The 288,358-nt window shown below is 44.4% G+C and overlaps 1 protein-coding gene and 1 long non-coding RNA gene across 8 annotated transcripts; one reads left to right on the forward strand and one right to left on the reverse strand.

Moving 5' to 3' along the window:
- The first annotated feature begins 50,443 nt into the window (after positions 1-50,443).
- Positions 50,444-242,095, forward strand: ARHGAP8 (Rho GTPase activating protein 8). Of its 7 annotated transcripts, XM_077266616.1 has the most exons (15): positions 110,109-110,708; positions 137,526-137,606; positions 148,675-148,723; positions 148,990-149,047; positions 188,680-188,814; positions 192,472-192,559; positions 195,928-196,059; positions 205,001-205,087; positions 207,338-207,436; positions 207,678-207,788; positions 228,755-228,828; positions 231,797-231,874; positions 236,955-237,083; positions 238,549-238,652; positions 241,027-242,095. In XM_077266616.1, the coding sequence occupies exons 1-15, from the start codon at positions 110,566-110,568 to the stop codon at positions 241,222-241,224; spliced, it is 1,566 nt and encodes a 521-aa protein (XP_077122731.1). In that variant the 5' UTR covers positions 110,109-110,565; the 3' UTR covers positions 241,225-242,095. The 7 variants fall into 7 exon arrangements, with proteins under 7 accessions (XP_077122728.1, XP_077122729.1, XP_077122727.1 ...); XM_077266610.1 differs by lacking the exons at positions 110,109-110,708; positions 137,526-137,606; positions 148,675-148,723; positions 148,990-149,047 and adding exons at positions 180,521-180,662; positions 180,822-180,972; positions 188,255-188,345; XM_077266614.1 differs by lacking the exons at positions 188,680-188,814; positions 192,472-192,559; positions 195,928-196,059; ... (6 more) ...; positions 238,549-238,652; positions 241,027-242,095 and adding exons at positions 50,452-50,567; positions 50,652-50,727; positions 96,030-96,120; ... (3 more) ...; positions 156,723-156,861; positions 157,899-158,570 and having other exon boundaries at positions 110,604-110,708.
- Positions 127,567-188,214, reverse strand: LOC143776836 (uncharacterized). Its single transcript, XR_013215924.1, has 3 exons — positions 187,378-188,214; positions 185,723-185,793; positions 127,567-128,988 (listed from the first exon to the last, which is right to left on the reverse strand). It is a non-coding gene; the product is annotated as an uncharacterized LOC143776836 (long non-coding RNA).
- Positions 242,096-288,358: the final 46,263 nt, after the last annotated feature.

A 288,358-nucleotide genomic window follows, 5' to 3' on the forward strand; every position in this document is an offset into this window, starting at 1 on the left:
CGATGATGTCATAAAGGTTGCCTCGACCAATCAGCAACGGGCACAGTCTGCCGCGAATTCTGGAATCATCATTGTCCATATACTACGGGGACATGCATATTCTAGAATACCCGATGCGTTAGAATCGGGCCACAATCTAGTATATATATATATATATATATATATATATATATATATATATATATATATATATATATATATATATATACTGTATATATGTTTTAACAAACATTTGAGCACATAAATCCATTAGGTTTTGCAAGCCTGCGAGAAAATCTCGCAGTACGGATGCCATACGGATTACATACGGAGGATGACATGCGCAAAATACGCTGCCACACCCTGCCTATGGATGACATACGGATCACTATTTTGGGAACATTTCTGCGTATTACGGCCGTAAAAAACGGACTGTATTTTCATACGCTGAGTGTGACGCCGGCCTAAGACTGTGATTTCCTACACAATACCTATAGGGTAAATAGCAATGTACAAAAAATTAACCCAATAAGAAAGCAAGACTACTGGGGGACAATCAGAATAATACAATAAATGAGTAACATTTATTAATAATTAATAAGAATATAAAAAATGTAAAACGTGGTTGGGAGAGGTAAAGCTAAAAAAAACAGGTATGGCAAAAAGATGGAAATAGATCCACAAAAATATCAGAAAAAAATTCTAAGACAAGACAAAAAAACCCTCAAACTGTCCTTCTATTTGGCAATGATATAAAGACTCCTGATGAAGCCCAGTGCGGTGAAACGTATATCGTTTATCTGTATATATCACTGTTATGTAAAAATTGTGTGACGCTATTATATTGACTTTGTAAGGTGCTGCTTTTTAGCATTGTTATGTCGGAACTATATGGCACTGTTATGTGGAAATTATAAAATTGCTATATAGGTCACTGATTTTTTTTGCATGATATGGCATTGTTATTTTGGCACCGTATAGTATCACACTTTCACTTAGGACATACAATTTATTATTTTTTTTACTCTGCTGATGATCATAATATTCCAATCTTCAGGATTGATCATCCAAGTGTATAACTACCACACAGTGATCATTGCTTGTAACATTGCCAATGACATAGGGACGTGTAGCCCCCAATTTACTAAGAATTCTAACAGTTCCAGGAGGAATAAGAGAGGAACCACACGATGTTCTAACAAAGGGTGCTCCAGTAGTATTTCCATATGATGAATAAATAACCAAAATGTCATTTGTTTCTATTGTCTTACCCTCTGGTACTACGTTCTAGTCAGGTGCCAACGGGAGAGGTTATAGGGGTAACAAAGGTTTCTAGATCCAACGCAAAATCGGTATCAAGACCCCAACTGTCACGTTATTTATAGCACTTTTCACATATAAGCAGAAGGGTATTTGAGGCCTACTTAGCATCCGGGGCTTTGGAAAAATTGCACCAGACCTGCTCCAGTCCAGTTTCCTTCTTCAGTCTGGTCATCGATGCAGTCTTTGCTTGGCATCTTCCAACATCTTCTTGGCACCTGGCATCTTCTGCATCTTTCTCATTGACCAGTCGACATCACAGAAAGCACATCATGCCGCCAAGTTAGCTCAAGGGATGCTGAAGATCCTGGGCACCAGAAAACGCCAAAAATGGCCGTGTGAAGACCGCACCAGTGACCACACAATTGAAGACAATGAGAGGAGCAGGTGAGGATCGGGTGATTATTAATTTTTTTTTTAATCCATTTTTGCCCCCACTAAACCCAGCCAGCCGCAAATGTTCTTAATTTGAGCAAATCAAATTTGAAATATTCAGATTCTGAGAAATCAAAATTTTGAGGGGGAAATTCAAAGCAAATTTGGTTCACCTCTTGGCGAAACACTCATATCTACCTTTGAGGGGTCCGTAATTAGTGACTACTCTGAAAGCATAGACCTGCCGTCCCGGTTTAGTTGAGCAAATCAAATTGAAAAACATTCAGATTTTGGCAAATCGAAATTTTGAGGGGGAAATTCAAAGCAAATTTAGTTCACCTCTAGGCAAAACACTCATATCTACCTTTGAGGAATCCATTAGTGACTACCCGGAGAGCATAGACCTGTCGTCCCTTTTTAGATGTGCCAAATTTGTTGTGGTTCCACGTTCCACAATCTCGGCAAATTCCACAGCAATAATCATTTGTGAAGTTTGAAGGAATGTGAGTCTATTTTTGAACCTGTAATTCCCGCATTGTTTCGTCTCCCACACATCCCTGTTGGTCTTTACTTTTGCATTTTGTGTGCCAGACAAAAGATTAATTCAGAAGTTTATTCAGAATTGTTTTTCATTTGCAAGCTGTGAGAAAAAAAAAGCAAGGCAGGAGCAAAAGATCATGGGAGAGGAGATTATGGAGAAACAATGAGGTGTGGAAAATTCTTGTCCTAAGCAATCAGTACGTTACAAAAAATGTAGAAGGTTATATGTGGTTAGCAGAAGAGACTTGCAAAGTACAGGTTGGTTCCATCTTCCTATTTCATCATGTTAACACAATGTGTAAAATACATACATATAGAGAAAAGATATAGGTGTACAATGTCACTGCTCTTGTCCTTTAGGTCTATATTAATCTAATGTTAATTCAATTGTAGGGTACCTCGGGGGTGGGGCTTAATAGTGCAGGGGTGGGGTTTGTGTAGACTTCAGAATCGATAAAAGGTTCTTTTCATTTCATAAACTGAGCCTTACCACATAGGCAAACATTTCTCATCCAATGACGGTGAAGTGCGGCCCTTACCTTCTTACATGAGACAGGGTTTAATAGTTCATTGGTGGAGTTTATTCAATCTTTACATAATTCTTGTTTTTTATGTAGCAGTTGTCACTGAGAATAGCTAGGTTATTTCAATTTCTCGAGTATATCCTCCCAAACAACCAAATATTTTACTTAAAAGTGAATTACAGCCTCCACATTCTTTCCTCATGGGTGGGGTTCCATTAAGTATTAGATGAGTATCTACTTTCATACATATTTTTTTCTTGTTTTTCTTATTGTCCCGAGAGGATAGATTAAAGGTTATTTAGATTTCATGAGTAGAATCTCACCACATAGTCAAACATTTCTCCTACAATGAAGATAAAGTATAGCCTGTACCCTCTTTCCTCAGGGGTGGGGCTTAATAATTCAGATGTGAGATTTGTTCTGTCATAGATGAGTATTCATAATTATTGTTCATCTTGTGTCACATTTGCCACTGAGGATAGATTATAGGTTATTTCATGAGTGAAACCTCCCTTATAGCCAAATATTTTATCTCTAAAAATGTGAAGTACAGCTTGTACTTACTTACCTCAGGGGTGGGGTTTAATGGTTCAGGGCTGGGTTTTCTTAAAGCCTTAGATGAGTATACACTTTCATATATCATGTTTCTTGTTTGACAGCCCCGATGGGATAGATTAAAGGTTATTTAAATGTCATGAGTTGAATCTTACCACATAGTCATACACTTCTCATCCAATGAAGATGAAGTACAGCCTGTACCTTCTTACCTCAGGGGTGGGGCTTAATAATTCAGCAGTAAGGTTTATTTAGTCATAGATGAGTATTTATTATACTTTTTTTACATTTGCCTCTGAGGATAGATTATAGATTATTTTGACTTCATGAGTGAGATCACCCAAGCGACCAAATGTTTTACCTAAAATGACAATTAGGTATAGCCCCTTCCTTTTTATCTGCCTACTTAAAAGAATATATAGAGGTAAGTTATGTGCATGATGCACACAATCAACAGATTTTCGTAATCCGATATTAGATTTAGGTCGCCGTGACCAACCATAGTCTGCTACAGATGTCTCTCAGGACCCATCCCATATTTGCCTATGTTTGGGGTTACATTTCTACATGGCATCTGTTAAGCACCTGGATTCACGGCATTGTCATTACATATTGCTCCTCAGGGGAGGGGCCAGGTGGCCTAGCTATACCATTTGTCATTTGGATAAAGTGACCTTTTTATAGCGCTTCTTTTCAGAGTGACAATATAAACTTTTACAAAGAGTCTGATTCTGTTTTTTGGGAAATTTATCCACTTAAAACATTTTATCCCTTTTTATGCTGCAACATCTGAACTGTGAATTACAATGTTGTCAACCTAAGAGGGAAACTGGAGAGGAGAGAAAGTGCAAATAGGATCTTATCTGGGTAACAATATAGAAGGATATGGATGATTGCGCTCACCTGGATGGGTGGCGGGCACACAAGTACTTATAAGTCTTAGGCTGCTGCACACCCACGTAAATGCATAGAACTGGAGAAACAAATGGGTTTTTCTTGGAGAAAAAATGAAGGATGCCAATCCAATTTCAGTTGGTTTTATTCATCAATGCGTTTCGCAGTATAAAACTTCATCAGGACCAAACACCTGATGAAGAAATTGAAAACTTCGAAACGCGTTGGAGAATGAAACCACCTGAAATCGGATTGTCAGCTTTCATTTTTTTCTCCACGGACAGCGCAGAATAACCTATTTCTTTCTCCGGTTCTATGCAATGTTGTCAACCTGTGATTTTTAGAAACTATATCTCCTCTTGCCCTTTACTAAACAAACTACAGATGGAGCAGAGCGAGAGCTTTTATTTAACCCTTTTCATCTGTATAAATGGTTCATCTCTGCCACATTGGTGGCCGACGCTACATAACGACATCAAGGACAAATGCCATAGCGCGTTCCCTCACTGTAATTAGGAATAAATGGAATTATTTTGTGGTTATTTATGGATTGAAGAGAATTCATTCTAAGAAAGAGGAATCCCGAGAAGATGATTGACAGCCGCGCTCGTGAATTAATCCACACCAGTCGTGTCACATTTTTGCCTCACCATCACGGTAGTGAAAGGGTTAATGACAGTATCCCTGGTGGTCTAAAATAGTGAAGTTATTAGTGCCAGCATTTTTTGGTGGTGCTCAGTAGTGAAGGGGTTAAGGATGGCATCTTGATCCTCTGGGGCTAGTCAAGGGGTAATGCCAGTATTCATATTAATCTCGGGCCGTGAAAGGGTTAATGACAGTATCGCTGGTGATCTACAGTACTGAGGGGGTTAATGCCAGCATTAATAATGATCTACGATAGCAAAGAGGGTAATCCCATCTTCCCTGGTGGTCTTTGTTAGTGCAGGGGTTGAGGATCATATCCTTGATTCTTTAGGGAATGCCAGCATCCCTGGTAGTCTTTAGCAGTGATGGGGCTAATGATGGTATTCTTGATACTTTCGGTTAGTGATTGGGTAATGCCAGCATCCCTGGTGGTCTAGGGTAATAAACGTCCACAGTGGGTAGCTCAGCTTTTCAGACTTTAACATTTTTCTGTTGAATCTTATGACCTTTAATTTTGCTGGGTTTGTCAAATTTTTCCAAGAATCGATTCGGTTTCTTTATAACCATGAGACTCCATCACCTCGGCAGTGGTTCAACTGGGCCACCTTGACTCAAAATCCTCTGAGAAAGTTCCTTCCATCTTTCCAACTATTCGGCTTTGCGTGCAGGAGACGTGTCGATCTGCATAATCATTCTGAAATGCTCAATTTTTCTTACACCATTTTTTACATAATTTTCTACTTTTATTTTGCCGATGTTCAAGGTCTAATCCCAATAACGCAACGATGACCTCTCTAGGACACCCCATCAATGAAAAATCCTCGGAATTCCAAGAAATCTTTACACGTTTACGATCAGATTGCTGTAAATTTTCACGGATATCAGATACGGGTATTTGTTTTATGGGAAAATTAGGATTCACAATCGAATCGACTGCGAAAAAAGAAGTCAGGAAAGCCTGGAACATGTGAAATGTTGGGTAAACAGAAGCCTATTTCCATAGGAAACCGGAGAGGACAAAAAGTAATAGAAGTATCAGAAACATCCTACGATCTCCAGCCGAATATTTATCCAGCTGGGTTTCCAGACAACTCACATATAGATCTCGTTAAAGATGGGAATTTTAATGCTGACGGTTTGGAGACCAAAAAATCCGACAAAAAAATACAAGAAACATCCAACGCTCATGTGGTGAGTCACGAAAACCCAATTGGTTCTATGGCTTCCTATCATCAACATTTATTTTGGTAAACTGCCCGTGCCACTTTTTAACCCCGAACATGTCCAAAATTTGCCTTGGAAAATTCAGACCTCTTCACAGCTATCCTAATCTAACAAGATCTACGCTTTACGTAAGTTGCATTTTCTCCTAAAGCCCCCATACACAGTAGGTAGCTGTTGATCTAACGACTGATCGGCCGGCAGCTATCTCCTCCGAATGGCCATTCAAGGTAGTCAAATAACAGCCAAATCCATTAATTTGGCCAAATTGGTGAAGTATCTCGTATGTATCATGGGGGTCATCTCCGTACTCGGCTTTTCCCCATGTTGCCTAAAGGATCAAGCATGTTGGATTTCGACATGCCCAATCCTTTGTTACAAGCAAGTCTCCTCATTCCTCTCTTCCATGGCCAAAACATGAGGATCGGGAGGAATAAATGCTGGCCTACAACTATTTTTTTTACAGGCGTTCTCTAACTTTTACAAATTTAAATTTTTACAAATCCCAGAGGGGAAGCAGGAAATCAGCTGTGATCTTTGAGGGAATTCGCAAAAAGTATTCAATTTCCCTGTGAGGCCAACACAGGCTGCCTGTGTAAGCGCAGATCTACACTTCTGAAGCCCACCCAATTGGGAGGTCAATTGGCCTAAATTTGCTTTTGGAGTCTATGTGGAGGTGAGAGGCTATCGGGGCCCAATGATCCCTTGTAGCCACTCACAGCATGACCCTCTGCATGCTCCAAACACTTCAGTGGTAAGTTGCTTGTACTTGTATATGGCCTCTGTAATGCTGCTGCAGTGTAGTATAGCGCATCCTCCACCAAGGGATGCTGGTGAGGGAAGAGAGGTTGCACACACAGCGTAACACCACTGAGCAGCAGCACAAGCACCACCAGGTGGCGAAAAGAGTGGTCAGATGAGCCGAGTCAGAAAACATCAGGAAAAGAAGTACCAGAGGTCACAGCAATACACGTGGTCAAATACAAAACAGAAGTCAGAGCCACACGGGAGCAGAGATAACCGAGGCAAGAGACAGTCAAACAGGTCAAAAGACAAGCCGGGTCACATACTAAGAGTTCCAAGCACAGGGAGCAAACACTAAAAAAAGTTGGGAGGTAGGAAAGGGAAGTCACAGGAGCAGACGGGCAGAGGACAAAACATGGTATCAAGGGGTCAGCTGCTCTAGCCTGAGAGCCTAAAGTATCACTGACATTGGTCTGCAGGCTACATTAGACTGAAATAGCCACACGGAACCCAAAATGAGGCAGAGAAGGTTAACCGCCGCATGACCAGACCGGGGAGGGAATAACATGAAACAAACCCCGGCCTGGATCATGACAACCTGTCCATTAAGATAGTGGAGGTTACAAAAAAATACAGAAAAATCTAAGGGTTAAATGGTCTCCTTCAAGAACCCCAACTTCAATTCTCCAACTGATTTCGATGAATGTTATTCTTTATATCCACTTAGTACTACGAGTGCACAAGGGTGTAAGGTTGTAAATAGGCTGTGAGTCTGGATTAGACATTATTCACCAGTCCACCTTAATGCAGAAGATAACTTAAAGTAGGACAATGTGGCATTGTCCAAGATGGAAACTGAACGGAGGAAAGCCTTGTTAAATTATACCAAGACAAGGAGGTGTCTTTCTAAATGCACCACCGAACATTTTCCCCCCAAACCATAAATTCTTTTTACAGGCCTCTCTATTCCCTTCACACCTATAATTCTCACCTTTTAAATATATGGTTGGGGCTCTGTTGGATGGGTTTGGCAACACTCAGGACTGATAGGACATCCCTTCTGACTACTAAGAATGAACAGGATCCAGAAACACTTACTAGACTGATAGGTACATTTGATGACCAAAACCCTAAAGTGATGCATATCCTGAGAAAACATTGGAATGTATTGAGGACTGATTCGGATATTGCCAAATGGATTACACCGAGACCCTCGGTTACATTCAGACGGGGTAAATCAATAAAGGACCAACTTGTTAATAGTCACTTTGCCCTACCCAAAAAACAAGGGACGTGGCTTGATAATAGATCCACAGGGACCTTTAGATGTGGGCACTGTAGTTACTGTCGGTATGTAACGCCCTCCAATACGTTCACGAGTGTAATGACCAAGAGGACATATAACAATAAACAGTTTGCAAACTGCAAAACAGTGGGTGTTGTATACTTGTGTACATGCTCTTGTCCACTAAATTACATTGGCAAGACGAAGAGACAATTTAAAATCGGGATCGGAGAGCATCTTGGTGATATACGTAAAAAGAGAGATACACCTTTGGCGCGTCATGTAAATATGCATCATGGGGGTGATCTAGGGTCTATTGGGTTCAGGGTGATAGAGGTGGTGGAACCTTCGATCCGCCAAGGAGATTGGGACAAGAAGATCCTACAGAGAGAAACGAGATGGATTTTTTGGACGGATACAGTCCATCCAAATGGTCTGAATGAACAGTTGACCTTCTCGAGTTTCATTTAAGACATAATGGTTAGCATATTTCCCATGAGAGGAAACAATATAGCCTGTTTACATATTGTCTGTATGTTATCTAGTAAAAGTCAGGTGGTAAGGATACCCCTGTTAGCAACATCCTTTAGGAATAGTGTAAGGCTGAAAGGTGGCAGATAAATGTATATAGATAATTTGAGATACTCTAATTTCATGTCATATAGCCTACACAGGTAGCTCATATCCTCTTGATGAGATCTGATAACAGAACCCGGGTAGTACAAGAATCAGGTAATTGACACCTAATATTATGTCATGATGACGTCACTTAGTGCATGGACATATTTGCACACTAGCTAATGGATAGTCCATAAATCAGGATAAGATTTGGTATACATATTATACATTTCTGTGTGGTAAACACTTTATGGACTAGGCAATAAGGCATATATTGGCAGTTGCAAGTACTATTCAGAAGCTTGATAGAAAGTGCAAGCTGGAAGCGGAGCGTGTTGTTATTAAGTCTCTGCGGCTGCGCAGTAGGTTTAGATATGACTGTGCGTTCCAGCACAGCGAACATGGCATCAGTGCGCGCTTATGCGGTCCAAAGCACGTCATCGGGAGAGGCGTCTGAGCGCTGCGGGTCACCAAACTTCCTGCTGCAGCTAAAACACGTGGATCATGGTGCCGGGTATAGGAAGACGCGGCTGCCAGGTGGAGGTGGGTGGAGCGTCTATGGGTATGCTATATAAATGAGGGGAGTGAGTAATCGATAGCACAGACTGCGGAACTCAGTATCTTGATTCCTGCTTGTGGCTCTATGACCTGTTATGGTGCAATAATCTAAAGTCCCCTGATGAACCCCCTGAATGAATAAAACGGGGGAGAAACGCGTCGGGACAGCGTGTGTATGAGCCGATGGACCTATTTGGCGGCTATGAGGGAACATCTGAGGAACAAGGAGCTAAGTTGACAATTAGCACTGGCTTTGTGTGATGATGCAATTGATGGCATATTAAGCACTTTATTTTGCTAAGTTAGTTATGCATACAACATAGGTATACCCCCAGTATGTAGATAGAAGGAAACTGGGAATGTGGATTTGAACTGCCTAAGTAACAAATAATAGATTTTTTTTTTGGGGGGGGGGGTTATTCCCTATATGATGATTGATGGAGATATGAATATTTTTTCCTCTAAAACATATATGAGGTTTTTCTAAAAATCTATGTCTGTACCTTGGATAAATTCGCATGTCATAGGGGTGCTGCTTGGATAAAGTTATTGTGAGCATACACAGAATAACGTAGATGCAGTTCTATGTCTATATGGATGATTATATATCCACTACATAACGAATTTTGGGTCTATTATCAGGTTCATCATTGGTTTGACCTAATAGTGTGTGGGATATCAGGTGCATCACTAACAGTGTGTGTTACTATGGATCTGTATTGATCCATATTTATGTGTTGTTTTTGTCTGTGGCTTTTAGATGTGTAGGGGCCGTCTAGGGAAATAAGGGACAGCCGTCGTTGAGCGGGGGCGCCATATCGATAATCTAGGGTGCCAACCTCCGCTGCAAGGAAGGTTATCATCAGACCTAAGGGCATTCTAGGGTCAATATAGGCATATCATACTCAATTTTGATTTTTCATGTTTTTTGGTTTTTGAGTGTTATTTTTCACGTTTTGTTAATTTTTTCTATTGTGTTATTTTTTGGCACATATACAAGATATAGATAAGCGGAGTCCCTAATCCTAGAATTCTGGTCCCCTAATTGGGATGTTTTTATAGGAATTTTTTGATATCTGGTTGTATTAAATTGGAATATTAATAAAGATTAATGGTTTTAAGGGGTAGGTTTGTTTTTTCGGTTGTTGATTTGCTGTAGACTCCCCTACTTTAATTGTCTAGACAGTTGTACTGGGTTTGGCAACACCAATTTTTCTTCATTTTTCACAAAACCTCCATGATGGTCCCACAGATTTAAAAATATAGTCAAGCGACAGATCTTCTTAAAGAAACAGTCCATTGCATTTTGACTATTTTTTGCAGTTTTCGCCTCTAAATAAATAAATACAAAAACTTAGGGGGCCATCTCCAGATACCAACATGCTATGTAATTGGGGTACTATGTCTATTCCAGACCATAAATACAAAAATATACTATAATATATGCAGGCAAATGTGAATGTTTAGCTCTAGTTTGGTTTTCCACAGGAGCCAAGGATTAAGGAAGATCATGGATTATTTCTTTTCCTGTTTTTACAAGAGGCTTTCCACCAATTAGTACAGTCGGAATGCCAAGGCTTGTTTAACACGGCAGAACCCACTGCGAGTGTCCTAGGGTTACACTGTGCCATCGTGTGGAGCCCAGACACAAAGTTCAAAAAAATTAATTTGTTTTCCACTCATGATTTTGGTCAATTGTAAAAAGAAAATCCCATAATGGCTCAAATTCAGAAGTATGTTCTGCCAAATACCTAGCTGACCCATGGGTGGTCTATCATCAGATCCCCTGCTAGACATGTTCACTCTGCTTGTTATAGGTAGATTTCCATTCTCTTGCATGATACAAGTACTGTTACTCTTATTAGGGTTGTAGCATTAGAGTGCACAGGTAGCAGTCGCACCCAGGCCTTGAAGGCTTATGGGGTCTAAAGACCCCTCTACTATGTAAGAGGACATCTACATTGACACATTGCATGTTGTAGGTTTTCATGTTCATGAAAACAATTGACCAACTGATTTTCGTGGATGTTATTCTTTATTTCTACTTAGTACCTTGAGTGCACAAGGGTGTAATGTTGTAAAACATAGCTTGGAGAATAGTCTGACAAGGAATCTTCCAGAGGGTCTCATCTCCTGTATCCAAGTGTGGAGTTTCTACTCTCTCGGCTACGGTTGAAGTAGGCACAGTTTCATTAAAACAGTCCAGGCTGGTTTATTAACAAACTTCATAAACCGCTCAGCATAAGCAAACAAAAAGACAGCCTTTTCTGGCACAGACTGAAAAAAAACTGAGCGTAAATAGTCCATACAGTAGTGCGGGTTCACCCACTCAGGATAGTGTCCTTTAGCAAACACACTGGAGCTCTCCACACCTCCAGTCACAGACACTGAATGAGACACCTGGTCTCCATATTATCTACCATACCATGCCCCCGGGGTGGGGATATGTGAGCAGCCAGTCCCACCCTTCTCTTTGACTGCTCGTAAACCCAGCCCTGATACACCCTTTTAACTATCTCAGCACTATAGGTGCTGGAGCCTGCTTTCCCGGGCTTACATCACTAAAGCTATCAACCTCGATGATACATATCTCCGACTCCCTGCATCACAATCGCCAATCAGAGGCCAGCAGCTGATATTAGCGTGCCCGTCAGGGGCAGTGTGTGATGTTACTGTCATGCACAGCCCACCCCCATGCTATGGAAGATGAAGAGGACGCTGCTGCTGGGGAAGCAGGGACAGGTAAGAGGAATTGTAAATAATATTATTTTAAATGTATTGGAGAAGAGGATGATGGGCATTATTACAGGATAGGAGCCAGGATGGGGGACACTATTACAGGATGGGGGACATTATTACAGGATGGGAGCAAGGATTGCAGACATTATTATAGGATGGAGGACACTATTACAGGATGGGGGACACTATTACAGGATGGAATACAGGAAGGGGGACTTTATTACAGGACAGGGGACCTTATTACAGGATGGGAGCCAGGATGGGGAAATTATTACAGGATGGGGGACATTATTACTGAATCTGAGCCAAGATGGTGGACATTATTAGAGGATGGGGACATTATTACAGGATGGAATACAGGAAGAGGGACTTTATTATAGGACAGGGGACCTTATTACAGGATGGGGCCAGGATGGGGTCATTATTACAGGATGGGAGCCAAGATGGTGAACATTATTACAGGATGGGGGACATTATTACTGAATCTGAGCCAGGATGGTAGACATTATTACAGGATGGGGACATTATTACAGGATGGGAGCTAAGATAGCGGACATTATTACAGGATGGGGTACATTATTAAAGGACAGGGGACCTTATTACAGGATGGGAGCCAGGATGGGGACATTATTACAAGATGGGAGCTAGGGTAGGAGACATTATTACAATATTACAATATTAATTACATTATTACAAAATTACATTAGTAAGTACAATATTACATTATTACAAGATGGGAGCCAGGATGGGAGACATCATTAAATAATGGGGAGTCATTATTACAGGATGGGGATATTATTACAGGATGGGAGACATTATTACAGAATGGGAGCCAAGATGAGGGACATTTTTATTACAGGATGGGGGTCATTATTACAGGATGGGAGACATTATTAAATGATGGGGGGTCATTATTACAGAACAGGAGCCAGGATGGGAGACTTTACAACAGTATGGGAGACATTATTACAGGAAGGGGCCATGACAGGGGACTTTATCACTGGATCAGGGCCGGGATGGGAGATCTTATTACAGGATAGGGGTCTGGAGGCGGAATTTTATTACAGGGGTCCATACATATGACCGACATGCTGGTGGGGGCTCAGGTCCAAAATTTGCATTTGTGCCCATTGAACTCTAGTTACACCACAGACTCAGTATATACATGTAATGGAAAGAAGAAAATGTCCAACAGCTCAGGGCTTACACTTACAGGGGCGAAAGTGAACAATGACAATTACCAGCTAGGAAAGTTTTAAGTGGAAATGTCGCTGTCCAGACAATACTTGTGGGAGGATTTTACTACAGAGAAAGACCACAGAATACTAATCAGGAATGGGGCAAGAAAAACAGGCAAGAGCCATTATAAGCTTATTAGTGGAGGATGACTGACGGCCACATAAACCCAGAGAACACCGCTGAAAGCAAGTGGGATGCGATGGAGAGATCCAGTCCAAGTACTGAGTTATTTCTGTAAAGGAAACTGTACAAAATGAGACTCGGCAAAGGAAAGACGGAAGAACACAAATGCTGTTCAGTATCTCTTAATATCTACAGGTGTTATATAGCAATGGAATGCTGGAAGTGGGTGAGGATATAGAAGATAGCCACCCATGTTGTAATCATAGCTTGTTGCTTATTTTTTCCTTGCAGATTGAAAATTGCAGCGTATTTTGCCCATACTAAGAAGTGGAGAAAAATCCACACTAAAAATGCAAGTCAAAAACGAGTAAAAAGCACAGCAAATACGCACTATACACTGTATTCTCCCACGAATGAGTCTGCTGAAAGCTGAAATCTGCAACGCTGAGTAGGTAAAAATGGACTTTGCGACTATTTTTCACGGTGCCAGATTCCAGGTGTCAGAGTTTAGTTGTAGACACGATAAATTTGTTACTGGTTCGGATCATCTTGTCAGCTATATGGGCGTCATATGAACATCAGTCTTGGCCACTACATCACCAGAATATCTTTCCTGCAAAACGGTTACAGGAGAAAATCTTTGATAGAGATGAAACATTCCTAACTACTGACAAAGCAGTTCAAACAAGATCCAAAGCGAAACACAGACATGATGACAGCATAGCGATCACATGGTTCCAAGGATAGTCATGTAATTCTGACATATAAAATTATATAAAATGATAATATAATAGGAAAACTCACAGGAAACCATCAACAAGATACTGTTGACAGATCCTTTTTTTTTAATGAGTAGCTCATTACCAACTAGAAAGGGGAAGTCTTGTTTGGAAAAACAATTTTCATGCACCCCATTATTGAATTCTAGGTTTTAAAGGGAATCTGTCAGCTGGTTTTTGCTATGTAATCTGACAGCAGCATGATGTAAGGACAGAGATCCTGATTCCAGCAATATGTCACTTAGTTTGCTGGGTGCAGCAGATCTAGCAAAGCTCATAATGTTGTGCCCTGAGAATGTTGAGCCCTGAGACTGTTGAGCCCTCAGAATGTTGAGCCCTCAGAATATTGAGCACTTACACTCACTGGCCACTTTATTAGGTACACCTGTCCAACTTCTTGTTAACACTTAATTTCTAATCAGCCAATCACATGGCGGCAACTCAGTGCATTTAGGCATGTAGACATGGTCAAGACAATCTCCTGCAGTTCAAACCGAGCATCAGTATGGGGAAGAAAGGTGATTTGAGTGCCTTTGAACGTGGCATGGTTGTTGGTGCCAGAAGGGCTGGTCTGAGTATTTCAGAAACTGCTGATCTACTGGGATTTTCACGCACAACCATCTCTAGGGTTTACAGAGAATGGTCCGAAAAAGAAAAAAAATCCAGTGAGCGGCAGTTCTGTGGGCGGAAATGCCTTGTTGATGCCAGAGGTCAGAGGAGAATGGGCAGACTGGTTCGAGCTGATAGAAAGGCAACAGTGACTCAAATCGCCACCCGTTACAACCAAGGTAGGCCTAAGAGCATCTCTGAATGCACAGTGCGTCGAACTTTGAGGCAGATGGGCTACAGCAGCAGAAGACCACACCGGGTACCACTCCTTTCAGCTAAGAACAGGAAACTGAGGCTACAATTTGTACAAGCTCATCGAAATTGGACAGTAGAAGATTGGAAAAACGTTGCTTGGTCTGATGAGTCTCGATTTCTGCTGCGACATTCGGATGGTAGGGTCAGAATTTGGCATAAACAACATGAAAGCATGGATCCATCCTGCCTTGTATGGAGCATCTTTGGGATGTGCAGCCGACAAATCTGCGGCAACTGTGTGATGCCATCATGTCAATATGGACCAAAATCTCTGAGGAATGCTTCCAGCACCTTGTTGAATCTATGCCACGAAGAATTGAGGCAGTTCTGAAGGCAAAAGGGGTCCAACCCGTTACTAGCATGGTGTACCTAATAAAGTGGCCGGTGAGTGTAGAGTGTTGAGCACTCAGAATGTTGAGCCTTTGGAACCTTGAGCTCAGAACATTGAGCCCTCAAAATATTGAGCCCTCGGAATGTTGAGCCTTTGGAACATTGAGCCCTCAGAATGTTGAGCCCTCGTAATGTTGAGCCCTCGTAATGTTGAGCTCTCGGAATGTTGAGCCCTTGGAATGTTGTGCCCTCAGAATGTTGAGCCCTCAGAATGTTGAGCCCTTGGACTGTTGAGCCCTTGCAATTTTGAGCCTTTGGAATGTTGAGCCTTCAGAATGTTGAGCCCTCGTAATGTTGCACCCTCATAATGTTGAGCTCTCGAAATGTTGAGCCCTTGGAATGTTGTGCCCTCAGAATGTTGAGCCCTCAGAATGTTGAGCCCTTGGAATGTTGAGCCTTTGGAATGTTGAGCCCTTAGAATGTTGAGCCCTTGGAATGTTGAGCCTTTGGAATGTTGAGCCTTCAGAATGTTGAGCCTTTGGAATGTTGTGCCTTCAGAATATTGAGCCCTCAGAATGTTGAGTCTTCAGAATGTTGCGCCTTTGGAATATTGAGCCCTCAGAATGTTTAGCCTTTGGAATGTTGAGGTCGGAATGTTGAGCCCACCGAACGATGAACTCTCGGAATGTTGAGATTAAAATGTTGAGCTCAGAATGTTTAGCTCTTAGAATGTTGATCTCGGATTGTTGAGCTTGAAATATTGAGCTTGGATTGTTTAGGCCTCAAAATGTTGAGTCCTCAGAATATTCAGCCCTCTGAATGTTTAGCCCTTGGAATGTTGAGCCTTTGGAATGTTGAGCCCTCAGAATGTTGAGCCCTCAGAATGTTGAGCCCTCGTAATGTTGAGCCCTTGTTATGTTGAGCTCTCGGAATGTTGAGCCCTTGGAATGTTGTGCCCTCAGAATTTTGAGCCCTCAGAATGTTGAGCCCTTGGACTGTTGAACCCTTATGAAAGTTGAGCCTTCAGAATATTGAGCCCTCGTAATGTTGCACCCTCGTAATGTTGAGCTCTCGAAATGTTGAGCCCTTGGAATGTTGTGCCCTCAGAATGTTGAGCCCTCAGAATGTTGAGCTCTTGGAATGTTGAGCCTTTGGAATGTTGAGCCTTTAGAATGTTGAGCCTTTGGAATATTGTGCCCTCAGAATGTTGAGCCCTCAGAATGTTGAGCTCTTGGAATGTTGAGCCTTTGGAATGTTGAGCCTTCAGAATGTTGAGCCTTTGGAATATTGTGCCCTCAGAATATTGAGCCCTCAGAATGTTGAGTCTTCAAAATGTTGAGCCTTTGGAATATTGAGCCCTCAGAATGTTTAGCCTTTGGAATGTTGAGGTCGGAATGTTGAGCCCACCGAACGATGAACTCTCGGAATGTTGAGATTAAAATGTTGAGCTCAGAATGTTTAGCTCTTAGAATGTTGATCTGGGATTGTTGAGCTTGAAATATTGAGCGTGGATTGTTTAGGCCTCAAAATGTTGAGTCCTCAGAATGTTCAGCCCTCTGAGTGTTTAGCCCTTGGAATATTGAACCTTTATGAAAGTTGAGCTCTGAATGTTAATCCCTTAGAATGTGGAGCTTGAAATTTTGAGCTCTGATCGATTAGCCCTCAGATTGTTGTGCCCTCGGAATGTTAAGCTCAGATTGTTGAGCCCTCAGAATGTTGAGCACTCAAATATTGAGCCCTCAGAATGTTGAGCATTCGGAATGTTGAGCGCTCAGAATGTTGAGCCTTTGGAATGTTGAGCTTGGAATGCTGAGCATCGCCCACACCGCTAATTGGCAGCTCTTTATGTACACTATACATTGGCAGAAAGCTGTTAATCAGTGATGGGAATGTGGTTGGACTAGGAGGCACTAGAAACCTAGTCCTGTAGTGATAATCATCTGCTGATAAAACACTGATCTTATTGAAACAGCAAACCACAGCCTAGTATGTGACACATGTCTGGAATCAGGGTTTCAGCGCAGAGATCGTGGTGCTCCCAGATTACATAGCAAAATCCTGATGACAGATTCCCTTTAATAGAGGAAGATCTTCTGCTCAAGATTTTCATTTCTTGGAAAGTAGAAAAATAGTGAGGAAAGCAGCGATCAGTTATAAACTTCTTCTGTCCTACATTACACACACAACCCATAGATTCGAATGGGCATGATGTAATATTTCATTCCTCCTGTGGTGGCGCTGCAGGCAAACTAAACACTGCCAGCTCCCCCACAGAATAAGTCTGGAGAGACCTCAGAGCATAATAATTTCCGAATATTTAGCATTTTTTTATATAGAAAGGTAAAATATATTGACTCCCATTTAGCACTGACGTGAAGTACAATATGTCACGAGAAAACAATCTCAGAATGGCTTGGATAGGTGAAAGCGTTCCAAAGTTATTAGCCCATGAAGTGGCACAGGTCAGATTGGCTTAGGCACTTGGGTACAAATAGGCCTAGGGCTGAAGGGGTTAATAAGCTACGTATATGTAAGGGCTATCATATCAAAAAATAAACTACAGACATGCATCTACCTAAAAATACCAAAGAGAATTAGTCACTCCGCTTGGTACCGATATCGTCAAATTTGGTTCTTGGCTCATGGACTATAATAAATAATGAATGAGCTTCCTGCTGATGGTCTCCAGCCCTACTCAGGGAAGTTCTGATCTACTTGCTGATGGTCTCCAATCAGCTTCTTTTTCTGTTCAAACTGAAAAAAAGGAATTTAGGAATTAAAAAATCCGGATTTTGATCTGTTTTGAGGTGTTTTGATGTTTTTCTTATTTTACCCGCAGAAACTGATAACAGGTAACAGCTGTCTGCTGCCTCCAGCCAAGAAAGCCGCAAGAAACTTGTAAAAATGTTACTGGAGATTGAGAAATGAGCGGCTTTATGGAGCAGATGGTAGAGGAGCGGGTGGCGCAGGACCGGGAGCGATGATTGAAGGCTTGAATATGTATTTATAGAGTCAATAAATGTGAAAAAAAGGCAATAAAGCGAGGAATAAATGGGGTTTGTTGTCTCGTAACCACCCACACCTGAGCGGCACACCTCAGCTACGCGGAAGAACAGACTGATCCTTATCTCAGGCATTGTAAAAAAAATAGGACAAATAGTTCCTGCGAGTTTCGACAATCGACAGAATGAATCAGATGTAGCAGAGCTGAATGGGAAACGTAGCATATCAGATGTAGCAGAGCTGAGTGGGAAACGTAGCATATCAGATGTAGCAGAACAGAATGGGAAACGTAGCATATCAGATGTAGCAGGGCTGAGTGGGAAACGTAGCATATCAGATGTAGCAGAGCTGAGTGGGAAACGTAGCATATCAGATGTAGCAGGGCTGAATGGGAAATGTAGCATATCAGATGTAGCAGGGCTGAGTGGGAAACGTAGCATATCAGATGTAGCAGAGCAGAATGGGAAACGTAGCATATCAGATGTAGCAGAGCTGAGTGGGAAACGTAGCATATCAGATGTAGCAGGGCTGAGTGGGAAACGTAGCATATCAGATGTAGCAGAGCTGAGTGGGAAACGTAGCATATCAGATGTAGCAGAGCTGAGTGGGAAACGTAGCATATCAGATGTAGCAGGGCTGAATGGGAAACGTAGCATATCAGATGTAGCAGAGCTGAGTGGGAAACGTAGCATATCAGATGTAGCAGAGCTGAATGGGAAACGTAGCATATCAGATGTAGCAGAGCTGAGTGGGAAACGTAGCATATCAGATGTAGCAGAGCTGAATGGGAAACGTAGCATATCAGATGTAGCAGAGCTGAATGGGAAACGTAGCATATCAGATGTAGCAGAGCTGAGTGGGAAACGTAGCATATCAGATGTAGCAGCGCTGAGTGGGAAACGTAGCATATCAGATGTAGCAGAGCTGAATGGGAAACGTAGCATATCAGATGTAGCAGGGCTGAATGGGAAACGTAGCATATCAGATGTAGCAGAGCTGAGTGGGAAACATAGCATATCAGATGTAGCAGAGCTGAATGGGAAACGTAGCATATCAGATGTAGTAGAGCTGAGTGGGAAACGTAGCATATCAGATGTAGCAGAGCTGAATGGGAAACATAGCATATCAGATGTAGCAGAGCCGAGTGGGAAACGTAGCATATCAGATGTAGCAGGGCTGAATGGGAAACGTAGCATATCAGATGTAGCAGAGCTGAATGGGAAACGTAGCATATCAGACGTAGCAGATCTGAATGGGAAACGTAGCATGTCAGATGTAGCAGAGCTGAGTGGGAAACGTAGCATATCAGATGTAGCAGAGCTGAGTGGGAAACGTAGCATTTCAGATGTAGCAGAGCTGAGTGGGAAACGTAGCATATCAGATGTAGCAGAGCTGAGGGGGAAACGTAGCATATCAGATGTAGCAGAGCTGAGTGGGAAACGTAGCATATCAGATGTAGTAGAGCTGAGTGGGAAACGTAGCATATCAGATGTAGCAGAGCTGAATGGGAAACATAGCATATCAGATGTAGCAGAGCCGAGTGGGAAACGTAGCATATCAGATGTAGCAGGGCTGAATGGGAAACGTAGCATATCAGATGTAGCAGAGCTGAATGGGAAATGTAGCATATCAGACGTAGCAGAGCTGAATGGGAAACGTAGCATGTCAGATGTAGCAGAGCTGAGTGGGAAACGTAGCATATCAGATGTAGCAGTGCTGAGTGGGAAACGTAGCATTTCAGATGTAGCAGAGCTGAGTGGGAAACGTAGCATATCAGATGTAGCAGAGCCGAGTGGGAAACGTAGCATGTCAGATGTAGCAGGCCTGAGTGGGAAACGTAGCATATCAGATGTAGCAGAGCTGAGTGGGAAACGTAGCATATCAGATGTAGCAGTGCTGAGTGGGAAACGTAGCATATCAGATGAAGCAGAGCTGAATGGGAAACGTAGCATATCAGATGTAGCAGAGCTGAGTGGGAAACGTAGCATATCAGATGTAGCAGGGCTGAGTGGGAAACGTAGCATATCAGATGTAGCAGAGCTGAGTGGGAAACGTGGCATATCAGATGTAGCTGAGCTGAGTGGGAAACGTAGCATATCAGATGTAGCAGAGCCGAGTGGGAAACGTAGCATATCAGATGTAGCAGAGCTGAGTGGGAAACGTAGCATATCAGATGTAGTAGAGCTGAGTGGGAAACGTAGCATATCAGATGTAGCAGTGCTGAGTGGGAAACATAGCATATCAGATGTAGCAGAGCTGAGTGGGAAACGTAGCATATCAGATGTAACAGAGCTGAGTGGGAAACGTAGCATATCAGATGTAGCAGAGCCGAGTGGGAAACGTAGCATATCAGATGTAGCAGAGCCGAGTGGGAAACGTAGCATATCAGATGTAGCAGTGCTGAATGGGAAACGTAGCATATCAGATGTAGCAGAGCTGAATGGGAAACGTAGCATATCAGATGTAGTAGAGCTGAGTGGGAAACGTAGCATATCAGATGTAGCAGGGCTGAGTGGGAAACGTAGCATATCAGATGTAGCAGTGCTGAGTGGGAAACGTAGCATATCAGATGTAGCAGAGCTGAGTGGGAAACGTAGCATATCAGATGAAGCAGAGCTGAATGGGAAACAGCATATCAGATGTAGCAGAGCTGAGTGGGAAACGTAGCATATCAGATGTAGCAGAGCTGAATGGGAAACGTAGCATATCAGATGTAGCAGAGCTAAGTGGGAAACGTAGCATATCAGATGTAGCAGAGCTGAATAGGAAACGTAGCATATCAGATGTAGCAGAGCTGAGCTTTACATGTAGCAAAATCATATATAACTGGACGGAACAGATCTTTACAGAAAGGGCAACAGTCTTTTCCTACATCTTAGGGGCATGTAGACTTTCGAAAACAATTTATTTTGTATTGCCCGAATGTATGTAGAATAAATTATGAAGCACCGTTTTGTGTACGCAGCTCCTCTGCAGACCAATGTGACTGATTCTTATCACACTTAATTGTAAAAAATAATAGGATGAAAAGTTCCTCCGAGTCTCAACAATCAAGAGAATGAATAGAAAACTCAGAATATCAGATGTAGCAGGGCTGAGCTTGACATGTAGCAAGATCTTGTATACCTGTAGTGGACAAATCTTAAAGGGAAGGTCAATAATCATATCCTGCATCCAAACGGAAGGGTGTGTAGACTTTAGCAACACATTGATAATATTGCAAAAGTCTACACAGTTAGGACGCAAGAGTCAATAATAGTTTCTTGCGTCCTAACGGATGGGTGTGCATATTTTTTGCAACATTATAAATTGGGTTGGAAAGTCTACACGCCCGTCGGTTAGGACACAGGATCCTATTATTGACCACTGTGTTAAGATTTGTTCCATCTAGGGATATATAGCCCTGATCTATATACTATATCTATGAAATAAAAAAACATATTGCAAAAGTATTCACACCCCCCGTAAATACTATAAAGGCCTATATCTTGGAATGTATTCTCTTGGCTGCTTCGGATGATATTTTATGGATGAGTCTGAAGCACTTTCGGGAGATAATGTTCCCATTAATTCATGATGGAAGCCTCCGCCGATATTACGGCTGCCGGTGCGATGACCCCCAGGAGCAGATCTTCCCTGGTATAATCAGGGCATGGATTGTCTGGTCTCAGGGTCGCGGTGACTTTGTCTCCAGATATACAATTGCTTGGCTGTGAATTTTCATGAGCCCCCCCATCCCGCGGTGCTGTACCAATTGCCAAAGTCTAAATCCCCCCATTTTTTCATGCAGATTTAGGTTTCCTTCTTTTGCTGGAAAAAAAAAAAAAAGTTCAAGGTTGAATCCCGCGACCTTGAGAGTGGAAAGTTTTGTTTGTGTCAAGTTTTTAATTTTTTTTTTTTTTTAACAAATTTCTCTCACAATCATGTCAGATCTTCCCAGGGGCCCCGAGAAGGATCATTAAATAAATCTCGTCAGAGCGGATTTCATTTTTAGAACTTTAGATGGTATCAGACAAAAAGTCAACTTCAAAAAAACTCCCAGGCGGCTGCGGCCCCCGTAATACCTTAATCCTAGATCAGCATTTCCTTTGCTTTCAGCAAACAGTATATACAGTATATATATATATATATATATAAAAATATATATATATATATATATATATATATATATATATATATATATATATATATCTATGTTGAAAACAAGATTGCACGGACTTGCAAAAGTATTGACACCCTTGAAGAAGTAATCATTTCCCGCCTGCCTGATTCATTCCAATCATTTTAATCTGTGGGCAACCCCTCAATATTTACTCCTGTTGAACCCTTTTTCTTGCCAGGGGTTTCATGGATGAAAATTTGGGTGACAACCATTATATAGCTGTAAAAAGTCTCACATTTTCTGGGATTCTCCTAATTTTTATTTTTATTTTTTTCAGATATAATCCTGGCAAATTTTAAGTTCTCCTAGGCTGAAATGGTCAGAATTGATGTAACCTCTTCCCCAAAGTGGATGGACCTGCTCAGGTTAGGGGGTTTTCACGGGCAGGAATAAGGCTGATGCTTGACCCTAAATTCCAGTGATTCCAGTAGTAATGCTGGTGAGTGTGCTTTATGCACCATTAGACTGTAGTGTCAACTCTTGGAAGAGTTTGGAGAGCATAAGAGGTTGAGAAATTTTGGTTAGAGAGTTGAGGGTTCACAGAAGGAGAAAGGTAAGTTAGGCTACAGAGAGTGTGCGCTGGAAGAAGACAAAGCTAGCAAGCCGACAACTGGTTGAAATGCGGATGTCGGATTGGTATACAGATGGCAAATCTTGGCGCCCAGGACAGGAGAACTGACTGGAGAGCTCAGTTTCAATTGTACAGGGTTGAAGATCCAATAGGTATAGCCGAGAATTAGTGGGGACCCTGAGAAGGCACAAGATACCGTGTTTCCCCGATAGTAAGACAGCGTCTTACTTTCTTTTACCACTCAAAAGTCCCACTATGTCTTACTATCGGGGGGGGTGTCTTACATTGAAAATAAAACCTATGTGGTCGCTGGAGAGCTGTCACACAGACAGCTCTCCAGCGACCAACTATGCGAAGTCCCCTGGTAACCAGGGCCGCGCTTAGTAACCCGATGTTTACCCTGGCTACCAGTGTAAATGTAAAAAAAAAAAAAAAAAGTGAGGTGTCATATCTTGTTTTTTCCAGAGGTGATTTTGGAGTTTTTGGGCTGTCAGAAAGATACTGTTGACTTCCATCTCCGAGGGCGTCCCTGTGCAGGCTGCAGTAGGCCGGCTCTGGCGGCGGGTCCATGCGGGGTGGAGTAGATGAAGCTGGCCGCTGCTTGCTGCTCCGGAGCGCACAGTCCGTGCGGGGGATGGTGCACCGGGCCGGGGGAGGACAGGACGTGCAGGTATCCGCCGCCTCCTGCGCCAACCACAGCGCCGCCCCCGGCCACGAACCCCCCGGAGAAGCTGGAGCATTTGTCGGGGAGCAGCAGCTGGTCGTGGCTTCCCTTTCTCATGGTACGGAGCCGCCGCCTTCTCTGCTCTCCTCCTTGTGACCCCAGTAATCCGCACTGCCCGGCCAGCACCCTACAAATAGCCGGGGCTGCAGTTAGAGCAGGTCCCCTCGGTGCTGAGGTGAGCTCGTCGGAGCGGGGGAGGCAGATGGAGGCGGATTGTACGGCTGTGTGAGCTCGGGCCCCAGCTCCGACCTCCCTGCCACCGCCGCGGCTGAAAAATGGCTCCAGGAAGCTGACAATGAATGAAGGGATGCGGTTTACGCGCGAAGGTCGGAGCTGGGGCCCGAGCACACACAGCCGTACAATCCGCCTCACGAGGAGGAGAGCGGAGAAGGCGGCGGCTCCGTACCATGAGAAAGGGAAGCCACCTCGGGCACGACCAGCTGCTGCTCCCCGACAAATGCTCCAGCTTCTCCGGGGGGTTCGTGGCCGGGGGCGGCGCTGTGGTTGGCGCAGGAGGCGGCGGATACCTGCACGTCCTGTCCTCCCCCGGCCCGGTGCACCATCCCCCGCACGGACTGTGCGCTCCGGAGCAGCAAGCAGCGGCCAGCTTCATCTACTCCACCCCGCATGGACCCGCCGCCAGAGCCGGCCTACTGCAGCCTGCACTGGGGCGCCCTCGGAGATGGAAGTCAACAGTATCTTTCTGACAGCCCAAAAACTCCAAAATCACCTCTGGAAAAAACAAGATATGACACCTCACTTTTTTTTTTTTTTTACATTTACACTGGTAACCAGGGTAAACATCGGGTAACTAAGCGCGGCCCTGCGCTTAGTAACCCGATGTTTACCCTGGTTACCAGTGAAGCCTTAGCTGAATTGTCTGCATCCCGCAGTTAATGCAGCAAAAGGTACCGGTACGGCTTATATTTTTACAACGTGCAGTACTATGTCTTACTTACTTACTGCGTCTTACATTAGCCGACCCCGCTAAAACCCCCACTACGTCTTACTATCGGGGGTGTCTTACTATCGGGGAAACACGGTAAGACTGGGACAGAGGCTACGTGTAGACCAACCTGGAATGTTACTGAAGGAATATTGGGATGCCATGCTGGGGCACGGACTCAGCACTATAGTTGGAAATCTAGCTGGAGGGCTCGATTTAACTATGCTGTGTAATTAAAATGCTTCTCATGAGTAAAGTGCTGCCATGTTTTGGAAGATGTAATCAATGAGTCATGTACAGTGGGGGAAATAAGCATTTGATATGCAGCGCCCCAGAGTCCTGGTCGTTGCAGTAATGTCGCTCTGCCGCTAAGGGGAGTGATGTTACGTCTGATGGCACTGAAGGAGTTCATTTGACCAGGTATCACATACACCAATACATTTCACAGTCTGGCCTCCAGGGGGAGCTAAGGGTACTATTCACTAGGCCACTCCTCACATACTGGTAAAACTGGGGGTTAGGCAGGAAGTTAGAGAGAAAGCTGACTGGGTTGGAACCAGGCAACACCTTGTGGTAGAGGGTGTTGTGGGGGAAGATTCGGTAGGGTCCCTGTCAGGGGTGGGATCCTGACAGAGGCCTGGCAACCAGAGAGAACGTTACGGTACCGTGCCTGCACAGTATAGCGGCGGTGCCCTAAGAAAGGATAAGAAGCGAGATTTATTGTGCTGAGTGAGAAACGAGATCAAAGCAAGAAGGAGAATACCAGTAGGAGTCGTGCTGTTAGACCGAGGCAACATCCTACTGAGGCGCACAACCGGCGGCCGGAACGCAGAGGAAGTATAGAGCTCCAGGCAATACTTCAAACCAACGGCAGGACAGTCAGTCACAGGCGGGCTGTCTCACCTAAATCACCTACGAAGACATAGGGGGCAACCTTTGGAGAGGGGCGACTCTAGGGTCCCGGAAGAGCTCCGAGCCTACCCATCATACGGGTGCGTCCCAACCACACCATCAGGGAGGGACGGTGGATTAGCAGAACATCATCTAATCGAGTTGTGAGGGAACACGAGAAACAGACACAACAGTTGTGGGGACTATCCCGTAAGCACAGCAGGGGAGGACCACAACACATAGCGCTAGCAGGTAGGCACAGATTTCCACCTGCAAAGGGAACTCTGGAGGTGCCATCGGACCGGCCGGACTTGCGCAGCCTGGTTAACCATATTCCGGATTGAGGACTCAGAATTCTTCAGTAAAGAGGTAAAGAGACTGCAACCTGGTCTCCTCGTTATTTACTGCGACCTGCACAGCGCCACTACCTCACCACTATTTACCACCACCTTTCACTGGACGCCCCTCAGCAGGGTCACGGACCGGGTCTAGCCACCGTGACAACCCCAGAACAGAGACTCAGAGGCCCGGTACCGGGTACCCCTCGGCCCTGCGGCAGTGGGGGCGCTCCAGATACGCTGCCGATTTTGCACGTTTTCTCACCTACAAGGAATTAAACACAAGTTGACTGTCAATCTTCATCGATCTGGGGCTCCATGCAAGATCTCGCTTCGTGGGGTAAGAATGATTCTGAGAAAGGTCAGGAATCAGCCTAGAACTACATGGGTGGACCTGGCCTACGACATGACGAGAACTTGGACCACAGTCTCAAACATTACCGATAGTAGCACACTAAGCCACCATGTGTTAAAATCCTGCAGGGCACGCAAGGTTCCCCTGATCACACCAGCACAGGTTCAGGCCTGTTTGAAGTTCGCCCATGACCATGTGGATGATCCAGAGGAGGCATGGGAGAAGGTCATGTGGTCAGAACGACTGGACCGTATTGAAGGGAGGATGGATGGGGTCATGTATGAGATTTTGGCGAACAACCTCCTTCCCTCAGTAACTGCATTGAAGATGAGTCATGGATGGGTCTTCCAGCATGACAATGACCCAAAGCAAACAGCCAGCGCAACTAAGGAGTGGCTCCGTAAGAAGCATTTCAAGGTCCTGGAGTGGCCTTGCTAGTCTCCAGACCTGAACCCAATAGAAAATATTTGAAGGGAGATGAAACTCAATGTTGCCCACTGACAGCCACGAAACCTGAAAGATCTGGAGAAGATCTGTATGGAGGAGGAGGCCATAATCCCTGCTGCAGGTTGTGCAAACTTGGTCAAGAACTATAAGAAACGTCTGACCTCTGTAATTGAAAACAAAGGTTTCTGTACCAAATATCAAGTTCAGTTTTTTTAATATATCTGTAGTGCCGCCATCCCTGCATGCTGCCCCTCTCCCCGGCAGGAATGCCGACTAACTCACCGCCACATCCCATGTCCCGCTCCTCCTCCTTTCTCCTTCACTGCTCGAGGTACACGCATAGGGTACAGATCCCCAGGCATTGTGCTTAGGGTGCACGCACGCTCCCTCCTTCTTAAAGGGGCCTCGCTTGCATAGTTCCAAAGTATCATTAGCCAATGGCTGGGAGAAACTTACTATTCATGGCACCTCCACCTGCATGGAGGTGCCTGTACAATTTTTTAGTCTGTTCTCAAACACGCTTGCTAGTTCTCAGGTCCCAGTGCTCGTATCCCAGTATACTGTTCTAAACATCAGCCATGCCTGCCTCCCTGCCTATCAGTCATGCCCGCCTGCCTGTATATTAGCCATGTTCGCCTGCCTGCCCAGATACTAGTCGTGCTCGCCAGTACCTGTCTGCCTGGGTGTCTGTCAATCCAGTCACTATGCCAGCCAGTACTTGCCAAGTCTACCATTCCTGGCCGTTCCTGCCTCCTGTTCCTTGGTGGTCAGCTGCCATCCACCTGAGGTCAGTCCTGGTGTAGCACCTGGTCTTGCCTTCCTCGGATCGTTGTATCGTCTGCCACCTGAGGTCGGACTTGGTGAGGTACCTAGTCATGCCCCTCCAGGCTCTCCTTGGATCACGGCACAGTGGTTCCACCACCCAGTCCGTTACATTATCAAATACTTATTTCATGCAATAAAATGCTAATTAATTATGTAAAAATCCTACAATGTGATTTTCTGGATTTTATTTTCAGATTCTGTCTCTCAGGTGAAGTGAACCTACATTATAAATGACAGACCTCTGCATTCTTTGTAGGTGGCAAAACTTGCAAAATCGGCAGTGGATCAAATACTTATTTTCCCCACTGTATCTGGTGGCCATATTGGTTGTCAGACACCTTTTGCTCAAGCTGATATCATAAGAAATGGCTAAATAGAGCTTTTTTTTAATGAGAAGAGCGATGATTTTAGTGACTCAAAAAACACTGACAGATATTTGTGTCCCTCGGTATGTGACACACTTGGGTTTCCTTTGTTAAAAAAAACCACAGCTGAAATGAGGACAAGCTCCTGAGTAGTCAGCTATAACATCAAACCCACCGCACGATATTGTGTAAAACCCCCCATCCACCATAATATCTGTGACCCGATCAGTTCTGGACTCCAAATTACCTTTAAAGAGTCCTGTGGCATCTACCAGCAAATCCTTTAGATCCTTTACACCAGACCACCTTCTTCCAAAGGATAGGTGATAACGTGTGGATTAATGGGGGTCCGATTTCTGGGATACCCATGATCCCCTTTGGAATAAAATTGCCACCACCACTGCATTCATTCTCTCTGTCATAGATATCTATTCAGTCTCTACTGGACATTTGAGAACTGGTCTCACGATCAGAGGACACCTATAGATCTACAAGATACCAGCTATTCTTTAGGAAGGTGATACATTTTAATAATCGTAATATTCCTTTATCAGTAATAATAAAAGACTCCCTATGGCCACCACCAGGGGGAGCTCACTGCATACAGAGTTATCATTGAGTTCAATGTCTAAACAGTATGCAGTGTGCTCCCCCTAGTGGTGACTGCAGGCATCCAGGATATCATCATTATCTATGACCCTGTGAAGGAATCCAAAGGATTTTGATCATGTCGATTCGAAAGTCAAGGTCAAAAATAGAAGAAGAGCGAACTGAGAGAATGAGAATGAGATGTAAAAGCATAAAGAGCTGCACAAAGAAATAGAGGAATAAGACAGGTCATCATGAAGAGGAGAACAGATCTGAAGCTGGAGACGACAGAATGAGTGTTAGTGTAAATAGGGAGGAGAGAAAGACAAGGAAGGAAGGAAAGGGAAGAAAGAAAGAAAGAGAGAAGGAAAGAAAGAAAAAGAAAGAAAGAAAGAAAGAAAGAAAGAAAGAAAGAGAAAGAAAAAGAAAGGAAGGAAGGAAGAACGGAACGAGAAAGAAAAAATTAAAAAATGATGTACAGTAGATGAGGTAGAAGAAAGAAAAGTATTTACACAACTAAGCAAATGTAGTTTATGCTGCTGTTAGACATGTTCCTTGACAATTAGCAAGATCTACCGTAGATCTAAAGACGGACATAAAGAAAGAATTAAAGGAAGAAAAAAAGAAAGGAAAGATAAGAAAAATTAAGAAAAATGAAGGAAAGAAATAAAAAAGAAAGAAAGGAAGTGAATACAAAAAGAGATAAAAAGGGAAGGAATGAAGGAAGAAAAATAAAGAAAGAAAAAAGGAAAGGGATAGGGAGAAAGATGGGAAGGAAAGACGAAAAAAATAAAGAATAAAAGGAAGGAAACAAAACAAATAAAAAGAAAGGGAAAGAAGAAAGAAAATATAATAGGAAGGAAATAAGAAAGAATAAAACGAAGAAAGAAAAGAAAGAAAGAAAGAAAGAAAGAAAGAAAGAAAGAAAAAATATAAAGCAAGAAAAGAAGGATAAAAGAGGAGAAAGAAAAGAAAGGAAGAAAGGAAGGAAGGGAGGGAAGACAAAAAGAACATAATAATAGGAAGGAAGAAAAGGAGAAAAGAAAGAAAGAAGGAAAGGATAAAAGAGGAAAAGGAAAGAAGGAAGGAAAGAAAGGAAGAAAGAAGAGAAGGAAGTGAAGACATAAAGAATAAAAGGAAGGAAAAAAAGGAGAAAAGAAAGGAATGAAGAAAGGAAAAAAGAAAGAAAGAAATAGATTTGAGACAGGAAGAAAGATGTTGGCTGCAGACAGGTAACAGATGAGATACGCCGCCTTCTGCTGGTGGGATGGATAACACTGGGGATAAATACTGCAGGGGATAAATATGAGATCGATAGATAAATAAGTATTTACACAACTAGAACAAATGTGTCTCCCGCAGCCATCAGCCGTGTGTCACCACCAGTTGGCAGGAATTAGTGTAATCGCCATTAATCTCCGGCGGCCGCGCTGCGCAGATGATGAACTGCGGGGAGATCAGCGATTATTCTGCTGTTAGGAAATATAAACATATTTTTATCTGTCTCATAACAATCAGAGTGAATGATGTTTGTATCATCAGCGTCCGCTCCGGAATCTTCTACTAATTACTTTACTGTATTGTGTGCATCAGTCCTAAACCGGAATACATTGGGGTAAAATACTGCAATGTTACAGGCGCCTTGGAAAAACGGCTAATCTAAGGGTCACAGATCAGATTCAACACCTACAATGAGCAGATGGAGATTTACACTGGAATGTACCCCAATTTATGGAGTAAAATTGTAGTAAATTTATAAGACCATTGGTGATCCCATCCCTTCCCAACTAATTATGTACACTTTCCTTTCCCTTTTCATGACCTATTGACCAATCACAATATTTGTCACAGCTCACCTCCTCCTCCTGTACAATGACTGATAACACCTCTATATACAGTAGATAACACAGGATCCACCATTCACAATAGGTGATGTCACAGCTCACCTCCTACTCCTGTACAATGACTGAAAACACCTCTGTATACAGTAGATAACACAGGATCCACCATTCACAATAGATGATGTCACAGCTCACCTCCTCCTCCTGTACAATGACTGATAACACCTCTATATACAGTAGATAACACAGGATCCACCATCCACAATAGGCGATGTCACAGCTCACCTCCTCCACCTGTACAATGACTGATAACATCTCTATATACAGTAGATAACACTGGATCCACCATTCACAATAGGTGATGTCACAGCTCACCTCCTCCACCTGTACAATGACTGATAACATCTCTATATACAGTAGATAACACAGGATCCACTATTCACAATAGGTGATGTCACAGCTCACCCCCTCCTCCTGTACAATGACTGATAACACCGCTATATACAGTAGATAACTCAGGATCCATCATTCACAATAGGGGATGTCACAGCTCACCTCCTCCTCCTGTACAATGACTGATAACACCTCTATATACAGTAGATAACAGAGGATCCACCATTCACAATAGGTGATGTCACAGCTCACCTCCTCCTCCTGTACAATGACAGATAACATCTCTATATACAGTAGATAACACAGGATCCACCATTCACAATAGGTGATGTCACAGCTCACCTCCTCCTCCTGTACAATGACAGATAACACTTCTATATACAGTAGATAACACAGGATCCACCATTCACAATAGGTGATGTCACAGCTCACCTCCTCCTCCTGTACAATGACTGATAGCACCTATATCTACAGTAGATAACACAGGATCCACCATTCACAATAGGTGATGTCACAGCTCACCTCCTCCTCCTGTACAATGACAGATAACACTTCTATATACAGTAGATAACACAGGATCCACCACTCACAATAGGTGATGTCACAGCTCACCTCCTCCTGTACAATGACTGATAACACCTCTATATACAGTAGATAACACAGGATCCACCATTCACAATAGGTGATGTCACAGCTCACCTCCTCCTCCTGTACAATGACTGATAACACCTCTATATACAGTAGATAACACAGGATCCACCATTCACAATAGGTGATGTCACAGCTCCCCTCCTCCTCCTGTACAATGACTGATAACACCTCTATATACAGTAGATAACACAGGATGCAGCATTCTGATGGCCACAGGATAAATTAAAGGTGCTCCCGTCAAATTTAACCATGACAAATCCCTTTAAGAAGACTATAGAATAAGTGCACTTGCTGTTGCGTGTAGGAAACCAAACATTATCATGCACTTATTCCTTCCCTGTACAGATTGTAATCCCGGCACTTACATCTCTGGCTCATACAACCACAGGAATAAACTGATCATCTTTCCGAAACAGCGTCATTATCACACAGGATCCATATATTGATCGCTCCCCGCTCTGTTTCCAGCAGATTACACTTCGTCCCGCCGTACACACACGGTGCCGCTGCCTCCAACATAACATGACTTCTCTGTGCATTCAAAACTACATTCACTTTACCAGATACTTTACATGTAACTGTCTAATTTTTTTATTATTATTTTAGTGGCTTGAATAAACTTTTGCGCTAAAAAATAAGATTCGGAACGCTGAAAAATGAAACATTTGGTTTGTGTCTCGCTTTTCCTAGTCTCGTAGCTTTTTTATTTTTCCCTTGATGGAGTTGTGTGATGGTTTCTTTTTTTCCACGGTGTCTCCGTGTTCAATGGTACCATTTATGGGCACTTATGATATTTTGATCCCTTTTATTTGCATTTTTTTGGGAACCGAAAAACAGCAATTTTGCCAATTTTACGATATTTACTTAACAGATTAAATGATTTCAGAATTTGTAAATAATGTTATTTTTTTTAAACGGAGAAACGGGAAGTGATTCAAACTTTTATATTTCTTTTAAACTTTTTTAATTTAATTTTTGCTTAATTTTCTAGTCCCCTTAGGGGACATGAGCCTGTGACAATTTGATCACTTCTTTTATATGAAAATACCCTACGATACCCGCCCTGTGGGTTGAACAATGTTGTCAAATCTTCCGGAATTTCAATTTTTTTATATTTTTTTTTCAAAATTTCCAGCCTTTCTGCAATTTTTTGGGGGGATTTTCTATCTTTCTCTCGATTCCTCCTCGCCTGCTGTAGTACGTGTTGAACATCGGTGTTATATTCTTGTATCTGAATAGTAACGACTGTGACTGGGAGTTATTGAATGGGTACGGCTGCCAACCACTGCGGCATTCCTAGTGACAAAAAAGTATTTTGGCGTCCAAGTTTCGAGCAACCTTGGAAGGAGATCATAGCGCGGGCTGCTTGTATCTCATCCAGAGAGATTTCTGCTCTGTTGTCGCTTAATACACATTGTTCCCAGACACAACAATATCACTCGCTCCTGGCAGTCATCATATTTAAAGGGAAAGACCCGTCCAAGATACCCAGCCTGTGGTCAAGAAAGCTGGGTAAGAAAATGTATCAACCCAGGCAATTATCTCTGTTCTGTTCGTATCAGTCTGTTTAGCTCCCTTTTTCAGAACGGCATACGATCATAGCAAACCTTCAGCTGTGATAAGCGTATTATATACAGACCCGATGACATTGACGTTACACACAAAGTTTAGGTCAAAGTTGAAAAAGTTTTTGTTGAGCAAAAATTTAGTGTTAGAAAACTTTTGACAAGTTTTAAGGAAACATCAGAAGTTTTAAGTAGTACCGTCATCTAGTGCACATAAATAACACCACTATTCTATAAACTAGAGATTTCGAATTCGGTAGATTCGCTAAAACTTAGCAGAGAAATCAATTTAATGTTAATTGAATCTGCTGGGAAGAGGTTTAAAAAACCTTATACTCCTCCTTGGACCTCCCCATATCATTTCCTCCTCTGCTGGTCCTCCTCCTGTCCTCTTTTTTCTCTCCTCTTCTCACTCCGAACCCCCAACGCTTCCACTCTCCACTAGACCAGACAACATTTTGCTGGATTCGTGGAAATTAGAATCTCAATTTGAGAAAAGTAATAACCAATTTGTTTAGAATCAATTTAATAATCTCTACAATAAACATAAATAATACTGCTATACCATACACACAAACAGTACCGCTATCCTTCCTGGTCCTCCTGTCTTCCTTCTTCCATCGTTTTCTCATTCTGAGCCTCGGAAGCTTCCTCTCTCCAATGGGCTGGACAACATTTGTCTGGATTCATGCAAAGTTAGAATCCAAATTTTGGGGTAAATGCGTAACCAATTTGTTTAGAATCAATTTGACAATCACTGCTATAAACATAATTAATAGTACTGTTATACATACACATAAATGTCTCTCTCTCTCCTGTGTTTCCATGGGTTTCCTCTGGGTACTCCGGTTTCCTCCCACATTCCAAAGACATACTGATAGGGAATTTAGATTGTGAGCTCCATTGAAGACAGCGATGATAATGTGTGCAAAACTGTAAAGCGCTGCGGAATATGTTAGCGTTATATAAAAATAAATATTATTATTATATATATGCATTTGCACTTTCCATTAACTTTTGAAATGTTTTAGTGCCTCTCCAGACTATCTGTGTCTGCCTCTAGTTCCTCCCTAGAATGTCTGCCTCTAGCTCCTCCCTAAAATGTCTGTGTCTGCCTCTAGCTCCTCCCTAAATTGTCTGTCTGCCTCTAGCTCCTCTCTAGAATGTCTGTGTTTCCTCTAGCTCCTCCCTAGAATGTCTGTGTCTGCCTCTAGCTCCTCCCTAGAATGTCTGTGTCTGTCTCTAGCTCCTCCCTAGAATGTCTGTGTCTGCCTCTAGCTCCTCCCTAGAATGTCTATGTCTGCCTCTAGCTCCTCCCTATAATGTCTGTGTCTGCCTCTAGCTCCTCCCTAGAATGTCTGTGTCTGCCTCTCGCTCCTCCCTAGAATGTCTGTGTCTGTCTCTCGCTCCTCCCTAGAATGTCTGTGTCTGCCTCTAGCTCCTCCCTAGAATGTCTGTGTCTGCCTCTAGCTCCTCCCTAGAATGTCTGTCTGCCTCTAGCTCCTCCTTAAAATGTCTGTCTGCCTCTAGCTCCTCCCTATGTCTGTGTCTGCCTCTAGCTCCTCCATAGAATGTTTGTGTCTGTCTCTAGTTCCTCCCTAGAATGTCTGTGTCTGCCTCTAGTTCCTCCCTAGAATGTCTGTGTCTGCCTCTAGCTCCCCCTAGAATGTCTGTCTGCCTCTAGCTCCTCCCTAGAATGCCTGTGTCTGCCTTTAGCTCCTCCCTAAAATGTCTATGTCACGATAATGTGAATATGCCATGTTTGAGTATCTACCTAAAAGTTCCATGGCTTTTCACACTCATGCTGTGGGCCTTTCCGACCCCCCTCTTCTTCCTATTTTGCCTGAGTGTAACCCAAAACCCCTCATTTCCCTCCTCCCTCAAGAATTTTTATGGCTTTGAGCTGCAAGCAGGTCTCCCTACACTACTCATTCCCCCTCCCACCTGGTACTGGTTCAAACTGGTGTAGAATCCATGAGCTTCTATTGTTCTATTAAAGTGATATATAGGGGCACCGATCCGGGCTAGAGACATAAGAATTATATATTCCAGATGTCCATCGATACATCTATAACCCCCTGAAACCGCTAGAAGCTAAACCCAATGAGTGCAAAGTGCGGGGTTCTCTGTAAGCGGTCCAGGTAATTACTCCGTGTTTACACTTAAAAGAATCCCCATGATGTGGGGCACATTCCGATCATCATGTCTTTCGTATACGAGATTCATACAGTGAGCTAGGCATAAAAATAGTTTTCATAATTCTAAGTAAAGGGGAGGTTTCAGCCTCTAAGTGAGGTCACCAGAGGGGGAGTGCCTGAGTTTTGGGCTGTGAGATAACTTAGTGAGACTGCAGTCTTGCAGTCTTTCGTCCAGGGTCTAGCTGCTGTACAGATGTGTGAAATGCATCTAGATGTAGCCTCTTTTCCTTAGTACATGGCCAGCCATGATGATGCAATGACATAACGACCTGCAAGTGTTCTTTTCAATTTTAATCCTTTTTTTATTTGTAATTGCATGGTACATATGATTTGTCTCCTTTATAATATTTTTTATACCTCTGTAAACACTGCCTACCTTTTTTTGGAGTAATATATAAAATTACTAGCTTGTCTCTCCGTGCTCTATAACGAACTGTCGCGTCCTCTGAGGTTAATTACGCTAATTTGGGTTGGCTCCGGACCCGTTAATAATTACAAAATCGGAGCTGGTGGCAGCATACTTTGTCCTGTGCAATTGGGCATCTTTGCAGCGACCGGCAGCATTGATAATTATTGTTCCTGCCTGGGTGGGAGTAGTTAAATTGTCCTCGCTGCAGCGTGCCCAATAGCCAGTACACAGCAGGCAGCCTTTCTGGTGACTAATTACCCTAGGTGCAGTACCCTGACTGACCTGAGGGTAAGGGGGGCGCCAGAGAGCTGCAAGTTCCAAACCAGAACTGGGAAGTGGGATATAGGTAGATCCCCTTCAGAAGGAACCAGGGGCAACCAAACAACCCTGGTTCGTGACAAATTGGTGTGAGTGGTGGGGCTAATAAAGGAATCCTCCCTGTGAACCATGACATAATAGTGGGATCCCGTTGGGATTTCTGACAGTCTATGTTCACCTCTAGCTCCTTCCTATAATGTCTGTGTCTGTCTCTAGCTACTCCCTGGAATATCTGTGTATGCCTCTAGCTCTCCCTAGAATTTCAGCTTCTGCATCTAGCTCCTCCCTATAATGCCTGTTTGTGCCTGTAGCTCCTCACTAGAATGTATGTGTCTGCCTCTAGCTCCTCCCTAGAATGTCTGTGTCGGCCTCTATCTCCTCCCTAGAATGTCTGTGTCGGCCTCTATCTCCTCCCTAGAATGTCTCTGTCTGCCTCTAGTTCCTCCCTAGAATATCTGCCTCTAGCTCCTCCCTAGAATGTCTGTGTCGGCCTCTATCTCCTCCCTAGAATGTCTGTGTCGGCCTCTATCTCCTCCCTAGAATGTCTGTGTCGGCCTCTATCTCCTCCCTAGAATGTCTCTGTCTGCCTCTAGCTCCTCCCTAGAATATCTGTGTATGCCTCTAGCTCTCCCTAGAATTTCAGCTTCTGCATCTAGCTCCTCCCTATAATGCCTGTTTGTGCCTCTAGCTCCTCCCTAGAATGTCTGTGTCTGCCTCTAGCTCCTCCCTAGAATGCCTGTCTGCCTCTAGCTCCTCCCTAGAATGTCTGTGTCTGCCTCTAGTTCCTCCCTAGAATATCTGCCTCTAGCTCCTCCCTAGAATGTCTGTGTCGGCCTCTATCTCCTCCCTAGAATGTCTGTGTCGGCCTCTATCTCCTCCCTAGAATGTCTCTGTCTGCCTCTAGCTCCTCCCTAGAATGTCTGTGTCTGCCTCTAGCTCCTCCCCACTCCATAGAATTTTATAATCACCAACTGTCATCTCCTATCTCTGTAACAGGACAATCCGTCTTTACTGTATACAGATTTTTCCCATGAATTGAAAGTGAAAGATCCATCCAGGAGGTGAAAAATGCAGATTTCTCTGATAAGATATATTACAGAGTTGCTTATTTTGTCGTGTTGATTTAAGAAATAAAAATTAAAACGGCGGTTTCACTTTAAGTGTTCAATTTCCCTCTAGTGCCACCAGTGGTGAAACTAGGTATTACACATGGCATATGTATCTAGCAATGAATAATAAATGACACCAGAACGGCCCCCAACCAGCATTGACTTGTGCTCCAAATGTTCTCAGGTTGTCCTGTTCTACAACATTCCAGCCCTCCCCAGTGATACAGACCAGAGATCGCCACATGCATTTTAATACCTCTTAAGCTGCACCATGTAAATCAGGGCTGAACACTGGAATAAATCACGAGTACTTGGGGGTTTTTATTTGAGAACAAAAAATGCTGATTACAGGACTAAGCTCTAGAGATCTTCTCGGCTGTAAATCAGCCCTGGCACTAGTGTTAGCCCACACTTCTAAGAAGATCAGGTTTTCTTTCATGGAATATACTGTTTTCTTGGAAGCTTGTATGGTTTGGCAGTCTTATACAATATGGCAGGAAATCTAATATAAGGGTTCAAAAAATCTGCTTCTGATTTTGTAGGCCTCATGTATCAAAGAACGAACTCTTGAATTACTTCGCCCACCCTTCATCCTCTTCATCATTCTTCAATGGGACAGAACATTTCACATAAATATGTAAATGATCCATTGGGCTGGAAACAGCGTTGTCCAAAAGAGGAAACAAGCGAGAAAAAGGTAATATAAGTTAATGCACATACACACATACGCACACGTACATAAAAACCTACAATTTCAGCAAATCAATTAAATAATACTGCTATACTATAAACATAAATAGCACCGCAGTACCACACACATAATTAATACTAACGTACGTATAAATAATACTGATTTACTGTAATATAAATAGTACTGCTATTTAATACACATAAATAACACTATAAAGATAAATAGTACCATTATGTCAAAAACATAACTGGTACTAATGTACATATAAACAATACTGCTTCACTGTACACATAAATAGTACCGCTATCTAATACAGTTAAATGATACCTCGATACCATACACATAAATAGTACTAATATACACATAAATAACATTTTAAAAGTAAATAGTACCATTATGCCAAAAACATAACTGGTACTAATATACATAAAAACAATACTGCTTCACTGTACATATAAATAGTACCGCTATCTAATACACTTAAATAGTACCTTGATACCATAAACATAAATATTACTAATATACACATGAATAACACTATAAAAATAAATAGTACCACTATGCTAAAAACAAATGGTACTAATATACATAAAAACAATACTGCTTCACTGTACATATAAATAGTACCGCTATCTAATACACTTAAATAGTACCTTGATACCATAAACATAAATATTACTAATATACACATAAATAGCACTATACACATAGCTAGTGCTGCGATCAAATACACATAATAACACTATAAATAGAAATCGTACCGCCATACCATACACATAAATAGTACTAATATACACAAAAATGCTTACACACATATTTTCGATGATCTGCTTTTTCCCCAGCTGTCACAATAGATCCAGTATTCATCATCCAATCATCCATATGAGGGGAATGTGAGCCTTGCCAGGGAACACAGCGAAACAGGAAATCTGCAGGACTCCGAGCAGCTGCCATTTGGCTGCCATCTTGCACTCGTAGCAAAAATCATCTACATGGGAAACCCAAAAAATGTGAACTTCCCAAAGTGTCAGCCTTATTATCAGAGTTTACACAAAAGCTACCAATCCTCGATCTGTCCTAGAATATTCTGCAACTATATTAAGCTAATTACCCTGACGACATAGTGCTGAACTAATTACAGACCTAATGCTTTATCATTAATGACTTCCCCATTAAAGCTCCTCAGCCCTGCGAGCGGAATCTATTACTGTGCGAAGGATTGAAAAGAAAAAAAAATGTAACATTTTTTCACAGTTAATAAATTGGAGGATTTTTTTTCTATATATTCTTGTACATAGGGGGCAGTATTATAGTAGTTATATTCTTGTACATAGGGGGCAGTATTATAGCAGTTATATTCTTGTACATAGGAGCAGTATTATAGTAGTTATAGTCTTGTACATAGGAGCAGTATTATAGTAGTTATAGTCTTGTACATAGGGGCAGTATTATAGTAGTTATATTCTTGTACATAGGGGCAGTATTATAGTAGTTATATTCTTGTACATAGGGGCAGTATTATAGTAGTTATATTCTTGTACATAGGGGCAGTATTATAGTAGTTATATTCTTGTACATAGGGGCAGTATTATAGTAGTTATATTCTTGTACATAGGAGCAGTATTATAGTAGTTATATTCTTGTACATAGGGGCAGTATTATAGTATTTATATTCTTGTACATAGGGGGCAGTATTATAGTAGTTATATTCTTGTACATAGGGGGCAGTATTATAGTAGTTATATTCTTGTACATAGGGGGCAGTATTATAGTAGTTATATTCTTGTACATAGGGGCAGTATTACAGTAGTTATATTCTTGTACATAGGAGCAGTATTATAGAAGTTATATTCTTGTACATAGGAGCAGTATTATAGTAGTTATATTCTTGTACATAGGGGGATTTTATGGTGGTTGAAAAATAAAACCTAGCAATTGCTTTACCCACAGAAGAATGCTTGAATCCAGTCCATGTATTTCTCGCAGTATTATAGTTGGGACTGGTACAGTAGAGATTATTCAGCTAAATTTGCCAGTTCACCTGTTGATTAATGGGCTTGATGAGTGCCAACCTTAGTCTGCTACCAGTTTTAGTCTCTAGATGCAGTGATATATACGGTATTATTTGGTTTATCTGGATCTATGTCGCCTGCACAAGTCGTGTCACCACTTCCTTGAAACCCCTTGAGAGAGGACGACGAGGAAGTGTAAGTATATAACGTATATCGCCCCCATATACCGTACTGCATGGGGTTATGAGATACATTTAAAGGGAATTTCAGATCTTTATGGAATTTGGAACCTTGAGCTTGAATTCTTTAACATTTTCACGATTTCTTCTTCCCGCCTCCATTTACATCTAGAAGCACAAACCTAATTTTAGTGCCGTTGCTTCCAGTCCATAAAGACTTCTTCTGCTGATACATTTAACCTGCGCCGGTACATTGTAACAAACTATAATGACAGGGGAGAGATCTGTCCTAATGATGTTCTCGACTTCAGAAGAAAAGCAGAAAACAGAGAGAAATTACAACACAAGACTATGAGAGGAACATACGGATACACAACTTCCAAGAAAGGAGCAGCGTACTGCACATCATGTCACTATTTAAAGCGTTCCTGTAATTTCAGGTGACTTTTCAGAATAAGCTGTCATACGTGTGTATATGAAGAATAACACTAGTTCTGACTTGTACCCTGTATTCTCATTAGTTTTCCTTTCTGCCGCCCCGTTTATCTTTTATTTCCAGTTGTCTCTGAGCTAGTGGGTGATGACTAGATGCTATATTGTCTCTGTTAAACCTACAGACATGAGGGATGCCTGCTCTCCTTTCTCTATTTAACACATGTACAGAAGCAGCAGAAGCATGGAGGACAGCATTAATGAGCAGTGTAGATGTGAATCCAGCACTGGGGTAAGATAATACACTTACTAGAAAGCAGTAGTAGCATGGAAGACATTATACAACAATATTGAGCAGTGTAGATGTGAATACAGCACTGGAGTAAGATAATACACTTATTAGAGAGCAGCAGCATCATGGAGGACATTATATAGCATTACTGAGCACAGGTAGAAGTGAATCCAGCACTGATGTAAGATAAACACTCACTAGAAAGCAGCAGGATGGAGGATTTTACAGAGCATTACTGAGAAGTGTAGATGTGAATTCAGCACTGGGTTTAGATACCCTAGTTAGAAAGCAGCAGAAGCAGCATGGAATACATTATACATCATTACTGAGTAGTTTAGATGTGAATATAGCACTGGGGTTAGATAAATTCTTACCAGAAAGCAGCAGCAGCATGGAAGACATTATACATCATTACTGTGCAGTGCAAATGTGAATCCAGCACTGGGATCAGATAAAACATGTACTGGAGAGCAGTAGCATCACAGAGGACCTTATATATCATTACTGAGCATAGGTAGCTGTGAATCCTGCACTGGGGTATAAAACACTCACTAGAAAGCAGCAGCATGGATGACATTATGAAGCATTACTGAGCAGTGTAAATGTGAATCCAGCACTGTGTTAAGATAAACCACTTTCTAGAGAGCAAAAGCAGTAGCATGGAGGACATTATACACCAGTGTTTCTCAACTCCAGTCCTCAAGACCCCACAACAGGTCATGTTTTCAGGATTTCCTTAGCATTGCATAGGCGATGGAATTAATGCTTGAGCAGGTGATGAAATTATCACCTGTGCAATACTAAGGAAATCCTGAAAACATGACCTGTTGTGGGTTCTTGAGGACTGGAGTTGAGAAACACTGTTATACACCATTATTGAGCATGTGTAAATGTGAATCCAGCACTGGAGTAAGATAAAACCCTTACTAGAATGTGGCACCAGCATGGAGGACATTATAAAGCAGTACTGAGCAGTGTAGATGTTAAACCAAAACTGGGGTGAGATAAAACACTTACTTGAAAGCAGCAGCACTGGTCTGTGTGAGTCTGTACCTCTCTCCTTCTCTCCACCTCTCTATTTGCATTTTCCTCCTCCTTCCCTCTAAATATAATCAAAAAGGCAGCAGAAATCTGATACCTCACTCTCATTTCATATTGTTTTGACCAGCAATTGAAGGATTTTAATTGTTTTCAGAGTGAATGGTGAGTCAGGTGGCAGTAGTAGAAGTGGCTCATATGAGGAGAAATGAACAGACATCTCCGATAAATTATATTACGTTTCTTAGATTCACTTATTCTATAGATGTGTGCAGTTTGTTAATTATTTAGAGGAAATTTGTCACCACCACCGATTGGAAGCTTCCTGTATATGCACAGCGTACAAAGATAGTTGTCAATCAGTGGTGTAGGCGGAGTTATACAGAGCTCGGCATTCAGAGAACTGGTAGACCTGCAGCAGACAAAACTGCAGCAAGAAGCCCAGTAAGTGATACATATTTGGAACCATGGTCTCTGCCTCTACATATGATTGGTTAGTAAAAACCTGGTGACAGATTCCCTTTAAAGGAGTTGCTCAGGACTATTATATTTTTTTGTACTATGGGCTTAAAAACTAACAGGCAGGTTGTTGCTAACTACCTGCCTTTGGTACCCGGTGCTGGTTCAGTTGTCACTAGCAGCTCCTGCCGGCGATCCAGCTGTTCCACATCAACAGACAGCTCTTTTTCTTACGTGCTGATCTGTAGATTGGGTGTGACTGCTGATGTCATGCTGATTGATAGCTGGCTCCCTGAAATTAGGCAGTCAATCAGCATGACATCAGCAGTCACATCCCGCCAACAGAGCAGAGTGGAAGAGAATCGTCGGCAGGAGTTGTCTGTGCCGGCAGAGATCGGTGTCAGGCACAACTGACAGGTAGTTAGCAATCATCTGCCCGTAAGTTCTTAGTCAGGTTGCTATCTACGTGCCTGTTGTAACCGGTGCTGTCTCATTAGTGGTCACTGGCCGCTCCTGCCAGCGATGCAGCTGCTCCACAACCACAGAGCAACTCTTCTTCTTACGCACTGCTCTGTAGATAGGGTATGACTGGTGATGTCATGCTGATTGACAGCTGTCTCGCCTCAGTTAGGCAGTCAATCAGCATGACGTCAGCAGTCACATCCCGCCAACAGAGTGGAAGAGAATCGCCGGCAGGAGTTGTATGTGGCGGCGGAGATGGGTGTCAGGCACAACTGGCAGGTAGTTAGCAATCACCTGCCTGTAAGTTCTTAGTCAGGTTGCTAAGTACCTGCCTGTTGTAACTGGTGCCGGCTCATTAGTGGTCAATGGCCGCTCCTGCCAGCGATGCAGCTGCTCCACATCAACAGAGCAGCTCTTCTTCTTACGCACTGCTCTGTAGATAGGGTGTGACTGCTGATGTCATGTTGTTTGACAGCTGTCTCGCCTCACTTAGGCAGTCAATCAGCATGACGTCAGCAGTCACATCCCGCCAACAGAGCAGAGTGGAAGAGAATCGCCGGCAGGAGCTGTCTGTGGCGGCAGAGATGGGTGTCAGGCACAACTGGCAGGTAGTTAGCAATCACCTGCCTGTATGTTCTTAGGTTGCTAAAGTACCTGCCTGTTGTAACTGGTGCCGGCTCATTAGTGGTCAATGGCCGCTCCTGCCAGCGATCCAGCTGCTCCACATCAACAGAGCAGCTCTTCTTCTTACGCACTGCTCTGTAGATAGGGTGTGACTGGTGACGTCATGCTGATTGACAGCTGTCTCGCCTCAGTTAGGCAGTCAATCAGCATGACATCAGCAGGCAAATCCCGCCAACAGAGCAGAGTGGAAGAGAATCGCCGGCAGGAGCTGTCTGTGCCGGCGGAGATCGGTGCCAGGCACAACAGGCAGCAGGTAATAAAAAAATGATATAGTTCGGAATAACCCCTTTTAACAGTATGCAGTCAGCGCTTAAGCTCCCCCTAGTGGTAGCAGAATGTTATATTTTATTATAAATTCTATGCAGAGGAAAAAAATTTTTTAAAAACTCCGGTCACCACAACGTTTTATTAATAAATGAATCCTCACTTGATGTTAGATCTCTTTAGACGGCAGAACTAAATGGTGTTGATGTGGACACTGCTCCTTGGTATTTCATTTTCTGACATTTTTGCACCAGTGTTGCAGCCTCAGCTGTTCTTAATGTGAGATGCTGAGCTTAGCCATTTAATGCGAGACACGGACAGAAATCATATCTGGTTATTCTGCAACTAGTTCGCATGAAACGATTAACCTTTGATTTCCATGACCCCCGACAGCCAGAAAATAACAAACCCGTCCTCATCGCGCTGACAGTCTAATCTTCCCCAGACCCAAAGTAATCTGCAAAAAAGCTTAATCATGGCGTAATGAAAAGTTCTACAGCTTCCTAACATCATCGTATCAGTCCTTTCCAAGACCTCTGCTTGCAGTCAGTGAAAGGAAACCTCAGGCATATATATATATATATATATATATATATATATATATATATATATATATATTCATAAATGGAATATTCATGGAGCCCTAATACATCTCAATAGCTGAGAGTTCGCTACTATCACATTAAAAAAAAAAGTCTGGATAGATTTTTTTTCCTTCCCAGATATATTGTACCAACACAAGTTCTAGAATGTTAGAAAGTGAAAGTTTTCAGTGTGTCAATAAAAAGTGAAGCAACCACATAAATTGAAAATCCCCTACTGTTTCTGTACACAGCTCCTGTGCATATTTATGTGTCACCATGGAATCCAGCACTGGGGTAAGATAATACATTTACTAGAAAGCAGCAGTAGCATGGAACACATTATACAGCATTACTGAGCAGTGTAGATGTGAATACAGCACTGGGGTAAGATAATACACTTACTGGAGAGCAGCAACATTATGGAGGACATTATATAGCATTACTGAGCACAGGTATACGTGGATCCAGCACTGGGTTAAGATAAATCGCTCACTAGAAAGCAGCAGCATGGAGGATATTATAGAGCATTACTGAGCAGTGTAGATGTGAATTCAGCAACGGGGCGAGATAACACACCTACTAGAAAACAGCAGCAGCATGGAATACATTATACAGCATTACTGTGCACTGAATATGTGAATCCAGCACTGGGGTAAGATAATACACTTACTAGAAAGCAGCAGTAGCATGGAACACATTATACAGTATTACTGAGCAGTGTAGATGTGAATACAGCACTGGAGTAAAACAATACACTTACTGGAGAGCATCAACATCATTGAAAACATTTTACATAGCATTACTGAGCACAGGTATATGTGAATCCAGCACTGGGTTAAGATAAAACACTCACTAGAAAGCAGCAGCATGGAGGATATTATAGAGCATTACTGAGCAGTGTAGATGTGAATTCAGCAATGGGGTAAGATAATACACTTGCTAGCAGCAGCATGGAAGACATTATACAGTATTACTGAGCAGTGTAAATGTGAATTCAGCACCGGGTAAGATAAAACACTTAGTGGAGAACAGTAGCATCATGGAGGATATTATATAAAAAAAATTGGAAAATCTCCCACCGTTTGTGTACACAGCTCATGTGCATATCTATGTGTCACCATGGACACAGACTACAAACAAACCCTGTGCAGTCTGATCCTGCAATGTGTTTCTACAGAAAAAGTCACACTAAGGTCTGTTAAAAGCCTTGAATAAAAAAATGGAGGAGAATGAGGGGTATATCCCCTGCTGTCTAGTGGGATTGTATTTTTTGTGTGGGGGTGGGTAACAATACTTACTGTATGAAGTACCAAGTGTGCTCAGATGGAGCGTGCTCTGGGCGAAACTGGACAGATATTGCACTGCAGGGGGCTGTGAGCTTCCCCCATTCCCATTACCTTACCATGCTCACTGCTAAGTCCTAGCACCCCCATAAACTCCTCTGCAGCTTCACCACCACATCAGTCCAGGTCCTCCAGGAAAATCTAGAGGGTCAAAGGGCGTATTAGTATTTTCTTAAAAATACAGTATATGTACTTGGGGGATAAATGTTTAAATACTGGGCTGGTGGAAAGGACTTGGGGGCTGTTATGAGTCCACCATAAAGGGGCACAAAAATCTTGTCTTGCTCCAGGCGTTGGCATCCCAAGATACACCACTGGGGGCAGCACAGGACCATAGGTACATCTAAGAATCGTAAGGTTGCCCCCTGAGGTGCTGAAGAAGGCGAGGTATAATTCCTCTTGTCCCCTGAGGACAAAGTGGTTCGGTTATTTTTCCAAAAATTTAAAAGGATACCTAAAAATCTGGGTTATATTCATACAGATCATTTATTGCATCACCGCGCCCGCACTCCACGCCACACGTACCTACACCTTTATGCCAACTTTGGCTTTATGAGGCAGTAAAGTCTTGTTCCGTACCAGATCTTTACTGAACGTTTCACCCTTGAGATACATTTTAAGAATAAAGACATTTTCTATCATAAAAACAAGACATCACATAGGCTTCTAAGAGCTTCTGCAGCAGCTGAATTCATTACCTACAGCAAAGACTAAGCTGAAAACCCCCTTATGGCATCACTGGTATTCTCCATAGCTGTGGATTATTGTCCAGCGGGCGACTAGGGCTGGTTCCATGTGTGTACGTTGGCGCTTGGGAGCATATCCGTCTACCCACCCTGCCTTGAAAAGTGTTGAGGATGTTTCGCCAGATCACAATGGCTTCCTCAAGCTCTGTGGACCTTGGCATCTGCCCATGTTTACTCTGCGCTGATGCCATCTCTGAGCTACCCCACCTATTCAGTTTGATGGCCCCCAATTCCAGTCCCTCATTCTTTATGATGACCCCCAATGCCAGTCCCCACTCAGTATGACATCACCTAATGCCAACCACCCACTCGGTATGATGGACCCAATGTAAGCCCCCACTCAGTATGACCCCTAATTCAACCCCCCACTCAGTATGATGATCCCAATACCAGCCACCCACTCAGTATGACATCATCTCACCCAATGCCAACCTCCCACTTATCATTATGACCCTCAATGCCAGCCCCACTCAGCATGATGTCACCTAATACCAACAACCCACTCAGTATGATGGCCCCCAATGCCAGCCCCCACTCAGTATGACCCCTAATTCAACCCCCACTCAGTATGATGACCCCAGTGCCTGCCCTCCATTCAGTATGATGACGCCCAATGATACTCCCCCACTCAGTATGACCCCAATACCAGCCACCCACTCAGTAGGATGTCACCCAATGCCAAACACCCACTCAGTATGATAGCCCCTATGCCAGCCCCAACTCAGTATGATGGCCCCCAATACCAGTCCCTCATTCAGTAAGATGACACAAAACCAGCCACCCACTCAGTATGATGCCACCCACTGCCAGCCCTCACTCAGTATGACCCCCAATACCACCCTACACTCAGCTTGATTAACGCAATGCCAGCCTCCATTCAGTATGATGAACCCCAATGACACTCCCCCCACTCAGTATGATGACCCCAATACCAGCCACCCACTCGATATGTCACCCTTTGCCAACCACCCACTCAGTATGATGCCCCCCAATGCCAGTCCCCCATTCAGTATAATGACCCCAATACCACTCCCCCACTCTGTGATGACCCCAATACCAGCCACCTACTCAGTATCACCCCCAATGCCAACCACCCACTCAGTATGATGACCCCCCAATGCCAGTTCCCCATTCAGTTTGATGAACCCCAATGCCACTCCCCCACTCAGTATGATGGCCCCAATCCCAACCCCTACTCAGTATGACCCCCCAATGTTACCTCTACTCAATATGTTGAACCCCAATGCCAGAGCTCCGTTCAGTATGATGACCCCCAATGACACCCCCTACTGAGTATGATGACCCGAGTACCAGTCACCCACTCAGTGTGATGTCATCCAGTGAGAACCACCCACTCAGTATGATGGCCCCCTATGCGACCCCCACTTAGAATGATGGCCCACAATGCCCGCCCCCATTCAGTATGATGGTCCCCAATGCCAGCCCCCCACTCAGTATGTTGTCACCCACTGTTCCCCACTGACACAATATATAAAACAAACACTACTCGCCTCTCCCCATTCCCCGCCTCGCTGCTCCGGTCTGTGCAGTGTGAGTACTACAGGCGCCATGTGCATATTGACAGGGATCCGACTACTGGGACATAGAAATGAGACCTACACGCAGCCTTGAGCGTGCACACAGCGGCGCGCAGTACCCCACTATCCCCGGCAGTCCCATAGAGAATGAATGGAGCTTTTCTACACTCTTTTGTCTGTCCCCCATTTATTTAGATGGGGCTTTTCAGATCCCCGATCTCGGAATCGGTGGGATTCTCAGTGATAGGACCACTATTGGTCCACTAATTTCCACCTATAGGAATTAACCCTTTAGTCAATTTGCCATTCAGGAGTCTGGGATTATTGATATTTCTGTTCTAGATGCTCTGATTGTTGGATCGCTGCTTGCTGCCATCCCTCTGATTGTAGGATCCCTGCTTGCTGCGGTCCCTCTGATTGTAGGATCCCTGCTTGCTGCGGTCCCTCTGATTGTAGGATCCCTGCTTGCTGCCATCCCTCTGATTGTAGGATCACTGCTTGCTGCGGTCCCTCTGATTATAGGATCGCTACTTGCTGCGGTCCCTATGATTGTAGGATCCCTGCTTGCTGCGGTCCCTCTGATTGTAGGATCGCTGCTTGCTGCAGTCCCTCTGATTGTAGGATCGCTGATGGCTGCGGTCCCTCTGATTGTAGGATCCCTGCTTGCTGCGGTCCCTCTGATTGTAGGATCGCTGCTTGCTGCGGTCCCTCTGATTGTCAGATCCCTGCTTGCTGCGGTCCCTTTGATTGTAGGATCGCTGCTTGCTGTGGTCCCTCTGATTGTAGGATCTCTGCTTGCTGCGGTCTCTCTGATTGTTGGATCGCTGCTTGCTGCAGTCCCTCTGATTGTAGGATTGCTGATGGCTGCGGTCCCTCTGATTGTAGGATTGCTGATGGCTGCGGTCCCTCTGATTGTAGGATCCTTGCTTGCTGCGGTCCCTCTGATTGTAGGATCTCTGCTTGCTGCGGTCCCTCTGATTTTAGGATCCCTGCTTGCTGTGGTCCCTCTGATTGTAGGATCTCTGCTTGCTGCGGTCCCTCTGATTGTAGGCTCGCTGCTTGCTGCAGTCCCTCTGATTGTAGGATCTCTGCTTGCTGCGGTTCCTCTGATTGTAGGATCGCTGCTTGCTGCGGTCCCTCTGATTGTAGGATCTCTGCTTGCTGCGGTTCCTCTGATTGTAGGATCTCTGCTTGCTGCGGTCCCTCTGATTGTAGGCTCGCTGCTTGCTGCAGTCCCTCTGATTGTAGGATCTCTGCTTGCTGCGGTTCCTCTGATTGTAGGATCGCTGCTTGCTGCGGTCCCTCTGATTGTAGGATCTCTGCTTGCTGCGGTCCCTCTGATTGTAGGCTCGCTGCTTGCTGCAGTCCCTCTGATTGTAGGATCTCTGCTTGCTGCGGTTCCTCTGATTGTAGGATCGCTGCTTGCTGCGGTCCCTCTGATTGTAGGATCTCTGCTTGCTGCGGTTCCTCTGATTGTAGGATCTCTGCTTGCTGCGGTCCCTCTGATTGTAGGCTCGCTGCTTGCTGCAGTCCCTCTGATTGTAGGATCTCTGCTTGCTGCGGTTCCTCTGATTGTAGGATCGCTGCTTGCTGCGGTCCCTCTGATTGTAGGATCTCTGCTTGCTGCGGTTCCTCTGATTGTAGGATCTCTGCTTGCTGCGGTTCCTCTGATTGTAGGATCTCTGCTTGCTGCGGTCCCTTTGATTGTAGGATCGCTGCTTGCTGTGGTCCCTCTGATTGTAGGATCTCTGCTTGCTGCGGTCTCTCTGATTGTAGGCTCGCTGCTTGCTGCAGTCCCTCTGATTGTAGGATTGCTGATGGCTGCGGTCCCTCTGATTGTAGGATCCTTGCTTGCTGCGGTCCCTCTGATTGTAGGATCTCTGCTTGCTGCGGTCCCTCTGATTTTAGGATCCCTGCTTGCTGTGGTCCCTCTGATTGTAGGATCTCTGCTTGCTGCGGTCCCTCTGATTGTAGGCTCGCTGCTTGCTGCAGTCCCTCTGATTGTAGGATCTCTGCTTGCTGCGGTTCCTCTGATTGTAGGATCGCTGCTTGCTGCGGTCCCTCTGATTGTAGGATCTCTGCTTGCTGCGGTTCCTCTGATTGTAGGATCTCTGCTTGCTGCGGTTCCTCTGATTGTAGGATCTCTGCTTGCTGCGGTCCCTCTGATTGTAGGATCTCTGCTTGCTGCGGTCCCTCTGATTTTAGGATCCCTGCTTGCTGTGGTCCCTCTGATTGTAGGATCTCTGCTTGCTGCGGTCCCTCTGATTGTAGGCTCGCTGCTTGCTGCAGTCCCTCTGATTGTAGGATCTCTGCTTGCTGCGGTTCCTCTGATTGTAGGATCGCTGCTTGCTGCGGTCCCTCTGATTGTAGGATCTCTGCTTGCTGCGGTTCCTCTGATTGTAGGATCTCTGCTTGCTGTGGTCCCTCTGATTGTAGGATCACTGCTTGCTGCGGTCGCTATGATTGTAGGATCGCTGATGGCTGCGGTCCCTCTGATTGTAGGATCCTTGCTTGCTGCGGTCCCTCTGATTGTAGGATCTCTGCTTGCTGCGGTCCCTCTGATTTTAGGATCCCTGCTTGCTGTGGTCCCTCTTATTGTAGGATCTCTGCTTGCTGTGGTGCTGGTGCTGCCTGCATTGTGCTGGTCCTGTAATATCACAGGAGGGGAGGAGATGAGCAGTGACTGGGGTGGAGGCAGGGGAGGAACTCACAGCAAGCAAGGATGGCAGCAAAGCAAAAAGGGATCAAGCCTTAGACAGCTCCTCGCCAGGGACTGTCCTGTCTGGAGAGGGGGAGGCCGGCACGTGGGGCTGTATGTGACCGTCACCCCCCTCTCTAACCCCCTTAGACACCCCCTAACCCCCCTAACCCCCCTACCTTTTCCTCTGTCTGACAGATCCGATAGATCTCCTGCCTCCAGACTGGGATCCTCTGCACATGCCAGAAGCAGCGACAGCGGCGCAGTCGATCAGGTGAGTCCCTCATTACCTGGGGGCAGAATCACTCGTCATTTCCATGCACCTTCCGCGCTTCCCCCCAAAAAATTGCTGCCTTATTTATTTTCCCTTCCAGGATCCAAGTGGTTAACGGCTCGTGTTTTCCCTGTGCTGGGAGACCTCCATATATACAGGGCTTCCCTGCGCCCCCTCCGCTCACACAAGCGATCGCTACTGACGTTTGCCAGGAGACCCCAAAACTGACTGTGCCCAATGGCCTTAATAAGAGGGAAGGTGCCAGGGCTGGTGCCAGCGGTACTGCCGGGGGCAACTGTGCACACTACTGCGGTTCACACACATGTCACACGGCGCGGAGCTACACGATGTCCTCTGGGGAGGGAACAGATCAGACCCACAGACGTCTGCAGGGAGCCCCCATTACTGGGGCGGAAAACACAAACGTCAATATTGACAAAAACATGTCTGATACATTGTAACGAGACACAAGAGGTAGTCCTGATGTATCACTGTGTGGCCAAAAGGAGGAAGGATGGTAATACCCGGGGAGACCCCGGATAGATAGATATTAGAGAGATAGATAGATAGATAGTTAATAGATAGATGATAGATAATAGATAGATAATATATAGATAGATAGATAATAGATAGATAGATAGATGATAGATTACATATAGATAGATAATAAATAGATAGATAGATAGATAATAGATTACATATAGATAGATAGATAGATGATAGATAGATGATAGATAATAGATCGATAATAGATACTATATATAGATAATAGATAGATAGATAGATAGATAGATAGATAGATAGATAGATAGATAGATAATAGATTACATATAGATATATAGATAATATATAGATAATATATAGATAGATAATAAATAATAGATAGATAGATAGATAATAGATAGCACCTCCGTCTATCCCCCTATTGTCGGGGCTCCCTGCCTGCCCGGCTTATAGGAAGGCTCCCAGTGATTTATGAGGACTATAGTTACCATGCAGAAGGGAATGTATTGCTCCAGACTGCGGAGGATGGAACTGAAAATTAAATTGGGACGGTGTGTTCCCTAGAGTGGCCATGACCGCAATAACATTAACAAGCAGCTTGTGAAAAGGATTTTTGGGAACTTTGTTGCCTTGTACTGTGTTCCTGAAGAAACTTTAAAGGATTTCTTTGTAGATGATTAATTTCTAAATACTGTATATCAGTATAGTGGAGGAAACTCTTTTTATCCCTTTTTTGGACACAAAACGCATTTCTAGTTGTCTTCAGCCACCACTAGAGGGAGCATGAGAGCACACAGTAAACTGGCCTATACAATAAGCTCCAGAGCGCCACCTAGTGTTTCCTCTTTAAATTGTACCCGCTACTAAAGAAAGGAATTGTGATGATGGTAATAATTTAGGAGATTGTTTTTTCTTTTTTCAAAGTGATTTCTGCATGTTATTTAATAAGCCCATGGGAGGGAGGTGGATATTGAATGTGTGCTATGTAACTGAACAACGAAAATAGACATCAGACTATAGGACCGGATGTTTAATGAAAGTGACATTTTACTAAATAAGTGGCTATGTTGACGAAAGGTAAATAAATCTCCCACTGTTCTACTAAAAAAGAAAATCGTAGATAATGTTTATTAGCAGCCACCACTAGGGGGAGCTAATGCATATATTCATCTTGCTCTCACGTATTTATAAATCTGTATGCAGTGAGCTCCCCCTAGTGGAGGCTGCCAGAATTGTCACATTTATTTCTACAGCAGCGATGAACCCTTTACTGTCTTGGGTACTCTGTTGGCAAAAATTGTTTGTTGGGATCACTTTGCTGAGACTGTTCATGTGGGTGATTTATGGCATTATTATGAATGCTAATTAATAATTGGGTCACTCTAACGGTTCTATTAATCACCGTACTTTGGCCAGCGTGTGTCCAATGCTTGTGGGCAAAGTTTATATGTAAAAAAAATCCTTGAAATTTTTGAGTGTGTTTTCCTTACCTGTCCATTTGATTCCATAATTCCCAAAATGGACAACTTAAAAAAAAAAAAAAAAGTTACTCTGTCAGGAGAGGTTTATGGTCTGGGTCTCCATGTGGCCACCCGGTGGCTGTGATGTGAATTGCACCCAGTGGTGGATTTTGCTAGTGTGTTTAAATCATGTAATGAATTTGTATCCTAATTCCAGGAAGGGAAAAATGTCCCTGTGGGTTTTAGTCGTTGTGGGTGTACTTAGTTTTAGGGTTTTTTATAAGGGAACGAGAATTGCCCTATTTTTTTCAGTTCCAGATTTTTCTCCATCCAGCATTGCAATATTTTCCTGGAAGTCAGTAGTCCGTCTCATGTGGTTTTCGTCATGTTTGGTGCAGTCGTTAATCTCTCTGGGAGCTCCGGTTGATTGACAGCTCGAGTTCTTATATTCTGCAATACAGATCTAATATGCAAGGAGACTTTAAGGCATCGATGGCGAATCTGAATCTTGAGTCCCTGTGAATGATTCACTATAGAGTCCGACAGTCACCAAGTCCTCAGTACATGGCTGATCTAGGCCGTACACTGCAGAATATAAGACCTCCATGGGGATGTTAGAAGGCGCACTGCCGGGGGCCCACAGGACATCCCATAAATGGTAGTTGAAGGTCACCCGTTTCGGAAGTCCTTCTCCACCAGGAACCACATCCAAGTGGAGATACTTAAAAAAAGTAGACTTGCACTAAGATCTTGAAGACTAGTCCATTGTGGTAACTTTCCAGCCACAGTAGGATTGCTGATGACTTTGGTGGTCTTGGGAGTGTTGGACCACAGGTGAATGGGGCTACACAGAGAGGAGGCGTCACAGACACACGTTGTGATACATGGAGTTACGGCACTTTGTGGTTACGGCACCACTTGAGGCAGAGAGCTTGGTGGTCAGGTTCAGGCACCGAAACAAAGTCAGGTACAGCAAACAAGCACAGTCTCAGTCTCTTCCCCAAAGGCTGGGGAGGTGCGAGGTATCCACCATATGGTTGGGGATATAAGGTTGGGGAAGTGCGAGGTATCCACCATATGGTTGTAGATACAAGGCTGGGGAGGTACGAGGTATCCACCATATGGTTGGGGATACAAGGCTGGGGAGGTACCCTGTGATGATCGGATACAGGTCCTGTAATTTCGTGCTCTTCAGGTCTTTTGTCCGCGGGGCTCTGTGTAAACGAGCACTTTACTAGCTTTTAAAAACATTACAAAAATGTTGTCTTTTCTCGCGCGGCTGCTCTGGAACCAGTACAGTGTTGTTTTTTCTGGGTTCTTGACCTCAGGGACTGGAACAAACTTCTTAATGAAAATGTCAGGGAGCGCGGCAGAGCCGACATCAGAGCTCCAGCTGTTACCGCACAAAATCACAATGAAGTTTCTGGCTGGTGGATGGTAAATCAATGGGACATTTTTTACTCTATTGATCATCAGATTTGTGAAAATCCGACATTAAGAGAAAAAAAAAATCACATTTTTGGAGTTTTTAGAAAATAGGAGTCCTAATGGTCACATGACTGGTCATGTGAATCCAATGACAGGGGAGCATTTCTGGGGCTCTGTAGGCCCGACAGGTCCCTAATCTTTTATTCCCGACAAAAAAGTAAAAAAAAATAATAAGACACAATTACCCTGACTGTATGGCACACAGGAACTCATCTTAAGTTGTTTTTTTTTTAACACAACATTAAGATATTAAAAAAAAAAACAGGAACAAACTTTATTAAAAAAATAAAAATAAAACTGTAAAAAAAAACAGCTTGACATGTCCATTGGTCTCCAATATAAGCCCATTCACATGCTTATTTCATGTTAAAAAAAGATGTTATTGTGTCAAATTTTTCTCTTATTTCATTCCCTCGGTTCCCCTGAGTGTTTTACTTTTTTCTTTTTTAAAATCCACCATATGGTTACAGAGATATGGGCATTTTTATTTAGTGGTCATTTCAAAGCTCTTTGGGGGAGTGGCTCACAGGATTCTCAGGGGTGTGTCCCAGGTACTGTGCATAATTACCCTGTGAGCCACGCCCTCTTCATAAAGACCATAAAAAGTAGCAGTAAACACAAAGGTCCATATTTCTGGAACCGTATGGCGGATTTAAAAAAAATAAAAAGCGAGTTACTCAGGAAAACAGCGGGAATAAAATAGGAGCACTAACTGTCCACTTTTGACCTAGTGACGGGTCCTCCTTAAAATTTAGTATTTTGTGTCCAAATTCCAGGCCAGCAAAGTAGCAGGTAAAGGGACCCCCTCCTGATAAGGGATCTGGTCTTACCAGTTACTGAGGGGTCAGGTGACCACACAGGTTATTCTAGCAGCACTTGAGAGCCAGATATAACTATTCCATCCCTCTTAAAGAAAAAAAATCTACCCAAGTGAAAAAAGTTGGTAGAATCAGAGTTGAAGGGAATCCTGACCTTTCACCGACTTGCTGATGTAGTTACAGGAAGACAATTCCTAGGAAGTCTATCTCCATCTCTTCATATATGTATTTTTATTTTTTTTTTATAATTTACATTAAATTATCTTAAATTTGATCAAGACAAAATTTCCACTCTAAAAATATTTTCTATTATTTAATATTTATTATATTTTATTATATTTGAAAACTTTTTAAAATATTTTTTTATAGTTTCTAAAACTAAAGTCTGATGGGCCCCAGTACAAAATTTGGACTGAGCCCCCACGTACATGTTGGTCAGATGTATTAGCCCTTGTAGCAGTCTATATCCTATAAAGACATATGTGTTGCCCTACCCTCCTCCCATAATACTGTAATAATAATGTCCCCCATTCCTGTACTAATGTCATTCATCCTGGGCCCCTTCCTGGTATAATGTCCTCCATCCTGGGCTCCTTTCAGTAATAATGTTCCCCATCCTGAGCACCATCCAGTAATAGCGCCCCCAAGCCTGAGCCCCTTCCTGTAATGCTGTCCCTTTCTTGGCCTCTTCCGGTATAATGTCCCCATCCTGAACCCCTTCCAGTAATAATATCCCCCTTTCTGGTATAATAACCCACATCCTGGCCTCTTCCAGTAATAATGTCCCCCATCCTGGTGTAATTTGCCCCATCGTGGCCCCTTCCAGGAATATATGTCCCTCATTCTGGTCTCCTTACAGTAATAAAGTCCCCCTCCTGGGCCCCTTTCTTGGTATAATATCCCCTATCCTGGGCCCCTCCCAAAAATAATGTCCCCCATCCTGGTGTAATGTCCTCCATCCTGACCACTTCCAGGAATGTGTCCCCCATTCTGAGCCCCTTCCAGTAATATGCCCCCTATCCTGAACCCCTTCCTGTAATGATGTCCCTTTCTTTGCCTTATCCTGGTATAATGTCCAGATCCTGAACCCCTTCCAGTAATAATATCCCCCTTTCTGGTATAATAAGCCACATCCTGGGCCTCTTCCATTAATAATGTCCTCCATCCTGGTGTAATGTACCCCATCATGGCCCCTTCCAGGAATATATGTCCCCCATCCTGGTCACCTTACAATAATAATATCCCCCTCCTGGGCCCCTTTCTTGGTATAATATCCCTCATTCTGGGCCCCATCCAGTAATAATCCTGGTGTAATGTACATCATCCTGGTGTGATGTCCCCCATCTTGGGTCACTTCCAGTAATATATGTCCCCCATCCTGTGCCCCTTCCTGGTATAATGTCCCAGTTTTTGGGCCCATCCTGTAATAGTGCTCCCCATTCCGCAAATGTTCTCTAACACATTTAAAAAAATGTTCTCGGACGCACATCCAGCTGAAATAGGCATTGGCGTCAGCGGGCCCCCCTCTCACACTGACTCGGCCGCGGTCAAGCCCCTCGGTTTCCCTCGATTATATGCTGATTTGAGCTCATCCTGCTGCTGAGAACCCCATTGATCATCAGTGATCGGTGGGATGACAAAGTGTTCCGTTTCCCAACAGCGACACCACAGGACAAATGAAGCATTACACAGGTCTAATTGAAATCCACACTGTCTGCATGTGCTCGGGTCCTCCAGCGCCAGTGATGATTTTGTTCCTAGCTTAGGGTCCTATTTAACCCTTTCTTGCCCCCGATCTAAAGTGTTTGTATATTAAGCCGCCATTCTGAACCCGAAGCATGGAAATCATGACCACTAAAATTAGGATTGTGGTGAGAGGCGGCGCCCCTGTCACTCTGGGAAGCCTCAGACCACATTACGGTCCCTGGCTTCTTTCCCGTAGAGTTCTCCGGTTTTGAGAAAGGACTTGGATTAAAAATGGACGGACGCAGCTACTTATAACCTGCTGCAAGTATCAGTATCATGAAATGGTTCTGACCCGGTGCCGAGCTGCAGTCACCGGAGATGGATTGTACAGATGCCGGGAATATATGGCCGTAATATGTTCCTCCAGGGTTCTGGATGTCATATAACGCCCTCTGTACCAAATACTTGATCCTACAAAAATCTTGTTTTTTTTTGTTATAGAACCCTGTCTTGTGCCCATTCCTCCGAAATTCCTCCTGGAAATGTCATTGACTGCTGGGCGCTACCATACACAATAGAGGGACTTTGCCTAAAGAAAAAAAAGTTTTGATATTTTATGGGAAATTCAAGTGTTTACTACAAAACATAAATACGGTGACGTCTTGTTCATTTTTCTATACATTTCCAGGAGGAACAACAGGGGGACATCACCTTTAAAAAAAAAAAACAAAAACCCAGATAGGTCCTCTTTAATTCGGATCCCATTGGGATCCTTCGTCCCTTGGATTTTAGGTCAATGTCATAGTCGTGCGACTGAAGAGTAGAAAAAAAAAAATAAATTGGCGCCACGAAAATATGCAAAAAAATATGACAATTTTTTAGAGAAAATTTAGAAAAAATTTCAACTCGTTGGTCGAATTATTTCTGAACATTTGTTTCATTTTTTTAAAAAAATTCTAAATTCTATAAGCGTAATATCTGTAAAAAAAAATTCTCAAAACCAGGAAGATATTTAAAATCCCGATACGCAAGAAACTACATTTAAAAAATAATAAAAATATTTAAAAAAAATAAAAAAGTTGAAAATGTAAAAATGTTGTTACTTTTTTTATTTAAAAATTTGAAAAGAAGAATCACTGAATGTTTAAATTTTGAATTTTTCATAATTTTTTTTTTTTGGGGGGGGGGGGGCGAATTTTACAGGGTCGGGTTTTAGAAGACGTAGGTGTCTGTTTTTTTTTTCAAGTGGAAATTTTTTTGTCACCTTGGTGTTAAGGTTCAGTGGGTTTTTGATTCACTGGTTTAATGTTCAGCGAGGATGGGATGAACCGCCGGCCGCCCACGTGCTGGAAACCGGCCCTGCTGTGAAAATCGGGCCCAAGGTAGCACCTCAATGTCACATTGTAATGCTGCCGTCACCTTGTGCGCCGCTGTTTATGTGATATTTTATGGGGCCGCGCACCGTTTAGGTTATTGCTGGTATCGAGAGTGGAACATTTTAACCACTCGTCACATCCACGAAATGTATCGAGGTTTACCGTTCTTTTATAATACCTGCTTATTCATAGTCAAAACTGAGAGTCCATGTAAAAAAAGAAAAGAAAAAAAAAATCAACATGTGATAATCCGAAAAAGTCTGATAATCCGGAAATTTTGTAGCACGCAAATAACAAAAGACCAAACACGGAAGCGCAAAGAAAATTATTTTCTATTACTTGATTCTGGAAGGTTCTGTATCACTTTTAAAATAACTGTCCAATAATCCAGAATGTTTGGTAATCTGGCATAGCGCAGGTCCAAGTAATATTTTATTTGTCTCAACAGTTAAAAAAAAAAGAAAGGAAAAAAAGTGTTTTACGTATATACCAATCTAATAGACCTCAAAGGTGAGCAATCTGGGAAGCAGCTAGGGATCAGATTACAGCTGGAGGAGCAGAATGGGAGAGAGAGGGGCAGACACACAGACAGTACTTTTGCTTTTTTATAACTCTTTTATCTTACTCCAGTACTGGATGCACAGCTACACTGCTCAGCACTGCTGTATTATATCCTCCAAGCTACTGCTTTCTGGATTCACAGCTACACTGCTCAGCACTGGTGTATTATATCCTCCAAGCTGCTGCTTTCTGGATTTACAGTTACCCTGCTTAGTACTGCTGTATTATATTCTCCATGCTGCTGCTTCCTGGATTTGCAGTTACCCTGCTTAGTACTGCTGTATTATATTCTCCATGCTGCTGCTTTCTGGATTTACAGTTACCCCGCTTAGTACTGCTGTATTATGTCCTCCATGCTGCTGATTTCCGGATTTACCATTACCCTACTTAGTAATGCCATATAATGTCCTTCATGCTGCTTCTTTCTGGATTTACAGTTACCCTGCTTAGTACTGCTGTATTATATCCTCCATCCTGCTGCTTTCTGAATTTACAGTTACCCTGATTAGTACTGCTATATTACGTCCTCCATGCTACTGCTTTCTGGATTTACAGTTACCCTGCTTAGTGCTGCAGTATTATTATACCCTTCATGCTGCTGCTTTCTATATTCATCATTATTCTGCTTAATACTGAGGTATAATGTACTCCATGCTGCTGCTTTCTGAAATCACAGTTACTCCGTGCTGATATTTCCTGGATTTGCAGCTGCACTGCTAGGTGCTGTTTTATAATGTCCTACACTGCTTACTACTGCTATATAATATCCTCCTTGCTGCTGCTATATGGATATGCAGCTACACTGCTCTGTACTGCTATATAATGATATCCATGCTGCTGGGATCTGTTTTCACAGCAACACTTATCAGTACTCCTGTATAATGCCCTCCATGCTGCTGTTTTCTGGATTCAGAGCTACACTGCTTGGTACTGCTACACTGCTTAGTACTGCTGTATAATGTCTTCCTTACTGCTGGTATACGGATATGAAGCTACACTGCTCAGTGCTGCTCTATAATGCCATACATGCTGCTGGTATCTGGCTTCACAGCTACACTGCTCAGAACTCCTGTATAATACCCTCCATGCTGCTGTTTTCTGGATTCAGAGCTGCACTGCTTAGTACTGATGTATAATGTCCTCCTTGCTGCTGCTATATGGATATGTATCTACACTGCTTGGTACTGCTGTATAATGACAACCTTGCTGCTGCGATCTGGATTCACAGCTACACTGCTCAGGACTCCTGCAAAATGCCTTCCATGCTGCTGTTTTCTAGATTCTCAGCTACACTTCTTAGTACTGCTACACTGCTTATTACTGCTGTATAATGTCCACATTGTTGCTGATATCTGGATATGCAGCTACACTGCTCGGTACTGCTGTATTGTGCCATCCATGCTGCTGCTACTTGGATTTACAGCTACACTGCTCAATACTACTGTATAATGTACTCCTGCTGCTGAATGTTGCTGCTGCTGAATATGTGCTACATAGAGACAGGAGAGCAGGAATTCCTCATTTCTGTGTGGGCTGTGTATGGGAGATGTCACAGCAGGTTGTCTGCACCTCTAGCTTAGAGAGAACTGACAGTGATAGAGACCTTGCAGAGGAAAAAACTGGTTAAAATGCAGGATACAAGTCATGTCATGATATTGTATTCCTCATGAATACACGACAGCTTATCCTGAAAAGTCACCTGAAACGACAGGCACTTCTTAAATCATAAAATTCTCGTTGCCTGAAGTCACCACTAGAGGGAGCTTAGTGCATTCTGTTTTATTATTGAGCTCCGAAGCTCCCTCTAGTGGTGGTTGCAGGTAACGGGATTTGGAGCTCTGAATCAGGAAAAAAATGAAAAAAAAAAACAAATTAGTATAAAAGTAATAGTATATAGATAATTAATTATTAATTTTCTATATTGTCAAAGAGCAATATTTTTTTACATTTTCTTTAATTTTTATTTCACCAGAAATCCCATAAAAAATGTAGATTACGTATATATAGAGCGCTGACGTGAACTGAGACCCCCAGAGACATTTTTCTCTTTGCGGCTCTTTCATAATTTATATAGTAAATGTAACACTGAAATCCTGGCGGAGAAACGGTCGGGCAGCAAATATCCCGTAATGGACGACTCGCGCATGTTCCCTTCCTGATGGATGAACTCAGTGCAGGCCGGATGGAAAATGCTCAGAACACCCGAGATTTCCTCCAAAGACCCCAATCTTCACTACACAAAACCTTTAGACCAGACCCCCAAAATGTATAGAGACCCCAGACCAGAACCTGTAAACTTATAGGGACCCAAGACCCCCTAAAAAATACTTGAACCAAACCACTAATACAGACATCAAACCAAAGACAAGACCACCTAAACTCATAAAGACCCCAGACCAGACCCTTTAAATAATAGAGAACCCAGACCCTAAACTAATGCAGACCCAAAAGGAAACCCTTTATACTAATACAGACCCCAGACCAGACCCTCTATACTAATACAGACCCCAGACCAGACCCTCTATACTAATACAGACCCCAGACCAGACCCTCTTTACTAATACAGACCCCAGACCAGACCCTCTATACTAATACAGACCCCAGACCAGACCCTCTATACTAATACAGACCCCAGACAAGACCCTCTATACTAATACAGACCCCGGACCAAAACTCTCTATACTAATACAGACCCCAGACCAGACCCTCTATACTAATACAGACCCCAAACCAGACCTTCTATATTAATACAGACCCCAGACAAGAGCCTCTGTACTAATACAGACCCCAGACCAGACCCCCTAAACTAATTCAGACCCAAAAGGAAACCCCATATACTAATACAGACCCCAGACCAGACCCTCTATACTAATACAGACCCCAGACCAGACCCTCTATACTAATACAGACCCCAGACCAGACCCTCTATACTAATACAGACCCCCAGACCAGACCCTCTATACTAATACAGACTCCAGACCAGACCCTATATACTAATACAGACCCCAGACCAGACCCTCTGTACTAATACAGACCCCAGACCAAAACTCTCTATACTAATACAGACCCCAGACCAGACCCTCTATACTAATACAGACCCCAAACCAGACCTTCTATATTAATACAGACCCCAGACAAGAGCCTCTGTACTAATACAGACCCCAGACCAGACCCCCTATACTAATACAGACCCTCAGACCCACTTTATTAATACAGATCCCAGACCAGATCCTCTATACTAATACAGACCCCAGACCAGACCCTTTATATTAATACAGACCCCAGATCAGACCCTCTATACTAATACAGACCCCCAGACCAGACCCTCTATACTAATACAGACTCCAGACCAAACTCTCTATACTAATACAGACCCCAGACCAGACCCTCTGTACTAATACAGACCCCAAACCACACCTTCTATATTAATACAGACCCCAGACCAGACCCTCTATACTAATACAGACCCCAGACCAGACCCTCTATACTAATACAGACCCCGGACACAACTCTCTATACTAATACAGATCCCAGACCAGATCCTCTATACTAATACAGACCCCAGACCAGACCCTCTATACTAATACAGACCCCAGACAAGACCCTCTATACTAATACAGACCCCAGACAAGACCCTCTATACTAATACAGACCCCAGATCAGATCCTCTATACTAATACAGACCCCAGACCAGACCCTCTATACTAATACAGATCCCAGACCAGACCCCCTAAACTAATTCAGACCCAAAAGGAAACCCCATATACTAATACAGACCCCAGACCAGACCCTCTATACTAATACAGACCCCAGACCAGACCCTCTATACTAATACAGACCCCAGACCAGACCCTCTATACTAATACAGATCCTAGACCAGACCCTCTATACTAATACAGACCCCAAACAGACCCTCTATACTAATACAGACCCCAAACCAGACCCTCTATATTAATACAGATCCCAGACCAGACCCTCTATACTAATACAGACCCCAGACCAGACCCTCTATACTAATACAAAGCCATACCGGACATGCTAAATAAATTAAGACTTCCGATCCGATCCTCTAAGCTAAGATAAACTACAGCCCACTAAACTAATAAAGGCTACAGATCTCGTAAATAAATAAAAGCCCCCAGACCAAAATAGTAAATTAAAGGAGACCCCCCCCTAGCCCACACACCTAAATAAAACATATACTCTAAACCAGATTTTTAGACAGATACAGACCCCAGACCAAACCCTGTAATCTAATACAGACTCAGAACCCGGATGTGAGCACAGACCACATGGCAGAGCCTCTAAATACAGTCAATATGGACCCCAGACCAGCCCCCTTATACTTATACAAACCCGAGGCCATAGCCCCTAGACTAATACAACCCTCATACCAAACCTTCTTTATGAATGTATTCCCCAGGCCAGCCCCTCTGTACTAATAGAGACCCCAAAACATTCCCACTATACTGATACAAAGCTATAACGGACTCAGACCCCAGACCAGATCCCCTAAACTATTACAGACCCCAAAGTGAACGTACCCTTTAGAGATAATATCATGTCCATGTTTTGGTATCCTTCCCAGTGGTCCTAGACGGCACGCACTTCGATCTCAGCATATTGCTAGAGTTCCTTGGGCCCCACACTGTGGATTTATAGGGGCCCTCAGCTGCTTATTTCCATCCCTGACCGATCATTGACATTTTGGGGGATTGTCTATTTTGGCACTGTGATTCACCCTACGGTGTCTTATAATTGCCGGCCTCTCGTGAATGTCTCTTTCATCTTTATTGGCCGTAATGACAGCACTCTTGGTTAACAGCCTCTTGACATTTATCTGTCTGCATTTACCGAAATACCAGGAAGAGTCACATTGTAAAGGAAGTCATTTATTTATTAAGGCATTCAGGAGAAAGATTCATGTTTCCGATGTTGTTGTGCCCATTTTGTGAAGTCACACTCCTCTCAATGCCTCACTCCCTGCATCTCCACATCTGTTTGATTTGTCTTCCTTTATTCCTGCTGCTCCCCTGAGTACTCCGTTTTTTGTTTTTTTTTAATCCACCATATGGTTCTAGAGATATGGGCCTTTTTCATTTTATGGTTTAATGAAGAGGGTGTGGCTCACCAGGTAATTATGCAGTGCAGCCTAAAGACACGCCCCAGAGGATCCTGTGAGCCCCGCCCCTAAAGAACATAGGGATTAGCACTAAATAAAAAGGTCCGTATTTCTGGAACCGTATGGTGGATTTAAAAAAAACAAAAAACTGATTACTCAAGGGAGCAACGGGAATACAATGTGAGCTAAAAATTTTACTTTTTTAAACTGGTCCCAAGCCCAATCCAGCTTTCCATGATTAGGGCAGGTTCATCAAGTGTTAAAAAACGGTTCCGTTTTGCTTATATATTGGAACTACATGCACAGGAAACTCTGAAATTGCCTGGCAATTAATAAATTTGGTTCAGAAGTCTTAATGACATCTGATATGTGATGCCCTGCATTCCTCATAGATGTCAATTACAATGACTTTAATGGGGGTGTGACTCAGTACATTGGTAAAACCCCAACAAAAGATGGAGATATCAGGAAGCCGAGTCTATCCCTTCATTAGAAATAATATTACATTTATTTATATTGATCTCTAGTGAAATCCAAAGATTCATTCAAAATTCTGATCGTTTTACATTGCGTTACAACTCAGTCTGTTCTGTATAAGGCTACACAGTAAAGCCAAAAGCCAAATCTGATGTCCTGCAAGTAAATGGAAGCCTAGAGACTTTTTAGTACTGCTTTAGATGGGAACAGAATTGACATGGTAACTCATTTTCTTTTTAAGTAAGCACATGGGAGGGGTACACAGTTTTGGGATGAAGTCCCTCCCTTTTCTGAAGCCACACCCTCACCATTGCCTATTTCACTCCTCTTCAAAGTTGTTTCCTGTCTAACAGAACAACGCCTTCTTATCTGACAAAGAGGAACATTTGCTACCTCTGCACCGCCTGCATGTACACCTCTGTTAGTAATCCCCCGATTTTTCAAGTGACAGATATTATTAAGATATTGATGATTAGTATTTATAATAATTTAAAGGGGTCAACTTTAGTGTGTGATAACATGGTCTCTTGTTGCTTTGGCTCATAGTGATCAGCTAAATCAGCTGGGGAAGATGCCAGCAAGTGTTCAATTTCCCTACAGTGCCCCCCCAGGCGAAATTAAGTATTACACCATGCTCATAAGAATCAATAGGCTGTCTGTGTTATGCATGTTAGGTCCTCCAGAACAAAAAAGACGCACTTTAATTAATGAAAGTAGTCAAACCAGACAAACGATTTAAACTAAGAGGGATCTATATTTCTTGTTTAGAGAATTAGAAAAACATGACTGCTTCCTTCCAGAAACAGCTCCACATCCTTTCACAGGTTATGTGATGTGGGGAAGCTCATCTTCATTCATTTCAATTGGTAAGCTACCTGGACAGATTTGGCCCGTTTTTTAAATGGAAGCAGCCATTTTTTTTCTATTCTTGGACAGCCCCTTTAAATAGAAAACATTTTAATTATTTATTATTTTCTTCCATAAATGAATAGTACATGTTACAATAACAAACTTTGTAATATATCTTATTTGAGAAATCTGCTTCTTTCTTCCCCTGGACTGATCATTCTTTCTCAAAATTCTCAATTCACGAGTAAAGTCTGTCTACAGTGAATACAGATTTTCCCATTACTGAGATAGGAGATGACAGTTGGTGCTCATAAAGTTCTATGGAAAACTTACAGGAGACCTTGCAGTAGAATGTCTGTGTCTGCCTCTAGCTCCTCCTTAGAATGTCTATGTCTGCCTCTAGCTCCTCCCTAGAATGGCTGTGTCTGCCTCTAGCTCCTCCTTAGAATGTCTATGTCTGCCTCTAGCTCCCCCTAGATTGTCTGTGTCTGCCTCTAGCTCCTCCCTAGAATATCTGAGTCTGCCTCTAGCTCCTCCCTAGAATGTCTGTGTCTGCCTCTAGCTCCTCCCTTGATTGTCTGTGTCTGCCTCTAGCTCCTCCCTAGAATGTCTGAGTCTGCCTCTAGCTCCTCCCTAGAATGTCTGTGTCTGCCTCTAGCTCCTCCCTAGAATGTCTGTGTCTGCCTCTAGCTCCTCCCTAGAATGTCTGTGTCTGCCTCTAGCTCCTCCCTTGATTGTGTGTGTCTGCCTCTAGCTCCTCCCTAGAATGTCTGAGTCTGCCTCTAGCTCCTCCCAAGAATGTATGTGTCTGCCTCTAGCTCCTCCCTAGAATGTCTGTGCCTCTAGCTCCTCCATAGAATGCCTGTGTCTGCCTCTAGCTCCTCCCTAGAATGTCTGTGTCTGCCTCTAGCTCCTCCCTAGAATGTCTGTGTCTGCCTGTAGCTCCTCCCTAGAATGTCTGAGTCTGCCTTTAGCTCCTCCATAGAATGTCTGTGTCTGCCTCTAGCTCCTCCCTAGATTGTCTGTGTCTGCCTTTAGCTCCTCCCTAGAATGGCTGTGTCTGCCTCTAGCACCTCTCTAGAATGTCTGTGCCTCTAGCTCCTCCCTAGAATGTCTGTGTCTGCCTCTAGCTCCATCCTAGAATGTCTGTGTCTGCCTTTAGCTAATAATCTTTTAATAATAATCTTTAGCTCCTCCCTAGAATGTCTGTCTGCCTCTAGCTCCTCCCTAGAATGTCTGTGTCTGCCTCTAGCTCCTCCCTAGAATGTCTGTGACTCTAGCTCCTCCCTAGAATATCTGTGTCTGCCTCTAGCTCCATCCTAGAATGTCTGTGTCTGCCTTTAGCTAATAATCTTTTAATAATAATCTTTAGCTCCTCCCTAGAATGTCTGTCTGCCTCTAGCTCCTCCCTAGAATGTCTGTGCCTCTAGCTCCTCCCTAGAATGTCTGTGTCTGCCTCTAGTTACTTCCTAGAATGTCTGTGCCCCTAGCTCCTCCCTAGAATGTCTGTGTCTGCCTCTAGCTCCTCCCTAGAATGTCTGTGTCTGCCTCTAGCTCCTCCCTAGAATATATGTCTGCCTCTAGCTCCTCCCTAGAATGTCTGTGCCTGCCTCTAGCTCCTTCCTAGAATGTTTTTGTCTGCCTCTAGCTCCTTCCTAGAATGTTTGTCTTCCTCTAGCTCCTCTCTAGAATGTCTGTGCCTCTAGCTCCTCCCTAGAATGTGTGTCTTCCTCTAGCTCCTCTCTAGAATGTCTGTGTCTGCCTCTAGCTCCTCCCTAGAATGTCTGTGTCTGCCTCTAGCTCCTCCCTAGAATGTCTGTGTCTGCCTCTAGCTCCTCCCTAAAATGTCTGTGTCTGCCTCTAGCTCCTCCCTAGAATATATGTGTGTGCCTCTAGCTCCTCCCTAGAATGTCTGTGCCTGCCTCTAGCTCCTCCCTAGAATATATGTGTGTGCCTCTAGCTCCTCCCTAGAATGTCTGTGCCTGCCTCTAGCTCCTTCCTAGAATGTTTGTGTCTGCCTCTAGCTCCTTCCTAGAATGTCTGTCTTCCTCAATCTCCTCCCTAGAATGTCTGTGACTCTAGCTCCTCCCTATAATCTCTGTGTGTGCCTCTAGCTCCTCCCTAGAATGTATGTGTCTGCCTCTAGCTCCTCCCTAGAATGTCTGTGTCTGCCTCTAGCTCCTCCCTAGAATGTCTGTGTCTGCCTCTAGCTCCTCCCTAGAATGTCTGTGTCTGCCTCTAGCTCCTCCCTAGAATGTCTGTGTCTGTTTCTAGCTCCTCCCTAGAATGTCTGTGTCTGCCTCTAGCTCCTCCCTAGAATGTCTGTGTCTGCCTCTAGCTCCTCCCTATTATGTCTGTGTCTGCCTCTAGCTCCTCCCTAAAATGTCTGTCTGTCTGCCTCTAGCTCCTCCCTAGAATATCTGAGTCTGCCTCTAGCTCCTCCCTAGAATGTCTGAGTCTGCCTTTAGCTCCTCCATAGAATGTTTTTGTCTGCCTCTAGCTCCTTCCTAGAATGTTTGTCTTCCTCTAGCTCCTCTCTAGAATGTCTGTGTCTGCCTCTAGCTCCTCCCTAGAATGTCTGTGTCTGCCTCTAGCTCCTCCCTAGAATGGCTGTGTCTGCTTCTAGCTCCTCTCTAGAATGTCTGTGCCTCTAGCTCCTCCCTAGAATGTCTGTGTCTGCCTCTAGCTCCATCCTAGAATGTCTGTGTCTGCCTTTAGCTAATAATCTTTTAATAATAATCTTTAGCTCCTCCCTAGAATGTCTGTCTGCCTCTAGCTCCTCCCTAGAATGTCTGTGTCTGCCTCTAGCTCCTCCCTAGAATGTCTGTGCCTCTAGCTCCTCCCTAGAATATCTGTGTCTGCCTCTAGCTCCATCCTAGAATGTCTGTGTCTGCCTTTAGCTAATAATCTTTTAATAATAATCTTTAGCTCCTCCCTAGAATGTCTGTCTGCCTCTAGCTCCTCCCTAGAATGTCTGTGCCTCTAGCTCCTCCCTAGAATATCTGTGTCTGCCTCTAGCTCCTCCCTAGAATGTCTGAGTCTGCCTCTAGCTCCTCCCTAGAATGTCTGTGTCTGCCTCTAGCTCCTCCCTAGAATGTCTGTGTCTGCCTCTAGCTCCTCCCTAGAATGTCTGTGTCTGCCTCTAGCTCCTCCCTAGAATGTCTGTGTCTGCCTCTAGCTCCTCCCTAGAATGTCTGTGTCTGCCTCTAGCTCCTCCCTTGATTGTTTGTGTCTGCCTCTAACTCCTCCCTAGAATGTCTGTGTCTGCCTCTAGCTCCTCCCTATAATGTCTGTGTCTGCCTCTAGCTCCTCCCAAGAATGTCTGTGTCTGCCTCTAGCTCCTCCCTAGAATGTCTGTGCCTCTAGATCCTCCATAGAATGCCTGTGTCTGCCTCTAGCTCCTCCCTAGAATGTCTGTGTCTGCCTCTAGCTCCTCCCAAGAATGTCTGTCTGCCTCTAGCTCCTCCCTAGAATGTCTGTGCCTCTAGCTCCTCCATAGAATGCCTGTGTCTGCCTCTAGCTCCTCCCTAGAATGTCTGTGTCTGCCTCTAGCTCCTCCCTAGAATGTCTGTGTCTGCCTCTAGCTCCTCCCTAGAATGTCTGTGTCTGCCTTTAGCTCCTCCATAGAATGTCTGTGTCTGCCTCTAGCTCCTCCCAAGATTGTCTGTGTCTGCCTCTAGCTCCTCCCTAGAATGTCTGTGCCTCTAGCTCCTCCCTAGAATGTCTGTGTCTGCCTCTAGCTCCATCCTAGAATGTCTGTGTCTGCCTTTAGCTAATAATCTTTTAATAATAATCTTTAGCTCCTCCCTAGAATGTCTGTCTGCCTCTAGCTCCTCCCTAGAATGTCTGTGCCTCTAGCTCCTCCCTAGAATATCTGTGTCTGCCTCTAGCTCCATCCTAGAATGTCTGCGTCTGCCTTTAGCTAATAATCTTTTAATAATAATCTTTAGCTCCTCCCTAGAATGTCTGTCTGCCTATAGCTCCTCCCTAGAATGTCTGTGTCTGCCTCTAGCTCCTCCCTAGAATGTCTGTGCCTCTAGCTCCTCCCTAGAATGTCTGTGTCTGCCTCTAGTTACTTCCTAGAATGTCTGTGCCCCTAGCTCCTCCCTAGAATGTCTGTGTCTGCCTCTAGCTCCTCCCTAGAATGTCTGTGTCTGCCTCTAGCTCCTCCCTAGAATATATGTCTGCCTCTAGCTCCTCCCTAGAATGTCTGTGCCTGCCTCTAGCTCCTTCCTAGAATGTTTGTCTTCCTCTAGCTCCTCTCTAGAATGTCTGTGCCTCTAGCTCCTCCCTAGAATGTATGTGTCTTCCTCTAGCTCCTCTCTAGAATGTCTGTGTCTGCCTCTAGCTCCTCCCTAGAATGTGTCTGCCTCTAGCTCCTCCCTAGAATGTCTGTGTCTGCCTCTAGCTCCTTCCTAGAATGTTTGTGTCTGCCTCTAGCTCCTTCCTAGAATGTCTGTCTTCCTCAATCTCCTCCCTAGAATGTCTGTGACTCTAGCTCCTCCCTAGAATGTCTGTGTCTGCTTCTAGCTCCTCCCTAGAATGTCTGTGTCTGCCTCTAGCTCCTCCCTAGAATGTCTGTGTCTGCTTCTAGCTCCTCCCTAGAATGTCTGTGTCTGCTTCTAGCTCCTCCCTAGAATGTCTGTATCTGCCTCTAGCTTCTCCCTATTATGTCTGTCTGCCTCTAGCTCCTACCTAGAATGTCTGTCTGCCTCTAGCTCCTCCCTAAAATGTCTGTCTGCCTCTAGCTCTTCTCTAGAATGTCTGTGTCTGCCTCTATCTCCTCCCTAGAATGTCTGTGTCTGCCTCTAGCTCCTCCCTAGAATGTCTGTGCCTCTAGATCCTCCATAGAATGCCTGTGTCTGCCTCTAGCTCCTCCCTAGAATGTCTGTGTCTGCCTCTAGCTCCTCCCTAGATTGTCTGTGTCTGCCTTTAGCTCCTCCCTAGAATGGCTGTGTCTGCCTCTAGCTCCTCTCTAGAATGTCTGTGCCTCTAGCTCCTCCCTAGAATGTCTGTCTGCCTCTAGCTCCATCCTAGAATGTCTGTGTCTGCCTTTAGCTAATAATCTTTTAATAATAATCTTTAGCTCCTCCCTAGAATGTCTGTCTGCCTCTAGCTCCTCCCTAGAATGTCTGTGTCTGCCTCTAGCTCCTCCCTAGAATGTCTGTGACTCTAGCTCCTCCCTAGAATATCTGTGTCTGCCTCTAGCTCCATCCTAGAATGTCTGTGTCTGCCTTTAGCTAATAATCTTTTAATAATAATCTTTAGCTCCTCCCTAGAATGTCTGTCTGCCTCTAGCTCCTCCCTAGAATGTCTGTGCCTCTAGCTCCTCCCTAGAATGTCTGTGTCTGCCTCTAGTTACTTTCTAGAATGTCTGTGCCCCTAGCTCCTCCCTAGAATGTCTGTGTCTGCCTCTAGCTCCTCCCTAGAATGTCTGTGTCTGCCTCTAGCTCCTCCCTAGAATATATGTCTGCCTCTAGCTCCTCCCTAGAATGTGCCTGCCTCTAGCTCCTTCCTAGAATGTTTTTGTCTGCCTCTAGCTCCTTCCTAGAATGTTTGTCTTCCTCTAGCTCCTCTCTAGAATGTCTGTGCCTCTAGCTCCTCCCTAGAATGTATGTGTCTTCCTCTAGCTTCTCTCTAGAATGTCTGTCTGCCTCTAGCTCCTCCCTAGAATGTCTGTGTCTGCCTCTAGCTCCTCCCTAGAATGTCTGTGTCTGCCTCTAGCTCCTCCCTAGAATGTCTGTGTCTGCCTCTAGCTCCTCCCTAGAATATATGTGTGTGCCTCTAGCTCCTCCCTAGAATGTCTGTGCCTGCCTCTAGCTCCTCCCTAGAATATATGTGTGTGCCTCTAGCTCCTCCCTAGAATGTCTGTGCCTGCCTCTAGCTCCTTCCTAGAATGTTTGTGTCTGCCTCTAGCTCCTTCCTAGAATGTCTGTCTTCCTCAATCTCCTCCCTAGAATGTCTGTGACTCTAGCTCCTCCCTAGAATCTCTGTGTGTGCCTCTAGCTCCTCCCTAGAATGTCTGTGTCTGCCTCTAGCTCCTCCCTAGAATGTCTGTGTCTGCCTCTAGCTCCTCCCTAGAATGTCTGTCTGCCTCTAGCTCCTCCCTAGAATGTCTGTGTCTGCCTCTAGCTCCTCCCTAGAATGTCTGTGTCTGTTTCTAGCTCCTCCCTAGAATGTCTGTGTCTGCCTCTAGCTCCTCCCTAGAATGTCTGTGTCTGCCTCTAGCTCCTCCCTATTATGTCTGAGTCTGCCTCTAGCTCCTCCCTAAAATGTCTGTCTGTCTGCCTCTAGCTCCTCCCTAGAATATCTGAGTCTGCCTTTAGCTCCTCCATAGAATGTTTTTGTCTGCCTCTAGCTCCTTCCTAGAATGTTTGTCTTCCTCTAGCTCCTCTCTAGAATGTCTGTGTCTGCCTCTAGCTCCTCCCTAGAATGTCTGAGTCTGCCTTTAGCTCCTCCATAGAATGTTTTTGTCTGCCTCTAGCTCCTTCCTAGAATGTTTGTCTTCCTCTAGCTCCTCTCTAGAATGTCTGTGTCTGCCTCTAGCTCCTCCCTAGAATGTCTGTGTCTGCCTCTAGCTCCTCCCTAGAATGGCTGTGTCTGCTGTCATGGTTCTCAATGGCAAGAGACCGTAGTAAAGCATACAAAGGACTAGCTCTTGGAAGATGGGAACTCGAGCTGAATATTGTACTGTATAATGTACTCCTGCTGCTGAATGTTGCTGCTGCTGAATATGTGCTACATAGAGACAGGAGAGCAGGAATTCCTCATTTCTGTGTGGGCTGTGTATGGGAGATGTCACAGCAGGTTGTCTGCACCTCTAGCTTAGAGAGAACTGACAGTGATAGAGACCTTGCAGAGGAAAAAACTGGTTAAAATGCAGGATACAAGTCATGTCATGATATTGTATTCCTCATGAATACACGACAGCTTATCCTGAAAAGTCACCTGAAACGACAGGCACTTCTTAAATCATAAAATTCTCGTTGCCTGAAGTCACCACTAGAGGGAGCTTAGTGCATTCTGTTTTATTATTGAGCTCCGAAGCTCCCTCTAGTGGTGGTTGCAGGTAACGGGATTTGGAGCTCTGAATCAGGAAAAAAATGAAAAAAAAAAACAAATTAGTATAAAAGTAATAGTATATAGATAATTAATTATTAATTTTCTATATTGTCAAAGAGCAATATTTTTTTACATTTTCTTTAATTTTTATTTCACCAGAAATCCCATAAAAAATGTAGATTACGTATATATAGAGCGCTGACGTGAACTGAGACCCCCAGAGACATTTTTCTCTTTGCGGCTCTTTCATAATTTATATAGTAAATGTAACACTGAAATCCTGGCGGAGAAACGGTCGGGCAGCAAATATCCCGTAATGGACGACTCGCGCATGTTCCCTTCCTGATGGATGAACTCAGTGCAGGCCGGATGGAAAATGCTCAGAACACCCGAGATTTCCTCCAAAGACCCCAATCTTCACTACACAAAACCTTTAGACCAGACCCCCAAAATGTATAGAGACCCCAGACCAGAACCTGTAAACTTATAGGGACCCAAGACCCCCTAAAAAATACTTGAACCAAACCACTAATACAGACATCAAACCAAAGACAAGACCACCTAAACTCATAAAGACCCCAGACCAGACCCTTTAAATAATAGAGAACCCAGACCCTAAACTAATGCAGACCCAAAAGGAAACCCTTTATACTAATACAGACCCCAGACCAGACCCTCTATACTAATACAGACCCCAGACCAGACCCTCTATACTAATACAGACCCCAGACCAGACCCTCTTTACTAATACAGACCCCAGACCAGACCCTCTATACTAATACAGACCCCAGACCAGACCCTCTATACTAATACAGACCCCAGACAAGACCCTCTATACTAATACAGACCCCGGACCAAAACTCTCTATACTAATACAGACCCCAGACCAGACCCTCTATACTAATACAGACCCCAAACCAGACCTTCTATATTAATACAGACCCCAGACAAGAGCCTCTGTACTAATACAGACCCCAGACCAGACCCCCTAAACTAATTCAGACCCAAAAGGAAACCCCATATACTAATACAGACCCCAGACCAGACCCTCTATACTAATACAGACCCCAGACCAGACCCTCTATACTAATACAGACCCCAGACCAGACCCTCTATACTAATACAGACCCCCAGACCAGACCCTCTATACTAATACAGACTCCAGACCAGACCCTATATACTAATACAGACCCCAGACCAGACCCTCTGTACTAATACAGACCCCAGACCAAAACTCTCTATACTAATACAGACCCCAGACCAGACCCTCTATACTAATACAGACCCCAAACCAGACCTTCTATATTAATACAGACCCCAGACAAGAGCCTCTGTACTAATACAGACCCCAGACCAGACCCCCTATACTAATACAGACCCTCAGACCCACTTTATTAATACAGATCCCAGACCAGATCCTCTATACTAATACAGACCCCAGACCAGACCCTTTATATTAATACAGACCCCAGATCAGACCCTCTATACTAATACAGACCCCCAGACCAGACCCTCTATACTAATACAGACTCCAGACCAAACTCTCTATACTAATACAGACCCCAGACCAGACCCTCTGTACTAATACAGACCCCAAACCACACCTTCTATATTAATACAGACCCCAGACCAGACCCTCTATACTAATACAGACCCCAGACCAGACCCTCTATACTAATACAGACCCCGGACACAACTCTCTATACTAATACAGATCCCAGACCAGATCCTCTATACTAATACAGACCCCAGACCAGACCCTCTATACTAATACAGACCCCAGACAAGACCCTCTATACTAATACAGACCCCAGACAAGACCCTCTATACTAATACAGACCCCAGATCAGATCCTCTATACTAATACAGACCCCAGACCAGACCCTCTATACTAATACAGATCCCAGACCAGACCCCCTAAACTAATTCAGACCCAAAAGGAAACCCCATATACTAATACAGACCCCAGACCAGACCCTCTATACTAATACAGACCCCAGACCAGACCCTCTATACTAATACAGACCCCAGACCAGACCCTCTATACTAATACAGATCCTAGACCAGACCCTCTATACTAATACAGACCCCAAACAGACCCTCTATACTAATACAGACCCCAAACCAGACCCTCTATATTAATACAGATCCCAGACCAGACCCTCTATACTAATACAGACCCCAGACCAGACCCTCTATACTAATACAAAGCCATACCGGACATGCTAAATAAATTAAGACTTCCGATCCGATCCTCTAAGCTAAGATAAACTACAGCCCACTAAACTAATAAAGGCTACAGATCTCGTAAATAAATAAAAGCCCCCAGACCAAAATAGTAAATTAAAGGAGACCCCCCCCTAGCCCACACACCTAAATAAAACATATACTCTAAACCAGATTTTTAGACAGATACAGACCCCAGACCAAACCCTGTAATCTAATACAGACTCAGAACCCGGATGTGAGCACAGACCACATGGCAGAGCCTCTAAATACAGTCAATATGGACCCCAGACCAGCCCCCTTATACTTATACAAACCCGAGGCCATAGCCCCTAGACTAATACAACCCTCATACCAAACCTTCTTTATGAATGTATTCCCCAGGCCAGCCCCTCTGTACTAATAGAGACCCCAAAACATTCCCACTATACTGATACAAAGCTATAACGGACTCAGACCCCAGACCAGATCCCCTAAACTATTACAGACCCCAAAGTGAACGTACCCTTTAGAGATAATATCATGTCCATGTTTTGGTATCCTTCCCAGTGGTCCTAGACGGCACGCACTTCGATCTCAGCATATTGTTAGAGTTCCTTGGGCCCCACACTGTGGATTTATAGGGGCCCTCAGCTGCTTATTTCCATCCCTGACCGATCATTGACATTTTGGGGGATTGTCTATTTTGGCACTGTGATTCACCCTACGGTGTCTTATAATTGCCGGCCTCTCGTGAATGTCTCTTTCATCTTTATTGGCCGTAATGACAGCACTCTTGGTTAACAGCCTCTTGACATTTATCTGTCTGCATTTACCGAAATACCAGGAAGAGTCACATTGTAAAGGAAGTCATTTATTTATTAAGGCATTCAGGAGAAAGATTCATGTTTCCGATGTTGTTGTGCCCATTTTGTGAAGTCACACTCCTCTCAATGCCTCACTCCCTGCATCTCCACATCTGTTTGATTTGTCTTCCTTTATTCCTGCTGCTCCCCTGAGTACTCCGTTTTTTGTTTTTTTTTAATCCACCATATGGTTCTAGAGATATGGGCCTTTTTCATTTTATGGTTTAATGAAGAGGGTGTGGCTCACCAGGTAATTATGCAGTGCAGCCTAAAGACACGCCCCAGAGGATCCTGTGAGCCCCGCCCCTAAAGAACATAGGGATTAGCACTAAATAAAAAGGTCCGTATTTCTGGAACCGTATGGTGGATTTAAAAAAAACAAAAAACTGATTACTCAAGGGAGCAACGGGAATACAATGTGAGCTAAAAATTTTACTTTTTTAAACTGGTCCCAAGCCCAATCCAGCTTTCCATGATTAGGGCAGGTTCATCAAGTGTTAAAAAACGGTTCCGTTTTGCTTATATATTGGAACTACATGCACAGGAAACTCTGAAATTGCCTGGCAATTAATAAATTTGGTTCAGAAGTCTTAATGACATCTGATATGTGATGCCCTGCATTCCTCATAGATGTCAATTACAATGACTTTAATGGGGGTGTGACTCAGTACATTGGTAAAACCCCAACAAAAGATGGAGATATCAGGAAGCCGAGTCTATCCCTTCATTAGAAATAATATTACATTTATTTATATTGATCTCTAGTGAAATCCAAAGATTCATTCAAAATTCTGATCGTTTTACATTGCGTTACAACTCAGTCTGTTCTGTATAAGGCTACACAGTAAAGCCAAAAGCCAAATCTGATGTCCTGCAAGTAAATGGAAGCCTAGAGACTTTTTAGTACTGCTTTAGATGGGAACAGAATTGACATGGTAACTCATTTTCTTTTTAAGTAAGCACATGGGAGGGGTACACAGTTTTGGGATGAAGTCCCTCCCTTTTCTGAAGCCACACCCTCACCATTGCCTATTTCACTCCTCTTCAAAGTTGTTTCCTGTCTAACAGAACAACGCCTTCTTATCTGACAAAGAGGAACATTTGCTACCTCTGCACCGCCTGCATGTACACCTCTGTTAGTAATCCCCCGATTTTTCAAGTGACAGATATTATTAAGATATTGATGATTAGTATTTATAATAATTTAAAGGGGTCAACTTTAGTGTGTGATAACATGGTCTCTTGTTGCTTTGGCTCATAGTGATCAGCTAAATCAGCTGGGGAAGATGCCAGCAAGTGTTCAATTTCCCTACAGTGCCCCCCCAGGCGAAATTAAGTATTACACCATGCTCATAAGAATCAATAGGCTGTCTGTGTTATGCATGTTAGGTCCTCCAGAACAAAAAAGACGCACTTTAATTAATGAAAGTAGTCAAACCAGACAAACGATTTAAACTAAGAGGGATCTATATTTCTTGTTTAGAGAATTAGAAAAACATGACTGCTTCCTTCCAGAAACAGCTCCACATCCTTTCACAGGTTATGTGATGTGGGGAAGCTCATCTTCATTCATTTCAATTGGTAAGCTACCTGGACAGATTTGGCCCGTTTTTTAAATGGAAGCAGCCATTTTTTTTCTATTCTTGGACAGCCCCTTTAAATAGAAAACATTTTAATTATTTATTATTTTCTTCCATAAATGAATAGTACATGTTACAATAACAAACTTTGTAATATATCTTATTTGAGAAATCTGCTTCTTTCTTCCCCTGGACTGATCATTCTTTCTCAAAATTCTCAATTCACGAGTAAAGTCTGTCTACAGTGAATACAGATTTTCCCATTACTGAGATAGGAGATGACAGTTGGTGCTCATAAAGTTCTATGGAAAACTTACAGGAGACCTTGCAGTAGAATGTCTGTGTCTGCCTCTAGCTCCTCCTTAGAATGTCTATGTCTGCCTCTAGCTCCTCCCTAGAATGGCTGTGTCTGCCTCTAGCTCCTCCTTAGAATGTCTATGTCTGCCTCTAGCTCCCCCTAGATTGTCTGTGTCTGCCTCTAGCTCCTCCCTAGAATATCTGAGTCTGCCTCTAGCTCCTCCCTAGAATGTCTGTGTCTGCCTCTAGCTCCTCCCTTGATTGTCTGTGTCTGCCTCTAGCTCCTCCCTAGAATGTCTGAGTCTGCCTCTAACTCCTCCCTAGAATGTCTGTGTCTGCCTCTAGCTCCTCCCTAGAATGTCTGTGTCTGCCTCTAGCTCCTCCCTAGAATGTCTGTGTCTGCCTCTAGCTCCTCCCTTGATTGTGTGTGTCTGCCTCTAGCTCCTCCCTAGAATGTCTGAGTCTGCCTCTAGCTCCTCCCAAGAATGTATGTGTCTGCCTCTAGCTCCTCCCTAGAATGTCTGTGCCTCTAGCTCCTCCATAGAATGCCTGTGTCTGCCTCTAGCTCCTCCCTAGAATGTCTGTGTCTGCCTCTAGCTCCTCCCTAGAATGTCTGTGTCTGCCTGTAGCTCCTCCCTAGAATGTCTGAGTCTGCCTTTAGCTCCTCCATAGAATGTCTGTGTCTGCCTCTAGCTCCTCCCTAGATTGTCTGTGTCTGCCTTTAGCTCCTCCCTAGAATGGCTGTGTCTGCCTCTAGCACCTCTCTAGAATGTCTGTGCCTCTAGCTCCTCCCTAGAATGTCTGTGTCTGCCTCTAGCTCCATCCTAGAATGTCTGTGTCTGCCTTTAGCTAATAATCTTTTAATAATAATCTTTAGCTCCTCCCTAGAATGTCTGTCTGCCTCTAGCTCCTCCCTAGAATGTCTGTGTCTGCCTCTAGCTCCTCCCTAGAATGTCTGTGACTCTAGCTCCTCCCTAGAATATCTGTGTCTGCCTCTAGCTCCATCCTAGAATGTCTGTGTCTGCCTTTAGCTAATAATCTTTTAATAATAATCTTTAGCTCCTCCCTAGAATGTCTGTCTGCCTCTAGCTCCTCCCTAGAATGTCTGTGCCTCTAGCTCCTCCCTAGAATGTCTGTGTCTGCCTCTAGTTACTTCCTAGAATGTCTGTGCCCCTAGCTCCTCCCTAGAATGTCTGTGTCTGCCTCTAGCTCCTCCCTAGAATGTCTGTGTCTGCCTCTAGCTCCTCCCTAGAATATATGTCTGCCTCTAGCTCCTCCCTAGAATGTCTGTGCCTGCCTCTAGCTCCTTCCTAGAATGTTTTTGTCTGCCTCTAGCTCCTTCCTAGAATGTTTGTCTTCCTCTAGCTCCTCTCTAGAATGTCTGTGTCTGCCTCTAGCTCCTCCCTAGAATGTCTGTGTCTGCCTCTAGCTCCTCCCTAGAATGTCTGTGTCTGCCTCTAGCTCCTCCCTAAAATGTCTGTGTCTGCCTCTAGCTCCTCCCTAGAATATATGTGTGTGCCTCTAGCTCCTCCCTAGAATGTCTGTGCCTGCCTCTAGCTCCTCCCTAGAATATATGTGTGTGCCTCTAGCTCCTCCCTAGAATGTCTGTGCCTGCCTCTAGCTCCTTCCTAGAATGTTTGTGTCTGCCTCTAGCTCCTTCCTAGAATGTCTGTCTTCCTCAATCTCCTCCCTAGAATGTCTGTGACTCTAGCTCCTCCCTAGAATCTCTGTGTGTGCCTCTAGCTCCTCCCTAGAATGTATGTGTCTGCCTCTAGCTCCTCCCTAGAATGTCTGTGTCTGCCTCTAGCTCCTCCCTAGAATGTCTGTGTCTGCCTCTAGCTCCTCCCTAGAATGTCTGTGTCTGCCTCTAGCTCCTCCCTAGAATGTCTGTGTCTGTTTCTAGCTCCTCCCTAGAATGTCTGTGTCTGCCTCTAGCTCCTCCCTAGAATGTCTGTGTCTGCCTCTAGCTCCTCCCTATTATGTCTGTGTCTGCCTCTAGCTCCTCCCTAAAATGTCTGTCTGTCTGCCTCTAGCTCCTCCCTAGAATATCTGAGTCTGCCTCTAGCTCCTCCCTAGAATGTCTGAGTCTGCCTTTAGCTCCTCCATAGAATGTTTTTGTCTGCCTCTAGCTCCTTCCTAGAATGTTTGTCTTCCTCTAGCTCCTCTCTAGAATGTCTGTGTCTGCCTCTAGCTCCTCCCTAGAATGTCTGTGTCTGCCTCTAGCTCCTCCCTAGAATGGCTGTGTCTGCTTCTAGCTCCTCTCTAGAATGTCTGTGCCTCTAGCTCCTCCCTAGAATGTCTGTGTCTGCCTCTAGCTCCATCCTAGAATGTCTGTGTCTGCCTTTAGCTAATAATCTTTTAATAATAATCTTTAGCTCCTCCCTAGAATGTCTGTCTGCCTCTAGCTCCTCCCTAGAATGTCTGTGTCTGCCTCTAGCTCCTCCCTAGAATGTCTGTGCCTCTAGCTCCTCCCTAGAATATCTGTGTCTGCCTCTAGCTCCATCCTAGAATGTCTGTGTCTGCCTTTAGCTAATAATCTTTTAATAATAATCTTTAGCTCCTCCCTAGAATGTCTGTCTGCCTCTAGCTCCTCCCTAGAATGTCTGTGCCTCTAGCTCCTCCCTAGAATATCTGTGTCTGCCTCTAGCTCCTCCCTAGAATGTCTGAGTCTGCCTCTAGCTCCTCCCTAGAATGTCTGTGTCTGCCTCTAGCTCCTCCCTAGAATGTCTGTGTCTGCCTCTAGCTCCTCCCTAGAATGTCTGTGTCTGCCTCTAGCTCCTCCCTAGAATGTCTGTGTCTGCCTCTAGCTCCTCCCTAGAATGTCTGTGTCTGCCTCTAGCTCCTCCCTTGATTGTTTGTGTCTGCCTCTAACTCCTCCCTAGAATGTCTGTGTCTGCCTCTAGCTCCTCCCTATAATGTCTGTGTCTGCCTCTAGCTCCTCCCAAGAATGTCTGTGTCTGCCTCTAGCTCCTCCCTAGAATGTCTGTGCCTCTAGATCCTCCATAGAATGCCTGTGTCTGCCTCTAGCTCCTCCCTAGAATGTCTGTGTCTGCCTCTAGCTCCTCCCAAGAATGTCTGTCTGCCTCTAGCTCCTCCCTAGAATGTCTGTGCCTCTAGCTCCTCCATAGAATGCCTGTGTCTGCCTCTAGCTCCTCCCTAGAATGTCTGTGTCTGCCTCTAGCTCCTCCCTAGAATGTCTGTGTCTGCCTCTAGCTCCTCCCTAGAATGTCTGTGTCTGCCTTTAGCTCCTCCATAGAATGTCTGTGTCTGCCTCTAGCTCCTCCCAAGATTGTCTGTGTCTGCCTCTAGCTCCTCCCTAGAATGTCTGTGCCTCTAGCTCCTCCCTAGAATGTCTGTGTCTGCCTCTAGCTCCATCCTAGAATGTCTGTGTCTGCCTTTAGCTAATAATCTTTTAATAATAATCTTTAGCTCCTCCCTAGAATGTCTGTCTGCCTCTAGCTCCTCCCTAGAATGTCTGTGCCTCTAGCTCCTCCCTAGAATATCTGTGTCTGCCTCTAGCTCCATCCTAGAATGTCTGCGTCTGCCTTTAGCTAATAATCTTTTAATAATAATCTTTAGCTCCTCCCTAGAATGTCTGTCTGCCTATAGCTCCTCCCTAGAATGTCTGTGTCTGCCTCTAGCTCCTCCCTAGAATGTCTGTGCCTCTAGCTCCTCCCTAGAATGTCTGTGTCTGCCTCTAGTTACTTCCTAGAATGTCTGTGCCCCTAGCTCCTCCCTAGAATGTCTGTGTCTGCCTCTAGCTCCTCCCTAGAATGTCTGTGTCTGCCTCTAGCTCCTCCCTAGAATATATGTCTGCCTCTAGCTCCTCCCTAGAATGTCTGTGCCTGCCTCTAGCTCCTTCCTAGAATGTTTGTCTTCCTCTAGCTCCTCTCTAGAATGTCTGTGCCTCTAGCTCCTCCCTAGAATGTATGTGTCTTCCTCTAGCTCCTCTCTAGAATGTCTGTGTCTGCCTCTAGCTCCTCCCTAGAATGTGTCTGCCTCTAGCTCCTCCCTAGAATGTCTGTGTCTGCCTCTAGCTCCTTCCTAGAATGTTTGTGTCTGCCTCTAGCTCCTTCCTAGAATGTCTGTCTTCCTCAATCTCCTCCCTAGAATGTCTGTGACTCTAGCTCCTCCCTAGAATGTCTGTGTCTGCTTCTAGCTCCTCCCTAGAATGTCTGTGTCTGCCTCTAGCTCCTCCCTAGAATGTCTGTGTCTGCTTCTAGCTCCTCCCTAGAATGTCTGTGTCTGCTTCTAGCTCCTCCCTAGAATGTCTGTATCTGCCTCTAGCTTCTCCCTATTATGTCTGTCTGCCTCTAGCTCCTACCTAGAATGTCTGTCTGCCTCTAGCTCCTCCCTAAAATGTCTGTCTGCCTCTAGCTCTTCTCTAGAATGTCTGTGTCTGCCTCTATCTCCTCCCTAGAATGTCTGTGTCTGCCTCTAGCTCCTCCCTAGAATGTCTGTGCCTCTAGATCCTCCATAGAATGCCTGTGTCTGCCTCTAGCTCCTCCCTAGAATGTCTGTGTCTGCCTCTAGCTCCTCCCTAGATTGTCTGTGTCTGCCTTTAGCTCCTCCCTAGAATGGCTGTGTCTGCCTCTAGCTCCTCTCTAGAATGTCTGTGCCTCTAGCTCCTCCCTAGAATGTCTGTCTGCCTCTAGCTCCATCCTAGAATGTCTGTGTCTGCCTTTAGCTAATAATCTTTTAATAATAATCTTTAGCTCCTCCCTAGAATGTCTGTCTGCCTCTAGCTCCTCCCTAGAATGTCTGTGTCTGCCTCTAGCTCCTCCCTAGAATGTCTGTGACTCTAGCTCCTCCCTAGAATATCTGTGTCTGCCTCTAGCTCCATCCTAGAATGTCTGTGTCTGCCTTTAGCTAATAATCTTTTAATAATAATCTTTAGCTCCTCCCTAGAATGTCTGTCTGCCTCTAGCTCCTCCCTAGAATGTCTGTGCCTCTAGCTCCTCCCTAGAATGTCTGTGTCTGCCTCTAGTTACTTTCTAGAATGTCTGTGCCCCTAGCTCCTCCCTAGAATGTCTGTGTCTGCCTCTAGCTCCTCCCTAGAATGTCTGTGTCTGCCTCTAGCTCCTCCCTAGAATATATGTCTGCCTCTAGCTCCTCCCTAGAATGTGCCTGCCTCTAGCTCCTTCCTAGAATGTTTTTGTCTGCCTCTAGCTCCTTCCTAGAATGTTTGTCTTCCTCTAGCTCCTCTCTAGAATGTCTGTGCCTCTAGCTCCTCCCTAGAATGTATGTGTCTTCCTCTAGCTTCTCTCTAGAATGTCTGTCTGCCTCTAGCTCCTCCCTAGAATGTCTGTGTCTGCCTCTAGCTCCTCCCTAGAATGTCTGTGTCTGCCTCTAGCTCCTCCCTAGAATGTCTGTGTCTGCCTCTAGCTCCTCCCTAGAATATATGTGTGTGCCTCTAGCTCCTCCCTAGAATGTCTGTGCCTGCCTCTAGCTCCTCCCTAGAATATATGTGTGTGCCTCTAGCTCCTCCCTAGAATGTCTGTGCCTGCCTCTAGCTCCTTCCTAGAATGTTTGTGTCTGCCTCTAGCTCCTTCCTAGAATGTCTGTCTTCCTCAATCTCCTCCCTAGAATGTCTGTGACTCTAGCTCCTCCCTAGAATCTCTGTGTGTGCCTCTAGCTCCTCCCTAGAATGTCTGTGTCTGCCTCTAGCTCCTCCCTAGAATGTCTGTGTCTGCCTCTAGCTCCTCCCTAGAATGTCTGTCTGCCTCTAGCTCCTCCCTAGAATGTCTGTGTCTGCCTCTAGCTCCTCCCTAGAATGTCTGTGTCTGTTTCTAGCTCCTCCCTAGAATGTCTGTGTCTGCCTCTAGCTCCTCCCTAGAATGTCTGTGTCTGCCTCTAGCTCCTCCCTATTATGTCTGAGTCTGCCTCTAGCTCCTCCCTAAAATGTCTGTCTGTCTGCCTCTAGCTCCTCCCTAGAATATCTGAGTCTGCCTCTAGCTCCTCCCTAGAATGTCTGAGTCTGCCTTTAGCTCCTCCATAGAATGTTTTTGTCTGCCTCTAGCTCCTTCCTAGAATGTTTGTCTTCCTCTAGCTCCTCTCTAGAATGTCTGTGTCTGCCTCTAGCTCCTCCCTAGAATGTCTGTGTCTGCCTCTAGCTCCTCCCTAGAATGGCTGTGTCTGCTGTCATGGTTCTCAATGGCAAGAGACCGTAGTAAAGCATACAAAGGACTAGCTCTTGGAAGATGGGAACTCGAGCTGACTGTGAGCTAAACCTACCGCACAACTAACAGTGGCCGGGTAGCGTGCCTACGTTTTATCCCTAGATGCCCAGCGCCAGCCGGAGAACTGACTGACCCTAGCAGAGGAAAATACAGACCTGGCTTACCTCTAGAGAAATTTTCCCCAAAAGGCAGACAGTAGCCCCCACATATAATGTCGGTGATTTTAGAGGAAATTGACATACGAAGTATGAAGATAGGTTTAGCAAATTGAGGTCCGCTTACTAGATAGTAGGAAGACAGAAAAGGGAACTACACAGTCAGCTGAAAACCCTTTCAAAACACCATCCTGAAATTACTTTAAGACTCTAATATCAACTCATGACACCAGAGTGGCAATTTCAGCTCACAAGAGCTTCCAGCCTCAGAAATATTCAAACACAGAGAACTGGAACAAAAATGCAAAACAAACTTAGGACTCAAAGTCCAACTTAGCTGATAGTAGTCTAGGAGCAGGAACATGCAACAGAAAGGCTTCTGGTAACATTGTTGGCCGGCATAGAAATGACTGAGGAGCAAGGCTAAATAGACAACTCCCACATCCTGATGGAAACAGGTGAACAGAGGAGATGAAGCACATAAGTGCAGTACCACCAGAAACCACTGGGGGAGCCCAGAAACCAAATTCACAACAGTCTGCCTCTAGCTCCTCCCTAGAATGTCTGTGTCTGCCTCTAGCTCCATCCTAGAATGTCTGTGTCTGCCTTTAGCTAATAATCTTTTAATAATAATCTTTAGCTCCTCCCTAGAATGTCTGTCTGCCTCTAGCTCCTCCCTAGAATGTCTGTGTCTGCCTCTAGCTCCTCCCTAGAATGTCTGTGCCTCTAGCTCCTCCCTAGAATATCTGTGTCTGCCTCTAGCTCCCTCCTAGAATGTCTGTGTCTGCCTTTAGCTAATAATCTTTTAATAATAATCTTTAGCTCCTCCCTAGAATGTCTGTCTGCCTCTAGCTCCTCCCTAGAATGTCTGTGTCTGCCTCTAGCTCCTCCCTAGAATGTCTGAGTCTGCCTCTAGCTCCTCCCTAGAATGTCTGTGTCTGCCTCTAGCTCCTCCCTAGAATGTCTGTGTCTGCCTCTAGCTCCTCCCTAGAATGTCTGTGTCTGCCTCTAGCTCCTCCCTAGAATGTCTGTGTCTGCCTCTAGCTCCTCCCTAGAATGTCTGTGTCTGCCTCTAGCTCCTCCCTTGATTGTTTGTGTCTGCCTCTAGCTCCTCCCTAGAATGTCTGTGTCTGCCTCTAGCTCCTCCCTAGAATGTCTGTGTCTGCCTCTAGCTCCTCCCAAGAATGTCTGTGTCTGCCTCTAGCTCCTCCCTAGAATGTCTGTGCCTCTAGATCCTCCATAGAATGCCTGTGTCTGCCTCTAGCTCCTCCCTAGAATGTCTGTGTCTGCCTCTAGCTCCTCCCTAGAATGTCTGTGCCTCTAGCTCCTCCATAGAATGCCTGTGTCTGCCTCTAGCTCCTCCCTAGAATGTCTGTGTCTGCCTCTAGCTCCTCCCAAGAATGTCTGTGTCTGCCTCTAGCTCCTCCCTAGAATGTCTGTGCCTCTAGCTCCTCCATAGAATGCCTGTGTCTGCCTCTAGCTCCTCCCTAGAATGTCTGTGTCTGCCTGTAGCTCCTCCCTAGAATGTCTGAGTCTGCCTTTAGCTCCTCCATAGAATGTCTGTGTCTGCCTCTAGCTCCTCCCTAGATTGTCTGTGTCTGCCTCTAGCTCCTCCCTAGAATGTCTGTGCCTCTAGCTCCTCCCTAGAATGTCTGTGTCTGCCTCTAGCTCCATCCTAGAATGTCTGTGTCTGCCTTTAGCTAATAATCTTTTAATAATAATCTTTAGCTCCTCCCTAGAATGTCTGTCTGCCTCTAGCTCCTCCCTAGAATGTCTGTGCCTCTAGCTCCTCCCTAGAATATCTGTGTCTGCCTCTAGCTCCATCCTAGAATGTCTGCGTCTGCCTTTAGCTAATAATCTTTTAATAATAATCTTTAGCTCCTCCCTAGAATGTCTGTCTGCCTCTAGCTCCTCCCTAGAATGTCTGTGTCTGCCTCTAGCTCCTCCCTAGAATGTCTGTGCCTCTAGCTCCTCCCTAGAATGTCTGTGTCTGCCTCTAGTTACTTCCTAGAATGTCTGTGCCCCTAGCTCCTCCCTAGAATGTCTGTGTCTGCCTCTAGCTCCTCCCTAGAATGTCTGTGTCTGCCTCTAGCTCCTCCCTAGAATGTCTGTGTCTGCCTATAGCTCCTCCCTAGAATGTCTGTGTCTGCCTCTAGCTCCTCCCTAGAATATATGTGTGTGCCTCTAGCTCTTCCCTAGAATGTCTGTGCCTGCCTCTAGCTCCTCCCTAGAATATATGTGTCTGCCTCTAGCTCCTTCCTAGAATGTTTGTGTCTGCCTCTAGCTCCTTCCTAGAATGTCTGTCTTCCTCAATCTCCTCCCTAGAATGTCTGTGACTCTAGCTCCTCCCTAGAATGTCTGTGTCTGCTTCTAGCTCCTCCCTAGAATGTCTGTGTCTGCCTCTAGCTCCTCCCTAGAATGTCTGTGTCTGCTTCTAGCTCCTCCCTAGAATGTCTGTGTCTGCTTCTAGCTCCTCCCTAGAATGTCTGTATCTGCCTCTAGCTTCTCCCTATTATGTCTGTCTGCCTCTAGCTCCTCCCTAGAATGTCTGTCTGCCTCTAGCTCCTCCCTAAAATGTCTGTCTGCCTCTAGCTCTTCTCTAGAATGTCTGTGTCTGCCTCTAGCTCCTCCCTAGAATGTCTGTGTCTGCCTCTAGCTCCTCCCTAGAATGTCTGTATCTGCCTCTAGCTCCTCTCTAGAATGTCTGTGTCTGCCTCTAGCTCCTCCCTAGAATGTCTGTGTCTGCCTCTAGCTCCTCCCTATTATGTCTGTGTCTGCCTCTAGCTCCTCCCTAGAATGTCTGTGTCTGCCTCTAGCTCCTCCCTAGAATGTCTGTGTTTGTCTCTAGCTCCTCCCTAGAATGTCTGTGTCTGCCTCTAGCTCCTCCCTAGAATGTCTGTGTTTGTCTCTAGCTCCTCCCTAGAATGTCTGTGTCTGCCTCTAGCTCCTTCCTTCCCATAAAATTTTAAAAGCACCAACTGTCATCTCCTATCTCAGTAATGGAAAATTCTGTCTTCACCAAATACAGATTTTGCAGATATTTGAGAATGACTGATCAGTCCAGGAGGAGAAAGAAGCAGATTTCTCTGATAAGATATATTACAAAGTTGCTTATTTTCCTGTGTACTATTGATTTATGAAATTAAAGTAAAAATGACGGTTATGTTTTAGTTTTTTTTCCTGTCCTCTAGCTCCCTACAATAATGACTGACTCATCCACGCTCGGTATAACATGTTTCCTGTTATATTGAGGTCATCTGGGATGGAGCTCGGATGTGTTTCATCAGTCTCCTCCTGTGATTTTCTCGGATTCTTGATTTGAGAACAAACACAATAAACAGCTGATAAACTTCACCAACTTGTTCTCGGCAGCTCGCTTGCCCCTGACTGGTATTGATTGTAAACTCACTGTATTGTATAGCAAACATGAGCACGAAGAGAAGTTGAAGAGCGAAAAGCAAAACTATAACTTGATTATATTGCTATAATGATAGAAAAAAAAACCAACTGAAATAATTGTGGTGGTTGCTATGCTGACAAAAACCCTTAAAGTGTCCCTTTTGTTTCACACACAACTTGTAGAAAAACTGCCCTTACCCATCCAAAACAAGTCAAAACAGCGCTGAATATGATGACGCTATAAAAGAAACGCATAATAAATAATGTAATACAAGTCTAATATGTTAGTCCCAGTTTTCATGCTCTGTAACTTGCCATCCACTCTGTTACAGTGAGCTGACTCTCTATCAGTATTATAGGTGCTAGAACTTCCTTTTCCCGATTTTCCAGAATACATTACACTTGTCATTGTGAACTGACTTGCCTGTCCTTAATTGAAAGCTCACCTCTTTGTTACGTCTTTTGGCAGTTTCACAGACAGGAGAGCAAGAGCAGAGAGATAGTAGTGACCAATTCTACTTCATGTAGAGACAAAGACTCTCCACCACTTTCTGTTGAGACAATGACCTTTCCCCACTTCCTGTTGAGAGACAAAGACCCGCACATTCTTCCTTTAAATAAACTCAAACTCACTTCCTGTAGAGAGATAAAAACACACTAACTTCCTACAGAGAGAAAATGATTACCTTCCCACACTTCCTGTAGAGAGACAAAACCCCACTTACTTCCTGTAGAGACAAAAACCCACTCACTTCTCATAGAGACGAAAAACCACCCCCACTTCCTGTAGAAACAAAGAACCACCCCCATTTCTTATAGAGACAAATAGCCACTCACACTTCCTGTAAAGACAAAGAACCACTCCTACTTCCTGTAGACAAAGAACCACCCCTACTTCCTGTAGAGACAAAGAACCACCCCTACTTCCTGTAGAGACAAAGAACCACCCCCAATTCTTATAGAGACAAAGAGCCACCCACACTTCCTGTAAAGACAAAGAACCACTCCCACTTCGGGTAGAGACAAAGAACCACCCCCACTTCCTGTAGAGATAAAGAACCACCTCTACTTCCTGTAGAGACAAAGAACCACCCCCAATTCTTATAAAGACCCACCCACACTTCCTGTAAAGACAAAGAACCACTCCAACTTTGTGTAGAGACAAAGAACCACCCCCAATTCTTATAGAGACAAATACCCACCCACAGTTCCTGTAAAGACAAAGAACCACTCCCACTTTACGTAGAGACAAAGAACCACCCCTACTTCCTTTAAAGACAAAGAACCACCCCTACATCCTGTAGAGACAAAGAACCACCACTACTTCCTGTAGAGACAAAGAACCACCACTACTTCCTGTAGAGACAAAAAACCACCACTACTTCCTGTAGAGACAAAGAACCACCCCTACTTCCTTTAAAGACAAAGAACCACCCCTACATCCTGTAGAGACAAAGAACCACCCCTACTTCCTTTAAAGACAAAGAACCACCCCTACATCCTGTAGAGACAAAGAACCACCCCTACTTCCTGTAGAGACAAAGAACCACCACTACTTCCTGTAGAGACAAAGAACCACCACTACTTCCTGTAGAGACAAAGAACCACCACTACTTCCTGTAGAGACAAAGAACCACCACTACTTCGTGTAGAGACAAAGAATCATCCCCACTTCTTGTAGAGACAAAGAACCACCACTACTTCCTGTAGAGACAAAGAACCACCACTACTTCCTGTAGAGACAAAGAACCACCCCTAATTCCTGTAGAGACAAAGAACCACCCCTACTTTCTGTAGAGACAAAGAACCACCCCTAATTCCTGTAGAGACAAAGAACCACCACTACTTCCTGTAGAGACAACGAACCACCACTACTTCCTGTAGAGACAAAGAACCACCACTACTTCCTGTAGAGACAAAGAACCACCACTACTTCCTGTAGAGGCAAAGAACCATCCCACTTTATGTAGAGACAAAAACCACCCCTACTTCCTGTAAATACAAAGAACCAACCCCACTTCCTGTAGAGACAAAGTGCCCCCCCAGTTCTTGTAGAGACAAAGAGCCCCCCAGTTCCTATAGAGACAACCCCTGCACACACTTACTGTACTCCATGTTTGCCTCTCTGCTGCTACAGGTGGATTGCACTTTATAACAGGCAGCAGACAGCAATTCACACAGAAGGAAGACCCCTAGTGGGATAAGACAACACAGAAGCACCATACAGTGGCACACAGAATCATTACAGGTCCATAATACCTATGATTAAGAAATGTGCAATATATTGCTAATCACTTTCTGATGAGTCGGGGTTTGATTTCCCAGACACTCACTCATCCTGATAATAAAGGGAACACATTGCTAGTTAGTGGGTGGCTGGATTAGCTGCTTTCCGGGAAACAAGGATGGAGTGTAAGGTGCCTTCTTCGCCAGCAGGCTGCCCTCCATAACTGCTTAGTAATGCTTCTTCTGTGAGCCTTGCCCAAGTCTATAGTGCCCATAGAGAAGGAGGGTAAGGCCAACCTGAGCTGGAGCTGCCTTCTCCTTTCCTGTTGACACCATACAAACCACAGGGACTGTCTATGCGCAGGTCTCACCGCTAGTTATCTGCCCGGTACAGACCCCATAGCCGTCCCCATAAGTCACTATCTATTCCCGTGCGCCTGCAGCGCCCTCATTATCGCGCTGTGAAACACACACGATATTAAAGTGCAGCTATTTAAAATGTCAGGATAGGTATGAAAATCTCCGGAGCGTGACCACAGCATTAGTAATACGCGTCCAGGAACGTGACTCCTTATATTAACACCATTTTTTAACACATATGTGAATTTTTAAAGGCATATCTAAACCCACGACAGCTCCCCGGGCCCGATTCATTATTGCATTTGCAACTTTGAGTGTTTAGGTGTTTTATGCCTTTGTATTGTTTTTGCCATATTCATCCTTCTTTTGTGCTTTTTTATATTTCTTTGTTTGTTTTTTTTAGTGCACCATTATGGGCAAAGTTTGTGGTTTCTAGAGGTTTTTTTTATTATTTGCATCCTTTCAAAAAGTTGCAAAACATGTCACAAATTTATTTTAGTCTTACCCTGGAGTCATTTTATGTACGCCAGAATTTTTTTTTCTTAGCATTTTTTCCACCATTTAAAATAAATAAATAAAGTGACCTTTTTTTGCTCTAAAAAGTTGCAAAAATGGTTAAAGACAGGAAAAAAAAGCATTGAATTTTTACTTGAAATTCAGGGACCGTGAACACTATTTTAATAAATTTGGAGGAAAAAAATCTATGAATATAGACTAAAAAAAAATGGCAATAATGAATCAAGGCCAAAGTATCCTAATGCTGGTACTCCCAGAAATCAGCTGTTATCTTTGAAGGAATCTGTAAGTAGGTGTTACATTTCTCTGCAGCGCCACCACAGGGGAAATGAAGCATTACAGTGTCGCTTCATATCAAAAGGCTGTTGATGTAATGGAGGCGAGGACAGGTCCTCCAACGTAAGGGACGCGCTTTCCACTCTAGCTCTTTTCATTGGCCAATAAACAAGTGCCATTTTTTTAATTAAAAGGTATTTTAATTTTTAAAGCAGACAACCCCTTTAATCATCGTATAATGAGAAGTTCTGTTCCGTTTTTTGTTTAATTCAATTTCAATTTTTGAGGTTTTTTTTAGCTTTCTAGATTAAAACAAAAACATAAATTTATGCTATACCTAACTGTGCCACTAGATGGAGCTAAAGATTGTTCTAACACACATGCTGCCTTTTGAAAGGTTTCCTTGATCAGCGCACCATGTGGTCAGGCATGGTATTGCAATATGAAATATTAATATTACTTAAAAAAAAAGAGTTATTAGGGTGCATAAACTAAAATAGCGCAATAAATGTAAGTAGACATGGGCGACTTGATTTAATACAAATTGAATTCTTGAAAATGACATTTGTTTTATGCATTGAATCAGCCAAGGCGAGCTTTCCCATAATCCCTTTCCACTATCGCATCATATAAAACAACCTATCAGGAGAGATTATCACAGCCTGTATAAAAGCCAAGATAGGGAATGCAGCAGCCGTTTTATTATTAATCTATTAGTGAAAGGACATCACAGCACAACCTATCAGGAGAGACTGTCATAGCCTGTATAAAAGCCAAGATAGGGAATGCAGCAGCTGTTTTATGATTCATTTTTAGAGTGAAAGGACATCACAGCACAACCTATCGTAGCGTGTATAAAACAACTTATCAGGAGAGACTATCATAGCCTGTATAAAAGCCGAGATAGGGAATGGCAGCAGCTGTTTTATGATGAATCTTTATAGTGAAAGGACATCATAGCACAACCTATCAGGAGAGACTATCGTAGCCTGTATAAAACAACCTATCGGAAGAGATTATCATAGCCTGTATAAAAGCCGAGATAGGGAATGGCAGCAGCTGTTTTATGATGAATCTTTATAGTGAAAGGACATCATAGCACAACCTATCAGGAGAGACTATCGTAGCCTGTATAAAACAACCTATCGGAAGAGATTATCATAGCCTGTATAAAAGCCGAGATAGGGAATGCAGCAGCTCTTTTATGATGAATCTTTATAGTGAAAGGACATCACAGCTCACAGCTTATCCATGCAGATAGGGAAAGAATGACATAAAACACCGAATAAACTGTACAGATAGTGTGCGACAGCACAGCAGTGGAGAAAATTAGTGCAGGGAAAATAAAATAGAGTCATATATGTAAATGACAAAACTGGTTAATTCCTAATATAAGGTCTAGCAGTAGTATCCAAAAATCACACACCACCCCTAAATCACTGTGCTAGGGACAACACAGTTCAGTTTTGCATTAAATGTTCTTTTAAATACAAAACTGAATGCTGACAGCTCCACCTAGTGGCAAAAAAAAATAAAATAGAAAAAATATGCATTTTACTCCATAGCGCCACCTAGTGGCTGTTTTTTATGTCTTATTTTTTCTAATTAGATGGGTATTAATATCAAATTGTTGAGCCATTAGGGTACAACAGAGCGGTGCCCAGTTAGTGAGGATGAGAATGAGTCTGCACTATTGCTCTATTAATTGCTCTTGTAATTGCGGTGTGGAACTTCCTCCCTTAGTTTTATCTTTCCAGATAAACGTCTGTCTGACTCGACTAGACGTCTGGGCGGCCGTCCTCCTCCGTGCAGCTGTTCATCTGACTCGTTGCTCTGCTATTATTAGCAATTATCAGCCTGTCGAATTTACAAACCTGACTTTGCATCCTTCTGAATAATTCTATAACATCGACGAGTTCGTTTGAGTTAAGGGTTGATGAGGAAGATGAAGATTTCTATAGGTTTACATGGGAAGTTAGTTGCATGAAGCTCAGTCATTGCTGCTTTCTTAAACCCATTAATAACCTTTTTTACTCTTTTTAATTTTTTTTTTTTCCTCCGCATTTCGGCAGCTATAACTTTTTTTTTTCACTTTTTTTATTCATATGGCTGTACCAGGACTCATTTTACGCGGACAAAATTATATTAATTTTTATCTTTGCTTGTTTATTGTTTTTCTTTTTATTGTTGTTTGTAGTAATTTTGTCAACTTTTTTTTACTTTTTTTATTGTTTTCTTTTTTTTAAATTGTTTTATTTTCCTTAATTTTGTCGTAGTGCTCATTATTTCCCACACTAAATTGTCTATTAAATTAATTCTTCAAGTTATTGGGATACCTAATAAGTGTATTGTATTGTCTTAATTAATTTTTTATGCCGGAAAATGTACATTATTGAATAATCATGACTTCTAAAATTATATTTCTTTTGACATTTTTATTATATTTTTATATTATGTTTTAATTTTTTTTCCATATGTCCCTTAAAACATAATTTTTTGTGGGTATAGCATCAATTTTTTTTTTCATTGTTCAGTTTTTCATTATGACTAGGGTATCCATAAGAGCCATAGGAGACACAGCCCCCTTGTTGTAAAATCAGTCATCAGGGTGGGGGAAGGGAGTGATCACTCTAGCAGAAGCAAGTCCCCCTTTCATACCCACCACATTCACATCCATCAATCATTGTAGATCCTACTTTCTCCATGTGCCCTCTGCAACTGACCCGAGTGGAGGGAAACCATTAAGATTCAGTACTTTCCCTTCACTCGGCAACAAACCCTGAGCGGAGGGAAACCACTGAATAATCTTAGTTGTGCACATTCACCACCCAGTCACATTTTTTTTTCTTGTTCAGTTTTTCACTGTAACTAGGGTATTCATTAGGGGACACAGCCCCCCTGTTGTAAAGTCAGTCATCTGGCAAAGATGGGAGGACAATTGATCACTAGATCTAATAGAAGCAAGCCCCCCTTTCATACCCTTAGGCGATGCACCACATTATTATTATTTTTTTTGTATTCCATGTGAGGAGGGGTATACATAATAAAAACAAGTTCACATATGTCAGTTAGTGTAGATCCTACTTTCTCCATGTGCCCTCTGCAACTGACCCGAGTGGAGAGAAACCACTGAATAATCTTAGTCCTGTTCAGTTTTTCACTGTAACTAGGGGAGCCATAGGAGACATAGCCCCCTGGGTGATAGGGGGAACATATGATCACTAGGTCTAATAGAAGTAAGCCCCCATTTCATACCCTCAGGCAATAGACCACATTCATATGTATCAGTCAGTGTAGATCCTACTTGCTCCATGTGCCCTCTGCAACTGACCCGAGTGGAGGGAAACCACTAAGATTATTCAGTATGGAGGGAAACCACAGAATAATAGTCCCGTACAATCTCCACTCATTCTCTTTAACCCCTTATTAACTGAGCTATTGCAGTTTTGACATGTCAGCAGTTTTCCCAGACACACAGCATACACAAAATGTAATAACAAAAAATGAACAGATCATAAAATATAAGCAAATCTTCTAAAAAAAAAGTCCAGGTGGGGGCCTAAAAAAACAAAAATTGTAAGAGTGTTTCCATGAAAAGTAATTTGTAACTCTCTTAAAGGTGCCGGGTCTTTAAGGCAGGAGAGTGTCAGATGTCTTTAAGGGGTTCAATGAAACTATTTTTTGGAGAAACGTTTAAACATAACCCAACCCTTCTAGAAATAATAGAGCAATGTTCACTGGCGCCCTCTGTTGATGTCCTGAGCGTTGGGCGCTAGGGCTGATCTGTGATTATTCTCTGTCTCTGGTTTCTTACATTTATTCATTACGGACTTGTTTTGCATCCTGTTGGGACTTTTGCCGCTGTATTTCATGGATTATTTATTGTCTCTGTGACGCTGCTGGTTCATGATCCGTGAATGTGAATGATTGATTCTAGAGCAGCCCAAGATATAAGATTATTACATTTATTGATCATAAATGGAACGGCGGAAAGTGAGGCCGATGTTTAACTAGTGATTAGTAATCACCTTGTATTTATTTGTCTTGTCTGACCGCTGACAGCAATGGTGGAAGCGGCCGTGATTTATAGGGGGGTGTATAACGGCAGCGAAAAGATCACTTATTATTCATCAGCCGGCTTCTTACTGTAGAGGATATGATATCAGATGGACTTCAGATGGAAAGCAGAGTCACGCTTGGTTAGTTTAGGCCACCAGACAATCTGAGGGCAAGGGCATAGTTATAGGGGTTGCAGAGGTAATCCTCACGTCTGAGGTGGTCCAAAGAAGAAGAAGACCCCAGTATTATAAATGGTGCATAGTATGTGATGGCATTGTTACAGATTGTCATACTCAGACTCGTTGGACGTGCCTCATTGGACTTCGACCTACTTCAAGATGGGCGTTGTAAACCTACTGTATAAGCTACTGGACCTTCATGCCTTTCCTTTTCTCAGAGGTCCTCACTGACCACTCTTGGTGGCAACTTTCACTCTCACCCTGATGATGTAGCCTGAAGAAGCCCATTGTTATGTCTTATAAGCCCATTTTTCACCAACACTTTGAGGGAGATCTATGGTTGGGAGGCTGCTGAAGTCTTCTGCAACTGACCCTGAGTGGTGGGAAGGAGAGTAGTCTATTCACTTGGTCACGCTTGGAGTTTCCTTCGACACGGACTGCCTTCCCGTTATATGGCCACACAGCTCCAACCAGCTTGACGTAGCTGTTTAGGAATCATATGCTACAGCTTCCTTGTGTACTACTTTGGTTGCCTCAATACTGCCCACATATTTTCTTAGGAATCTTCTCCTGAGCCAGATAGCTGGGCACCATCCTTGAAAGCCCTTAGAGTCGTCATCCGGGTATCCAGACCACCCCGACGTTTCTCGAGGGCCTGAGTCCTTTTAATAGTCATCCCATCCCATGGATGTTGGTAGGTCGGTAGCGGCCCAGGCACGGCAGAACCTCATCTCCCCGAAGTCGGGTTGTTTGTGAATGCTGCCCAAAGCAGAGCGTAAACTCCATCTTATGTAAAGTTTCATTTATTATATCTTTGAGTGCCAAGTTCCTGTATACCAATCCATCCTTGAAAACCTGTCATTCAGCATATGTTTCAGAAAACACCAACACGCACAAAGGAAATTAGTGCAAACATAACAATAATTATATCAATTGCTCACTATGGGCGAAACGCCCACCAGAAGCAGGGCCAGCATGGCGAAACATGAAAACAATTTATAACAAAGAGGAGTTGAAGTCACTCTTTTCTAACCTCCTTACTTTTGTTGGTAACTAGGAATTTTTTGAAGGGAATGGAACTGACTTACAATACCGGGCATAGCCACTAGTAAAAGAGCAGTGGGCTGATCAGCGGGGATCCTAGTGCCAGACCCCCACAGATTTGAAATAATTGGCCTCTGGTAATATCATAAACCATATGTTCATTGTATCGGGTATTTCAAGGTTTTTGTCCTTTTCAAGAGAATTTAATAGTAGTAGACTGATACACATAGATGCGTGCAGTACCGACACCGTCCAGATGATGGCGCTCTTGACATTCGTTTGTTAGATTGGAGGTGTATAATATTTTTTTTTTATATATTTTGCAGGTCCATGTACTTGCCATATTCCTAAAGAATGTCATCATTTTTTAGCTTCTGAGCTTTGAAAAATCATCTTATAGATCAGAACCGGTGTAAAAGGTGTTTAAAAATGTTCTTGGATGTTGCTGATAAATATCGTGCTGCCATATATCCTGTGCCACAAAGTAGCTGTCAGACAGGAAATCAAACACATTGTGATCTTATCTTATCTTTTGTTTTTTTGCATTTTTCTCCACAGATTAGATGTAATTTGTGGCTTCTCGTTGCCTTGACGCCTTCAAATCCACAAACCTAAGTGACCTGATTTACCATTCTGGTGATATCAAAAGGTGGGTTCTCTGACATCTTGTAAATCCCATGTACCGTCCATACACTTATGTCTTCTGTCCTGAGTGGCGACAGGCTGGGGCTATATAATCACTGATTATAACATTTATAGGGAAAAACGTGGAAGCAGCACTATCTGTGCTAACATCACTTAAAGTGAGAGACAGGGAGACAGTACTATCTGTGCCTATATCATTTATAGGGAAAGGCAGCATTATCTGTAATTTATATGGAGAAACAGCTAGCAAATACTATATATGCCTATGTAATTTATAGGGAGAGATAGTGAGGAAGTACTATCTATGCCTAATTAATATATAGGGAGAGGTAGGGAGGAAGTACTATCTGTGCCTAAATAATATATTGGGAGAGGCAGTGAGGAAGTACTATCTATGCCTAGATAATATATTGGGAGAGGCAGGGAAGAAGTACTATCTATGACTAAATAATATATAGAGAGAGACAGGGAGGAAGTACTATCTATGCCTAAATAATATATTGGGAGAGGCAGGGAAGAAGTACTATCTGTGCCTAAATAATATATAGAGAGAGACAGGGAGGAAGTACTATCTGTGCCTATGTAATTTATAGGGAGAGATGGCGAGGAAGTACTATCTATGCCTAATTAATATATAGGGAGAGGCAGGGAAGAAGTACTATCTATGCCTAAATAATATATTGGGAGAGACAGGGAGGAAGTACTATCTGTGCCTAAATAATATATTGGGAGAGGCAGGGAGGAAGTACTATCTATGCCTAAATAATATATAGAGAGAGAGACAGGGAGGAAGTACTATCTATGACTAAATAATTTATAGGAATTGTGAAGATCTGAGGTTGTGTGTTGTAATAATCGCCTAGGCAGGTTAACAATGCAATTAGTTTTATTTCTTCCATCCACGGTCTCACAGCAACTCCAGGTAGATGGCCACAGTGAGATGCCCCCAGTCCACAAGATTCCAACCTGGGACCGGTAGTTCCACTTTCCCTGTACTAGGCGATATCCACTGTCTCACAACCTTTGGTTGGCCTACAGCTTTTGTATCTCCGGCCGGTATAGTCTGCAGTCACAGCCTATTCTCCTCCAGACGACTGATACCATGACCGTAGCGCATGTATCCAGCTTCAGCCAGCAACAACCCTCTAATTCCCTTGTGAGCATCCTACATACCTCAAGCTGGCCCTCAAAAATTGAGCCCGGCCTTCAGGAAACACTCCCCCCTTACTTGGGGCCACTGAGACACTAACAAAAGTAATGGAATTATTAATAAACCTGTCAATCTCGCATCTGGCCTTATGTATACATAATATACGCCCGCACGTATTCCTCTGCTTAATGTCACTGAATGGAAACATCTACTCCTGAGGCTGAACACTTTCCAGGAGAGATTTGTGCACCTTAAACCGACCAGCAAGCAAATCTCTAATAAAACACAACAAGATTGATGTATCCTGTGCTCCGTGCTGGAAAAGTCCACACCCATTAGAGCTGTGGATTCCACTCTTTGTCCATTGGTCCAATAGTCTTTAGTCCATGGTCGGCTCCTCACACCTCACAGAGAGAAACATGGAGGAAGTACTATCTATGCCTAAATAATTTATGGGGAGAGGCAGGGAGGAAGTACTATCTATGCCTAAATAATTTATGGGGAGAGGCAGGGAGGAAGTACTCTCTGTGTCTAAATAATTTTTTAAGGAGAGACAGGGAGGAAGTACTATCTGTGCCTAAATAATTTATAAGGAGAGACGGAGGAAGTACTATCTGTATCTAAATAAATTATAGGGAGAGACAGGGAAGAAGTAATATCTATGTCTAAATAATTTATAGGGAGAGACAGGAAGGAAGTACTATCTGTATCTAAATAATTTATAGGGAGAGACAGGAAGGAAGTACTATCTGTATCTAAATAATTTATAAGGAGAGACAGGAAGGAAGTACTATCTGTATCTAAATAATTTATAGGGAGAGACAGGAAGTACTATCTGTATCTAAATAATTTATAGGGAGAGACAGGAAGGAAGTACTATCTGTGTCTAAATAATTTATAAGGAAAGACAGGAAGTACTATCTGTATCTAAATAATTTATAGGGAGAGACAGGAAGGAAGTACTATCTGTATCTAAATAATTTATAAGGAGAGACAGGAAGGAAGTACTATCTGTATCTAAATAATTTATAAGGAGAGACAGGAAGGAAGTACTATCTGTATCTAAGTAACTTATAGGGAGAGACAGGGAGGAAGTACTATCTGTATCTAAATAATTTATAAGGAGAGACAGGAAGGAAGTACTATCTGTATCTAAGTAACTTATAGAAGAGACAGGGAGGAAGTACTATCTGTATCTAAATAATTTATAGGGAGAGACAGGAAGGAAGTACTATCTGTATCTAAATAATTTATAAGGAGAGACAGGAAGGAAGTACTATCTGTATCTAAGTAACTTATAGAAGAGACAGGGAGGAAGTACTATCTGTATCTAAATAATTTATAGGGAGAGACAGGAAGGAAGTACTATCTGTATCTAAATAATTTATAAGGAGAGACAGGAAGGAAGTACTATCTGTATCTAAGTAACTTATAGAAGAGACAGGAAGGAAGTACTATCTGTATCTAAATAATTTATAGGGAGAGACAGGAAGGAAGTACTATCTGTATCTAAATAATTTATAAGGAGAGACAGGAAGGAAGTACTATCTGTATCTAAATAATTTATAGGGAGAGACAGGAAGGAAGTACTATCTGTATCTAAATAATTTATAGGGAGAGACAGGAAGGAAGTACTATCTGTGTCTAAATAATTTATAAGGAAAGACAGGAAGTTGTTGTGAATTTACTTTTTGCTCCCTCTAGTGGTTACTAGTTTTTTGACTCTGGTTTTTCTGTCATTCCTTTTATCCGCACCTGGGTCGTTAGTTAAGGGTGTTGCTATTTAAGCTCCCTGGACCTTCAGTTCAATGCCTGGCAACGTAGTTATCAGAGCTAGTCTGCTGTGCTCTTGTCTACTGATCCTGGTTCCAGTTATATCAGCTAAGTCCGCTTTTTGCTTTTTGCTATTTTGTTTTGGTTTTGTATTTTTGTCCAGCTTGTTCCAAATATATATCCTGACCTTTGCTGGAAGCTCTAGGGGGCTGGTGTTCTCCCCCCGGACCGTTAGGCGGTTCGGGGGTTCTTGAATTTCCAGTGTGGATTTTGATAGGGTTTTTGTTGACCATATAAGTTACCTTTCTTTATTCTGCTATCAGTTAGCGGGCCTCTCTGTGCTAAACCTGGTTCATTTCTGTGTTTGTCATTTCCTCTTACCTCACCGTTATTATTTGTGGGGGGCTTCTATCCAGCTTTGGGGTCCCCTTCTCTGGAGGCAAGAAAGGTCTTTTGTTTTCCTCTACTAGGGGTAGCTAGATTCTCCGGCTGGAGCGTGTCATCTAGAATCAACGTAGGAATGATCCCCGGCTACTTCTAGTGTTGGCGTTAGGAGTAGATATATGGTCAACCCAGCTACCACTGCCCTATGAGCTGGATTTTTGTATTCTGCAGACTTCCACGTTCCTCTGAGACCCTCGCCATTGGGGTCATAACAGTTTGCCAGGCCAGTATTAAATGTTTAATGCATTGCAGAAGAGGGATTATAAGAAAGAAGATTCTGATTTTTTTTTTTTTTTTCTTCTTCCCCTTTACCTCAGAGTGGCTATGCTTGCTGCAGACATGAATGTCCAGACCTTGATTACAAGTGTGGACCAGCTGGCTACTCGTGTGCAGGGCATACAAGACTATGTTATCAGTAATCCTAGGTCAGAACCTAAAATACCGATTCCTGAACTGTTTTCCGGAGACAGGTTTAAGTTTAGGAATTTTGTGAATAATTGTAAATTGTTTTTGTCCCTGAGACCCTGTTCATCTGGAGACTCTGCTCAGCAAGTAAAAATTGTTATTTCGTTCTTACGGGGCGACCCTCAGGATTGGGCTTTTTCGCTGGCGCCAGGAGATCCGGCATTGGCTGATATTAATGCGTTTTTTCTGGCGCTCGGTTTACTTTATGAGGAACCCAATCTTGAGATTCAGGCAGAAAAGGCCTTGCTGGCTATGTCTCAGGGGCAGGACGAGGCTGAAGTGTACTGCCAAAAATTTCGGAAATGGTCCGTGCTGACACATTGGAACGAGTGTGCACTGGCCGCTAATTTTAGAAATGGCCTTTCTGAAGCCATTAAGAATGTTATGGTGGGTTTTCCCATTCCCACAGGTCTGAATGATACTATGGCACTGGCTATTCAAATTGACCGGCGGTTGCGGGAGCGCAAAACCGCAAATTCCCTCATGGTGTTGTCTGAACAGACACCTAATTCGGTGCAATGTGATAGAAAAATCGCAAATTCCCTCATGGTGTTGTCTGAACAGACACCTGATTTAATGCAATGTGATAGAATCCTGACTAGAAATGAGCGGAAAATTCATAGACGCCGGAATGGCTTGTGCTACTACTGTGGTGATTCTACACATGTTATCTCAGCATGCTCTAAACGTATAGCTAAGGTTGTTAGTCCTGTCACCGTTGGTAATTTGCAACCTAAATTTATTCTGTCTGTAACTTTGATTTGCTCACTGTCGTCTTTTCCTGTCATGGCGTTTGTAGATTCAGGTGCTGCCCTGAGTCTTATGGATCTGTCATTTGCTAAGCACTGTGGTTTTACTCTTGAACCATTAGAAAATCCTATTCCTCTTAGGGGTATTGATGCTACGCCATTGGCAGCAAATAAACCGCAGTATTGGACACAGGTTACCATGTGCATGACTCCTGAACACCGCGAGGTGATACGTTTCCTGGTTTTACATAAAATGCATGATTTGGTTGTTTTAGGGCTGCCATGGTTACAGACCCATAATCCAGTCCTGGACTGGAAGGCTATGTCAGTCTCAAGTTGGGGCTGTCGTGGTATTCATGAGGATTCCCTGCCTGTGTCTATTGCTTCTTCTACGCCTTCGGAAGTTCCGGAGTATTTGTCTGATTATCAGGATGTCTTCAGTGAGTCTGAGTCCAGTGCACTGCCTCCTCATAGGGACTGTGACTGTGCTATAGATTTGATCCCAGGCAGTAAATTTCCTAAGGGAAGACTGTTTAATCTGTCGGTACCTGAACATACCGCTATGCGTTCATATATCAAGGAGTCTCTAGAGAAAGGACATATTCGTCCGTCTTCTTCCCCTCTTGGTGCGGGATTCTTTTTTGTGGAAAAAAAGGACGGATCTTTGAGACCTTGTATTGATTATCGGCTTTTAAATAAGATCACTGTCAAATTTCAGTATCCTTTACCGCTGTTGTCTGACTTGTTTGCCCGGATTAAAGGTGCCAAGTGGTTCACCAAGATAGATCTTCGTGGTGCGTACAACCTTGTGCGCATTAAGCAAGGTGATGAATGGAAAACCGCATTCAATACGCCCGAAGGTCATTTTGAGTACTTGGTGATGCCTTTTGGGCTCTCCAATGCGCCTTCAGTTTTTCAGTCCTTTATGCATGACATTTTCCGGAAGTATCTGGATAAATTTTTGATTGTTTATCTGGATGATATTTTGGTTTTTTCTGATAATTGGGATTCGCATGTGGAGCAGGTCAGGTTGGTCTTTAAAATTTTGCGTGAAAATTCTTTGTTTGTCAAGGGCTCAAAGTGTCTCTTTGGTGTACAGAAGGTTCCCTTTTTGGGGTTCATTTTTTCCCCTTCTGCTGTGGAGATGGACCCAGTCAAGGTCCGAGCTATTCTTGATTGGACTCAGCCCTCGTCAGTTAAGAGTCTACAGAAGTTCTTGGGTTTCGCTAACTTCTACCGTCGTTTTATCGCTAATTTTTCTAGCATTGTGAAACCTTTGACGGATATGACCAAGAAGGGCTCCGATGTAGCTAACTGGGCTCCTGCTGCCGTGGAGGCTTTCCAGGAGTTGAAACGCCGGTTTACTTCGGCGCCTGTTTTGTGCCAGCCCGATGTCTCACTTCCCTTTCAGGTTGAGGTGGATGCTTCAGAGATTGGAGCAGGGGCCGTTTTGTCGCAGAGAGGCCCTGGTTGCTCTGTTATGAAACCTTGTGCCTTTTTCTCTAGGAAGTTTTCGCCTGCCGAGCGAAATTATGATGTGGGCAATCGGGAGTTGTTGGCCATGAAATGGGCATTTGAGGAGTGGCGTCATTGGCTCGAGGGTGCTAAGCATCGTGTGGTGGTCTTGACTGATCACAAAAATCTGATGTATCTCGAGTCTGCTAAACGCCTTAATCCGAGACAGGCCCGCTGGTCATTGTTTTTCTCCCGCTTTGATTTTGTTGTCTCGTATTTACCAGGTTCAAAGAATGTGAAGGCCGATGCTCTTTCTAGGAGCTTTGTGCCTGATGCTCCTGGAGTCGCTGATCCTGTTGGTATTCTTAAAGATGGAGTTATCTTGTCAGCTATTTCTCCGGATCTGCGACGTGTGTTGCAGAGATTTCAGGCTGATAGGCCTGAGTCTTGTCCACCTGACAGACTGTTTGTCCCGGATAAGTGGACCAGCAGAGTCATTTCCGAGGTTCATTCCTCGGTGTTGGCAGGTCACCCGGGAATTTTTGGCACCAGAGATCTGGTGGCCAGGTCCTTTTGGTGGCCTTCCTTGTCAAGGGATGTGCGGTCATTTGTGCAGTCCTGTGGGACTTGTGCTCGAGCTAAGCCTTGCTGTTCTCGTGCCAGCGGTTTGCTCTTGCCCTTGCCTGTCCCGAAGAGACCTTGGACACATATCTCCATGGATTTCATTTCTGATCTTCCGCTATCCCAGGGCATGTCCGTTATCTGGGTGATATGTGATCGCTTCTCAAAGATGGTCCATTTGGTTCCTTTGCCTAAGCTGCCTTCCTCTTCCGATCTGGTTCCTGTGTTTTTCCAGAACGTGGTTCGTTTGCACGGCATCCCTGAGAATATTGTGTCAGACAGAGGATCCCAGTTCGTTTCCAGATTCTGGCGATCCTTTTGTAGTAGGATGGGCATTGATTTGTCGTTTTCGTCTGCTTTCCATCCTCAGACTAATGGACAGACGGAGCGAACCAATCAGACTTTGGAGGCTTATTTGAGGTGTTTTGTCTCTGCTGATCAGGACGATTGGGTGACATTCTTGCCGTTGGCTGAGTTTGCCCTTAATAATCGGGCTAGTTCCGCCACCTTGGTTTCGCCTTTTTTCTGCAACTCTGGTTTCCATCCTCGCTTTTCTTCGGGTCATGTGGAGCCTTCTGACTGTCCTGGGGTGGATTCTGTGGTGGATAGGTTGCAGCGGATCTGGAATCATGTGGTGGACAACTTGAAGTTGTCACAGGAGAGGGCTCAGCGCTTTGCCAACCGCCGCCGCGGTGTGGGTCCCCGACTACGCGTTGGGGATTTGGTATGGCTTTCTTCCCGCTTTGTTCCTATGAAGGTCTCCTCTCCCAAATTTAAACCTCGTTTTATTGGGCCTTACAAGATATTGGAAATCCTTAATCCTGTATCTTTTCGTCTGGATCTTCCTGTGTCGTTTGCTATTCACAATGTATTTCATAGGTCCTTGTTGCGGCGGTACATTGTGCCTATAGTTCCTTCTGCTGAGCCTCCTGCTCCGGTGTTGGTTGAGGGCGAGTTGGAGTACGTGGTGGAGAAGATCTTGGATTCTCGCCTCTCCAGGCGGAGGCTTCAGTACCTGGTCAAGTGGAAGGGCTATGGTCAGGAGGATAATTCCTGGGTGGTCGCCTCTGATGTTCATGCGGCCGATTTAGTTCGTGCCTTTCATGCCGCTCATCCTGATCGCCCTGGTGGTCGTGGTGAGGGTTCGGTGACCCCTCACTAAGGGGGGGGTACTGTTGTGAATTTACTTTTTGCTCCCTCTAGTGGTTACTAGTTTTTTGACTCTGGTTTTTCTGTCATTCCTTTTATCCGCACCTGGGTCGTTAGTTAAGGGTGTTGCTATTTAAGCTCCCTGGACCTTCAGTTCAATGCCTGGCAACGTAGTTATCAGAGCTAGTCTGCTGTGCTCTTGTCTACTGATCCTGGTTCCAGTTATATCAGCTAAGTCCGCTTTTTGCTTTTTGCTATTTTGTTTTGGTTTTGTATTTTTGTCCAGCTTGTTCCAAATATATATCCTGACCTTTGCTGGAAGCTCTAGGGGGCTGGTGTTCTCCCCCCGGACCGTTAGGCGGTTCGGGGGTTCTTGAATTTCCAGTGTGGATTTTGATAGGGTTTTTGTTGACCATATAAGTTACCTTTCTTTATTCTGCTATCAGTTAGCGGGCCTCTCTGTGCTAAACCTGGTTCATTTCTGTGTTTGTCATTTCCTCTTACCTCACCGTTATTATTTGTGGGGGGCTTCTATCCAGCTTTGGGGTCCCCTTCTCTGGAGGCAAGAAAGGTCTTTTGTTTTCCTCTACTAGGGGTAGCTAGATTCTCCGGCTGGAGCGTGTCATCTAGAATCAACGTAGGAATGATCCCCGGCTACTTCTAGTGTTGGCGTTAGGAGTAGATATATGGTCAACCCAGCTACCACTGCCCTATGAGCTGGATTTTTGTATTCTGCAGACTTCCACGTTCCTCTGAGACCCTCGCCATTGGGGTCATAACAGGAAGTACTATCTGTATCTAAATAATTTATAGGGAGAGACAGGAAGGAAGTACTATCTGTATCTAAATAATTTATAAGGAGAGACAGGAAGGAAGTACTATCTGTATCTAAATAATTTATAAGGAGAGACAGGAAGGAAGTACTATCTGTATCTAAATAATTTATAGGGAGAGACAGGGAGGAAGTACTATCTGTATCTAAATAATTTATAAGGAGAGACAGGAAGGAAGTACTATCTGTATCTAAGTAACTTATAGGGAGAGACAGGGAGGAAGTACTATCTGTATCTAAATAATTTATAAGGAGAGACAGGAAGGAAGTACTATCTGTATCTAAGTAACTTATAGAAGAGACAGGGAGGAAGTACTATCTGTATCTAAATAATTTATAGGGAGAGACAGGAAGGAAGTACTATCTGTATCTAAATAATTTATAAGGAGAGACAGGAAGGAAGTACTATCTGTATCTAAGTAACTTATAGAAGAGACAGGGAGGAAGTACTATCTGTATCTAAATAATTTATAGGGAGAGACAGGAAGGAAGTACTATCTGTATCTAAATAATTTATAAGGAGAGACAGGAAGGAAGTACTATATACAATAGTGTTCCAAATAATAGCAGTCCAATATGACTAACCAGATTAATCACTGTTTTTGGTATAAATGATATTACCACATGTCAAACAATTTACCAGTTGGTGCAGTATAATTCTAAGAAACCAAACAGACTCTGCATTCATGACCTGTAGTTTTTTGAGTCTGTGTATTAGAATAATTAATTGAAAGGGGATGTTGTCAAAATAATAGCAGTGTGAAGTCCAATTAGTGAGGTCAATCATTCTGTGAAGAAACAGGCGTGAATCAGGTGGCCCTTATTAACGGGTGAAGCCAGGACATGTTGTACATGCATTTCTATATAATTTATAGGGAGAGACAGGGAGGAAGTACTGTCTGTGTCTATATAATTTATAGGGAGAGACAGGGAGGAAGTACTGTCTGTGTCTATATAATTTATAGGGAGAGACAGGGAGGAAGTACTATCTGTGTCTATATAATTTATAGGGAGAGACAGGGAGGAAGTGCTACCTGCTTCTAAATAATTTATAAGGAGAGACAGGGAGGAAGTACTATCTGTGTCTACATAATTTATAGGGAGAGACAAAGAGGAAATAATATCTGTGTCTATATAATGTATAGGGAGAGACAGGGAGGAAGTACTGTCTGTGTCTATATAATTTATAGGGAGAGACAGGGAGGAAGTACTGTCTGTGTCTATATAATTTATAGGGAGAGACAGGGAGGAAGTACTATCTGTGTCTATATAATTTATAGGGAGAGACAGGGAGGAAGTACTACCTGCTTCTAAATAATTTATAAGGAGAGACAGGGAGGAAGTACTATCTGTGTCTACATAATTTATAGGGAGAGACAAAGAGGAAATAATATCTGTGTCTATATAATGTATAGGGAGAGACAGGGAGGAAGTACTGTCTGTGTCTATATAATTTATAGGTAGAGACAAAGAGGAAATACTATCTGTGTCTATATAATGTATAGGGAGAGACAAAGAGGAAATACTATCTGTGTCTATATAATTTATAGGGAGAGACAGGGAGGAAGTACTACCTGCTTCTAAATAATTTATAAGGAGAGACAGGGAGGAAGTACTATCTGTGTCTACATAATTTATAGGGAGAGACAAAGAGGAAATAATATCTGTGTCTATATAATGTATAGGGAGAGACAGGGAGGAAGTACTGTCTGTGTCTATATAATTTATAGGTAGAGACAAAGAGGAAATACTATCTGTGTCTATATAATTTATAGGGAGAGGCAGGGAGGAAGTGCTATCTGCATCTACATAATTTATAGGGAGAGACAAGGAGGAAATACTATCTGTGTCTATATAATTTATAGTGAGAGGCAGGGAGGAAGTACTATCTATGTCTACATAATTCAGCATCAGCTGAGATATATTATGAGGTTCTGCAGCAGCTGAGTTGTATTATGAGGTTCTGCTGTAGCTGAGGTGTATTATAGGTTTCTACAGCAGCTGAGGTTTATTATGTTGTTCTTCAGCAGCTGAGGTATATGGTGGAGTTCTGCAGCAGCTGAGGTGTATTATGAGGTTCTACAGCAGCTGAGGTGTATTATGATGTTTGCAGCAGCTGTGGTGTTTTATGAGGTTCTGCAGCAGCTGAGCTGTATTATGAGGCTCTGCAGCAGCTGAGGTGTATCATGAGGTTCTGCAGCAGTTGAGATGTATTATGTTCTACAGCAGCTGAAGTGTATTATGATGTTCTGCAGCAGCTGAGGTGTATTGTGATGTTCTGCAGCAGCTGAGGTGTATTATGATGTTCTGCAGCAGCTGAGGTGTATTATACTGTTCTGCAGCAGCTGAGGTGTATTATGAGGATCTGCAGCAGCTGAGGTGTATTATGATGTTCTGCAGCAGCTGAGTTGTATTATGAGGTTCTGCAGCTGCTGAGATTTATTGTGATGTTCTGCAGCAACTGAGGTGTACTGTGATGTTCTGCAGCAGCTGAGGTGTGCTGCGATGTTCCCTCATGCTGCATACCTCGGGGCGGTCTCCATTGTCGTGTACGGTACAGTCATACATGGTGGAATGTGCGGCTGAGTGTTGCATGCTGACATTACACGAGGTCTCGCACGTCTCTGGGTGGGTCCTCACGTATGGCGGGCGCTCACCTCAGGCCTCGCACATCGTCACCATTTCCTCCTTGAATTCAACAACTCTCTTCTTTGATCTCCGCTCATCTCTTCTGAGACCTGAGACGTCCATGTTACTCAGAGCAGCCAATCACACAGCAGCTTTCATTTTCTAGGCTGCAGTGGTAAAATGAGCATCAGCTTACTGGTTGCTATGGGCAACAGTGCTTTGACATAGCCAGAGTACCCCCATAAAATGCTATCCAGAGGGTCTCCACAACAGCGGCAAACACAGAGTTGTATAAATAGTAATACCTCGAATGTCCCATAAATAGTGATGATAAATAGTTACCCCATAACAGCCCCAACCAGAGTGACAGCAAGTTGCCCCATAATCAGTGTTAGTTATAGCCACTGGTATCATCAGGAGTCTCCCAGTAATAGTGCCAGGCATTTCCATTTTTATTTTTTGGGCAGAACCTCACATCAGCAAAGACCTGATGAAAGTACCAAGGAAACTAAACTGCAAGTGCAGCCATATTACATATTATTCAGCTCTCCAAAAAATGAAGAAATGTAAGAAACAGCTTACAGTAACTGTCCATGGTTTACCGCATCAGTGGTGTAATATATCAGTATAAAAGTCAGATCACTGCTGTATTACAAGTACCTGGCTTCCTATAGTCACCACTAGAGGGAGCTCACTGCAGACAGGATGGTCATTAACTTCAGTGTATAACCAGTATGCACTAGGCTCCTAAGCTCCACCTAGCAGGGCTTTTTAGACTAAAACTTCCTGTCTTTTCAGGAAGAGTTTTCAGCAAGCTCCTTATAAGTAGAGACAGGATTACAATTATAGGTAACACCTCTATATAGCACAGAATCCACCATTCACAATGGGTGATGTCACAGCTCACCTCCTCCTCCTCCTGTACAATGACTGATAACACCTCTATATACAGTAGATAACACAGGATCCACTATTCACAATAGGCGATGTCACAGCCCACCACCTCCTCCAGTACAATGACTGATAACACCTCTATATACAGTATATAACACAGGATCCACCATTCACAATAGGCGATGTCACAGCTCACCTCCTCCTCCTGTACAATGACTGATAACACTTCTATATACAGTAGATAACACAGGATCCACCATTCACAATAGGTGATGTCACAGCTCACCTCCTCCTCCTGTACAATGACTGATAACACCTCTATATACAGTAGATAACACAGGATCCACCATTCACAATACATGATGTCACAGCTCACCTCCTCTTCCTCCTCCTGTACAATCACTGATAACACCTCTATATACAGTAGATAACACAGGATCCACCATTCACAATACATGATGTCACAGCTCGCCTCCTCCTCCTGTACAATGACTGATAACACCTCTATATACAGTAGATAACACAGGATCCACCATTCACAATAGGTGATGTCACAGCTCACCTCCTCCTCCTGTACAATGACTGATAACACCTCTATATACAGTAGATAACACAGGATCCACCATTCACAATACATGATGTCACAGCTCACCTCCTCTTCCTCCTCCTGTACAATCACTGATAACACCTCTATATACAGTAGATAACACAGGATCCACCATTCACAATACATGATGTCACAGCTCACCTCCTCCTCCTGTACAATGACTGATAACACCTCTATATACAGTAGATAACACAGGATCCACCATTCACAATATGTGATGTCACAGCTCACCTCCTCCTCCTCCTCCTGTACAATCACTGATAACACCTCTATATACAGTAGATAACACAGGATCCACCATTCACAATAGGTGATGTCACAGCTCACCTCCTCCTCCTGTACAATGACTGATAACACCTCTATATACAGTAGATAACACAGGATCATCCATTCACAATAGGTGATGTCACAGCTCACCTCCTCCTCCTGTACAATGACTGATAACACCTCTATATACAGTAGATAACACAGGATCCACCATTCACAATAGGTGATGTCACAGCTTACCTCCTCCTCCTGTACAATGACTGATAACACCTCTATATACAGTAGATAACACAGGATCCACCATTCACAATAGGTGATGTCACAGCTCACCTCCTCCTCCTGTACAGATAACACAGGATCCACCATTCACAATAGGTGATGTCACAGCTCACCTCCTCCTCCTGTACAATGACTGATAACACCTCTATATACAGTAGATAACACAGGATCCACCATTCACAATAGGTGATGTCACAGCTTACCTCCTCCTCCTGTACAATGACTGATAACACCTCTATATACAGTAGATAACACAGGATCCACCATTCACAATAGGTGATGTCACAGCTCACCTCCTCCTCCTCCTGTACAATGACTGATAACACCTCTATATACAGTAGATAACACAGGATCCACCATTCACAATAGGTGATGTCACAGCTCACCTCCTCCTCCTTCTGTACATTTTGTGATGATACATTCCTTTTAAAAAAGCGCTGATTTTTTTTTTTATCTATTTAGATTAAAGAAGAGGTGTTAAAGGGTTAGCATTCCCTTTATGGAAATTACTGAATGATTCCTATTCCCTGGAAGTAGTTTCTCTTGTGGGATATTAGAGGTTAAGTAACGTTCTCCCAGTCACCATTGAGATGTAAATTCCCGGCTGGCACTGAATACAGGGGAGACTTTCCCCTCATTCCTGCCATCCTCTCGCCCTCTTCTTCCGGACTCTTCTCCATCTTTTGTCCTGAATTTCTCTGTTTCTTCTCCTTTGGACGCAGTCGGTGCAGAGTTTTGCGATTTTCTATGTCTGCGCTCTATCTCTGCCGGTGGCGAAACTCTTTTTTTTTTCTTCCTCTTCTTTTTCTTTCGCTTCCGTCACTTTAAGAAAAAAACTTACGAAGAGTCAGGAACTCAACTTCAGTGACTGAAGGCAGAGTTCAGCTCTGGGGTGTAACTATAGTGGGTGCAGGGGTTGCAGTTACATGTGTGACACCCAGGGTGTCGTTTTTGCGGTTTGGAGGGAGTCGTCCAGGGCACAATGCTCCGATGCGGAGTCATGCTGCTGTATGGTGCAGTACTAGGGACTGCTCCTGCCCCGGCTGGGCTGTGTTGAGACATCTTTGCCTTGCCTCTTTTTTTTTTTTTTCTCAATGCAAAGCGAGTGATCTGGCAGGATTATTAGTCATTCGCGAATGCTCAGACTCAGGCTGACTATGAGGACTCTCCGCAGGTCGAAATTCATGAGTTCACCCAGCCTCAGTGACCTGGGCAAGAGAGAGCAGGAAGAGCGAGGGACGCAGCAGAAGAGAGCCGGCTCCAACGCCACCTGGAACAGGTAAGAGCCAACATGTCCCCTCACCTAGTCATAGATGTGTCATAGATGTCATCTACCGGAGGGAAGAGCCGGAGCGGCGGAGTGGACCGAGATCCGCAGCCCGGGGACCACTGTGACCGAGGAGCCATCATAGAACGCGATATTATGTGTCGTCATGATTTATAGCATCACTATGGATAGATAGATAGATAGATAGATAGATAGATAGATAGATAGATAGATAGATAGATAATAGATAGATAATAGATAGATATATAGATAATAGATAGATAATAGATAATAGATAGATAGATAGATAGATAGATAGATAGATAGATAGATAGATAGATAATAGATAGATAGATAGATAGATAGATAATAGATAGATAATACATAGATAATAGATAGATAATAGATAGATAATAGATAATAGATAGATAATAGATAGATAATACATAGATAATAGATAGATAATAGATAGATAGATAATAGATGATAGACCACTGCACCCAGATTCTTTCCATGCTGAATGTGCTGCTCTATTTTTCTATTTCTTAGATAGATAAATAGATAGATAAATAGATAGATAATAGATAGATAGATAGAATAGATAATAGATAGATAGATAGATAGATAGATAGATAGATAGATAATAGATAGATAACAGAGATAGATAATAGATAGATAATAGATAGATAATATATAGATAGATAGATAGATAACAGAGATAGATAATAGATAGATAATAGATAGATAATAGCTAATACCCTGTGTGATGACTATTCTTTGGTTCTCTTCTCCCTGGGGTACATATGACCCTTTGTCGTTGGAGCAGTGTGAGTTCTCGCTCCTCCTCTCTCTGATATTGGACAGTGCACTCAGTAACTTATGGTTCGGTCGTTCTAGCACCGCTGTCCTCTTATGTACACAGCGCAGGGTTTGTTACAATGTACCAGGGCATCCTCTCGCTTGTAGCCAGCTCTGTATATGTGAACATGAACAGCACTTTTTTTCATGAATGATTTCACCCCAGAAATGTAGAGGAGAATATTGTCATTCACTGACAGCTGGTAAATACAGTAAATACAGTAAGGATTGTAATCCTGGGGTTTGTAGGAGGTTGTGGAATTTTTCATTGTCGTTATAGCAAGTGAAAAACGCCTAGATTGCGGGCTGTTCTGCTGACTGGACCATAGCAGCCAATTGCAGCCCACCTTTAATTTTTCAAGAGCACTTTAAAAAAAAAAAAAATTGTATTAGTTGCTATGGGCAACAGTGGAATTTTTCTGGTAGAAATTTTCAGAAATCTCATTCATTGTCCCTACCAGTCCTTCTGAGAGAGAGAGATCCTACTTGCAGCTGCTATCAGGTTTGTCTAATACTGAGGGATCCCTGGCAGGTCATATAGAAAAGGAGTGACCTGTTACTTGTCATAAATATGTGATTTTTTTTTTCTTTTTACCTGGTGTGATTGCCGTTGTTCTCCTGAATCCGGCGATGTTTTTCTTTTGTTCCTGCTCCTCTCCATTCCTGAGATATGGCCCCTTCTTCCCTGCATGCAAATGTAGGCTCTTTAACTAAGTGGGCGTGGTCTGCAGGACAAGAAATGAGGATCACGCCCACCTTGCTTAAAAGACTAGATTTGTACACAGGGAAGAGGAGGCCGTATCTCAGGAACGGAGAGGCGCAGGAAAAAAAGAAAGACATTGCCGGATTCAGGAGAACAGCGGCATTTACAGCAGGAAAAAAAATTGCATATTTATGGTAAGTGACAGGCCCCTTTTAAGAAGGCTCAGATATGTAGCCTCACTGATTAAGAGTTGCAGTTGAACTGGTTTTATGATCTTGTGATCGCTGTAATCACACACAATTCTGACCCTTTCCAAGGTCAAAGTTCAGCCCCACTTAATCCTCTCAGAGTAGTGTAAATGAATCAGAGTCATAAATGAGACTTTCACAGCTAAGAATATGGAGCAAAGTACGAGATAACACTTCTATTTGCTCTTCTTTATCTATATAACATTCCTCTTCAGCGCCAAGATATAAGTAGATCAATAGACGGCAACACTGATGTAGCAGAGCTTTACGCCGCAGTTGGATTAGCTGCAGACCTATGTAAAACAACAGACCCGACTCAGGGCATAGTCGTCGGTATCACCTGGTAAATCCAGGTAAGTTCTGGGGCCCGCGGCACCTGGGATGCCAGATTGTGTATGGAGAGGATTCAGAAGCAGCGCCCACTGCATACAGCGCTGGCTGTGTAATACGACCGGCACCGGGGTCGTATCAGCTGTGAACGGACCTAGCAGTAGTCCAACCCCTTAGATACCGCTATCAATCATGAAATCATGGAAGAAGTAGAAAGGTGTCCATTCTAACCCCCCATTGGCCTCCCTGCAACATGATTATTGGGTGCCTATGGCATTGTCAAGGCAGCTCGGGGGTCTATTGGAGACCCCCTTCCTTGACACATTTGTGCACCTTTGAGCCTGTGCCTTGGTTTCATAGGGAGAAAAGTCATTTTACAACACATTATAATCTTACAGTATTGCATTAAATTGTACAAGTAGCGACAAGCTGAAGTCCCCTGGGGGGCCCGGAAAAAAAAAATATATATACACACATATATATATATATATATATATATATATATATATATATATATATATATATATATATATATATATATATATATATATATAATCATTCTTAATTAGTACTTTGTGATTATTTTTAATATATCATATATAAATATTATTTAATTATTTTTAATATAATATGCATTTAAATTTTATGTTACTTTCTAATTATTGCTTTGATTATTTTTAATCCTTTATATATACATATATATTTGCATACAATGGGGAAAATAAGTATTTGATACACTGCCAATTTTGCAAGTTTGCCCCCCTGTTGTGAATTCTGTTTGTGGGCTCCCCCGGTGGTGTTTTATGGTATTGCCACTTATTTGCCTTCTTCTATCCTTGATCACCTGTTGACACCCATTAGGGGAGTTTCCTATTTAAGGCTGCTTGGCTGCTGGTCCGATGCCGGCCAACAATGTATCAGTAGCATTCTGTTGCATTCTCCAGCCTCAAGTTCCAGTTCAGCTAAGTTGAATTTTGTTCCTAGTTAATGTTATTTTTTGTCCAGCTATCTGCAATGTGACTCTCTGCAGCTGGAAGCTCTCGTGGACTGAAATTGCCACTCCAGTGGCATGAGTTGTCACTGGAGTTTTAAAGTAATTTCAGGATGGTGTTTTTGAGTAGTGTTTTGAAGTTGACCGTGAAGTAACTCTTTCCTGTACTTCTGCTATCTAGTAAGCGGACCTCACTGTGCTAAATCTGCTGTTCATCCTACGTATGTCTTTTCCTCTTGACTCACAGTCAATATTTGTGGGGGGCTGCTATCTCCTTTTGGGGTTCATCTCTGGAGGTAAGGCAGGCCTGAATATTCCTCTGATAGGGGTAGTTAGATCTCCGGCTGGCGCGTGGTGTCTAGGGCATCGTAGGAAACACTCCCCGGCTACTTCCAGTGTTGTGTCAGGTTCAGGTCACGGTCACTTTAGTTTCCATCACCCGAGAGCTAGTCCGTTTGTTATTTTTGATTTCCCTGCCATTGGGAAAATCATAACAGTTTGGCCGGCCCCATGTGTTAAAACTATGCACTAAAGCAGGAAAGGATATGAAAAGGTTTTTTTTTCCTTCTGTGTTTGGAAAGTGCACCTTAGTGCTTATTTGTATTCCTTGCTTAAACTGCAGTCTTCAGCCTTTTTTTTTTTTCTCCTCTCCTCTTAATCTTTGAATGGCTTTGGTTACACCTGTTTGAATCATGGATCCACAGAGGTTGGTTGCAGGTCTGAATAACCTGGCTTCAAAGGTCCAGAACTTACAAGATTTTGTTATACGTGCTCCAATGTCTGAACCTAAGATCCCTATGCCTGAATTTTTTACCGGAGACAGATCCCGTTTTTTGAATTTCAGAGAGAATTGTAAATTGTTTTTGTCTCTGAAATCTCACTCTGCTGGTGATCCTGCGCAACAGGTTAAAATTGTTATTTCTCTATTACGGGGTGACCCACAAAGTTGGGCATTTGCATTGTCGCCAGGGGATCCTGCGTTATTAAATGTAGATGCGTTTTTTCTGGCTTTGGGGTTGCTTTATGAAGAACCTAATTTAGAGATTTTGGCTGAGAAAGCCTTGATAGCTCTTTCCCAAGGGCAAGATGAAGCTGAGATATACTGCCAGAAATTTCGTAAATGGTCGGTACTTACTAAATGGAATGAGTGCGCTCTAGCAGCTAATTTCAGAGAAGGTCTCTCTGATGCCGTGAAGGATGTCATGGTGGGGTTCCCTGTGCCTACAGGTCTGAATGATGCCATGAAATTGGCTATCCAGATTGATCGGCGTTTACGGGAGCGCAAATCTGTGCACCATATGGCGGTATCTTCTGAGCAAAAATCTGTGCACCATATGGCGGTATCTTCTGAGCAAAAACCTGTGCACCATATGGCGGTATCTTCTGAGCAAAAACCTGTGCATCATTTGGCGGTGACCTCTGAAAAGGCACCAGAGCATATGCAATGCGATAGTGTATTGTCTAGAGGCGAACGACAGAATTACAGGCGCAAAAATGGGTTGTGCTTCTATTGTGGAGATCCAGCTCATGTTATATCAGCATGCTCTAAACGCATAAAGAAGGTTGATAAAAAGGTTGATAAATCTTTTTCTATGGGTACCTTGCAGTCTAAATTTCTTTTGTCCGTGACATTGATTTGTACTTTATCATCTGTTACTGTGGATGCTTATGTGGATTCTGGCGCCGCTCTGAGTCTCATGGATTGGTCCTTTGCCAAGCGTTGTGGGTTTGATTTAGAGCCTCTGGAGGTTTCTATTCCCTTAAAGGGTATTGATTCTACACCTTTGGCTAGCAATAAACTACAATATTGGACACAAGTGACTATGCATCTTTCCCCAGACCATCAGGAGATTATTCGTTTCCTTGTGTTATATAATCTACATGACGTATTAGTACTTGGATTACCATGGTTACAAATTCATAATCCAGTCTTGGACTGGAGATCAATGTCTGTGCTGAGCTGGGGATGTCGGGGGATTCATGGGGATGCACCTTTGGTTCCCATTTCTTCATCTACTCCCTCTGAGATCCCAGCATTTCTGTCAGATTTTTATGATGTCTTTCAGGAGCCTAAAACTGATTCTCTCCCCCCTCACAGAGAGTGTGACTGCGCTATTGAGTTGATTCCCGGTAGTAAATTTCCTAAGGGTCGCTTGTTTAATTTGTCTGTACCTGAACATACTGCTATGCGGGAGTATATCAGAGAATCTTTAGAAAAGGGTCATATTCGCCCCTCTTTGTCTCCATTGGGGGCAGGGTTTTTCTTTGTGGGTAAAAAGGATGGTTCATTGAGACCTTGTATCGACTATCGACTTCTGAATAAGATTACTGTTAAATACCAGTACCCGTTACCTTTACTGACTGATCTTTTTGCTCGCATAAAGGGGGCAAAGTGGTTCACTAAGATCGATCTACGTGGTGCGTATAATTTGGTGCGGATTAAGCAGGGGGATGAGTGGAAGACCGCATTTAATACGCCTGAAGGCCATTTTGAGTATTTGGTAATGCCTTTCGGTCTCGCGAATGCCCCTTCCGTTTTTCAGTCCTTTATGCACGATATTTTCCGTGAATATCTGGATAAATTTATGATTGTGTATTTGGATGATATTTTGATTTTTTCGGAGGACTGGGAATCTCATGTTCAACAGGTCAGGAGAGTTTTTCAGGTTTTACGAGCTAATTCTCTATTTGTGAAGGGCTCAAAGTGTATTTTTGGGGTTCAGAGAATTTCCTTTCTGGGATATATTTTTTCCCCTTCATCTATGGAGATGGACCCTGTTAAGGTTCAGGCTATTTGTGATTGGATACAACCTACTTCTCTAAAGAGTCTTCAGAAATTCTTGGGATTTGCTAATTTCTATCGCCGATTCATAGCGGGTTTTTCTGCCATTGCTAAACCTTTGACTGATTTGACCAAGAAGGGTGCTGATGTTGCTAATTGGTCCTCTGCGGCTGTGGAGGCCTTTCGGGAGCTTAAGCGCCGCTTTTCTTCTGCTCCTGTGTTGCGCCAGCCTGATGTTTCGCTCCCGTTCCAGGTTGAAGTAGATGCTTCCGAGATCGGAGCAGGTGCAGTTTTGTCGCAGAAAGGTCCTGACTGCTCAGTGATGAGACCATGTGCGTTTTTCTCTCGAAAGTTTTCGCCCGCTGAGCGAAATTATGATGTTGGAAATCGGGAGCTCTTGGCCATGAAGTGGGCATTTGAGGAGTGGCGTCATTGGCTTGAGGGTGCTAGACACCAGGTGGTGGTCTTGACTGACCACAAAAATCTAATTTATCTTGAGTCAGCCAGGCGTCTGAATCCTAGACAGGCGCGCTGGTCGTTGTTTTTCTCTCGATTTAACTTTGTGGTCTCATATCTGCCTGGGTCTAAGAATGTGAGGGCGGATGCCCTCTCTAGGAGTTTTGAGCCTGACTCGCCTGGTGATTCCGAACCTACTGGCATCCTGAAGGATGGGGTGATATTGTCAGCTGTCTCCCCAGACCTGCGGCGCTCTTTGCAGGAGTTTCAGGTGGATAGGCCTGATCGCTGTCCGCCTGGTAGACTGTTTGTCCCTGATGACTGGACCAGTAGAGTTATTTCGGAGGTTCACTCTTCCGCGTTGGCGGGTCATCCTGGAATTTTTGGCACCAGGGATCTGGTGTCTAGGTCCTTCTGGTGGCCTTCCTTGTCTCGAGATGTACGTATTTTTGTGCAGTCTTGTGATGTTTGTGCTCGGGCTAAGCCCTGCTGTTCCCGGGCCAGCGGGTTGTTGTTGCCCTTGCCTATTCCTAAGAGGCCTTGGACGCACATCTCTATGGACTTTATTTCTGACCTTCCTGTTTCTCGTAGGATGTCCGTCATCTGGGTGGTGTGTGACCGTTTTTCCAAGATGGTTAACTTGGTACCTTTGCCCAAATTGCCCTCCTCCTCTGAGCTGGTCCCTCTGTTTTTTCAGAATGTTGTGCGTTTGCATGGTATTCCTGAGAATATAGTTTCTGACAGGGGTACTCAGTTTGTGTCTAGATTTTGGCGGGCGTTCTGTGCCAGGATGGGCATCGACTTGTCGTTTTCGTCTGCATTCCATCCTCAGACTAATGGCCAGACTGAGCGTACTAATCAGACCTTGGAGACTTACTTGAGGTGTTTTGTGTCCGCTGATCAGGACGATTGGCTTGATTTTTTGCCATTGGCAGAGTTTGCCCTTAACAATCGGGCCAGTTCTGCCACTTTGGTTTCTCCATTTTTTTTGTAATTCAGGGTTTCACCCTCGCTTTTCGTCCGGTCAATTGGAATCTTCGGATTGTCCTGGAGTAGATGCTGTGGTTGATAGAATGCATCAGATTTGGGGACAGGTTGTGGACAATCTGAAGTTGTCCCAGGAGAAGACTCAACAGTTCACTAATCGTCATCGGCGTGTCGGTCCTCGTCTTTGTGTTGGGGACCTGGTTTGGTTGTCTTCTCGATTTGTTCCTATGAAGGTCTCGTCTCCTAAGTTTAAGCCTCGGTTTATCGACCCTTATAGGATTCTGGAGGTTCTCAATCCTGTGTCCTTTCGTTTGGACCTCCCAGCATCTTTTACTATTCATAATGTTTTTCATCGGTCATTATTGCGGAGGTATGAGGTGCCGGTTGTTCCGTCTGCTGATCCTCCTGCTCCTGTGCTGGTTGAGGGTGAGTTGGAGTATGTGGTAGAAAAGATCTTGGACTCCCGTGTTTCCAGACGGAAACTTCAGTATCTGGTTAAGTGGAAAGGCTATGGTCAGGAGGATAATTCTTGGGTGACAGCATCTGATGTTCATGCTCCTGATTTGGTTCGTGCATTCCATAGTGCTCATCCAGATCGCCCTGGTGGTTCTGGTGAGGGTTCGGTGCCCCCTCCTTAAGGGGGGGGGGTACTGTTGTGAATTCTGTTTGTGGGCTCCCCCGGTGGTGTTTTATGGTATTGCCACTTATTTGCCTTCTTCTATCCTTGATCACCTGTTGACACCCATTAGGGGAGTTTCCTATTTAAGGCTGCTTGGCTGCTGGTCCGATGCCGGCCAACAATGTATCAGTAGCATTCTGTTGCATTCTCCTGCCTCAAGTTCCAGTTCAGCTAAGTTGAATTTTGTTCCTAGTTAATGTTATTTTTTGTCCAGCTATCTGCAATGTGACTCTCTGCAGCTGGAAGCTCTCGTGGACTGAAATTGCCACTCCAGTGGCATGAGTTGTCACTGGAGTTTTAAAGTAATTTCAGGATGGTGTTTTTGAGTAGTGTTTTGAAGTTGACCGTGAAGTAACTCTTTCCTGTACTTCTGCTATCTAGTAAGCGGACCTCACTGTGCTAAATCTGCTGTTCATCCTACGTATGTCTTTTCCTCTTGACTCACCGTCAATATTTGTGGGGGCCTGCTATCTCCTTTTGGGGTTCATCTCTGGAGGTAAGGCAGGCCTGAATATTCCTCTGATAGGGGTAGTTAGATCTCCGGCTGGCGCGTGGTGTCTAGGGCATCGTAGGAAACACTCCCCGGCTACTTCCAGTGTTGTGTCAGGTTCAGGTCACGGTCACTTTAGTTTCCATCACCCGAGAGCTAGTCTGTTTGTTATTTTTGATTTCCCTGCCATTAGGAAAATCATAACACCCCCCCACAAAGAATGGAGAGGTCTGTAATTTTTATCGTAGGTACATTTCAACAAAGGTTTTCTGTTGAGTTCAGGTCTGGAGACTGGCTAGGACGCTCCAGTACCTTGAAATGCTTCTTACGTTGCCAATCCTTAGTTTCCCTGGCTGTATGTTTTGGGTCATTGTCATGATGGAAGACCCAACCAGGACCCATCTTCAATGCTCTTACTGAGGGAAGGAGGTTGTTGGCCAAAATCTTGACCCCATCCATCCTCCCTTTCGATATGGTGCAGTCGCCCTGTCCCCTTTTGCAGAAAAACACCCCCAAAGTATGATGTTTCCCCCACCATGCTTCATGGTTGGGATGGTGTTCTTTGGATTGTACTCATCCTTCTTCTTCCTCCAAAGTTGATACCAAATAGTTCTATTTTGGTCTCATCTGACCACATGACCTTCTCCCATGCCTCCTCTGGATCATGCACATGGTCATTGCCTAACTTCAAACAGGCCTGGACATGTGCTGGTGTGATCAGGGGGACCTACAGGATTTTAATCTATGACGGCGTAATGTTACTAACGGTAATGTTTGAGACTGTGGTCCCAGCTCTGTTCAGGTCGTTGACCAGGTCCTACCGTGTAGTTTTGGCCTGGTTTCTGACCTTTCTCAGAATCATACAAAATCAATACAGAAAGTAACAGCTCTTGGAAGACAAGGAAGATAAATTGAAGAAAAATAGGATGTGACTTGGACTCTGTTGCCCATGGGTCCGCAGCCGCCGAGGCTGACACCAGTATATCGCGTTCCATCCGGTATGACGATCTCCGCTCCGCGTGTATTTGCATCTCCATCTGTTTTTGTGTAGATATCGCAGTATTTTATTTACCAGTCACCTCATGCAGCGGATAAATGACTCACGTAATAACGTTCCAGTTAGACTTGGCAGCAACCGGCAGCTACCGCGGCCCCTTGGCACCGTCAGGGCTGCAGACAGATCTGAATCGTGTACATGTTGTGTTGTCTGGCAGGCTGCGGAGAGCGCTGCTTTGCATTCAGATGTCTGATTCGTAGTAAGATAAATATACTGGTGTGAACAGGTTTGAAAAATCTTAAGATTTTGATTCAAGTCGCTAAAATTTTCACTCCCGTTTCGCCTAGCTCCGACAAAGTGGATCAGTGCCGTTCGCTACGTCACAAATCTTACTCTAGGAGGGACTAGAATAGGATTTGTGGTTTCATGAAGAGGCGAAACGTCTGACTCCAGCACGCCTATTGAATAACGCCGGTCTTGATGATTCGGTCCCACTATTAAAAAGTTACCAAACTTTTTTGTTATGAGCTTGTTTTCTATTAGTGAGGACCTCCGATGCTGTTTCCAGAAGAAACCCTTAGGCAATGTTCCATAAAAAAATTTTCAATTTGCATTTTTTTAAGTCACTTTTCTTTTTTTTTGACTTGTGGTTTTTGCTGCTTTTTTTTTCCACCAAATTTATTAAAAAGGACACACACGATTCAGGAATTTTTTTTTTTATACTTGTCTTTTATTCTGCCTTTTTTTTCCCCACCAAATTTATCAAAAGGACACACACTATTCAGGAATATTTTTTTTTATTTTTTGACTTGTGGTTTTTGCTGCCTTTTTTTTCAACCAAATTTATTAAAAGGACACACACGATTCAGGAATATTTTTTACTTTTTTGACTTGTGGTTTTTGCTGACTTTTAAGGACACACACAATTCAATAATTTTTTGTTTTTTACTTGTGTTTTTTGCTGACTTTTTTCCACCAAATTTATTAAAAAGGACGCACATGATTCAGGATTTTTTTTTTTTCTTGTGTTTTTTACTGCTTTTTTTCCATCAAATTTATTAAAAGGACACACAGGATTCAGGAATAATTTTAACTTTTTTGACTTGTGTTTTTGATGCCTTTTTTTTCCACCAAATTTATTAAAAAGGACACACAGGATTCAGGAATATTTTTTTCTTTTTTTGACTTGTGGTTTTTGCTGACTTTTTTTTCCACCAAATTTATTAAAAGGACACACACGATTCAGGAATATTTTTTTCTTTTTTTGACTTGTGGTTTTTGCTGCCTTTTTTTCCATCAAATTTATTAAAAGGACACACAGGATTCAGGAATATTTTTTTCTTTTTTGACTTGTGCTTTTTGCTGCCTTTTTTCCACCAAATTTATTAAAAGGACACACAGGATTCAGGAATATTTTTTTTCTTTTTTGACTTGTTGTTTTTGCTTCTTTTTTTCCACCAAATTTATTAAAAGGACACACAGGATTCAGGAATATTTTTTTTCTTTTTTGACTTGTTGTTTTTGCTGCCTTTTTTTCCCACCAAATTTAAAATAATAATAATCTTTATTTTTATCAAAAGGACACCCAGGATTCAGGAATATTTTTTCTTTTTTTGACATGTGGTTTTTGCTGCCTTTTTTTTCCACCAAATTTATCAAAAGGACACACGGAATTCAGGAATATTTTTTTTCTTTTTTGACTTGTTGTTTTTGCTGCCTTTTTTTCCACCAAATTTATTAAAAAGAAAACACACTATTCAGGATTTTTTTTTTTTTTTTCACTTGTGGTTTTTGCTGCTTTTTTTCGACCAAATTTATTAAAAGGACACACGTGACTCAGGAATTTTTCTCAAGTTTCCACCTTAAACTATTTATACTACTTTTGAGCTCAAAAAGTCTAAAGTCAATATGTCTCAAAAAATGACACTTTTTACTGACGTACATAAAAATCACTCCAAAGGGGCTACAGTAGAGATGCATCAAATTCTGCAAATTTTTATTTTTAAAGTTGCATTTCGTGACTCAGTCTAAAACATCCAGAAAGCCATAGTGACGTAAAAATGTAAAAAACTAAACTAAACAGCTAAAGAAAAGTTGGGAAAAGGTTCAATTTGATAAATTTGTCGTCAATCAAAAAGTCGCTAATTGATAGGTGTTCACGCAAAAAAACTGCGATGATGAATCTGGCCCTCTATTTTACTTTCTACAACTTTCAGTACTTAGTAGTTTTGGAGTTTTGGAGTTTTTTAAGTAAAGTTCCGCTATGGAATTTGGTCAGAAATAGACTCCACATGTGTTACTTGCAGATTTTATTAAAGAGTTGACTGCAGATTTCATAAAGTATTGAATAGGATGAATCTGCAATGAAGATCGGCACAAGTATCAACTATAAAGTTAGTATCAGAATCACCCCTGCTTATTCATATCGCCAACAGACACGGCATACAGATCACCGGAAGGGGTCATGTTGGGTGAACAGCTGTCATATACACTATAGAGACATTTGGTGCATGAGTCGAGACACATTTGTTGCAGCTGATAGAATTGTATGGAGATCATTAACCAAAACTAGATGTCTTATATTTGACAAATCTCAACTATTCACGTCATATGACATATCACAGGGACTCCTTACTAAGAGTTATACCCTTTTGGCTCACTGCCCAAAAATGTCCATGTGTCGGAGATACATAGACGACATTCCCATAGAGTTTAATAGAGCTGTGATTGATAAGTCCTGATCACAACTGTCTCCCTACGTCATTTTACGCCAAGCTGTTGCTATCCAGCAGCTATAAAACATGTTCCAACATGCTCTGACTGTCTTATGCTGGGAGTCTTGCAATAGCTGGAAAAATATAAGATTGGATATCACTGGGCCACACAGTTTAATGTATAGAGTGATCCAGGATAACCATGAATGGCCTCCAGAGAATTCTGACAACTGGAAAACAAAGGGATTGCGTCACAATGTTTATTTATATATAAATATACACATATATATATATATATATATATATATATATATATATATATATATATATATATATATATATATATATATATAACCAAATTATATAAATATATTATTATACAAAATTAAAATATTATTTTTTATTTTTCCTTAAATTCTTGAATATATTTTGGCTTAAATAATACAACTCATTAAACTGGTATTTCTTATCTTTTTTAGTATATATTCTGTCTCTAAAAATCAGCTTCTGGCAGGCAGTTCATTATGAGATGTTTCCAAAATAGACAAATAGACTTCCACTTTAATAAAAAATAATTAAAAAGTTTAATTTTAAATAGTAGCGGTGACTTCTCACGGTTGAGGTGATCCGGCGGAGCGCAAAACACTGTAATCCTGCAAAATGTAATTAGTTTTCTGTTCATGGAAGTAAGTGTGAAGCAGAGGGAAACATTCTGCACCACAAGCAGGATTTCTGACTTTCTTCATTAGTCTGGAGGATTTTCGGGGCCAGTCAGCCACCTTATCGCTGGGAGACAGTTGCTTAAAGTCATTTACCCCCTCTGTTACTGAAACAAGTTGCTCTGGCGTTCAATGGCCGATAAAACAATGTTCATCTCATACAAAAAGGTAATATGTGTATCCTTATTCTAGAAAATTCTAGATAGGGTCAGGTGCCCTTTAATCTGAATGGTACCTCTAAAGCCCCCAGAATTGGATGCATGCGCTGCCGCTTTATTAAAAAAAATTGGGATTGCCAAAGAGAACCAACCACTGTGCGTTGCTGTCTACGAAAGGGGATTGCTTGTTTGCGGATCCCAGAACTCAAAACCCTGCCGATCAGCGTGATATCACTTCGAATAGCTAATTACTTGTAATCTTGGTAAAAATCTCTCTAAGAACGCCAACAATTTTTCATTTAAGATGCAATTTTTTTTTTCAGTCTTGCTTCTCCACTTACTGACAACCAAATAAACATTCCAAGGTTGATCATCCACAGCAATCAAAGAGTTTGGAGAACATGACAGGTGAATCACGGTGGCCGAAATTCAGTCACCGTGACATACAAACAACTGTGTTTTACTCCGAAACTTAGTGGAGTTTTGTAATTTGAGATATGAGCCATCCATAGGAAGAAAACTCCAGTCACTGGTCTAACTTTTTGCCACCGAACTTGCCTAATTGATGTCTCTTCTTAATTGAAAATGGAGACTTAGGTTGGGTGAAACCAGTGAACCCATGAGCAGACTCCTCGACCTATGCCTGTACTCTTCTTCCAGTGCCTGGATTCTTCTCACTGGGCCTGGACTATTCCCCCTGTGCCCTCACTGTTTTTCTTGAGCCTGGATTCTTCTCACTGTGCCCAGAATTTTCACATTGGTCCTGGACCCATCTCCTTGTGCCTGGACCCTTTACCCCACCCCTCTTCTCACTATGCCTGGACTGTTTTTCCTTGGCCTGGACTCTTCTCCTATTGCATGAACTCTTCTTTCTGTGCCTGGACTCTTCTCACTCTGCCTGGACTATTCTCACTGTTCATGTCCTCTTCTCTCTGTGCATTAACTATTTTTCTTGTGCCTGGACACTTCTCTCTGTGCTTGGACTGTTTTCCTCATATCTGGACTCTTTTTTTTCTGTGCCTAGACTCTTTTTCTTGTGCCTGACTGTTTTTGTTGTGCCTGAACTCTTCTCCCTGTGCCTGGGCTCTTCGTCCTGTGCCTAGATTCTTTTTTTCTCTGCCTGGACTCTTTTTTTCTGTGCTTGAACTCTTTTTTTTCTGTACCTGGACTCTTCTCTCTGTTTCAAGACTCTTCTCCCTGTGCCTGGATTTATCTCCTGGTTCCTAAACTCTTCTCCCTGTGTTTTTGCTTTCCTCACCTACCTTGGACTCTTGTCCCCAGGCCTGGACTCTTTTTCTCATGCCTGGGTACTTCTTCCCATGCTTGAATTCTTCTCCCCTTGCCAGGACTTTTTTTTCATGTGCCTGGACTCTTCTCACCATGTCTTGATTCTTCTCCATGTTCCTGTACTCTTTCTCTGTTCCTGAACTCTTCTCACCATGTCTTGATTCTTCTCCATGTACCTGTACTCTATTCTCTGTTCCTGAACTCTTCTCACCATGTCTTGATTCTTCTCCATGAGCCTATACTCTTTTTCCTGTTCCTGGACTCTTTTTGCTGTGTTGTGTATCGATTTTTCTCTCTGGGCCTGTACTCTTTTCCCTGTGCCTAGAATCTTCTCACTGTGTCTGGATTCTTCTCCCTGTGCCTGGACTTTTATTCCTTCACCTGGCCTCTTCTCTCTGTGCCTATAGTCAATATCTTGTGCCTAAATGCTTCTCTGCACATCCAGAGACTTCATGTGCCCAGACTCTTCTATTCATGCCAAAACCCTATTCTTCCCGTGACTGCCTCATTTTTCAACATATCTTTTTTGCCAAAACACCTGTATTTTTAGCCATTGTTGTTTCAGCAGCATGAATCTCCTGGAAGGTTCCCTTGAAGGCATATTCCAATGTTAGACATATATTATTTATATGACGATGTGCTATATAATCCTGATGAGTGCAGGCTGTCCACCATCATAAGAACAGGGTTCCCAGAATCTTTTTCAATTACAGTTTATTTGAAAGAACTAATTTGTGCTTTTCTAACTCATTACGACACACCAATAGGTTTCGATGAAGAGGGCTACGTACATTCTTCAACAGGGATTGCGGAACCTATGTTTTCCCAATAGCTGAAAGATGCTCTCGGCATAGCCACCTCTCCAGTGATTCAGTGGGATGATTGATCAGAATTAGCAGATTATTAGCCTTTATTTTTGCAAAAAATGAAAGTGGCACTGATGTCTACACCATAGATGTCAGGGTGACGGTTTTTAATAACTCCCAACTTATTCCTGAGCTTCTGTTTTTTTCCATTTACACTTTAGTGTCCAATTTACAAATGTCTATTGAAAATGCGTTGCTTCCATTCTACAAGGAGCTGCTCCTCCTCTTTCCTCCCTCTCACAAACAGAGCAACTAATTCATTTATTCTGAGGCTTATATCTGCCTTGCTTGTAGCCGGCTTGGAGGAATGTCAGACTCAGCTTTCCAGACTTGATTAAAGTGCTAAACTTTATGAGTTAATCCATACGTTAGAGAAGCTGGTATTCTAAGATTGTCGATAAGCCACTTCTCCATTTCCAAGATTGTAACCTGGTCATAGTTGAAGTAAAACATGCAAAGAGACATTATTCTTTTATTGTTATGAAGAAGGAGAACATCAGTTTCAGTCTACAATGTGTTGGACATCTTCTACTCCAAGGATTCTTGAAGGTGTTCTTACATTTTCAATGGTCATATCGACAAGAATGCCATTGGTGGGACTTACATCTATTGGATGTTTATGGCATATTTCCACTGAATATATGAGAATAACTTCAAGGATCCTTAGGGTAGAAGAAGTGTACCAAATTGTTGGACCTAACTCATGTTCTCCCTCTAGTAAAAGGCACTGTCAGACATCATCAGTTATGGATAGGTGGTTGTGCATTTGCATTTCCCTCCATTCATTACTACGAGAACTCCAAAAGTTGCGGAGTGGACCTTAAGTATATAGTGTGTCAAAAGAAAATTTGTCAATGGCCAGTAGTCCACTGGTCTCAAGAATCAAAGAGTGTTTTACTCTTGGCCCTATTCAAATTCTTATGGAGGACCATAAACTATGACCAGCTTCACACAAGCGTATACTGGCTCATTTTCTGCACTCTTATTATTATTATTTATTTATATAGCGCCATTGATTCCATCAAAATACAAATATCACTTACAGTAAGCAAACTAACAATGACAGACTGATACAGAGGGGCAAGGACCCTGCCCTTGCGGGCTTACATTCTGCAGGATTATGGGGAAGGAGCCAGTAGGTTGGGGGTTGCAGGAGCTCCGGTGTTGGTGAGGCGGTAACTCCGGTAGTGATGAGGAGGCAGCGGGGTCAGTGCAGGCTGTAGGCTTTCCTGAAGATATGAGTTTTCAGGTTCCGTCTGAAGGATCCGAATGTGGTTGATAGTCGGACGTGTTGGGGCAGAGAGTTCCACAGGATGGGGGATATTCGGGAGAAGTCTTGGAGGCGATTGGATGAGGAGCAAATAAGTGTGGAGGAGAGAAGGAGGTCTTGGGAGGACCGGAGATTACGTGGGGGAAGATATCGGGAGATTAGTTCAGAGATATATGGAGGAGACAGGTTATGGATGGCTTTGTAGGTCAGTATTAGTAATTTTAACTGGATACGCTGAGGGAATGGGAGCCAGTGAAGAGATTTGCAGAGGGGGGAAGCGGAGGAGTAGCGAGGAGAGAGATGGATTAGTCGGGCAGCAGAGTTAAGAGTTATTATGACTACATATGTCTATGTCCCCACCTGACAGTTGGCTTAGTGACCCAAACAGCATTGTAGGCCCTAAAAAATTTGTCTCTTGAATGGAGGTCTTCATATGTGTGCACCATGATGGCCACAGTCTATGGCCAGTTTCACACGAGCATATATTGGCACATTTTTGCACCCTTATTGTGTCCACATGTGTCCCCGCCTGACTGTGGGTTTAGTGACTGAAACAGCATTATAGACCGGGAACAACTGGTATGCAGATTGAAGTTCTTCAGGGTGTTTCTCCATTTTGTCTCTCTTTGGCCTCACTCAAAGTCATATGTGTGCACCAAGATGGACCACAGTCTACGGCCAGTTTCACACAAGCATATATTGGCACATTTTTGCACCCTTATTGCATCCACATATGACCCCACCTGATTGTGGGTTTAGTGACCGAAACAGCTTTCTAGACCGGGCACAATTGGTATGCAGAATGAAGTTCTCCAGGGTGTTTCTCCCTTTTGTCTCCCTTTTGGCCTCACTCAGCGTCACATGTGTGTACAATGATGGACCACAGACTATGGCCAATTTTCATACAAGTGTATACTGGTGCATTTTGTGCCCTTATTTCGCTTACATATGTCCCCACATGACTGTGGGCTTAGTGATCCAAAGAGCATTGTAGACCTGGGACAACTGGTCTCTAGAATACTGTTCTTCGGAACGTTTTGACCTTTTGTCTCGCCTTGGCCTCACTCAGCGTTACGCATGTGCTCAATGATAGACCACAGACTAGGGCCAGTTTCACACAAACTCATTTTTGCACCCTTATTATGTGTGTATGTGTCCCCACTTGATGGTCCATAATTAGCCCAAACAGCTTTCTAGATCCTTATGATCAGTGGCGAAACTTGAAGCTCATGGGCCCAAATCTCCACCAGGTACCTATGTGGAGTCTTTAGTAGACTTCTAATATGGGCCAATGGGACCCGGTTTAGACCCCTTAGGCACCAGGACCAATAATCATCATGGCCTTGCCTATGCTGCTGTCAGTTAAGGTCTTTATACATAGTCAACTCCAGATCACTCATCTAATACATGGCTCAAAGATGAACTCCTAATATTGTTCACGTGAATCTTGCTTAAAATATAGTCTGACAGCAATAATGGGGAGTTCTGAGTGTGGAGGGTTAAATGCTTTCTCAGAGTAATTTCTCTATATGCAGTTTTTTCTTCTAACACAGGAAGCAAGGGTTAATGCGATGGAGTCCAGCGGCCGACAGTGATTCAGTACTCTCTGTATTCCAAACGCTGCCAAGTTTTTTTTTTCAGAAGTTTTCTGTTTGATTCACTAACGTCGTCTTTCATTGCGCCATTCGAACTGACGGTTTTAATTATGTAAGTGCGTAGCAGGAAAGTGATTCATTTGGAAGATGCAAGCAAAATTCCTAAAAAAAAAAAATAGCGGTTAGTACAGAAATAAAACACCCATCATCCATAACCTGAGGATTAGTTGGCTCCAGTCTGAAAAAAAAAAACTTAAAGGGCATCTCCATTCAGAAATGAGAACTTTGTAAATTTATCAAAGTTTTGAGAAGCGACAACTATTTCCGCAAACCAAAGCAGTCATCACTTTTTTTCTTTTCTCCTCCTTCTGGGGTGACGATGAGCTCAGTAAGAAGAATTCCACATCCGTAGTCAACCCTTAGGCTATGTTCACGCATGTTCTTTGTTTTTTTTTGGAGGATTTTTTTTTTAGAGGTGATTCCACTCCAAAATCTATCTCAAAAACTAGTTCATAAAGACTTGGAAAACTCCTTCTATTAATTTCTGTGGGACATCCACTTTGTTGTTCATATGTTCCGCATTTTCAGTGTTTTTTTTTTGCTTTTTTTTTTCCAGAAGAGGTCTTGAAAAGCGCATGGTGGAAAAAAGATTGTGTATGTCACTTATTTGAAGCAAATCCTGATGGAATCGGTTCCAAACTAGGCACTGTCCAATCAAAAGGCTGCAAAAAATACTTAATTAAAACAGGTTTTTGCTATGTAATCTGAGAGAAGCATGATGTAGGGGCAGAGACCGTGATTCCAGCGATATATAACTTACTGGGCTGTGTGTTGCCATTTCAATAAAATCAGTGTTTTATCAGCAGGAGATTATCACTAGAGGACTAGGTGTCTAGTGCCTCCTAGTCCAACCAGAACTGATTAACAGTTTTCTGTGAATATACAGCATACACAGAAAGCAGCCAATCAATGGCGTGGGTGGGGCTATAGAGGGCTTAGCATTCTGAGCTACAGCAGAGAAAACTGTGATTGTATCAAAAGGGCAGCACGCAGACCGGCAAATGACACATCGCTGGAATCGGGGTCTCACCCTTTACATTATGTTGGTCTCGGATTACATAGCAGAAACTCACTGACAGATTCCTTCTAAAAATATAAAATTCCAAAACTACTTCACACCTCAAAAAAACCTCCTGCAATCACAGTGATGATCCTGGCAGCAAGTGTTTCATTTCACCACAGCGCCTCCACAGGGGAAAAGAAGCATTACACATATTGCCTTGAAATCAATGCGCTGTCCTTGTAATGTACGAACAAACTTTTTATCACGCTCTACCCATTGAAATTGGAAAATTTTGGGGATCAGAGAAGAGAATTGTCATTCATAGCCTTAGGACAGGATTATATATGGTCTCATTTCCAGACTATCTCTCCCAAGTCATACATGCACATGCGTGCTCGACTTGCCTGCTCATTCATGTACTTCCAACAGAACAATGCTAAAAATTCCAACATCATCGTCTCGGGGGGAGAGTTGGGAGGCCCCCCATACATATCAGATTGCTGGCCAGTCCCTCTGATATCGGTGGGTTCGGCTGACTTTCATCTGGCATGTATGGGGCAATTTAGAATAGCGCCCCCATAACTTCATGTCCACCTTTAGTAGTAAATGTAACCCATCATGAAAAGCTTAGTTTGGTCTCAACGGTGTTCCATGTTTTATTCCTGAATTTCCATCAATCTTTGTTGGACCTACCAATATTCACAATTTGCAAAATTTGGGAACACTCCCAAAATGGCCAAGAATGAAAAATACACTTTTGGGAGTGGTTTTGCCAAGTGCATTCCGAGGCCAGGTTGTCAGGAACGTTTCAGCAAAACCAGGAATTATCTACAGTTTCTTGTTCCACCATGTTGGGTAGTAGTAGAGATGGCAACATTTCTGGGGGCCACTTAAAGGGAACCGTTTACTGGATCTTTTAATTTACATGAAATACCACCTTTAATTGGTGCTGCTCCAGTGATTCTGGAACAGTTTTTCTTTTTCTTCTGTGTCCCTCCGTCCCAAAGCTATGCCCGCCGATATGGTGCACATTTTCCCTTTAACTCACTAGGCTTATACCACAGAACTTCTATGTGGGTGTGGCCTTGTTTTGATTGGCCAGCATCAGAGGAGAAAAGGGAAATGCCCATAGAGAGGTTCCGTGGTATACGCCTAGTTGGTTAAAGGGAAAATGTGCCCATTACCAACAGGCATAACTTTGGAACAAAGGGGCACAGATAAGAATAGAAAAAAAGGAGAATCAGCAGAGCTTCATCACAGAGTAGTTGAGGTACTTAGTTTAGATAAAAAAATATACTAAAAAATCTCCTTTAAGTACCACTCCAGCCCATACTGAAATGCTCCAACCCACTTGTGGATGATATTAAGTAAAATTCACCCCTTAGTCATTCCAGGAGTTCTCGGAAATTTGGGGCAGTTGACATCTATGGTAGTAGTTATCCCAATGGTTGACCATATTCTTGTGGAGAAACCAAAGCCTTCAGACCTTTTCTGAAGCTCTCAATGAGGCCTGTTACTCCTAATGATCACACCTGTCCCAAACTATCTTTATCCCCAGGTCCTAGATATTTTTTTGGCCCATCCCCGCCCCCCATTGACTGCTTCTTTGCAGCTAATCCCTTACTTACTCCAGTCATTGACAGGGAACTAGAACATTAGCTTTTAAGATCCAAATCTCCGTGGTTTCTATTCTAATCCAATTTTCCCAAGGAAACAAACTCTGAAAATAAAGCAGGGTTTTCATTATTGTAGTTCTACGGCCGAGGGATTATGGGATTTCATCAATATAAACTAATCATATCTTGGAAGGGGGAAAGGATGGTGTAGGATTTCAAAGGTTAAAGCTGAATTATTCACTTTTCGTATCACAATCTTTTCTGTACGGACTCAAGGCTCCTTTAACCTTTTTTTTAATCTCGGGAAATGACGTATTATATGTTATTCCTTCTGTGGATTAGTTAGGCATGTTTAAAGGGGATCGTCCACTGGATTTTATTTTTAATTCAACTGGGTTCCTCTGATTGGCACCGCTTCACTGATTCTGGAACAGTTTTTCTTTTTCTTCTGCGCCCCTCTGTTCCAAAGTTATGTCCAATGGTTCAATTTTTCTCTTCAAGCAACTGGGCGTCTACCACAGCACTTCTCTGTGGGCGTTTGCTTTTTCTCCTCTGATGCAAAAGCCAATCAAAACATGGCCACGCCCACAAAGAAGTTCTGTGGTATGCACCCAGTTGCTTAAAGGGAAAATGTGCTTCTTTATTTCTAAGGGATATAACTTTGGAATGGAGGGGCATAGAAACAAAAGAAAAACTGTTTCAGAATCAGTGGAGCAGGAGCAATCGGATGAGATACTCCATTTAATAAAAAAAAAAAAATCAGTGAGAGGTCTTTAAGGGTGTGGTTTACTTCTTTTTGGCTGCTTTACTTAAAAGAGTTGTCGAAGCCTAAGATATCGATGACTTATTCTTACAGGAGGTGATAAACATAAAAAGGGTGGAGGTCTGATATTCCTAAAATCAGCCGTAATCGGGTCCCTTTATGCTGGAAGCACACAACTGAAACACCATAACTTTGTACACTGAGTAGTGGTCGTTCTACCCTACAGCATATCCTATTGAAGTGAATGGGAGCTGAGCTGCAGTACCAAGAATGGCCACTACACACTGTAGTGTTTCAGCTCTGTACACTGTGTATTTCTGTCAGTTACATTACCCGGTAATAGCTGATTATAGGGTTCCGGAATGTCATATCCCCCAGCAATCTGATATTTATGACCTATCCTAAAAATAGTCTTAGTTAAGGACAAGCTCTTTAAGTTGCATAGATTGAGTTAAACTATTACAGAAGACAATTAGTATTATGCATAAACACAAAAAACTATAGTTTTCAATTGATTTCTGCCATTTTTCATTATACAAAGTTATAGTTTATGTTTCAATTCTTCAACGTTCTCACGATCTCTGTTTTTTGTCAGTGAGTGGGAATATACTTTTTTACATGAGTCTTGCTGCATCTGGAATTTTAGAGTGTGGTGGTCATTAAGAGGTTAAACACTATCCAGCTTAATTATCTGGGAAATGTAGACAATCGTGGAATATAACCTTGGATTTATGGCCCTATAAACACTAGATTAAAGTCTTCTGATTACAGCAATATCAGCAGGATCAGCAAACAGTCCAATGTGTATGGAGGCCTCAAGACTCTCCCCCAGCATATGATGTCGAGGGAGAGAATGATCCAACCGGTTGGATTTCCAAAGGTTTATTCTTTTGCTCTCAACCGAGATAAGAGGAGTCTGGAGTAGGACAAAAGAGTCTGGAGAAGGGCAGAGGAGTTTGAGTGAGGATAGCGTAGACTGGGGGAGAGCAGAGGACTCTGTAGAAGGACAGAGGAATCTGGAGGAGGTCAGAAGAATCTGGAGAGGACATAGGAAGCTAGAGGAGGGCAGATAAATCTGGAGAAAACAGAAATGTCTGGAGGAGGGCAGCAGAGTCGGGAGGAAGACAGAGGAGACTTGAGGGCAAAAGAGTCTGGAGAATACACAGGAGACTTGAGAGCAGAGGAGTCTGGAGAACATATGAGTTTGGAGGAGAACAGAGGAATCTGGAGAAAGGCTGAGGAGTCTAGAGAAAGGCAGTGGAGACTGAAGGACTGAAGGAGACAATGGAGTCTGGAAGAGGGCAGAGAAGTGTGAAGGAGACTGTGAAGTCTGGAGGGGACAGAGGAGTCTGGAGGTGGGCAGAGGAGTCTGGAGAACATGTGAGTTTGGTGTAGGACAGAGGAATCTTGGGGAAAGGTAGGGGAGTCTGCAGGAAAACCGAAGAGTCTAGAGAGGATAGAGGAGACTGAAGAGGGCAGAGGAATCTGGAGGGGACAGGGGAGTCCGGTGGAGGACACAGGAGGAGGGTAGATGAGTCTTGAGGAAAATAGAGGATTCTGGAGGGGGGACATAGGAGTCTGGAGGGGTACATAGGAGTTAGGAGAGGACTAAAGAGTCTGCAGGAAGGCAGAGGAATCCATCTGCAGCTGTCTTATAGAGAACAGGAGCTCTCATCTGAGTGATGCTGAGACTAGATATTACAGCAGCAAATTCTAGCCAGGACCAGACCAATTATTTGTAAGGCCCCTGTGATAACATGGGTATGTTGACAAAGGTTGGATTTTATAATTATTTCATCCAATTTCATTGTCAAATGTTGACAAAGGTTCTGCAAAGAAAAAACAAGAATTGCCCCTAATATTGGGCCATTCTCAGCAGAAATCTGAGAGTCAGCCTTGGATATCTGCTGGCGCATACATTAGTAAATAAAGCCACATTTTTTTCAAACGTGGGCTAATAATGCCATATAGTGCTGTACAGTGAACATATAACAGTGTCAAAATAACAATATCATGTGATGATCAAATAATAATGTTGTACAGTTCCAAAAAATGACACAGCTGGAAATATGATTAGTTTAGGCTAAGGGTGGACAGGTTGGGCAAGTCAAGTTCTTCAGATGGTGGAGTCTCAACCCGATCATGACCTTGGTTGTGAGAAGTTCTAGGTCTGTACAGGTTTTCAGCCTCTCATTATGAACAAAAAAGCCCAGATTTTTGGCCATACAATAGATATCTTTTCCATATGTTAATAACCCATTACCTTCTTTTCTCTCCATCATCAACACCATAATGGTCGTTGCCTTCTTTTACCATCAAAAACTTACACGAATGGAATTTTAAGGCGATGACAAAAGTGAAATTTGTTTTTTCTTAGGCAAATGCTTATTAATTAGCTCCAAACTAAGATGTGGTTTTAAGTTTGAGAAGATGGATAATGAAAGAAAGCAGAAGTATAAGGCCCGAGCTGCCCAACGACTCCTGCCACGCGTCTGTGACTGGTAGGAGCCTTCACGCAATCATCACACCTCATTGCAACCAATTCACCGGCACAGGCATGGGGCTGACAAAATACCTCTTAGTTTATGTTCCTGAAATTCTTGGCCGTGAAGCTTTGCTGCCGAAAGTCTCATTCATTATTCATCTCGCAGTCTGTCAGTTGTGTGTGGGGGGAACGGAAGTGACATGAGATAGAAGCCCCCATCACAAAATGTTCCTCAACCAGTTGTATTCTTTGTAGCTCCTCTGGTTTCTGCTTTAATAATCCTTTACTTTATACTGGGAAATTGCTAAGATCTAGGGAGATATTTGCAGAGGTCCTTCCTGGAATGAATTGGTGGCTTTTCATAATTTTATGTATATTTGTTGTCTTAGTAAGACAACACATGTCTAAATTTCCTTTTCAAACCCTGTTGATAATCTAGGTAAAAAAGCCATTAAATATGAGCGGTTCCTGCTCTGGTGGAATCAGCTAATGCTTGTTTTCCATGACTTGTCATTATGTGGCTAAGCAAAAATGGCACAAAGCTGACCAGTGGGCATCATCTGATCGCTTGGGAAGGCTGTTTATAGACAAAAAGTTGTCTTCATGATTCCACCATGATAATGTCCCTTCATAGTGATGATTGGTGTGGGACCATGAGGATAAACCCTGTCCATATGTCCTAAAAAATCATCTGGAAGTCATAGAGTTGGGTACCAAAATCAGAAACCCTTCTCTAAAAGCTAGAGAGGAAATGGACCCAGAAAACGTCTTCCACTTAGGCGGACTCTAACCATCCATGATAAGATCTGCTAAATCATTGCAGGACGAAATTGCCATTAGCATCCCCTTTAAGGGGTAATCCATTTTCAGTGATCAGAACCTGGTAAAATTTGATCTCTGGAAGTTCAACTTTTGGGATCCCTCAACATGCGGAAGTAAAGATGGAGGGAAAATGAGCTTTACACCAATTGATTTCGGCAGTTCTCTATTTTGCCAACTGAAGATGGGGTCCCAATTTGTGCACTCATCTTACCTCAACAGATATCAAAAGGAATTTATTTATATTGGATGGATCTTATAAGAAATTACTGCTCTTCTGCATCCTGTTCCATTGCTTTTAGTCTCAGTATCACTAGCAGGGGAAGATGATTGGACTCAGTAAATTATGTGTCATGTCTCATATGTCTATCACACGTATAACGGCCTCAGTTCCCGGTCTTGCTCTGTTTCGTTGCATTATTATCATCCGTGTTTGCATTTCATTGTCTTATTGAGGAAGACGTCTCGGCTCAGTCTGAAAACCTCAGTTTATATGTATTACAGGTTCTCTCGGAGACGAGGCTTCCCATTTGTCTAGGCATGTTGCTTTTCATTTCTGATTCTTCCTAAAGTAGTCTATCTAACTGGAAGTAAAGTTGTCACAATGCAATTATTGATGGTTTAGATTTAATGATTGATACAACTAAGCCTAAAACCAAGACCCCAAATTAACACCAAAAATACAACCCCAGATCATAATACTCTCTAATCAATGCTGCCCAAATAGGCCTATACTTGACCATCAAAATTGATAGACATACTATGGCCCCAAATTAGGCAACTAAAAATATAACCCTATGTTATAGAGATTCACAGCCTAAGGTCCCCAACTAATCCAATACTAGGCCCCCAAAAATGAATCACAGTCTATGGCCCCAAACTAGGCCACCAAAAATACAACTCTATATTATATTAATCCACAACCTATGGTTTAATACTAGCCCACCAAAAATACAACCATATATTCTGTAGGTCTCCATTCTCTTGTCCCCAACTTAGACATAACTAGGCCACCCAAAAATACAACCCCATATTACTGTGCTCTCTGATCAATGCTGTCCAACTAGGCTAATACTAGGCCATCCAAAGACAACCCTATAATATAGTGATCAACAACTTATTTTCCCAAACTAGGCTGCTAAAAATATAATCCTGTATTTCATAGGTCTTCATTTTGTGGTCCCAAACTAGGCCAAAACTAAGCCACCAAAAATACAATCCTATAATATATTGATCCACAACCTATGATCCCAAACTAGGCCAATACTAGGCCACTAAAAATACAACCCTATGTTCTGTCAGTCCCCATTCTGTGGTCTTCAACTAGGCCACACAAATAAACAAATTTATAGTGCAGTGGTCTTGATTGTATGGTGCCTAACTAGGCCAATACTAGGGCACCAAAATACAACCCTATATTACAGTTATCCCTAACCTGTAATCCCCAACTAGGCCACAAAAGCACAAATCTTTTTTTACAGTGGACCCGAATGTGTGACCTATATTTCATTTGTCTCCATTCTATGGGACTAGGTCACAAAAACACAACCCTATACTACATGTGGTCTCCAACTAGACTAATTCTAGGCCACCAATAATGCAACCTTCTATGACAGTGGTCACAAAGTTAGCCAAAACTAGGCCACCAAAAATACAACCAGATATTACAGTGATCTCCAACTTGTTGTCCTACTTTCTCCAGTGTCAGGGCATAATGCAAGTTGTAGAATAACATCCTGTGCAAACCCTTCAATGTTTTGGATACTGGGAAGCTTTGGAGACAACTTCTTTTCGAAATTAAACCATGGCCATAGTAAATTTCTAACACCAAAAGAGAACATTTATTTTCCATCTGTTAACCTTCAATTCCCCTGACTTTCTTCTCCAGCATTCTATGTGTCAAATGCATCAAATTGGACGTAATGAGCCTAAGTGTTCTCCTTTACTTTTCAGCATCCAAAATGGAGTAATTTCAGTCTTCCAGAAGAAGGGGCTGCAGGATCATGAACTCTACAGTCTGAATGAAGGAGTCCGGTGAGTTGACATTTTCTGTTGGCAAAAATGAGAAGATACAAGGGGTAAGATGGGGGCCTCAACCATAAGGGATGTTGGTAAATTACCTAGAGATTTTAGATGTGTCTCACCCAAAAAAAATCAAGATTGACCACCAACCATTATACCTTCGGTGGTACTTTGCCGATTGACTTGTGGGAAATATCTGCAGAGGCTTTTGTTCCTGAGAAGCACTTGATCATAAATATGGAAATTTATGTAAAAAAAATGGAAATGTGGTTGGGATTCACTTGATGGTAAAGAAAACATTGAACCTTCATGCTTTAGTAATATAGAGCCCAAAGGAAAGCTTTACTGATTTTTTTTGGTAACCACCAAAAAAGCCTTCAAACCACATCTCTCTAGGAAAGCATGAGCCCTGACAAGTCAGTGTTGTCATCAGTACATTCATCAAATCTATATTCTCTATCCTAAATTGTGTCCATATTTCTACCCTCTAGAGAATCCTCTACTCAAATGTTCATGTACTTGTAGAGGAACGTGAAGAAATGTATTCTACTGATCAAAGAATTATCGAACAAAGCCCATTCTTAAGCCTGTCTTCCAGTAGCCACGACCCACTCATGACACTTTTTCATAGGCCACAGACCACTTTTATGCTATCCTTCCAGAATCCATATTTTGTTCTTCCAGAATCCATAGTCACATGGTCAAATATTGGAGTTTTTCTTTAACTTTTTTTTTCAAAAACTAATTGTCCTCTTGGTAACCTAGAGTAGGAACATAAGAGCGAGGCTTGTTTTATGAATCATCGCGCAGTCATCAATTGATTTTAGCTGATGCCTGGAAGAAGAGAATATTTCTCTGTCTTGCATCAGCACATGAAGATGACATTGTAAGGAAATGAAACTGTCAGTCGGAGTGAAAAACAGTCACAAATTTCTACAATCTGCTGGGTTTTTTTTGTTTCTGTTGACCGCTGAGGACTCTCAAGTTTTATTTATTTTTTTAATTGAAACTAAAACTTTTTTTTGCTTCTTTTTTAGAGGGCAAATCGAATGTGTTATACAAATTTCGCCTCCAAAATTTAAGGCTTTCCAGAACCCCTTTTTTTGCAATTTAATCAACTCAAATCAATCAAGGGAAATGGTTGCCATTTTGCTTGATTCTTTTGGGGACTGAAAAGGGGTTAAAAAATAAAATAAAATTATACTCCCGATGCTCCTCACCTGTCCTCGCACCGTAGCTCTCCATCTCCTGATTTCTTCCATCTTTACTCTTCAGTGTCCTCGGCATTGACTAGGCGTCATGTGACATCATGATACGTCATGACGTTGTTCAGGGCCTAATGAGTGCCAAAAGCATGAAATAGTAAAGAAGATAGAAGAGGAGAATACGGAGAGTTGGGACGCCAGGAAAAATTAGGGACAATGGGAGCATAATATTTTTTATTTTTCAACTCTCCATTTATTTTGCTTTGAGTTCTGGAGAAAATAATAGACAATAATAATAAACGTCTTTTACCAAAAAAATCTAATTTTTCTATCCAAATTTGAGCAAATCTGGCTAATTCATTTTCATCAGATTTTCTAATTTCTCGATATTTTGGCTCAATTGAGTTGAACTTTATGGTAAAAATATTCAGTGTTATTTCGTGTAGCTGTAAATGGAGAAATGGTTCAGATCTCATTATTAGGGTTTTGCCTCGGATGTATATGTTTTATGATGTTGTGATTGCAAATTACAATATATTACTTATAGTTTGTCTTTTCAAGGCACTGGAAAAAAAATATTCTCAAAAATGTACCGTAAGTTTTGGTCTTGGGTGCCCATATACAAAGTCAAAGGATGTGTCCCAGGAGGCATCTACCTTATCTCCCTCTCCGTTCCCCCATTAGTCCTAGGGCTTAATTGACCTGTAAGTTCTAACAGAGGAATAGCTCAGATCTCATTGTTAGGGGGTTGTCCCGGATGTTTATGTTTTATGATTTATTGATTTCAAATGACGATGATATATTACTTACAGTTCATCTTCTAAAGACACTGAAAAAAAATATTCTCAAAAAAAGTAACTTGTGGTCCTGGGATCCCATATACAAAGCCAAAGGAGGGGTCCAAGGACTCCTGGGCTCCCATATACTAAGCCAAAGGAGATGTCTCAGGAGGCATCAACCTTATCTCCTTCTCCATTTCCCCATTAGTCCCAGGGCTTGATTGACCTTGAAGTCCTAATACGGTTTTGAAGATTTGAGGATTGAGTTGAATGAGCTGCAGTACCAAAGACAACACATGTACAGGAACAGTTTTCGATGAAAAGGAGACCCTGTTATAATCAACGGGAGTCTGATCTTCTGGAATTTTTTTTCTTTTAAAGTGGTTGGAGAATCTATGTATTTTGAGAACTTTGAAGGGTACGCAGCTCTGAATCAGTGAGTATTCCAGAAGTCAGATGAAGTTGGCTGCTCCAAAGAATTCCAGTGCCAGGCACTGGGAACCTTCTAGAAATGCTTGTTTCGAGGAGCTTTTGGGAGGGATGGAGAGTTGCTTACTCCTCCAGTCCAAGACATGTCTCCTTTTTGTGACAACATCCAGATGCTAGAAGAGAGTTGCCAAGTATGTCGTAAAACCTTGACAAACACTAACTTAACAAGATGGGGAACATTGCTTTGAAGGCGTTTGAGCATTTCATTTTGGAAAGTCGTAGAAATCACAAGTTCTACCAGCGTTAATTGTCAGAGAATCCACTTAATACTTTACCTTCATATCCAAAAAGGTTAGCTAATTATCTTAAAAAAAAGTCTGTTTGCTTCGTTATCCCATGCAAAAAAATCATATTTTTCTTTGTAAATATCTATGAATAAATCTGAAGCACTAATTTCCCACAAGGTCCTCTTGCTATATTCAGGCGAGGCATCTAATAAAATGAGATGTTACGCATATTGAGGGAAATCATCAATCTCCCGGCCTCGTGAAATGTCACCGAGAAGACGTTGTTTACTTTTCAGAACGTACAGGAAGAAATTGAATTTAGAGGTTGTGTCGGGAGATGAGCGGGATTTTCTGGCACAATTTAGTTAGTGGTGGTTATCAAGCAAGTCTTTAAGTGTCAGTCATGAATTTTGAGCAGATCTATGGTTCCGGTGCTTAAATATTCATGTTTATGTCATACCAACATGTCAACATGTACAAGCAATGAATCATTCATGCCGCCCGGCTAAGCGGGGCGGTTAAAGTTGAAGTCCTTTGCAATGTAGGATCTAGTGGCTGTGCACCATGTAAAATGAGCGTACATGGATAGATATCCACTAGTTATGAGCGTGTAGCGCCCCCACTGCCGCAGGGCCGAGGGGTACCCGGTACCGGGCCTCTGAGTCTCTGCTTCTGGGGTTGTCACGGCGGCTAGGCCCCGGTCCGTGACCCTGCCGTGGGGCGCTCAGTGAATGATCGGTGTGGATGTCGGTGCAGTTGTGGGGTGCAGGTCGCGGTAAATAACGAGGACACCAGGTTGCAGTCTCTTTACCTCTTTACTGGAGATCTCTGAGTCCTCAGTCCAGAATACGGTTCACCAGGCTGCGCAAGTCCGGCCGGTCCAATGGCACTTCCAGAGTTCTCTTCACAGGTGGAAATCGGTGCCTTCCTTCTTAGCGCTATGTGTTGTAGTCCTCCCCTGCTGTGCTTACGGAAAGTACCCCACAACTGTTGTGTCTGTTTCTTAAGTTCCCTCACAACTCGATTAAATGATGTTCTTCTAATCGTCCGTCCCTCCCTGATGTTACGGTTAGAACGGCACCCGTTTGTCGGGTAGGCCTGGAGTTCTTCTGGGACCCTAGAGACGCCCCTCTCCCGCAATTGCCTCCCAAGACTTCATAGGTGATATGTGTTAGACAGCCCGCCTTAAACTGACTGTCCTGCCGCTGTTTGGAGTATTGCTTGAAGCTGAATGTTATTCTACTCCCTCGGCGTTCCGGCCACCGGTAGTGCGCCTCAGTAGGGTGTTGCTTCGGTCTTACAGCACGACCCCTACTGGAATTCTCCTATCGCTTGATCTCGTTTCTCACTCAGCACAATCTATCTCGCTTCTAGTCCTTTCTTAGGGCACCGCCGCTATTCTGAGCTGGCGCGGACCCGTTACGTTCTTTCCAATGCCAAGCCTCTGCCAGGATCCCACCCCTGGCAGAGACCCTACTGTCTCTTCCTCCACAACACCCTCTGCCACAAGGTGTTGCTTCGTTCAATCCAGTCAGCTTTCTGATCTAACTTCCTGCCTGACCCCCGGTTTACCCACTATGGTGGGGAGTGGCCTAATGAATAGCACCCTTAGCTCCCCCCGGAGGCCCTGCGGTGAAATGTATTGGTGTCTGTGATACCTGATCAGATGAACTCCTTCAGTGCCATCGAACGCACCATGGCTCCCCATAGTGGCGGAGCCACAGTACTGCAACGACCAGGACTCTGGGGCGCTGCAAGCGCATCTAACGAAGTTTGAGTTTGTTCAATTTGCCGGATTTTGCCTGGAAATTTGATATGCAGCAAATTTATGCCGTGCAAATTGAATGTCAATTATTATGCTCTTACCTGGAAAGACCCAAGAGCATAATAACAGTAAGATGTGGAAAAAAAACTATACTCACCTCACCATCCTCCATACAGTCCTTGGCACGTCTTCTTACTGCCGCAGCACGTTGAAACTTTGGACATCTTCACGTTAGGGCAGAGCTTCCGGTGTGACTAGGCCCTGGACTAGGCCCTCTGAAGTGTCCAGAGTGCCCTTCAGAGGGGTGCAGTGCATGTGTTGAGTTCACAATGTTGCCACGACCTTATGACGTGCATGCGCAGATATGTTCCAAATCTAGCGTGAATGTAACCTGGGATTCAGCACATGGTAGTGGTAATAGGAGCCGGCAACGATGACCGTATGGGGGAGAACAAGCAGCAGAGGTGACCAGGAGCTGAGCAGTGAGGTGAGTATTAGATTTTATTTTTATTTATTTTATTTTTAACTTTTGCTAGCCCTATACAGTTTAGTAAATTGGTGGCCATCTGGCAGCCATCTAGCTGAATTTGTATGTGCGAATTACAAAAAAAAAATCATCATTCTGGTGAGTCCTTTTGTAAAATTCAAGTACAAGTAATTTCCACTCTAATAAATTTGTTCAACTCTCATTCACACCATAACAATCGTCGACCTCTTTCTAGACCAAAGTCACACCGTGGTGTTTTGACTCTCACCGTAGAAACAAATTTGGAAAATACATTTGGTTCGGCATTGCCGCAACTGAAATCTTGTAGACCAAAGTCACTTTGATCGTAGACATGGATTCAGAAGATACATTTGGATTGGCTTCGCCTGAACTGAGATGAGGAATCTAAAGCCTGTCATACCCATGAAAGATCCGGTAGATCACTATTTCTCTTGAAGAATGCTCTTCAGAGTTTTCATGTGTTTTCAACATGGAATTCAGGCGAAAGCCGCTGCTGAACACCTTTGGCAGTGGCTTATCTCCCCAAGAAAAAAAATGGGTGGTAAAATTCCAGCTGCCTGATCCTTCTCTCCTCAAACATCATCAGTTAGCGGAAAGTCAGGAAGACTTCACACACATCCGTTGGTTGACCATTACAGACAAAACCGGTAGGCTCTGACAACTTTGATGTACAGTGTATGGTGTTTTTCAATGGGATTCTTGGGTTGAGGTCCCCAGAGTAGTCACTGATTGTTGGTCGGTGTGCTGCTTAGAAAACCTGGAGCTAATACAAAAGTAAAATCAAGAAAGACGTGTTCTGGCTGGCGAGGCTAAAGTAGATATTTTGAGAAGCTCAGGGCCAGAAGAACTAGAAATGGATTTAGCAGCGTTTCCAATAAAATCAAATGTAGGTTATTTTTTTATGGAGAGGTCAATGAAGAAAATTTGTACCATGACTGGTTTTTGGTGGACACAAAAGAAGCTTAATAATTGGAGATAGTTATTAGAAAAGTCCAGCCTTGTAGGATTGGAGTGAATTCAAAGTGATAAATTGTGAATAGACTAACTACGTTTCTACTCACATTACAATAGCCCAATTTCATTTTTGCTTTCGTTTATAGCTTTTCTTAAGTAACATTTCAAATAGGCAAGTGATAAAACGCGAAGAAAATTGATTTGATCCAAGTCCAACATCTACTGTAGGTAGTGGGCACTTTGCCGGCCACGATCTATAACCATACTCGAAGCTGACATTTTCTTCTTCCTAAAGTGTCCGAGCCAGCAAATTTATCTTTTTAAGTGGCCAATCGAGAGGGACATCAATTTTGTATAAGCTCATGAAATTTTAGCTTAGTTTGTAATATTATACTAAATGTCTGCAGGAAGGCCAGTGTGCTCTACAATTCATTTACATAGTCATTTTCAAGGACATCTCTAAAAATAACTGCACTCTATGAGTATATATAGGAATCAATTGTGCAGTCTCATTTATCTGATGTATTGCTTCTTCCAATGTTGGCCTTAGTTTTCCAGGTCCCATAGGTTTTCAGCAGATCTTGTAGAGGCGTAATGTCTCTTCAAAGTTGAACTGGTGCACTCAATACCACCCACTGAAAGGTATCATTAATGGAACTACAAGAAGCTTGGACCCCCTCTAGAATTCTCAAAAATTAAGCTCTTCAACCCATCTCAGAAATGTCTTTCACTGAGAAACTCGAACCAACTGCTAGAGATAGATTGCCATCAAGGTGGTGTCAAAGGGCACTATTTACCATCACGTGGCACCTTAAAATGGCTACCACTAACAGACTTGGAGCAAGCTACTCTGTTTTCCAGATCCCTGGAGTTGCCCTGGCCTTCACCCTTTAACCTCTCTGTTCAGGGATCTGGACTTTCACAGGGACCACTAGGCTGAGGCTATGGAGTCAGCTGCTGTTTGGTGAAGCAAGCTGGCAAGAAGAATAGTCACATAGCCGGGTCAGAACCAGGAGGTACAAAATTATCAGGCAGGAGAAATGTCAATAAACAAAGCCGAGGTCAAAGAACGGGACAAATCCAAAATTAAACCACAAAAGCATAGAACAGAACTATAGACCAGGCAATCACAACTATTGACTGGCAGTGGAAATCAGAGCTTCAGGGCTTTAAAGAGTGGACAGCCCAGCCCAGGTTTGACTCTCAGGAAGGAGTAATCCATACCAGACCAAAATTAACCACAGCCCTCTGGTTAAGTGCCACCAAAAGTCCTAGGACAAAATCAGGATTGTCGCTGTCATGTGTCACCAGCAACAAAGGTACACGGCCACCCAGGGGCCAAAGCAGAGACCGAGGTACATGAATTGGCACAGATATTACAGGAGGAATCTCAAAATAACACACCAAAGTGAAGTCAATTGAAGACTTTATGAAGTCCTAATTTTCCAAAACCAAGAATAATGTATGAAAAGTTGTAAAGTAATAGCCGGAAATTAGAAAGATTAGCAAATTGGTTGAATTAATTTTTTCAATAGCTTTAGTTTTTTGCTTTACCCCAAATACTTTTTAACAAGAAGAGGGCAATAGAAGTGGGTTTGGAAAATCCCGAGTTGCACAATTTGTCTTCCTCCTTCCCCTTTAGAGTGGGGAACTCGGAAAACCCTCCTAGATGCCAACTGGTGGTCGAATCCTTGACCCATAATTTATTTTAAGGCTTGTTTTGTTATGTCAGGCTGTAAATAATTTTGTGATTATTTTACGTTTTGCCGTAGATTTCTTTCGGAGGAATTAGGTGACCCTCGTTAGCTCAGTGGTGAAAGAAAATCTACGTAATTACTGCTCCCCAGTGTAATTGTTCCTTAATTGAAACAGTTTAATTTAATGGAGCAAATGTTCGTTCCCTCTTCTTCCTAGTTTTTTATTAAGCAGACAGGATTGGCTATAAATCTATAATCGTCCTCATCACAAGGGCCATTGGTTATACGACCGTTCCACAGGTTAATAGGATGTGGCGACATAAACATCTAAAGCTTTAGAGGCCCATTACATAAAAATTGTCACGGATGGGTTCACTTTGTTCCTCTGCGACAACCAATAAATCTACCATAAACAGGAAGCCTTACAGGAGGGTCACATATTTTACAAGACAAGAATCCTTTATTTAATTTATTAAGAGCAAATGGATTCAATCAACTGTAGCAATAAAACATATAAATACAATTTGCTGTACTTCTAAAGGAGTTTGACTTGGATTTTAATATTGGATAGGATAAGTCATAACTAAAAGATCACCGATGGTCTGTCTCGTGACAAAATCGGCTGATCGAGGAGTCGCAACGCACTGGAGGTGCCACAGCTCCATATATGATGGAGTTGCCATGAATGATATTGCAACCTTGCATCATTCATGGTCACTCATTGATGTACGGAGCTGTACCACTCCGGCTTCACCACGTCACCTACTATGAAGTGATCAACAGAGTTGCTGGAAGTTGGACCTTCAAGGATCTAACACTGATGTTTTATACTATGAAGCGGTCCAAAAACGTAGATGCATTGGCTACCAGTCTCATATGATTGGTCATTTAAGCTTATAAAAAGAGCATATCATAGGTTGTCTTCGATCCAAAGGTAGCCAGACAGCTTAGATACAGTAGACAATGGAAATTAACACCTATGCTTCCTGTGAGATAGCCCTACCTGAGTGTGTTGGGGAATACTTGCTTGGCAACGGGATTAAAGCACTCAGGCACGTTTTCTCCACATAAACAGTCTATCCGGTTTATTAGACTCATAAACCGCATCACAAACAGTTCATTATTTACATCAATGGAACATAGTAACCACCGACAGTCTGTTATAATGGTAGATACTTCTCTGCCTGTAACGCCCTTTCATCTGGAGTTACCTTACAGGAGCTCCTGCTTCACACACTGACTCCTGTCACTCCTGGTTCCCAGTGGAAAGCTGCCTCACTAGGATCACCGGTCTTGTAACCAGGGCACCTCAGATAGTCCAGACCCGCAGTAGGAACTGTAGCTTTCCCAACACAGTAGCCATCCCAGGCTCTGCAGATACGGCCTCTCCATGCGCTATTCAGGAAGTCCAGTCCCAGGCACTTCCAACACACAGGCCTTCAGTCCATAGTCTCACCATGTGCTTCCAGGAATCCAGTCCTCTCCAGGACATTCCAACACACTGACCATTCAGTCCATAGCCTCAGTAGGTGCTTCCGAGAAACCAGTCCACTACAGGACATTCCAACACACAGGCCATGCACTCTGAACATGTGAAACAAACCCTGGTCACATTATGTAGCTGTAACCACTCCCATAGGTGGGAGGTGTGTGTGGTTAGCCAGTCCCGCCCAGCTCACCAGCTAACCCTGCAAGTCTCCCTTATCAGTAAACAAGCACAAATACTTGTGGGACTACAGGTCCCAGAACAACAATACTACAGGCTTACAGCGCAGACTCCCTCTGCGACACATACCGGCCATTTACAATCATGCCGGACACTGTTTCATTATCACCATTACAGATGTGCCTCATGCGCATCCTGAGTAGCACATACAGCGCCCCCTGGCTGTAACATGAGTCACTGCATCACATTCCCCATGAGTTGCAAGGGGAACACGGGAAGGACAACATGCCAGACCCTTCCTACCTCCAACATCTTCCATTGGGAAAGAGTCAGAAAACTTCCACTCACTTTTGATAGTTGACCAGTCACAGTCGAATTAGTGGGTTTGTCTGACTTTCAACTAATGTGTATGACCACGTACAGAAAGACTTTAAGACTTTGGCCCAATGTGGACCTCTATGTGGCCGTTTTTGAGACTGAAATTAACACCCTCCAGGTCATAATTTTAATCTGTGTAGGTTTTTTTTCCTACCAAAAACAAGAGTAAATCCTTTTAGTGTGGAGCAGTAAAAATCCTTTTATTTAGCTAGCCATTTGATTGCCCCCTCAGGTAGAGGTTTGAAGTGTTTTCTGAATACCTCGTCCACCATTCTCAATCAACCGTTGACAGGAGCCCATAAATTTCTATCTTCGAAGTACTTGGTTCGGTGTTCCCATAATTCTAACCTAAAGACAACACTTAATTGGATAATAAAACATTTCATGGTTTATATTATTTCGGCATTTTGAAGAGTCCCCAAGAGTCAAGTTTTCTTGTATTCGATCATTGGTGTGATTACTTTTTTTCATTTACTGCTTCTTCTATTTTTTATTTGCTGCTGTTTCATCGACATTACCAAATTTCTGCTCATAAAAGGAAGACAGTACATGATATTGTTATGTTGTACTTTTTCATGATTCCAGGACAGGTTTGAGGTTGCCTCCATGTTTTGATGGCTTTAATGGTAAACCAACGGTTCATTACCATTCCATTGATTTAAGTAGGTCACATTCCCTCTTTCATTTGGAAATCTTAGGTTCCTCAACTCAAAAACCTTCACCGATAACTTCTTCTAACATGAGTACATGATCTTGAGGCAACATTTTTTGTCTTGTTTTTGTTCCTTTTTGTTCTTTGTGGTTTAAAATACTTAAAAATTTCATACGTAGTACTTGGGTATAATTTTGTATTTGTGGTTACAAAAGAAAAGGTCTTAGGAACGTTTCTTAGAACACTTCCCACGGTCTCATCAAAAACCACAAGTCCATACCGTATGTAGGTTCTTTTGTATATTTTTAGCGTCTGCTTTTGGTTAGACTTCACATGAAGTCTTATTTTCTCTACATTTCCTTAGTAGTTAGATACAATTTAGTGTTCACTGATATCATCTTTGGAGTTTCGAGAGAATTTGACCATCAAGGTAGCGTAGGTCCTTCTTTGGAATATCCAAAGGCCTCAGTTGTCGATGGTCTTCCGTAGAGGTTTCTTTAGTTTTTATTTGGCACTACCATAGACTTTAAAAGGAGCATGGTCTTGTGGCTGAATGAAATTGGAGTCTGAGAGTGGTCCCTTATTCTGATGAACCAGGAGGGTCCAACCGGTCAAACCACTACTGACCGGGCATCTTCAATGTAATCTTCTCCAACAAAAGTTTCCGAAGAAATTATTTCCAAAGTATAGAAGATATCAAAGTATTGAAAAATTACACATGTACCCACAATTTATTTTTCCCACTTTTTTTTTGTTACAGGCAGCTGTTAAAAACTGAATTGGGCTCGTTTTTCACCGAATACCTTCAGGTACGTTCACTTATATTTTCCCTCTCCGGCGTAAATAATAGATTTGAGAGGGAAAGAGGATGTCACATATCACATAAAGCGAGAATTATTTTACAGTTTTGGTATGAAAACTTCACAGCTAGTTTTCTCAGCACGCTATGTTGTTAGTTTTCTCGCCACCTAGTTAAAATCTGCATCTTGCATTATTAATGCTTTAGGCCGGCAGACGGAGGTTGAGACGCAGATCGTGTTAGATTCTTATATTGTTCTTACTATTCACTCTTCAGAATCAGCTTCTAACTAAGGGGATGGTGATCCTGCGAGACAAGATACGCTTTTATGAAGGTAAAACAATTTGACTATTAATCTAAAGAGAAAGATGAAAAAAAGTCTTTATGGTCACGATAAAGAGCAAATTCACTCAGAATTGTACTTGAAAGTGATTTTTCACCTTTGTTTTACAGAAATTTTCTAATATTCCCCTTATTAACCATTTCACTTTGCATTGACCTTGGGTATGCCAACTATCCACTTTGCTTTGGCCAGGGTATTTAGACACAGGACTCATGGTAGCAGAAGTTGTTAACACCAGTTTTGTCAAGTCTTCTGTGATCTCTTATATTAGGGCAGGATGTATTAGAATGGGAGATGCTGAGCTCGGGGATATATAATTTTCTATGATTTGGTTCAGTATTTTTGCAAGAAAAGCTGTTGATTAAAAAAAGAAAGCCTGTGAGTCCTTCTTCTCCCGCCCACTCCCAGTGATTGGCAGCTGTAAAGTCATGCAGTAAAAATTGAGCCAATAACAGTGTGTGGGCGTGGTCAGCAGGACTCAAAGGCTTTTTTATGAGTTCTGCAATTCTGCAGCTTTTTATACAAAAGTCCTGAACCAAATCATAGAAAATTATATATCCTCGAGCTCAGTTTTTCCTTCTCTATTCCAAGCTCCCCTCAGATAGGGTAACATAGGAGATCTGAAACAATTTGCTCTGAAAACATTTGCTGCTCTTTTTTTATATACCGTATATTTTTTTCAAACAATTGTAAAATTCCTTAAAATAAGACCTTGCGTTTCAATACCACCATGGCCAATATCTACAAAGAGTCTGTAAATTCCATTAAATTACTTCCCAGTAAATAATTCTTGTTTAGAAACCTGTAAATTGGTCTCATTTTTTGTCCATGACTGTATATGTATTTAAAGGGGATGTCCAGGATTAGAAAAATCATGGTTGGTTTTTTATCAAAACCAGCATCACCCCTGAGCATAGGTTGTGTCTGGTATTGCAAATGACGTGAATTGAGCTTTGCTGCAATAACACATGCAACCTATTCTCAGGGGTGGCGCTGTTTCTGAGAAAAAATAACAATTTTTTTTTTTCAATCATGGATAACCCTTTCAATGTAGTACTATTACTGCTGGGCTCTGAAAACTTTACTTTTGTTTATTGTAGGACAAAAACTCCTTGATTCTTTAGCGGAAACCTGGGATTTTTTCTTCAGCGATATCCTACCTATGTTACAGGCGATCTTCTACCCTGTCCAGGTAAGAGGGTGTATTATAAAGAAGGATTGTATTAAATGTAAAAAAAAAATGAAATTTTGTCTTGCCAATCAAAGCATAGCGAGGTTGGGGGTAAGTGCGTACCCCATGAAATTTTCAATAATTGGCAAACATGCCGCCGGCAAACAAGGCTGTTTGGGCTCATTGGTTGCATGTATCAGATGGAATTTTCCGCTCCGAGAGAGACAGACGGAGCTCCAGTTTTGAATATGTGACTTTTATGTAGAAAATATTTAAATGCCATCAACATGTAGTACTTCAGGCCTAAAGGTTAACCAGGTACTAAAAAATGGTCTAAAAATGCCAGAAAACATGGGTAAGTTTAACTTAAAGGGAATCTGTCAGTAGGATCAACCCTCCTAAGCCATGTATATGGGCATGCAGGTCATAGAACGTCGATTAAAATGATACCTTGATATCTATGATCCGATGTTTTATTCCAGTGAAATTATATGTTTTTCTTAATATGTAAATGAGCTGTTAAGATCTATGGGCCGGACATAGATCTCCCCGAGAATCTGCCCCTAGGGAGCATTATCAGGGTGAGACATGTAGATCAGAAGAGCAGACTGTCAGTTCGTACATGTCTCACATTGGTAGCACACCTTTCATTTAAAATTAGCTCTGAAGGCAGATTTTCGGGGAGATCTATGTCCCGCCCACAGATCTCTAACATTTACATATTAAGAAAAACGTGGATTTCTCTGGAATAAGACATCGGATCGCAAATATCAAGGTATCATTTTATTCAGCTTCCTATGACCTTCATGCCCATGTAGACGGCTTAGGAGGGTTGATCCTACTGACAGATTCCCTTTAAGCATTTACAACAATAAAGTGCCGCAGTTTATACAAAAAAATTGTCACATGTGTTATGCTAAATGTCCCTCAGAGTGTTTTGGACAAGAGCTTGCACCAGAAATTTGGAGTAAAACTTTTTCAAATGTTGGAAAACTTTTCTGCAACTCAAAGTTTTGAAATTTTTGCCATTTTAAGCCTGTTCTGTTAACTTTTTTGAGAATGGGTGGAGCTTAGCGGGACAGGTCATGGTCTTGCACAATTCTGTTGGCGCACACTTCTTAATCATTTTTTTGCATCTTACTTCAGTACCCCCTGGATCAAGACTGGCATACCCAAAGGCCACCAAGAATTTTTATATTTTTTTTTCCCTTTTTGGCTGTTAAAACCATTTTTATACTATTATTTATCAATTATGCTTGTTTTCAATGTACATAAAGTTTTTTATTATTAGGAAATTTATTGTGACTTGTTGCTTTGTGCTAGGGGAAGGAGCCCTCGATCCGTCAGCTGGCTTTGCTGCACTTCAGAAATATAATAACCCTAAATCTTAAACTGGACGATGCCTTATCCCGCCCACGGGCTCGTGTACCACCCTCAATCATTCAGATGCTGCTAATTCTCCAGGTACATGACTACTCTGTCTATTAAAAAAGCTAAACCTTTTCCAGACACCACTAATTTGTCTATGAACGTAAAAAGAGAAGTGAAAAACCATTTGAACTGTGAAAAGTCATGTGAACGGTCCGTCTTCTAAGGAAACAAGGTTTTGGGTCTAAAAAATGTGGTGACCGGTTCCCTTTAAATTTGACCTTTCGCTTTTTATTAATGTCACCGCTAAACTCATTATTAAGGGATCCTTCTATTTCTGATTACATTGATTTATGAAGGGTATGAGTCAGGATAACATAAGGTTTATTTTCCTTATGGTGACTAAGTCTGTATAATTGTCAGCAATGTCAAAGGTGTCAACAAACTCAGATGAATGCGTCAGGCCTGAACATGAGCCCATGGCTGAATATTGTTTGGGATCACTATGTTAATAATATGACTTAATATTTAGTAATTAAATGAACCTGGTTATGTCATGATCCAGAGTAACAGAAATATACTGCCACCCTTGTTAATCATGGTATCAGATAGGTTTCTGCTTATGTAAGGTTTGCATACTTTTTTTTACTTTAACAAAGCTAAATTGTTTAACTCAAAAACATGTTGAAACCATGTCGGCCAACCATAATTACATGTTATCATGTAAGCCAATGCTTTACAGATTATGAAGGAAGGGGACTGCAATGGGATCTGCGGTCACCCCTGTTTGTAACTAGGAGGTGCTCCGTCCATATAAAGCCATGTGGATCCTATCGCAGTTGAGGGGTTGTCCATAACTGAGATATTGATGACCTTTCTTTCCATTAATTCATCAATATCTGATCACCAGGGGTCCGACACCCCTACCAGAAAGGTAATATCTGTTGTCACATGAAGTACACAGTACATGAATCCAAAACAGAACAGATCTGTTCTAGTAGCTTTTTCAAAGTACTGCAAGCTCAGATTACCTTCACTTTATTGGGAGCTGAAGTGTAGCACCCAATAAGAGCTACTACACAAGGTATGGATCTATGGTGTTATGGCTCTGTACAATGAGTTCGTGCAGGTATCAGTTGTTTAGTTGAGGTTTTGGATGTTTGCAATGATGTGATATTCATGATATAACTTCAGAATAAGTCATCAGTGGCACCATCCAGGAGAACCCATTTCAGTACCATTTAATATAAGAATCCATATGCAGTTAGCTCCCCCTATTGGTGACTGCATGCAGACAGAATTATACAATTTGTCAAAACGGAAAATCAGAGCTCCATTATACAGATATAAAATAAAGTAACTGAGATCAGAATTCTATGCAAAAATAAAAAAAACTGAATATTGATCATTTACTTGAGGTGTAGCACATTTCTCAGTGAGGGTTTTGGTCACATTTTGAGTTTTACTTTGGGCCCCTGAAATTTTGATGTATACCCTTATTGGTACCATTTGTCAAGTAATCACAGAAACCTTTTCATTGCAACTGTGTCCATTGAGACCGCTAAGTAGATTAGTATGTAATGTTTTCCTAAAATATTTCTGTAAATGAGGATACGGCTGTAGATTTTCTTAATACATTTACTGTTCCTAAAAGGAAATATAAATCATTAATTTCCAGGAAGAGACCTCGAGAAGTATATACAGAGTCTAACTGTTACATAAAACCCTCCTGTTACCAGTCACGTGTTCACGTTCTGGAATTTAATGGATCCCATATGTGGGGACGGATCCAAAGTAAGGAGGTTTTGTGTTACATAAGAGAGTGAGGTTCAAAAAAGGGTCTTTGATGATATGCATAGTCCCATAGTGTTCCTTAGCCAAAAACATCTCTAGAATGTGGACCACTCTACAATTTCTCCTCCTAACCATGTTCTGTTACTGGTATACATGAGTAATCCCTTATGTTCTGTGCTAAAAAAAAAGTTAATGTTTACAGCACTGCAGGGTTACATGCACACAGCCTGTATATTTGCACACATTCTTCGTATAGTCTCTTATTTTAGAACAGTTGAGACTCCATGTACCACCACATGGTGCTTCCATATGGCACAATATTACTGCCATTTCTGCACAATGTTACTTCTCTGTCCATTTATTAGGAAAAAAGCTGTAATGCAGCTCTAAAAAATACTATTAACCTAATTTATGTTATCATTGAGCTCCGATAGAAACAAAAACTGATGAGTATATGGAGCGCCCCCACACCGCCGCAGGGCCGAAGGGTACCCGGAGCCGGGCCTCTGGGACTCAGTCCTGGGGTTGTCACGGTGGCTAGACCCGGTCCGTGGCCCTGTCTGTCAGTGGGGGACGTCCGGTGCAATAAGTGGTGTTGTAACGGTGCAGTTGTGGGGTGCAGGTCGCGGTAAATAACAAGGACACCAGGTTGCAGTCTCTTTACCTCTTTACTGAAGATCTCTGAGTCCTCAATCCAGAATACGGCTCACCAGGCTGCGCAAGTCTGGCCGGTCCAATGACACTTCCAGAGTTCTCTTCACAGGAGGAAATCTGTGCCTTCCCCCTAGCGCTATGTGTTGTAGTCCTTCCCTGCTGTGCTTACGGAAAGTACCCCACAACTGTTGTGTCTGTTTCTTAAGTTCCTTCACAACTCGACTAGATGATGTTCTGCTAATCCTCCGTCCCTCCCTGAGGTTCGGGTAGGAACGGCACCCGTTTGACGGGTAGGCCTGGAGTTCTTCCGGGACCCTAGAGACGCCCCTCTCCCACAATTGCCTCCCAAGACTTCATAGGTGATTTGAGTTAGACAGCCCGCCTGAGACTGACTGTCCTGCCGCTGTTTGGAGTATTGCTTGAAGCTGAATGTTATTCTACTCCCTCGGCGTTCCGGACACCGGTAGTGCGCCTCAGTAGGATGTTGCTTCGGTCTTACAGCACGACTCCTACTGGTATTTCTCCTTTGCGTGATCCCGTTTCTCACTCAGCACAATCTATCTCTCTTCTAATCCTTTCTTGGGCACCGCCGCTACCCGGAGCAGGCACGGTCCCGTTACGTTCGTTCTCGCCAAGCCTCTGTCAGGATCCCACCCCTGACAGAGACCCTACTGTATCTTCCCCTACAACACCCTCTGCCACAAGGTGTTGCCTGGTTCCAACCCAGTCAGCTTTCTGATCTAACTTCCTGCCTGACCCCCAGTTTACCCACTATGGTGGGGAGTGGCCTAATGAATAGCACCCTTAGCTCCCCCCGGAGGCCCGGCTGTGAAATGTATTGGTGTCTGTGATACCTGATCAGATGAACTCCTTCAGTGCCATCGGACGCACCATAGCTCCCCATAGTGGCGGAGCCACAGTACTGCAACGACCAGGACTCTGGGGCGCTGCATATATATAGTGATGTGGAATATGTGGACACTATCTGAAGAACCGACCAAATATTAATTGTTGGGCTTGTTTCTATAAATACGTTTAAACAATAAAGAGAAGTAACTAATGTGTTGGGTGCTTGAAACATACTTTGGGAACCGCCATGGGTTCCAGCACAAGCCCAACCAATGATTTTCTAAGCAGCAAATATATACATTATATTTTTTATCTATTGTATAGATCTGTAATAACCACCTTACCTATATAGTGGTGAGGACACTATCTGAAGAACCGGCAAAATATTAATTGTTGGGCTTGTTTCTATAAATATGTTTATTTAAACAATAAAGAGAAGTAACTAATGTGTTCGGTGCTTGAAACATACTTTGGGAACCGCCATGGGTTCCAGCACAAGCCCAACCAATGATTTTCTATCTTGATTGGTCTAAGCAGCAAATATATATAGTGGTGAGGACACTATCTGAAGAACCGGCAAAATATTAATTGTTGGGCTTGTTTCTATAAATATGTTTATTTAAACAATAAAGAGAAGTAACTAATGTGTTCGGTGCTTGAAACATACTTTGGGAACCGCCATGGGTTCCAGCTCAAGCCCAACCAATGATTTTCTATCTTGATTGGTCTAAGCAGCAAATATATACATTATATTTTTTATCTATTGTATAGATCTGTAATAACCACCTTACCTATACATTTGTTTTATTAGTGACAACATATTTATGTCTTAAAGATAATGTTCACATATTGAGAAAAGGTGGCCCATAGTGGCAACTGTGGCCCATAAGCAGTTTGTATCAACTTACAATGTAAACTAAGTCTCAAAAAATATTTAAATGTGCAACTTGCTTACCCAAAGTTGAAGAATTGGGGTGTGGTGTATCGGGAGGGAGCATGACCAACACATTTTGGATGGATTTATAATGCAAGAAAATGTTGCAAATTTTGGAGCACATGCTCACCCACTCAAAGGAGGTGTGGATTTAGTTTTCTAACTTTAGGACCCCAATTTATCAAGGCCAAAACGACGATCTTTATGAAAAGGCATGTTGGAGTCAGACGCTCCCGATTCATTAAGCGGCGCATGCCTGTTTGAAAAGTGGTGTGCGCCTCACCACAAGTCTTACTCCAGTTTGTGGCATAATGTACACCATTGCTGGTCATAAATTTGATGAATGGGGGCCGCATCGTTCCGTTACGCCCTTGGTCCCCCCGCTTTGTCGGAGTTGGACGAAAATGGCGTGAAAATATCAAAATCTGGCAAGTTTTGCATTTGCAAATGTTGCAAATAACCCTTTTTTATGGTGTCTTCACTTTTTAATTGTAGACTAATCGAAACAGTAAACAGTCTTCACCTTAATGGAAAAGTACTGTAACTTTTTATTTTTTCCTATTGACCCTGTCTCTTAATTACACAGCAATCACACGGAAGGATTACCATAGTAATAGCTTCTGAATTAGCCAGGGATTTTATTTAAGCACTGCAGTATTTTGAAAGCAGAAGGATCAGACATGTTTGCATAGTATTTTTCTTCATTTCTCGAACCAGTGGTGTTTATAGCACAAAGCCCCATGACAATTCTTCCTGTTCTAAGTCTTGTCCAGTGTTATCATAGGGACATTGATAATTGCATTTGAGTATCCAGGCATGTGAAGATTAGAATATTCGTGCGGATGGTGCTTCTGAAAACTACGGACTGACTCTTCTCTTTGCTTTACATCATCTAGGGTGTCCATGAGTCCAAGGGCGTGTCGGAGGAATATCTGAACCTGGAATCGCTCATTCAGAAGGTGGTCTCTCCATACCTTGGCACATACGGGTTGTATTCTAACGATGCTCCATTCACGCACTCCTCCTGTCTCTTGGGTATGAGTCAAATTTGTACTTACGCACTGACATACAACTCAGCAGAATTTCCTTCTAACATATGAGAGGTCAGCCCGCCATAGTCAATGAATGGCATTGATTAGTTCTTTAACTTGGCATTTGCTGCCACCAGGTGGCCATTTTGGGTAGTGACACAATAACCTTATTAAATTCCATTCCACGTCTTTAGTGTAGTGCTCAGGTGGCAGATGACGCTAAGCCTTAGTACCTAGAGTGGCCTAAAGGCACCAGATATATATATATATATATATATATATATATATATATATATACACACAAACACATATATGCATATATATATATATATATATAAATACATACATCTATATACACGTATACATACATATATATGCATATATATACATATACCATAGATATATACATACATATATATATATATATATATATATATATATATACATATATATATATATATATATATATATATATATATATATATATATATATATATATATATATATAGACTGTTACACCTTGGACACACATAGGCCTGCATAGGAGCTGTATACAGAAAACAGTAGAATATTTTTAACTAAAACTTTTTGAAAAGTTTCTCCTTTTTTTATTTTGGACCCATGGAAACAATGACCCTTCCTCTTTGATTATGAAGTTTGAAGGGATTGTATGGTGAAAATATGTTGTCACCTATTATTAGTAATAATAATAATATTCAATAGATAGTTATTAAGTTGTAGATCGGTGAGGGTCCGACCACTGGATTCCCACCAATCATCAGAACGGGGCAATTTTCTCTACACTAAAATGGAACTGTAGTGTATATCATCAACCATTGTTCCATTCACTCCCTATGGGGAACGACGAGCGCTGCTCTCAGGTTTTTCCGGCACCATAGGGAATGAACGGAGCGGTGATCCAGTGTAGATCCCATCAATCAGACCCCCACCGATCTTATCCTGTGGATGGGTGAGAAATTGTCTTTACAAGTTCTCACGTGGTTGTAGAATTGATCGTTTGATGTTGTATGATCTTCACAGAAAAACGCATATTCAGACGTTGTCCCAAATCTGGTGAGATGATCACGAAAAATCCAGTAGTGAGATCCAAGAGCTACAACAATCCATTGCTGACCCCGGTAGCGGAGTACGAAATGGAAAACATGTCGAACAATGGGACTGGAATCAGAAGACACTCGTTATCTGAGATGACCTCACTTCTAGAAATGCAGGGATACTCCAACCTGACCACCATCCTGGACTCTAGCTCCAAGCTCTCAATGTCCACCACCAAACCACAACCCACGGGTGAGCTGGAGCATCCCGCCATGGGCAACGGACAGTTTCCTTCAATGCACAACAACAGTGAACCTCAACAAGGACTGTACCACAGCCAGAGCTCCCGGGAGGACTTGTCCAGAGACTCTACTACTCTGATTCCTGCTCCATCTTCCAGTCCAGAGACCATTGTTGACCAGATTTTAGAATCCATAGACTCTGACTCTGAAGGAATTTTCATTGATTTCGGAAGAGGTTGTGCCAAATCTTCAGGATACGCCATGGATGTTGGGCGGCAAAGTCTTGTATAATTATCTTAATTTTTTGGTTTTCTATTTTCTTTTTACTTTGGGCCTTCTATGGACTTTAGGTTTCCATTGAGCGTTGATTTCTAAATTTTGGGAGGATCTAATTAAATGTATGATAAATTTCTGATTCCGTTTTGTTTAATGAATGTCTCGGTATGAGAAACGGGTGAATACAGATGGTGAAGGATCTTCTAGATTTACAAAACGGGAAGTTTGATCTACCAGTTTTAGAAAACAGGAAGTAGGAACTCCAAGATTCCGAAAATAGGAAGTAGAAACTCTCAAAACGGAAAATGAAAAGTACCAGATTCTCAAAACAGGAAGTAGGATCTTCAAGATTCACAAAACATGAGTAGAAAATTTTCGCTACACAAAATAGGAAAATTAATCTACAAGATTCACAAAATAAAAAAGAAATAAATGACACTAGATTCACAAAACCAGAGGTAGAAATTCCTCAATACACAAAACAGGAAGTGAAACCTACCAGATTCACAAAACAGGAAGTGGGAACTCTTAAAATTCAAAAAACGGGAAGTAGAAATTCCAAGATTCACAAAACAAGAGTATAAGCTCCTAGATTTACAAAATAGGAAGAGCAATCCAACAGAGTCAGAAACTAAAAAGTAGAAAATTCACTTAAGATTCACAAAACAAGAAGTAGAAATTCCCTAATTCACAAAACATGAAGTGATACCTACCATACGCACAGAACAGGATGTGGAAACCACTAGATTAAGGGGAACCTGTCAGCAGGGTTGTGCTGAGTAACCCACACACAGTGTCAGGTCGGTTCCGTTATACTGATTACAATGATAACTTGGTTGATGGAATCTGTCTTGTGGTTGTTGTTTAATCTTTATTTTCAATTTTGAGTTAATGATATATTTGAGCCCCGGGGTGGCCTGTGGGGGGTCTTCATGTGGTGCTCTGATTAGCTATTCATAGTGAAGACTGCTGACAGGACATTGATCACTAAATTAGGCTACGTTCACATTTGCGGTCAGCGCCGCAGCGTCGGGCGCCGCAGCGGCGCCGCATGCGTCATGCGCCCCTATATTTAACATGGGGGCGCATGGACATGCGTTGTGCTGCGTTTTGCGCCGCATGGCCGCAAGCGTTGGACGCAAGAAACGCATCAAGTTGCATTTTTTTTGCGTCCAACTTTCGGCCAAAAAGGACGCATGCGGCGCAAAACGCAGCGTTTTAGCGTGCTTTTTGCCGCGTTTTTGTTTGCGTTGTGCGCTGCGGCGCCGACGCTGCGGCGCACAACGCAAATGTGAACGTAGCCTTATATACACATTTACATATACACATTAAATATGCGATCATGCTGCAGCTCAGGTGCCACCACTGGCGCCTGCCTGCAGAAGGAGATTTTTTTCAAGAAGTATATATATAATGATTATTATGTAAACTAGGGGGCAGGTCACTGAGCGATCAGTGACTTGTCAGAAGCCACACCGATGTCAGAAGAGCACCACATGAAGATTCCCCCCACAGGCAGCCTCAGAGCACAGGCATATCATAAACTGAAAATAAAGATTAAACAAGAACCACAAGACAGATTCCATCAATCAAGGTATCATTGTAATCAGTATAACAGCACCGACCTGACACTGCATGTAGGTTACTGTGCACAATCCTGCTGACAGGTTCTCTTTAACAAAAAAGAAAGTAGAAATTCCCAGATTCATAAAATAGGAAGTAGAAAATCTCAAAACAGGAAGTAAAATCGATTAGATTCACAAAGCAAAAAATAGGAACTCCAAGATTAAAAAAAAAAAAATAGAAGGTAGAAACTGTCAAAACAGGAAGTGGAATCTACCAGATTCACAGGAATTAGAAACTCAAAAATTCACAAAACAGGAAGTAGAAATTTGAAGGCTCAAAAATAGAAAGTAGAAACTCCCAAAACAGGTAGTGAACTCTACCAGGTCCACAAAACAGGAAGTAGAAACTCCAAAAGCCACAAAACAGGGAGTGAAAATATGGAGTATTAGGGGAGGGCAGATCCCCTCTACAAGCCCCAGAAGAAGGTCAGACTAGGCCTGGCTATCTATTATACGTTACTGAGAAGATGATATATCACATCCTTCATAGCAGTTTAACAAGTAGCTCAGTTGTTGGAAAAAAAAATGCCCAAATGTTGTAAAAAAACAACAACATAGGAGATAAACCACTGCCGGAAAAGTCTTATTACTCCCGACAAGCCAATCAATAAAACATTCTACAGACAGCTGTCTAAAGTGTGTGAGCAGCTTAAAGGGGTTATCCAGCCCATCTCACTCATGAATAAGCAGTTGCTGATGTGGTATCCGCTGACCACTTGTCAGGTCTTGTGACATCTGGCCGGTATCATACTATATGCGTCCATGATACCTGATCTTTGCTCAAAAATAGACAATAGAAATCTTGCCATCTTCACACCGGCCACTGGTGCAGGTTTAGACTCTAATTTCTTATTGTTTCAGGATTTGCACATGTACATTAGCAGCAATGAGCAGACTCCTCCCCTATCTTTTTTATTGAAGCATCTAATGAACGTGTGCAAAGGTCATTAGTAAAGAAGGAAGAGATCAGCTGTGACATAAGAGGCAGGATTACAATGATAACACCGCTATACACATCCTATAACACAAAATCCACCAATCACAATAGGCGATGTCACAGCTCACCTCCTCCTCTTTCCTTCACAATGTCCTTAGCACACACTCATTAAATGCGTCAATACAAAAGATAGGATCTGAGTCTGTTCATTGCTAATGTATATGTGTATAGAGGTGTTACCTGCAATTGAAAGTCTGCCTGTGATGATAATGAGACTGCTGAAAACAGCAGGAAGTGCAAGTGTTATAAAAGCCCTAGTGTGATAATTGCAAGATTTCTAACTGGAAAGTTTTTGATACGGAAATAATAAAAACTTTGCCTGAAATGATAAAACAGGTGGGACTGATGCTGGTTGTAAATTCTAATGTTTGGAGATGGATTGTTATATGTTGAGAATTTTTGTATTTTTCATTTCTTTTATTTAGTCATCTGAAATGACCGAACTGACAAATCAGCAGAAAGCGGTCGTACAGACACAGACTTTAATCCTCGGAGGGATTTTCAGACAAAGCTTTCTCTACGATTGCAAAAAAAAAAAAAGCTAGCAGCGTGATAACGTTTGTGGCCATGAAATGCGCATCCACCAGCTGGGGGCAGATTGTGGTTTCAGCGGAGGAGCGGGAGCCGCTCTGTGCCAGCGGCTGATCTCTCACGGCAAAAGCTTCATTATACATAGGGCACGGAGACGGGTCAGACACCTCAGCTCCGGGGCTCCGCTAATGGCCTGAGAGCCAGCGGCCCGCCATCCACAATGTCTAACACCGGGTCAGCCGGCGCCGTATTAATGAAGGGAAGCGCTAATGAGGGGTTATCAAACATGCAGAAGTCTAAACATCCAAACTCGTCTGCTCCAGAATGCAGATTACTGTGCCCGACTATCAGAATATTAATGGATAAGTATGTGCCCCCTCCATCCCACCTCCTGGAGCTTTACTGGCCTCACATCCTACATCCATAAACATTAATATCTAGATATAACATCTCCCGCTCTTCTGGGAAGGATTTCTACAAGATTTTGGAGGCATCTGTGTGAAATTTTTTCCCCTTCGTCCAGTAGAGAATCTGTGAGGTCAGACCCTGATTTGAGGACACAATCTCCGTTATAAGTGTTGGATGGGGTTGACATCACCAAACTCTCCCCAACCGTGTCTGTATGCACCTTGTACACTGGGCACAGTCATGGGGAACAGTTAAGGGCCTTCCCTAAATTATTGCCACAAAGCTGGAAGCTTTACTTTGCAGCGTTACTGAAAATGAGGGCCCAAGGCCGACCCCTGGAAAACAATCCCATACCATTAGAAGGGGCACAATGCAGTCAGGTGGGTAACGTTCTCCTGGCTTTCACCAAACCCAAATTTGTCCATCAAATGCAATATAGAAAAGTGTGATCAATCACTACGCAGAACATGTTTCCTCCAGAGTCCAGTGGTGGCGGCTTTACGCCACTCCATCCGACGCTCGGCATTGTGCTTGGTAATGTACGACTGCATGGAGCTACTCTGCTGATTGTAAAATTTTCCTCCCCCTTATCTATAATGCACCATAAAGCTCCAGAGTGCAATGTAAAACATTTTTGCCATCAAAAATCAGTTGTAATCCTGGCAGCAGAAATTGTATTTGCCTGCAGCACCTCCGCAGGTGAAATGAGGTATTACACAATTTTCTTCCAAATCAATGGACTGTTTATGTAAAGCATAACCATGTCAGGTCCTCCAGAGCAGGAGCTGCTCTCTGTGTGTATTTCATCCTTGGAGTTCTTAACTTGCCAGAGATACGTGAAAGTTTGTAACTTTGGCAACTTTTTTTGCCGTAGTTTGACTCCATTGCTTTCTTCTCGACTATCCTTACACAAATAACAGACTATGGATACCCCTTCAAGTTTAATGACCTTCGTCTGAGGACACCAAGGAGAGGGAGCAAAACTGAAGTGGGCAGACAGCCATCAATGATCAGACCCATATTGTAGCAGACTCCTCACCCATTCTTACTCCCATTGTTTCATTGGTGACTCACTGACCTGAAATATTTGCTCAAATTAATATTTAACCATACAAAGTAATTGACGTCCTGACACAGACGCACTGGAAGTTTGCACTGACCACTATCAGACTTTCTCTTTTTTTATAGGATCACAGTGAAATATGAAATATGAGCAGGCCTATCAATTATGTAGTCCAGATCATCAGACTTTCTAAATTATCAGATTTTTTTTTGTACAAAATTCCCCTTTAAATAGGAAGATCAACGTGATCGACTGTTTGGGGAATCAGAAGCAAGTGTTTAATTTCCCTGCAGTGCCACCGCTGGAGAAAGGAAGTATTACACAGCTCTCATTTAAATTAAGGAACAGGATGTTTAATGTATGGACTTGTGGAGTCCTCCAGGGCAAGAGATGCTCGTTGTAGCTGATGTTCACACTGACAAATAGATCTTACATGGATTATTACAGAATATTCTTGTAGAGTGTTGGAAAATTGAGTTTTCTAAAGCAGCCGACCCATGAAAAATCATGAAAAACTAATCCTGTTTCTCATGATTTTCAAAATCTCTGCTTGCCGTCATTGAATGGTAACTTGAGCTGAAATTTTCATTGGATTCTGTAAGTCTAAATACGGCTTTGCTCTACAGATACCAATGCTTGAACTGACATCTAGGTTATTATCACACTATTATTCTAATTATTATTAGGTTTCCATTAATTGACCACAAGGAGATCTTGGAAACCATGAGGATAATTACGAGGATCATCTGTCCAGGATAATCAAGAATTGTACAGAGTACTGACCTGTCCATATTACACAGGTATCCCATTTACATGGGCATTGCTGTAATACCTCAATTCTCCTATGGGGGAGCTGCAGGAAAATTGAACACTTACAACCAGGTTTCTCCACAGATCACAACTGATCACTAAGGGTTCAAAAAGAGAGACACTTTGTGAAAAGCCGATTGTCAAGGGATTCTCCTAACAAATAAGGCCTAACCAAAAAGATGGTTGTTAACCCCTTACTGACCTCAGACGGGATAGTACGTCCGAGGTCAGAAGCCCCGTTTTGATGCGGGCTCCGGCGGTGAGCCCGCATCAAAGCCGGGACATGTCAGCTGTTTTGAACAGCTGACATGTGCCCGTAATAGGCACGGGCAGAATCGCGATCTGCCCGCGCCTATTAACTAGTTAAATGCCGCTGTCAAACGCAGACAGCGGCATTTAACTACCGCATCCGGCCGGGCGGAGGGAAATGATGGCATCGCCGACCTCAGTCACATGATCGGAGGTCGGCGATGCTTCTGAATTGTAACCATAGAGGTCCTTGAGACCTCTATGGTTACTGATCGCCGGTAGCTGTGAGCGCCACCCTGTGGTCGGCGCTCATAGCACACCTGATTTTCTGCTACATAGCAGCGAACAGCAGATCGCTGCTATGTAGCAGAGGCGATCGTGCTGTACCTGCTTCTAGCCTCCCATGGAGGCTATTGAAGCATGGCAAAAGTAAAAAAAAAAAGTTTAAGAAAATGTCAAAAAAATAAAAAAAATATAAAAGTTTAAATCACCCCCCTTTCGCCCCAATCAAAATAAATCAATAAAAAAAAAAAAATCAAACCTACACATATTTGGTATCGCCGTGTTCAGAATCGCCCAATCTATTAATAAAAAAAAAGCATTAACCTGATCGCTAAACGGCGTAGCGAGAAAAAAAATTTGAAACGCCAGAATTACGTTTTTTTGGTCGCCGCGACATTGCATTAAAATGCAATAACGGGCGATCAAAAGAACGTGCACCAAAATGCTATCATTAAAAACGCCAGCTCAGCACGCAAAAAATAAGCCCTCAACCGACCCCAGATCATGAAAAATGGAGACGCTACGAGTATCGGAAAATGGGGCAATTTTATTTTTTTTTTTTAGCAAAGTTTGGAATTTTTTTTCACCACTTAGGTAAAAAATAACCTAGTCATTAGGTGTCTATGAACTCGTACTGACCTGGAGAATCATAATGGCAGGTCAGTTTTAGCATTTAGTGAACCTAGCAAAAAAGCCAAACAAAAAACAAGTGTGGGACTGCACTTTTTTTGCAATTTCACTGCACTTGGAATTTTTTTCCCGTTTTCTAGTACACGACATGCTAAAACCAATGATGGTGTTCAAAAGTACAACTCGTCCCGCAAAAAATAAGCCCTCACATGGCCAAATTGACGGAAAAATAAAAAAGTTATGGCTCTGGGAAGGAGGGGAGTGAAAAACAAACACGGAAAAACGGAAAATCCCAAGGTCATGAAGGGGTTAAAGGATACCTGTCAACAGGTCAAAAGTGGCCACTTTTTGCTTCTATTTTATTCCTGCTGATCCCCTGAGTATTCCATTTTTCTTTTTTTTTTAATCCGTCATACGGATCCAGAGATATGGGTCTTTTTATTTAGTGTTCATTTTTATGTCCTTTACTAAAAGGGCGTGGCTCACAGGATTCTATGGGGGCGTGTCTTTAGACTGCTTTGCATAATTACCCTGTGAGCCACGCCTCTTTTGTAAAAAACCATAGACATTAGTACTGAATTAAAAGGCCAATATCTCTGGAACCGTATGACGGATTTCAAGAAAACAAAAAACAGAATACTCAGGGGAACAGCGGAATTAAGATCAGAACAAAAACTGGCCACTTTTGACCTGGTGACAAGTCCCCTTTAAGCATTTGGTACATAAAAGGAAAAATATCTATGGAACGTTTTGAAGTATATGTCCACAGTCACAGATGAGTCATGTTTGATGTACTGCTTCGTCAGTAAATGTTAATGCTAAGCTGGAATTGAATTAGAGCCGTCTGTTCCAAAAATCACCGAGATGGATTTATCCGTGACTCGGATGAGATAAAACGAATGCATAGAATAATACTGAGGAGTATAATAGATCACACGAGCTGTCGGGGGACAGGTGGGATTTGTTTTCTTGTCTTATACATTAGTGGAAAGATCTCACCATTTTGCATACATGACGAGCCATACACCTTCTATAGGAGTTGGGTCTATGCTGTGTTTGATTTGCTCCAAATTCTTTTAATTTTCACTTTTTTTTAACTCTATTTTTTATGTGTTCACTTTTTTTTATGTTGACCTATTTTTTTTGTTTTCCAGAGATTTGAGGCAATTGTGACTTTTTAAATAATATTTGCACAAATTAACTCTGGATCATTTTAACATTTGCTTCATTTTTTTTGTACACATTTTTCAATATTTTAGTGGAACATGAAACTTCTGGCTCCAAAAAATTAAATGAAAAAAATTAAGAACATTTTTTTATATTGTGCAAAATTCATGACCTAAGTGGAATTTTTATTCTTTTTATTGTGTAAACATTTTCTTTATTCTTTATTTCAAAAATTACAAGATATTGTTTTGGGCTGTATCATTAAGAGTGTTGCAATTCCAATTATGTGGGTTTTTTTAATATAAATTTTATTTTTTTTTAACTTTTTGAATATTTTTTTTGCATTTTTTTTACCTTTTCTTTACTTTTTATCTTAATGTCACGGGGGACTTGATCTTCTATGAGTGTGACCGCTCCTATTATGCACTCTGATACTTACATGATGATTACCGTACTTCTATAATACATGGATTTCCTGAAATTTCAGCTTCGTCGTTACATACGCAGTCATAATTTGGTCATAATTTGTGTAAATGGATCATTATTTCCGTTTCGGATTCCCCACGGGCGGTGGAGCCCATCACGTCTCTCCCTGGTGATGTTGTCGCTGTTGGTTGGGTGTTGAGGCTTTGATCTTTGAAATTGGGAATGAGAGCAGGTAGTTTGAGGGCACTTTACACTTTAATATATTTAGACATCAAAGCTCAGCTGGAATCGCCCGAGCCGACATCACCGGCGCACAATGGCTCCGCTGTTATTTCTGGTATCATGACCAAGAATCACTCATCACAGGCGGAGGTCACCATCAATTGACCAGAACAAAAAATAATTTCCATCCAAAAAGTAACGCTGCCTGAAGGTTTTTGCGGTGTGTGCTAGGACGCTTCTTCATCCTGATAAGCAGACTGAGTGTATAACAACCGACCCTCACCGGTGTATAACGTCCGGCCCCTCGTCAGCTGCCCTTGTATAACAACTGGCCTCTCACCTCCCGGTGTATAAAATCCATCCCCATTGCCCCCCGGTGTATAACATCCGGCCCCTCGCTTCCATTAAATAACATCAGGCCCCTCGTTAGCCCCCCCCCCCCTGTGTATAACATCTGGCCCTTCACCCCCTGGTGTAGAACATTCGCCCCTCACTCCCCTGGTGTATAACATCCGGCCCCTCGACTTCAGTGTATAACATCCAGCCCCATCACCCCCCGGTGTATAACATCTGGCCCCTCACCTCCTGGTATATAACATCCACCACTCATCTCCCCAGTGTATAACTTCTGGCCCCTGCTCCCAGTGTATAACATCTGCCCCACGCTCCCCGATGCATGATATCTGGCCTCTCGCCCCCAGGGTATAACATCCACCCCCTCGCCCACAGGGTATAACATCCACCCCTCACTCCGGTGTATAACATCTGACCCCTCGCCCCTGGTGTATAACATCCGGCCCCTCACTCCCCGGTGTATAACATCCGGTCTCTCATCTCTGGTGTGTAACATCTGGCCCCTCGCCCCTGGAGTATAACATCTGGCCCCTCACTTCCTGGTGTATAACATTGGGCCCCTCCCTCACCGATGTATAACATCCAGCCCCTCACTTCCCGCTGTATGACATCCGACCCCTCACTCCCCGCTGTATTACATCAGGCCTCTCGCCCCTGGTGTATAACATCCGGCCCCTAGTTTTCCAGTGTATAAAATCCAGCTCCTCGCTTCCTGGTGTACAACATCCAGGCCCCTCACCCCCGTATCACAACATCCGGCCCCTCGCCATCAGTGTATAACATCCAGCTCCTTGCTCTCTGGTGTATATGCAGCGCCCCAGATTCCTGGTCATTGCAGTACTGTGGCTCCATCACTAAGGGGAGCTATGGTACGTCTGATGGCACTGAAGGAGTTCATCTGAGCAGGTATCACAGACACCAATTCATTTCACCGCCGGGCCTTCAGGGGGAGCTAAGGGTTCTATTCATTAGGCCACTCCTCACACACTGGTAAAACTGGGGGTCAGGCAGGAAGTTAGAGAGAAAGCTGACTGGGTTGGAGCCAGGCAACACCTTGTGGCAGAGGGTGTTGCAGGGGAAGATTCGGTAGGGTCTCTGTCAGGGGTGGGATCCTGACAGAGGCTTGGCAACTAGAGAGAACGAAACGGGACCGTGCCTGCTCAGTATAGCGGCGGTGCCCAAGGAAGGATTGGAAGCGAGATAGATTGTGCTGAGTGAGAAACGAGATCAAAGCAAGAGGAGAATACCAGTAGGGGTTATGCTGTAAGACCGAGGCAACACCCTACTGAGGCGCACAACCGGTGGCCGGAACGCCGAGGGAGTATTACAATATTCAGCTTCAAGCAATACTCTAAACAGCGGCAGGACAGTCAGTCTAAGGCGGGCTGTCTCACCTAAATCACCTATGCAGTCTTGGGGGGCAACTTGTGGAGAGGGGCGACTCTAGGGTCCCGGAAGAGCTCCGAGCCTACCCGTCAAACGGGTGCCGTTCTAACCGTAACAACAGGGAGGAACGGAAGAATTAGCAGAACATCATCTAATTGAGTTGTGAGGGAACTTAAGAAACGGACACAACAGTTGTGGGGACTATCCCGTAAGCACAGCAGGGAAGGACCGCAACACCTAGCGCTAGCAGGAAGGCACAGATTTCCACCTGCTTAGAGAACTCTGGAGGTGCCATTGGACCGGCCGGACTTGCGCACCCTGGTGATCTGGATTCCGGGCTGAGGACCCAGAGATCTTCAGTAAAGAGGTAAAGAGACTGCAACCTGATGTCCTCGTTATTTACTGCACTGCACCACTACACCATATTTATTCTCTGTGCGCCCCACGGCAGGGTCACGGACCGGGCCTAGCCACCGTGACAACCCCTGAGCAGAGACTCGCAGGCCCGGTACCGGGTACCCCTCGGCCCTGCGGCGGTGGGGGCGCTACATATAACATCCAGCTCCTCGCACCCCCCGGTTTACAACATATGGCCCTTTTACCCCTGGGGTATAACATCCGGCTCCTCACTCCCCTGTGTATAACATCCGGTCTCTCATCTCTGGTATGTAACATCAGGCCCCTAGCTCCCCGGTGTATAACATCTGGCCCCTCGCCCCTGGTGTATAACATCTGGCCCCTCGCCCCTGTTGTATAACATCTGGCCCCTCGCCCCTGGTGTATAACATCTGGCCCCTCACCCCTGGTGTATAACATCCGGCCCCTCACTCCCCGGTGTATAACATCCGGTCTCTCATCTCTGCTATATAACATCCGGCCCCTCACTCCCCGGTGTATAACATCTGGCCCCTCACACCTGGAGTATAACAACTGGCCCCTCGCCCCTGGTGTATAACATCTGGCCCCTCGCTTCCCGGGTACCCCTCGGCCCTGCGGCGGTGGGGGCGCTACAACTTGGCGTCACGAACAGGATCTACTTAAGCCTGAAGAATCAGGTCATGTGTGCCTTGGAACTGTGATTTATTGTGCTTGGACTGTACTTTATTGCAAGACTGTGTGCTGCCGTTTACCGCCAAAAGTTCCCGCCAAAAGTCGCCGCCATTGCTACACCAAAGAAGAAGGAGGGCGTGCCATGGGCGGAGACTACCAAAGTGGCGCCAGAAGCGGCGACCGCCCCCTGCGCCTCTTGCTGCAAAGCGAAGACCTGCCCCAAAGCAGAGGACGACCCCTTGATTTGCGATGGCGAGAAGCAGGTGACGGAGAAGCTCGACCTTGGAGGAATGGCGGAGTCAGGTGCATGCACTGCCACCGACTATCAGACAGCGATGACGAACAGCAAGTGCCTGAACGAAGAAGGAGCAATCCCGGCTTGCCCTCATCCCTCAGAGGCGGACCTATGTCCACCGCAGCGGAAGGATCTGAATTCCTTGGAACCGGCTGCGAAACTGAACTTACCCATCCCATCCTTGAAGCCAGCGGAGGAGGAACCATGGTGGGCGGAGCCGCATCCGGGGACCACAGTGGAGGAGCCGCGGTCCAGGCTGCAGCCGATTCCAGCGTCGTCGTCAACGGACCGGATCGGCATCGGTGGAATCACATCGGGCGCAGGTATGGAAGACGCCCCTGCACCCCCGCTCGATCCCGCTCCCGCGACCGGCCCTCACCCCAGTAGAAGCCGCCTCCTCTCGGCAGAGCTGGTGGTGTTACCCCCTGACGCCATGGGGAAGCTGGTACCACCGCTGCCGACTAGGATGGGGGAACCTGTAGATGTGGGCCCGGAAGGGGTGACCCTTCAGTGGGACACCCCCCGGATCGGGCCAGATGGAGTTCGGGAAGAAGGATTCACCCTTGCTGTACTTACCTGGGAGCAATACAAACAATGCTTGATCCTACATTGGAAAAGGCAAAAAGAGGCAGAGCTGACTGACCCACCGAGGGTGCAACAACCACCTCTTGCATGTGATGACAGGGACATGGTGAGGCGAGGTACTGTGTTGGCCTTCCACCCGAAGAGAGGATGGGGCTCCATACAGGAACCGGGGCTACCCACTGACGTCTTTGTTGCCAGCTGCAACGTGAAGACTCCCTGCTGCGGCCGAAGCGGTGATCCATTACAGAGAGGGGATCCGGTGACTTACACCCGTCATCGGAATGCATACGGGTGGTATGCCCGGGACGTGCGCCGCTGTGAGCTTGGGGGAGCGTCATCTGCTACTTCAACCATGATGGAACCAGACGTGACGGATCTTACCAACATTGCCGCTGTACGTCTCATTGCGGCGACTGAGCTGGCGGCTAGAGTCCGCCTTCGGGTTCAGACATCGGGTGGTCTGACTGCACCAGGGAAATCCACTAGTGATACTGGTGCGGCATCAGCTGCTGATCTAGAATCAAAGCCTGCACAGTCGGAAGGTGCCCACTTTCGGCTGATGTCCTGTGATTTACTATGAAGATAAACCTCGATACCATGAGTATGTATATAGTTACTGTTCTATTGTTTTTGCTGCTAAACCCGTCCTGGGTTAACTTTTAAAGGGATCCCTTTGTTGACCCGGGATCCCTTTTGTTTTGTTTGTTCTTCTAAGTTTTGCACAAGTTTCCAGAACTGCCACAATCATGAACAGTGCATGATACAAACTTTTTGTAAATAGTTTTCACCTTATTAAAGGTGCTCCCTACTGGTTTTACTTCAGAAAGGACTCTTTGTGAAGATACCACACTGGAACCTTTGCTAAGTACGGACTGGTAGCTTGGGAAGATATGCTACCTCATAGAGACTTGGTCCCTTCTTAAAGGGGATGTGCGCTTGTTGTACTTAAAGAATGGTATTGCTTTAAGATAGATAGCAATAATGTCTTGACCGAAAAGAAAGTGATAATGTTGATATGTAATCGTTAATGTGACTAACTAGTTAATTGTAAAAGAATGCTGATAATGTTCCCCGAAGGAAAAGTGAAAGTTAGAAGAAAGATGCAGTGGGCCCGTAGGGGTAGACGTAGTGTCCTGCATAGTTGCTAGTAAGAAAGTAATGAGAAAGTTTAAGGTTTTATAGAAAATGTTTGATAATGTTGACAGAAAATGGGGATAGAAGGTAAACCCTGAGTCCTCCTAGGAGCCATATAGAGATGGCTCAGTGCTCTTAAACTGAAAGTAATGTTACGTTCTATACTGTGTATAGTAGTTGAAAAGACAGAAGACTCGGGCTGAAAGGAGCGGTCCTGTAAGAAAGGAGAGGCAGTAGGTCTGGTGCCGTTAGGACAGGCGGTCCTGCAGATTTAAAGAAGGAGAATGTAAAAGTTAAATTGCCTTATAATGTGATTATAGGAAGGTCTTTAGCGGATTTAGAGTGTACATCCTTAAAGGCGATGTTAAATTATTGTTCAAGAATTTGTACTAAGTAGAATACCCGGTTGGGTAAGAAAAGTTATTTATAGCATGTTGCTATGATATTTAACCATGTTTGTAACGTTCAAGTGTCCTCACCTCCCATAAAGGGAAGCTCTGTTTAAATATACTTATTGTTATTGCACTCAACAAAATTGTATGTCTTTTTGCTAACTTGTATTGTTGTTTTCTTCCCAGTCCCGGAGTACTGGATTTAACCAGGGGGGAGTGCAGCGCCCCAGAGTCCTGGTCGTTGCAGTACTGTGGCTCCGCCACTAAGGGGAGCTATGGTACGTCTGATGGCACTGAAGGAGTTCATCTGAGCAGGTATCACAGACACCAATTCATTTCACCGCCGGGCCTTCAGGGGGAGCTACGGGTTCTATTCATTAGGCCACTCCTTACACACTGGTAAAACTGGGGGTCAGGCAGGAAGTTAGAGAGAAAGCTGACTGGGTTGGAGCCAGGCAACACCTTGTGGCAGAGGGTGTTGCAGGGGAAGATTCGGTAGGGTCTCTGGCAGGAGTGGGATCCTGACAGAGGCTTGGCAACTAGAGAGAACGAAACGGGACCGTGCCTGCTCAGTATAGCGGCGGTGCCCAAGGAAGGATTGGAAGCGAGATAGATTGTGCTGAGTGAGAAACGAGATCAAAGCAAGAGGAGAATACCAGTAGGGGTTATGCTGTAAGACCGAGGCAACACCCTACTGAGGCGCACAACCGGCGGCCGGAACGCCGAGGGAGTATTACAATATTCAGCTTCAAGCAATACTCTAAACAGCGGCAGGACAGTCAGTCTAAGGCGGGCTGTCTCACCTAAATCACCTATGCAGTCTTGGGGGGCAACTTGTGGAGAGGGGCGACTCTAGGGTCCCGGAAGAGCTCCGAGCCTACCCGTCAAACGGGTGCCGTTCTAACCGTAACAACAGGGAGGAACGGAAGAATTAGCAGAACATCATCTAATTGAGTTGTGAGGGAACTTAAGAAACGGACACAACAGTTGTGGGGACTTTCCGTAAGCATAGCAGGGAAGGACTACAACACATAGCGCTAGGGGGAAGGCACAGATTTCCTCCTGTGAAGAGAACTCTGGAAGTGCCATTGGACCGGCCGGACTTGCGCAGCCTGGTGAACCATATTCTGGACTGAGGACCCAGAGATCTTCAGTAAAGAGGTAAAGAGACTGCAACCTGGTGTCCTCGTTATTTACTGCACTGCACCACTACACCATATTTATTCTCTGTGCGCCCCACGGCAGGGTCACGGACCGGGCCTAGCCACCATGACAACCCCTGAGCAGAGACTCGCAGGCCCGGTACCGGGTACCCCTCGGCCCTGCGGCGGTGGGGGCGCTGCATATAACATCCAGCTCCTCGCACCCCCCGGTTTACAACATACGGCCCTTTTACCCCTGGGGTATAACATCCGGCTCCTCACTCCCCTGTGTATAACATCCGGTCTCTCATCTCTGGAATGTAACATCAGGCCCCTAGCTCCCCGGTGTATAACATCTGGCCCCTCGCCCCTGGTGTATAACATCTGGCCCCTCGCCCCTGTTGTATAACATCTGGCCCCTCGCCCCTGGTGTATAACATCTGGCCCCTCACCCCTGGTGTATAACATCCGGCCCCTCACTCCCCGGTGTATAACATCCGGTCTCTCATCTCTGCTATATAACATCCGGCCCCTCACTCCCCGGTGTATAACATCTGGCCCCTCACACCTGGAGTATAACAACTGGCCCCTCGCCCCTGGTGTATAACATCTGGCCCCTCGCTTCCCGGTGTATAACATTGGGCCCCTCCCTCACCGATGTAGAACATCCAGCCCCTCACTTCCCGCTGTATAACATCCGACCCCTCACTCCCCGCTGTAATACATCAGGCCTCTCGCCCCTGGTATATAACATCCGGCCCCTAGTTTTCCAGTGTATAAAATCCAGCTCCTCACTTCCTGGTTTACAACATCCAGCCCCTCACCCCCGTATCACAACATCCGGCCCCTCACCCCCGTATCACAACATCCGGCCCCTCACCCCCATATCACAACATCCAGCCCCTCACCCCCATATCACAACATCCGGCCCCTCGCCATCAGTGTATAACATCCAGCCCCTTGCTCTCTGGTGTATAACATCCGGCTCCTCGCACCCCACAGTTTACAACATACGGCCCCTTTACCCCTGGGGTATAACATCTGTCCCCATTGCCCCCAGTGTATTACATCCCTCCTCACAACCCCGGTGTATAACATCCACCCCTCACCCCTGGTCCATTACATCTGTCCTTTCGACCCCGGTGAATAATATTTGGCCCCCTGCCTTTGGTGTATAACATTCGGCTCTTCGCCACCCCAGTGTTCAACCACCGCCCCCTGCTCACCGGTATATAACCTACAGCCCCTCATTGTGTTGTACACTATCACTAACGTGACAAAATGGCTTTTGACAAAGATCTCGCTGATACCAGCTCAGTCCTGTAATAGGAGCCACCAGGGAAACAAGTCTGTTCAGGACATTTCTTCCTCCTAAATCGCCCCCCCCATCACCTGTGAGTGGAATGAAATGGAAGGAACTGCATCAACTCAGCCACCGAGTGGAGACCCCTTAACATTAAAGAGTGGGGTCCCTGAGTGCTGAGGAGCAGAGGGCAGAAAAGTCACCAACGCTCTTCTGCCTCCATAACTTGTATTAACATCAGCACAAACACTGTGCCCCCCGCGGAGCAGCTGCATGCAGCTGTACATCACCATGCACAATGCCGAGCGTTGAAAGGAGTGGTGTAAAGCCACCACCGCTGGACTCTGGAGGAGATGTGTTCTGTGCAGTGACGGATCACACTTCTCTATGTGGCATCTAATAAAACACAGAAGCAACACCCCAGTACTATAAAGGAATTTTTCCACCCATAAAAAATATGAAAAATATATATGTAAAAATTATTATTATATTCCAGGAGGTCACCACATGTGCAAGCAATAGTGTAACCACTAAAAATAATTCAAGAGGACCATACTCCAACCAGAATCAGAACCAGGACCGACACGGCAGGAAATATTTCAAATATATATATTTATTTATTCAGTGACAAGATAAAAACCTTTAAAATCTACAGACATTATATTCCATTAATATGCATGTGTAAAATATATATATATATACAAGAAGAAAAATAATGTGCACGTATCAGGACTTCATATAGCAGGTCCTGGTTCTGATTCTGGTTGGAGTATGGTCCTCTATGTGGCATCTGAAGAGGAGTCTGGCTTTGATGAATGGCAGTAGGACATTGCCCCTTGACTGCATTGTGCGCACTGTACAGTTTGGTGGAGGAGGATAATGCTATGGGCTGTTATCAGGGGTCAGCATTGGGCCCTTAGACCCAGTGAAGGGAAATCTTAGTTCTTCAGCACAAGACATTGTGGACAATAGTAGCTTCCAGCTTTGTGGGAACAGTTTGGGGAAGACCCTTTCGCATAGCTCCCAACCGTCCCTCATACTACAGGACTGTCCCGATTTTGAGCCAGCAGGAGAAGCAGCCAACACACCCCCTTGTATTAGGCCACACCCCCTCCACATCTTCTTCTCTGGTGGTTCAGAGAGGGAGAGAGGACATTCTGAGGTACCTGTGTGTGTGTGTTTTACAGTACAAAGCAGTGTGTGTGTGTACTGCACACATACATGCAGCTGGCCCTACTCTGCTGTCCTTACAGTACAAGGCATTATAACCAGGAGTAGTGTCAGCAGTTAGAGCAATCCAGTGCAGCCTGTTAGTCATAGGCACAGTATACAGTATATATATATATATATATATATATATATATATATATATATATATATCCTTTATATACTACAGCAGTTATGGAGTGGATCCTTTAGATAGTGGTGTCTGAGTGCATGCAGAGTTCACAGAGCTGGGGTACATTGCAATGTGCAGGATCTGTGAGACAGCAGTGTGGACAGTGACAGGTGGTGAAATCTTTGCCTGCATTGTAAGCAGAGCTGCTGGCACACATCTACCACCCCGACTGTACACTGGCATCGTCATGTGGGTCCATTATACAGTATGGAGCACTGTGTGGCCATTATACAGTATTGAGCATCATGTGGGGCCATTATACAGTATGGAGCACTATGTGTGGCCATTATACAGTATGGAGCACTGTGTGGCCATTATACAGTATTGAGCATCATGTGGGGCCATTATACAGTATTGAGCATCATGTGGGGCCATTATACAGTATTGAGCATCATATGGGGCCATTATACAGTTTGGAGCACTGTGTGGCCATTATACAGTATGGAACATCATGTGTGGCCATTCTACAGTATGGAGAACTGTGTGGCCATTAAACAGTATGGAGTATCATGTGGGTCCATTATACAGCATGAAGCACTGTGTGGCCATTATACAGTATGGAGCACTGTGTGGCTATTATACAGTATAGAGCACTGTGTGGCCATTATACAGTATGGAGCATCATGTGTGGCCATTATACAGTATGGAGCATCATGTGTGGCCATTATACAGTATAGAGCATCATGTGGGTCCATTACACAGTATGGAGCACTGTGTGGCCATTATACAGTATGGAGCATCATGTATGGCCATTATACAGTATGGGGCATCATGTGTGGCCATTATACAGTATGGAGCACTGTGTGGCCATTATACAGTATGGAGCATCATGTGTGGCCATTATACAGTATGGATGCTGTCAGTCATTACATTGGCTACCCATCCACTCCAGAATCCAGTACAAAACTACTACCCTCATCCACAAAGCACTCCATGGCTCAGCACCACCCTACATCTCCTCTCTGGTCTCAGTCTACCACCCTACCCGTGCCCTCCGCTCCGCTAATGACCTCAGGTTAGCATCCTCAATAATCAGAACCTCCCACTCCCGTCTCCAAGACTTTACATGTGCTGCGCCGATTCTTTGGAATGCACTACCTAGGTTAATACGATTAATCCCCACAGTTTTAAGCGTGCCCTAAAAACTCATTTGTTCAGATTGGCCTACTGCCACAATGCATTAACCTAACGATCCCTGTGTGGCCTATCATAAAAAAAAAAAACATAATCAGGTTCCTCGCATCATGTTCTCATACACTTTATGCAGTTAATAGCACTCTGTGTCTGTACTGCTACATACTTAGGCTGATAACTGGTTTATGCAGCTTTACATGAACACCCGAGCCTTACACTATGGCTGGTCCAAATAACTAAAGCAATTTTTACCATCCACCTCTCGTGTCTCCCCTTTTCCTCATAGATTGTAAGCTTGCGAGCAGGGCCCTCATTCCTCTTGATATCTATTTTGAACTGTGATTTCTGTTATGCTGCAATGTCTATTGTCTGTACAAGTCCCCTCTATAATTTGTAAAGCGCTGCGGAATATGTTGGCGCTATATAAATAAAATTATTATTATTTATTATTATGGAGAATCATGTGGGGCCATTATGCAGTATGGAGCATCATGTGGGGCCTGTTGTGAATTCCGTTCTCGGGCTCCCTCTTGTGGTCATGAGTGGTACTTTGTGAGTTCTGTTCTTGGGCTCCCTCTGGTGGCTTTTAGCGATACGGCTGGTCTGTAGCTGGGCTCAGCTGCCTCGTTGTCTATTATCCTGGCTCCTATTTAACTCCACCTGGACCTTTACTTGTTGCCTGCTGTCGTTGTATTCAGTACTGGTTCAGATCTCTCTGGGACTTCCTTGTGACCTGTCTCCTCCTGGAGAAGCTAACTCTTGCTAGTTCATTTTTTGCTCATTGTTTTTTTAAAATGTTTCTCAGTATATGATGAGTTCAGTCCAGCTTGCTTATATGTGATTTTCTTGCTAAGCTGGAAGCTCTGGGGTGCAGAGTTGCGCCCCTCACATCGTGAGTCAGTGTGGGGGTTTTTTGTATTCTCTGCGTGGATAATTTTTGTAGTATTTTATACTGACCGCACAGATTCCTTGCTATCTTCTGACTATCTAGTGATTAGCGGGCCTCATTTGCTAAAACCTGTTTTCATTTCTACATTTGTGCTTTCCCCCTTAACTCACCGTTATTATTTGTGGGGGGCTGTCTATACTTTGGGGTAAATTTCTCTGAGGCAAGTGAGGCTTGTTTTCTCTCTAGGGATAGCTAGTTTCTCAGGCTGTGAAGAGGCGTCTAGGCCTGTTAGGAACGCTCCACGGCTGCCTATAGTGTGTGTTGATAGGATCAGTGTTGCGGTCTGTACAGTTCCCACGTTCCCAGAGCTTGTCCTTCATTTCTGGTTTAACTATCAGGTCAGTTCATGTGTTCCTGACCACCGAACCATAACAGGGGCCATTATACAGTATGAAGCACTATGTGGCCATTATACAGTATGGAGCACTGTGTGGCCATTATACAGTATGGAGCACTGTGTGGCCATTATACAGTATGGAGTGTGTGGCCATTATACAATATGAAGCATCATGTGGGGCCATTATACAGTATGGAGCATCATGAGTGGCCATTATACAGTATGGAGCACTGTGTGGCCATTATACAGCATGGAGCACTATGTGTGGCTATTATACAGTATGGAGCACTGTGTGGCCATTATACAGTATTGAGCATCATGTGGGGCCATTATACAGTATTGAGCATCATGTGGGGCCATTATACAGTACTGAGCATCATGTGGGGCCATTATACAGCATGGAGCACTGTGTGGCCATTATACAGTATGGAGCATCATGTGTGGCCATTATACAGTACGGAGAACTGTGTGGCCATTATACAGTATGGAGTATCATGTGGGTCTATTATACAGCATGAAGCACTGTGTGGCCATTATACAGTATGGAGCACTGTGTGGCTATTATACAGTATGGAGCACTGTGTGGCCATTATACAGTATGGAGCATCATGTGTGGCCATTATACAGTATGGAGCATCATATGGGGCCATTATACAGTATTGAGCATCATGTGGGTCCATTACGCAGTATGGAGCACTGTGTGGCCATTATACAGTATGGAGCACTGTGTGGCCATTATACAGTAAGGAGCATCATGTATGGCTGGCCATTATACAGTATGGAGCATCATGTGTGGCCATTATACAGTATAGAACATCATGTGTGGCCATTATACAGTATGGAGCACTGTGTGGCCATTACAGTATGGAGCATCATGTGTGGCCATTATACAGTATGGAGCACTGTGTGGCCATTATACAGTATGAAGCATCATGTGGGGCCATTATACAGTATGGAGCACTCTGTGTGGCCATTATACAGATTGGCGCACTGTGTGGCCATTATACAGTATGGAGCATCACGTGTGGCCATTATACAGTATGGAGCACTGTGTGGCCATTATACAGTATGGAGCACTGTGTGGCCATTATACAGTATGAAGCATCATGTGGGGCCATTATACAGTATGGAGCACTCTGTGTGGCCTTTATAAAGTATGGAGCACTGTGTGGCCATTATACAGTATGGAGCATCATGTGTGGCCATTATACATTATGGAGCACTGTGTGGCCATTATACTGTATGGAGCACTGTGTGGCCATTATACAGTATGAAGCATCATGTGGGGCCATTATACAGTATGGAGCACTCTGTGTGGCCATTATACAGTATGGAGCACTGTGTGGCCATTATACAGTATGGAGCACTGTGTGGCCATTATACAGTATGAAGCATCATCATCATGTGGGGCCATTATACAGTATGGAGCACTGTGTGGCCATTATACAGCATGGAGCACTGTGTGGCCATATTTTTTTCTGTTCATAATTATTGTTTATGAAACAGTGTGATCAGCAGTGCTAAATGGGTGTGTTCGGGGCGTGGATATGGGTGTGACTAGTTGTGAAATGGGTGTGGTCAGGGGCGTGGCCTAAAAATTGCCGCTGCGTTCTGTGCGCGCCACTACCTTTCTCCCTCTTAACCTTCTTCTAAAGTTGGGAGGTATGCCTTTCCTGTTCCCCATGAATGTGCCAAGTTCACAAGGTCCATACATGACCTAGACCGCCCGCACAGAGCCCAGACCTTCGCCCCATCCATTACCAGATTGTGATCGTGGCCTCTCCCCAATATCAGGGTCCGACCTCACAAAAGCTCTTCTGGATGAAGGCGGAAAAATTCCCACAGACCCCTTCATAATCTTGTATAAATCCTTCCCAGAAGAGCGGGAGCCGTTATATCTGCAGAGGGTCTGACGCCATATTAATGTCTATGGATGTAGGATGGCAGGTCCTAAAAGCTCCTGGAGGTGGGATAAGGAGGGGGCACATACTTTTATCTATTTAGTGTGATTACTTAATCACAAACATTAAAAAAGCCCAAATCAGGAGATATAATATTGGGGCTCGTCTGTTCAGGACCCTCATCCCTGTAGAGCGGCTATAAAGAGCATCTCTCGCTCCGGAGGACCCGAACTGTCCCATTGATTTGAATGGACAATGTGTAATACTTCTTTTCTCCTGTGGCGGCGCTGTAGGGAAATTGAACACTTATTGCCAGGTTTCTCCATAGATCACTGCTGATCGCTGCAGGTTCTGCTGTTAAGGGAAAACTCCCTTGAAATCTGGAAAGTCCCTTGGCCGTCAGCCACGTGTGCGTCCGTAGAAGCCAGAAAATTGGCAGCGGTGAAAGTCACAAATAAAGGTTTGTGTTTTGTTTGTTTTTTTGCTGGAACTTTTCCTATGAATCCACATTGTGTCAGTCATCCGGCCGGGGAGGGGAGGAATGCGGGCGAGTGGGTGGCTTTTATTTTCACCTTGGATTTTAAAGTGTTTTTTTCTCCTGTGACCGCCCCGCCTTCAGCAATCACATGAATCCCGAACAAAGGAGCCCCGAGCACCTTCCCCAGAACTCGTCCTGGAGCGGAGTCACCTGGATGGGCCCCCGGGAAGGAGGACACACCGGTCAGTGACCGGGGACGGTGACACGGAGCTGACCGGGACGGATCAGGAAGGTAACGTCTCCCTGAACTCTTTGCTTTTCACTTTCACCGACACATTGTAGCAAAACATCAGGGGCAGGAAACATTTCTCACAGCTGAGGGTTTCTTACAATTACTGTTTGTCCAAATTTTATATCCGGGCAGGAAAAAGATTTTGTGTTTAGCCGATAAAATGATGGACACATTGCCAGCGTCATAGACTTTGAATAATGCTGCAGGACGCTTGTGCAACCTGATGCTCCAGACCACTCATCCAAAGAGCAATCAGGACGCGAAAGCACCGCACTATTGATCAGTGCGGACACACTCAAGCCTAACGATCAATACGTCTACCATGGAGAAGATGTAAATAAAAATATTTCCATTCACTGGCAGCAAGCAGAGGACGTAAAAAAATGTTGGACTAAGGAAGTTGCAGGACTCTTTGCTATAGCATTATGAAAGTGTTATTCCCAAAAAAGTAGTATTCTGAATCCTGTAAAATCACAAGTGTTCGACCCTTTGTTATATAGTAATGTCCTCCATCCTGGGCCCCTACCAGGTATATATGTTTCCCATCTTGGTATATATGTCCCCCATCCTGGTATATATGTCCCCCATCCTGGTATATATGTCCCCCATCCTAGGCCCCCATCCTGGTATATATGTCCCCATCCTGGTATACATGACCCCCATCCTGGTATATATGTCCTCCATCCTGGTATATATATCCCACATCCCGGTATACATGTCCCCCATCCTGGTATATATGTCCCCATCCTGGTATACATGACCCCCATCCTGGTATATATGTCCCCCATCCTGGTATATATGTCCCCCATCCTAGGCCCCCATCCTGGTATATATGTCCTCCATCCTGGTATATATGTCCCCATCCTTGTATATATATCCCCCATCCTGGTATATATGTCCCCCATCCTAGTTTATATATCCCCTATCCTGATATATATATCACCCATCCTTGTATATATGTCCCCATCCTGGTATATATGTCCCCATCCTGGTACATATGTCTCCCATCCTGGTATATATGTCTCCCATCCTGGTATATATGTCCCCATCCTGGTATATATGTCTCCCATCCTGGTATATATGTCCCCCATCCTTGTATATATATCCCCCATCCTTGTATATATGTCCCCATCCTGGTATATATGTCCCCATCCTGGTATATATGTCTCCCATCCTGGTATATATGTCTCCCATCCTGGTATATATGTCCCCATCCTGGTATATATGTCTCCCATCCTGGTATATATGTCCCCCATCCTTGTATATATATCCCCCATCCTTGTATATATGTCCCCCATCCTGGTATATACAGTGGGTATGGAAAGTATTCAGACCCCTTTAAATTTTTCACCCTTTGTTTCATTGCAGCCATTTGGTAAATTCAGAAAAGTTCATTTTTTTCTCATTAATATACACTCTGCACCCCATCTTGACTGAAAAAAACAGAAATGTAGAAATTTTTGCAAATTTATTAAAAAAGAAAAACTGAAATATCACATGGTCATAAGTATTCAGACCCTTTGCTCAGTGTTGAGTAGAAGCACCTTTTGAGCTAGTACAGCCATGAGTCTTCTTGGGAACGATGCAACAGGTTTTTCACCCCTGGATTTGGGATTCCTCGGCCATTCTTCCTTGCAGGTCCTCTCCAGTTCCGTCAGGTTGGACGGTGAACGTTGGTGGACGCCATTTTCAGGTCTCTCCAGAGATACTCAATTGGGTTTAGGTCAGGGCTCTGGCTGGGCCGGTCAGGAATAGTCGCAGAGTTGTTCTGAAGCCACTCCTTTGTTGTTATTTTAGCTGTGTTCTTAGGGTCATTGTCTTATTGGAAGGTGAACCTTCAGCCAAGTCTGAGGTCCAGAGCACTCTGGAAGAGGTTTTCATCCAGGATATCTCTGTACTTGGCCGCATTCATGCTCCCTTCAATGACAACCAGTCGTCCTGTCCCTGCAGCTGAAAAACACCCCCATAGCATGATGCTGCCACCACCATGTTTCACTGTTGGGATTGTATTGGGCAGGTGATGAGCAGTGCCTGGTTTTCTCCACACATACCGCTTAGAATGATCACTACAAAAGTCTATCTTCATCTCATCAGACCAGAGAATCTTTTTCCTCATAGTCTGGGAGTCCTTCATGTGTTTTTTAGCAAACTCTATGCGGCTTTCATATGTCTTGCACTGAGGAGAGGCTTCCGTCGGGCCACTCTACCATAAAGGCCCGACTGGTGGAGGGCTGCAGTGATAGTTGACTTTGTGGAACTTTCTCCCATCTCCCTACTGCATCTCTAGAGATCAGCCACAGTGATCTTGGGGTTCTTCTTTACCTCTCTCACCAAGGCTCTTCTCCCACGATTGCTCAGTTTGGCTGCATGGCCAGGTCTAGGAAGACTTCTGGTGGTCCCAAACTTCTTCCATTTAAGGATTATGGTGCCCACTGTGCACTTAAGAACCTTGAGTACTGCAGAAATTCTGTTGTAACCTTGGCCAGATCTGTGCCTTGCCACAATTCTGTCTCTGAGCTCCTTGGCCAGTTCCTTTGGCCTCATGATTCTCATTTGGTCTGACATGCACTGTGAGCTGTGAGGTCTTATATAGACAGGTGTGCGCCTTTCCAAATCAAGTCCTATCAATTTAATTACACACAGCTGGACTCCAATGAAGGAGTAGAACCATCTCAAGGAGGATCACAAGGAAATGTACAGAATGTGACTTACATATGAGTGTCTGAGCAAAGGGCCTGAATACTTAGGACCATGTGATATTTCAGTTTTTCATTTTTAACAAATTTGGAAAAATTTCTACATTTCTGGTTTTTTTCCATCAAGATCGGGTGCAGAGTGTACATTAATGAGAAAAAAATGAACATTTTTGAATTTCCCAAATGGCTGCAATTAAACAGAGTGAAAAATGTAAAGGGGTCTGAATACTGTCCGTACTCCCTGTATGTTCCCCATCCTGGTATACATGTCTCCCATCCTGGTATATATGTCCCCAATCCTGGTATATATGGCCCCCATCCTGGGCCCCCATCCTGGTATATATATCCCCCATCCTGGTATACATGTCCCCCATCCTGGTATATATATCCCCCATCCTGATATATATGTCCCCCATCCTGGTATACATGTCCCCCATCCTGGTATACATGTCCCCCATCCTGGTATATATATCCCCCATCCTGATATATATGTCCCCCATCCTGGTATACATGTCCCCCATCCTGGTATACATGTCCCCCATCCTGGTATACATGTCCCCCATCCTGGTATACATGTCCCCCATCCTGGTATACATGTCTCCCATCCTGGTATATATGTCCCCAATCCTGGTATATATGGCCCCCATCCTGGGCCCCCATCCTGGTATATATATCCCCCATCCTGGTATACATGTCCCCCATCCTGGTATATATATCCCCCATCCTGATATATATGTCCCCCATCCTGGTATACATGTCCCCCATCCTGGTATACATGTCCCCCATCCTGGTATATATATCCCCCATCCTGATATTTGTCCCCCATCCTGGTATACATGTCCCCCATCCTGGTATACATGTCCCCCATCCTGGTATACATGTCCCCCATCCTGGTATACATGTCCCCCATCCTGGTATATATGGCCCCCATCCTGGGCCCCCATCCTGGTATATATATCCCCCATCCTGGTATATATGTCCCCAATCCTGGTATACATGTCCCCCATCCTGGTATATATATCCCCCATCCTGATATATATGTCCCCAATCCTGGTATATATGGCCCCCATCCTAGGCCCCCATCCTGGTATATATGTCCCCCATCCTGGTATACATGTCCCCCATCCTGGTATACATGTCCCCCATCCTGGTATATATGTCCCCCCATCCTGGTATATATGTCCCCCATCCTGGTATACATGTCCCCCATCCTGGTATATATATCCCCCATCCTGGTATATATGTCCCCCATCCTGATATATATGTCCCCCATCCTGGTATATATGTCCCCCATCCTGGTATACATGTCCCCCATCCTGGTATACATGTCCCCCATCCTGGTATATATGTCCCCCATCCTGGTATACATGTCCCCCATCCTGGTATACATGTCCCCCATCCTGGTATACATGTCCCCCATCCTGGTATACATGTCCCCCATCCTGGTATATATGTCCCCCATCCTGGTATACATGTCCCCCGTCCTGGTATACATGTCCCCCTGTTCTGCAAAAAAAAATAAAATCATAACCAGCTGGCAGGCAGTGGCATTGGAGGGCCCTCCTCCCGCATGCGCCCGGTTGCGGCTGCAATCATTCTGCCCCTGTCGACAGCCCTATAGATGATGAACAGAGCGGAGATCATACACGCGCACCGCTGCTCCATTCTCGGGGGGCTGCAGAGCCCTCTATTCAGAGTATACGTAGATTCTGTGGCTGGAGGGGATACTTTGATTTTGTGACAATAATCCTAAACCCTCAGTTACACCTATGGGCAGTTTGTGACATGTAGTCCTGTTTTAAAGGGAAACTGCCATTTCTGTGTTGGCGCCTCTGTAGCTTTGAGCCGGTGGGTGTGAACACAGCTCTAGATACCCTAAAAAGGCCAGAAGAGGAAAACAGTGCAAACCCCGGATAGAACAGGAATAGCACTGTCCTGTCAGAACCTGTTTAACTCTCGCGCGTTTCACAATAGCTGTGTCCTCAGGCGATATCATCAGGATCAGACGCCGTCCATAATCACTAACTAAACACGTTATATTAAACTATCATTACCTTCGTAATCGACAGCTCGCTGTCAGAATCTCCATTACTTCACCTGCCGGCCGGCACCGCGGCTCACATGACTGCAAAAAAACCTGTAAAAATGTATTCATTTCATCGGCAATTCAAGTTTTATTCTGAGCTTCCCTCCTATACAAGGACTGATAACACCTCTGTATACAGTAGATAACACAGGATCCACCATTCACAATAGGTGATGTCACAGCTCACCTTCTCCTCCTCCTCCTGTACAATGACTGATTACACCTCTATATACAGTAGATAACACAGGATCCACCATTCACAATAGGTGATGTGACAGCTCACCTCCTCCTCCTGTACAATGACTGATAACACTTCTATATACAGTAGATAACACAGGATCCACCATTCACAATAGGTGATGTCACAGCTCACCTCCTCCTGTACAATGACTGATAACACCTCTATATACAGTAGATTTATACAGGATCCACCATTCACAATAGGTGATGTCACAGCTCACCTTCTCCTCCTGTACAATGACTGATAACACCTCTATATACAGTAGATAACAGGATCCACCATTCACAATAGGTGATGTCACAGCTCACCTCTTCCACCTGTACAATGACTGATAACACCTCTATATACAGTAGATAACACAGGATCCTCCATACACAATAGGTGATGTCACAGCTCACCCCCTCCTGTACAATGACTGATAACACCTCTATATACAGTAGATAACACAGGATCCACCATTCACAATAGGCGATGTCACAGCTCACCTCCTCCTCCTGTACAATGACTGATAACACCTCTATATACAGTAGATAACACAGGATCTACCATTCACAATAGGCGATGTCACAGCTCACCTCCTCCTCCTGTACAATGACTGATAACACCTCTGTATACAGTAGTTAACACAGGATCCACCATTCACAATAGGTGATGTCACAGCTCACCTCCTCCACCTGTACAATGACTGATAACACCTCTATATATAGTAGATAACACAGGATCCACCATTCACAATAGGTGATGTCACAGCTCACCTCCTCCACCTGTACAATGACTGATGACACCTCTATATACAGTAGATAACACAGGATCCACCATTCACAATAGGCGATGTCACAGCTCACCTCCTCCTCCTGTACAATGACTGATAACACCTCTATATACAGTAGATAACACAGGATCCTCCATACACAATAGGTGATGTCACAGCTCACCTCCTCCTGTACAATGACTGATAACACCTCTATATACAGTAGATAACACAGGATCCACCATTCACAATAGGCGATGTCACAGCTCACCTCCTCCTCCTGTACAATGACTGATAACACCTCTGTATACAGTAGTTAACACAGGATCCACCATTCACAATAGGCGATGTCACAGCTCACCTCCTCCTCCTGTACAATGACTGATAACACCTCTATATACAGTAGTTAACACAGGATCCACCATTCACAATAGGTGATGTCACAGCTCACCTCCTCCACCTGTACAATGACTGATAACACCTCTATATATAGTAGATAACACAGGATCCACCATTCACAATAGGTGATGTCACAGCTCACCTCCTCCACCTGTACAATGACTGATGACACCTCTATATACAGTAGATAACACAGGATCCACCATTCACAATAGGCGATGTCACAGCTCACCTCCTCCTCCTGTACAATGACTGATAACACCTCTGTATACAGGGGCTGTTCTGCTGCATCTCCTCTTGTCCTTCCTCATGGATACAGAGTGGATACGTCCCAGTGAATCCCTGGCGGCCATTACCCGGTGATTAGACGCCATGGCGCTGATACCAGGGGTCTTTGTCCAGGAACTTGTCAGGTTAATTTAATTAAGCCTCCTCCCGCCTGTGATGAACTCTCTGCTGTGCGTTTCGGAGCGTTTAATCCCCAGAGCCTGAAATCTCCTCTTTGAGTGTTAATTTAGTAGCTGCAGATCCGACCGCTCATTAACGCCTCGTGCAGTCGGCGCGCGAAACAGAAAATAGATTATCTGCTCGGAGTTTCTGCATGATTCTCCCATCATTATGTGCAGGAAATATAAACAGCGGTGATAAGCGGCGCAGAACGGTGACTCTTTAGGGCGGCGTACTGGCCCTTTAATTTTTCCACTGACTTCCTAAATCTTTGCAATTAAAGAGGTATTCCGGGTAAAAAAATAAAAAAATTATAAAATCATTGAGTGTTGTCCAATCGCCCAAACAAACAAAATACTACTTTTTACAAAATAAAACAGCTCCCCTTTCCTGTCCACAGGTGATACCAGGTATGACAGCTCAATTTCCAAAGCTAACCATTTTTTATTTAACACTTTAATTAGAAAAAAAGACAAAAAAAGTGTTAAAAACGCAATTAAAAAAAAAGTATTAAAATACGCAAATAATCTAAATTACTTAATATGTGATAAAACCATAAAACATGGGAATTTAGTCTGACTTGCAGTACCGGATACGACCATAGATCCACAGGTGGCGCTATTTTATGGCTAAAAAATTTACATTTGAACTTTTTTTTTCAGGTTAAAGTGCAAATCGTCTGTCTGGGGTGTCCTCACAATTTTGACATGGAAAATCTGCCATCTATAGATTTTGAGCAGTTAGCGGAGATTGGTACGTAACTGGTTACGAGATAGGAGGAACGTAGGATGCGGTCAATGTATGAGAAAACGTGCAGATTTTCTGCTGCTTTTCCTAACTTTGCCACTAGAGGGAGCTCAATACTTATAGATTTCCATATTCCTCCTTGTCTATAACTCCCTCTAGTGGTGGCAGAAAAATAGTCGGATTTTTTTTTTTCAGAGGGATGAGGAGGAGCAAGCAGAGCTGAGCGGCGACATTATTATTATTATTATTTTTTTTTTTTTTTGGTAGAGCTTAAGAGGGATGAGGAGGAGCAAGCAGAGCTGAGTGGCGACATTATTATTATTTTTTATTTTTTTGGCAGAGCTTCAGAGGGATGAGGAGGAGCAAGCAGAGCTGAGCGGCGACACAATGGATTCTCCGACTCAGGAAGCTAATGACGTCAGCATAAGTCACCCTTATTATGACATTGCCCGCCACGGCATCATCCACGTGGCCGGTGAGTCCTGACTACTGGCAAAGACGTCGAGGTGCCACAAACATCAGATTTAATATACCCGCACATACAGAATTTTGTCAAGTTTTTTTGTCTTTTGTGCCTTTTTTTATATATATATATTTTTTCTTTACCATTTTTTTAAAGCAGCTAAATTTGCCCCTCTCCCACCCCTTTCCCCTATTTGGAGGGCTTTCATGTTCACCAGAAAAATTTTTAGAAATTTTTTGCAATTTTTTTTACTGTAAAAAATAAAAAAAAATGCAAAATAAAAATTAAAAACAGGAAAAAAAAAAAAGAGAATTTCACCACACTAGCCCACCAGGGATGATGAAAGTCAGACCTTTTCTGCCCTAGACCACCAGGACTGTGTTAATCGAGTCCATCGAGTCCATCATGGTTGCTGATAACAATCCTTTCACAACACAAGACCACTAAGATGCTTTTACAAACACCGTGCTAATCTTGACCACCAGGGACGCTGATAATAACCTCTTCATCACTCCAGATGACCCTAGATTACTACAACTACCCCTTTTTTTGCCCTAGACCACCAGAAATGCATGAGACTGTACTATGCTAAGCCATCGGGGATGCTGAAAACCTCTTCGCCACACTAGACCACCAGGATGCTGATATAAACACCATAATAACCTAGGCCACCAGGGATTATACCATTACCCATTTGTCTTCCCTTGACCACCAGGGATGCATGAGACTGTATTAATTGAATACATGGTATGTATGTGATCCTACTAACCTAGACCACCAGGAATACTGATAATAACCTTTTTCACCAATCTAGATCACCAGGGATGATTACAGTTAACCTTTTTTTGCCCTAGACCACCAGGACTGCATGAGACTGTACTAATGGAAGCCATCAGAGATGCTGATAATAATCCCTTCATTACACTAGACCACCAGGATAATAATATAAACACCATACTATCCTAGAACACCAGGGATACTAATGATAACCTTTTCACCACTCCTGATCACCAGAGATGATTACAGTTACTATTTTTTCACCTAGACCACCAGGGATGCATGAGACTGTATTATCTCAAGCCATGAGGGATGCTGATATAATCTTCACCACACTAGGCCAGCAATATACGGTACATATAAAAACACCACAATAACCTAGGCCACCAGGGATGATATGATTACCCCTCTTTCTGCCCTAGACCACCAGGGATGCTTGAGATGGTACAAACCTAGGCCACCAGGGATGCTGATACTAACTCCATCATCACCTTACACCGTCAGAGTGTTGACATAAACAGCTTGTAACCTAGACCACCAAAGAAGCTGATTTGTTCACCACTCTAGCCCACCAGGACAGCAGGTACATACACATGCTGCATGTGCTTCCTCCCTCCATGGCCTCCTCCACCTAGTATAATCCAGACAAGCTTTCCCGTCTGATAATGGGTTTTGCCGCTAATAAGGTTTTTCCATATTAGCACTGAGCTCCGATCAAAGCCGGGAACCAGCGCCAAACCACAAAATATTATGTGATTGCATTAACCTCTTGGCTGCTGGGATGATGACAGCCTGTGATAGGTTCAGTGATGGCTAGACATTACAATGGCCGACTGTCATGCACTATAGACTCCCTGGTGGGCCGCATGGAGCCCAGGACCCTATTTGTATTTGGGGGAGTATTGTATTTTGTATTAACCTCTTCACTGCCGCAGACCACCAGGAAATTTGCAATTAACCTCCTCACTACCCTAGACCACCAGGGACTTTAACCTCTTCAATGCTTTATACCACCAGGAACTTCATTGCCCTATACCGCAAAGCATTTTTACCAGCAAATTACCATGAGTACCCTTTAAAAGGTCCTATGCCACCTGGACTTTACCTTTACCATTAACAGCATTGTCCTAGCCCACCAGGGACCATGAGGAGTAACCCGATAGAGGGGCATATAAACCTTTATTGCTTTCAACCACCATGGGCTTTACCATTGACCTCTATTCCACCAGGGGCCTTACCATTAGTTCCTTTGCTGACCTGGCCACCAGGGGCTTGACCATTAACCTCTACAATGTGAGTGTCCTATACTACCAGGGTCTTTATCTTTAACCCCTTCACTGCACTAGAGCATCAGTTATTTCACCATTAACCACTTCAGTGCCTTAGACCACCAGGGATTTTGCAATGAACCCCACCGATATCCTAGATGGTCTTTTCGTTCAACTCCTTCGCTGATCTAGAACACCAAGGACCTTACAACTAATCTCGTCACTACCCTAGGCCATAAGGGACTTTACAACAAACCTCGTCTCTACTTTAGACCATCAGGGACTGTACGACCAACTCTTCCTCCTTAATAGACCACCAGGGACCTTATAGCTAACCTCTTTACTGATTTTGACCACCAGGGAGTTTACCATTAGCCTCTTCACTATCCTACACCATCAGCAACTTTACCATTAGCTTCTTCACTGCCCTAGCCCACCAGGGATCTTATCGCTAATCTGTTCACTGCCCTAGCCCACCAGGGACCTTATCACTAACCTCTTCACTTCCCTAGCCCACCTGGGATCTTATCACTAATCTGTTCACTGCCCTAGCCCACCAGGGACCTTATCACTAAACTGTTCACTGCCCTAGCCCACCAGGGATCTTATCACTAACCTCTTCACTGCCCTAGTCCACCAGGGACCTTATCACTAAACTGTTCACTGCCCTAGCCCACCAGGGATCTTATCACTAATCTGTTCACTGCCCTAGCCCACCAGGGACCTTATTACTAACCTCTTCACTGCCCTAGCCCACCAGGGATCTTATCGCTAATCTGTTCACTGCCCTAGCCCACCAGGGACCTTATCACTAATCTGTTCACTGCCCTAGCCCACCAGGGACCTTATCACTAACCTCTTCACTTCCCTAGCCCACCTGGGATCTTATCGCTAATCTGTTCACTGCCCTAGGCCACCAGGGACCTTATCACTAATCTGTTCACTGCCCTAGCCCACCAGGGATCTTATCACTAATCTGTTCACTGTCGTAGCCCACCAGGGACCTTATCACTAAACTGTTCACTGCCCTAGCCCTCCAGGGATCTTATCACTAATCTGTTCACTGTCCTAGCCCACCAGGGACCTTATCACTAACCTGTTCATTGCACTGGTCCACTAGGGACCTTATCACTAACCTCTTCACTGCCCTAGCCCACCAGGGACCTTATCACTAACCTCTTCACTGTCCTAGCCCACCAGGGACCTTATCACTAACCTCTTCACTGCCGTAGCCCACCAGGGAACTTATCACTAACCTCTTCACTGCCCTAGCCCACCAGGGACCTTATCACTAATCTCGCCAGTGCCCCAGCCTACCAGGGACTTTACTGAGATAGAACACTAGGGACTTTACTATTAACCTCTTTGCTGCCCTAGATCACCAGAGAACGAATCATTAACCCCTTCTTTCCCAAATACTACCAGGGTCTGTACAATGAACGCCTTCACTGCCCTAGACCACCAGGGACTTTACCATTACGTATGTGCCAAATATATGGCAGTGTTATTGGTGTGATATTGATGACCTCTCCTTAGGATAAGTCTTCATTATCTGATTAGTGGGGTCCACCTTCTGACCCGCTCCCCCCACTGATCAGCTGTTCTCATATATTGTGTTTTCCAGGAGATGATAACTCGGGGAGGAAAGTGATCACATTCAGCTGCTGCCGCCTCCCTCCATGTCATGAGATCGATCACGTCCGACTCCTGGAGTAAGTCAGAGTATTTATTACATTACAGCAGGGGTCCCCAGACCGTGGCCTATGGGCCCCCGATGTGTGGCTCCTGAGCATTCACTGGGAATCATAACTACATAAGGGGCTTTATTATTACTTATAAGGGGCAACGAGGGGGAATCATTACTTTATAAAAAGGCAGTATTACGTTATAACAGGGCACTACTTTCTAAGGGGGCACTTGTAACATTACTATTTTATAAGGAGGCATACGGGAAATATATACTGTATAAGGGGGCACTGATGGCATTATTACTTTATAAGGGGGCACTCATGGCATTATTACTTTATAAGGGGGCACTGAGGGCATTACTACTTTATAAGGGGGCACTAAGAATATTATTACTTTATACGGGGGCACTGAGGATGTTTCTACTTTATAACGGGGCACTGAGGACCTTCTTACTTTACTACATGGTGGCCTGATTCTAACGCATCGGGTATTCTAGAATATGTATAGTAGTATATAGCACAGCCACGTAATATATAACACAGCCACGTAGTATATAACACAGATAGCCACATAGTATATAGCACAGCCACATAGTATATAGCACAGCCACGTAGTATATAGCACAGCCACGTAGTATATAGCAGCCACATAGTATATAGCAGCCACATAGTATATAGCACAGCCCACTAACACAGACAGCCAAGTAGTATATAGCACAGACACGTATTATATAGCAGCCACGTAGTATATAACACAGCCCATGTAATATATAGCACAGCCCACATAATATATAGCACAGTCCACGCAGTATATAACACTGCCCACGCAGTATATAACACTGCCCACGCAGTATATAACACAGCCCACATAGTATATAGCAGCTAGGCAGTATATAACACAGCCCACGTAATATATAGCACAGGCCACGCAGTATATAACACTGCCCACGTAGTATATAGCACAGTCATCGCAGTATATAACACAGCCCATGCAGTATATAACACAGCCCATGCAGCATATAACACTGCCCACGTAGTATATAGCAGCCAGACAGTACATAACACAGCCCACATAATATATAGCATAGCCCACGTAGTATATAACACAGGCCACGCAGTATATAACACAGCCCACGCAGTATATAACACAGCCCACATAGTATATAACAGCCCACGTAGTATATAGCAGCCAGGCAGTATATAACACAAGCCACGCAGTATATAACACAGGCCATGCAGTATATAACACTGCCCACGTAGTATATAGCAGCCAGGCAGTATATAACACAGCCCACGTAATATATAGCACAGCCCACGTAGTATTTAACACAGCCCACGTAGTATATAACACACCTATATACTACGTGGGCAGTGTTATATACTGTGTGGGCTGTGTTATATACTGCGTGGGCTGTGTTATATACCACATGGGCTGTGTTATATACTGCGTGGGCTGTGTTATATACTACATGGGCTGTGTTATATACTATGTGGGCTGTGTTATATACTACGTAGGCTGTGCTATATATTACGTAGGCTGTGTTATATACTGCCTGGCTACTATATACTACGTGGGCAGTGTTATATACTGCGTGGGCTGTGTTATATACTGCATGGGCTGTGTTATATACTGCGTGGCCTGTGTTATATACTACGTGGGCTGTGTTATATACTATGTGGGCTGTGCTATATATTACGTGGGCTGTGTTATATACTGCCTGGCTGCTATATACTATGTGGGCTGTGTTATATACTACGCGGGCTGTGTTATATACTGCGTGGGCTGTGTTATATACTGCGTGGCCTGTATTATTTACTTACGTGGGCAGTGTTATATACTATGTGGGCTGTGCTATATATTACGTGGGCTGTTATAAACTGCCTGGCTGCTATATACTACGTGGGCAGTGTTATATACTGCGTGGGCTGTGTTATATACTGGGTGGGCTGTGCTATATATTATGTGGGCTGTGCTATATATTACGTGGGCTGTGTTATATACTACGTGGCTGCTATATACTACGTGGCTGCTATATACTACGTGGCTGTGCTATATACTATGTGGCTGTCTGTGTTACGTGGCCTGTGCTATATACAATTATACAATGGGCTGCTATATACTACTATATACTACGTGGCTGTGCTATATACTACGTGGCTGTCTGTGTTATATACTACGTGGCTGTGTTATATACTACATGGCTGTGCTATATACTACTATACATATTCTAGAATACCCGATGCGTTAGAATCGGGCCACCATCTAGTTACTTTATAAGGAGGAACTGAGGACATTATTACTTTATAAGGGGACACTGAGGGCATTGTTACTTTATAAGAGGACACTGAAGACTTTATTACTTTATAAGGGGGCACTGAGGACATTATTACTTTATAAGGGCACTTAGGACATTATTACTTTATAAGGGGGCACTGAGGACATTATTACTTTATAAGGGGGCACTGAGGACAATATTACTTTATAAGGGGACACTGAGGACATTATTACTTTATAAGGGGACACTGAGGACCTTACTACTTTATAAGGGGACACTGAAGACCATATTACTTTATAAGGGGGCACTGAAGACATTATTACTTTATAAGGTGACACTGAAGACATTATTACTTTATAAGGTGACACTGAAGACCTTATTACTTTATAAGGGGGCACTGAGGACCTTACTACTTTATAAGTGGACACTGAGTGCATTATTAGATACGATCCCTGGTGGCCCAGATGTGGTTTGGGCATAGGCATCACAACCACATACAGTAAAGCAGCTTCAAAAAATAAGAGAACATTTTTGGGGTGAGATGATCAGAAGAACATGGGGTGTATTTTAGATCACGTTGCACCACCTTAACACTGATGTGATGAGCCCCCCTCCCACCAGGACCATGGGTGCAGGTGATTTCTGCTGTGTAGTATTACTGCTCCATTACAAAATAGAAATAACGGGAATGTCATGGGTAGAATTTTTTCATTAATACCGGCAAAGTCTCAACGCGGTAACAGATTATCGCCGGGAGCTCCAAGTAAAATCTAATGGATTTCATGTCGGTAAAATGTCAGCGTGCGTCGTATTGACTGGGTGTTGTCACCAGCAGCATACGACGTATAGCTGAAAAATTATGGGTCTCTTAAAGGGGACTTGGCCATTGAAAGCTAAGATCTGACCCACCCATCATATAATGTGTCTGTATATATCGCAAACGTTCTCTCCGTTCACATCTATGGGAGTTTTTCTTTAATGAAAGGCAGCTCTGGAGCACAAAACGCAGCTCTAACAAAAAGTAATATTTGGGTCGGTTGTTGCGTGTTATGCTTGGGTGTGTTGAAAATTGTTTTAGAATTTTTATTTCTATTCACAATTATTTTATTTTTTCAGATACCTGAAGCACACGCTGGACCAGTACGTGGAGAACGACTACACCGTCGTCTACTTTCATTACGGTTTAAATAGTCGCAATAAACCCTCTCTGAGCTGGTTACAGAGCGCCTATAAGGCATTCGACCGGAAGTAAGTAACCAATGTATTTGTTAGGGGGCGCTGGAGAGCACACACCCAAAGGAAGATCAATATTAGCTGCCAGAGGTGGAAGGGGATTGATTCTGCATTGGAGTTGATGCTCTGTAACTTCCACCATACTGTTTCTTAAACTATATTTAAGCTTCTTAATGGGTATAATGTAAGGAGGTTGCTTTCCCTGCTCCTTGCCTGGAACCACTTAGTCAGACAGCTGGGTTGTTGGGGGGAAGACGTTCTGCCCTGGACAGAGGGGACCAGGGGACTGCTGGGAAGAGAGAGGGGAGTGGTCAGAAAAGTGCGGGAGAGAGAGCGTGCCAGAGAGGGGACAGCGTGCCAGAGAGAAAGCAGGCTGCAGCGCCGCGCTCCCCATGACAGAGTGCTCCCCGTGAGGGCACTAAGGCTGGAGTGAGAGTGGGGACTTGGAAGCCTCCATAATCTGAGAAGACTCTTCCCCTGACAGTGCAGAGACAGTGACTCAGTGCAGCCCTGGTGATCGCAGTCACAAGCAAAGCTCCCTGAGTGTGATAAGTAACTGCCCAGTGTGTGTGTGACATCATTACTACAGAGAAGCTGCCAGGCTTACGAGACACCTGGAGAGACTGTGCTATTTCCTGGTTCCAGTTTCACTTTGAGAAGAACAGGCTGCAGAGACTTAACCCCGGACTTTCCAGGAGACACAGAAGAGACTTCAGGATCTCAAGCCCTGCTGGTGACTGTATCTAAGTTGGAAAAAGGACCCTCCAGTCAGGACCTCCCTGGGCTGATAAGTTACAAGAACACTCGTTAACCCTTTTGATTCCGCTTAACTGTTTACTGTTTGACTCTATTAACCCCCTGTTTACTCCCTGCGAGGAGAATTTTACCCCTGTTAATAAATCCCCTTCAACAGTTGGTCTTTCTGTTCCGTGGTGACATACGCAACCCTGCACTCTATTACACTTGGCGTAGTCGGCAGGATGTCACACGGTAGCGCGGAAGGGGCAGACCAAGCAGTTGAGGGAGGTCTCAGGTCTAGCATCTCCCTGGGAGCCATGTTAGCTAACCTGCCAAAATTTTCAGGGAGTAATGTCATGTTGTGGGGTTGGACGGAGCGCATCCGAGGGATGATGCGGATGCATCCTATGACACCGGCTCTGCAGGCGGAAATAGCTGTGATGGCCCTAGAGGGGGATGCACAGGACTCTGTTATGCTCAGACCCCCCCAGGCGAGAGATACCCTGGACAAAGTATTACGTATACTTGAGGAGATGCATGGGGTCCCCACTGACGTAGGGGAGCTGCGCATGCGACTGTTCCGCCGGGTACAAAGAGAGGGGGAGACCGTGACGCAATATATGAACGCACTGCAGGAGCTTCATACTGCCATTATACGGAAGGACGGAGTAGGTGTGGGGTCAGTTGACGTTGTGCTGCGAGACCAACTGGTGACAGGCTTGCGAGATGTGTTGATGAAACAGGCCCTGCGAGAGCGCATGCGCGTAAAGCTAGATATGACTTTCTCTGAGGTCGGGAGTGAGGCACGCACACGCGAGCAAGAGCAAGGGGTGGTAGTGCCAGTGGGAAAGGTATGGAGCAGGGAGGTAACAGCCCCTCAATAGGTAGAAGACTTGTGGAGCGCCCCCACACCGCCGCAGGGCCGAGGGGTACCCGGAGCCGGGCCTCTGGATCTCAGTCCTGGGGTTGTCACGGTGGCTAGACCCGGTCCGTGGCCCTGTCTGTCAGTGGGGGACGTCCGTTGCAAATAGGTGCTGTTAACGGTGGTATAGCGGTGCAGTTGTGGGGTGCAGGTCGCCGTAAATAACGAGGACACCAGGTTGCAGTCTCTTTACCTCTTTACTGGAGATCTCTCGGTCCTCAGTCCAGAATCCGGTCCACCAGGCTGCGCAAGTCCGGCCGGTCCAATGGCACTTCCAGAGTTCTCCTCACAGGTGGAAATCAGTGCCTTCCTTCTTAGCGCTTTGTGTTGTAGTCCTTCCCTGCTGTGCTTACGGAAAGTACCCCACAACTGTTGTGTCTGTTTCTTAAGTTCCCTCACAACTCGATTAACTGATCTTCTGCTAATCTTCCGTCCCTTCCTGATGTTACAGTAAGAACGGCACCCGTTTGTCAGGTAGGCCTGGAGTTCTTCCGGGACCCTAGAGTCGCCCCTCTCCCGCAATTGCCCCCCAAGACTTCATAGGTGATATGTGGTAGACAGCCCGCCTGAGACTGACTGTCCTGCCGCTGTTTGGAGTATGGCTTAAAGCTGTATATTATTCCACTCCCTCGGCGTTCCGGCCACCGGTAATGCGCCTCAGCAAGGTGCTGCCTCTTTCAACAAAACCCCTGCTGGTATTCTCCTTCTGCTCGATTTCGTTTCTCACTCAGCACAATCTATCTCGCTTCTAATCCTTTCTTAGGGCACCGCCGCTATTCTGAGCAGGCACGGTCCCGTTACGTTCTTTCAATGCCAAGCCTCTGCCAGGATCCCACCCCTGGCAGAGACCCTACTGTCTCTTCCTCCACAACACCCTCTCTCACTAGGTGTTGCTTCGTTCGATCCAGTCAGCTTTCTTCACTAACTTCCTGCCTGACCCCCAGTTTACCCACTATGGTGGGGAGTGGCCTAATGAATAGCACCCTTAGCTCCCCCCGGAGGCCCAGCTGTGAAACATATTGGTGTCTGTGATACCTGATTGGAGGAACTCCTTCAGTGCCATCGAACGCACCGTGGCTCCCCTTAGTGGCGGAGCCACAGTACTGCAACGACCAGGACTCTGGGGCGCTGCACTTGAAGAAGGAGGTTGAGCGAGTCCGTGAGGAGGTGGCTGAATATAAGAAGATCCCTGCTGCAGAGTACAGCCCTCCGGTGCGAGAAAGAGAGACCGCCCCCCAAAGTGAGACTACTGCCGCTCGGCGAAGAAGAGTGCCTAGATGCTACAACTGCGGAGCACCCAGTCAAAATGAAGAGGAGGCGATGTGGACCCGAGATTCCCAGCTGAAGATAAGAAGAATCTGGGAGGAGATTGAGAGTCTGGGGAAAGCCCTTACTGCCGTTTTGGGGACCAGCGGCATACCCCGAGGTAACGTGCGGAAGCCGCCAGAAAGAGATAGAGGAGAGGTGCGCAGCATGAAGAAGGCTTCAGTGGTGGCCCCAGAGTGTAACTCCGTATCCTGGGGTGAAGAGCAACCGCAGATGAGAGATGTCCCCTGCCGAGGTCGACGATCCAGACTGAAGCGCCCTCCAGACAGACACAGACGTAAGTGCTGGTCATGCAGAAAGGTGGGACACATGTCCAGAAATTGCCCTACCCGAGAAGAGCAGTGGCAGAGATCCGCTCACCCCTCTGAGGGTCCTGCTAACTGGAGGGAACATCGCCACTGGAGGGAATGGTACGGCAGGAAGAGAAGAGTTCCACCTAGGGCAAGACAGTACCACAATGTCGGACGCCAAGGAGAGGTGGAGAAGGTGTCAGGCATCTCTGGTGAAATGACTGCGCTTTCCCAACACGTAAAGGCGAACCTGGTGAATCTACAGCCTGGGTCTGAAGGTTTTGTTGGTGAGACTCAGTCCAGCGGGAAGAAAGTAACGTTCACTCGAGAAGACGACCGAAGTGCTTTACTACCTTGTCCAGCACGAGTTCCTGAAGAAGGAGAGAAAGTGCCAAGTATTCCTGCGACACTCGTTTTCAATGTCCGAGCCGATGAGAAGGAGGAACCACTGATGTCGTCCCCTGAGGTGAAGAATGTGCTGGCTGTCAGCTCACCAGTTCCTGATCAGACAGGGGAAATGGAGCAGCTGTGTGAGACAGGGCGTGTGGCTGAGAAGCCCTGGGAAATGATGCCCGCAGAGCCCGACGCAGATGACAAAGAGTCCGGCCTGCATGGTCTTAATTCATCTGACTCAAGCTTTGACGAGAATGCTCCTGTCAAAGAGAGGGGGAGCTATGGAGAAGAATTGCTTGTACTAAGCCCCCAAACTGAGGAGCTCGAACAAGAAGTCCCTAAAGTTTCCGATAACGACAAGGAGGAGGATGAATCTACGCAGACATCTGCTAGCGGCAAAGCTAAGAAGAAGAAGAAGAAAAAGAAGAAGACAGCAGTTGTTGATGAAGCAGAGAAAGCATATCTCAACCTGACTGATGAGCAGCTCCTAAACCATTTAGTCTGGGAGTATGTACAAGAAGAAAGGCAGAAGGAGATGCGAGAATCGCAGGTATCTGACTCCCCTCCAAAGAACAAAGAGAAGCACGAAGAGTCCTCGCCCGTGGAATGGCGAGCTTTAAGAGAGGGGGAATGTAAGGAGGTTGCTTTCCCTGCTCCTTGCCTGGAACCACCTAGTCAGACAGCTGGGTTGTTGGGGGGAAGACGTTCTGCCCTGGACAGAGGGGACCAGGGGACTGCTGGGAAGAGAGAGGGGAGTGGTCAGAAAAGTGCGGGAGAGAGAGCGCGCCAGAGAGGGGACAGCGTGCCAAAGAGAAAGCAGGCTGCAGCGCCGCGCTCCCCATGACAGAGTGCTCCCCGTGAGGGCACTAAGGCTGGAGTGAGAGTGGGGACTTGGAAGCTTCCATAATCTGAGAAGACTCTTCCCCTGACAGTGCAGAGACAGTGACTCAGTGCAGCCCTGGTGACCGCAGTGACAAGCAGAGATCCCTGAGTGTGATAAGTAACTGCCCAGTGTGTGTGTGACATCATTACTACAGACAGAGAAGCTGCCAGGCTTACGGAGACTCCTGGAGAGACTGTGCTATTTCCTGGTTCCAGTTTCACTTTGAGAAGAACAGGCTGCAGAGGCTTAACCCCGGACTTTCCAGGAGACACAGAAGAGACTTCAGGATCTCAAGCCCTGCTGGTGACTGTATCTACGTTGGAAAAAGGACCCTCCAGTCAGGACCTCCCTGGGCTGATAAGTTACAAGAACACTCGTTAACCCTTTTGATTCCGCTTAACCATACCTCCCAACTTTTGAAGATGGGAAAGAGGGACAAAGTTAGCGGCGCGCGAAGCGCGCCGCGGCAAATTTTAGGCCACGCCTCTGACCACACCCATTCATAATTAGTCACACCCATATCCACGTCCCAACTACACCCATTTAGCACTGCTGATCACACTGTTTCATATACAATAGTTATAAACAAAAAAATATGGCCACACAGTGCTCCATACTGTATAATGACCGCACATGACGCTCCATACTGTATAATGGCCACACATGACGCTCCATACTGTATAATGGCCACACATGACGCTCCATACTGTATAATGGCCACACATGACGCTCCATACTGTATAATGGCCGCACATGACGCTCCATACTGTATAATGACCGCACATGATGCTCCATACTGTATAATGGCCACACATGACGCTCCATACTGTATAATGGCCGCACATGACGCTCCATACTGTATAATGACCGCACATGATGCTCCATACTGTATAATGGCCACACATGACGCTCCATACTGTATAATGACCGCACATGATGCTCCATACTGTATAATGGCCACAGTTCTCCATACTGTATAATGACATACAGGCACGCAGCTCACACACACACGCTCACACACATGCACACGCACACAGCTCACACACACGGCCCACACACACGCAGCACACACACAGCTCACACACGCACGCAGCTCACACACATGCAGCATCACACACACAGTATCACACATACAGACGCAGCATCACAAACGCAGCTCACAAACACATGCAGCTTTGACACAAATGCATCACATACGCAGCCTTCACACACACACCCATCACACACACACGCAGTCATCACACACACACACGCAGTCATCACACACACACACGCAGCCATCACACACACACACACACACGCAGCCATCACACACACACACGCAGCCATCACACACACACACCCAGCCATCACACACACGCAGCCATCACACACACACACCCAGCCATCACACACACACACCCAGCCATCACACACACACACACCCAGCCATCACACACACACCCAGCCATCACACACACACCCAGCCATCACACACACACACCCACAGCCAGGTTGGCACTAGGAGGGTGCTGGCTGGCACTGTTAGAGGTGTTACAGTGCTACCTGTGGATGGAGAGGTGCATGGACACACTGCACTATCTGGTTTGCAGGCTTCTCCCTGCCGCCCCTTATCCGCCATACACAATGCATGCCGGTGTGTGCCGGTAATGATGACCGCCTCCCTCCCCCTCACACGCCGCTGCCGCCTCCGAGTGACACAAGGACCAGACTCTGCGCCTCAGCATCGGGTACCACAGATTCCCGCGCATGCGCGTTGCGGTGCGTGGTGGGGGAGACACCAGGCTGGAGTCGGCGCCGCGCACGCAGCTGGTCCCTCCTTCCCCGATCTCCTGGCCCAGATTTACTAAACAAAGGCTGCAGAGTGTGATCATGCCGGCCGCTTACGTCACTGACCCCGCCCGGAGTGCGGGACTAGTCCTAATCGTCTCTACGTCCCGGAAGTGGGCGGGGCTTCACCGGCGGCCGCAAATTCGGGATTTTAAATGCCCGAAGCGGGACAGCGGGACCCCGGTGCCAAAGCGGGACTGTCCCGCTGAAATCGGGACGGTTGGGAGGTATGGCTTAACTGTATACTGTTTTACTCTATTAACCCCCTGTTTACTCCCTGCGAGGAGAATTTTACCCCTGTTAATGAATCCCCTTCAACAGTTGGTCTGTCTGTTCCGTGGTGACATACTCAACCCTGCACTCTATTACACATTACATGTAGTTTGGGTTCAGGATGTTTTTTAATCCCATTTATTCCCCTACATTCCGGATTTTCCAGCATGTTATTTCCCATGTGTTATCAGGCGCTGCCGTGTGCGGAGTAGATCCATCACACAATGTTTTGCATCCTATTTGTGTGGGAATCTATTTGCCGACGTTTCTGTTCTGTGAATCTGGAAATCGCAGCCATCCGGACATCACAGGGACTTCTGAGAAAATGTCCCCAATAATTTCACAGTCACCGCGATCCTGTGAGACCGCAAAACTCAGATGTAAGGGGATCCTTTTCTCCAGTATGTCACCATTTTCTTACTGCACAGTTGTAGTTTTCATGGTTGGATCATCTGCAATTTCCCCCCTTAAACATTTGCACCCAGTGATCAGGGCAATTAGCGACCTGGGCATTTTACCTATTTAGCGGTGTTTCTTACAGGTCCCAATAATTAGCTGGTTTATTGACAGGAAGGAGTAAGTGTCAGGATCCCTGGGGGTCTAGGGTAGTAAAGGGGTGAATCTTAAGATCCCTGGTTGACTAGGGGTTCACGTCAGGACTCATGGGTGTCAATGGTGGTCTTGAGTAAGTGATGGAGATAATTTTAAGATTCTTGGTGAGCTAGATTGTCAAAAGAGTAGTCCAAGGGTTTAACATCAGAATCTCTTGTGTTTACGAGAAGTGAATGGGTTAAAATCCACTATATTTAGCATTCCATAGTGTTGAGTGTCAGGATCCCTGGTGGTCTAGGGCAGTAAAGGGATTATGGTCAGGATCCCTGGAGGCTTGGGGAAGTGAAAGTGTTAATATCGATTAATTTAGCATTTGATGGTAGTAAATGGGTTAATGTCAAGCTCCCTGGTGGTTTATGGCGGCATAGGGTTTGTCAGGATCCCTCATAATGTGGGGTAATAAAGGGATTATCATCAGGATTCCTGGTGGTCTAGGGCAGTAAAGGGATTATTATTAGGATCCCTAGTGTTCTATTACACTTAAATAATTATTATCAGGATCTATGACGTAAAGGGATTAGTGTCAGGATCCCTGGTGGTCTATTATAATTAAGAGATTATTATCAGGATACCTGGTGGTCTACGTAGTAAAGGGATTATTGTCAGGATCCCTGGTGGTGTAGGGTAGTGAATGGATTATTGTCAGGATACCTGGTGGCCTAGGTAGTAAAGGGATTATTGTCAGGATCCCTGGTGGTCTAGAGTAGTTAAGGGATTATTATCAGGATCCCTGGTGGTGTAGGGTAGTAAAGTGATTATTATCGGGATCCCTGGTTGTCTAAGTAGTAAAGGGATTATTGTCAGGATCCCTGATGATCTAGGGTAGTGAAGGGATTATTATCAGGATACCTGGTGGTCTAGATAGTGAAGGGATTATTATCAGGATCCCTGGTGGTGTAGGGTAGTAAAGGGATTATTGTCAGGATCCCTGGTGGTGTAGGGTAGTAAAGTGATTATTATCAGGATCCCTGGTGGTCTAGGGTAGTAAAGGGATTATTATCAGGATCCCTGGTGGTCTAGGGTAGTCAGGATCCCTGATGATCTAGGGTAGTAAAGGGATTATTATCAAGATCCCTGGTGGTCTAGGGTAGTAAAGGGATTATTATCATGATCCCTGGTGGTCTAGGGTAGTAAAGGGATTACTATAAGGATCCCTGGTGGTCTAGGGTAGTAAAGGGATAATTATCAGGATCCCTGGTGGTCTAAGGTAGTAAAGGGATTGTTATCAGGATCCCTGGTGGTCTAGAGTAGTAAAGGGATTATTGTCAGGATCTCTGGTGGTCTAGGGTAGTAAAGTGATTATTATCAGGATCCCTGGTGGTGTAGGGTAGTAATGTGATTGTCAGGAACCCTGGTGGTCTAGAGTAGTAAAGGGATTATTTTCAGGTTCCCTGGTGGTCTAGGGTTTAAATGTAAAGGTCCTGTCTGTGTCGCCTTCCCGCAAAAAAACAAGTCCTCAAGGGGAACAAAAATGTTATGGGTCTTTAAATGCAGTAACAGAAAATAAATCATTTTTCAAAAAAGTTTTATTGTGCAAAATAGAAACACAAACACCAAATGAATCCTCTGCCGAGTTTTGTTATCGCCGTAATCTTAACGACCCACAGAATCAAGATACAAAGTCGTTAATACCACGTGGCATTAATTTTCCAATGATTAGATGGAAATTTTGTGTTTTTGTGCCGACAGGTACAAGAAGAACCTGAAGGCCTTGTATGTGGTTCATCCAACCAATTTCATCAAGGTCCTGTGGAAGATATTCAAGCCGGTGATAAGGTGCGTACAGTGGATTGTGTGGTCAGATAGCGCTGTCCTTGGCTACAATGGTTGATTCTGCACATTTAATGCCTTCATGGTATCGATTTCTTTGTACAATGCCCATATTGTATGCAATGAGGATCGGGCAAGGGGTCAACCTGTGAGGCCCACTCCGATTAGCACTAGAAAAGGACCACATCATTCCTGGGAGCTGTGCATCCTCCATATGGGAAGGACCTGGTAGAGCATGCGCGGCTCTTGCCATTCACCGCCTAAGGCTACTTTCACACTAGCGTCGGGCCCGGCCCGTCGCAGTGTGTCGGGCCGAGGTTACCGACGCTAGCGTTCTCTGCGCCGCACAACGGGGGCAGCGGATTCATTTTTCCAGCGCATCCGCTGCCCCATTGTGAGGTCCGGGGAAGTGCGCGGGAGGTGGGGACATGTAACGTTTTTTGCTGCCGACGGTCCGCCACAACACGGCGCAACCGTCGCACGACGGTTGCGACGTGTGTCAATGCGTCGCAAATGCGTCGCTAATGTTAGTCAATGCAGAAAAAACGCATCCTGCAAGCACTTTTGCAGGATGCGTTTTTTAGGCAAAACGACGCATTGCGACGTATTGCAGTTAACGCTAGTGTGAAAGTAGCCTTAGTCTGAATGAGCGACTGCTCCTGGTACTGCAGCTCACCCAGTCTTGTGAATGAGACTGGGAGGAGCAAAATACGGTGCCAGAACGAACCAATGTGCCTAAATAGTGAGGATGACTCGATCCTTCAAGGAGCGTTTTAGGCTCAGCTGGTGAGGTGGATCCTCTAAGCCCCAGGTTTGGGTGGGCACACGAGCCATGGGCATCAGTGAAGCTGATGCGTGAGACATGCAGGACACAGATAGCTGAGGTACTGGAAGCCCAAGGCAAACAGGTAAATGAGGTACTGGAAGTTACAGGCAGACAGGTAACTGAGGTCCTGGAGCATCACAGACAGGTAGGAGAGGTACTGGAAGCCGCAGGCAGACAGGAGACATCCTGGAGAATCACAGACATATAGCAGAGGTACTGGAAGCTACATGCAGACAGGAGACATCCTTGAGGATCACAGACATGTAGCAGAGGTGCTGGAAGCCACAGGCAGACAGGAGACATCCTTGAGGATCACAGACAGGTAGGAGAGGTACTGGAAGCAACAGGCAGACAGGAGATGTCCTGGAGGATCACAGACAGGTAGCAGAGGTACTGGAATCTACAAGCAGACTGGAGACGTCCTGGAGGATCACAGACATGTAGCAGAGGTACTGGAATCCACAGGCAGACTGGAGACGTCCTGGAAGATCACAGACACGTAGCAGAGGTACTGGAAGCCACAAGTACTCAGGAGATGTCCTGGAGGATCACAAACAGGTAGCAGAGGTAATGGAATCCACAGGCAGACTGGAGACGTCCTGGAGGATCACAGGCAGGTAGGAGAGGTACTGGAAGCTGCAGGCAGACAGGGAACTATGCACAGATAAACTAAAAGTCGTAATACCAAAACACAGGTATGTGTCTTGGTAGACCTTATATAGGCCCAGGCAGATGATCACTTGGGATCATGCTGAGCCATCTGCAAAGCCCAACGTGGATCACAACAGAGTTTATCGGACCTGGGTGAAGGATGCGAAGCCCGGGTCCGAGACAGGTGCGTAACACAGCAGAGCAGCCATTTTTCTGGTCTGTTCAGCGGGAACCCCAACCAGTTGAACACTAATTCTCAATCCTTAGGAACCCCTATAATCCTTTAGGATAAATGACTGATAAATGCAGGCACGGCCTCTCGAAAGCATGGCTTCACCAGTGCCCAAGTGGTAAACCAGCCGATGGAGACATTGGACCAAGGTCTTGCGCCTCATTTTGAAGATCTCTAGGATGTGCAGAATTGTAGATTTTCTTGCCTGGAACATTAATTTTTTTTTCTCGAGCCAAGCATTGGGTGTGATAAGATCATCGGCGATCTCCACGCTTTCCCTCCGTCATGTCACTCAGAATTCTGGAGACGTTCCTCCATTCTTGGTCCTTTCATCCCTTCCCAATTATATTCAGCGAAAATGACAAACTCCATAGGTTCCTCAAGACGTAAGGTCCTCGTAATCTCCCCTGCGCCCATCCCTTGTAGATTAATCGTAAGGGGGAAGGGGTGATGATAACATTAACCCTTCACGAGGAAAAGACTATCAGTGGTGGGAGCTCGATAAGATTCTCACGGAAAGTGACTTCTATCTTCTTCTTTTTTTAAGTCACAAGTTTGGCAAGAAGGTTCTGTACATGAATCACTTGAGTGACCTCCGAGAACATCTGCGCTTTAACAGGCTGATCATCCCGCAGGAAGTATTACAGTAAGTGGAGACAAAGGGACTTTATATGGCGGGAGGCCACCACCATTCCAAGGCAAACAGACCCCTAGAAGAGGTGGTGGCACTTTAATGGGTGGTCAGAACCTGTATAAAAGATTTAGAACCTATAAATTTGGCAAATATTTGTGAATTTATAATTTCTTCTGCCCAATTAAATATCAGAATCCCCCCCCCCCAAAAAAATGTACAATTTAATGTTAAAATGGCTCCTCTGTGCTTACAGACATGATGAAAAGGTTCGTGTCCAACAGAAAGGAAGACCCCCGCCTGTTATTAGAGCCCCACCGCCTCGTCCTCCGCTCCCAACACAGCAGTTTGGCGTCAGTCTTCAATAGTGAGTTATCTAAAGATGGGAAAATATAGAATTCCATTTTTGTGCAGGCCTATGTGTCGCCATGGTTACAGACTACAAACAACCCTATGTAGTCAGATCCCACAGTCACGCAGCATTAACTCATTATCTGGTCGTTTGTTGTAAACCCATTAATCTTTATTTGGGGTATTTCTGCTCCCATGTATGCCGCGATCTCCAGGGGACGCCACCAACGTGTGATTGATGGAGGGAAAATGTAACTGAGAGCGCCGCGCCTTCCGGTTACCGATGGTTCCGCTCTGATATCTTTTTTAATTTTTCAATTACAGTCCGCGACCATCCAAGTGTAAACGGTAGTAGAGTCTTTCTTTTTAGTGATTTTATGAAGTTACAATTACAGGCGTAATTTAAAGGGAGTGTGTCATCAGAAAGTGACCAAGTGTTTAAATCAGGTTTTCATGTTAAATGTAGTTTTTAAACATTAGGAAAATGTTCTTTTCAGTTTTCCATTTCACTATTTATATTAAAAGCTGAAATCTTGCAATATTCACACTGATCACTGGACCTTATACTATACTCAGACTTCTTTTTTTGTACAGAAAAGTTTTCAGTAGTGTCATTATCATAACACAGCTAACACGGGATCCACAGGATGTCACAGCTCACCTCCTCCCCCTCCTGTACAATGACTGATAACACCTCTATATACAGTAGATAACACAGGATCCACCATTCACAATAGGTGATGTCACAGCTCACCTCCTCCTCCTGTACAATGACTGATAACACCTCTATATACAGTAGATAACACAGGATCCACCATTCACAATAGGTGATGTCACAGCTCACCTCCTCCTCCTGTACAATGACTGATAACACCTCTATATACAGAAGACACAAAAAAGCACAGTGAGGTCAAAAATACTCTGTTGTAAAAAAAAATCACAGTAATAAGCAAGTGCTAGTCAAAAGATGTAAAGAAAACAGGGTATTTAGTTGATACGTTTTTTTGCAAAAAAATGTATACTAAGCTGCTCCACCGAATCGCCAAGGTATACCCTTATAGAGCAGTCCTAACTAATGTATGCAATCCCTATCTGATGTATTTAAAACCTGATTATCTGTATAGTACCTGTATAAGCAGGGTTCAGAGAGAAAAAAATATACATGTGGACATGCAGGATGGAACAGCTTAAATGCAAATGACCCACAGAGGAGTGGTGGACTCCCCAGTCTTGTAGAAACAAGAGAACAATTATAGAACCAGAAACACATGGGCTACTTGCACACTGAACAAGTCTGTAGGAACCTGTTCACACCACCAGAAAACTTGAAGACACAAAAAAGCACAGTGAGGTCAAAAATACTCTGTTGTAAAAAAATCACAGTAATAAGCAAGTGCTAGTCAAAAGATGTAAAGAAAACAGGGTATTTAGTTGATACGTTTTTTTGCAAGACTGGGGAGTCCACCACTCCTCTGTGGGTCATTTGCATTTAAGCTGTTCCATCCTGCATGTCCACATGTATATATTTTTTTCTCTCTGAACCCTGCTTATACAGGTACTATACAGATAATCAGGTTTTAAATACATCAGATAGGGATTGCATACATTAGTTAGGACTGCTCTATAAGGGTATACCTTGGCGATTTGGTGGAGCAGCTTAGTATACATTTTTTTGCAAAAAAACGTATCAACTAAATACCCTGTTTTCTTTACATCTTTTGACTAGCACTTGCTTATTACTGTGATTTTTTTACAACAGAGTATTTTTGACCTCACTGTGCTTTTTTGTGTCTTCAAGTTTTCTGGTGGTGTGAACAGGTTCCTACAGACTTGTTCAGTGTGCAAGTAGCCCATGTGTTTCTGGTTCCACCTCTATATACAGTAGATAACACAGGATCCACCATTCACAATAGGTGATGTCACAGCTCACCTCCTCCTCCTGTACAATAAGTGATAACACCTCTATATACAGTAGATAACACAGGATCCATCATTCACAATAGGTGATGTCACAGCTCACCTCCTCCTCCTGTACAATAACTGATAACACCTCTATATACAGTAGATAACACAGGATCCACCATTCACAATAGGTGATGTCACAGCTCACCTCCTCCTCCTGTACAATGACTGATAACACCTCTATATACAGTAGATAACACAGGATCCACCATTCACAATAGGTGATGTCACAGCTCACCTCCTCCTCCTGCACAATGACTGATAACACCTCTATATACAGTAGATAACACAGGATCCACCATTCACAATAGGTGATATCACAGCTCACCTCCTCCTCCTGTACAATAACTGATAACACCTCTATATACAGTAGATAACACAGGATCCACCATTCACAATAGGTGATATCACAGCTCACCTCCTCCTCCTGTACAATGACTGATAACAACTCTATATACAGTAGATAACACAGGATCCACCATTCACAATAGGTGATGTCACAGCTCACCTCCTCCTCCTGTACAATGACTGATAACACCTCTATATACAGCAGATAACACAGGATCCACCATTCACAATAGGTGATGTCACAGCTCACCTCCTCCTCCTCCTGTACAATGACTGATAACACCTCTATATACAGTAGATAACACAGGATCCACCATTCACAATAGGTGATGTCACAGCTCACCTCCTCCTCCTGTACAATAAGTGATAACACTTCTATATACAGTAGATAACACAGGATCCATCATTCACAATAGGTGATGTCACAGCTCACCTCCTCCTCCTGTACAATAACTGATAACACCTCTATATACAGTAGATAACACAGGATCCACCATTCACAATAGGTGATGTCACAGCTCACCTCCTCCTCCTGTACAATGACTGATAACACCTCTATATACAGTAGATAACACAGGATCCACCATTCACAATAGGTGATGTCACAGCTCACCTCCTCCTCCTGCACAATGACTGATAACACCTCTATATACAGTAGATAACACAGGATCCACCATTCACAATAGGTGATATCACAGCTCACCTCCTCCTCCTGTACAATAACTGATAACACCTCTATATACAGTAGATAACACAGGATCCACCATTCACAATAGGTGATATCACAGCTCACCTCCTCCTCCTGTACAATGACTGATAACAACTCTATATACAGTAGATAACACAGGATCCACCATTCACAATAGGTGATGTCACAGCTCACCTCCTCCTCCTGTACAATGACTGATAACACCTCTATATACAGCAGATAACACAGGATCCACCATTCACAATAGGTGATGTCACAGCTCACCTCCTCCTCCTCCTGTACAATGACTGATAACACCTCTATATACAGTAGATAACACAGGATCCACCATTCACAATAGGTGATGTCACAGCTCACCTCCTCCTCCTGTACAATGACTGATAACACCTCTATATACAGTAGATAACACACGATCCACCATTCACAATAGGTGATATCACAGCTCACCTCCTCCTCCTGTACAATGACAGATAACACCTCTATATACAGTAGATGACACAGGATCCACCATTCACAATAGGTGATGTCACAGCTCACCTCCTCCTCCTGTACAATGACTGATAACACCTCTATATACAGTAGATAACACAGGATCCACCATTCACAATAGGTGATGTCACAGCTCACCTCCTCCTCCTGTACAATGACTGATAACACCTCTATATACAGTAGATAACACACGATCCACCATTCACAATAGGTGATATCACAGCTCACCTCCTCCTCCTGTACAATGACAGATAACACCTCTATATACAGTAGATGACACAGGATCCACCATTCACAATAGGTGATATCACAGCTCACCTCCTCCTCCTGTACAATAACTGATAACACCTCTATATACAGTAGATAACACAGGATCCACCATTCACAATAGGTGATATCACAGCTCACCTCCTCCTCCTGTACAATGACTGATAACAACTCTATATACAGTAGATAACACAGGATCCACCATTCACAATAGGTGATGTCACAGCTCACCTCCTCCTCCTGTACAATGACTGATAACACCTCTATATACAGCAGATAACACAGGATCCACCATTCACAATAGGTGATGTCACAGCTCACCTCCTCCTCCTCCTGTACAATGACTGATAACACCTCTATATACAGTAGATAACACAGGATCCACCATTCACAATAGGTGATGTCACAGCTCACCTCCTCCTCCTGTACAATGACTGATAACACCTCTATATACAGTAGATAACACACGATCCACCATTCACAATAGGTGATATCACAGCTCACCTCCTCCTCCTGTACAATGACAGATAACACCTCTATATACAGTAGATGACACAGGATCCACCATTCACAATAGGTGATGTCACAGCTCACCTCCTCCTCCTGTACAATGACTGATAACACCTCTATATACAGTAGATAACACAGGATCCACCATTCACAATAGGTGATGTCACAGCTCACCTCCTCCTCCTGTACAATGACTGATAACACCTCTATATACAGTAGATAACACACGATCCACCATTCACAATAGGTGATATCACAGCTCACCTCCTCCTCCTGTACAATGACAGATAACACCTCTATATACAGTAGATGACACAGGATCCACCATTCACAATAGGTGATGTCACAGCTCACCTCCTCCTCCTGTACAATGACTGATAACACCTCTATATACAGTAGATAACACAGGATCCACCATTCACAACAGGTGATGTCACAGCTCACCTCCTCCTCCTCCTGTACAATGACTGATAACACCTCTATATACAGTAGATAACACAGGATTCACCATTGACAACAGGTGATGTCACAGCTCACCTCCTCCTCCTCCTGTACAATGACTGATAACACCTCTATATACAGTATATAACACAGGATCCACCATTCACAATAGGTGATGTCACAGCTCACCTCCTCCTGTACAATGACTGATAACACCTCTATATACAGTAGATAACACAGGATCCACCATTCACAATAGGTGATGTCACAGCTCACCTCCCCCTCCTGTACAATGACTGATAACACCTCTATATACAGTAGATAACACAGGATCCGCCATTCACAATAGGTGATGTCACAGCTCACTTCCTCCTCCTGTACAATGACTGATAACACCTCTATATACAGTAGATGACACAGGATCCACCATTCACAGTAGGTGATGTCACAGCTCACCTCCTCCTCCTGTACAATGACTGATAACACCTCTATATACAGTAGATAACACAGGATCCACCATTCACAATAGGTGATGTCACAGCTCACCTCCTCCTCCTGTACAATGACTGATAACACCTCTATATACAGTAGATAACACAGGATCCACCATTCACAATAGGTGATGCCACAGCTCACCTCCTCCTCTTGTACAATGACTGATAACACCTCTATATACAGTAGATAACACAGGATCCACCATTCACATTAGGTGATGTCACAGCTCACCTCCTCCTGTACAATGACTGATAACACCTCTATATACAGTAAATAACACAGGATCCATCATTCACAATAGATGATGTCACAGCTCACCTCCTCCTCTTGTACAATGACTGATAACACCTCTATATACAGTAGATAACACAGGATCCACCATTCACAATAGGTGATGTCACAGCTCACCTCCTCCTCCTCCTGTACAATGACTGATAACACCTCTATATACAGTAAATAACACAGGATCCACCATTCACAATAGGTGATGTCACAGCTCACCTCCTCCTCCTGTACAATGACTGATAACACCTCTATATACAGTAGATAACACAGGATCCACCATTCACAATAGGTGATGTCACAGCTCACCTCCTCCTCCTGTACAATGACTGATAACACCTCTATATACAGTAGATAACACAGGATCCACCATTGACAACAGGTGATGTCACAGCTCACCTCCTCCTCCTCCTGTACAATGACTGATAACACCTCTATATACAGTATATAACACAGGATCCACCATTCACAATAGGTGATGTCACAGCTCACCTCCTCCTCCTGTACAATGACTGATAACACCTCTATATACAGTAGATAACACAGGATCCACCATTCACAATAGGTGATGTCACAGCTCACCTCCTCCTCCTGTACAATGACTGATAACACCTCTATATACAGTAGATAACACACGATCCACCATTCACAATAGGTGATATCACAGCTCACCTCCTCCTCCTGTACAATGACAGATAACACCTCTATATACAGTAGATGACACAGGATCCACCATTCACAATAGGTGATATCACAGCTCACCTCCTCCTCCTGTACAATAACTGATAACACCTCTATATACAGTAGATAACACAGGATCCACCATTCACAATAGGTGATATCACAGCTCACCTCCTCCTCCTGTACAATGACTGATAACAACTCTATATACAGTAGATAACACAGGATCCACCATTCACAATAGGTGATGTCACAGCTCACCTCCTCCTCCTGTACAATGACTGATAACACCTCTATATACAGCAGATAACACAGGATCCACCATTCACAATAGGTGATGTCACAGCTCACCTCCTCCTCCTCCTGTACAATGACTGATAACACCTCTATATACAGTAGATAACACAGGATCCACCATTCACAATAGGTGATGTCACAGCTCACCTCCTCCTCCTGTACAATGACTGATAACACCTCTATATACAGTAGATAACACACGATCCACCATTCACAATAGGTGATATCACAGCTCACCTCCTCCTCCTGTACAATGACAGATAACACCTCTATATACAGTAGATGACACAGGATCCACCATTCACAATAGGTGATGTCACAGCTCACCTCCTCCTCCTGTACAATGACTGATAACACCTCTATATACAGTAGATAACACAGGATCCACCATTCACAATAGGTGATGTCACAGCTCACCTCCTCCTCCTGTACAATGACTGATAACACCTCTATATACAGTAGATAACACACGATCCACCATTCACAATAGGTGATATCACAGCTCACCTCCTCCTCCTGTACAATGACAGATAACACCTCTATATACAGTAGATGACACAGGATCCACCATTCACAATAGGTGATATCACAGCTCACCTCCTCCTCCTGTACAATAACTGATAACACCTCTATATACAGTAGATAACACAGGATCCACCATTCACAATAGGTGATATCACAGCTCACCTCCTCCTCCTGTACAATGACTGATAACAACTCTATATACAGTAGATAACACAGGATCCACCATTCACAATAGGTGATGTCACAGCTCACCTCCTCCTCCTGTACAATGACTGATAACACCTCTATATACAGCAGATAACACAGGATCCACCATTCACAATAGGTGATGTCACAGCTCACCTCCTCCTCCTCCTGTACAATGACTGATAACACCTCTATATACAGTAGATAACACAGGATCCACCATTCACAATAGGTGATGTCACAGCTCACCTCCTCCTCCTGTACAATGACTGATAACACCTCTATATACAGTAGATAACACACGATCCACCATTCACAATAGGTGATATCACAGCTCACCTCCTCCTCCTGTACAATGACAGATAACACCTCTATATACAGTAGATGACACAGGATCCACCATTCACAATAGGTGATGTCACAGCTCACCTCCTCCTCCTGTACAATGACTGATAACACCTCTATATACAGTAGATAACACAGGATCCACCATTCACAATAGGTGATGTCACAGCTCACCTCCTCCTCCTGTACAATGACTGATAACACCTCTATATACAGTAGATAACACACGATCCACCATTCACAATAGGTGATATCACAGCTCACCTCCTCCTCCTGTACAATGACAGATAACACCTCTATATACAGTAGATGACACAGGATCCACCATTCACAATAGGTGATGTCACAGCTCACCTCCTCCTCCTGTACAATGACTGATAACACCTCTATATACAGTAGATAACACAGGATCCACCATTCACAACAGGTGATGTCACAGCTCACCTCCTCCTCCTCCTGTACAATGACTGATAACACCTCTATATACAGTAGATAACACAGGATTCACCATTGACAACAGGTGATGTCACAGCTCACCTCCTCCTCCTCCTGTACAATGACTGATAACACCTCTATATACAGTATATAACACAGGATCCACCATTCACAATAGGTGATGTCACAGCTCACCTCCTCCTGTACAATGACTGATAACACCTCTATATACAGTAGATAACACAGGATCCACCATTCACAATAGGTGATGTCACAGCTCACCTCCCCCTCCTGTACAATGACTGATAACACCTCTATATACAGTAGATAACACAGGATCCGCCATTCACAATAGGTGATGTCACAGCTCACCTCCTCCTCCTGTACAATGACTGATAACACCTCTATATACAGTAGATGACACAGGATCCACCATTCACAGTAGGTGATGTCACAGCTCACCTCCTCCTCCTGTACAATGACTGATAACACCTCTATATACAGTAGATAACACAGGATCCACCATTCACAATAGGTGATGTCACAGCTCACCTCCTCCTCCTGTACAATGACTGATAACACCTCTATATACAGTAGATAACACAGGATCCACCATTCACAATAGGTGATGCCACAGCTCACCTCCTCCTCTTGTACAATGACTGATAACACCTCTATATACAGTAGATAACACAGGATCCACCATTCACATTAGGTGATGTCACAGCTCACCTCCTCCTGTACAATGACTGATAACACCTCTATATACAGTAAATAACACAGGATCCATCATTCACAATAGATGATGTCACAGCTCACCTCCTCCTCTTGTACAATGACTGATAACACCTCTATATACAGTAGATAACACAGGATCCACCATTCACAATAGGTGATGTCACAGCTCACCTCCTCCTCCTCCTGTACAATGACTGATAACACCTCTATATACAGTAAATAACACAGGATCCACCATTCACAATAGGTGATGTCACAGCTCACCTCCTCCTCCTGTACAATGACTGATAACACCTCTATATACAGTAGATAACACAGGATCCACCATTCACAATAGGTGATGTCACAGCTCACCTCCTCCTCCTGTACAATGACTGATAACACCTCTATATACAGTAGATAACACAGGATCCACCATTGACAACAGGTGATGTCACAGCTCACCTCCTCCTCCTCCTGTACAATGACTGATAACACCTCTATATACAGTATATAACACAGGATCCACCATTCACAATAGGTGATGTCACAGCTCACCTCCTCCTGTACAATGACTGATAACACCTCTATATACAGTAGATAACACAGGATCCACCATTCACAATAGGTGATGTCACAGCTCACCTCCCCCTCCTGTACAATGACTGATAACACCTCTATATACAGTAGATAACACAGGATCCGCCATTCACAATAGGTGATGTCACAGCTCACCTCCTCCTCCTGTACAATGACTGATAACACCTCTATATACAGTAGATAACACAGGATCCACCATTCACAATAGGTGATATCACAGCTCACCTCCTCCTCCTGTACAATGACAGATAACACCTCTATATACAGTAGACAACACTGGATCCACCATTCACAGTAGGTGATGTCACAGCTCACCTCCTCCTCCTGTACAATGACTGATAACACCTCTATATACAGTAGATAACACAGGATCCACCATTCACAATAGATGATGTCACAGCTCACCTCCTCCTCCTGTACAATGACTGATAACACCTCTATATACAGTAATACATGATCCTGCCTGTGCTGATAACTGCTGAAACTGCTGAAAACTCTTCCTGAGAGGAGATAAATAGCCCCGATATCCCAGGATAATAAAACAATTAGCTTTTTCCATTTATCATGTTTCCTGAGCGCATATGTCAGGTTTATGCAGTGGACTACTTCTAGTGATGTGATGGGGGTTGTAGTATTATTAGGAGACATTTTTTTCTGTATCCAAATCTCGATCCCAACCTGATGATTGGCTGATCAGAATCCTGTGAAATCAACACGATTAATTGTTATCTAACCATACATTTTTTTGCAGCGCCCTCTTGTGGGAATATTTGGTATTACTTGCTGGCCAATTAAATGAAGGTTTGACCACATAATATATGTAGGGTCGGGTCCTTCAGAGTGAGAGGCGCTCGTTGTACTGCTAGATAATGGAGGAACATGGCACATGGAAAATAAATATCCGTATTCTGCAATAAACAGCCTTTAGTTGGTAGAGACAGTGTGTGTGCTGCAATACCAGACACAGCCTATACTAAAGGGAGGCGCTGTTCTGCAAGAAGGTAAGAGCTGAGTTGTAATACCAGAAACAGCCCAGACACAGCGGGCTAAGCTGCCATACCAGAAGTGTCTCACATACAAAGGTACGCACTTCTGGGATTAAGCGGGAGCTGAGCTGCAATAGCAGAAGGAGCCTATAGACAGGGGGGCGCTGTTCTGGAGGAAGACATGGACCGAGGTGTGATACCAGACATGACCATAGACAGGGGGGGCGCTGTTCTGGAGGAAGACATGGACCGAGGTGTAATACCAGACATGACCATAGACAGGGAGGGCGCTGTTCTGGAGGAAGACATGGACTGAGGTGTAATACCAGACATGACCATAGACAGAGGGGGGGCGCTGTTCTGGAGGAAGACATGGACCGAGGTGTAATACCAGACATGACCATAGACGGGGGGGCGCTGTTCTGGAGGAAGACATGGACCGAGGTGTAATACCAGACATGACCATAGACAGGGAGGGCGCTGTTCTGGAGGAAGACATGGACTGAGGTGTAATACCAGACATGACCATAGACAGAGGGGGGGCGCTGTTCTGGAGGAAGACATGGACTGAGGTGTAATAGCAGACATGACCATAGACAGAGGGGCGCTGTTCTGGAGGAAGACATGAACCGAGGTGTAATACCAGACATGACCATAGACAGGGGGGGCGCTGTTCTGGAGGAAGACATGAACCGAGGTGTAATACCAGACATGACCATAGACAGGGGGGCGCTGTTCTGGAGGAAGACATGGACCGAGGTGTAATACCAGACATGACCATAGACAGAGGGGCGCTGTTCTGGAGGAAGACATGGACCGAGGTGTGATACCAGACATGACCATAGACAGAGGGGGGGCGCTGTTCTGGAGGAAGACATGGACCGAGGTGTGATACCAGACATGACCATAGACAGAGGGGCGCTGTTCTGGAGGAAGATATGGACTGAGGTGTAATACCAGACATGGCCATAGACAGGAGGGGCGCTGTTCTGGAGGAAGACATGGACCGAGGTGTAATACCAGACATGACCATAGACAGAGGGGCGCTGTTCTGGAGGAAGATATGGACTGAGGTGTAATACCAGACATGACCATAGACAGAGGGGCGCTGTTCTGGAGGAAGATATGGACTGAGGTGTGATACCAGACATGACCATAGACAGGGGGGGCGCTGTTCTGGAGGAAGACATGGACTGAGGTGTAATACCAGACATGACCATAGACAGGGGGGGCGCTGTTCTGGAGGAAGACATGGACCGAGGTGTAATACCAGACATGACCATAGACAGGGGGGGCGCTGTTCTGGAGGAAGACATGGACCGAGGTGTGATACCAGACATGACCATAGACAGAGGGGCGCTGTTCTGGAGGAAGATATGGACTGAGGTGTGATACCAGACATGGCCATAGACAGGAGGGGCGCTGTTCTGGAGGAAGACATGGACCGAGGTGTAATACCAGACATGACCATAGACAGAGGGGCGCTGTTCTGGAGGAAGATATGGACTGAGGTGTAATACCAGACATGACCATAGACAGGGGGGGCGCTGTTCTGGAGGAAGATATGGACTGAGGTGTAATACCAGACATGACCATAGACAGAGGGGCGCTGTTCTGGAGGAAGATATGGACTGAGGTGTGATACCAGACATGACCATAGACAGGGGGGGCGCTGTTCTGGAGGAAGACATGGACTGAGGTGTAATACCAGACATGACCATAGACAGGGGGGGCGCTGTTCTGGAGGAAGACATGGACTGAGGTGTAATACCAGACATGACCATAGACAGGGGGGGCGCTGTTCTGGAGGAAGACATGGACTGAGGTGTAATACCAGACATGACCATAGACAGAGGGGGCGCTGTTCTGGAGGAAGACATGGACCGAGGTGTAATACCAGACATGACCATAGACAGGAGGGGCGCTGTTCTGGAGGAAGACATGGACCGAGGTGTAATACCAGACATGACCATAGACAGGGGGGCGCTGTTCTGGAGGAAGACATGGACCGAGGTGTAATACCAGACATGACCATAGACAGGAGGGGCGCTGTTCTGGAGGAAGACATGGACCGAGGTGTAATACCAGACATGACCATAGACAGAGGGGGGGCGCTGTTCTGGAGGAAGACATGGACCGAGGTGTAATACCAGACATGACCATAGACAGGGGGGCGCTGTTCTGGAGGAAGACATGGACCGAGGTGTGATACCAGACATGACCATAGACAGGGAGGGCGCTGTTCTGGAGGAAGACATGGACTGAGGTGTAATACCAGACATGACCATAGACAGGGGGGGCGCTGTTCTGGAGGAAGACATGGACCGAGGTGTAATACCAGACATGACCATAGACAGGGAGGGCGCTGTTCTGGAGGAAGACATGGACTGAGGTGTAATACCAGACATGACCATAGACAGGGGGGGCGCTGTTCTGGAGGAAGACATGGACCGAGGTGTGATACCAGACATGACCATAGACAGGGGGGGCGCTGTTCTGGAGGAAGACATGGACCGAGGTGTAATACCAGACATGACCATAGACAGGGGGGGCGCTGTTCTGGAGGAAGACATGGACCGAGGTGTAATACCAGACATGACCATAGACAGGGGGGGCGCTGTTCTGGAGGAAGACATGGACCGAGGTGTAATACCAGACATGACCATAGACAGGGGGGGCGCTGTTCTGGAGGAAGACATGGACTGAGGTGTAATACCAGACATGACCATAGACAGGGGGGCGCTGTTCTGGAGGAAGACATGGACCGAGGTGTAATACCAGACATGACCATAGACAGAGGGGCGCTGTTCTGGAGGAAGACATGGACCGAGGTGTAATACCAGACATGACCATAGACAGGAGGGGCGCTGTTCTGGAGGAAGACATGGACCGAGGTGTAATACCAGACATGACCATAGACAGGGGGGCGCTGTTCTGGAGGAAGACATGGATCGAGGTGTAATACCAGACATGACCATAGACAGAGGGGCGCTGTTCTGGAGGAAGACATGGACCGAGGTGTGATACCAGACATGACCATAGACAGGGGGGGCGCTGTTCTGGAGGAAGACATGGACTGAGGTGTAATACCAGACATGACCATAGACAGAGGGGCGCTGTTCTGGAGGAAGACATGGACTGAGGTGTAATACCAGACATGACCATAAACGGGGGGGCGCTGTTCTGGAGGAAGACATGGACCGAGGTGTAATACCAGACATGACCATAGACAGAGGGGGGGCGCTGTTCTGGAGGAAGACATGGACTGAGGTGTAATACCAGACATGACCATAGACAGGGGGGCGCTGTTCTGGAGGAAGACATGGACCGAGGTGTAATACCAGACATGACCATAGACAGAGGGGCGCTGTTCTGGAGGAAGACATGGACCGAGGTGTAATACCAGACATGACCATAGACAGGGGGGCGCTGTTCTGGAGGAAGACATGGACCGAGGTGTAATACCAGACATGACCATAGACAGGGGGGGCGCTGTTCTGGAGGAAGACATGAACCGAGGTGTAATACCAGACATGACCATAGACAGGGGGGCGCTGTTCTGGAGGAAGACATGGACCGAGGTGTAATACCAGACATGACCATAGACAGAGGGGCGCTGTTCTGGAGGAAGACATGGACCGAGGTGTGATACCAGACATGACCATAGACAGAGGGGGGGCGCTGTTCTGGAGGAAGACATGGACCGAGGTGTGATACCAGACATGACCATAGACAGAGGGGCGCTGTTCTGGAGGAAGATATGGACTGAGGTGTAATACCAGACATGGCCATAGACAGGAGGGGCGCTGTTCTGGAGGAAGACATGGACCGAGGTGTAATACCAGACATGACCATAGACAGAGGGGCGCTGTTCTGGAGGAAGATATGGACTGAGGTGTAATACCAGACATGACCATAGACAGAGGGGCGCTGTTCTGGAGGAAGATATGGACTGAGGTGTGATACCAGACATGACCATAGACAGGGGGGGCGCTGTTCTGGAGGAAGACATGGACTGAGGTGTAATACCAGACATGACCATAGACAGGGGGGGCGCTGTTCTGGAGGAAGACATGGACCGAGGTGTAATACCAGACATGACCATAGACAGGGGGGGCGCTGTTCTGGAGGAAGACATGGACCGAGGTGTGATACCAGACATGACCATAGACAGAGGGGCGCTGTTCTGGAGGAAGATATGGACTGAGGTGTGATACCAGACATGGCCATAGACAGGAGGGGCGCTGTTCTGGAGGAAGACATGGACCGAGGTGTAATACCAGACATGACCATAGACAGAGGGGCGCTGTTCTGGAGGAAGATATGGACTGAGGTGTAATACCAGACATGACCATAGACAGGGGGGGCGCTGTTCTGGAGGAAGATATGGACTGAGGTGTAATACCAGACATGACCATAGACAGAGGGGCGCTGTTCTGGAGGAAGATATGGACTGAGGTGTGATACCAGACATGACCATAGACAGGGGGGGCGCTGTTCTGGAGGAAGACATGGACTGAGGTGTAATACCAGACATGACCATAGACAGGGGGGGCGCTGTTCTGGAGGAAGACATGGACTGAGGTGTAATACCAGACATGACCATAGACAGGGGGGGCGCTGTTCTGGAGGAAGACATGGACTGAGGTGTAATACCAGACATGACCATAGACAGAGGGGGCGCTGTTCTGGAGGAAGACATGGACCGAGGTGTAATACCAGACATGACCATAGACAGGAGGGGCGCTGTTCTGGAGGAAGACATGGACCGAGGTGTAATACCAGACATGACCATAGACAGGGGGGCGCTGTTCTGGAGGAAGACATGGACCGAGGTGTAATACCAGACATGACCATAGACAGGAGGGGCGCTGTTCTGGAGGAAGACATGGACCGAGGTGTAATACCAGACATGACCATAGACAGAGGGGGGGCGCTGTTCTGGAGGAAGACATGGACCGAGGTGTAATACCAGACATGACCATAGACAGGGGGGCGCTGTTCTGGAGGAAGACATGGACCGAGGTGTGATACCAGACATGACCATAGACAGGGAGGGCGCTGTTCTGGAGGAAGACATGGACTGAGGTGTAATACCAGACATGACCATAGACAGGGGGGGCGCTGTTCTGGAGGAAGACATGGACCGAGGTGTAATACCAGACATGACCATAGACAGGGAGGGCGCTGTTCTGGAGGAAGACATGGACTGAGGTGTAATACCAGACATGACCATAGACAGGGGGGGCGCTGTTCTGGAGGAAGACATGGACCGAGGTGTGATACCAGACATGACCATAGACAGGGGGGGCGCTGTTCTGGAGGAAGACATGGACCGAGGTGTAATACCAGACATGACCATAGACAGGGGGGGCGCTGTTCTGGAGGAAGACATGGACCGAGGTGTAATACCAGACATGACCATAGACAGGGGGGGCGCTGTTCTGGAGGAAGACATGGACCGAGGTGTAATACCAGACATGACCATAGACAGGGGGGGCGCTGTTCTGGAGGAAGACATGGACTGAGGTGTAATACCAGACATGACCATAGACAGGGGGGCGCTGTTCTGGAGGAAGACATGGACCGAGGTGTAATACCAGACATGACCATAGACAGAGGGGCGCTGTTCTGGAGGAAGACATGGACCGAGGTGTAATACCAGACATGACCATAGACAGGAGGGGCGCTGTTCTGGAGGAAGACATGGACCGAGGTGTAATACCAGACATGACCATAGACAGGGGGGCGCTGTTCTGGAGGAAGACATGGACCGAGGTGTAATACCAGACATGACCATAGACAGAGGGGCGCTGTTCTGGAGGAAGACATGGACCGAGGTGTGATACCAGACATGACCATAGACAGGGGGGGCGCTGTTCTGGAGGAAGACATGGACTGAGGTGTAATACCAGACATGACCATAGACAGAGGGGCGCTGTTCTGGAGGAAGACATGGACTGAGGTGTAATACCAGACATGACCATAAACGGGGGGGCGCTGTTCTGGAGGAAGACATGGACCGAGGTGTAATACCAGACATGACCATAGACAGAGGGGGGGCGCTGTTCTGGAGGAAGACATGGACTGAGGTGTAATACCAGACATGACCATAGACAGGGGGGCGCTGTTCTGGAGGAAGACATGGACCGAGGTGTAATACCAGACATGACCATAGACAGAGGGGCGCTGTTCTGGAGGAAGACATGGACCGAGGTGTAATACCAGACATGACCATAGACAGGGGGGCGCTGTTCTGGAGGAAGACATGGACCGAGGTGTAATACCAGACATGACCATAGACAGAGGGGCGCTGTTCTGGAGGAAGACATGGACCGAGGTGTAATACCAGACATGACCATAGACGGGGGGGCGCTGTTCTGGAGGAAGACATGGACCGAGGTGTAATACCAGACATGACCATAGACAGGGGGGGGCGCTGTTCTGGAGGAAGACATGGACCGAGGTGTAATACCAGACATGACCATAGACAGGGGGGCGCTGTTTTGGAGGAAGACATGGACCGAGGTGTAATACCAGACATGACCATAGACAGGGGGGCGCTGTTCTGGAGGAAGACATGGACCGAGGTGTAATACCAGACATGACCATAGACAGAGGGGCGCTGTTCTGGAGGAAGACATGGACCGAGGTGTAATACCAGACATGACCATAGACGGGGGGGCGCTGTTCTGGAGGAAGACATGGACCGAGGTGTAATACCAGACATGACCATAGACAGGGGGGGGCGCTGTTCTGGAGGAAGACATGGACCGAGGTGTAATACCAGACATGACCATAGACAGGGGGGCGCTGTTCTGGAGGAAGACATGGACTGAGGTGTAATACCAGACATGACCATAGACAGGGGGGGCGCTGTTCTGGAGGAAGACATGGACCGAGGTGTGATACCAGACATGACCATAGACAGAGGGGCGCTGTTCTGGAGGAAGATATGGACTGAGGTGTGATACCAGACATGGCCATAGACAGGAGGGGCGCTGTTCTGGAGGAAGACATGGACCGAGGTGTAATACCAGACATGACCATAGACAGAGGGGCGCTGTTCTGGAGGAAGATATGGACTGAGGTGTAATACCAGACATGACCATAGACAGGGGGGGCGCTGTTCTGGAGGAAGATATGGACTGAGGTGTAATACCAGACATGACCATAGACAGAGGGGCGCTGTTCTGGAGGAAGATATGGACTGAGGTGTGATACCAGACATGACCATAGACAGGGGGGGCGCTGTTCTGGAGGAAGACATGGACTGAGGTGTAATACCAGACATGACCATAGACAGGGGGGGCGCTGTTCTGGAGGAAGACATGGACTGAGGTGTAATACCAGACATGACCATAGACAGGGGGGGCGCTGTTCTGGAGGAAGACATGGACTGAGGTGTAATACCAGACATGACCATAGACAGAGGGGGCGCTGTTCTGGAGGAAGACATGGACCGAGGTGTAATACCAGACATGACCATAGACAGGAGGGGCGCTGTTCTGGAGGAAGACATGGACCGAGGTGTAATACCAGACATGACCATAGACAGGGGGGCGCTGTTCTGGAGGAAGACATGGACCGAGGTGTAATACCAGACATGACCATAGACAGGAGGGGCGCTGTTCTGGAGGAAGACATGGACCGAGGTGTAATACCAGACATGACCATAGACAGAGGGGGGGCGCTGTTCTGGAGGAAGACATGGACCGAGGTGTAATACCAGACATGACCATAGACAGGGGGGCGCTGTTCTGGAGGAAGACATGGACCGAGGTGTGATACCAGACATGACCATAGACAGGGAGGGCGCTGTTCTGGAGGAAGACATGGACTGAGGTGTAATACCAGACATGACCATAGACAGGGGGGGCGCTGTTCTGGAGGAAGACATGGACCGAGGTGTAATACCAGACATGACCATAGACAGGGAGGGCGCTGTTCTGGAGGAAGACATGGACTGAGGTGTAATACCAGACATGACCATAGACAGGGGGGGCGCTGTTCTGGAGGAAGACATGGACCGAGGTGTGATACCAGACATGACCATAGACAGGGGGGGCGCTGTTCTGGAGGAAGACATGGACCGAGGTGTAATACCAGACATGACCATAGACAGGGGGGGCGCTGTTCTGGAGGAAGACATGGACCGAGGTGTAATACCAGACATGACCATAGACAGGGGGGGCGCTGTTCTGGAGGAAGACATGGACCGAGGTGTAATACCAGACATGACCATAGACAGGGGGGGCGCTGTTCTGGAGGAAGACATGGACTGAGGTGTAATACCAGACATGACCATAGACAGGGGGGCGCTGTTCTGGAGGAAGACATGGACCGAGGTGTAATACCAGACATGACCATAGACAGAGGGGCGCTGTTCTGGAGGAAGACATGGACCGAGGTGTAATACCAGACATGACCATAGACAGGAGGGGCGCTGTTCTGGAGGAAGACATGGACCGAGGTGTAATACCAGACATGACCATAGACAGGGGGGCGCTGTTCTGGAGGAAGACATGGACCGAGGTGTAATACCAGACATGACCATAGACAGAGGGGCGCTGTTCTGGAGGAAGACATGGACCGAGGTGTGATACCAGACATGACCATAGACAGGGGGGGCGCTGTTCTGGAGGAAGACATGGACTGAGGTGTAATACCAGACATGACCATAGACAGAGGGGCGCTGTTCTGGAGGAAGACATGGACTGAGGTGTAATACCAGACATGACCATAAACGGGGGGGCGCTGTTCTGGAGGAAGACATGGACCGAGGTGTAATACCAGACATGACCATAGACAGAGGGGGGGCGCTGTTCTGGAGGAAGACATGGACTGAGGTGTAATACCAGACATGACCATAGACAGGGGGGCGCTGTTCTGGAGGAAGACATGGACCGAGGTGTAATACCAGACATGACCATAGACAGAGGGGCGCTGTTCTGGAGGAAGACATGGACCGAGGTGTAATACCAGACATGACCATAGACAGGGGGGCGCTGTTCTGGAGGAAGACATGGACCGAGGTGTAATACCAGACATGACCATAGACAGAGGGGCGCTGTTCTGGAGGAAGACATGGACCGAGGTGTAATACCAGACATGACCATAGACGGGGGGGCGCTGTTCTGGAGGAAGACATGGACCGAGGTGTAATACCAGACATGACCATAGACAGGGGGGGGCGCTGTTCTGGAGGAAGACATGGACCGAGGTGTAATACCAGACATGACCATAGACAGGGGGGCGCTGTTCTGGAGGAAGACATGGACCGAGGTGTAATACCAGACATGACCATAGACAGGGGGGCGCTGTTTTGGAGGAAGACATGGACCGAGGTGTAATACCAGACATGACCATAGACAGGGGGGCGCTGTTCTGGAGGAAGACATGGACCGAGGTGTAATACCAGACATGACCATAGACAGAGGGGCGCTGTTCTGGAGGAAGACATGGACCGAGGTGTAATACCAGACATGACCATAGACGGGGGGGCGCTGTTCTGGAGGAAGACATGGACCGAGGTGTAATACCAGACATGACCATAGACAGGGGGGGGCGCTGTTCTGGAGGAAGACATGGACCGAGGTGTAATACCAGACATGACCATAGACAGGGGGGCGCTGTTCTGGAGGAAGACATGGACTGAGGTGTAATACCAGACATGACCATAGACAGGGGGGGCGCTGTTCTCATACAACCTCTAGTAATATTTTGATGATCCTGACTTCCTCAGACACTGGAGTCACCCGCTGCTCCGTTCCCGTTCCTCATCCCGGAGATGAGCTGCGGGTTATTGAGCCATTTGGGGTCAGCATTATTTTGCGCGCTCCGATGGCGCAGTCAGCAGCACTAAACCGCTCATTACGGCGCAGTCATTAATGCGGGAAGGTGGAGTCACACATGGCGGCTCCATCGCTCTCACCATTAATGAACCTTTACTCACTGAGCCGCTTCCTTCCTTCACATACATAATCTACTGACTCGTTACTCTAGTGAAATCTCAGATTTTTTTAATTTTTTTTATTTTTATTTTTTCGTACAAAACCAACAGAATTAATTAACAGGAGGCAAATTGACTTCTAAGAACTGTTCGGAATTTGTCACATTCGCCTCGATAACAAACCGCGCCGCACAAAGGTAATTATCTGCGACATGAACACAGAATCAGGAGCCGTTTCTGACTTTGCTGCCCGCCATAACTCACTTCAGCAATTACCATATTGTGCGAAAATATATTTTATTGTATATATATTACAAAAACGGGGGAACTCCAGCTTCTTAAAGGGATCCTTAAAGGGAAATTCCGGTCATGGACATAAACGTGGTAACGGGTTCTGGTTGTTAAAGGGTTAATACTTGCAAATTTTCGCACTTGTGACTGGTTGTGATCCCAGGGAAAATCATACCTTTTTCTACAGCTTTTACAGCTATTTTTTCTTCCAGCAGCTGCCACTAGGGGGAGTTTGAATTGAATGTGATTTTTTTTTTTTTTTAAATGAGCTCCCTCTAGTGGCGGCTGTAAGAAGACATAATTTTATTGTTTAAGGAAGGTCTCTTGTAAAATATTAATTCAGGACCACCTTTTTTTTTCTTGTAGAATAACATCCACCTTTATTTACTGCTCCTTTAAGATAACAATGTCCAATCGAAATCTGATTTTTTTTTTCAGCTCTTGTTTTTTTTTTTTGTTTCCAGCCTTAAAAACAAAAATAAAGGAGATCTGATCCCGCCAGTAATGAAGCAGACAATCTCCTACTTGAAAACGAAAGGTGAGATATATTCCATTTTATTTAGTCACTACCAGTATGATACCTCCACGTAGCTCGTCAGACCCAAGTGAGTACAGACATTTACAATTCATCGACGTTTCGCCATTATATCGCCTTTTTCAGGTGCCTGGAAAGACGGTTCACTAGAGACACCCTTTTCTTCCTTCTGGAGGGGAGCTAATTTGCATACCTATGTTAGCTGGATCCCTGCAAGGCGAAACATAACACCCCCTCACCCCCGAGAGCAATATAATTCACTGAACTTATTAGTAGCTCCCCCTAGTGGTTGCTGTAGGTATAATTCGTTGTTAAAACAATCAGTGTAAGCAATTAAGTACAGGCAACCTCCCACCACAGCCCCAGACGAAGACTTTCAGGAATATTAAAAGCCCTAAAATACACTTAAATGAAAAAAAACAATGTGGTAGAAAAAACATGATATTAATAGAGTTTAAAAAGAAAAAAGGTATAAACGAGGTCCTCTCACTTGACAGATGCACATTTGTTTTTTACCTGGTGTAAATGCCGCCGTTCTCCCGAATCCGGCTATGTTTTTCTTTTTTTTCTGCGCCTCTCCGTTCCAGAGATATGGTCACTTCTTTCCTGTTATATAAGTCTAGTATTCTTAGCGAAGTGGGTGTGGTTGTGACCCTCAGGAAGACACACCCACTTTGTAACAAGACTAGATTTAAATACAGAGGAAAAGAGGACATATCTCAGGAACGGAGAGGCGCAGGAGCAAAAGAAAAACATCACCAGATTCAGGAGAACAGCGGCATTCTGATCAGATTAAAAAAATACATATTTATGATGAGTGACAGGTCCCCTTTAAATTAGTACATTACTGTTATCCTTTCTGGTTGGGAAGACTAATCCCCCTCTCTGAGGTCTGCGATGTGCAGCGTGCATTTACTCACTTGAATTGGGCTAAGCTGCAATACCGGACACAGCCATGAACAGGAGTGGCGCTGCAGAGGAAAGCAGCCACATGTTTCTATTCTTACCCAACCCCTTTAAGCAATGGATATCTACTGTACATTACGTTCTGGGATGGAAATCCTCATGTCGCAACTTTCATTATCCCGGTTTACGTTTTAGTTGAGCAATTTGCATTTTTATGCCACTTAATTGAATAAACACTTTGGAAATTCCCATTAAAACGTATGCAAATGGCGGCATTAATGGCCGAACCGGTAACGACGTAATGACCCTTCGCTACATGAGCAGATTAGATAATAGTTCAGGCCATAACAGATCTCCAAAATCTAGGGCAAATTCTTTCAGTCGGGGTGCTATAAAAAGTATTCACACCCTCCCCTGTGTCTAATTGTGGGACCAGCCCCTGTCTGTTAATAAACTGCCTTTTTCTGTTAATTAGAATGAGAAAAGAAGAGCTAGTAAGCTAATTAAATCCATTTTATTAACTATTTGCATAACTCTTCACGCCCTATGTTTATTCACTATGCCTCATGTAAAAAGGAGCTGACACCTCCCCCACCTGTCTGTTTTACCAAAACTTGTATTGCCCAATAAATTTCAATTTGTGAGTGTCCCTCTGTTATTCCTCCTGGACTTGTGAATGCTGGTGGTAGCGGTCGTCGTTAGTGGTCGGAGGCTTGCGTCCACTTCTGAGAGGTTCCTGGATAGGGCTGACAAATGGACAATACTTAGGGTCTAGATGTAGAGAGATCTGTATGTTTAACATGACCATAGTCCGGGCGACCTGGAACTTGTGGGTTTGGTGCCTGTTTGCAGTGGAGGACACAGAAACTAGGGGCCCCTGGGCAAACATTGTGTAAGGGCCCCTCATACCCTGTGGCTCATCATAAAGCACCTAATAATTTCTCTATAACGACCCACCGGTAATCGGGAGCTGTGACGTTTATTAGCTCAAGCTCTTACCAGCAAAATAATTGTGTGAAACTGCACTTGGGATCACAAAGGGCAGTTTGTGTGTTAGTCTTTGGATATGGTGTCCCTACACTACGATATCACTGTGTGCCTTATACTTCTACTGTGACATCACTGTGTGCATTATACCGGTACTGTGACATCACTGTGTGCATTATCCCTGTACTGTGACATCATTGTGTGAATTATCCCTGTACTGTGACATCACTGTGTGCATTATACTTCTACTATGACATCACTGTGTGCATGATCCCTGTACTGTGACATCACTGTGTGCATTATTCCTGTACTGTGACATCATTGTGTGAATTATCCCTGTACTGTGACATCACTGTGTGCATGATCCCTGTACTGTGACATCACTGTGTGCATTATCCCAGTACTGTGACAACACTGTGTGCATTATCCCAGTACTGTGACATCACTGTGTGCATTATCTCTGTACTGTGACATCACTGTGTGTATTATCCCTGTACTGTGACATCACTGTGTGCATGATCCCTGTACTGTGACATCACTGTGTGCATGATCCCAGTACTGTGACATCACTGTGTGCATTATCCCAATACTGTGACATCACTGTGTGCATTATCCCAGTACTGTGACATCACTGTGTGCATTATCTCTGTACTGTGGCATCACTGTGTGTATTATCCCTGTACTGTGACATCACTGTGTGCGTTATCCCTGTACTGTGACACCTCTGTGTGCATTATCCCAGTACTGTGACATCACTGTGTGCATTATCCCAGTACTGTGACATCACTGTGTGTATTATCCCTGTACTGTGACATCACTGTGTGCATTATCCCTGTACTGTGACATCACTGTGTGCATTATCCCAGTACTGTGACACCTCTGTGTGCATTATCCCAGTACTGTGACATCACTGTGTGCATTATCCCAGTACTGTGACATCACTGTGTGCATTATCCCTGTACTGTGACATCACTGTGTGCATTATCCCTGTACTGTGACATACTCGCCCCCTTGTCTCCCCCTCACCGCCTCTTTATATGTGAATAACCCCACAAATGTCCTTTTTCCCACCTTCCAGGGCTGCGGACAGAAGGAATCTTTCGAAGATCAGTTTCCGCTCACATCATCAAAGACATCCAGAAGCTGTATAATCTGGGTGAGTTCCCACCAGGGATCTGCGAGCGGTGGAGCGAGGCGGCGGTGACACGGACTCTATCTGCTGCTGACGCTCATTTAATTAGTTAATCATAAAGCCATCTGTAATCTCCGTGTCACGTTAGCGGGAGATGTGTGGAGGCCGCCAGGGAGGGAGGCCGGATTACAGGGAGGCTGAGCGCGTGGAGGACACATTAGTCAGTAAATATTATGTACAGGCTGCGGAATACAGCTCGGACCCCTACACCCATCTGCACCCACCGCATGGGCGGATCGGGGGATAATGGATCGTCCTCCGTCCTGACACCGGCCCCTTCTATCCTGTAATGGCCGGAGAAATGTCAGAACCGCCGAGATTATTACAGGCAGCGAGTGATTATATTATACTAGCTATTGAACCCGTTCTACGCCCGGGTGGCGAGCATTTATATTGGAATATGGTCTCCATCCTGGTATGTGCTGCTCCTATCCTGTCATATGCTGCTCCATCCTGCGCCCCCATCCTGTCATGTGCTGCTCCACCGTGTCATGTGCTGCTCCATCCTGCATCCCCATCCTGTCATGTGCTGCTCCACCGTGTCATGTGCTGCTCCATCCTGCGCCCCCATCCTGTCATGTGCTGCTCCACCGTGTCATGTGCTGCTCCATCCTCATCCCCATCCTGTCATGTGCTCCCATCCTGCGCCCCCATCCTATCACGTGCTGCTCCATCCTGCGCCCCCATCAGTGCGGGCGGCTGTGCTGAGTGCGGGCGGCTGTATGTGACGTGGCTGTACTGGGTGCGGGCGGCTGTGCTGGGTGCGGCAGCTGTGGACGGCTGTGCTGGGTGCGGTGGCTGTGCTGGGTGCAGCGGCTGTGCTGGGTGCAGCGGCTGTGCGTGGCTGTAGGCGGCTGTGCGTGGCTGTGGGAGGCTGTGCTGGGTGCGGCGGCTGTGCGTGGCTGTGGGCGGCTGTGCTGGGTGCGGTGGCTGTGCTGGGTGCGGCGGCTGTCCGTGGCTGTAGGCGGCTGTGCGTGGCTGTGCTGGGTGCGGAGGCTGTGCGTGGCTGTGGCGGCTGTGCGTGGCTGTGCTGGGTGCGGCGGCTGTGCTGGGTGCGGCGGATGTGCTGGGTGCGGCGGCTGTGCTGGGTGCGGCGGCTGTGGGTGGCTGTGCTGGGTGCAGCGGTTGTGGGCGGCTGTGCTGGGTGCGGCGGCTGTGGGCGGCTGTGCGTGGCTGTGCTGGGTGCGGCGGCTGTGCGTGGCTGTGGGCGGCTGTGCGTGGCTGTGGGCGGCTGTGCTGGGTGCGGCGGCTGTCCGTGGCTGTGGGCGGCTGTGCGTGGCTGTGGGAGGCTGTGCGTGGCTGTGGGAGGCTGTGCGTGGCTGTAGGCGGCTGTGCGTGGCTGTGGCGGCTGTGCATGGCTGTGCTGGGTGTGGCGGATGTGCTGGGTGCGGCGGCTGTGCTGGGTGCGGCGGCTGTGGGTGGCTGTGCTGGGTGCGGCGGCTGTGCGTGGCTGTGGGCGGCTGTGCTGGGTGCGGCGGCTGTGGTCGGCTGTGCTGGGTGCGGCGGCTGTGCGTGGCTATGGGTGGCTGTACGTGGCTGTGGGCGGCTGTGCTGGGTGCGGCGGCTGTGCGTGGCTGTGGTCGGCTGTGCTGGGTGCGGCTGTGCGTGGCTGTGGGCGGCTGTGCGTGGCTGTGGGCGGCTGTACTGGGTGCGGCGGCTGTGGTCGGCTGTGCTGGGTGCGGCGGCTGTGCGTGGCTGTGGGCGGCTGTGCTGGGTGCGGCGGCTGTGCTGGGTGCGGCGGCTGTCCGTGGCTGTGGGCGGCTGTGCGTGGCTGTGGGAGGCTGTGCGTGGCTGTAGGCGGCTGTGCGTGGCTGTGGCGGCTGTGCATGGCTGTGCTGGGTGCGGCGGATGTGCTGGGTGCGGCGGCTGTGGGTGGCTGTGCTGGGTGCGGCGGCTGTGCGTGGCTGTGGGCTGTGCGTGGCTGTGGGCGGCTGTGCTGGGTGCGGCGGCTGTGGTCGGCTGTGCTGGGTGCGGCGGCTGTGCGTGGCTATGGGTGGCTGTACGTGGCTGTGGGCGGCTGTGCTGGGTGCGGCGGCTGTGCGTGGCTGTGGTCGGCTGTGCTGGGTGCGGCTGTGCGTGGCTGTGGGCGGCTGTGCGTGGCTGTGGGCGGCTGTGCTGGGTGCGGCGGCTGTGGTCGGCTGTGCTGGGTGCGGCGGCTGTGCGTGGCTGTGGTCGGCTGTGCTGGGTGCGGCGGCTGTGCGTGGCTATGGGTGGCTGTGCGTGGCTGTGGGCAGCTGTGCTGGGTGCGGCGGCTGTGGTCGGCTGTGCTGGGTGCGGCGGCTGTGCGTGGCTATGGGTGGCTGTACGTGGCTGTGGGCGGCTGTGCTGGGTGCGGCGGCTGTGCGTGGCTGTGGTCGGCTGTGCTGGGTGCGGCTGTGCGTGGCTGTGGGCGGCTGTGCGTGGCTGTGGGCGGCTGTGCTGGGTGCGGCGGCTGTGGTCGGCTGTGCTGGGTGCGGCGGCTGTGCGTGGCTGTGGTCGGCTGTGCTGGGTGCGGCGGCTGTGCGTGGCTATGGGTGGCTGTGCGTGGCTGTGGGCAGCTGTGCTGGGTGCGGCGGCTGTGCGTGGCTGTGGGCGCCTGTGCGTGGCTGTGGGCGGCTATGGTCGGCTGTGCTGGGTGCGGCGGCTGTGGTCGGCTGTGCTGGGTGCGGCGGCTGTGCGTGGCTGTGGTCGGCTGTGCTGGGTGCGGCGGCTGTGCGTGGCTATGGGTGGCTGTGCGTGGCTGTGGGCAGCTGTGCTGGGTGTGGCGGCTGTGCGTGGCTGTGGGCGCCTGTGCGTGGCTGTGGGCGGCTATGGTCGGCTGTGCTGGGTGCGGCGGCTGTGGTCGGCTGTGCTGGGTGCGGCGGCTGTGCGTGGCTGTGGTCGGCTGTGCTGGGTGCGGCGGCTGTGCGTGGCTATGGGTGGCTGTGCGTGGCTGTGGGCAGCTGTGCTGGGTGCGGCGGCTGTGCGTGGCTGTGGGCGGCTATGGTCGGCTGTGCTGGGTGCGGCGGCTGTGCGTTGCTGTGGGCGGCTGTGCGTGGCTGTGCTGGGCGCGGCGGCTGTGCTGGGTGCGGCCATTTTCTTGGTCCTGCTCCCGGAGTCGGCGCCTGCGCAGTCCGCGCTTTCCGGCGCCATTTTCTTGAAGACACTGCAATGTGTCTTCAAGAAAATGGCGCCGGAAAGCGCGGACTGCGCAGGCGCCGATTCCGGGAGCAGGGGGACAGTCACGGCCCGGAAGCGCGTCGGTGGAACGGGTCAGGTAAGTATACTCACCCTCCGCCTCCTGGCTCGTCCCTGCTTGTCCGGTGGAGATCGCGGTGTGCGTTCAGCTCTTACGCATACCGCGATCTCCTGGGAGCGTCGCTCTGTGCGGTCCAGACTGCGCCGGCGCTTGCGCAGTCTATAGAGGCTTCGGACAGAGTGACGCTCCCAGCGTTATATTATAGATGTTTCCGATACTCCCAAGTAGTAAAGTATGTCCCGATGTGCCTCCTCAGCTGCTGCAGAACCTCATAATACACCTCAGCTGCTGCAGAACCTCATAATACACCTCAGCTGCTGCAGAACCTCATAATACACCTCAGCTGCTGCAAAACCTCAAATACACCTCAGCTGCTGCAGAACCTCATAATACACCTCAGCCGCTGCAGAACCTCAAATACACCTCAGCTGCTGCAGAACCCCATAATACACCTCAGCTGCTGCAGAACCCCATAATACACCTCAGCTGCTGCAGAACCTCATAATACACCTCAGCCGCTGCAGAACCTCATAATACACCTCAGCTGCTGCAGAACCCCATAATACACCTCAGCTGCTGCAGAACCTCAAATACACCTCAGCTGCTGCAGAACCTCATAATACACCTCAGCCGCTGCAGAACCTCATAATACACCTCAGCTGCTGCAGAACCCCATAATACACCTCAGCTGCTGCAGAACCTCAAATACACCTCAGCTGCTGCAGAACCTCATAATACACCTCAGCTGCTGCAGAACCCCATAATACACTTCAGCTGCTGCAGAACCTCAAATATACCTCAGCTGCTGCAGAACCTCATAATACACCTCAGCCTCTGCAGAACCTCATAATACACCTCAGCTGCTGCAGAACCCCATAATACACCTCAGCTGCTGCAGAACCTCAAATACACCTCCGCTGCTGCATAACCTCATAATACACCTCAGCCTCTGCAGAACCTCATCATACATCTCAGCTGCTGCGGAACCTTCCAATACACCTCAGCTGCTGCAGAACCTCATAATACACCTCAGCTGCTGCAGAACCTCATAATACACCTCAGCTGCTGCAGAACCTTCCAATACACCTCGGCTGCTGCAGAACCTCATAATACACCTCGGCTGCTGCAGAACCTCATAATACACCTCAGCTGCTGCAGGACCTCATAATACACCTCAGCTGCTGCAGAACCTTGCAATACACCTCAGCTGCTGCAGAACATCACAATACACCTTAGCTGCTGCAGAACTCATAATGCACCTCAGCTGTTGCAGATCCTCATAATGCACCTCAGCTGTTGCAGAACCTCATAGTGCACCTCAGCTGCTGCAGAACCCTAAAATACACCTCAGCTGCTGCAGAACCTCATCATGCACCTCAGCTGTTGCAGATCCTCATAATGCACCTCAGCTGTTGCAGAACCTCATAGTGCACCTCAGCTGCTGCAGAACCCCATAATACACCTCAGCTGCTGCAGAACCTCATAGTGCACCTCAGCTGCTGCAGAACCCTAAAATACACCTCAGCTGCTGCAGAACCTCATCATGCACCTCAGCTGCAGTATAAGTAAAGGTGTATAGTAGGCAGCGGAGTATTGGATGTTTGCTGGCTCTCGGAGTGCAGACACATACTGACCTCTCCCTGTAGCCACGTTATGATTTACACAGCCGGTGAGCCCGCACAGCCGGTGAGCCCGCACTGCCGCTGACTTTTTCTCGAGTTCGTTGTTTCTCGTCCTGGATAGTTTCCTGCTCCTCGTTCAGCGTTTCTGTTGTGTGATCCGCGGCTAAATATGTGGAATCATCCGTATGTTAATGTCCGTCCACAGGGAAACCGGTGAATTTCGAAGAATATGGAGACGAGCATGTCCCTGCCAGTATCCTGAAGACGTTCCTGCGGGAACTCCCAGAACCACTGCTGACCTTCGGCTCTTACCGGACTATCCTCGAAATCACCAGTGAGTACAAAGAGGGGCCCCACAGCTCACCTTCCGCAGGGTCCAACAAGCTGCTCCTTCTCCCCTCTCGTAGCATACAGTCTAATAGAATGAAAAGCTGCAGCTGCATCCCCCTCCTATCCCCTCCTCCATTTTTTCATACTTTTTACACTTTTCAGAATTATTTTTACCATTAAAGTCATGTATTTTTTTTTAACATCACTTTGTCAGTTCACTTCACCCCTGCAGTAAATCACAGAGTTTAGCGTCTCATGCTATCGACATCAGCAGAGCTGTTCAGTTCAGTGATTGGCTGCAGTGGTGATGTCACGTTGATACTTCACATTACCACTGCTGCCAATCACTGAGCTCAGCTGCTCGTGCTATCTACATTGGAAAGGCCACTGAGTTTAGCGATTGGCTCCAGTATTGATGTCACGTTGACTGTTCACATAATCACTGCAGCCAATCGCTGAGCTCAGCATCTTATACTATCCACATCAGCACAGCTGCTCAGCTCAGTGATTGACAGCAGCGCTGACATCACATTGACAGTTCACATCACAACTGCAGCCAATGACAGAGCGCTATGGAACGTACTATCTACATCAGCAGAGCTGCTAAGCTCAATGATTGGCTTCAGTGGTGACATCAATTTGACAATTCACATCACTGCTGCAGCCAATCACTGTATTCAGCAGTTCATGCTATCTACATTGGCAAAGCTGCTGATTTTAGTGATTGGCTGCAGTGGTGACCTTATGATAACCATTCAATTTGACAATTCACATCACCACTGCAGTCAGTCACTGAGCTCAGCAACTCATCTACTGCTATCTACTTTGGCAGAGTTGCTAAGCAAAGTGATTGGCTGCAGTGGTGCCATCTTATCAACAGTTCACATCATAGCTGCAGCCAATTAGTGAGCTCAGCAATCTGTGCTGTCTACATTGGCAGAATTGCTGAGCTCAGTGATTGGCTGCAGCAGTAAACATCACGCTGACAGTTCACATTGTTACTGCAGTCAATCACTGAGCTCAGGTGCTCATGCTATCTACATCAGCAAAGCGGGCTGCTTCATTCAGTGATTGACAGCAGTGTTGACATCACATTGACAGTTCAAATCACCACTGTAGCCAATCACAGAGCTCAGCGACTCATCTTATCTACATAAGCAGAGCTGCTGAGCTCAATGATTGGCTGCAGCCGTGACATCATATTGACAACTCGCATAACCGCTGCCGCAAATCATTGAGCTCAGCAAATCATACTAAGTCGACAGAGCTGCTTAGCTCAGTGATTGCCTGCAGCGTTGAGCGTCACATCAATATTTCACATCACCCATGCCGCCAATCACTGAGCTCAGAAGCTTGTGCTATATACATGGCAGAGCTGCTGAGCTCAGTGATTGGCTGCAGCGGTGATGCAAACTGTCGGCAGAAGCCATCATTGGACTCATGTAACCTGCAGCCGGTTTCTCTTCTAGGCGTGGAGAGCATCCTGCGCGTCAACAGGTGCAAACAGATCGTCCACGACCTCCCAGAGCACAACTATGCCGTCCTCAAATATCTCATGTGCTTCCTAAATATGGTGAGCGCCTCGCAGCTTCTGGGCAGTAACTAAGCGGGAACCCAACATATCAGTCTATGGGCCGTGGAGGAAGGAAAAAGACACCAGGACCTTCTGTTCTGGGTGCAAACCTGTCACAATACGGAGGGGAGGGTCAAATTATTACCATTTTTATAAGTGGCACCTCGTCTTCTGCTTCTAATAAAGCTGATTTCAAAACGTCCCACTGCTAAGAGTCAATAAAACAGCAGTGGCAAGCTTTCAATTTCCCAACAGCACTCCCGCAGGAGAAATGGGGTATTACATGGGTCACAACAAAACCTAAAAAATATGTTTCTAATGTCTATGGTAGGACAATTTCCTTTAAAAAGGGGGTTTCCAGAGTAGAAGCACAGCAAAATCTAAAAATAATACGCCTCTAAAGTCTATGATAGGACTACTCCCTTAAAGGGTGTTCCCAGAATAGAAGAACAATAAAGTCTAAAAATTATAAGCCTCTAAAGTCTATCATAGAACTACTCCATTAAAAGGGGTTTCCAGAATAGAAGCACAATAAAGTCTAAAAATTATACACCTCTAAAGTCTGTGATAGAACTACTCTCTTAAAGGGGGTATGCAGAATAGAAGCAAAATAAAATCTAAAAATTATACGCTTCTAATGTCTATCATAGAACTACTCCATTAAAAGAGGTTTCCAGAATAGAAGCACAATAAAGTCTAAAAATTATACACCTCTAAAGTCTATGATAGAACTACTCTCTTAAAGGGGGTATGCAGAACAGAAGCAAAATAAAATCTAAAAATTATACGCTTCTAAAGTCTATAATAGTACTACTCCATTAAAGGGGATTTCCAGAATAGAAGCACAATAAAATCTAAAAATTATACGCCTCTAATGTCTATGATAGAACTACTCTCTCTTAAAGGGGGTTTCGAGAATGGAAGCATAATAAAGTCTAAAAATTATACGCCTCTAATGTCTATGATAGAACTATTCTCTTAAAGGAAGTTTCGAGAATAGAAGCATAATAAAGTCTAAAAATTATACACTTCTAATGTCTATGATAGAACTACTCCCTTAAAGGGGGTTTCGAGAATAGAAGCATAATAAAGTCTAAAAATTATACGCCTCTAAAGTCTATGATAGAACTACTCTCTTAAAGGGGGTTTCGAGAATAGAAGCATAATAAAGTCTAAAACTTATACGCCTCCAATGTCTATGATAGAACTACTCTCTTAAAGGGGGTTTCGAGAATAGAAGCATAATAAAGTCTAAAAATTATACGCCTCTAAAGTCTATGATAGAACTACTCTCTTAAAGGGGGTTTCGAGAATAGAAGCATAATAAAGTCTAAAAATTATACGCCACTAAAGTCTATGATAGGACTACTCCCTTAAAGGGGGTTTCCAGATCAGAACACCTTCTTAGGGAATTAATATAGGAGGAGTCTTGTGTTCAAAATCCTCATTTTTTTGAGGGGAGGTCCAGGGGGAGAGCACTAACAAGGAATGTCTTATACACCTTTAAAGTTTATGATAGGACTACTCCCTTAAAGGGGGTTTCCAGAATTGAAGCACTTGTTTTGGCAGCGAGTGACATTTTCTCAGCCGTTAATACTTCACCTCTGTGCACTTGTTAAGAGGCGGTAATGAGGTGTGCGGAGTTACTACATAACCTTCCCGGTAATTAACCAGCAGAGCGTTGGGTTATGGCCGGAGCGCGCAGCACATTAATCCTGCGCGATCGCCGCCGCTCACCATCCAGTTTGCAGGAACGTAACTCTACAAATGTTTGTTGTGATGTGCGCATAAATCTGATTACTCAATTAGAAAAAATGTTATTAGCGATTTCCCCATGTGACACATTAAAGTCATTAGATTTATAATCACGCGGGCGGAACTGCATTATTATAGCGGAATCTATTATGCGCACGGAAAATAAATATACCGTATATCCCACCAATTATCCTGCAATTTCCCTCTCGCCAAAAATAACAGCTAGTCGTGGAATCTAAATAGGAGGGAAGATTTTCATTTTTCATGAGCTAAATATTCCTGTTTGCTTTATCAGCTGCTGCTTGGCATTGAGTGGCGTGTCATCATTTTTTTGGATTAGGCACCATTTTGCCAATTAAATAATAGATTTTTCACAATTTAATAATGAGAGATTAGGTCCCTTTATTTTTACCCATTTTTCATAAATTTGAAAATTTAATTTGCTTTATCAGCAGCCTCTTGGCATTGGGTGATGCCAATTGATTTTTTTATTTTTTTTTGCAGCATTTTCCTATTTAAAAAAAAAAAATAAATAAATAAATAAAAGTTGTGGTTTATATTGTCTTGCTTAGATTCTATTAGACAAATTTGGACTGACCTTCATCTCTTTTATTGACAGGTTTCTACAGAAAGTCTTTCCAACAAGATGACCGCATCCAATCTGGCCTGTGTATTTGGGGTGAATTTAGTGTGGCCACAAGAGGGCGCTCCATCCATAAACGCTCTGGTTCCCGTCAATACATTTACAGAACTGATAATTGAATATTATTCAAAAATCTTCGACGCCAGAACGTTCCCTGGAGAAACTTTACCCTAAACCTTGCTTTTAAGAAACTTGGAGTAACTAAACTTTTTTTTTTTCTTGTTCTATTTTATAATTTTGTCCAGAATAGAAAGTTATAAAACTTTGCAAAATGCTTTATTAGGTGACTTTTTTTATTCCTGTAAAAAAATTAAAAAAAAACCCAGTCTATTTGCCTGCCTTCAGCAGTATCGATATCAGAAAATTTTTCATTTGGATGATGGCAATGAAAGCGTCAGCTCCGCAGCGGAGGAGGTAAGTGCTGACACAGTCATTGCCAGCATCTTAGAACTTTCTGATATCAATGGGGAAAAGCAGAGACTTGGAAGCCACTCACATGCAATTCTTTTTTTTTTTTTTTACAGGAATGAATAAAAATTCCCTAATTTTCAAACTTTTATAACTTTCCATAATAGACAAAATTCTAAATAAAAAAAAATTAAAGTTTAGTTATTCTTTTATGGAATTTTTCAAACTTGATTTCTCATAAAAATGTTACAAAATCTTGCACTCAAAAAGGTCACTGGATTAATGTTTATTTTTGATATTCTGTTCTAGATTCTTTTATGTAAATATTTTATTTAAAGGCAAAGTACAGTTAAAAAAAATGTAATTTTTGCTGAATATCGAATAAGATTTGCATATCCTTATCTTTTTTTTTTCCACAGGAGGCAGCTTACATAGGTCTGAAATATGCTTAATATATATATATTTTTGAAACTATCAAATTTTGGAAAATGACATAATTTATGGTTTCAGTGATTTGTACAGAAAAAAAAATTCTAACTATAAAATCTGTGATCGATTGTTACAGTGACATCTGCAGGCTGAAGGCAGTACTGCACCAAAATTAATAAAACATTTGGATTAAAATCCAATTATTTCATTTTGTTGTAGATTTCATTAAAGAACATTTTTTATAACAAAGTTTTTTGTGTTTTTTTTTTTTTTTTAAAGCCAACCATAAACCTAAGATAACTAAGGAATCAATTGGCGGATCACTTTATATATGTCATAGGTCATGTCCCTGTATTCCATGCGGGCCCTGGCGCTGAGCCCGCATGTTTTCTGGCATATAACAGCTGATCTATGTCCCTATGTTCTTCGATGCCTCGCCATTTTAAAGATCTCTGCTTGTTGTCAGTGGACGGAAGAATTCCTATTTAGTATCAAAGGCCAAAAAAATGCCGGACTTCATCCTTCTCACAGCTGAGGGTTTGCTACTGTTGTATCCTTTTACACATAGCAGAAGCAGAGTTCATCTTTTCAGAATTTTGCAAAGTCAGCTGCCTCCACGTCCTGTGCTTTAATCCGACATCCAATAGTCCAGAAATGCAGACCCAAAAGGGCCCGAGGTACTAATATTATATATTTGAGGGTCCTGTTATTAAAAAAAAAAATTGCATTTGGCACTCCATCTTTATATACATTAACTTTTACAAATATATTATATATTTATTTTTTTATTTTATATAAAGTGCAAATCAAAAAAAATTTGTGAGCACCCAGGAATTTTTTTATGTATTTATTATTATTATTATTATTATTATTATTATTTGATTTTATTTATTCCTAGTTTTTAAATATATAGTTTTCATTTTTTCGACTGTAATACCCCATTGGTCCACTAGGTGTCAGTAAAAAACTCCAAAAAAAGAAGCCTTAAGCCATGTGACATTTATTAACTCCGCGCTGAATGTCACGATTTTCACTGCAGAGGAAGAATTTGCCGTCTAATGGCTCCGAGATGGAGCTAAACCCGCACCTTCCATTTCCTTATTTGCTTTATTCGACCCTTTCTATGACGGATTGTTAAACTTCCGCCTCCCGAGCTTTTGTGATTAATGGTAAACTGCGGAGTTAATATGTATATCCAGCCAATTCCTGGCAGATCTGTGCTCGCTGCACTCGGCAAACAATGGTTTCAATTACTTTCGACTTTATGGTTTATGCAAATTTAGGTCAATAAAGAAAGGAGCTGAAGAAGTGGTGAGCGGAAAATGGGCCACGTTTCCTCTCCTCGGTCTCCAATCGGCCATTATTGGAGGTCAAAATGTTTTTGTGTTTTTTTTTTTCTGAGCGAAAGTTTCTTAAAGGCAACTAGAAGAAGCTCAGAGGAGCTTTACAGATCTACAACCAATCAATGTCGTTAGGCGTAAATAGAATTCTCTAATATCAATCTGAACATGGAAACGTTGACAACAGCAGGACATGAGTGGCCTGACTTTATCATAGACAGTGACCCATGATATTAGGTCACTACATTAGTAGGGATATGGCTGCTGATAATAAGGACAGTACCATAATGTAGGCGTGAATAGAATTCTATAATGTCAATCTGAACATGGAAACATTGACAGCAGCAGGACATGAGTGTCCTGACTTTATCTCAGACAGTGACCCATGAATTCATGTCACTACATTAGTAGGGATATGGCTGCTGATAATAAGGACAGCACCACAATGTAGGCATGAACAAAATTCCTTCTAATCAATCTGAACATGGAAATGTTGACAGCAGCAGGACATGACTGTCCCAACCTTATTGCACACAGTGACCTGTAAACTCATGCCAGTACAATAGTAGGGATATGGCTGCTGATAATAAGGACAGCACCATAAAGTAGATGGGAATAGAATTCTCTAATATCAATCTGAACATGGAAACGTTGACAGCAGCAGGACATGAGTGTCCTGACTTTATCTCAGACAGTGACCTATGAATTCATATCATTATATTACTAGGGACATGGATGCTGGTAATAAGGACAGTAACAATGTAGGCATGAACAAAATTCTCTCTAATCAATTTGAACATGGAAATGTTTACAGCAGCAGGACATAAGTGTCCTGACTTTATCGCAGACAGTGACCCATGAATTCAGGTCATTACGTTAGTAGGGACATGGATGCTGATAATAAGGACAGTACCATAAAGTAGACGGGAATAGAATTCTATAATGTCAATCTGAACATGGAAACGTTGACAGCAGCAGGACATGAGTGTCCTGACTTCATCTCAAACAGTAACCCATGAATTCATGTCAATACTTTAGTAGGGACATGGATGCTGATAATAAGGACAGTAACACAATCTAGGCATGAACAAAATTCCCTTTAATCAATTTGAACATTGAAATGTTGACAGCAGCAGGACATGAGTGTCCTGACTTTAGCTCTGACAGTGACCCATAAAGTCATGTCATTACATTAGTAGGGACTAGGGCAGTGATGGGCAACCTTTTGAGCTTGGTGTGTCAAAATTCGCCAAAAAACCGAGCATAACTTGGGTGGTGTGTCACCTTGATAAAAAACCATAATTTTGCGACATGTATAGTTTAAATAACAAATATGTAAAATTATAATTATTTAACCCCTTAGTGACAGAGCCAATTTGGTACTTAATGACCGAGCCAATTTTTACAATTCTGACCAGGGTCACTTTAAGAGGTTATAACTCTGGAACGCTTTATCGGATCCTGCTGATTCTGAGATTGTTTTTTCGTGACATGTTGTACTTCAAGTTAGTGGTAACATTTCTTCGATATTACTTGCGATTATTTATGAAAAAAATGGAAATATGGCGAAAATTTTTAAAATTTTGCAATTTTCAAACTTTGTATTTTTATGCCCTTAAATCAGAGAGATATGTCACAAAAAATAGTTAATAAATAACATTTCCCACATGTCTACTTTACATCAGCACAATTTTGGAAACAATTTTTTTTTTTTGTTAGGGAGTTATAAGGGTTAAAAGTTGACCAGCAATTTCTCATTTTTACAACACCATGTTTTTTTTAGGGACCACATCACCTTTGAAGTCATTTTGAGGGGTCTATATGATAGAAAATAACCAAGTGTGACACCATTCTAAAAACTGCACCCCTCAAGCTGCTCAAAACCACATTCAAGAAGTTTATTAACCCTTTACGTACTTCACAGGAACTAAAACAATGTGGAAGAAAAAAATGAACATTTAACTTTTTTTTGCAAACATTTTACTTCAGAACCATTTTTTTTAATTTTCACAAGTGTAAAAACAGAAATTTAACCACAAATTTTGTTGTGCAATTTCTCCTGAGTACGCCGATACCCTATATGTGGAGGTAAACCACTGTTTGGGCGCACCGCAGAGCTTGGAAGTGAAGGAGCACCGTTTGACTTTTTCAATGCAGAATTGGCTGGAATTGAGATCGGACGCCATGTCACGTTTGGAGAGCCGCTGATGTGCCTAAACAGTGGAGACCCCCCACAAATGACACCATTTTGGAAACTAGACCCCTTAAGGAACTTATCTAGATGTGTGGTGAGCACTTTAAACCCCCAGGTGCTTCACAGAAGTTTATAACGTAGAGCCGTGAAAATAAAAAAATCGCATTTTTTCTACAAAAATGATCTTTTTGCCTCCAAATTTTTATTTTACCAAGGGTAACAGGATAAAATGGACCCCAGAAGTTGTTGTACAATTTGTCTTGAGTACGCCGACACCCCATATGTGGGGGTAAACCACTGTTTGGGCGCATGGCTGAGCTCGGAAGCAAAGGAGCGCCATTTGACTTTTCAATGCAAAATTGACTGGAATTGAGATCGGACGCCATGTCGCGTTTGGAGAGCCCCTGATGTGCCTAAACAGTAGAAACCCCCCAAAAGTGACCCCATTTTGGAAACTAGACCCCCCATGGAACTTATCTAGATGTGTAGTGAGAACTTTGAATGCCCAAGTGCATCACAGAAGTTTATAATGCAGAGTCATGAAAATAAAAAATATATATTTTTTAACAATAAAGATTTTTTAGCCCCCAAGTTTTTATTTTCACAAGGGTAACAAGAGAAATTGGACCCCAAGAGTTGTTGTCCAATTTGTCCTGAGTATGCTGGTACCCCATATGTGGGGGTAAACCACTGTTTGGGCGCACGGCAGAGCTCGGAAGGGAAGGAGCGCCATTTTGGAATGCAGACTTTGATAGAATTGTCTGCGGGCGTTATGTTGCGTTTGCAGAGCCCTAATGTACCTAAACAGTAGAAACCCCCAACAAGTGACCCCATTTTGGAAAATAGACCCCCCAAGGAACTTATCTAGATATGTGGTGAGAACTTTGAATGCCCAAGTGCTTCACAGAAGTTTATAATGCAGAGTAGTGAAAATAAAAAATATTTTTTTTCCCACAAAAAAGATTTTTTTAGCCCCCAAATTTTTATTTTCACAACAGTAACAAGAAAAATTGGACCCCAAAAGTTGTTGTCCAATTTGTCCTGAGTATGCTGGTACCCCATATGTGGGGGTAAACCACTGTTTGGGCGCACGGCAGAGCTCGGAAGGGAAGGAGCGCCATTTTGGAATGCAGACTTTGATAGAATTGTCTGCGGGCGTTATGTTGCGTTTGCAGACCCCTAATGTACCTAAACAGTAGAAACCCCCAACAAGTGACCCCATTTTGGAAAATAGACCCCCCAAGGAACTTATCTAGATATGTGGTGAGAACTTTGAATGCCCAAGTGCTTCACAGAAGTTTATAATGCAGAGTAGTGAAAATAGAAAATATTTTTTTTTCCACAAAAAAGATTTTTTAGCCCCCAAGTTTTTATTTTCACAAGGGTAACAAGAGAAATTGAATGCTAATATTTGTTCTCCAATTTGTCCTGAGTATTCTGGTAACCCATATGTGGGGGTAAACCACTGTTTTGGCACACGGCAGAGCTCGGAAGAGAAGGAGCGCCATTTTGGAATTCAGACTTTGATAGAATTGTCTGTGGGTGTTATGTTGCGTTTGCAGAGCCCCTGATGTACCTAAACAGTAGAAACACCCACAAGTGACCAAATTTTGGAAACTAGACCCCCTAAGGAACTTATCTAGATATGTGGTGAGAACTTTGAATGCTCAAGTGCTTCACAGAAGTTTATAATGCAGAGTAGTGAAAATAAAAAAATATTTTTTTTTCCCACAAAAAAGATTTTTAGCGCCCAAGTTTTTATTTTCACAAGGGTAACAGGAGAAATTGGACTCCAAAAGTTGTTGTCCAATTTATCCCGAGTACGCTGATGCCCCATATGTGGGGGTAAACCACTGTTTGGGCGCACGGCAGAGCTCAGAAGGGAGGGAGCACCATTTGACTTTTTTAGCGCAAAATTGGCTGTCGTGTTTGGAGACCCCCTGATGTACCTAAACAGTGGAAACCCCCAAATTATAACTCCAACCCTAACTCCAACACACCCCTAACCCTAATCTCAACCCGATCCATAATCCTAATCACAACCCTAACGATAATCACAACCCTAACCCCAAAACAGCCCTAATCTCAACCCTAACCATAACCCTAATCAAAACCCTAAATCCAACACACCCCTAACCCTAATCCCAACCCTAACCCTAATCCAAACCCTAATCCCAACCCTAATCCCAAACGTAACCCTAATCCCAACCCTAATCCAAACCCTAACCCTAATCCCAACTCTAACCCTAACTTTAGCCCCAACCCTAACTCTAACTTTAGCCCCAACCCTAACCATAACTTTAGCCCCCGTCGTCACAAAAAAAGTTCAATGTAACCTTTTTTTTGTACGTCGCGTCCGCCATTTCCGCGCATGCGTGGCCGTAACTCTGCCCCCTCCTCCCCAGGACATAGACTGGGCAGCGGATGCGTTGAAAAACTGCATCCGCTGCCCACGTTGTGCACAATTTTCACAACGTGCGTCGGTACGTCAGGCCGACGCATTGCGACCGCCCCGTACCGACGCAAGTGTGAAAGAAGCCTAATGCTACTTTCACACTAGCGTCGTACTCGGCCCATCGCAGTGTGTCGGGCCGACGTACCGACGCTAGCATTGTAAGCGCCGCACAACGGGTGCAGCGGATGCTGTTTTTTAAATGCATCCGCTGCCCCATTGTGAGGTGCGGGGAGGCGGGGGCGGAGTTCCGGCCGCGCATGCGCGGTCGGAAATGGCGGACACGTCGCACAAAAAAGTTACATGTAGCTTTTTTTGTGCCGACGGTCCGCCAAAGCACGACGCATCCGTCGCACGACGGATGCGACGTGTGGCAATCCGTCGCAATGCGTCGCTAATGCAAGCCAATTGAGAAAAAACGCACCCTGCAAGCACTTTTGCAGGATGCGTTTTTTCTCCAACGACGCATTGCGACGGAAGCCAAAAAACGCTAGTGTGAAAGTAGCCTAACCCTAACCCTAACCCTAACCCTAAATTTAGCCCCAACCCTAACCCTAACCCTAACCCTAGCCCTAACCCTAAATTTAGCCCCAACCCTAACCCTAACCCTAACCCTAAATTTAGCCCCAACCCTAACCCTAACCCTAATTTTAGCCCCAACTCGTCTCTCCTGCCGGCCGGCAGATGGCAGCAGATGGTGGGCGCACTGCGCATGCGCCCGCCATGAGGAAAAAGCCGGCCGGCAGGAGAAGACAGAAGAGGACCCAGGGACACCGGGTGAGTATGTTAGGGTCCCCGAATCCCCCTATTTCTCTGTCCTCTGATGTGCGATCACATCAGAGGACAGAGAATTACAGATGGCTTTTTTTTTTTTTTTTGCGGTCGCCGGTAAACTGTTAATTACCGGCGATCGCAAAACAGGGGTCGGTGCAAACCGACCCCGATCATGTTCTTTGGGGTCTCGGCTACCCCCGGCAGCCGAGACCCCAAAGATCTTCCGGGTGCTGGGCGGCGGGCGCACTGCGCGTGCGCCCGCCATTTTTTCCCGGAAAAAAGATGGCGGCGCCCATCGGGAGCCACGAGGAACACCGGGGGAGATAGGTGAGTATTGGGGGGCTATTGGGGGCCATCGGGGACCCTATTTCTCTGTCCTCCGATGTGCGATCACATCGGAGGACAGAGAAATTAAAAGGCAAATCGCGTTTTGTTTTTTTTGTTGCGACCGCCAGTAAACGGTTAATTACCGGCGATCGCAACTCACGGGTCGGTAAAAACCCCCCGAATCATGTTCTCTGGGGTCTCGGCTACCCTCGGCAACCGAGACCCCAGAGAAAATCCGACTCTGGGGGGCGCTATTCACTTTTTCCACAGCGCTGTCAATTAACGGCGCTGTGGTTTAAGTACCCTTAGCGGCCGCCGTTAAAAGGCGTATCGGCGGTCGTTAAGGGGTTAACTTACCTGCTTAGTGACTTCTTTGTTCATCTGTCAGTTGGTTTCTTTTGTTGGTCTTGCTATTATTTAACTTGTGTGGGGTGCCTGTTATGACCCCAATGGCGAGGGTCTCAGAGATATCAGCAAGTCTGCAAAGTACAAAAATCCAGCTCATAGGGCAGTGGTAACTGGGTTGACCATATATCTACTCCTAACGCCAACCCTAGAAGTAGCCGGGGAACATGCCTACGTTGGTCGCTAGATGTCTCGCGCCAGCCGGAGAGCTAACTACCCCTAGAAGAGGAAAACAAAGACCTATCTTGCCTCCAGAGAAAGGACCCCAAAAGTAGGATACAAGCCCCCCACAAATAATAACGGTGAGGTAAGAGGAAATGACAAACACAGAGATGAACTAGGTTTAGCACAGAGAGGCCCACTTACTAATAGCAGAATATAGTAAGATAACTTATATGGTCAACAAAAACCCAATCAAAAATCCACGCTGGAGATTCAAGAACCCCCGAACCGTCTAACGGCCCGGGGGGAGAACACCAGCCGCCCTAGAGCTTCCAGCAAGGTCAGGATACAGATAATATACAAGCTGGACAAAAAATGCAAACAATAACGAATTGCAAAAAGCAAAAAAGCAGACTTAGCTTAATCAAGCAGGAACCAGGATCAGTAGACAAGAGCACTACAGATTAGCTCTGATATCAACGTTGCCAGGCATTGAACTGAAGGTCCAGGGAGCTTATATAGCAACACCCCTGACCTAACGACCCAGGTGAGCATAAAAGGAATGACTGACAAACCCAGAGTCAAATCACTAGTAGCCACTAGAGGGAGCCAAAAAGTAAATTCACAACAGTACCCCCCCCCTTAGTGAGGGGTCACCGAACCCTCACCAAGACCACCAGGGCGATCAGGATGAGCGGCGTGAAAGGCACGAACTAAATCGGCCGCATGCACATCAGAGGCGACCACCCAGGAATTATCCTCCTGACCATAGCCCTTCCACTTGACCAGGTACTGAAGCCTCCGCCTGGAGAGACGAGAATCTAAGATCTTCTCCACCACGTACTCCAACTCGCCCTCAACCAACACCGGAGCAGGAGGCTCAGCAGAAGGAACCACAGGCACAACGTACCGCCGCAACAAGGACCTATGAAATACGTTGTGAATGGCAAACGACACCGGAAGATCCAGGCGAAAGGATACAGGATTAAGGATCTCCAATATCTTGTAAGGACCAATGAATCGAGGCTTAAATTTGGGAGAGGAGACCTTCATAGGAACAAATCGAGAAGACAGCCATACCAAATCCCCAACACGAAGTCGGGGACCCACACCGCGGCGGCGGTTGGCAAAACGCTGAGCCTTCTCCTGTGACAACTTCAAGTTGTCCTCCACATGATTCCAGATCCGCTGCAACCTATCCACCACAGAATCCACCCCAGGACAGTCAGAAGGCTCCACATGTCCCGAGGAAAAACGAGGGTGGAAACCAGAGTTGCAGAAAAATGGCGAAACCAAGGTGGCAGAACTAGCCCGATTATTAAGGGCAAATTCAGCCAACGGCAAGAAGGTCACCCAATCATCCTGATCAGAAGAGACAAAACACCTCAAATACGCCTCCAGAGTCTGATTAGTTCGTTCCGTTTGTCCGTTAGTCTGTGGATGAAAAGCGGACGAAAACGACAAATCTATGCCCATCCTACCACAAAAGGATCGCCAGAACCTGGAAACAAACTGGGATCCTCTGTCCGACACAATATTCTCAGGAATGCCGTGCAAACGAACCACGTTCTGGAAGAACACAGGAACCAGATCAGAAGAGGAAGGCAGTTTGGGCAAAGGAACCAGATGGACCATCTTGGAGAAACGATCACATATCACCCAGATGACAGACATGCCCTGAGACACCGGAAGATCCGAAATGAAATCCATAGAGATGTGTGTCCAAGGTCTCTTCGGGACAGGCAAGGGCAAGAGCAACCCGCTGGCACGAGAACAGCAAGGCTTAGCTCGAGCACAAGTACCACAGGACTGCACAAATGACCGCACATCTCTTGACAAGGAAGGCCACCAAAAGGACCTGGCCACCAGATCTCTGGTGCCAAAAATTCCCGGGTGCCCTGCCAACACTGAGGAATGAACCTCGGAAATGACTCTGCTGGTCCATTTAGCAGGCACAAACAATCTGTCAGGTGGACAAGAGTCAGGCCTACCAGCCTGAAATCTCTGCAACACACGTCGCAGATCTGGAGAAATAGCTGACAGGATAACTCCTTCCTTAAGAATACCCACAGGTTCAGCGACTCCAGGAGCATCAGGCACAAAGCTCCTAGACAGAGCATCGGCCTTCACATTCTTAGAACCTGGTAAATACGAAACCACAAAGTCAAAACGGGAGAAAAACAATGACCAGCGGGCCTGTCTAGGATTCAGACGTTTAGCAGACTCGAGGTACATCAGATTTTTGTGATCAGTCAAGACCACCACACGATGCTTAGCACCCTCGAGCCAATGACGCCACTCCTCAAATGCCCACTTCATGGCCAACAACTCCCGATTGCCCACATCATAATTTCGCTCTGCCGGCGAAAACTTCCTAGAGAAAAAGGCACAAGGTCTCATAGTAGAGCAACCAGGGCCTCTCTGCGACAAAACGGCCCCTGCCCCAATCTCCGAAGCATCCACTTCAACCTGAAAGGGAAGTGAGACATCAGGCTGGCACAAAACAGGCGCTGAAGTAAACCGGCGCTTCAACTCCTGGAAAGCCTCCACGGCAGCAGGAGCCCAGTTAGCCACATCAGAGCCTTTCTTGGTCATATCCGTCAACGGTTTAACAACGCTAGAAAAATTAGCGATAAAATGACGGTAGAAGTTAGCAAAACCCAAGAACTTCTGAAGACTCTTAACTGACGAGGGTTGAGTCCAATCATGAATAGCTCGAACCTTGACTGGGTCCATCTCCACAGCAGAAGGGGAAAAAATGAACCCTAAAAAGGGAACCTTCTGTACACCAAAGAGACACTTTGAGCCTTTAACAAACAAAGAATTTTCACGCAAAATCTTGAAAACCATCCTGACCTGTTCCACATGCGAGTCCCAATCATCAGAAAAAAACAGAATATCATCCAGATAAACGATCAAAAATTTATCCAGATACTTCCGGAAAATGTCATGCATAAAGGACTGAAAAACTGAAGGTGCATTAGAGAGCCCAAATGGCATCACCAAGTACTCAAAATGACCTTCGGGCGTATTGAATGCGGTTTTCCATTCATCTCCTTGCTTAATGCGCACAAGGTTGTACGCACCACGAAGGTCTATCTTGGTGAACCACTTGGCACCTTTAATCCGGGCAAACAAGTCTGACAACAACGGCAAAGGATACTGAAATTTGACAGTGATCTTATTCAAAAGCCGATAGTCAATACAAGGCCTCAAAGATCCGTCCTTTTTAGCCACAAAAAAGAATCCCGCACCAAGAGGGGAAGAAGAAGGACGGATATGCCCCTTCTCCAGAGACTCCTTGATATATGAACGCATCGCGGTATGTTCAGGCACCGACAGATTAAATAGTCTTCCCTTAGGAAATTTACTGCCTGGAATCAAATCTATTGCACAGTCACATTCCCTATGAGGAGGCAGTGCACTGGACCTGGACTCGCTGAAGACATCCTGATAATCAGACAAGTACTCCGGAACTTCCGAAGGCGTAGAAGTAGCAATAGACACGGGCAGGGAATCTCCATGAATTCCATGACAGCCCCAACTTGACACTGACATTGCCTTCCAGTCCAAGACTGGATTATGGGTCTGCAACCATGGCAACCCCAAAACAACCAAATCATGCATCTTATGCAGAACAAGAAAACGTATCACCTCCCGATGTTCAGGAGTCATGCACATGGTAACCTGTGTCCAAAACTGCGGCTTATTTTCTGCCAATGGCGTAGCGTCAATACCCCTAAGAGGGATAGGATTTTCTAATGGCTCAAGAACAAAACCGCAACGCTTGGCAAATGACAGATCCATAAGACTCAGGGCAGCACCTGAATCTACAAACGCCACGACAGGATAAGATGACAGTGAGCAAATCAAAGTTACAGATAGAATGAACTTAGGTTGCAAATTACCAATGGCGACAGGACTAACAACCTTAGTAAGACGCTTAGAGCATGCTGAGATAATATGTGTAGAATCACCACAGTAGTAGCACAAGCCATTCCGGCGTCTATGAATTTTCCGCTCATTTCTAGTCAGGATTCTATCACATTGCATTAAATCAGGTGCCTGTTCAGATAACACCATGAGGGAATTAGCGGTTTTGCGCTCCCGCAACCGCCGGTCAATTTGAATCGCCAGGGCCATGGAATCATTCAGACCTGTGGGAATGGGAAAACCCACCATCACATTCTTAATGGCTTCAGAAAGGCCATTTCTAAAATTTTCAGCCAATGCACACTCGTTCCACTGGGTCAGCACGGACCATTTCCAAAATTTTTGGCAATACACCTCAGCCTCGTCCTGGCCCTGAGACATAGCCAGCAAGGCTTTTTCTGCCTGAATCTCAAGATTGGGTTCCTCATAAAGCAAACCGAGCGCCAGAAAAAACGCATCAATATCAGCCAATGCCGGATCTCCTGGCGCCAGCGAGAAAGCCCAATCCTGAGGGTCGCCCCGTAAAAAAGAAATAACAATTTTCACTTGCTGAGCGGAGTCTCCAGAGGAACAGGGTCTCAGGGACAAAAACAATTTACAATTATTCCTGAAATTTCTAAACTTAAATCGGTCTCCGGAAAACAGTTCAGGAATCGGTATCTTAGGTTCTGACATAGGATTTCTGGTAACATAATCTTGTATGCCCTGCACACGAGCAGCAAGCTGGTCCACACTTGTAATCAAGGTCTGGACATTCATGTCTGCAGCAATCACAAGCCACTCAAAGGTAAAGGGGAAAAGAAAAAAAAAAATGAGAGAGAGAAAAAAAACTCAGAACTTTCTTTCTTATAATCCCACTTCTGCAATGCATTTAACATTTAGTACTGGCCTGGCAAACTGTTCAAACTGTTATGACCCCAATGGCGAGGGTCTCAGAGATATCAGCAAGTCTGCAAAGTACAAAAATCCAGCTCATAGGGCAGTGGTAACTGGGTTGACCATATATCTACTCCTAACGCCAACACTAGAAGTAGCCGGGGAACATGCCTACGTTGGTCGCTAGATGTCTCGCGCCAGCCGGAGAGCTAACTACCCCTAGAAGAGGAAAACAAAGACCTCTCTTGCCTCCAGAGAAAGGACCCCAAAAGTAGGATACAAGCCCCCCACAAATAATAACGGTGAGGTAAGAGGAAATGACAAACACAGAGATGAACTAGGTTTAGCACAGAGAGGCCCACTTACTAATAGCAGAATATAGTAAGATAACTTATATGGTCAACAAAAACCCTATCAAAAATCCACGCTGGAGATTCAAGAACCCCCGAACCGTCTAACGGCCCGGGGGGAGAACACCAGCCGCCCTAGAGCTTCCAGCAAGGTCAGGATACAGATAATATACAAGCTGGACAAAAAATGCAAACAATAACGAATTGCAAAAAGCAAAAAAGCAGACTTAGCTTAATCAAGCAGGAACCAGGATCAGTAGACAAGAGCACTACAGATTAGCTCTGATATTAACGTTGCCAGGCATTGAACTGAAGGTCCAGGGAGCTTATATAGCAACACCCCTGACCTAACGACCCAGGTGAGCATAAAAGGAATGACTGACAAACCCAGAGTCAAATCACTAGTAGCCACTAGAGGGAGCCAAAATGTAAATTCACAACAGGTGCCGTGAACTAAGATAAGTGAGGGGGAGGGGGAATTCTTGCGATGGCGAACCTGTGGCATTCCAGCTGTTGCAAAACTACAATTCCCATCATGTCTTCACAGCCAAAGCTTTTGCTTGGAATGGCCAGGCATGATGGGAATTGTAGTTTTGCAACAGCTGGACTGCCACAGGTTCGCCATCACTAAATTTAGTGACTTTTTTGTTGCTGAATTTCACTAGCTAAATGTTCAATTGAAGGTTGGTATTTTGTACACTTCAAGCCCAAGCAAGCGCTACTAAGTTCATCTGTCAATCTGTTTCTTTTGTTGGTTTTGATATTATTTAATGCTGAGAATAAGGTCTCACAAAAGTAGGTAGAGGGAAAAATAGTGAGTAAAGCCATTGCTATATTTTTCAGGGTGCTAAAAGTGTCTGGTAACCTATTCCAGGCACTCCAAATTTCCTGTTCATAGTGGCACTCCTCTTGATTCTCCAAGCGGCACCTTTCTAGATTCTCAAGCTTTGACCTCAAGTCAACAAACACCTGAGCCCAGATGCTGTCCTGAAATTCTGCAAGTTGCATCTCCAAATCATCAATTTGTATCCACTGGAAACCATTTAATTCCAAACTACTGTAGACTACTACATCAGGATACTTAATTATTTTCAAGGTCTGTTCTAGGCTTCTAAATTGATGAAATCTATCACTGAACTGGTCAAGTAACGAGTCTAAAACATGCTGGTACTTTATATGCAAGGGTTCCATTTCATTTTGTACAGCTGCACCGGCCTTCTCAAAATACTTTGTTACTCGAGGAAAATACTTATAAGTTTTAGTTTCTACATCTCGCTTGAAAATTTTAAGTTTACTTTCAAAAGCTTTTATGTATCCAAACATAACGTCAATACTTTTGCCAAAACCTTGTAGCTTTAAGTTCAGTTCATTAATATGAACAGAGAGATCTGTAAAAAACATCAGGTTGTTGACCCACGTAGAATCATAGAGCTGAGGAACGTTTCCCAGATCCTTATCCTCAAGAAATACCTTAATTTCTTCAAAACACTCCACAAAGCGCTCAAGAACTTTGCCTCGGCTCAGCCATCTTACATTATTGTACATCAGCAGTCCACTGTAGGTGGAATCAACCTCCAGTAAAAGTGCAGAAAATTCTCGCTTGCGAAGGGGGCGAGCAGCTATTAAAGTAACTATTTTTGTAACAACTGACATTAAGTCGTTTAAGTCAGTGAATCCTGCTTTGGCACATAAAGCCTCCTGATGGATAATGCAATGAAAAGGCACAATCGGATGTCCAATACCTTCCGTAAACAATTTAACAAATCCGACTTTTTTCCCCACCATGTTTGGTGCCCCATCTGTCGTCACTGACACAACTTTAGAAATATCAATGCTTAGGTCACAGAATGTTTGCATAACAACCTTACATATTTCACTTCCTGATGTACTTGTTGGCACTGATACTAACTTTATCAACTCTTCTCTCATTGTGAGACCATCAGAATATCGACCAATAATGGCCAACTGAGCATGTGATGTGACATCAGTAGTTTCGTCAAGAGAGATCGAAAAATATTTACAATTACTTATGTCTCTCTTTAATTGATGTTGTACGTTTGTGTTCAGTCTCATTATTCGGTCTTTTATGATATTTCTACTCAGTGGTAACTCAGATATTCTCTTAATAATTGCATCTTTATTCTGCATATCATGAAACAGAACCGGTGCACATCTTAAGAGAGTATCTTTAATAAATTCTCCCTCACTGAGTGCTTTTCCATGCTGAGCTATGGAGTGAGCAATGCTCAGACTTGCAGATGTTACATTTGTAGAGCTTTTTACAAATTTAAGGATGGAATTAGATTGGCTCTTATGAAGGTGTAGCTGCCTGGAAATGTATTCCTTCCTTTCATCCTCACTTTTTTTCAAGAGCTGGGAATGATTAGTTTCAAAATGTCTATTTACATTCCACGTTCTGCTTACTACCGTTTCACTACATAGAACGCAAAATGATCTGCCATTTTTTCCTATAATGCCGTACATCTCAGTCCATGTCTCTTGAAAGGGTCGGCTACTGCTACTACCACTCCCTTTACTTAACTTTGGTTTTTTATTTTGTGGCTTCTCCATGAGAGAAGATTTATAGTTAGCCCTGCAGGCAATTAGCAGAAATAGGGGTTAATAAGGATGCACCACAAACAGTAATGGTGGTGAAATGGAGTCTGTACTATGCTGCAAGATGGCGTTCCTAATGGCGGGAAACGGCACCCATAGCACAGGCCTCTTCCAGCCTCCCCCTCACTTATCTCAGTAATGGCCAATGACACCCCACAGTTCAATGGATGATGGTTGCTGTAGTTGTCACAGGGCCTGCAGACAGCAATCACAGGGCCTGCAGACAGCAATCACAGGGCCTCCAGACAGCGATCTCCTCAGGCCTCAGAAGTGCAGCCTGGGACTTCTGGCCGGCGCAGCAGGGAGCAGCGCAATGCCACCCAAATAACAGAGCTAGGGCGCAGAGCGGACTCTAGGCATGGGACCGGTAGGTCCGATCTTTCCGGCCGGCGAAGCAGGGAGCAGCGCAATGCCGCCCAAACAACACAGCTCCGACGCAGAGGCCTGGGACTTCCGGGAGCTGCGCCGGGCCTACCGGAAGTCCCAGGCCTAGACGCTCTGTGCCGGAGCTCTGTTGTTTGGACCCACAGACCTCCTGCATGGCATCCGATCCGATAAAAAATCGGATCGGATGGCATGCAATGTAAAGATGCAATTTCTATGGGGCCGCGGCCGGCGTGTCACTGAAAATGACTACGCGTGTCAGCACTGACACGCGTGTCATAGGTTCGCCATCACTGGACTAGGGACATAGCAGCTGATAATAAGTACCATAATGTAGGCGTGAATATACTTCTCTATTATCAAACTGAACATGGCAACGTTGACAGCAGCAGGACATGAGTGTCCCAACCTTATCGCAGACAGTGACCTATAACCTCATGTCAGTACATTAATAGGGATATGGCTGCTGCTGATAATAAGGACAGTGCCATAATGTAGGTGTGAATAGAATTCTCTAATAACAATCTGAACATGGAAACGTTGACAACAGCAGGACATGAGCGGCCTGACTTTATCTCAGACAGTGACCCATGATATCAGGTCATAAAATTAGCATGGATATGGCTGCTGATAATAAGGACAGTACGATAATATAGGTGTAAATATACTTCTCTATTATCAATCTGAACATGGAAACGCTGACAGCAGCAGGACATGAGTGTTTCAGCCTTATCGCAGACAGTGACCTATAACCTCATGTCAGTACATTAGTTGCAGGTCATAGTGTTAAAAATAAAATTCTCAATTAGCCGTCTTTTTCCAGCCAGACCATGAAAATATTAATAGCAGCAGGAGATAAGTGTTCTGATTTTATGGAAGGTAGTGACCGGAAATGGGAAAACAAGAAGAAATACAAGTGCCTCGTTGTATCATCTGTCCCTTTCGTGTGTTTAACCTTTCCAGTACACCAATTATTGGACTGAAGGAAATTATTGCCGACTGTTGCCAACTTCTTTCCATGTGATGTTTATATTAATTTTCTGTCGATGTTCTGAGCGAAAATGGACACCATGACACTTGGCTCAGTGACAACACTAATGATCTGAGGCAACGCGGAGCCACATTGGCAGAATTCCCTCAAGGATATAAGGATTCATTGTCATTAGGGACTGTGGAGATTTACAGAGTTTGGTGAGATACAAAACAATGAAAAAGGTGGAATTATAAATAACGTAAAGGATATAGACCGTGGTAATAGTGAACACTCACCTAAAAGAAATTCATCTGACATGAGTTTCGCATCATGCTTCATCAGGGGACTGGGAACCTACCAAACTCTGTATATTTCCATATTTTTTAAGTATCCCTCTATAATACAGAATGTTGCTACTATTTTTTCTACATGAAGAATAATCTTTATTTATGGAAGCCTTATACATTTGACTTATTTTTCTGGTCTGGGTTTTCATAACCCTTTTTTTTAAATAATTTGTCACTTAAAAGGTTTTTTGTTTATTCTTATATATTTATTATAACAACAAGAGAAATTCATAAAGACTTCTTCCCTCTGAACTTCCAGGACATCATCAATATCCTGGCAGACAACTGGCTGCAGCAGGAGCCTCCCCCCTCTGCTCTGTCTGGAGTAGCACAAAAGGATTTTGTAATTCCTGCTCCTTCAGCTGATCCCCAGGAGGCAAAAGTGGAAAATGTCAGCAGTTTAATCTGTGTTCTCTGGAGGAGTCACACAAGAATGTTTGTTTATATCAAGAATAGGTAGAAAATTCCACAGCAATGACTAAAAGTAGGGCAAAATTATACTCTAGTGTTTCTGGCGAAACACGAGGGATCTACGGTTACATTGTAATGCTGCTGCAGTGCAGTATAGAGCATCCTCCACCAGGGGATGCTGGTGTAGGAAGAGAGGTTGCACACACAGTGTAACACCACCAAGCAGCAGCAGTAGCACCACCTGGTGGCAAAAGAGTGGTCAGACGAGCCGAGTCAGAAACTGTCAGGACAAGAAGTAGCAGAGGTCACAGCAATGCACGTGGTCAAATACAAGCCAGAAGTCAGAGCCAGACAGGAGCAGATATAATCGAGACGAGAGACAGTAAAACAGGTCAGAAGACAAGCCGGGTCACATACCAAAAGGTCTAAGAAGGAGCGAACACTAAGACAAGCAGGGAGGCAGGAAAGGGAGGTCACGGGAACAGAGTACATGGGCAGAGGATAAGACACGGTATCAAGGGGTCAGCTGCTGTAGCCTGGAAGCATGAACTATCACTGACATTGGTCTGCAGGCCACAGCAGACTTAAATAGCCACACAGAACCCAGAACGAGGCATAGAGGATTAACCCCCGCATGACCAGACCGGGGAGAGAATAACAAAAAACAAACCCCGGCCTGGATCATGACATACATTATTGCTTTTGGTTTCTTACTTATAAGGATATTGAAAAAGTTCAGCTCATCAAACCAACCAAGACTGACTTTAAGGTTTTATAACAACTCAAGCCTTTGTTTTAAAAAAAAATAACTTAAAGGAATCAAGATCCTTTCAAGAAGTTCCGTCCAGCATTGGTGGGGTTATTGATGGGGGTTGAATCAACTCTCATACATCATTCAGGAATTATAGATAACATAAAGTACATACAAAGTGGTAATAGTACAAGCTCACACAGAAGAAATGCTCCCAACATGGGTTTCGCATCAAGCTTCATCAGGAGACTGGGAACACACCTGTATATTTTTTAAAGCATCCATCTTTAATACAGTGTTGCTACTATAGTCTCTATAAGAAGACTTATTTTGTATATGGGAGGCTTCCACTCATCCAATAGATATATTTTTCTGGGTCTGGTAATGTATGTTTTCATAACCTTTTTTTATAATGATATGCTAATACAAAGTGATATAATTATTATATATTGTTATAACAAAAGAGAAATTTATAAAGAATATTTCCCTATTTGTTCCAGGACATCCCACTTTCCCTTCACTATTTCCTTTGTGTGGCTGTTAGGCAGCTGACTGCAGCAGGAGCCTCCCCCCTTTGCTTTGTCAGGAGTAACACAAAAATATTTTGTAAATCCTGACCCTTCAGCTGATCCCCAGTAGGCAAAAGTGGAAAATGTCAGTAAATTAACCTCTGTGTTCTCTGCAAGCTTTATACAAACCTGTTGTTTTTTAGGAACAGGCAGAAAATCCTACAAAATAAAAGTAGGACAAAATTATACTTGGCAAAACAAGAGGGATGTTTAGTGAAATTTTTGCTTTTGGCTTCTTGATATTCAAAAAAATTGAGCTCATCAAACCAACCAAGACTGACTTTAAGGTTCTGTAACAAGCCCTCGTTTATGAAAAAAAATTTAAAAAATGACTTAAAGGAATGAAGATCCTTTCAAGAAGTTCCCTCCAGCATTGTTGAGGTTATCGATGGTTAGGAATCAACTCTCATACATTATTCAGGAAAGTTTCACACTGGAGATTCATGTTGTTTGCAATGCTGTGAAGGAGAGAGGAGCCGTACCGTCGTCCCCCGCAGAGTCTCTGATAACAGTTTCTCTTTACAAACGATAATTGTGAGCCGGCGTTTCTCCTCCACCGACCCCCTTGAAAATCATCTTCCCTACATCAAACGACAATTTTCAGATCATCTCTGAAGCCATCGAGAAGGTGATTACAGGAGACGAGTCTTCCAATATCGCCTTCATTTCTATCAACGGCTTGGAATGTTTCGATAACGAGCAGTGGCTCCTCCACTTTTTGGAAGGGTGGCGCCATTTCTGCAGTGACATTGAGAATCCTTCTCGTTTCTCCACATTTCCCATAGTAATAGTGTTATATCTCTTCCTGCTGGGAGGATTTACCTCCGGCTGCATGAGGGAATGATGACTTTTTAAGCAGAAAATGAGAAATAATAGCTACTGCAACTTTTTTTTATGTTCCATTAGGTATGTTATTATATCTAGAATGACAAACTAGAAAAATGTGATCTTTGCAGGTTGTATATATATATATTTTTTATTCCAAAAGATCAGAGACACTAAAAGATTATCCTTAAAAAACTTCATTTTTATTCCATATTTTGTTATTAAAAAAGACACAACATTTAGGCCTCAAAAATACAGCTATAGTTTTATAGGATTGTAGTTCTAATGATGACTCTTGCAGGGGATGTGACGAAGAAGAGCTTCTTTTGCGCCATCCTATGCTAATCTATTCCTGGGGCTGTGGGAGAGGGACCTCTTTCTTACTGAGCCAGTGTCATCAATGGACCGTATCCCCATTTGGGTGCGGTTCATTGATGACATATTCTTTATTTGGCAAGGCTCGGTAGAATCACTTCACACTTTCATGGAACATTTAAATTCAAATTCCTTGAATATTCACTTAACCTACAAATGTGATACAAGGTTTATGGAATTTCTGGATGTGGGTGTACATAAGGATGATAGTGGATGCCTGTACACTAATATTTTTTGGAAATCTACATCAGTAAACTCTCTTCTCCATGCTTCTTCGTCACATCCCCCAACAATGATCAAATCCATCCCTATAGGTCAATTTTTGCTTTTACGGAGGATCTGTATGAATGAGATGGACTTTGAGAGAGAAGCTTTGGATCTTAAAGAAAGATTTCTGGAACGAGGGTATAGCAGGCGTTCAATAAAGAAAGGCTATAACCGTGCCAAACACATAACGCGACATCAAGCCCTTTATGCGGATAAACTGTCCAAACCCAATCGTGTGGTAAGATACATTACCCAATGCCACGGACAGACTGAACTCATGAGATCTTATTTAACTAAATCATGGGCTATTCTGAGGGCCGACCCAGTTCTGTCACAGTATATTGGAGAGACACCCGATATTACATATCGTAGATCGAGAAATTTGAGAGATCAATTAGTTAAAAGCCACTATACCTATAATCCAATAATCCCCTCTTTTTTAACTAATATAAAGGCAGTCTCGGGCTGCAAACCATGCGGCCAATGTGTCGCATGCCCAAACATTACAAGTACCAATACATTTTGTAATTATAATGGTACAACCTTGTATAAAATCAAACAGGTCATAACATGTACATCAAAAGCCGTGATCTACCATGCTACATGCCCATGTTCACTAGTGTATGTAGGCATGACAACTAGACAGCTCAAGGTTCGTGCCCGGGAACACATCTTGGGAATTTTGGCTGCAAAGGAAGTAAAAGATGTGTCCCTATTGAAAACTATTCCAAAACACTTTAAACTATACCATGACTGCGATGCATCTTTACTGAAAGTAACCGGCATAGACATGATCAAGGCAAATGAAAGAGGTGGGGAAATAAGCATAGCCTTGGCCAAAAAAGAAATTAAATGGATTTGGACCCTTGACACGGTGTCACCAAAAGGACTAAATGAAAATTTGAGCTTTGTACCTTTTTTTGTAAACCATCGTTTTATGTATTACTAGATGGCAGCCCGATTCTAAAGAATCGGGAGTCTAGAATCCATATATACTTTATTTATTCAAATGTAAGAATAATTTGGTGGGTGGGGACCCTCGGCCTCCGATTTGGTTGGTGTGGACCCTCGGCCTCCGATTTGGTGGGCGGGGACCCTCGGCCTCCGATTTGGTGGGTGGGGACCCTCGGCCTCCGATTTGGTGGGCGGGGCCCCTCGGCCTCCGATTTGGTGGGCGGGGCCCCTCGGCCTCCGCTTTGGTGGGCGGGGCCGGGCCCCTCGGCCTCCGTTTTGGTGGGCGGGGCCGCTCGGCCTTCGATTTGGTGGGCGGGGCTCCCCGGCCTCCGATTTGGTTGGCGGGGCCCCTCGGCCTCCGATTTGGTTGGCGGGGCCCCTCGGCCTCCGATTTGGTGGGCGGGGACTCTCGGCCTCCGATTTGGTGGGCGGGGACCCTCGGCCTCCGATTTGGTGGGCGGGGACCCTCGGCCTCCGATTTGGTGGGCAGGGACCCTCGGCCTCCGATTTGGTGGTCGGGGACCCTCGGCCTCCGCTTTGGTGGGCTGGGACCCTCGGCCTCCGATTTGGTGGGCGGGGTCCCTCTGCCTCCAATTTGGTGTGCGGGGACCCTCGGCCTCCGCTTTGGTGGGCGGGGCTCCTCGGCCTTCGATTTGGTGGGCGGGGCCCCTCGGCCTCCGATTTGGTGGGCGGGGACCCTCGGCCTCCGATTTGGTGGGCGGGGACCATCGGCCTCCGATGTGGTGGGTGGGGCCCCTTGGCCTCCGATTTGGTGGGCGGGGACCCTCGGCCTCCAATTTGGTGGGCGGGGACCCTCGGCCTCCGATTTGGTAGGCAGGGCCCCTCGGCCTCCGATTTGGTGGGCGGGGACCCTCGGCCTCCAATTTGGTGGGCGGGGACCCTCGGCCTCTGATTTGGTGGGCGGGGACCCTCGGCCTCCGATTTGGTGGGCAGGGACCCTCGGCCTCCGATTTGGTGGGAGGGAACCCTCGGCCTCCGCTTTGGTGGGCTGGGCCCCTCGGCCTCCGATTTGGTGGGCGGGGTCCCTCTGCCTCCGATTTGGTGTGCGGGGACCCTCGGCCTCCGCTTTGGTGGGCGGGGCCCCTCGGCCTTCGATTTGGTGGGCGGGGCCCCTCGGCCTCCGATTTGGTTGGTGTGGACCCTCGGCCTCCGATTTGGTGGGCGGGGCCCCTCGGCCTCCGATTTGGTGGGCGGGGACCCTCGGCCTCCGATTTGGTGGGCGGGGACCCTCGGCCTCCGATTTGGTGGGCGGGGCCCATCGGCCTCCGATGTGGTGGGCGGGGCCCCTCGGCCTCCGATTTGGTGGGCGGGGACCCCCAGCCTCCAATTTGGTGGGCGGGGCCCCTCAGCCTCCGATTTGGTGGGCGGGGACCCTCGGCCTCCGATTTGGTGGGTGGGGACCCTCGGCCTCCGATTTGGTGGGCGGGGCCCCTCGGCCTCCGATTTGGTGGGCGGGGCCCCTCGGCCTCCGCTTTGGTGGGCGGGGCCGGGCCCCTCGGCCTCCGTTTTGGTGGGCGGGGCCGCTCGGCCTTCGATTTGGTGGGCGGGGCTCCTCGGCCTCCGATTTGGTTGGCGGGGCCCCTCGGCCTCCGATTTGGTTGGCGGGGCCCCTCGGCCTCCGATTTGGTGGGCGGGGACTCTCGGCCTCCGATTTGGTGGGCGGGGACCCTCGGCCTCCGATTTGGTGGGCGGGGACCCTCGGCCTCCGATTTGGTGGGCAGGGACCCTCGGCCTCCGATTTGGTGGTCGGGGACCCTCGGCCTCCGCTTTGGTGGGCTGGGACCCTCGGCCTCCGATTTGGTGGGCGGGGTCCCTCTGCCTCCAATTTGGTGTGCGGGGACCCTCGGCCTCCGCTTTGGTGGGCGGGGCTCCTCGGCCTTCGATTTGGTGGGCGGGGCCCCTCGGCCTCCGATTTGGTGGGCGGGGACCCTCGGCCTCCGATTTGGTGGGCGGGGACCATCGGCCTCCGATGTGGTGGGTGGGGCCCCTTGGCCTCCGATTTGGTGGGCGGGGACCCTCGGCCTCCAATTTGGTGGGCGGGGACCCTCGGCCTCCGATTTGGTAGGCAGGGCCCCTCGGCCTCCGATTTGGTGGGCGGGGACCCTCGGCCTCCAATTTGGTGGGCGGGGACCCTCGGCCTCTGATTTGGTGGGCGGGGACCCTCGGCCTCCGATTTGGTGGGCAGGGACCCTCGGCCTCCGATTTGGTGGGAGGGAACCCTCGGCCTCCGCTTTGGTGGGCTGGGCCCCTCGGCCTCCGATTTGGTGGGCGGGGTCCCTCTGCCTCCGATTTGGTGTGCGGGGACCCTCGGCCTCCGCTTTGGTGGGCGGGGCCCCTCGGCCTTCGATTTGGTGGGCGGGGCCCCTCGGCCTCCGATTTGGTTGGTGTGGACCCTCGGCCTCCGATTTGGTGGGCGGGGCCCCTCGGCCTCCGATTTGGTGGGCGGGGACCCTCGGCCTCCGATTTGGTGGGCGGGGACCCTCGGCCTCCGATTTGGTGGGCGGGGCCCATCGGCCTCCGATGTGGTGGGCGGGGCCCCTCGGCCTCCGATTTGGTGGGCGGGGACCCCCAGCCTCCAATTTGGTGGGCGGGGCCCCTCAGCCTCCGATTTGGTGGGCGGGGACCCTCGGCCTCCGATTTGGTGGGCGGGGACCCTCGGCCTCCGATTTGGTGGGCGGGGACCCTCGGCCTCCGATTTGGTGGGCGGGGCCCCTCGGCCTCCGATGTGGTGGTCGGGGCCCCTCGGCCTCCGCTTTGGTGGGTGGGGCCGGGCCCCTCGGCCTCCGCTTTGGTGGGCGGGGCCGCTCGGCCTTCGATTTGGTGGGCAGGGCTCCTCGGCCTCCGATTTGGTTGGCGGGGCCCCTCGGCCTCCGATTTGGTGTGTGCTCTGCCTGGGGCCACTGTGCTCTGCCTGGGGCCCCATATGCTGCCTGGGGCCCCTGTGCTCTGCCTGGGGCCCCATATGCTGCCTGGGGCCCCTGTGCTCTGCCTGGGGCCCCATTTGCTGCCTGGGGCCCCTGTGCTCTGCCTGGGGCCCCTGTGCTCTGCCTGGGGCCTCATGTTCTGCCTGGGGCCCCTGTGCTCTGCCTGGGGCCACTGTGCTCTGCCTGGGGCCCCATGTTCTGCCTGGGGCCACTGTGCTCTGCCTGGGACCACTGTGCTCTGCCTGGGGCCCCATATGCTGCCTGGGGCCCCTGTGCTCTGCCTGGGACCACTGTGCTCTGCCTGGGGCCCCATATGCTGCCTGGGGCCCCTGTGCTCTGCCTGGGACCACTGTGCTCTGCCTGGGGCCCCATATGCTGCCTGGGGCCACTGTGCTCTGCCTGGGTGTAGGACACTGGTGACGTCACTTATCTCCGGACATTAGCTCCGGACATTAGCTCCGGACATTAGCTCCGGACAAAGCCACGGAAGTTGGCACAAATTGCAGGAAGTAGTATTCTAGGCAATTATATATTAGATTTTATTCTCTTTTATATAATTTTTTATATATTTTATCTGGCTTATATTGTGGTTTTAATTAATACATTGTGGCTATTTTCTAAAAAATATTTTTTATCAATTGTAGTTTTCAACTTACCTTATGTGGACTATGGGTCCTGAACACATTATTTCTGACAGTTAGGGTACGTTCACACAGGACTTTTTTGCTGCTTTTTTTTGCTGCTTTTTTATGCTAATTTTCAGCTGCTTTTTACAGTACCAGTAAAGCCTATGAGATTTCAGAAATCTCATGCACACACGTTGGTTTTTTGTTTGATCAGTATTTTCTGCTTTGCTGCTTTTTTTGGACATAGGACATGTCACTTCTTTCAGGCCCCATACACACGTTCAGGAATTGATGCAGAAAATTCCTGTGAAAATCCGGACATTTCTGCCAGATTTCCGCATAAAAACCGCATGCGTTTTTTTGCGCGTTTTTGACGCGTTTTTGACGCGTTTTTGACGCGGTTTTTCCCAAACATTTCCCAATGCATTAGACAGTGGGAAAACCGCGAAAAAACCGCAAAATTAATGAGCATGTCCGGTTTTTTACTGCAATGCGTTTTTCATGCGGAAAAACGCACATCATGTGCACAGAAAGTGCGGATTTCATTAAAAATGATAGGATGCTTAATGTATGCAGATTATTTGCGGTTTTATAGCGTTTTTATAGCGCAAAAACGCTAAAAAACCGCAAATAATCTGCACTGTGTGCACATAGCCTCAGCGTTTTTGCTGCGTTTTTGCAGCGTTTTTTCACCCATTGACTTGAATGGGTGATGAAAAAAACGCTGAAAAAACGCTGAAAAAACGCATGTAGCATTATTTGCTGCGTTTTTTTTGTGCAGAAAATCATGGCCAGCAGGAAGGGATCTCACAGCCAAGAGCTTAGGGGTGTGGTTATTGAGGTGTGAAGAGCCATTGTGAGGTGTCCTGATTGTGATCTATTGTGAGGGAGTTCCTGGTAGTAATGTGTGAAGAGCCATTGTGAGGTGTGAAGAGCCATTGTGAGGTGTCCTAGCAGCTGAAAATTGGCATAAAAAAAAAACTGCAGCAAAAATCTGCAGCGAAAAACTGCAGCAAAAATCTGCAGCAAAAAAGTCCTGTGTGAACGTACCCAAAAAACGCACCAAATACGCACCAAAAAAACGCACCTAAATTAGCATTAAAAAAAGCAGCAAAAAAAGCAGCAAAAAAGTCCTGTGTGAACGTACCCTTATACTCGGTAAACGGACTTCGGACCAACGTAGGCTGCGGATCAAGACATGCATTTGAAAACCCTATGGAGCATAAAAAAGAACAGAAAAATCAGTATATTGTTTATTTTTTTTAAAAAAATGTATTTAATTTTTTCTTTGTCTTATATTTTTATTTTTATTATTTTTTATGATTATATTATATAATCCGTTAAAATAATGGCCCTGTTTATATTTTGCGCATATTTGTATATATATGGCACTATTGTTTTGCTACGGTTGATTTTTTTATATATAAAAAAAATTTCGGGGGCTATTTTTGTTCACATTTATATTTATTAGATTTATTTTGCCCTTGTTTTTTCTTGACTAATATATTGCTATTCTTATGCGGTGATTCATATGGCTGCATGTCCATGTTCCTTTTTTCATGCTGTGCCACGTGTGCACGACAAGTTTGTATACTGGAGGCTTGGTCCCTTTTGTCCATATGCCCTTACTTCCACTTTAGATATATGATGATATGTATATGGGCATTGTTTTGTCTATACTTCATATATTATGTCTCAATACTCACTTGATCAGCGCAGGGATTTTCCCAAGTGCTATTCGTAAATTGGTGACAGTTACCCATAGTGACACATCTTTCTCAAGCTTGCCCCTGGTTGTGCGCATGACCAGTCTGCGCCCTGAAGTCCCGGCTCTCTGCGTCCATGTATCCTTGGTTACGCCGGGTACTCCGTTCCCATGCGGCCGGCCATGTGACTCGGAGACCGGAACTTCCAGGACCTCCTGACTGTTCATGCGCCGATCACACTCGGGTTAAAGCGCTCGGAATATGCACACTATATAAATGCTTCTAAACCCAGCAATAGCCACCCCCTGACGAAGGATAGTTTTCCGAAACGCGCGTTGGGTGTGCGCAGGCACGGGACTCAGCTTACCCCCAGGTATATGATATAGATATTGCTGTGCTGTCCTATATATTTCTTATGCATTTGGCACATTGTTTGACCTTAATCTTGGTTGTCGCACACTGGCACTTTATTTATCTGCCTTGTTTTTGTATATACACCCAATTACAATTGGTTTTGCATCAGCACATTTGCACTTTATCCTTGTTGCTGGTAATTTTATTTTTTAGACTTTTTTGCACAAATTTACACTCTTTTTATATACAAAATATTTTTTGGCACCTTCTGATATGCACAGCTGAAGTAAAATCCTTTTATTTTAATATTTGGGGGTCCTGCTGAGAACAATTATAATTAATATCCTATTGTTGCTTTTGCGCACTTTTGTGTACATATATTTCTGTATATAATTCTTTTATTATTATGTAATCTTTGCCACTTTTATAAATAAAGGCATATTTTAATTATTTCCGTGCTTACATATTTTCTGGTGGTCCTATGTTCCGTATTGCCTTGGTTTCAGTATTTAATCATGTAATGTTTTAACTAGTGGAAAACAGAAGAATTAACCCCTTCAAGACAGGGTCAATTTCACTTTCTACCCCAAAAAAATTCCAAATGGTGAAAAATTGTGAAAAAAACCCACAATTCTGACATTGACTATTTATGGCGGTACAAGACGACGTTTATTACTGATACTATTTTAAGATAGATTTGAACTTCTGATCGCTTGTTACAGCATTTTTTCTGGAACTGAAGCAACAAAAAAAAAACGTAATTGGGACGTTCTTGAATATTTTTTCCTTTACGTTATTTACCAATCAGGTTAATTATTTTTATATTTTTACAGATCGGACTTTTCTTAACTTGGCAATGCCATATGTGTATTTTTTTTTTTTTTTTTTATATTTTTATTTTTAATGGAGCGAAATGGGGTGATTTGAACTTTTATGCTTTTTTTTTCCTTTTTTTTTTTTTTCTTTTTTGTTACTTTTTACTGCGCTTGTTAGTCCCCTTAGGGGACTTGAAGCTGCGGTCGTCTGATCACTTGTGCTGTATACGGTAACACAGTAAGTACACAGTGCTATATAATATGATGACTGCAAAATATTAAGAGGCTAAAAACTTTGATGGGAGTGATTATAATGCAGGAGATCCAAATTCTATCTCCGGAGTGTATACTGATGGAGATGCTGTGCTGATGTACCAGGGATGATAGCAGAGCCCAAAGGAGAAAGAAGCTGAGTGAAATCTGAAATTTCACATCTAAAAGAAGAAAACAGGGGTTTGAAGTACTGTACATTATATTTTAGAAGAATGTAGATTGTGATGCTTCCTGCTGTTTTCTTGACTTCTCTGTAGATGTGTTCAATAACTGATCTAGAACTGGACTTGATAACAAGTCTGTTCTTAGTGTGCGCCAGGTTCCCCGACTATGTAGAGTTTCTTACATAAAACAGTCTTTATCGTCGTAGTTAACTATACTGTCGGTACACTGGGTGCTTCCTGCTGTTTTCTTGAGTCCTTTGCAGACATGTTCAATAACTGATCTAGAACTGGACTTGATAACAAGTCTCTTTTTAGTGTGCGCCAGGTTCCCTATCTGTGTAGAGTTTCTTACATAAAACAGTTTTTATCGTCGTAGTTAACTATACTGTCGGTACACCACAGGCTTCCTGCTGTTTTCTTGAGTCCTTTGCAGACATGTTCAGTAACTGATCTAAAACTGGATTTGACAACAAGTCTGTTCTTAGTGTGCGCCAGGTTCCCCGACTGTGTAGAGTTTCTTACATAAAACAGTCTTAAAGGTACCTTCACACGAAGCGACGCTGCAGCGATAGCGACAACGATGTCGATCGCTGCAGCGTCGCTGTTTGGTCGCTGGAGAGCTGTCACACAGACCGCTCTCCAGCGATCAACTATGCCGAGGTCCCCTGGTAACCAGGGTAAACATCGGGTAACTAAGCGCAGGGCCGCGCTTAGTAACCCGATGTTTACCCTGGTTACCAGCGTAAAATCTAAAAAAAACAAACAGCACATACTTACATTCACGTCCCCCTGCGTCCACTTCCTGACTGACTGAGCGCCGTACAGTGAGAGCAGAGCGGTGACGTCACCGCTGTGCTGCTTTCACTTTCACTTTGCGGCGCTGAGTCAGAGGAGGAAGCAGACTGCAGGGGACGCAATGTGAGTATGTGCTGTTTGTTTTTTTTACATTTTACGCTAGTAACCAGGGTAAACATCGGGTAACTAAGCGCGGCCCTGCGCTTAGTAACCCGATGTTTACCCTGGTTACCAGTGTAAAATATCGCTGGTATCGTTGCTTTTGCTTTCAAACACAACGATACACAGCGATCGGACGACCAAATAAAGTTCTGGACTTTATTCAGCGACCAGCGACATCACAGCAGGATCCTGATCGCTGCTGCGTGTCAAACGAAACGATATCTCTAGCGAGGACGCTGCAACGTCACGGATTGCTAGCGATATCGTTATAATGTCGTTTCGTGTGAAGGTACCTTTAGTGTCTTGGTTAATCATACTGTTGGTACACCAGGTGCTTCCTGCTGTTTTCTTGAGTCCTTTGTAGACATGTTCAGTAACTGATCTAGAATTGAACTTGATAACAAGTCTCTCTTTAGTGTGCGCCAGGTTCCCCACCTGTGTAGAGTTTCTTACATATGGTAATACAGTCCTTAGTGTCTTAGTTAATAATACAGTCCTTAGTGTCTTAGTTAATCATACAGTCGGTAGCCCGGGTGCTTTCTACTCTTTGATTGACTTTTCAACAGACTGGTTTAATAACTGATCTAGAAGAAAACTATAAAACAAATCTCTCTTCAGTGTACACTAAGGAGGTTTGGCTGGGTGGCCCTAGGACCGTCATTATAGCTTATCACATAATAATGTCCTTACCGTCTTAGTTAATCAGACAGTCGGTACGCCAGGTGCCTCCCGTTGTTTGCTTGTCTCCTCTGCAGACACGTGTACCCAGCTGTTTTACCGCTTCTCACACTAACCGATTCCTAACTGGCTCGCTGATTCGCTTTGACAGGTCTGATGGGTGACGCAACCAACCTGCAGCTTCCATTCTTGTGGGGTACATGGTGCACAACCCCAACAACTGCTGGCGGACTTATCATTCATACACTAATTTGCTACTTCCGTTTCTGGTTTTGCACCTTGTCCTCTATTCTTGTCATGGAAATACTGCGACAGAGTGGGCTCAGGCGATCTCAGCGTCTGGTGACACATACACCTGCGGAAGTTAGAATGGACTCACTGTCCTATTAGCAGTTCTGGCTTTCTTTACTCTTGTGCTGCAAGAGTTAAACTGCTTAGTTGGACTTCTGGAGTTCCCTGTCTTGGGTTGCATCAGCTGTTCTGAGTTGGTTACTCCCAGCAGGTATAAGAACTCTTCTCTTTGCTTCTGACCTTGCCAATGATAGTTAGCACTACCTGGTTTGGAGTTGAGGGAGGGAGTTCAGTGTTTGGAATAGGCTGTTGGAGAGTTTTTTTGAAGATTGCTGCGTTTAGTTGGTTTGCATGTCTATCCTTATCCTCTCCCATTTGGTTTCTCCCTTCCTATTCTTCCACTGTTTCCCACTCTGTTATTTTCAGAGTGTATTTGTATGATGGTAGTTTTATTTTTTCCGTCTGTTTACCTCTGTCTGTGTGGCTAGTGTTTGCCTATACACTTCGGTCTCACACCTCCCTGGGTGGTGGAGGGAGCAGATAAGGGTAATATAGGAGCATAGCAAGGTGCGAGACCCTGGCATCTCCACCATCTGGGGTAATCCGGGGAACAGGGATAGCCTAGGGCGCCCCTAGTTAGAGGAAACAGGTAAGTGCCCACAGTCCCTTGTCACTATGTGACAATTCTGTGCCCGACTGGACTCACACAGCACCAGAATTTGGTGTAAATCATACTTTACTGTTGTATCAAAAAGGTAAAGTGGGGGAAGGGAGTCTCTTATATGGCCCTCTAACCAAAAAAGTTTGTACATCCCTCTTCTAATCAAAACTCATTAGAGACAAACCCTTTATAGAAAGCTGTGGAATTTGCTATGGCCATTTTAAATGCACTAATACACGGCAGGCATTCAGATGAAAGCTAGGTGGCCTAAGTTGAGTCCCCCAGAAGGGTAGTCCCTCCCTTCCTTTCCTGATTAGGGATCACCCTTCAAAAGCCATGTGACAAAATGTTTCCAAAGAATTGGACACCATAATAACTGCTATCATCCTCCACTAGAGGGAGCTCACTGCATACACATTTATACACAGCCTCAGTCAGTGAACTCCCTCTAGTGGTGGCAATATGTAATTAGAGTTTTATTATTTGTCAAATTTATAAAACAAGATTTTTCCCTGTACAGATATTTCATGCAGTTACTCCACACTGAATTAATTTACCTATTATACTATTTCTAGATTCTCTATTAGTTTCAGGATAACTGAAGGTGACACCAAGATTAATGAGACATATTTATAATATTGTGAAGCTGTTTCCTTCATTTTGGAAAGTCCTCAGTGAATTATTAACCGTCGCCCTCGTTGCAGTTCACGGCGCAGTGAAGTCTACAGAGGGTTTTTTTTGTCTCATAGACTCACCGTTTTATGCCATTCTTGATTTTCTCCGGGAAAACACATCAAAGACAATAGATTGGATGGGAGATGAAAGAAGAAAGAAGAAAGCAGCAGCGCTTCCCATTGTCTTCTACAAAGGCAAATATTTTTACATGGTATAATCCATTACTACCTAGGAGGGAATCATGGGCGGTGATGGTTTAGGGGAATTAGCCAGCCCCCATTAACAAAACTTTCTGCTGAAATGTGATAAAAAATTCTATTAATTTTTAATACAAACTATTCTTCTCTGTTATCAGCCACTTCAGTCTGGAGAATGTCTGTTGTCCTATGTATTCATTTGACTCCCTTTCCGGGTGTTTTGCTCATATGGGTAAATAATAATAATAATAATATCGGTGTCCCTTTCAAGGGTCGAGGGGAAGGTAGCCATTAAAGTTCCTCATCCCCCGGCTTTCTCAAACCTAGATTTTTGTTTTTGGACAACTAAAAAAATCCAGAAGTACAGACGTATTCTCGAAAAGCTTTGGTGAATGGAGGCTCTTGGTTTTAACCATTGCCGGCCCTACTAGCTCAAATGGTTGAGTAACAGGCTGGCGGACCTTCATCTTTGAATAATTTCATGCTTCCAGCACTGCTATATCAACCTCCGCTGTACAACTCTGCTGTTCTGTGCTTCCAGCACTGCTAAATCAACCTCCGCTGTACAACTCTGCTGTTCTGTGCTTCCAGCACTGCTAAATCAGGCTCTCCTGTACAACTCTGCTGTTCTGTGCTTCCAGCACTGCTAAATCAGACTCTCCTGTACAACTCTGCTATTCCATGCTTCCAGCACTGCTAAATCAGACTCTCTTGTACAACTCTCCTATTCCGTGCTTCCAGCACTGCTAAATCAGACTCTCTTGTACAACTCTGCTATTCTGTGCTTCCAGCACTGCTAAATCAGACTCTCCTGTACAACTCTGCTATTCCGTGCTTCCAGCACTGCTAAATCAACCTCCGCTGTACAACTCTGCTATTCCGTGCTTCCAGCACTGCTAAATCAGACTCTCCTGTACAACTCTGCTATTCCGTGCTTCCAGCACTGCTAAATCAACCTCCGCTGTACAACTCTGCTATTCCGTGCTTCCAGCACTGCTAAATCAGACTCTCCTGTACAACTCTGCTATTCCGTGCTTCCAGCACTGCTAAATCAGACTCTCCTGTACAACTCTGCTGTTCTGTGCTTCCAGCACTGCTAAATCAACCTCCGCTGTACAACTCTGCTATTCCGTGCTTCCAGCACTGCTAAATCAGACTCTCCTGTACAACTCTGCTATTCCGTGCCTCCAGCACTGCTATATCAATCTCCGCTGTACAACTCTGCTATTCTGTGCTTCCAGCACTGCTAAATCAGGCTCTCCTGTACAGCTTTGTTATTCCGTACTTCCAGCACTGCTAAATCAGGCTCTCCTGTGCAACTCTGCTGTTCCGTGATTCCAGCACTGCTAAATCAGACACTCCTGTACAACTCTGCTATTCCGTGCTTCCAGTACTGCTATATCAATCTCAGCTGTACAACTCTGCTATTCCATGCTTCCAGCACTGCTAAGTCAAGCTCACCTGTACAAATCTGCTATAACATAGTTCCATCACTACTACATCTGATTACCCTGTACAACTCTGCTATAACATGGTTTTAGCTCTGCTACATTAAGCCCTACTGTTCCAACTCTGCTACATTGAGCCTTCATTGTAAAATGAGCTGTCAAAACCCTTTCTTCCTATCTGAGTCATTTATGCTACATTGCTGCGCCATCTCTGCTGCTTTGAGTCTCCGCTACAAACTCAGCTATCCTACACCGATCCCTCATTGTTGTGTCAACACTGCTACATCGCTGTGCTAACTCTGCTGCCATTCACAGAATTCAGTTATGCCAGTTGTCATTATTTCCACTTTGCTTACATCTGCCACCATTGTTCCAACTAGATTGTCTTGCTGCTCCGGTGCTACCAGTCCGTACTACATTAGAACTGATCATCCGGACATATGGCTTTAAGGATCCCATTCCCAAGGTGATCTTTCATTACAAACTAACCTCTGCTACACTGGTCCCTTATTACTGAGTCCACTCTGCTTCATCACTGTGTCAAATCTGCTGCCGTTCTTAAAGTTCAGCTATTCCAGTTGTCATTATTCCAGATATGCCTCATCTGCCTCCACTGTTCCAACAAGATTGCCCTGCTGCACCAGCGCCACCTGTCCGTGCTACAATAAACCTGCTCAACCGGAGTGAGGGCTTCAAGAATCCAATTCTCCATGTGAGATATTAAAGGGTTCCGCCTCTGGAGGCGCTTTTCGAGAAAATAAGCAATTCCAAATGAAAAACCACTGTGGGTTACGATGAGGTTCTTTGTTATTGTCCTCCATATGGACGGGGAAGCTGGAAAAAAAATGTTCATCCAGAAATGCCAGCTTTGGGGGCGCTCTAAATTTCTAAACATTAAATTGTGTTCTTTGTTGGCATCCTAATGCCCACTCATCGCTCAATATTGTTTTAACTGCATCAATCAAAACCTGTGGAGAAATGGCCCAAAAGAATCCATTAAGCCCTAATTATAGGATAGTTAACGTTAATTATCCTTCACTAAACAAAACCTGCAAAGACAGCAGGAGATAAATCTGAACATAGAGGGACTGGCTGTCACATCGATGATGGAGGATGTAAAATCCAGAATATCAACATGAGTCTTGACGCAATTGTGTCCAGGTCCAGTTCTGCAATTATAAAAAAAAATAAAAATAAAAAGAATCGCCAATGTTTTTGACAAAAGTGCTCCTTGTAGCCAGTCACACTTGGGCTCTACTAAATGAAGAAGTCTAAAGACAACTCTGCTCGTTAGAGAAAAGCAGAATTTTAAGTATTAATTATTTAAAGATTATTAATACAATTTTGGAACTTTGGATACTTTAGGGGAGTCTTAAAATGATTTAATTTTGATCGCTAGGGTATTTAGGTGAATCATATGAAAATTTGATTTGGAGCTTTAGGGTACTTAGGAAACTTAGGGGAGTCTTTAAAAAAAAGAATACATATTGATCTCTGAGTTACTTAGGATACTTAAAGGAGTCTTGAAAGGAAATTATTTTGATCACTAGGGTACTTAGGATACTTTGGATAGTCTTGAAAGAAATCGATTTTGACTGTTACATTACTTAAGATACTTTCTGAAGTCTGGAATGGAAATTATTTTGGTCATTAGGGTACTTAGGATACTTTGAATAGCCTTGAAAGAAATCGATTTTGACTGTTACATTACTTAAGATACTTTCTGAAGTCTGGAATGGAAATTATTTTGGTCATTAGGGTACTTAGGATACTTTGGATAGTCTTGAAAGAAATCGATTTTGACTGTTACATTACTTAAGATACTTTCTGAAGTCTGGAATGGAAATTATTTTTGGTCATTAGGGTACTTAGGATACTTTGGATAGCCTTGAAAGAAATCGATTTTGACTGTTACATTACTTAAGATACTTTCTGAAGTCTGGAATGGAAATTATTTTGGTCATTAGGGTACTTAGGATACTTTGGATAGTCTTGAAAGAAATCGATTTTGACTGTTACATTACTTAAGATACTTTCTGAAGTCTGGAATGGAAATTATTTTGGTCATTAGGGTACTTAGGATACTTTGAATAGCCTTGAAAGAAATCGATTTTGACTGTTACATTACTTAAGATACTTTCTGAAGTCTGGAATGGAAATTATTTTGGTCATTAGGGTACTTAGGATACTTTGAATAGCCTTGAAAGAAATCGATTTTGACTGTTACATTACTTAAGATACTTTCTGAAGTCTGGAATGGAAATTATTTTGGTCATTAGGGTACTTAGGATACTTTGGATAGTCTTGAAAGAAATCGATTTTGACTGTTACATTACTTAAGATACTTTCTGAAGTCTGGAATGGAAATTATTTTGGTCATTAGGGTACTTAGGATACTTTGAATAGCCTTGAAAGAAATCGATTTTGACTGTTACATTACTTAAGATACTTTCTGAAGTCTGGAATGGAAATTATTTTGGTCATTAGGGTACTTAGGATACTTTGGATAGTCTTGAAAGAAATCGATTTTGACTGTTACATTACTTAAGATACTTTCTGAAGTCTGGAATGGAAATTATTTTGGTCATTAGGGTACTTAGGATACTTTGAATAGCCTTGAAAGAAATCGATTTTGACTGTTACATTACTTAAGATACTTTCTGAAGTCTGGAATGGAAATTATTTTGGTCATTAGGGTACTTAGGATACTTTGGATAGTCTTGAAAGAAATCGATTTTGACTGTTACATTACTTAAGATACTTTCTGAAGTCTGGAATGGAAATTATTTTGGTCATTAGGGTACTTAGGATACTTTGGATAGTCTTGAAAGAAATCGATTTTAACTGTTACATTACTTAAGATACTTTCTGAAGTCTGGAATGGAAATTATTTTTGGTCATTAGGGTACTTAGGATACTTTGGATAGCCTTGAAAGAAATCGATTTTGACTGTTACATTACTTAAGATACTTTCTGAAGTCTGGAATGGAAATTATTTTGGTCATTAGGGTACTTAGGATACTTTGGATAGTCTTGAAAGAAATCGATTTTGACTGTTACATTACTTAAGATACTTTCTGAAGTCTGGAATGGAAATTATTTTGGTCATTAGGGTACTTAGGATACTTTGAATAGCCTTGAAAGAAATCGATTTTGACTGTTACATTACTTAAGATACTTTCTGAAGTCTGGAATGGAAATTATTTTGGTCATTAGGGTACTTAGGATACTTTGGATAGTCTTGAAAGAAATCGATTTTGACTGTTACATTACTTAAGATACTTTCTGAAGTCTGGAATGGAAATTATTTTGGTCATTAGGGTACTTAGGATACTTTGGATAGTCTTGAAAGAAATCGATTTTAACTGTTACATTACTTAAGATACTTTCTGAAGTCTGGAATGGAAATTATTTTTGGTCATTAGGGTACTTAGGATACTTTGGATAGCCTTGAAAGAAATCGATTTTGACTGTTACATTACTTAAGATACTTTCTGAAGTCTGGAATGGAAATTATTTTGGTCATTAGGGTACTTAGGATACTTTGGATAGTCTTGAAAGAAATCGATTTTAACTGTTACATTACTTAAGATACTTTCTGAAGTCTGGAATGGAAATTATTTTGGTCATTAGGGTACTTAGGATACTTTGGATAGTATTGAAAGAAGTCGATTTTGACTGTTAGGTTGCTTAGGATTCTTAGGAGAATCTTAAAAATGGTTTTGATCATTAGGGTACTTAGGATACTTTGTAGAGTCAAAATGATTTCATTTTGGTTGTTACAATACTTAGAATACTTAGGTGATCAATTTTGATATTTACAGTATTTAGCAAACTTAGGGGAGTCTTAAAAAATGAAGCAATTTTGCTCTTTCGGGGTACTTGGAATATCTAGATGAGTCTTAAAAGGAATACAATTTGTTTATGATAATTTGGATAATTTTGGGAGTCCTAAAAGGAAGTGATTTTGATCTTTAGGGTATTTAGGATACTTAGGGAGTCTTAAAATGAATCAATTTTGTTAGTTACTTTAATTAGGATACTTTTGGGTGTCTTAAAAGCAATTGACTTTGATCAGTAGAGTACATAAGATACTTTGGGTTGTCTTAAAAGAAATAGATTTGAATTGTTAGGGTACCAAGGATGCTTAGGAGAGTATTAAAAAAAAATTGTTTTGTTTCTTACGTTACTTAGGGAAGTCTTAGCATCTGTGCACACTTTGCAGATTTGCCTGTGGAATTTTCTGCGCAGATTCTGGATCTCTTTTCAGTAAATGCAGCTAAAAATCCGTGCGGATTTGATGCATTTTTTAATGCGGATTTTCATGCGGATTTGTATGAGTTTTTGAAAGCTAAATAAAGATCTATTATTTACCAAAAAAAAAAGAATTGTGATGTCATTTCTTGTGCAACCTCTTCATTTACATACTCCATTAAAGAATAATCTTTACACACAGAAAGATAGATGGATAGATAGTAGTATCTATAGATATATATATTATAGATAGATAGATAATTAATTGATTGGTAATAGATAAATGATAGATAATAGATAGATAGATAATAGATAATTGATAGATAATAGATAAATGATAGCTAATAGATAGATAGATAGATAATAGATATACAATAGATAGATAATAGATACAGTAGATAATAGATAGATAAATACATCTATAGATAGATAGATCTATATCTATCTATAGATCTATCTATTATCTCTCTATCAATATATCTATCTATCTATCGATATATCTATCCATCTATCTATAGATATATCTATCTATAGATAGATAGATAGACATATCGATAGATATATCGATAGATAGATGGATAGATAGATAATAGATAGATAATAGATAGATAGATAGATAGATAGATGGATAGATAGATAATAGATAGATAGATAATACCAATCCTGATGTTTTGTAGTAAACATAATAAAATAGTACATAAAGAGTTAAATAAAGACACACACAAAATCTGCGTTAGGCCGGGGTCACACTTGCGAGAAACTCGCACGAGTCTCTCACATCAATACCCGGCATTTCGGCTGGCACATGGGGCCGGAGCGTTCAGCTACATAGAAATACTCCGGTCCCGAGTGCTGGCGGCAGTGCCGGGTATTGAGGTGCGAGACTCGTGCGAGTTTCTCGCAATTGTGACCCCGGCCTTAAATGCAATATCTGTTTAATTAAAAAAAAATTGATTAAAAAAATGGCATGGGCTCCCGCGCAATTTTCTGTGCCACAGAGGGAAAGCCAGAGACTAGGGGCCAATGTTTATAGCGTGGGAAGGGGTTAATACCCATGGATCTTCCCAGGCTATGAATCTCAGCCCGCAGCTGTATATTTAGCCTTTACTGGCTATTAAAATAGGGAGACCCCCCCAAGAAAAAAGGACATGGGGTCCCCCTATAATTAATATCCAGAAAAGGCTATGCAGACAGCTGCGGGCTGATATTCATAGCCTAGGAAGGGGCCATGGATATTGGCTCCCCCCGGCTACAAACACCAGCACACAGCCGGCCCAGAAATGGCGCATCACTTAGCCTCTCTCTTCCCACTGCCCTATAGCGGTGGCATATGGGGTAATAGTTGGGGGTTGATGCCACCTTTGAATTGTATGGTGACATCAAGCCGGCTTAGTAATGGATAGGCATCGATAAGATACCTATCCATTACTTATCCTATAGTTGTGAAAGGGTTAAATAAACACACAGCTGGAATAAAGTATTTTAATTAAATAAAACACAACACAGTTTTGCCATCTTTATTGTTCTGCCAATCCATGCTATGCCCTCGATCTCCTGCAAAAAATAATAAAATAATAAACCAACACAAATACTCCCTGTTCTGACGCAGTAAATTTAATAACGACTGTCCCACGATGATCTTTAAAAAAGAATCTATTCTGATATTTAGGCAACTCTAGGATACTTATGGGAGTCATAAAAGTAATCAGTTTTGACGTCTTGGGTTCTTAGCATACGTAGTAGAGTTTTAAAAGGAATCGGTATTAACCTTTTCAGTGCTTTAAATATTTAGGCGAGTCTTAATTTGAATCAATTTTGATCCTCAATGTACTTACGATACTTAGGAAAGTCTTAATTGGAATCGGTTTTGATTGTTAGGGAAACTAGGATACTTTGAAGAGTCTTAAACAGAATCAGTTATGGGTCATTAGGATACTTAGAAGAGTCTTAATAGGAACGGATTTTGATGCTTAAGGTACTTAGAATACATATGGGATTCTTATAAGGAATTGATTTTGATTGTTAGGGTAACTTGGATACTTAGGGGAGTCTTAAACAGAATCAGATTTGATTTTTTGGCTGAGTAAGTAGTAACAATCATTTTTTATCTTTAGGGTACTAAGGGTACTTAGAATTCTAAGAAGAGTTTTAAAATAGCTTTAAACTATCCACACTGGTTCTTGTCATAAGGAAACTGCACCCAAAATATCAAAGCTCTAGATTCAAGCCTATTGTGGTATGCCACCACCATTGTAGTGAATACCGTATAAGAAAGGATGAAATGATAATAGGATAGTGGAGCAAGAACATCAATAAGCCAGGATATTAAAATCTCTGTTAAACTACAAAGCTAGGACACCAAACTGATTTTTTAAGGAAAGCCCAGCTATGAATCTACCTATTTTATACAGTGGTAAATCCCCACATTGGTAATTATGAATGAAATTAAAGGGATAGTATACAAAATATAAAGGACTATGAAGAAGTATAAAAATGGCTACTTCCATTAGAAACAGCGCAACTATTGCTTATAGACTGTGGTTGGATTTGCAACTCAGTTTCATTCAAGTAAATGGAGCTGAGTTGCAATACCACATTTTCCCTACTGACAAGAGTGGCGCTGTTTATGGAAGAAAGCAGCCGTGTTTATTTTAATCTCATACAATCCCCTTTCTGTAGAGTGTGGATTCCATAGATCGGGCTTTTTGCATTATTAGATTCTGTGATATTGGTATCTATGGTTACATAATTCTTTGTGTGGGATTTTGACAGTCATTTTAATGATATAGTTGCCAAAATGATGAAGTAATTTGCAGGGAGACTTTGATGCTCACTCGGGGTATGTAAGTCTATCATGCATAAGACAACTAAGCAATTAAGAAACCTCTTATCGTCAGTTACTTGTTATAACGGATGTATCGGTTTTTAATAGTGTTGTATGTGCACAAATTACACGATGAAAAGATCATCTCTTGGAAGATCTGTTAATTAAATCTTTCAGAATTCTTCAAGAGTCTACTGTATATCGAGTTGTATCATACTTTCCAAATCTTATGGAATATCCCAAAATATCTGGCTCCAACGAAGAAAGTGAGACCTCGTCTCCTGGAAGAGCAGGCAAGCCTTCCAGGTGCCTAAATAGTCTCCCGGAAGAGCAAGCAAGTTTTCCAGGTGCCTAAATAGTCTCCCGGAAGAGCAGGCAAGTCTTCTAAATGCCTAAATAGTCTCTTGGAAGAGCAGGAAAGTCTTCCAGGTGCCTAGTCTCCCGGAAGAGCAGGCAAGTCTTCCAGGTGCCTAAATAGTTTCCCGGAAGAGCAGGCAAATCTTCCAGGTGCCTACATAGTCTCCCGGAAGAGCAGGCAAGTCTTCTAGGTTCCTAAATAGTCTCCCGGAAGAGCAGGCAAGTTTTCCAGGTGCCCAAATAGTCTCCCGGAAGAGCAGGCAAGTCTTCCAGGTGCCTAAATAGTCTCCCGGAAGAGCAGGAAAGTCTTCTAGATGCCTAAATAGTCTCCCGGAAGAGCAGGCAAGTCTTTCAGGTGTCTAAATAGTCTCCCGGAAGAGCAGGCAAGTCTTCCAGGTGCCTAAATAGTCTCCCGGAAGAGCAGGCAAGCCTTCTAAATGCCTAAATAGTCTCCCGGAAGAACAGTCAAGTCTTCTAGGTGCCTAAATAGTCTCCCTGTAGAGCAGGCAAGTTTTCTAGGAGCCCAAATAGTCTCCCTGAAGAGAAGGCAAGTCTTCCTGGTGCCTAAATAGTCTCCCGGAAGAGCAGGAAAGTCTTCTAGATGCCTAAATAGTCTCCCGGAAGAGCAGGCAAGTCTTTCAGGTGTCTAAATAGTCTCCCGGAAGAGCAGGCAAGTCTTCCAGGTGCCTAAATAGTCTCCCGGAAGAGCAGGCAAGCCTTCTAAATGCCTAAATAGTCTCCCGGAAGAACAGTCAAGTCTTCTAGGTGCCTAAATAGTCTCCCTGTAGAGCAGGCAAGTTTTCTAGGAGCCCAAATAGTCTCCCTGAAGAGAAGGCAAGTCTTCCTGGTGCCTAAATAGTCTCCTGGAAGAGCAGGCAAGTCTTCTAAATGCCTAGTCTCCCGGAAGAGCAGGCAAGTCTTCCAGGTGCCTTAATAGTCTCCCGGAAGAGCAGGCCAGTCTTCCAGGTGCCTAAATAGTCTCCTCTACTCATTAGCGCAGTTCTCTTAGCTTTGGGTTCCTCAACATTCCGATGGCAGAAGGCAGGAAATTGTTTGGACGGTGCTCCAGAAAGGAGAGGACTGAGGATATTAGCCTAGGCTGAGATCTGTAATTACTTAGGGGGGATAATCCAGGATCCGATTTTAGGGAATTGGTCTAATGTCTGTATATATTTAGGGGGTCTGGTCTTGAGTGTGCGTTAGTATAGTGGGTCTGATGTCTGCATGAGATTAGCGGGTCTGGTCTGGGGTCTATCTTAGACTTGATCTAAGGTCTGCATTTATTTAGGGAGCTTCAGTCTGAAGGCTGTGTTAATATAGTGGGTCTGGTATCTGCATCAGTTTAAGGGGCCTGGTCTGCGGTCTATATAAGGTTTTTTTTCCAAGGTCTGTATTTATTTAGGGGGTCTGTATTAGTATAGTAGGTCTGGTCTGGGGTTTGTATTAGTTTAGAGGGTCTGGTCTGGGGTCTGTATTAATTTAGAGGGTCTGGACTGGGGTCTTTATTAGCATGGAGGTTCTGGCCTGGGGTCTGTATTAGTATAGAGGGTCTGATCTGTGGTCTGTATTAGTATAGACGGTCTGGGGGTCTGTATTAGCATAGTGGGTCTGACCTGGGGTCTGTACTAGTATAGAAGGTCTGGTCTGGGGTCTGTATTAGTATAGAGGGTCTGGGGTCTGTATTAATATAGAGGGTCTGGTCTGGGGTCTGCATTAGTATAGATGGTCTAGTCTGGGGTCTGTATTAGTATAAAGTGTCTGATCTGCGGTCTGTATTAGTATAGAGGGTCTGGGTTCTGGTATCTGCATCAGGTTAGGGGGTCTGGTCTGATGTATGTATAAGGTTTGTTGCAAAGTCTGTATTTATTTAGTTGGTCTTATATGGAGGCTTTACTAGTGTTGTGGATCTAGAGTGTATTAGGTTAGGGGGCCTGGTTTGGGGTCTATATTAGGTTTGGTTTTATTTAGGTATTAGGTGATCTATATTTATTAAGACCTCTGCCTGAAGTCTGTATTTGTTTAGGGAGTCCTGTCTGGAGTCTGTATTGGGTGGGATATCTGGTCTGGATTAAGTTAAGGGGTCTGGACTGGGGTCTATATTTGCTTAGAGGGCCATTTCCAAGGTCTATATTAACTTATGAGGTCTGGTCTGAGGTCAGTATTTATTTCGGGTCTTGTGACTGTATTTATATATATTTAGGAGTCTGTATTAGTATAGAGGTTTTAATAGTCTATAGGGTCTGGTCTGGAGTCTGCATTCGGTAATGGGGTCTTGTCTTGGCTCTGTATTAGTTTATTGAGTTGGTGGTGTCAAAGAGCCCTCTATGATTATACTTATATAAAGAAGAGTATCTACTGAGGGTACTACATAGGTTACCTATCGACCTACAGAACTTGGCAAATGAATGCTCATAGGTGGTAATCCTATCGTAGATATTAGATGTCTGACCTTGAAAAATAATAAGAACTGTTATAAGGTCGGTATCTGAACTCAACTGATAGTATGCATGACATATGGTGCCATATAGGCCATGAACATTCCCACAGTGGCTATGTATTTGGCGTCCGGCAGCAGATGGGACCTCCATCACAAATGCCTGCAGGTCAAGACAAGACCTTCTGGAATTTATGGGTCATCAAAGGAAACATTTGTATTCTGAGATTACACAAACAGGAGACACAATTCTGATCCCTCTGAGAGCCCAAGTTTAATTTCAATCTCATCTGTGTTCTCATCTTTGATCACAGAATACGCTGGACCTTCTAGTCCCCTAAAAGATAAAAATCCCAGAAGATCTAACTCATATTTTCATATTAAGATGCCTTCTCTGATCACTTTCATGGTTCATTGTGTGAGTGGTACCATTTGTTTTTGGTTAAGGAGATCTGCATATGGATAATGATGTACCACAACTCCCAGCATTAAAAGATGTGTGATGGGGGGGGGGGGTTACATCTCTGGTATCCCACCAATCAGCAGAAAAAAAAGTGTTTGAAGTTTTCTTTACATTGACCTAAAATCGTCTGGTCTGCAGCACCTTTCATTTTTATCTTTAAGAAACTTGGGAACATTTTTACAAAAGTTGACCTTTAGGGTACTTGGGATACTTAGGGTAGTCTTAAAATGAATCAATTTTGATGTTTAGGGTATTAAGGATACCCAGGGAAGTTGTAAAATGAATAAATTTTCTTTTAATATCCTGGCTCTTACTGAAACCTGGATCCAGCAGTCAGACACCACCGCTGCTGCTGCTCTTTCATATGGTGGACTACACTTTTCTCATACCCCAAGATCAGACAACAGAGCAGGTGGAGGCGTTGGTCTGCTCCTTTCACCCAAATGTACCTTCCAAGTTATCCCCCAAGTACCCTCAGTTGTATTCCCTTCCTTTGAGGTCCATGCTGTCAGACTCTACGTCCCCTTCTCCATGCGAGTGGCGGTGGTGTATCGTCCTCCCGGCCCCTCTCATCAGTTCCTGGATCACTTTGCCACCTGGCTTCCACACTTTCTCTCCTGTGACACCCCCACCCTCATCATGGGTGATTTCAACATCCCCATTGCTTCTCCCCTCTCCCCATCTGCTTCTCACCTTTTATCTCTAACCTCCTCTTTCAGCCTCTCGCAGTATATTAACTCTCCAACGCATGAAGATGGAAACTCCCTTGACTTGGTTTTCTCCCGGCTTTGCTCAGTGGATGATTTCACAAACTCCTCTCTCCCGCTCTCTGACCACAACCTTCTTTCATTCTCTATCAAGAACTGCCATCCCGCTCAGGTCACCCCCACTTTCCACACTTATAGAAACATACAGGCCATTAACACCCAGAAACTTATGAAGAACTTGCAGTCCTCATTGGCCCCAATCTTTTCCATCTCATGTCCTGATTCTGCTCTGAAGCATTTCAATGAAACCCTGCAAAGTGCCCTGGATGAAGCTGCACCTCCTATACATAGAACAACTCGGCACAGACGGTGACAACCGTGGCACACGCTGCAAACACGTTTCCTGCAGCGGTGCTCCAGGTGCGCCGAACGTCTGTGGAGAAAATCTAATCTACCCGAAGATTTCATCCATTATAAGTTCATGCTAAAAACATACAACTCTGCCCTTCACCTCTCCAAACAAACCTATTTCAACACCCTCATCACCTCACTGTCAAATAACCCTAAACGTCTCTTTGACACTTTCCAGTCCCTACTCAACCCAAGAGAGCAGGCCCCAACCACAGATCTCTGCGCTGACGATCTGGCCAATTATTTCAAAGAAAAAAATTGACCAAATTCGACAGGAAATCAACTCCCAATCTCTTCATACCATGCACTGTCCTCCCTCCCCCACTGCATCTAGTTCACTCTCTGACTTTGAACCGGTTACAGAAGAAGAAGTAAGCAGGCTCCTTGCATCTTCTCACCCGACCACTTGCACCAGTGACCCCATTCCGTCACATCTCCTCCAGTTCCTTTCCCCGGCTGTCACCTCTCACCGAACACAAATATTCAACCTTTCCCTCACTTTCGGTATTTTTCCCTCCTCATTTAAGCATGCCATCATACATCCATTACTTAAAAAACCCTCCCTCGACCAAAATTGTGCCGCTAATTATAGACCTGTCTCTAATCTTCCCTTCATCTCTAAACTCCTGGAACGCCTGGTCCACTCCCGTCTTACCCGCTATCTCTCAGATAACTCTCTTCTTGACCCTCTTCAATCTGGTTTCCGCTCTTTACACTCTACTGAAACTGCCCTCACTAAAGTCTCTAATGACCTACTAACAGCTAAATCTAATGGTCACTACTCCATGCTAATTCTCTTGGATCTCTCTGCAGCATTCGATACTGTGGATCATCAGCTCCTCCTCACTATGCTCCGCTCCATCGGCATCAAGGACACCGTTCTCTCTTGGTTCTCCTCCTATCTCTCTGACCGATCCTTCACTGTATGTTTTGCTGGTTCCTCCTCCTCTCACCTTCCCCTTACTGTTGGGGTTCCTCAAGGATCAGTCCTAGGCCCCCTCCTCTTCTCTTTGTATACTGCCCCTATTGGACAAACAATCAGTAGATTTGGTTTCCAGTACCATCTCTATGCTGACGACACCCAATTATACACCTCTTCTCCTGTTATCACGCCAACCTTTTTAGAAAACACCAGTGATTGTCTTACCGCTGTCTCTAGCATCATGTCCTCCCTCTATCTGAAACTGAACTTGTCAAAAACTGAACTCCTCGTGTTCTCTCCCTCTACTAACCTACCTTTGCCTGACATTGCCATCTCCGTGTGTGGTTCCACCATTACTCCAAAGCAACATGCCCGCTGCCTTGGGGTCATCCTTGATTCCGAGCTTTCATTCACCCCCCACATCCGATCACTGGCTCGCTCTTCTCATCTGCATCTCACAAACATTTCTAGAATTCGCCCTTTTCTTACTTTCGACTCTGCAAAAACTTTTAGGCCATGTTCACACTTTGCGGTTTTTCCCGTGGATCCGCGGCGATTTTGATGCTGCGGGTCCGCAGCAGTTTCCATAGCGTTTACATTAACATGTAAACCCTATGGAAACCGCAAACCGCAGTGCACATGCTGCGGGAAAAACCACGCAGAAACGCAGCGGTTTAAAACCCGCAGCATGTCACTTCTTTGTGCAGAATCGCTGCGTTTCTGCACCCATAGGAAAGCATTGAACCGCTTACTTCCCGCATGGGGCTGTGCCCACGTTGCGGGAAGTAAGCCGTTCAATGTGCGGTTGCTACCCGGGGTGGAGGAGAGGAGACTCTCCTCCAGGCCCTGGGAAGCATAAATAGTGTAAAAAAAAAAAGAATTAAAATAAAAAACGATGCTATACTCACCTCTCAGCGCTGCACGCGGCCGTCCGGTCTCAGTTGCTGTGCGAACAGGACCTGCAGTGACGTCGCGGTCACATGACCGTGATGACGCCGCGGTCACATGACCGTGACGTCACAAA

Source organism: Ranitomeya variabilis, chromosome 5, assembly GCF_051348905.1.
Source record: "Ranitomeya variabilis isolate aRanVar5 chromosome 5, aRanVar5.hap1, whole genome shotgun sequence".
NCBI classification, from domain to species: Eukaryota; Metazoa; Chordata; class Amphibia; order Anura; family Dendrobatidae; genus Ranitomeya; species Ranitomeya variabilis.

Excerpts from the sequence above, each read along its gene's own strand:
- ARHGAP8 (XM_077266616.1), top strand. The coding sequence starts at position 110,566 with ATGCTCAGACTCAGGCTGACTATGAGGACTCTCCGCAGGTCGAAATTC. Across the intron at positions 149,048-188,679 it reads CAAGATACGCTTTTATGAAG|AGCTTCAGAGGGATGAGGAG; the intron begins GTAAAACAATTT and ends TTTTTTTGGCAG. Across the intron at positions 237,084-238,548 it reads GACTATCCTCGAAATCACCA|GCGTGGAGAGCATCCTGCGC; the intron begins GTGAGTACAAAG and ends TTTCTCTTCTAG.